Here is a 246,903-nt window from a genome sequence, read left to right as displayed (position 1 = left end):
ATTTATGTGTGAACAACTACAGTTGGGGGGGGGGGGGGGGGGGTTTGTTTTTTTATTATCAAATACTATTAATTTATATAAATGAAATAATATAACTATCTTTAACTAAACAAATGGATCTGAGTAAACGGATTGGTGACTGAAATCTTATATTCAGAAAATTTTTTTCTGATTTTATTAATTTTTTTTGTTCTGAAAAAAATAAATGCAACGCAAAATAGAAAAGCATCTCTTGGACTACATGTAGTAATTGATGTGCATCAATAGCCTGTTGCACAATACACCGTTCTGAAACTTGCCAAGCAAAACTGATTAAAAACAAACAGTTATTGAACTTTGCTTTCTCCTCATGTACTGCTTCCTTTAGATCTTTCTTTGTTAATCTTTTTACGATCAAAAAATGTAGTTGTTGGGCTGCAATATTTACAAAAAGTACTACTGTATTTTTGGTTGTGACCCAGCATTAGCCAATCAGGGTGCAAGTGTCAATCTAGCAAGGGTTTAATAAACACTATGTGCCAGTACAGTCGTAGACAAAAGTACAGGCACCCTAATTATTATACCATAATTCAAGGTAACAGATTAAGGACACGCATTTAGTAAACTTTAATCGCTTTTTTAATAAAACAAAAAGCAGCATACACAACTCCTAGTAATTTAACAAATAATTTGTATAAAAACAAATTTCTTCAAAGTATCCATTCCTGACAGGGGTATTGATACCCTGCTTCAGTATTTCATGTATCCTCCCTTTGCTTTTATTATGGCTTTCAGGTGTTTATTATAATTCTTAAATAGTATGACTTCCACATTGACTTGGCCATATGTCAGTTTTTATTGAAGTTACAGTAACACTGAAATCAAATTTCAATTACAGAACAATGACAAGTATTATACATTGAAAAGTACTGTGTGTTTTATGAAAAATCTGTATGTAAGTGAACTTTTTAAAATGATACATTGCAAATGAAACCTGCATGTCCCATTCTGATTACAGGCATTTTTAAACCACAGAAGCAAAGCATCTTCAACAGCAGGGTATTGAGCAAATCACAAACATTGATGACTTGCATCCATAGTTTGCTGTTCATACGCTTGCATTATAAATTACAGATTTGAATTAATGCACGTTTTGGGTTTCGACAGTTATGGTTTCCGTATATTGATTGGGGGTTGACCTTTATGTAGGGGTTGCAAGACTAAACAGCTACACTATCCCTTCTGCTCTGTACACCTCCTCATATTGTGTGCTCTAAAGCTTTTGAACCCACTTATTGTGTATAAACAATTAGTACACAAGCCTTGCACAATCTTTTCAAAGCTAAAGGAATGAATTATTAGAAGTCACCTCAGTAGGGATAGGTAAGTTTAGTCATGGTTGTTTCGTAACAACATAAATAGTCTATCATCTGAATTAATAAAGAGCATTGAATCTTGAAAAAGCTCAACCCCCAGTAGAGAGATTTTTTTTTTCTGTGTTTTTGGGACAGACAAGGTCCTAATACATCCTTCTAGGGTGGGTACGTCATTAGCAATGTGGTAAAATAAAAAAATAGAGGCAGTTTTATTTAAAAAGTTAGATGTGGTGGTAAAACAAATGCTAGTAACTAGAGTTTTACACATTTGATTAACACAGAAGTGGTATCCGTGCTTTGAATAAGATGTGTTTTTATTTAATATGTCACAGTGTGGGGGAATATGATCATGTGACATTATCAGAGGTCAAAGGTTACAGTCATGTTATGAGCTGTTTTTGGCCTTTGAGTTCAAATGGCTAAATAATGTGTTCCATCTAGAAGTATTTAAGAAGTTTCATAATATTCCTCAGATTACGTGTCAGTTTTTTTACCAAAATGATTTGATCTATACCTTACAGTTTTGGCAGGGTGTCACAAATTGTCTCAAAACCTGTGCAAGTTGGACATAGGGGGCACATTGTTGCTCCATAAAAGCACCATGGATTCCTTTTTGCCTTTGTCTGTCTCCTCATCCTCTTCATCCCTACTGCACACAATATTTGGCTGCTCATCATGCTGTATAATGAAAGTGTTATGCCACTCCTCTGATGCCATGCAATCGCAAAATTCAATACACGAGAGAGGCTGTTGGCATTACACTGGCAGGTGCTTCTGGAGCAAGCTGACACTCAACACTTACAGGTTAGGAGCGCCAACACTGCACCTGATGCTTCCCCTTCATATACAATGGCATCAGAAGCCCATGCTTATTATGATGTCATCCATTCTCTACTGGTGATGGAGTGTCTTCAGAAGCTTTGCCAGCTCTCTTCTAGATCTAGGTCTGGTAGTTTGCCCTCTGCAAGTGAAGTCCAAGACTCGGTCATGGGTGGAAGAGACACATTAAGTAGCTGCGGCTTGCAGTAGAGCTCTTATCTCAGTGTATCTACCTGTTCAGTTAGTTTGTGTGGTACCATCAGACAGATTAAGGTCTAGACCCAGACGTGTGACACAGCATACTTCTTTGGGAATTTCTGAAGTTGTTTTAGTGGCTTCAGTTTGCCTGCCTACCATGTCTCTTGTTGTATCGGAGTCTGATAAGGCATGTAAAGCTCGGAGGGCATCGACTATATCACCAATGCAGGATATGGATTGGGATGCATCTTCTGGGATGATATATATAATGTGTATGTATGTTATGGACCGTTGCCGAAATCGGGCAGTCGGCAAAGTGCCCAGCTGCAGCGGGCAGATGCCGAATTAGCTTCGACTTTTATGTCATTTCAGCATCTGCCCTGGCTGGTCAACTGCCCACAGCCACCCGGTCAAAGAAAGATTTTTTAACAGATACAGTATAATACAAAAGCGCACAGCCACCAAGCCACCTGTTGCAACGTTTATTTAAATAACTTAAATACTTTCTGACAACGCCAGTTTAGAGCAACGGAACTAAACACAATATCAATGCATAGTTTATTTTCATCATGAGTTGGGTTGGGGGTGGGGATTAGGGAAACAATGTTTTATTTTATTCTTATTTGTAGTAATACAATACAGATTTCTGAGCAGTTGCGTTATTTAAATGAGAGATCATTCAATATCAGCAAGAGACTAAGTTTAAACGTATAAAAGCCACCCAGTTAAATATAGTTACCTGAAACTCAGGAAGAACGCAGTACCAAAACTAATTTATCATTGCAATATTAATTCATCAATAATCAACAGCATAAGGTTTGTATTTTTCTTATTTAGACATATGAACGACAATTTGACTCAGAAGAAAATGTTTTCTTATAAAGAGTTTAGTTTTCGTTCTGTAGAAAATATTTTTACACGTTCAAACAATATTATTTCATGTATAACATTAGGCCTAGTTGACATCAGATCTCAGACAATTAAACATTTGCCTCAGTGTTTCATTCACCACATAGTGTGCAGCATTACAACGTGTCATTGCGACATTGTTAAACAGTTTGCAACATTCAGCCACGAAAACCAAAGAAAGAAAATATAAATGTAACAATGTAACAACCGAGAGTTCAGTGCGCTTTTATTATTAAATTGGTACACTGTCGGAAAGTTAAAAGTTCAAACACAAACGAAATACTAAATAATACAGAAATTCTAAAGCCATAGCAAAGTAAGAAAATACGGAAGCCTCATAGTGGCAATTTAATAATAATAATAATAATAATAATAATAATAATAATAATAATAATAATAATAATAATAATAATAATAAATTCTCTGTAGGACTTGTTATCTCCTATGTAGGACTTTTAAACTCCTACGTGGTAGATAAAATGTCCTAATAAGGAGATTTTAGTTTTTTTTTTTTTCATTGGCACTAGGACGCTTCCGTAGGGAAAAAATCATGTTGAAAGTAGGCTAAAGAAAATAAAATAGACCCCACTACTTGATCGGACTTGATTCGGGAGAGCTGTTCTTTCAGCACCACGTGCAGATAGAACTCGGGCTGCCTTGCGTCAGACGTGCAAGTTTACCTTGTTTCTATGTAAGTGGGGCTCGGAGGAGTCGATTGATCCCAGTAGTACTTCCACATTCCGCCATTAACATACTGCAAGCTGACGGGCATTACTTAAAACAGAAAAGAACCTATTAAAAACGTGTTACCTGCATGATGAAATATCCTGGCTATTCCATTTTTTGGTACCAACCAATAAACACTACAGCATCTTCTGACAATCTAAATTAGATAACTACACATTTTAGGAAGGCTAATTTCTTTGCTGATCCTGGCAGAAATTATTATTCATGTCTCAGCCAACAGTATAGGCTGAGACACGGATCAAGGTGTAATAAGATTAAATGGTATATTTGATCAAATGAAATGTTGTCACTTCTTTACTTACGAAAGAAACTGTGCAGCGATGTGATAAAATGAATAGAACTTATGCTTTTGATAATTATCTTTCACACCACAAGCAACGCGACAGGCGACGCGATAGCGGCACCAGGGGGCACTGGAGCGGCGCGAAATAAATAGGATTGAATCCTGTTTTCTGTGATTTGTCGCGCGTCAACTAGGGCACCAGAGATCAGAGAACAGCTTCAATGCACGTGGTCCAGCAGGGTGAAGCACCATCCACAATGACAGAGGAAATAATAGCAATTTGTAATAGTTGTAATAGATCTGGTAGTTTTCAAATCTGTCGCATAGCCTCTGTGTCGCGTCTGGTGTGTGGTGGTCATGTCGCTGTGAAAGAAGAACCTATTCTCATGTAATGGAAATCGCCTATGTAAAATGCTCAGTTTAATTTCAGATTGTCAGGAGACGCCCTGTCATTGTCATTGATCAGTACTCAAAAACGTAGGCCTATCATTGATTGGTAGGCCTACTGAAAAACTGTATAGACAAGGCAGGAAATGTCATCATACAATAAACACGTTTTTAACAGGTGCCTTTGTGTTTTAAGTGATACCTGTCGGCTTAAAGCATGTTAAAAAGGAAATCGAAATATAACTATTTGGAGAAGCTTAAAGGGATCGACACCCACCACCACCCCGCCCCGCCCCACCCAGCCCCAATTTGAGCCCTGACATTTGCCTCATTTGCTGAAGGAAAAACATGCTTTATCAATGTGTTGTTTTTCTTCTATAGCTGTGATAAAGTAAAATACATATACAATACTTTACATAGGTGTCACACGTATCAACAGATTACATGTCTTTTTTTCTTAAACTTTGCAGGATAAAATATACTTCTATAATACATTTAACACAGAAATAAAAATAAGGGGTTACCAAATTAAAAAGCCTCTGAGGCATCTTATTTAGATATATTTTTTAAAGAAGACAGATAAAATGAAACGAGGACGTGATTCTTTTTTTGTAATTGTTTTAACTTATTTGTATCATACACAGTACTCCACTATCAATGTAAATACTTAAAAAATAAATAAAATAATAATTAAATATCATAAGAACATCTTTATATAGCGCCTTTCATAGTGGATCACCATCACAAAGCACTTTACATAGGTAGGCTGTGAAATATGTATTATGTGCAGTCACTTATAATGGGACATTGATTTAACATCTCATCCTCAGGATGGAGCACAAGGAGGTTAAGGGACTTGCTTAGGGTTACACAGTGAGTCAGTCAGTGACAGCAGGGTGGGATTTGAACCGGTGACCTTCTGGTTATAAGCCCTGCACTTTAACCACTATCACACTACCTCCAAATGGGAACATGAAGACCTGAAACTATTGTATTTCATTATTCCTAAAAACAACAGAAATTGTATACTTAAAGAAATACAAAATGTTCTGAAACTTAAAATATTTTTACAACATGAATTTCACAAATGTGAAAATAACTAGTTCATTCATTATTTTAATTACTCACTAACATACGTTTCTTAGAGGGTACCTGTGGTGAACAGTGTCACCTTTAGTTCCATTCAGAAAGTATATCTTTTTTATCCCCACAAAACACACAAGTACTTTATTCAACGTTGCCTTACATTACATCAATTCTATTTATTAAATTGTGCATTACATTATTCACAAACATCACTATGCTGCCACACCAAAGATGTCTTTCGGTGATGTGCCATTTATTGTTACAGCAGTTCTGCTTTACGGCAGTGAGGTCTCGTAAAGCTGTGCGGAGGTATCAGCTGACTGAAGATAACCTGCAGAGGGAATAAGCACAGTAAATACATTATAAGACTTAAAATTATAGGTATTGCCCGCCGTCAGAAATATATAAAAAGGATATGTTCCACTAGAATATCGACCAGTGACAGGTACGTCTTTTTGTGCAGTATATCCCGGAAATAAACTGGGAAGTGTTAATTTTATTATGGTGAAAATAATGGTGGCTAATATAATATGGTGTATTATATTACGCGGCAAACAGTTATTGCCATTAATGTCTTGCACAAAACAGAGACAATATATTCCTGTACCGTAATTAGTGACAATGACAGATTAAACGAGCGTGTTGATAATACAGCAGGTTCAACCTAGTTAATAATATCACTTATCAGTCTGACACAACGTGATACTAGTTGTTGTACGATATAGCACTGCTTTTGAACAAAACGGTAATGTAACATAATTGTAATGAGATAGTATTGACTGGGCACAAAACGTATATTTGTACTGTTATTTGTGTGTCTACATTCTGTTATCGTACCTTATGTTTATGTTCCGTATAGTATCGTAGATTGCATCATGTCATAAATAAAACTGTAAAATATACGGGTTTTGTTTTTCTGTAAGGAAATAGAACAGTGTCGAGTAGAACAGAGGCTACTTAAAAAAAAAAAAAGACAGATACAGTACTGTGGTTAACCCGAGCAACTTACCTGAAGTTCAGGCCACGTAGCGTAGCTAGGTACACTGCCTTTGCAATGAATGGATTTGCATAGTAATTCATTCAGCCTCTGCAGAGCATAACTGATCAGTGAACCTGTGAATACAGACATACAACGCTGAAGTTATTTTTAAGTATAAATGTGTGTTTTAACTGTAAAAATATATCTGTCTTAAAGTTTGCATCTAAGTTGTTGATGGTGCTGAGAAATGACTAACTCAACTGTGCAGTGAGAATTATTATTATTATTTATTTATTAGCAGACGCCCTTATCCAGGGCGACTTACAATTGTTACAAGATATCACATTATACATTATTTCACATTATACAGATACAGATACAGATATCACATTATTTTTACATACAATTACCCATTTATACAGTTGGGTTTTTACTGGCGCAATCTAGGTAAAGCACCTTGCTCAAGGGTACAACAGCAGTGTCCCCCCACTGGGGATTGAACCCACAACCCTCCAGTCAGGAGTCCAGAGCCCTAACCACTACTCCACACTGCTGCTGAGAATGTGTGGATGGCTCATTTTATACTGTCAAATTAACAGTACTAGGCAGTACCCATCAACCTTCGTTGATGTTTCTGTGGCTTGACATATTGGTTAATACAAGTTTCTGAATTGTTTTGCTGTCTCGTTAAATATTATGGGCAGACCGTTTCGAGAGATACATTCACATGGGTGGGCAGTTACAGTCAAACTGATGAACTCGTCACCAAATTGAGTTTAGTGGGTGACCAATAGAGATTTTGCTGCTCTTTGTTGAAAAACCTGAAAATGTAGGTAGCTGGGTGAGTGAGGTAATACTGGTGCCTCAGGCAGTGAGCATTTGGAATGCAGGACAGTGCCTTTTTAAGGTTAATGTGAATGCACCACCAAAGTAATTTTTATAATAAATTAGTCTAATTACATTATCGGTAGAGATGAAAAAAATCCTCCATCCTGGAGGATGTAGACATATTAATTAGACTATACTGTTTTAAAGAATATGTTTTATCTGTAACATTTAGCAACATAAAATATATTTTGGAATAAGAGGTTATTTTTTATGTTGCTTCTTGAACTGCAGTGCTGTTACAGAGCATGCTTGTTTGGTTCACAAAATAAGTGTCAAGTCAGTTTCATGGGAGACAGCTTGTGCCCTAAAACCTGAAACGACCTTAAAAAGGATTTAGAACAGGGGAAAATCATGGATGAATGTAGTAAACGGACACCAGGAACAATATACCTGTACCTTTACATCAACATGACTTTTGTTATCTACAAATGCATCCTCGTCTTTCCCAAGCATGCAATATAACATTGGACTAAATAATAGTAATTTAGAGTTGGTACAATATGTAGCCTACTTAAATTGAGTCAGGTAATTTCAAATGGCTTACTGTAAACCCATCTGAAAGAAAGTAAAAAAAAAAAATATATAGATAGGAATGTTTATTACTGTAGCAATCTGAAATGCCACAGTGGCTGCACATATTGGCACTTTTTTTTTTAGTTTTAAGCATGGTCAGACTCCCCTCGCTATGTTGGTATTGATTTGGATAATAGCCTGTGGATACATGTGTCCTTAAATGTAGTACTGTAGGTCTGTTCGGTTCATCAGAGAATAGTCATATGCAGTTACTCTGGCTGTAGCTGTTCTGTGATAGCATGAGTTTACTCTGCTGCGTGAAAATGAAGAAAGTACTCAGGAAGCTTTGGGGGTTTTCCAGGAAACGAACAGATGCAAACAGGTATGGTAAGAAATAGTCTAGAAACAGTCAGTAGTTATGTCTAAAAGGGATGAGGATGTCTCTGAAAAAGTGTGCTCTGGTCTTTAATCAACTACAAATTTATTCAAGTCTTCAAGGTCTTGTTTGTTTCACATTTTGTTAAGTTAACATGTACTGTAGCCTAATTGCCCCCTTTCCAAAAATGTGTTAGTGATTGGAATGTACACTTTATGACCGATTGTATTTGGTGTTTTAATGTGTTTTAATCTGTCCTTGTGGTATGGTTAAGTGTAATGTACTCAAATTAAACTTGCTAGACAAATTAAATATGATTAAATATTTAAAGACAGTTATTTGTAAACTAAGGACTGTTGAATGTTTTAAGGCGTTTAATATCTGAAATTGTTTCTACAATACACCGTTTAAAGGTTAGTAACATTACAGCAGAATTGGTTGTCGTGTTTAATTATCATAGATTGATGTCATATTTGTATAATTTAGTTGTTTAAGATTAATTCAATCATATTAAATACAAATATAGCCTAATTATTAAAATAATCCTTTACTTAATTGATTGTCTTTTTACAGTGTATTCTCAATTCTGTCACCACATGAGTGTAAGTAGTCAAATTGTGTACATGACTTGTTCATATAAAATAAAAAAATCCTATTTTTACTGAAGTATGACTTGAGGATTTCAGAATAAATGGTAACTCTTTTCTTCCACGAGAAATTAGCTAAAAGTGCACTGAAACAGGAACCAATTATGGGCCAATAGCTTTTCCACTTCCTTTCATTAAATAATAGAACATGTTTAATAATGCAAATGTTATTTATTATACACACATGTCTCTGTTCCTGCCTTGACATTTCTCATTGATGGATGCTAATAACAATCTCAATCAGAGCTTTCCAAAAACAAAAAGTGAAGTCTGCAGTGACACAACAGTGAATGACTAGCTGTTCGCTTAAAATAAAAATACAATTGCACACTTTTTGTGCTTAATGTGGAGTTAGTGCTTGGAGATATTGTGGATGTCATGAAGCCCATTATGACTTTCTGTAGCAGTGGCTAGTTGACCATAGCACTGACCCATATACTGTACCCTCTGTCTGTTAGGCAGAACTGCATATTTCAGTAACAGTAATTACTTTTTTCATTCTCTGGAAGCTGTTATGTATATTTGCTGGGAGTAAGCTACAGTAGTGTGTTGGCAGCAGGTGATCTAAACAAAATCTGCTTGAAAATCTGTGTTGAAAAATTTTCCCTGTCAAATACAACAATCACTGCCTTTTAAGACTAGTTTTCCATGCCAGAGGGGAGATATGCAGTTAGAAAAGCATTGATGTCAACAATCAATATGATACTGTTCTTGATTTTGTTTTTATGTAACTGTCAGCAACATTATACGTTATATCATGTGTAGGCCATTTTGGCAGCCAACAGTGATCATCTCCTTATGCTCTAACAATACAATCATTAGCTTTTGACAGTACAGTAGAACTGGTTTTGATATGGAGTTACAGTAGGTAAAATACGTGCAGTTAATGCAAAGCAAGACAATTACAAATATTCCCTTACAGTAGCTGTACATGGAAATCTATCAAGTGCCATTATTTCTAATTGCCATTATTATTGCTGAGTCATTGATAAGGGTGGCAAAGCTTAATAGTTGTATTCCCACGGACACAGATCATAGGCCACTCTTAATTTTGTCTCATGGATATTCATGAGCCAATCCAGAATAACACTAGTAGGGTTGAAATCAAAACAATCATGGCGGCTAACGTTAGGTACCGCGATCGTGATCTGTCATTTGTGCCAAAACTTGTGTTGTTCCTTCTCCTTTCTCATATTTGCTTTTCATGTTTTTTGTGACTATAACTTACTTACTAATTAGTAACCCAACGTGATCTAATGTAAGCGGACAAGACTTCTGTAAGGTATTGTTCTGCTGTTTGTAAACCGTGATTAAGTCTGTATATCATCACTATACAGCTATGGCCAAAAGTTAGCATTACCTCGAATTGTAGGATTGAGATAAAATTAAAAAATATGTGTATGAACATAATTTAGGTCTTTTATTTAACATCATGTAATCAAAGAAACTTCAAAATGATATTGCAATAGTCTACTGGAAGCCATAATAGTAGTATAGTATTTTATAATAGATTTCGAAATGTCACATTTTTAAATGTCCGTTTTTCGTTAAGTAAATGGAAAACTACAAAACGGTATGCAATTCAATATGTTAATGTAACTTTATTCAGCAGGTTTCATTCGACTTTATGACCAAAATTTGTTAGGCCTAATTCTATAGGGTTATGCAAAACTTTTGGCCATAACTGCACAGTAGAAATTTATAGAACCTCCAATCAGGTTTTTTTTTTTTTTTAGTTTCAAATTCTTTATTTTGTTTTCTGGTTTGTGTTTTGACAGGCCAGAAACAAACATGGCAGCAAACAGCCTGGTGCTCCCCATTGTTTTGTGGGGCCGCAAAGCTCCCACCCACTGCATTTCAACATTGCTGGTTATGGATGACCTGGCGACCATTGTCACAGGTTGCCATGATGGACAGATCTGCCTCTGGGACCTGACTTTGGATCTGGAGGTGAGTTGTGATTGGGACATTTTGAGATACAGTACAAAGGTTTTAAAATGTGTGAACTTTAGCTATGTTGTAAAAAAAAATTGAATTTAACACAACCAGTGTCAAGAGGCACGTCAAACATAGATGTTGGTCTAGTTTTGTGTTTCTTAGTTTTACTAAAGATCCAGTATCATACAGTAGTTTAACCTTCATAGTGTTGTGCATGTATTGTTTGTCAATTATACACAATTCTACCTTGTTTCTGTGCTGTGTTTTATCATTTTCTCTTTTTCCCATTTCAGAGAGACCCACTGGTTACCTAAAGATAGTAAATCAAAGCGCTGCTTAAGAATAACACTGATATATTTTCAAAAGACTGCAGGAAAAAAATAAATAAATACTTTCTCAATGCAATAGAAGTTACTTGTCATTCAAATACTGCTACCTTGTCAGTGCTGTAGAACGATAGACGGTTAGCTTTTTTTTCCCCCTAAAATAACTAGTAGCAATATAAGGCAAAATCTTAGTCATGTTCATCATTTGAAAATTATTTCTTAAAAGGGCAACTTACAGTTACAAAATATCACATTACAAAATATCAAATTACAGATAAGAGCAGTAACTACAGTAAAATCATTATAAAGTAAGATCAAATTCAAATAAAGAATGCAGTAAATTACATTTAAGAGCAAATTTGACTAAGAGCAGTTAAACTTATAGTACAAATATTTGCTTATAAGAGTAAATTCCAATAAGAGCACATGGTAAGTACAATAAATGGATAAGAATGATTTCAAATAAGAGCAATTACAAAAAATGTGAAAACTTTAAACAATTACCTGCAAAAAAAAAAAAAAAAAATCCCAAAAGTAGTAAGTACACATGCTGATTTGGATGAAGAACAATTAAATGAACTGGAAGATAGCAAAACGAAAATAAATAAATAAATAAAATAAACATTTTCTGGACTGGTTGAAACAAAGAAACGAAAAAATGGTCTCAACTGTGGAAAATGCACATCTCAGGGATGTCCAATTTTTGAAAAAAAAACGTGTTGTCCAAGGGACAAAATGCTAGAAAAATCTACCTGCCCCCTACCCGTCGCACAAAACACACACACAATATTAGAATATAACTTGTAAGATTTTGGTGTTATTTAATGAACACAATCAATCAATCAATTAGTGTAACGGGCAGGTCTGGTAGCTTGACTGGTTCACTAAATTCTTTAAGAAACACAAAAGGTTCCCTGTCACCCCACCTCGCCTCAACAAATGTATAACATACTTGTTCATTTCAGTGCAGTTTGGAACACATTTGCTACTAAATGTAAGTAACATACTAAGAGTTCAACTATAGTAAGCAATATTTGGAGTTATTCAAATATAAAAATAGCTTCTGCCTGTTTTTTCTACTCTTTCTTTATAAGCTGAATTCAACTCCTGATGTACAGGTTTTTTTAGTTAGCTGCATCACAGATCTAAATCATTGCCAACTCTTACTGCTGCTTTGTGGAATGGTTTTTCTTGACGTTCTTTCAGTTTTGTAATTGGGAGGGACTGACGTTCACTTCTAATATTTTTTTCTTTTTTTGTATGACGTCACTGAGAGGGGCATTTGGTGTCTAAAGGGTGGAGACAGTTTACAGTCTGTATCTCCCCTTCTACACGTCCTAAAGTGCTTATCTGTAACTCATTCGAAAGCTAAGAATTGGGAATAATGAATCGCTTTTTAATGTTATAGGAGTTTTATTTTTAAAAAAAAACCAAAAAAACTTTATATATGCTTTTTAAAAAAATACTTCCGGAATGCTCTGTGTGTGTGTGTGTTTGATTGCGTGCAGGGCAGGAGATGGCGATCTGAGATCCCCCTTTTATTTATTTTTATTTTTTTACTGTTATTATAATTATATTTGTTTTTATTTTAACTAAAACAATATACACGCCTTACTTCAACAGCTGTAGCAACACATGGGAACATGTAACACAGTAAAATAAAAAGGCCCTTATATACCCTTTAATTTTCAAAGATTAGTCTGTGCCTTGCCAGAGGCTCGCTTGGCAGCCATTTCTGGATTTCTTTATAACCACAGTAGATCAGCTAACCAATCAGAAGTGATAGGGGTGGGACGTGATCACTTTTCAAAATGTTTGTGCGTAGGTGCTAGACTTCCACAATTCAGTTTTCTAGCAACAGAACGAACATAGGAAAAATAAATAAAAACAATTTGTCCAACGGGCAAAGTATGATGGCAAAACTTGTTGTCCCGCACATACATCTTTTTTATGAATTGCACACCCCTGCATCTTAAGAAAATCTTTATAAAATAGTATGGGATTTTGTATAGAAATGTAATAAATGCCCAAGCAGAAGAATCTAATATTTTAAGCCACATTAGTTTCCGAGCTGGAGTAACCGCTGTCTAAATGAAAACAAAACTGGGGAATCTGTCAAAATACACAATCACCCCGACTTCGTCACTTTAAATAATGTATTTTTAGCGGTTTGTAAAGCTACAGAAAAACACAAAAAGACATGTCTGCACATTATCCCAATTTCAAGTATTTTTTTTTTGCCCTAAAAATGATTTATGCTTTTCTTTTTTTCAAATCCAGTTTGACCTGAATTATAAATTCAAGGCCCTTCAGGGTGTCAGTATATGTCCAATGTACAGACTTCTCAGGGGCTGGAGGCACTCGAGTTAGTCTCATGCCGCACGATGCCCCAAGGTGTCTGTATATTGGACGTATACGGAGACCCTGTCGGGCCTTATTGCATATATATATATATATATATATATATATATATATATATATATATATATATATATATATATATATATATATATATAATATATAATATATATATATATATATATATATATATATAAAATATATATATATAAAATATATATATATAAAATATATATATATATATATATATATATATGTAATGCAGTTGCAGTCAAAAGTTTACATACCCCAATGGAAATTTGTAATTTCTTGAAAACAAAGAATTTTAGGAAAACTCAGCTATGATAGTATTGTCTTCATTATAATGCAGAACCTAATTCTAGAAAATGCTGGATTGTAGGTGAGCATTCTTAGAGAGTATAAATGGGTTAGGCATAGGATGATTGCTGTCATTACCAATAAGTCAGTATGGGAAAAAGTAAAGCGCTATCTGAAGACCTTAAGCAGAAAATGATTGATTGTCATAAAGCTGGAGAAGGATACAAGAAGATTTCCAAGCATTTGAGTATCCCAATTTCAAGTATTGTTTCTATTATCAAGAAGTATAAGCCTCATGGTACTGTCACAACGCTCCCTCGGTCTGGAAGAAAGAAGGTTCTTTCACCATGAACTAGTAGAAGAATTGTGAAGAAGGTTAATAACAATCCCAGATTGACTGCCAAAGATATTCAAAGTGAATTGGCTGCAAGCAGGACTGGGGTTTCCATTTCAACCATAGGTAGAGTATTGCATGATGAAGGTCTCAATGGTTGCAGGCCAAGGAAAAAGCCACTCTTAGGAAAACGTCACAAGGACAATTTCTTAAAGTTTGCAAAACGGCATTTGAATGAAGGATATGAGTTCTGGTCAAAGGTTTTGTGGAGTGATGAAACAAAAATCAAGCTATTTGGTCATGCTGATAGTCGTTACGTTTGGAGCAAGTCTGGTGAGGCGTACAAAGAAAAGAACACCATACCTACTGTCAAGCATGGAGGTGGTAATGTCCTTCTATGGGGCTGTTTTTTCTCTAATGGCACAGTACATTTAGTTCCAATAAACAGTATTCATGTATTCCATAGCATACCATAGTATACCAAGAGATATTGGCCAATCATCTGAAACCCTCCACTACAAAACTTGGTTTAAAGCGCAAATTGATGTTCCAACACGACAACGATCCAAAGCACACATCAAAATCTACTTCAAAATGGTTAAAGAAGAATATAATCAAGGTTCTGGAATGGCCTAGTCAAAGTCCTGATCTAAATCCAATTGAGATTCTTTGGTATGAGTTGAAGAAGGCTGTGCACAGAGAAGTCCTCGGAATCTGAATGAAATGGAACAATCTTGCATTGAAGAATGGTCAAAAATCACTAAAGAATCATGCCAAAAGTTCATTGACAAATATCCTAATTGTTTAAAAGTGGTTATTTTTGCTAAAGGTACCTCAACTAGATATTAATCTAATTTTCCTTGTCAGGGTACGAATACATTTGAATTAGCATTTTTGGAGTTTTGCAAAAGAAATTGCTGAAAAATAATTGTAGACATCTATTTCTTGTAACTTTTTTTTCCTCATCCACAAAAGCAAAACTTTTGCTACAAAAGATTTTTCCTATAATTGTTTGTTTGTTTTTGAGAAATTTCTAGGCATTATAAATTACCATTGGGGGATGTAAACTTTTGACTACAACTGTATAAATAATTAGGGCTGCTCCGATTAAAAGATTAATCCACTTTTTCAATCCACTGCTGGATGAAGGCCTCCCCAAGATTCTTCCACAAAAGCCTGTCTGGGGAAGAAGAAAAAAAAATAAATAAAAAAAAAAATATATATATATATATATATATATATATATAATATATATATACACACACACACTACCGGTCAAAAGTTTTAGAACACCTCCATTTTTCCAGTTTTTATTGAAATTTACGCAGTTTAATGTCTCAATGTACTCTGAAATTAAAGCATAGAACAAATAAACAATTGGAGATAAAAAAAGAAATCATGGAATCGTTTTGTTTAACAAAATTTAATCTAAATTTTGGACTCATCAGAGTAGCCACCTTTTGCAGATATAACAGCCGAACACACTCGCGACATTCTTTCTACAATGAAAATCAAATATTGTTGGGAAAGTTCTTCCCAACACTGTTGCAGAAGTTCCCACAAATGTGTTGCACTTGTAGGTTGCTTTGCTTTCACCCGTCTGTCCAGTTCATCCCAAACCAGCTCGATTGGGTTTAAGTCTGGAGACTGTGCTGGCCATTCCATGTTTTGAAGCCTACCGTCTTGTTCTTTTCTTCTAAGGTAGTTCTGACATAGCCTGGAGGTATGTTTTGGGTCATTATCTTGCTGAAGGATGAACCCCTGACTAACTAGGCGTATACCAGAGGGTATTGCATGGCGCTGCGAAATGCTGTGGTAGCAGTTTTGGTTCAGGGTGCCACTCACTCTGTGCAAGTCGCCGACTCTGGATCCAGCAAAAGAGCCCCAGACCATCACGCTTCCTCCTCCATGTTTGACAGTTGGTGTCACACACCGAGGAACCATCCTTTCGCCTACTCGACGGCGTACAAAAACCCTGCATGATGAACCGAAGATTTCAAATATTGATTCATCGGTCCATAAGACCTTCTTCCAGTCTTCAGTAGTCCACTGGCGCTGCTTCAAGCCTCTTTTTCTTATTTTGCCATCTTAGCAATGGCTTTCTTACTGCCACTCGACCTGTCAAACCTGCAGCTCGAAGTCTTCTCTTCACAGTTGAAACTGAGACTTCGACCAGTGTTAAGCTGTGCTTGAAGCTGTTGTCCTGTGTGCCGCCTATCACGCAAGCTGTTGACTCTCAGAAACTTGTCTTCTGATTCTGTTGTGGCTTTGGGTCTGCCAGACCTCTTCCTGTCAGAGTTTCCTCCAGTTTCCAAGTGCCTTTTGATGGTGTAGGAAACTGTACTCACTGACACCTTGGCTTTCTTTGCAATTTCTCTAAAGGAAAGACCTACACTTTTAAGGGTTATAATGGTCTGTCTGTCTTCCTTTGTTAATTGCCTTTTTCTCGCCATTATGAGAGCAATATACTACTTCCTGCAGTACAATACTGTCCAAATAATGCTTAAGAGGGTGTAGTAACACAGTCTGTTCCAACACTGCTTTTATACAGACAGAGGGTTTGTAAGTAATCAACAAAAGTTGGGACACCTGTAGGAATTGTTAGCATCAATTTTCAAGGCTTAATTTACTTCCATTGCTGCAGAACAGCTGTAAGTTGTTAACCCATCCCTGAAAAAGGCCTTTTTGTATAACTCTGAAATGTACATTATTTTTCAGTTTTTGGTAACCTAAACTTTTTTTCTTAACCTCTGGCAGTTTACCGCTTACCTTTGTACCATTTCAGGTTATTCACTGGACTTGAACTGCTTAAATTTCAATAAAAACTGGACAAATGGGGGTGTTCTAAAACTTTTGACCGGTAGTGTATATAATCAGTATATTACTTTACAATAAATTAAGTTACTGTATATATGGGTTTAATCCTCTAAATACTTAAAGAGCCAGTATCACATCAATATAAGTTATAACAATTCATAAGATGTATTGGACCTTGCTGCTTTCTATCTTTCCAGATCATCAGATGTATATATATTTTTTAACAAGGTAGGTCTAATGTATGTCATTTATGTACTAGAGCTGAAGGCAGGGATTCAGGTTCTGCTGGTCTTCCGCAGATGATGACTTGGACCCCCTTTGGTGAAAATGATGGGGACAACAGTAAAAAATTTCCCCCCACATCATCAATTGTTTTAAAATTGTCATGTGATGTGCCATGCACAAACTATATTTAATCGTGATGTATTTAATTTCAGATATAGTATATGTATGGTATCTCCAGAAACACTGTAAAATTGTTTCTGTCATCTGCAGATCAGTCCTAGAGCTCTTCTCTTTGGCCACACTGCTTCGATCACCTGTCTGTCGAAGGCGAGCTCTGGAAGGGATAAACAGTATATTGTTAGTGCCTCAGAGAGTGGGTGAGTGTCTGCAGAATTTCAAAATCTCACAGGTTCCTGTAGAGATTCTCTTAAATGGTATACTGTCATTGCCTAAAATATACTTATCCATTCTCTATTGTTCTTGAGAACTGATCTCACAATCTTTGTTGATTCCATGACAAACATATTTTTTCTTTCAGTGAGATGTGCCTGTGGGATGTCAGTGATGGCCGATGCATAGAATTTACTAAGCTAGCCTGCGCCCATACTGGAATACAGGTAACCTACATTTTGTATAGTATTTTCATGTCAAAATTAAAAAGGTTTGATCTTCTCATTGATTTGTGTTTTCTATTTATTTATTTATTTATTTATTTATTGATTGATTGATTTTATACTTTCTACAGTTTTATCAGTTTACCATTGGTACCCAGCGAGAAGGAAGGCTCCTGTGTCATGGACATTACCCAGAAATCTTTGTGGTGGATGCCACCAGCCTGGAGGTCCTTTACTCTCTGGTGTCCAAAATATCTCCTGACTGGATCAGCTCCATGAGTATTATTCGGTCTCACAGGACACAAGGTTGGTGGAAGCATTTGCTGTGCAGTAAATCACAGGAAAATAGGGAACTGAGCCTCGTAAAATAAAACAAAAAAATATGCAGCTCCGGATAATGTCACTTTGTAATGTTGCTGTGGGGGTAAAAGAAAACATACATGTAGGCAAATATGCATTCCTAAGCATTAATAAGCACCTTATTTACATTCGCCTTAGTAAATGAAGAGAGTATCAGAATCTGGGGATATACAGAGGGACCGATCTCATTTTTATTTTTATATATACTGCGCATCAAAAGAAACGTATCACTTATATTTGAGCATCAAAAGAAGTGTATCACTTATATTTGGATAAAGTTCACTAGATGTGATCGAAAAAAGACAAACTGTTTTAGAGCAGGTGCAGTGACTTTTTATTGTGCTGATTAACAATTGAAGATGCTGCAAAATGATCTGTCGATCTTGGGCAGGTGTTGTGACTGTTGGTTTCCCAGTTTGTCGCCTGTCATTGACAGTGTGTGTCTGCTTATACAGTCTCGCCAGGTTTGAAATTACTGGCTGTGAGCACCAAAGATGGCGAGCCACAGTACACTGCCCTAGTCCAGACTCCAACATGCCGATTGCACAAAGGCACTGCTCTCTTGACAGACGTGGCATATTGTTTTTTTCTGTGATTTTCTTTATTGCTTTTATTCAAGCTTGCAATTCAACAGCTAAAATCACTCAGATCAACGTCCAATCAACTGTCTCACTAATTAGGTGATTAAGTACATATGTGTCGGTCATAGTCACTCAAGCATGTCATGGTCAAGGGTGAATGATTTAGTGATTAAAAAGAAACCAAAAACATTTCGTCAATGTCCATCATTTGTATGCTTTATTTTTTTTCGAAAATAAATGTGTTATAATACTGATAAGTTTCTTTTGAGGCTCAATATGTATGGTGGATGACGGTCTACAGTACTTTTAAGATATAATTGTGTATATCTAGCCTTAGGGGAGATATTTGTTACTGTACTACTTTCAAGATGTTTTCTTCATTTCAAGTGAAATGTATTCCAAAGAGCTTTCACTCTTTCAGTAAATGTGAAAGTCTACTGCTTTGCACAGCTTTATATTTCTTTCTTGCAGAGGATACAGTTGTTGCTGTGTCTGTGACCGGGATATTAAAAGTGTGGATCATTACTGCAGATGTCAGTCGAATGAAGGTATACAACACTAATTACACAGCAGTATTAAGCCATTGTAAAAGCAAACATCAATGGAGCTTTCATTACATTAATCTTTTCACAGTGTGTATCTGGGGGATTATAACCAAAATATGTTGTTTTTATTTTTGGGAGGGGGGTAATAGAGATGGAGATCAGGGCAGGCTTGGAGTGTAAATAGTACAGTGAGGTTGAGAAGTGTTTCTTTAAAGCCAAAAAGAATGCATATAACTGTGCATGAACAGAACAGCAGACTGCACTTGCATTTAGTAAATATTTACCAGTGGAGGGGTCTTTAATCATCTTTCATTGCTATACAATAGTTGTATGTGTGTATGCATACAACATTAAACATATTTCTAGTTTGATTACATGTGTTCTAAGCTTAATGTTGACATAGGCTGATTGTTTTACAGGACACAGACCCCATCTTTGAAGAAGAGTCCAAGCCGATTTATTGCCAGAGCTGCCAGAGCATTTCATTCTGTGCTTTTACCCAAAGGTCCTTGTTGGTTGTCAGCTCAAAATACTGGAGGGTAGGTTGAAGGCCAGCAATCTTGTAAAATTATTTAGTGAATGCAGATACCTGCACTACCCTTCTATTTGACATTTTATCTTCCTATTCAGGCCATAAGTAAGAGACTGCCCAATTTATGTTCCTCCTTGTAACGAGAAAACAAGTGCTAAGCATTATGGGGCAAATGGGAACCACTGCTGTATAACCTGCTCTGGGATATAAAGGTTCCCTTATAATGAGGGAGTACTGTTGTTTTCTTGGGTCAGGTTTAAACTATGACCCCAACTGTGGAAACGTAACAATTGTATAACACAATATAACCTATTTGTTTATTTTCCGTGTGGTTATACTCAGTATTTAAAAACTTGATCTGTATGTGTGATCTTTACAGGTATTTGATGCTGGGGACTATTCTCTTTTATGCTCAGTGCCCTGTGAAAATGGACAGGCATGGACAGGCGGTGACTTTATTGCAGCTGATAAGGTTATTATATGGACAGAAGATGGATGCAGCTATATTTACAAACTCCCTGCCAGGTATTGTAGACGTGATAACGTACTGAGATGCAAGGTCACTTGGGGACTTTAATGATCAGAACTAATACTGAATCCAGTGAATCAAGCAGCCTCAATATTTAAGATATGCAAATATAATGTTAAATTTGAGTCCTAAAGTACAATGCTGTATACTCTCCATGCTGCAGCAGAATTTGTAAATGAGTGGTAACTGCTATCATATTCAGCGTTAGTTTTGATGCCACTAAAAACTGGAAGTCAGAAAACCGTGGAAAATTAAAAAAAACAAACAAAGTGGAACTATCAAACTTTTCAAGTTACAGTACGTGTTTACATGTCTTAAAATTATGTTCCTGCATTTCCGTGTCCTTCCCAAGCTATTTTATTTTGTCCCTAGCATTTTTTGCATATATGTAGACCTGTTGATGGCACTACTTAAACTTCCAGATATGTACATCAGCCCCCTGTACAACTTTAAGAGATCTGTTTGGCAAATCTTTTAAAGCCAAGTATTTCTTTGTATACTATTTCTTTTTTAAAAAGTTGTCCTTATGTTTCCAGCTGTCTCCCAGCCAGCGAGTCTTTCCGCAGTGATGTCGGAAAGGCTGCTGAGGGCACCGTCCCACCCTTACTGTACAATGTGCTGGACAGAAAGGACAAGCAGGTAACCAGATAAGTGCTTTCACATCAACCTTTATCTTCACAACTAGTGGCAGCATACTGTACACTTCACAGGGGTCTTAGCCTTTGTGCATTGGGAGGGACTGACTTGTGTAGAATTGCATCAGGTGACAGTATTCATAGACACCATTTTCATGTACTTGTGATCCATTGATTCTTATTTAAAAAGTAGGAGTAGCATTGTCAGTTTTCTGAGAAGGATTCTGGCAAAAATGGTATTTGTAAGTAGGCTGATGTACATGCCATTTGTACTGTTATCTCCAAATTTAAAGTAGATATCATCTTATTTTATCTGCAAATATTCAGTAAATAATTGTTGATGGTGTGGTGGATTTTTGTTCTACAGTACTGCAATGAAGTTGCCAAAGAAAGTGACACGTTATACAAAAGACTGCTCATTATTTGTAGTAGTACTGCTCTTTCTTATCTGTTATGTGTGTCTGGGTATAAGAGGGTATAAGATAAGGTATGAAACATTGAAATGGCTAACATTTAGATCTCTGATCACAGTCTGTTAATTATCGCATTCCTTTGAATTTAAGACACACTCGAATTTCCCGCCCCCAATGTAATGAAAAAGTAAAACATCAAATAAAGATGAATTTACAGATACAACCTCAATTACGCATATAAGAGCCATTTATGCAAAGGAATACTACATTTTTTGCATACTGGTAAAGCATATTGTATATTGGTAAATGAACATGCCTGTAACAACAACAACAAATCTCTCCTAGTCATCTCTGAGTCCTCTTTATTACTTGACGTCTCCCTGACAATGACTCCTGCTTCTTTGAAAATGGCTGCCTGTATGTCATGGATGATTCCTGGTCGGGCAGTAAAGTTTTCTTTGTCTTTTCTTGGGCAGTCAGTCACGTTCATGTTTACATCCTCTGGTAGTCATGACTTTTTTTGGCGATTTTAATATACTCATCACTATGAATTTAAGACACAGGCCATTTTTGAGAAGAAAAAATTGGTTTAAAAAGTGTGTCTTAAATTTGAAGGAATACGGGAATTGTTTTTGAGGACAAAATCCTTTTACATGATAAATCTACATAAACATAACATGCCATTTGTTGATGATGCCTTATACCTTTAATGAATGTAATTCTTGTAAAGTGGGACAATAGTCAGTTTTACTCCATGTGCCTTTACTCTATTGGTCATTTTATTTTTTCATAATTGTCATACATTCTTTTCTGTTTTTCTGTATGAATGTGCATTAATTTTTTTGGTGTTTTGTTTTCTCATTCGTGATTTGTTGCCCCCTTTTCTGGGAGTGCGCCACAGGTAGAGCAAGGGTTTGTGGGGGAAGCCATTATCCAGGTGTCACATGAGCATTTCCCTGACGCTGGGAAAGCCTGGGAGCTCTACACTCCTACTCTGCTGTTCTGCATCCGGCCTCTAGAGGCACCAGTAAGATTCCAAACCAGTTGATCCCATGCCCTCCTCCCTCCCCTTGTGTGTTTTGGTGGCTGTTTAGTTCTGTGCACTCATTCCTTATTATAAGACTATATTATTGTCATCACTAGTGCAGCATATTTTTGGAAAATGCTGACCTTTAGTTGCCCAATGCTTATCTCAAGACTAGTCTTATGATGAGGATGAGGTGTGCTTTAAAACATATAACTTTTCTAGTCCTTACTGTATTCTTGTAGCTTCTTGTAGCTGGCTTCAAATAGAACTAAAGGTTAAAACATTTTAATCAGATCAGATCATGTGAAAAGTTTTCCCTAAAATGTCCCAATATTGACAAACCTATTATGTTGAGGCCCTATGCATTTGCTGGCACACATGCACCATTAGTAGGGTCCTGCGTTTTACGCAACCTGCTTTCTTAGGCTGCACTTCATTCCTCCCACGGCAAGGTGGTCATGTAGTCTGCTTAATTAAACCACTTATTGATTAATAGTCTCCCGATTCCTTTAATCATCTCAATTAGTCATTCTATTAACGTGCATTAGCGCGTTGATTAGCTGGCAGCAGCAGCTACGGACATTTATTTAGTCATGCATCCCTTTATTACTAATTTGTCTTATTCAATATTATTTCTTAGAATGTGTAAATAAATAATTAAAATGTTTCAGTTTATTAGTAGGAACACAACAAAATTAAAAAAAAAAAACAGCACTGATTCCCGGAACAATTTATATAAAATACTGAAATCATAACATCAGTGCTGTAACACATATATTACAAATATAAAATAATAATAATAATAATAATAATAATAATAATAATAATAATAATAATGCAAGGTTATTCACAAGCAGCACATTGTGTCACTTACAGTTTTATGAAAGAAAATATTCCATGCATTAAATGTTGCTATTAAACTTAAGCATCGTCAGTTGGTTAACCCTGCCTTCTTTCATAGATTGACGTTGTTCTGTAAAAACTTGGCCATAAGAAGAAACACTTCTTTCAGCATCTACTAAATTGGTAACAACTGACAAATACACTTTAGCCTTTCGTGTTAAATTGGGAAATAATTCTTCAGCTTTAATCCAAAATTCATTCAAAGTCATTCTACTGCTGTTTTCTTTTGCATATGGTAGGCATTTGTCCATTTCTGATTTACAGTCAGCATCACATCATTGAATAGAATGTAATGGGAGAGCTTCCAGATCCAAACTACACACTTGTTGTGGGTCGAATATCCTTACTGCCATCAGAAAGTTATGAGCTGGTTGAAAAAAAAAAATGATCCGGGTTGTAGTAATTAGTCAGTTTTTCAGAAACGTCATGGAAGGTTTTTACACATAGTTTGTTTATTGCGGCGTCTGTGCTGTGTACCTCTTGTGCCATTGCTCAGAATGTATGTATTTATTAATTCTGCAACTTTATTATATGTTTGATTGACTCTCACTTCACAGCTTTCAAACCACTGAATCAGATCCACCAGTCCCTTGGCATGCGTTGCAGTTAGGGAGAGTTAGAACATTTTTAAATCTTTAAGCAATTTCTGGAGGTCCTTTTAACACTACAGTGTTTGGTGTGCATTTCCTTTTCCACAAAGCCTGCGTAAAAAAGGATGTATTTGGAATGATATTCAGCAGCAGAATACCAAGTGCCCAATTGTGTTATGCATGGCTCAGGTGGCAACTTTATAGGTAAAGTACAGCCTTCTTGTTGGATTGCTTCTGTCAGGTGGTCTTTAAAACATAGTCTTGGGCAATGTTTAAACCATTTTTTTAACGGTTGCAACCATCTTGTCTGCTTTCGGAAAATTATTTGCCCAGATATTGTTGGCAAGGGCTATTATGTGGGCATTACTAGTCAAATGTACCGAATTTTGCAATAAACCTCAAAGAATGTCATTGTATGCCTTGATCATGTAACTGGCATCATCGGAGACAAATCCAGTCACATTATTAAAATTAACTTCAAATGCGTTTAAACATTTCACAACGACCTGTGCCACCGATGAGTAATTCAGAGTGCAGATTAACTGTATCGGCTAATATTACTTTCACTTCAAAGGTATTCGATAGTCCTTGGAAAACAAACAATGTGCAAAACATATTGATCTTTTGCATTTGTAGACTCTACAAATACACTGTTAGGCATCTTTACCCGTTGCAACTCAGCAATTTGGGGTAGATATTCCCTTCTCAGTTGACCTGCTGTAGGATTTTCTCCTGTATTTATTACATGTTTGTTCAGAAATGCACGTAGTTTGGGATTATCAGTTTTTTCCAGGGGAATATTAGCACAAACAAATGCCTCTGTCAAATCGAAAATAACATCTCGTCGGCGTTCAGAATTTTCATTCCCCTTACGTTTCGTTTTCTGTGTTTTTCTGATGATAAATGTCGGTCTATTATTGACTTTCGAGTGTGGTCCAAAGATAAATTGCAAGTTGTGCAAAATAAATTATACCCATTGGTGTACAGAACACAAGGTGGATATTGTAGCATGTGTTTGCTAAATTAAATGCTTTTTGATTGTGATGTCTTTGACTCCATGTTTAGGTCTCTCGATTTTTTCTTTTAACGCATCAATTTATTCAAATACCATTTATACCCATCATAATTAGCTTTTATTTTTCTAATTAGTCAAAGCGTAATGTGTTGATTTCATAATTGTGTATTCGATTACTATAACTGGAGTGGCTGCAGGGACATCTAGGGGATAGCAGTTGAATTACAATTGAAAAAAAAAAGGTTGCGTAAAATGCAGGACCCTAACCATTAGCCAGCTACTGTATCTACATATATGTAGATACAATATGATCCATGTTTTTTTTTTTTTTTTTTTAAACAGGCGAGTTATGACATACAGTCAGCACTAGGATATATACACGTCAGTCATGTTTTACAGCCCTTGTATTAAAAATAAAATCAATCCCCATTATTAAAAATAAGAACGATCCAATTAATCTTTTATACAACAATAACCATTTCTCAGTTATTGTATTTAAAGACAATGAAACCGGAAGAAAATCTGAATACTGTGGCATAATTAAGAAAGATAATCAAAATAAATCTAAAACATCTAAACCAGGTTAAGGTAAATAATAAAATGCAAAATAGAGAGTTAAACATGAATAGGACAGAGAATTCAAAACAGAAAGATAGGAGACCCAAAGATAGACATGGTACCAAATACACAAAAGATAAGACAGAAGATATAGAATTCAATTTATCAAGTAAAACTTTAACCACATCCCAAAAAGCGGTACTGAGTAAAGGACTTAAGTTTATACCGACTAAAAGATACATCGATAAAGATCAACTGGCCACTGAATTAAAGGAGTGGGAGAGACGCATGAGATTAGCAGAATATTTTTTCAATGAAAATATCTCGGATTCAGAGGGTAATTATGAACATGGGATTAAGGTTAATAGTACAAGCACATGGACTCCTCCGGATGGAAGAGATAAATGGTTAGATATGTATATTGAAGTAGTTAAACAAGAAATAATAGTAGGACTAAAGAAAAGATGTAAACTTAATTTAACCAATATTGAAGAACAAGCTATGACTGAGTTGTTAAATGATGATGATATAATGATAAGACCAGCAGATAAAGGCTCAGGAATAGTGATAATGAACACAGATGACTATATGAAATCTGTAGAATGTGAATTAAATAATACATACATATGAAGAAGTTAAAAGCAATAAGATCAATAAATCGGTAAAAGAGGTTAAGGAAATTGCGGAGAGACTATACAATAAAGGCATTATATCAAAAGAATTAAAAAAATACATGCAGCCACATAATGCAAGAACAGGCCTAGCAAGAGGCAATCCTAAAATGCACAAAGAAAATCACCCTATGCGAATGATAGTCAGTACAATTGATAATCCAACACACATAATAGCTGAAATAGCAGAAAAACAACTTAGGTCGCACGTTGAGAAATTACCAAGCTATGTTAAGGATACAACACAATTTTTAAAAAGACTTGAATCAATAAAACACAACCTTCCAGAGAATACAATTTTATTTTGCATGGATGTAAAATCCTTGTACCCAAGTGTCCCTCGTAAAGAAACTTTAGAAGCTTGTCAAAAAGCACTAGATAATAGACTAGATAAATCAATACCTACAGCAGAGGTACTGAACATGATCAACATAGTTTCAGAAAACAGTTATTTTACATTTGTTGATAAGAATTACAAACAAAACGATGGTACCGCAATAGGATCTAAATTAGGAATGCATTTTGCCAGTACATACATGGGGAAATGGGAAGAACAATTACTTAGAAAATCAGAAAGAGAACCTTTAGAATACATTCGGTTTGTAGATGATATTTTTGGGGTTTGGACACATGGAGAAGAATCTCTTTTCCAGTTTCATAAAATGGCAAATGAAATACACAGTAATATTAAGGTGGACCTTCGATGGACAAGGAAAGAAATAGAATTTTTAGATACCATAGTAAAACTTGAAGAAGGTTCAATTGAGACTGACCTCTTCTGTAAACCTACTGACATGCACCAGTATTTACACATGTCCTCTGCACATCCGATACACACTAAAAGGGCAATCCCAAAGGGTCTAGGAATAAGAATACGAAGAATATGCTCAAAAGAAAGTGACTATGTAAAACAAAGAAATGTATTAAAAACAAATCTTAAAAAAAGAGGATACAAAGAAAGAATTATAGAGACGGAGTTAAGAAAAGTGGATAAACTAAAAAGAGATGATCTACTAGATTATAAAAATAGAGATAAAAAGGTCAAAAGAGTCCCATTAATAATGACTTACTCTAAACTTTTGCCCAATATTTCTAAGATAGTTTGGAAACAGTTGCGGATTCTACATAATTCAGAAAAATTAAAAAAAGTATTTCTTAAGGCCCCAGTTGTAGCATTCAAAAGAGAAGCTAATTTAGGTGATATTTTAGTTCACAGTAAACATAAAAGAATAATTGACAAAATAGGTTCTACTAACATATGAACTAGTAGATGTAAAGTGTGTAAACACATAGACAAACATAAAAATATAATTAAACATAAGAACACCACATATCCACTAAAAACTAATACCTACTGTAAAAATAGCAATGTTGTTTATGGAATAGCCTGTGAAAAATGTGATGAAATCAAATATGTTGGAGAGACTGGAACTACTTTATATAAAATAATTCAGAACCACCTTTCGTTAATTAGAAATAAAAAAAAATGAATGAACCAATAGTACAGCACTTCACCAGTCAGGGACATGACATAAATGATGTAAAGTTTGTAGTATTAGAACAGCTCAAATTAGACAATGCGACATATAGAAGAATAAAAGAAAGTAAATGGATAAATAGACTGAACACGATTATGCCAGCGGGACTCAACAGAAAAGAATGAACTAATTAACTTCAATAAATATATAACATTTAAATGAATAAACAAAATTCATAAAAAAAATTGTGCATGCTGATGCGCTGGGGAGGCCAAATCTAGACTGATCCTCAGAGCCAGCATAGCATGATATAATAAAAATATAAGTTTATGTAAAGTAGTGTTAATTGGAATTAATACAGATTCAAAGATAGAAGTAAAAATTATGTCACAATATATAGAACACCATTACATCATGTAAGAATAAATCATGAATTTGAATGTAAACAATAACAAGTAGTCATGCCGTCAAAAACCTATAAATACCTCTAATGTTTGGATTCAAACACAGGCTCCCTTGAGAAAGATATGTACAACATATCGAAACGTTGGGCAGCTGGCTCTTTGAGCTAATATATATATATATATATATATATATATATATATATATATATATATATATATATATATATTGTGATAAAGTCACCACTCTGTATTTACTGTTCCAGGTGTCCGCTCTTACCAGCCCCGTATTCTGATACAAAATAAAGCAGTTCCACACTTTGTTCTCAGTTGAACAGGACAGTGCCTGTATCTTTATTTGCAAGTACAGCCAAACACAATAAGCAAAACAAAACCTAACTCCTCTCAGGAGTACTTCCTAAACTCAATACAGTCCCTGACTGAGCGTCGGGCAGCTAAGCTGCTTACCGACCCAAACATACAATCCAGTACACACAGTACTCACTTTACCTGACTGCCTTCTCCAACCTGACAGCCCTGAATTAACCAACTGTGAGGTTTATATGCCCCACAGTCATAAGTGTGGGCAGCTGGCTCTAATTTACCCCAATCAGACCCACTGCCAAAACAATTAACAAATAATTTAACCTAATTAGGAGGCCTTTAGCAAAATGGCCTCCTGTTACTTCAGTGTTACCAAAATGGAGTGTCCTCTCCTAATCCCCAGGGTCCTAAAGCCTCTATATCTTTAATAAGAAAGCCCACTCCATTACAATATATATATATATATTATTATTATTATTATTATTATTATTATTATTATTATTATTATTATTATTATTATTTGTTTATTTAACAGACGCCTTTATCCAAGGTGACTAACAGAGACTATGGTGTGTGAACTATGCATCAGCTGTAGAGTCACTTACAACTACGTCTCACCCGAAAAACGGAGCACAAGGAGGTTAAGTGACTTGCTCAGGGTCACACAATGAGTCAGTGGCTGAGGTGGGATTTGAACCGGGGACCTCCTGGTTACAAGCCCATATATATATATATATATATATATATATATATATATATATATATATATATATATATATATATAACAAATTAATGTACTTACCCATCACACGCGATTTGCCCATCTCTTCAGTGTTACAATTTATCTGAATATCCGTCTGTCTTATATTGTGCAGTTACACAGTGCTTCCTCCAGTTTCACCTGACAAAAATGCAGCCAAAACAAAGCAAACAAGACAAGTTAACAGTTAATCATTAAACAGTTTTAGATACTAAAAAACTTTGATGGGCCATTAATTCATTTTAGTAGGCTACATAATGCATAATGTGGGCAGAAGAGTGGGGGGTGATAAATGATAATCTAATTTTGGTGTCTTGCCATTGAGACTTGTGGGTTAAGTTACAGTATATTCCTTTGGCACTGCCAAGACTTTTGCAGCCATACAAGGCATTGGCGCTTCCCTCCATGTTCAGTAAACAGTCACACTCAAACTGTATTTGCTTTCGTACATGCTAAAAAGGAAGACGATTCACTGAATGACTAGTCAATGCTGCGCTTCCCATCTCACCTAATGCTCCGTCACACCTTGAGATCAGCGAATGCTGGACTCTTGGTGGTCCCAAGAAGTCGTCTAAAATCAGGAGGGACAAGGGCCTTTAGTTGAAAATGTAGTAACACAGAATGCCTACGAGAAGGTTGATTGATTGATTGATTGATTGATTAGACTTTAGCTATATATCGTATATTATCATAGGACATTATTGTTCACATTAATTGTTGAGAATTATTATTTATTTATTTTTTGCACCCCCATTATTCGGCAGCCACCTATGACACTTACCCCTAACACCTGGTTTGACTGTATATGTCCTGTTTAATCTTTGAAATGAGAAAATTGGGTGCAAAAAAGTTAATGAGTTCTTAACGTGCCCCCCTCCTCTCCCAGTTGAAATTAAATTTTTGGCTACTTGATTTACAATAGTCTCTTATTCTCCCTGTGTGCTCTTTCTTGGACTCCCAACATTCTTCTGTCTAAACTATAATTTATTTATTTATTTATTTGTTGTTTACAGTTTTATTTATTTATCTATTTGACCGGGACAATGTACAGTTTTTAACATTTATGACATGTCATAAGATGTATTCCACCCAAATGTAGCTATGAGCTCATTTTCATTGGAAGTCCCTGGACAAACACAAAAACGGAAAAAGAAAATAATACAAATAAAGTAACATTTACAGAAGGGAATATCACTGAGCATCAGATAAATAACCCAAGACAGCAGCAACCTCACATCCCCAAAAACAACATCACTACAAAAGACAATCTCACCACACACCCAATCTGGGATCAGAAGCATCCACACCTCAACAATTCTATAATGACTATACAAAAAAGATATATTTAGATAAAATAAAATGAATCTTCTCTCTTATATTTAGAACATATTAATATATAAATATATATATATATATATATATATATATATATATATATATATATATATATATATATATATATATATATATATATATATCATCTTGATTGTGTAAGAAGGAAAAAGAAAATAGAAAAAGAAAAAAGTTTGAAATAGTAGTACAATTTGTGAGAAGTAGTATTCCTGTTTCGTATTGAATTGCTTGTGTGCTTTAAGTGAATTGTAGTGCTTTATCTGGGAGATGCAATGATGTGTCTTTGCATGTTTATTATTGTTATTATTATTAATAATAATTATAGTGTGTCATAGATGAAACCATTGAAACAACGCTTGTTTTCTGCTTCATGTTCCAGTTGCTAATCTGCCCTCCTGTTACCCGCTTTTTCTATGGCCGCCGGGAGCCGTTCCATAAACTTCTGCTGCAGGGTGATTCTGCTGGAAGACTCTCCATTTGGAGCATACCTGATACCCCACAGCAGCAGCAGCAGATCAGGTCAAGCATCGAAGGTAAATGCAGTAAGATTGTGAGCTAACTGCTCTACTAGATTATGAAGATATTGAATCAAGTGAAAGGAGAGAGGAACATCGCAAACCCCAAAGCAGCAACAGCTGCAAACAAAACAGTGGTCAGTTCTCAGTGCTCATTTGACCGGGTTCATAAGTTGCAGGTTTATGCCATTGCAATTTGAAGCTTTTTCAGATTTTGTAGAGAAAAATAGGTAAAGGTGTTATTGAGATCGCCTTCAGCAATATAACCAAGACATTTGAAAATGTACACCTATCTGAACAACCTTAATTTGGCACAGCCAGCTTGTTTAAGAGGGACCTAGGAAAGTAAATACAATTGCTTAAAATTTGAACCACTAGATGGTTTTGGGGGTTTACACAAGAGCTTGTGGTCAAGCAACCGATAAACGATTACTACATTACTCCCCAACTCATAATTGAAACAAAATGGTGTGCATGGGTATGCAAGCAGCTGGGGATGTGTTCATTTATCTTTTTTTTATTGAAAATACATTTTAACTTTACTGCAATTTGAGATGATAGAATCCCTCTGATGAATTTAATATGATTACTAGTGGTACAGATACATTTGATAACTGGACAGTAAAGAGACAACTTATTTACTGTCCGATGTACTATTATTCATTTAACAAACATATACATTTCTTATTGTACACGCCAAGTCCATAATTATTATATGAGAGTGATGCATTGATTTAGTGCATTAAAACATTCCAACAACAGAATGGATCCGGTATTCAATTGCCTTAAGATTGACACATCAGTTTCCATAATAGGAAATACTGCTGTTTGAATCTAGGATCACAAAAGGCTCCATCTAGTGGTCTTATTCCTACACCACTATTTCTGCTTTCTGAGCCAGAACATTTGCTGTATTATAAAGCTTCTACAAAACTAATTTTACAAAGCATCTGTAAAAAAAAATATGCTTTTAGTATTTAAACATGTACAAATAGAGGATAGAGAACTGAATGGCAGTTTAAAAATAGAGAAAGCCACCCCCCAAAAAAACAATACTTTTGGGACAAGCAGATTTGTTTGTCATTCCATAAAATACGTGAAATAAGTAGAAACAGTAGGAGGCTGTGTGGTCCAGTGGTTAAAGACAAGGGCTTGTAACGAGGAGGTACCCGGTTCAAATCCCACCTCAGCCACTGACTCATTGTGTGACCCTGAGCAATTAACTTAACCTCCTTATGCTCCGTCTTTCGGGTGAGACGTAATTGTAAGTGACTCTGCAGCTGATGCATAGTTCACACACCCTAGTCTCTGTAAGTCGCCTTGGATAAAGGCGTCTGCTAAATAAACAAATAATAATAATAATAAAAATAATAATAATAATAATAAAATATGAGAATTAATATATTTGATAATTTCATATTTTATACTTTTATGTAAGCAATGCTGTATCATTATATTTTGTTGTTATTACTGTACTAGGACTGCCACCTTTAAACGTGTAAACTCCTTTGCATAAACTATAAACTTAAATTAAGCAGTTTACAAGTCTGTATCAAGGTGCTTTTTTATTTATTTTTTGTATTGTGTTGCGATTGCATACTTACTGACTAAACAACCACGTAAAAACTGTACTTGCGTTCCAGCACTGGTAAACCCATTTTTTGTAAATCTAGAGCAATTTTAATGCCAAGACAGTATTCATTTACTTGCGTAAGTTGCCTGTAGAATGTTTGATTAAAGTAAAAGTACAGTTTTATGGAAAGTGTTTCATGTAAATTAGCCATGAGGTTCTCAGAGTGCTTTCCTTATGTATCTGATTACATTTTATCTACCTTACTAGAAAAGTGTATTATCTACTGTTAAGTTATAAATATGAAGTACCATTTTAATGCCCACTTGAAAGGTAGCTGCTATTTTTTTAAGTAAATGTAATATTTTTTTTTTCTTAACAAGGCCCCACCATTGCAGTTGCCATTGCCAAACATCATTTCAACACTGCCAATCAGTTTTACACATTTATAAAAAAAATAACAGTGGCATCCATAGATATTTCTGTGTTTTGCTTTAACATGAATAAAAAAAGAGGCCTGGTGATTGCTATATTTACAGAGCTCCCAGTTACAACATCAACTAGCCTTCAAGAAGCCTTTGATACCCTGACCCATCGACCAGCTGGCATCATCGACCAGCTGAGTGTGCTTCCTGGTGCAGAGGAGCCCCTGAAGGTGACGGCCAGTGTTTATATCCCATCTCATGGTAGCCTGGTTTGTGGTCGAGAAGATGGCAGCATAGTGATTGTCCCAGCCACTCAGACTGCTATAGTCCAGCTGCTACAGGGAGAACACATGCTCAGGAGAGGTACGTAGACAGAAGGGCTGTGGTCCATCTTCTCTCCAACTCTTGTTTTGTTCAATCCGTTGGAAAACAGCAAAGGGAAAAGGCACATTTAAGAAAAGTAATAAATATATTTTTAAGGGTATGAAACTACCAATAACTACTTGGTTGCAACTAGGTGTAGGTAATTTACTTTTAAAATTAGGACCACCAATGTTTAATATACTGTATTGGTATATTAACTTTGTTTATTTTTTTTAGCATTTAAGAATAAATAATTGGAGGGTAACTTCATACAAACAGAATGGAAACTTTCTTAGGCCCTGTGTAAGCAGATCTCTTTGAAAATCAATCCCTGAGGGTTGGCCCCTTATCAGACATCCCACAAAGACAAATGTGCATTAGATGCAGAAGGGGAACTAAAACCACCACAAGTTCAAGCTCAGCCACTGGCAGTCCGTGTCTGCTGTTGGATGAGAAGAATGGTATGGCTTCACCGCTGTGAATTGTTGTCTCGGTTTCCAGTTAATTTTACCAAGAGGGCAATCTCTTTATCCCCCAGTCTCTGAGGGAGACCTCCCCCACCCCCCCCCAAGCTATCCTGATCGAAATCGAGAAGCTTTCTCATTGAGTTTCCTATTGGGACTTGAACATATGCCAGCAAAGTGCAGACGGCTGATGCACTAAAGCTTGGTGCTTTGTAGATAACTCTTGTTGCTTGGGATTTTAAGAAGTGGGCTGTTGAATTTCAATTAGATGTTTCCCAGAATCAAGTCATCAATATATGCAAAAAAGATACTAAAACTGGAAATGTTTTTAACTGAGCCAGTTACAAAACTTTGGCCCAATACATTTTAAACATGTATATGCTTCTGTGGAAAAAGTACTTCTTGCCTAAAACAAGCATGCACAATATGAAATATTTATTCTTGCAATTCCCCGTCTAGTATTACTCCTACAATCAATTGAGGGAATGTGAGACTACACTGCAGGAAAATTTCTTGGAATTTACTATTTTGTCAGCTTTTAGGTGTTCCATTATTGAGAATGAAGCTCTGCAAACAGAATACTCCCGAGCATAAAATCAAATCTTAGCACTGTCTCGCCACATTCCCAAGATCATTGTATTGTTTTTGCTTCAATACAGAATAGTTTTTGCTTAAATATTAAAATTGTGCCCCTAAGGTTTTTCCTTGCTCTGACCCTCTGTAAATCACCTCTTGCATCCCTTTTTTATATTTTAAGGGGATATGGCATTTTAGTTAACAGTGGTTGCAGTGCAGGCTAATTATGGTGAGTAATATCTCACGTTAAGAGAAGCTTGGCTTCTTCAACAGAATTTGCTAAATTGGGTTATTTTGTAGATTTCAAGTGCCCTGGTTTGCTTGTAAAAACTATAAAACTTGATGTCCGGTTATACTGATGTAGATATCTGTTCTGTGGGTGTGTTTCTACAAGGCAAAACCTAGTTTGTTTTGCAGTCAGATCACTAGATATTTCCAACCCATTCTCATTTTGTTATGCCCTTCACTTTTATCTTTACATAATTAACCATTATCCATTCAAATCAATGGGGAAAACATCAAAGCACATCTCTGTTTCATATTGTTTGTGTGAATGTACTTTAAATGCCTGTGCTGACATGCTTGAAAACATGGCTGTTCTCACCAGGTTGGCCCCCTCACCGGATCCTGCGAGGTCACCGAAACAAGGTGACGTGCCTGCTGTACCCCCACCAGGTCTCTGCACGCTACGATCAGCGCTGCCTGCTCTCTGGTGGGGTGGACTTTTCTGTCATTGTCTGGGACATTTTCTCAGGGGAGATGAAGCATGTATTCTGTGTCCACGGAGGGGAGATCACTCAGCTGCTCGTCCCACCTGAGAACTGCAGTGTGAGTATTTTTAATCTCTACCATTTATGCTTACTTGATGTTCGATATGTGTACCTATTGAAAAATGACTGATGATCAAAAAAATATATAACTCATTAGTTTTTAAAAATGTAGAATTCCCTCTTTTACTATTTACTATTTACTATTAGAGAATATATTGTTGCTGTGTTTTTTCTACACTTGTACAACGTACAAGCTTAAACTCAAGTGAAAATGTGTTGTTTGTTATTTAAAATGTAGAATTCATCTTGTGAAAAATTTTGCAACCTTTACACAAATGCTTCATAGATGTTCATTCTTGAAACAAGAAGATATTTCAGTTTAATGTATTGATTTCTACATGCCCAAATTACTATTGAAATTATTTAATGAACGTATCCGTGATTCTAGGGCTGTGTTATATGTGTCAGATTCAAAATTTGTGAGTAAATTATGCACAGATGGAAAATTATAAATGTTTAATGGTTCACATCCTTTTATTCTTGGTGTATGATACTGTATGTACAGTGAGTTCTTTAATATATATTTCCAAATGCAAACCACCAACACCACCTGATTGATCTTCGCTTTTATTACCTTTATTTTACTGATGTAAAAATCTACACGGCCCAATGTAAAGAGCTGTGACGTATTTAAATATGGGATGAGAGGCTATGTGATTTTAATTCAAGACACTTGGTCAGCACTGCATAATCACTCTCTCAAGGTACTGTTAATATTCATTCTAACGACCCTACAGGCAAACTATCTGCAGTCCTCTCAGACAGAGAAGATTGAAACAGATTTCTTTCAGTTTTAATTAAGAATCCCTGTCAGAATTAAAACTAATAGGGAAGTAGACAATTCTAAATCATTGCCACACCCCTGTAGTTCTCACTAATCCCCACCAGGTGGTTTCTGACCCTATTGCATGTCTGACATGTCTATGAACTTTTCCAACAAAATATCAATTTAGCAAGGTGACATTTTAATCTGATATTTTAAAGGGTTTCTCTATATTTTATAGGCTTACCAAAGCATACATGTATTTCGCAGTGTGTGTATATCTATATATATATAAAAATAAATAATGTGCGTGTCTATATGTGTGTGTGTATATATATGATATTTTATAATATGATACTTTGTACTGTGATATTTTGTAACAACTGTAAGTCGCCCTGGATAAGGGAGTCTGCTAAGAAATATCTGTCTGTCTATCCATCTATCTGTCTATCTGTCTATCTGTCTAGCTAGTTAGGTAGCTAGCTTGCTATCTATCTATCTATCTAGCTATCTATCAAGCTAGCTATGAGCTCAGTTAAGTTTCCAAATGGCAATCGATTTAATTGGGCACATAAAATATAATCATTCGGAAAAATATTGGTGATTATTGGTGATAACTATAATTGACACGTTCATACTTAGAAAAAACACACACTTAACTAGACTATATATTTTTGTTTTGTTGTCCTTGTTTTGGAATACTGATCGTGGATGTGATAAGTTTAGTTTGACTTATTTTTTGCTCTGTGATTGTTGTGGTCTTTCTAATGGTTTTTATGCTGGCGTAGAACTGTAGCACTAGTGCTTGTTTATGTGTATACATCGTACTTACATCGACTAGACGTTGCCATCAATCAGGAAACGCAGCTGGAGCACGCAGCCCAGTTTGAAAAAGACATCATAGAAAACACTATTATTCCCAGGTTTAAAAGTTCATTTTGAAACTCCAAAGAAGCGCAAGCCATATACCGTCAGTTTTCTTCAATGTGCACGTGTTGTTTACCAGGAATACAAGCCTGTCGACCTGCTATGGATCCAAGGTAGCACGCTTTTTGTTTTACATTGAATACACAGAGGGCGTGCACTTACACAGCATTTTCAAAATTGATTCTCTGATAGTCAGGATGGGACCAGCAAATCAGATGCTAGTTAACACAAGCAGGAAAAGAAGAACACGCACACTGCTTGTCTTTGGCAGAAACACTGTAAATAGCAATGCAGGGTGTTCGATGTAGTTTTGTTCATAAACTTAAATAATGTTATTAACTATGCTTCTTACAAAAATTAAATTTATGAATCGATTATCCAGTATTTATCTTGATTGTTTTTTTGATAAAATCAATTTCTGACTTAATCGTAGCAGCCCTAATATATATATATATATATAAAATCAGGATTAAATCAAAAATCGATTTTATCAAAAAACTTATATAGTAAAGAGCCAACTTTGTCAAGGGAAAGTGTGTTTGAAAACTATTTATAGGCTATTTTATAGGCTTTTGATGCCATGGTAACCACACATTTATTTCTCTTTAAATCTAATGTCTTTGTGATGTCATTCTCTATATAGCTAATGATGTAACAATCTTCTGTTCCTTTCTATTTAAACCTTCAGGCATCATGGTATCTAGTCTATTTATCCATTTATTTTATTCTTCGATACTGTACATTATCTAATTGTATTTTTTCTAAAACCTCACACTTTAGGTCATCCATGGTGTGTCTGTTCCTTGTAAAGTGCTGAACTACTGGTTCATTTACTTGCATTCTTTTATATAATGATATACCTGTCTCTCCTACATATTTTGTTTTATTACATTTTATGCAAAATATACCATGTACAAGGTTGCTATCCTTGCACGACAGATTTTTTTAAGACTGAATATTTTTATTTTCTTTATTTACAATTTCACTTTTATTTTTACAAATATATTTGCACATTTTAAATGTGCTTTTACAGGTTTCAATGTCCCTTAATGTATCTATGATCCCTTTATCCTTTTACTGTGTCTAGTTCTGTTTTCCATTTATCCAAGGGAAATTTTGGGGTTGTTGTAATTGATTCATCTCTGTCCCTAGCTGTTCCCTTTACCCAGGAATGCGCCCAGATTTACTTGGGATGGACACTGTCCATTACCCAACATGGAGCAAACTGTAAATAACCCTGTCTGAGAATAACCGTGGATTTAATGACCTGCTTAGTTATGCTGGTGGTTGATAGCATATCAATAATTGTACATAAAGACTGGAGCATTTAATTGATATGTGAGAGGAGGCTAGATACTACAGTATATCTGTTGAAATCTATAACACCCAAGTGCTTAGTATACCTGTGCTTTGAAGCGTTCCCTCTTGACATACTGGAGGACCAACCACATTACTGATTAAGTCATAAAATCACCCTGTTGGTGGTTCAGTAGTGCTTACTTACCCTTTGACCAGTGTCGTCTTTTAATACCAGGTTTATTTAGCTTAATACAGCAGGTCCTATCTCTGGTGAAGTGATGCATATTTTTAAAGGATTTAGCATGGATAAACCAACAGATATGCATAATATAGTTTAAGCGACTGACTCCAGTTTCACCAAGCAAGTCTATTTTGTAACAAGACAAAACATGAATCCCTCACCAGGACAGGCTCCCTAAAGGTGTGCATGCTATTCCACTAGTGTACTGTTTGAGTAAGTGTATTCTTCCAGTTGCATTTAAATATATGGAATGTCTTGCAAACACGGTATTAGTTCAGGTAACACCAAATAATCAGTACAAACACTGAAAAGCAAAGAAAAAAACAAGGCTTACAAACTTCTGATGAGAATGATTTTTGTTTGTTAGTGCATGGTGGCAGTGATGGAGAACTGAGAATGATTTTCCCCATCTAGACATTTGTAATACAGGCAGGTTTCCTTCTAGGTAGTCTTTTTCACCGCAGTCTCTGTTGAGCCTCTTCATGTCCAAGGTTCCTGCTGAAAGTTTATCAAGTTGATTACATTTTATGTAGGGTTGAACCATGATTGATACTGGTGTTGCTTTTCTATGTACTGTATCTATATGTATATACCTGTATATATCAGCTGATTATTTTACTTCTCTCTAATGCCTTGTAAAATATGAATGTCATAAAAGTGAGTCATTGCACATTAAACGCTCTATGCGCTTTGTGTGTTCTCCCACTGTGAGCTCAGACTGCCAAATTGTCTAATAAGTAGGTGATGTGTGATACAGTGGTGTCCACAGAGTTGAAATCTGAAAGAAAAAAATCACATATGAATCCGCAAAGTGGATGTCCATATAGGTTGCAGCCTGGAGACTGCAATCAATACGTACACACAAAAAGCAATAAAACAATCGAAGTTTAATTTATAGAGATTGTGAACATCTCTTGTCTTAAAATAAACTTGTTTACTCCAAATGATATGTACTTGTGGTATTGCAATTTTCTTTTGACATACAGTTTTTAAAGAATACTGTACATTTTCTTCCACACGTCACACATTTCTAATCTTGTTAATGTGATATTGCATATCGTGGGGTGTTCTGTGTAAACAAAGCCCTACAATGGGTTTTGCTGAATGAGTGCTTCTATATGACAAACGCATTTTCCCCAAAAGATTAAGTTGCTTGGGAGAAATTAACCTATTGATCTCTTTGAGCTAATTATATATATATATATATATATATATATATATATATATATATATATATACATACATACATGCTTCTTCATATGTATTTTATAGTCATTTTCATCAGAACAGATTATTTTTATCCTTATACCCAGTCCTTTAGGACTGGCTCTTTTTGTATGGATAGGATGTGAAGATGACATGTGTAGGTGCATATCAGTAGGTTTTGAGTAAAGATCTGTTTTAATAAATCCTTGATCAAGTTTAACCAAGGTATCTAAGAATTCATTTTCTGATTTTGTCCTCCCTTAGATCTACCAAAATATTAGGATGGATATTATTTGCTAATTCATGAAACTGGAAAAGAGATTCCTCACCATGTGTCCATATTCCGAAAATGTCATCCACGTATCTTATGTATTCTAAAGGTTTCTTGTATGCTTTACCCAACAACATATCCTCCCATTTACACATATATGTGCTTGCAAAATGCATGCCTAACTTTGAGCCTATTATTTATTATTATTATTTATTTCTTAGAGCCTATTGCTGTGCCATAATTCTGCTTGAAACAGTTATTTTACATTTGCAAATAAATATTTCCTAAAACTATCTTGATCATATTCAATACCTCTTCTGTAGGTATTATGTTTTTCTCTTTTCTGTTATCCAGTGCCTCTTTACATGCCTCTAAAGTTTCATTCCTAGGAACACTGGGGTACAGGGATTTTACATCCATGCAAAATAAAATAGTATTCTCTGGAAGTTTATTTTTTAATCTGTTAATCCTATTCAGAAAATGTGTTGTATCTTTAACATAGCTAGGTAAACTTTCAACATGTGGCTGCAACTGCCTCTCAGCTATATCTGCAATAACGTACAGGTAGTGGACAAAAAAATGGAAACACCAAGACCGTTTTTGATTTAACTGCCTCTAAAATTCTCACTTATTTTATTACGATATTAATGTTATTAGTTTGTACTTCTTCATATGTATTTATATTTTGCAATTCAGTCCCTACTGCTTTCATGTAATCAACTTTGTTCATTACTACCACCCCAGAACCTTTTATCTGCTGGTATTATCATGTATATATTTTTTAACATATTAAGGTCTTATGAGGAAGTCTCTCTATCAGAAGTCAGTGCCAAATACAGTACATTGATAATGTATTGTAGAATTGCTATTACTGCGTGTACTAAATTCACTGGATTGATACTTATTATTATTATTTATTTCTTAGCCGACGCCCTTATCCAGGGCGACTTACAATTGTTACAAGATATCACATTATTTTTTACATACAATTACCCATTCATACAGTTGGGTTTTTACTGGAGCAATCTAGGTAAAGTACCTTGCTCAAAGGTACAGCAGCAGTGTCCCCCACCGGGGATTGAACCCACAACCCTCCGGTCAAGCGTCCAGAGCCCTAACCACTACTCCACACTGCTGCCCATACTTACTGGTGTATTGTTCATAAAACACAGTAGACTGGCAAGAATCACATGCTTAGTAGTGGTATTGTATTTTTGTGGTATAATATAGCACTTATTGCTTGTCTGCATAATTGAAACTGAGACCAGTTACCAAGCTTTTACCTTTTACCCTTGCATTTGCTTTGTTAAATCTCTTTTTACTTGATCAGGTTCATCTTTTTAGTTTCTGTTTAATGGTTTTCATGTCCTTTTGCATTTTTCTGCTTTTATATAATATAACAGAACTACAACTGGTAATGAAGTGAACTTCTCTGTATACTGTAAGCAGTATCTTGGAATAAATTCACCAATAAATTGAAAGTGAAGGACTCATGCATCAATGCGTCACACACCAGCAACCTGAATTGACATGAAGGTGTTTTCAGAGATAATTATCAGGTTTCAGAAAGGGATTTCTCTTGTGGTTGAATCAAGTAAACAGATTTGTTTCTTGACACTTGCTTCTGATACTCTGGATGAATGATGTCATTATGAAATTGCAATATGCAATACTGGGGCCAATTCAATTAATATATACGCAGAGGCAGAGCTGTCTTTGCTTTTCTTTGCCAGTAAAGTGTATGACAAAGTTTTGATGTGTATTTATTCACAGTAATCTTTGGCAGTGTTTCTAACAATAATGTATTACATTACGTTCATTGAAAAGGTAAAAAATGTGAGGGATGCCTTTTGAAGTTTATTGAAATGTTCTATTCAATGTAATATTTCTTGATGTGAAGATCTATGTGAAGTGGCTTGTGACAATAAGGAAACACTGGTATTAACAAAAATTCACCCTCTAGTGAATTTCTCTTACAAATGATTTCAGACCCTCAAAATAGTGTAGGTTTCTCTGGTAAGAACAAAAGTATTTTCCAGACAGGTGTGAGCAACAATGTTTCCTTTTTTTAATTTAACTTTTATTTTTATTTTGGTGCAGACACGAGTTCAGCACTGTGTCTGTTCTGTGGCCAGTGATCACTCGGTGGGACTCCTGAGTCTGCGTGAGAGGAAGTGCATCATGCTCGCGTCTCGCCATCTTTTCCCAATTCAAGTGATAAAGTGGAGGCCCTCGGATGACTACCTGGTGGTGGGCTGTTCAGATGGATCAGTTTATGTCTGGCAGATGGATACTGGTATGCAAGAACTAATATTGAAATAATATTGAACTTGGACTAACTGAAATGTTTCACCTGTAAATGCATGTTGAAACCGAAAATTAGTACACTATTAAACCTAATGATTGCTCAAATAGTTATGGAATAGTTACAGGATGAAATTTCAAAACTATTTTGTGTCCAGAAACATGTTTAAATCATAGAGAGGCACAGTTCTAAAAGTATGGTAAGTTTCATGGCTCGAGGTTTTCTAAGAACATTGTGTTCTATATGCCTAACATTTTCTCAATTTTCATTGGCTAAAAGGGTGATAGGGTACCCCTTTTATTGGGCCATAACAAAAATTAAGATATGGAGCTAAAAGATGGCCCAATGTACAGTCCACTATGGCCAAAATGATTTTGGTTGAAATCAGAGAAGTTCAGGGTGGGATCCTTTTGTAGATTAAGTACTGAATCACCCAATAAATAGTCCATACTATAGTATAGACAATTGCCTAAACGTTAATGAAAAGGTAAACGTGTGCAAGTGCTGACCCTTACTCTGATGAGGAATTCTAATCTGTTCCTTCTAGTTATATGTAAGCACCAGTAAAATGCTTCCTATTTATATTTACTACCACAAAGACGTTCCTTTTCCAGAGAGTGGCACACATTTACTTCTTAGCCCCGTATGATTCTATTACAATTCTTATTGTATAGTATGTTTCTGTTATAATTATTATACAGTAAATTCATTTATAGATATTTCATCATTCTTTTCAGTTTGACAGTGTATATTAAAACTCAAATGTATACGTACTTATTCATATTTATATTAATAATTGTTTGTAGTGATTTTAGATCCTCCTGTGTTACTTTTTATTTAAATTAATTGTCACATTAACAGTATGATGAGCCAATGAACACATTGTAAAAAATCTGTTTTATTCACTATGCTCTATTTTTTCATTTATTTATTATGATACCATATAGCTCTTTCTCATACTCATGTTTTAACAACATGGTACATGATTTATGTGCTGTGTTTTCCATGATTTTGCTATGTTCAGATTCTATTTACCATGCTTTGTGTTCCAGCTACAGCACAATGGCAAACAGGAGCCATAAACTTCTGAGATATTTTCTCTTGAATAAGACTGATTTTTGATGTCAGTATTTTAATAACTACATTAGATGCATTAGCTTGTTTATACAAGCTGTTAAACCCAGATTTAAACACGTATTGCTGAGTAGGTTACAGCCCCAGAGAGCTGATTAAGGAAACTTTTAGTAGGATTTTTACTATCCAAATGTCTCATCCCCAGCTGGGGAGAGTCCCAAAGGTCTTACAAGATGACTCCTGTGTTTTCTTAATTTTCTTAAATTGGACTGTCCTAATGTTGTTTCCTTTGTTATAATTATCCTTTATGAAGACCAACATTTATCTGCAGGTTTTTTTGTGAAAGTAAAAATAAATTGTTACAAAACTCTAAAGAAACGATTGCTTGTTACTGGTACACGTATTGAACCATATTCCACTTTACATCAATCTTTACAGCAGTGTCAAATCAGAAAAAAATACTTTGCTTTTGAATTAAGTTAACATAGCCTTCCTCTACAGCAGTTAAGACACTCCAGTGAGGCTGTTTTTTTTATCTGCATTCTCTATTATAGCTTTTTGCTGAATTTTTGGAAGTGTTGTTTATAAATTTAAGAGTGTTGTGATAAAAAGAAGCTTTCTGGTGTACAGAATTAATTCCTAAGGAACTAATGAAGCATTAAAGTACGACAGGGGGTGGGTTAACATGAGATAACCGCATACTTTAGGGTGTTATAAGGCCTGACGCAAAGCGGTTCTCTCATGTTAACCTACCCCCTGGAGTGCCTTAATGCTATTATAAATCGAATTTAAAATTACTGTATTTATTTACTTTTTTAATTAACACAAAAAATATGTTCAATAACAGTAAATATCACTACGCACAAAGAAATAGTTCCAGTGTGATGTAAACAAAATTTGTTTAAACATGTTTTTTTATATATTAACATATGTTTAATTGTAAATATAGCATGTATTTATTAAAATGTTAAGTAGATTTCTGTATATCAATTACATTAACATATTATACTAATTCATTAATGGTCATATATAACTTTATAAATTACATAAATAAGTCTAACACAATTTTTTGCTTCTCCAGGTCTGCAGGTGTTATTGGGGGATAGTGTGTTGCTTTGTCATTTCCACTTCGTCTCAGTTTTTTAATTACTGTTTTAAATGCAGCATCTTTCGCTAAATTAACTTTTCTGCTGTACGGCGGATTATTCAAAAAGCGATTGATATCGGCTCGCAGACTGATTAAAGCGATTGATACCGGCTCGCAGACTGATTAAAGCGATTGATACCGGCTCGCAGACTGATTAAAGCGATTGATACCGGCTCGCAGACTGATTAAAGCGATTGATACCGGCTCGCAGACTGATTAAAGCGATTGATATCGGCTCGCAGACTGATTAAAGCGATTGATACCGGCTCGCAGACTGATTAAAGCGATTGATACCGGCTCGCAGACTGATTAAAGCGATTGATACCGGCTCGCAGACTGATTAAAGCGATTGATACCGGCTCGCAGACTGATTAAAGCGATTGATACCGGCTCGCAGACTGATTAAAGCGATTGATACCGGCTCGCAGACTGATTAAAGCGATTGATACCGGCTCGCAGACTGATTAAAGCGATTGATACCGGCTCGCAGACTGATTAAAGCGATTGATACCGGCTCGCAGACTGATTAAAGCGATTGATACCGGCTCGCAGACTGATTAAAGCGATTGATATCGGCTCGCAGACTGATTAAAGCGATTGATACCGGCTCGCAGACTGATTAAAGCGATTGATATCGGCTCGCAGACTGATTAAAGCTGGAAATGCTGTACTGCTCTCCATCTTTATTTTTTACAGAAGCATAACATTCCTTAGAAAGTAAATCAAAGGTAACAGGTTTACTTTTTCTTGAAGCCAGTTTTTATGTTCACAGCCCAAAAGCTTTTTTTGTTCTACAGCCCAAAAGCTTTTTTGTACTACAACACAATTGATATAATATTAAAGGGGAACTGCCTCCAACAACGATATTTAATCATCCAACGTACAATACAAAATATTCTCTTTTTATTTTCATAGGCTCATTCTCTTTATTGCAATTCAGTATTTGGTCAGTTATTTTGGTGGTCTCAACTTTTCTATAAATCGACAGTCTTTAAAAACAAACAACAAAATGCCAAATCATTCTTAAACTATGTCCTAAAATAAAAAATAAAAAAAACACTGAGCTGTGCAGGATTATTTGTCGTGGTTTAAGATGTGTCTCTGGTGTATAACCAGATTATTCAGTAAATCCTAGGAAATGACACTGGTACCAGTAATATGACACATGTGCAGGGCTCGGGCTGTGCTATCGAATCAATTGTTTTACTGTTACACTTACACCCTTGAAGTTTCAGAGTGGCCAGAATGTGGAATCATAATTAAAAAGAAATAATACACATCTAAAAAACCCTAAAATTAAAATGACAAACAGTATTGTGGTTGAAATCTGTTTAGAACTTTTTCAAATCCAATACCCGACTCTGTTGATGGTGCAGATACTACTTGTCTTTGTACAGCAACTGTAACTTCATTTAGACCCTGTTTTCTGTGATGCAACAATGTCAACTAAAGGAGACTAGGCTCAAAAATAGGGATAAAAAAAAAAAAACAGTTTTAGTATATGTTTCTAAATTATTTTGTTCTCTGCAGGTGCGCTGGATCGCTGTGTAGTGGGGATCACTGCGGTGGAGATCCTTAATGCCTGTGATGAGGCTGTTCCAGCAGCGGTAGATTCGCTCAGCCACCCCGCTGTCAACCTTAAACAGGCCATGACCCGCCGCAGCCTGGCTGCCTTGAAGAACGTGGCTCATCACAAACTCCAGACCTTTGCTACCAACCTGCTGGCCTCCGAGGCTTCGGATAAAGTAAGACCCTTGATCCCGTTTATGTTTTTGGCCTTTCCTCCAGATTTTTTTTTCTTCTTTTTTTTTTTTTTTTTGTTTTGCTGTGTTTTCAAAAAAATATCAGAAATGTATATTTCTAAATGTGTACAGCCAGGAGTCCATGGTGATACAAGCTATAACCCAGGATTGTAGCACACCAAAGGAATGTGTTTTCTCCTTTGCTTTTAAGAGTAGGCATGTAAGGGGTACAAACATTTACTTTTTTCAGCTTGTGTTTAGGTTTTTACCAAAAGATTTTTCAAGCATGCATATCTTGTACTGTATTTAATATGTGTGCCTCACTTCCAATGACTTCTCAGTATCAACACAACGAAAAGATGTAGTTACTCCTGTGTTTTTTTTTTTTATACTCCGATTTTTCTCCCCAATTTTGCCTAATTGTTATCTGTATCCTCGGCTCACTGCTCGCAACCCTCTCCCCGTCGACTCAGGAAATGGTGGCAGGAACACGCGTCCTCTGAAACGTGCTCTTGCCAATCCGTCAACTGTGACATAGCCTGAATTCGAACCTTCACTCTCCAGGCTATAAAGCGCATCCTGCACTCCACGCAGAGCCCTTTTACTGGATTCACCACTCGGGAGCCCCCGTAGTTACTCTGTTTAATGATTAAAACACGGTGGATGTAAATCTAATAATGGCACAACCCTGTATGAAATTGTTTCACAACAAAATGCAAAGTATAAGCAGGCATAACTGCAACAGTATAAAGTTTAAAAAATAAAAGCAGAAGTAATTGTAAGCTGGCACATACTTTGCACATAATCCACCTAAATGTATATATGTACTGTACAATAAGTATTGTAGTCATCCCCAGTACTATGGTTTTATCTATGCAAATTAGTACTGTAATTTTATGTTTTATAAATACAATACTGTACATTCACATAATCAGTTATGTACACCCTGGACCACACATTATGATGTACAATGCAGTACTTTTGTTTTGCAGTAATTTTGTTCCTCCATATATATGTAAGTATGTGGAAATTGCATTATGCCTCATAACCTGGTTTTATAGGTTTCACAGTAGAGTGCTTTGTCCTTTTTAATGTATCTATCTGTGGGACATTTGTGATTGTTGTGCGGCCAACTCGGAAACAATTATATAAAAAAATAAATAAATAAATAAATAAATCAGAATGAGCTGAGCAAGCTGGGGGATAATCTCTTTATGAAAAATGCATGCTGGCCATCTCGTTGGGGAATTCTCTATGATCCCTATTGTACAGTGATTGCAGCTACAGCTGGAAAGATAGTGGCTCTTTTAAACAATTACCCAAGAAAACAACACCCCTTAGATTACATGGTATCCCCAAATACCACTGACAAGGGACATGCTAGGAAAAGGATTATAAAAAAGATGATTAAATACCTTTAAGACTGTCTGTCTGGAAAGGATTCTACTTTTTTTCTTTTTCTTTTTAATTTTAGCTTTCATGAGAAATCATTTATATGTCTTTGTACATGGCATTGAGCAATGACTTCAATTTAGTGCAAAATCTTTGTTAGGTAATTTAATGCTTGCTTTTTTTTTTTTCCAACAAGAGTTGTTGAAAGTATCATCCAGAATGACAGCATTTTCACCATCTACTTATTTTTGTTATGTTACATGTTTTTTGTTGCCCCAAAGGTTTGTAGTAAAAGGTACCTCGTTTTGTGTGTTTATTATTATTTAATTGATAGCAGTGCTGCAATTAATTTTCAGCGACTTTATCTGTCATGCTGATTATTGATCAAGTGTAATTACTGTAAATTCCATTAAACAGAGATTGCTTTCTTCCTCTGGTCTCTTGTGGTTGTGAAGTTTGGTTTAAATGCCATTTTCTTATAATTTTGGTCGGGTTCTGCATTATTGTTTTCCTTTATTCAACTTAAACAGCCATGTTTATTATTAATTGTTGCAGTATCTGGTCATAAATAATGGAGACAAAATATAGAAAATCCTGGCATCACATTGTCAGTAGGGTGTAGGGCACCGTAGGCAACCAGAATGACACTGATTCGACATGACAAAACTGCGAGAGAAATCAAACTGTTTGTTCCTTTTTTGGAGTTGGAAATTTGCAACAAATTCTAAAATGGCTCTTAATCATCACAACCTAGTCTTAGCTCTACATGAAAGTGTTAGATTTGCTGTTTTGCCCACTAGAAGTGGGGCATTGTCATGGATGGCTAGAGTGGTGCGTGTGGGTGGTGAGGTCAGGTTCAGAAAGCGGCACAAACAAACGATACGGGGCTGAAACTCCCGAAGCAGTATATTTATTAAATAACAAAAATAAACAGTTTTAACAAAAACACACAAGAAGCAAAAGGGCATACGGGCCAAAGTGAGACAAACAAACAACTCTAATTTTATAGAAATGAGTACCTTGTTCACTGGCTGTTAGCATTCGTTCTTATTTTCATTAACTCTCCTCACAACTCTTTTAAACTCTCTGCCGCTCTGAGCTCAAAGTGGGTCTTATATTCTGTGGCTGGAGCCTTAATTACCCATTAAATAATTACCTTAAGGCTCCAGTCACATTCCCACGAGCTATTTAGGATGAGGGATTCATTATTTCTTTACAGTAAGTAATCAGAATCACTATATATACAAAATAGTTTTATGGCATCAGCAATCCTCAACAAAGTCACTTATCATTCCCTCCTGAAAGTCTACCTGCAGTGCACACAGAGACGATCGACTTGTTTAAATCACAGTAGGGGTTGATGGTAGAACTGTCATTTTTTCGAGCTGGACAGATTCATCTGAGATAAAGTTGGATAATCAGTGGAGGTAATCTGATGAAAATCTTCTTTTGTGTCTCATTGTTCCTGCTGCTGGACAGCTGTTTACACCTTTATTTAATCTGCTCTAAATCAGGTGTTCTGAAGGGTTAGCACGCAAGGAGCCTACAGTATTAGGGCCTTTACAGTCCCGGGGGGCGTCTGTCACAAAGCCACAGATTTTACTGCTTTTTGACACAATACAAAAAAAAATTATTATGTTGGCAGAGAGAAAAAGTACCCCTTTTAATATGTGAGAAACTGATGAACAGAAGCCAAAGTATACAAAGATTGATTCAAAATGGAAGAAGAGAGAAGTGATTCATTTAAACATTGTAAATAAACCTGTGAGCTTCCCAGTGTTGCCTCATTAGCATGTCTTGAGCCTGCCCTGGAGCAGACCTGGGGTCAGTTACAATTCTAATTACAATGACAGCAGATTTGTTTACTTAAAATAGCAATTACAATTATATTTTGTTCAGTTATAATTACAGTTACAATTATGCTAACAGTAACATAAACAACTGCACACATTAACATGTTTACTCTATTTATTCTAAATACCCGTTATTTATATATTTACAGGTATTACATTGTGGTATATTACATGGATATGTGCCTTTCATTCTGAAACAGATTAGAGGCATTAAATCTTCATTCAACATTCATGAACATTTTACATGTACCTCTAAAGCAGTGGTGCGTAAACTTGGGGCCGCGCACCCCTTGGGAGGGGGGCTTAGAGTGTCACTAAGGGGGGTGCGACTAAAGAGGCAGTTCTGTTAAAAAAAAAAAGATAGAACATTTTAAATAAATACACAAATGACTGCTAATTAAGCCAAGTTGTTACCTTTCAAATGAGCCGTTGACGATTACTCTAGGTAGGACTTGTTGAACCGGAGAAATTATGTTTGAAGTGGTGAGTGTGTCAGTGAAACTGCAGTGAACAGTGCCGATAAGTGTAAAAAAAATGTCCTGCATTAATGTAAATCGCGTATTTTTTCTGAGATTTAACAAAAAAAAGTCCAGATTTAGTTAAATACATAAATGTTAACAAACACAGTCATAAGTCAGAGTGTAAGCGCAGTTCTGCAACATACACTGCCAAATCAAACACGTCAGTGGGCATGGGCTTGCATGTTAAGAGCTATACACACTGGACGCGAGCTTGCGAATCAAAAATAATTAAAACTATTGATTTTTACAATATTCTTAAGAAATAAAAATAATTTCATAATTATTTGTATTTCATACAAAAAAAAAATACATTAACAAAACTGTACCTGCATGTAATATTCGCCATGCACACAGTGCTGTGCAGTGATTATGTCGTGTCACTATATGCAATCTAAGCAGGAAATTAAAATACTACACACTGTAAACAAGAAAATGGATGTCTATAAAAAGGCTAAAAATGTGTCTTGTTGGTGTGTATATATTGGTGCACAAGGTATACATTAGGTTATGTAGCACGGGTGATTTAAAATGTATATTTGTATTTAGGCACGGGGATTGCACAATCACTTCACGTGCAGATTAAATATGTAATAGTATGTGAGCACGGGGATTGAACAAATTAGTTCACGTGACAGGATTTCAAGTAAATGATTAATTAGCAATTGAATCCCGGCACAGCTGTATAGATATAGAGGCACGAATCACTCACTCGGGGTTGGGTATTCGCAGTGGAGAATGGGGGAGAGAGAGAGAGAGAGAGAGGAGAAAGAATTTAAAATCTAAAATATAACAATTGCTACTTGTGTGGGAGGACCCGCACGATACTTGTTTGGGTTCGTCCGCTGTTTGTTTGTTTGTCTATTTTACTTTGGCCAACATGCCGTTTTGTTTGTTCAGTGTTTTGTTTTCTGTTTAAAACTTTTATTTTGCAATAAACCGGTGCAACAGCACATTCATTCACCATTCTGTGTGCATATCCTTCCTGGTCTGACGTCACCACAAGCCATCCGGGTCACACACACATTCAAGTATAATTTAACCATTTTATTCTAGTGATTGGCGTTTTTCTTTTTCTAAGAACCCGATTTAACAAATGTATTTCAAACATTCAGTAGCTATAAATCAATGAAAAACAACAAATCCACAACTTGCACCCTCTCGCGTATGCTCTTCTCCCGTTTCTTCACCTGTTTCCTCTCCCCGGCCAAATCCCTTACCGGAAACTATATCCTGTTTTCAAAAAGTGCGTGCATCAACTAATTTAGTTCAGCATTTTACAAAAGTCCTACATACTTTTGCTACATACTGCATTTTATTTAAAGCCTGCTGTGCAAAAATTCTATACTGTAAATTAGTTTTAGTTGATGCATGTTAATTTAGCATCTTACTATTGTAATACATGGGACATCTTAAATAATACTATTTGCAAAGATAAAACATCACACAAAAATACATTTGTTCTCTGTCATTGATTGCACCATTTCTTATGATCTCATTGACTAAATATTCTGTTCCTGTAGCTACAGCTTTCACGCATGTTTCAGTAGCTTCTTATATTGTATTGCTTTCATCTCAGCTGTGCTGTGCATTGGCAACACGTGTGAACGTGACACATGTACGCCGTTTCTGTGTTTTCTGCGTGTGCGTGGAAACTGCACAGAATGTGGAAAACAAATCACAGACAACACGCGCCGATGCATTCCACGTATCATCCTCAATTATATGTATATGGGTGCGTGTTATATTCTGAAGCTACAGTAATTTTCTGCAATGAAGTGAAGGGAACCAAATCATCCACCCAACAATCACGTGTCTGACAGTCAATAAAACTTGCTTGTAAAATAAGCATGAGTCAAAATGAAAGTTTGTGTGCTTCTAGTTATATGCTGATGTTAAAATTCACATACCTAAAAGAGGAAGCAAAGTGAAAGATGACTTTAAAGATATCACGGGTGTGGCTGAGCCTCCAAACAAAGGGGATCTAAAGCTTTTTTTTTTTTTTATCCTGACAGTGTTACAGAATTGTTGACCTTTCCTCTAGCCTGCCACACATTTTGTCTAATTAGTTTGATCTTTCCTGCCTCTGTGGTCTGGGCTCCAGCTGCCCGCTCTGTGACCTGGTTGTAGTTTGCAGTGTTAGTGCTGATTGCATTGCACCTTTGAGTGTTGGAGGAATTGCAAAAGGGCAGAAGACGGTGTGTGTGTGTGTGTGTGTGTGTGTGTATATGTGTGTGGTGGAGGTAATCATAAGGCTCAAGGCACAAAAAATAAGTGCTGAGAGTCGGAAGCAAATCGAAATTATGGTTTCTGGCTTGCGAGTGTCTGAGAGAAAGAGGAGGGTGGGGGGGGCAGGAAAGCTTTATTAAATGTATTGATTTTACAGGGCACTAAACTTTCCCAGCATAACCCAGAGATTAAAATGCCTCTAACGGTTATAATGTGCTGTCTGTTTGCTGTTGTGTTTATGCTAAGGATTTGTGAGCTCAAAGTGACAACTAGGAGGAGTAGACACGTTTGGAAGCAATTTGGTTTTGGTGATGATGATATGGTGATATGGCCAGCATAGATCTAAACAGAAATATTGCACAAGGATTGCACTCTGCTGATGGGCAGCCTTCTTGCACTAGTGGGAATATATATATATATATATATATATATATATATATATATATATATATATATATAATGTATGTGTGTATATATATATATGTGTGTGTATATATATATATATATATATATATATATATATATATATATATATATATATATATATATATATATATATACATACATATATATATACACATACACACACACACACAGTACTGTGCAAAAGTTTTAGGCAGGTGTGAAAAAATGCTGTAAAGTAAGAATGCTTTCAAAAATCGACATGTTAATAGTTTATATTTATCAGTTAACAAAATGCAAAGTGAGTGAACAGAAGAAAAATCTATATCAAATCAATATTTGGTGTGTCCACCCTTTGCCTTCAAAACAGCATCAATTCTTCTAGGTAGACTTGCACACAGTTTTTGAAGGAACTCACCAGGTAGGTTGGCCCAAACATCTTGGAGAACTAACCACAGTTCTTCTGTGGATTTAGGCAGCCTCAGTTGCTTCTCTCTCTTTATGTAATCCCAGACAGACTCGATGATGTTGAGATCAGGGCTCTGTGGGGGCCATACCATCACTTCCAGGACTCCTTGTTCTTCGTTACGCTGAGGATAGTTCTTAATGACTTTCACTGTATGTTTGGGGTCGTTGTCATGCTGCAGAATAAATTTGGGGCCAATCAGATGCCTCCCTGATGGTATTGCATGATGGATAAGTATCTGCCTGTGCTTCTCAGCATAGAGGAGACCATTAATTCTGACCAAATCCCCAACTCCATATGCAGAAATGCAGCCCCAAACTTGCAAGGAACCTCCACCATGCTTCACTGTTGCCTGCAGACACTCATTTGTGTACCGCTCTCCAGCCCTTTGGCGAACAAACTGCCTTCTGCTACAGCCAAATATTTCAAATTTTGACTCATCAGTCCAGAGCACCTGCTGCCATTTTTCTGCACCCCAGTTCCTGTGTTTTCGTGCATAGTTGAGTCGCTTGGCCTTGTTTCTACGTCGGAGGTATGGCTTTTTGGCCGCAAGTCTTCCATGAAGGCCACTTCTGACCAGACTTCTCTGGACAGTAGATGGGTGTACCAGGGTCTCACTGTTTTCTGCCAATTCTGAGCTGATGGCACTGCTGGACATCTTCCGATTGCGAAGGGAAGTAGGCATGATGTGTCTTTCATCTGCTGCAGTAAGTTTCCTTGGCCGACCACTGCGTCTACGGTCCTCAACGTTGCCCGTTTCTTTGTGCTTCTTCAAAAGAGCTTGGACAGCACATCTGGAAACCCCTGTCTGCCTTGCAATTTCTGCCTGGGAGAGACCTTGCTGATGCAGTATAACTACCTTGTGTCTTGTTGCTGTGCTCAGTCTTGCCATGGTGTATGACTTTTGACAGTAAACTGTCTTCAGCAACCTCACCTTGTTAGCTGAGTTTGGCTGTTCCTCACCCAGTTTTATTCCTCCTACACAGCTGTTTCTGTTTTAGTTAATGATTGTGTTTCAACCTACATATTGAATCGATGATCATTAGCACCTGTTTGGTATAATTGTTTAATCTTACACCTGACTATATGCCTACAAAATCCTTGACTTTGTGCAAGTGTACCTAGAAGAATTGATGCTGTTTTGAAGGCAAAGGGTGGTCACACCAAATATGGATTTGATTTAGATTTTTCTTCTGTTCACTCACTTTGCATTTAGTTAACTGATAAATATAATCTATTAACATGTCTATTTTTGAAAGCATTCTTACTTTACAGCATTTTTTCACACCTGCCTAAAACTTTTGCACAGTACTATATATATATATATATATATATATATATATATATATGCAGCTTTTTATTTTACTGTCCTTTTATCTTTTTATAGTGTCCCTAGTAATTCTGAGTGCTTCTAATTGTAATTACTAGGATTATTGTGATTTAATTCAATTTTTGATACTTCAGGAGATGCAAAGTTGGAGATGTCTGTTTTGATTAAAGAGTCAGCATCATCTAGTGAATTAAGCTTATTTTTAATTTCTGCTAATACACTGTGTCAGTATACAATGACCTTTCTCTCTGGCGCTCTACTGATCAGTCTGTTACATGTGTGGTGAAGGTCTGGACAGTCTGACAGCTAGAGCTGAGAACTGCTCCTGTGATCAGGTCAAACTACTCAGATGTACAAAGCATATCCAAAATTACATTTAACATTTAAGAAAAGGCTATGAGATACATCAGTAAAACAAACAATATGTGAAAATTCCATTCAAAACTATTTACACAAAGATATCCGTAGAACGGAGTCAGTTAGCACAATAAGTTCAGTAATTACTGGCAATGGAACACCTGAGAGTAACCCTTTTTTAAATGATTATATTTAATGTGCATTGGCATATCCGACTACAGCGGCCTGGGTGTGGAACACAATTTTGTAAAATGTTGCAGTTTTTTTTATTACAATCCAATTGTGATGAAAAGGGGTTATGACATTTTTTAGCAAGAGTTACAGTGTTGAGTTGCAGAACCTGGTGATTTTATGTTACATATGTGTGTTTTAACATGCACATAAACAACTGCCTCTCTAACTGTTTAATTGTTAGAAATCTGGAGCACTTGAATATTAATGCATATAGTATTTATATCTCAATAAAAAAAAATTATATAATGTGCATCAGATCGCTATACTGGAAAGTAGACAATCATTTATTGTAGGTGCTGTTCATGTTGATATTACTGTTAATAGTTAAACAACAGTTGTAATTATGATCAGCTACAGTCTCTATTACTATAAATAAGACCATTTACTTCCAATCAGATCCTAATGTCTACTTGGGAATCAGTGCAATCAAGGAAGGTACTGTAAATGCTAAAGAATATATTTAAGTGTTTTCTGTCATCCTGTTACTTTTTCTCCCCACCTTCTGAGAGAGGCTGTAGATTACAGGCTTAGCTGAAATTGATACTAGCCACTGGTTGTTCCAAATCATCATTTACCTGCTTGGTTTCCTTTGAAGAACTGTGATAACACCTTGTTTATTTACTGCACCACAGGAAGAAAGACTTTTACAGAGGCCTGCAGTTTAATCCAAGCCTGACAGGTGGTCAAAATACTGCTGCTTCATTTTATGTTCACTTGTTGGACTGTGATTTAAATCTTGTGGATGTTGGTTACTTACACACACACATAGTTTGCCTTGTGTTCCAGTGTGCAATAGCTGTTTTCTGTTTAAGATAGCAGGCGGTATGTAGGCAATAGCAGGTAGGTACTCTGCAGTACTACTGTAGGTGCTAAATGAAGATCTTTGCAGACAGCAAATGAGTGAATCTCACACCAGATGAATGACAGCTGGCACAGCTGCTACACTCCCTGAGATTAAGGGATTCATCAACACGAATTGATGTATTTTTCATCAGCTTCCAAGAGAGTCTTCAGAAACCCAATTGCATCATAATAAATGATCATCTTGGACCAAATGTGTGTGAGGGAAAAAAAAAAGTGTAGTGCAGGCACAGCTTTTTTTTTCTTCTTTGTTTTCTGCCAGATTAAAAAAGTTTAATTAATTCTGGCCAATGGGGGAAATTAATATACATTGTGTAACCAAATGTAAATTAAATAGACATGGCCAGAAGTGTGTGTGTGTGTGTGTGTGTGTGTGTGTGTGTGTGTGTGTATCCTTTCATTTATAAATTATGAGGGCACATCGGTGACATATATAATTCAGTAAGCCCCCAGGTTTAATATTACTACATGACTGAAAAACTGACTATTGTTGATGAGATTTCTTTCATCCAGAAGTGCACATAGTAGTATTTTTTTTTTCCTGACCTGTTTGAATTGAGAAAAGAAAAAAAACATATATATATAGATTTTATTTTTTATAATCTTTCGTTTTATTTTTCACTAATTTTGTTTTATTACAGATACACATTAATAAAACAACTCAAATAGATGTATATTGTAGCGATCCATGTAATTGTGTTTGTGTACTGTATTCCTACTACTGTGGTTGTGTACTGTAATTCCTGCTGTATTGTGTTCCCTTCCCTCTCTGTATTTCCCACCGTTTGCTTGTATAACCCTGTCTCTGTCTGTGTAAATGTAACTTGCACGTGTTGTTCTGTCTGTGTCTCCCCTGTAATTGGCTGTTGTTTGTCTGTGCCCCTTGGTCCTGGTGTGCAGCTGAGGACCAATTGGATGTGTGTAAGCTCCGGCACCCGATTAGAATAAAGGGGCGGAGCTACGGTATAAAAGGGCGCTGCGCCGGCAATTATTGTTGATGTTCTGAAAGCTGGTTGCTGTATTTAAATCCTGTATTTCCTCTGTTGCTGACCGAGCTGTGGACTCGGGACTGGGTGCTGTGAGAGCGTCCAGTGGTGCTGTAACAGAGCGGTCGACTCTGGTTTGGGTGCTCGTAAGAGTGTCCAGCAGTGCGTGTCTGGTTTGGGTCCTCCTTTGTGATGCAAAACCCTGAATTCTACTGTTAACATTCTGCAATTTAAGGGCTATTCACACTATATCGTTTATTTGCTGCGTTTTTTATACTTGGCGTTTCACTGTTATTTTTGTATTCAGACTTGCGCGTCAAATATCACATGCAAGATGGGGGAACGTCTGATTATAGCGGTGCAGAATATCTTGTTCTTTATGATAAGCAGCACAAGAAATATCCTGATAAAGAATACAGACAGAAATGATGGGACAATATGAGGAAACTGGAAAGTAAGCACTATTGGTATGTTAAAATAATCACACTGTTTGTATTACAGGTTTTCCTTAAATGTCCGGGTGTAGTTTTTACAAAGTGCATGCTTTGAGATACCCATCCTAAAGCTGTATGCTATGAATGTAATGGAGTCGTCGGTAACAAGGTATCTGTGAGAAATAAAAAAAAAAAAAAATACAATAAATAAATCAGAATGCATCAAAATGATTGCGTTTGGTAGTCCTGTCTGTACTTCTAATTTTATTTAAAAAATCTTTTTGTTCCCAGGAACATTGTTTGAGATTATTTGTTACCAATACAGCGGCCGATCTAACACTCACACAGTCTCCCAGTCGCTCTCACATGCTCCCTTTTTAATTGGCACCCTGGGCTCAGGGTGCCCATTCATGCCACACACACCCAACCATATATATTATATATATATATATATATATATATATATATGATAACCTTGAATTTCATAACTAAGTAAATAAATACAACAGCATTTGTAGGATATGCTATACACGTACATACATGTTTGTGTAAATCTTTCTTTCTTTTCTTAGGAGCAATAACCATATGGCAACTTGCATCCGATCCATATTGCCTGCAGGACTGGGTGATCACGGCCTTTTTTGTCCAAAAATCAAATCTGTTTCGATTTTTTTTTTTCGCAGCCAATTCACATTTTGTTTTGCAGCGATTTACGTTCAAGTGTGAAAGGTAGTATTCCATTCCATATGTTCAATTTTTTTAACCTAGAAAACGCAGCGAATAAATGTTGTGATTCGTGAATAGTGTGAATAGCCCTTTATCAGCAACTGACCAATTATTGTTATTTTTATTTATTTTTCCCCCAATTTGGAATGTCCGATTATGTTTTTTCTCCTCATCGCAGCGAGTCCCCACACAGCACACACGTTCTGGGAGTGTGCGAATATCCTCACAAGCTTAAAGCCAGAATTGCTTCTACGCCGAGCAATCCAGAGCAGAGGTGGGCGGGCTACCAATCCTGGAGAACAGAGATCAGCCCTGCTTTTTATCCACTCTGAATGTGATCAGTGTCTGGCCAGTAGGGTTCGCTGTTGCATGATGAGTAGAAGGAATCGCTGCCGGTTTCTCATCTCCCACCCTGAGAGAGTCAGAACCAGTGTGACGCCCCTTTCGGAGTCCCCAGCAAATTTCAGGCTCTTTGCACAGCCCAGACACGAACTGGCGCCGTCCAAGCAGTATGACTCATCCTGCACTCCCAGCGGCAGCACTTTAACTGGATTGAGCCACTTGGGGACAACTTATTATTTCTGTTTATATAGAGTTTCTTGCATGAATGGGACCCCACAATCCAGAATTAATGCTGAGGCCTGGGTAGTCACTCTTAGACAATGCAGCTTTAATTTTATTTCATATAGTACAATAATGTTGTAAAGTGTTTTAAATCATGGCTTAATAGATGCATAGTTTGAAAGTGCAATGATGCAGAAAACACTGCAATGTTTGTAATCAAACGTGACTGCGCCACTGCATTGTGCAGGTATGTTTTTTTGTGTTCTCTGTTAGTGAAAATTTGTTTAAATAAAGTGAATACACATTCATTGAATACATACTGAGTACAGCAGTGTTATTGTGTGATATGCATGTAGAGAGGAGTGGAATTGCGGCACGGCGCGGGGGACCGGGGGGGTGGGTGGTTGTGATTGCGGAGTTTTGCATCTCCGCTTAATGAAGAACTGTGAGATTTGCATCGCAACAGAAAATAAGTAAGCCATAGATGCTTAAGTGCAGTGGTAGTCCTGACAGTACTGTACTGTAATGTCATTTTAATTCAAAGGCCATTACACGTAACACTGCACGGCAATTAAACTAGGCATCCTCACGAGACGATCGCTTCTCAAGTATACTGCAGTAAAATAGGATTCTGCAGCCTTGAGTAAACATAACCGTGATCATATAACAAGCTGCTTACCCATGAGGACTTGTTTTGATGTGTTGTCCTCAATGATTGAGCACCATTGACATCTGTATACTGTATTTAAACTGCTGATGGCACGCTTTTGCTAATTGCAATGCGACAGAGTGGCAGAGGACAGTGTAAATTATCAGGCTGGAGTCTTGATTTACAGTTTTAAACCGGTGTTGGTTTTATTTTTCTTACACTGCTGTGGTGAAACAACCGCTAATAAAACAAAAACAAAAAATAAACAAAATAAACCTAGCTCTAGCTGGAGCAGTAACTAACAGTACTTCGTGTGGAACAAACACTAGATCTCTTACTTTTACTGTTTTGGTTTCTTTTTGTTACTTTTGTTTCCTTATGCCTCTATACCCCCATCACAAAGCTATCAGCTAAGCCATTTCTATCGAGGTGTCATTAACTTTAACAAGCACAATTATCCATAATTCGTTAAGGAAAGCAGCTGTGGATTTTTCGTGGGCGTGCATACATGCGGGAACTCATGACATTTAGTGGTCAACCCATTACACTGCAGCCAGGGAACAAGCTTGTATCATTCTCGTACTAAGTTTGATTCTACACCACAGTAATCATATCGGTCCGCTTTTAAGAATTCACCTCTTTTAGGGGCCAATGCATACCGGACAAATACAGAGAGTAAAAAAAGAAACCTCGTTTAAATGAACTACTGCACGACGCAAGCGGTGCAAACTACGTATCTTCCTTCTGTAGATATACAATATATATATATATATTTTTTTATTGCTTCGCTGTCCTGTGTGCATTGCACTTAGACAAAAAATGTTCTTAGACAAATAACATTTACAGAAAAATACTCCAAAGTGGTTAACATTCTTGTTTACTGTTCAAATGACAACAGTGTTTTAATCAGCCTATCAATGAGTCTATACTGGCTTTTCTGTGACCTGTACTGTACAGTAGGGGGTGGGACAAAGTCAGTGCTGCATTGTTTTGATTTAGGTTGCTAAAATCTAAAATCTAAAATCTAGTTTTAAGCATTGGAGGTAAAATACCAGAAATGGACGACAAAGCAAAAAAAGCAAAGTATATTTCGGCTGATGATCGTGCCAAGATATTTCCCAAATAAACTGTTCATGCAGATGGAGGTAATTGTTTTGCACATCTTGTAATGTGTCTGGAGAAAATACAATCAATCTCTATTTAGCTTCAGAATCACAGCTTTCAGAAGACAAACTGGAAAGTCAGCGCAGACTAAAAGTATTCCTGTCGGTTGTAGCCAAGTTAAATCAGTACTACAGGTACGATCTAGCACAACCACTGTGCTTCAAACAACCTGCTGCTTACTTTTTAAACACAGTTAGAATTTTAGACTTGAATAAGCATGTTTTCCTTGTTTTGACTTGGTACTAATAAAATAAATTATTGGATGGGACAAATTAACATGACAACGAACGTAGCATATATTGCCTTTATTAAAGTATGCCAGATGCCCTAGGGTACCGAGTTTTGGGACTGTTTCTAATCGATTTCCACATCTGTATAACTTGGCAAAACTTTACCTTACACTTCCAACCAATTCAGTGGATGCAGACGTGCAGTCTCAATGTATGGGCAAGTCCACACCAGACAGAGAATGTCGGCAGAAACTGCTGCCTTTAACAAATGACAGCACTCTGTTTTAGTAAGGAAGCAAGTACCACTACTTTTAGGCTTTTATAGTGCTCTGCAATATTGTCTACTTGGGTTTATTTAATGTTTAAACAGGTCTGTGAAATGTCTGCAAAATCCTAATTTTATTCCATAACCTACCCATGAAAAATACGTAAATTTACCGTAATTTAAGTAGACCCCTACTTACAATAATATGTTCTTGTAGATAATTACCATGCTCTATTCCAGAAAAATATTTTACAGGCAGAAACAGTATAAAAGTAGACATTTTATTTTATTATATCCTTGGTATTGTGGTTTCTGCACAAGATACAAAGTGGCAAAAGACAAATTTTCATAAAGTAATATCATTACTGCTCTGGTTTACTTCTGCCTTTTTTTTTTTTTTTACATGTGCACGCAAGTGAAAATTCACATTGAACTTAAATAAACTCTTCAGGATGTTTTAGAAAAGGGGGCATTGTACAAAAAAAAAACACCTCATGGTTTTGGTTTTCGTTTATTACAGTCCTCATAACAGAAAATACTAGGATCACAACAAAAGGAAACACTTAACATGTACCTTGCAAGTTGGGCCAAGTGTTTGAAAAGCGTGGTGAAGCACACTTCCATCTGTATCCCGATTCTGACTCCCTTACCAAATCTGAAGCTGCACTTTGATACTGTTTTTTTATATTAATGTTGATCCCTACTGTCCCACACATTACTTGCCATTTTAGAAACTTTTGCGCAAATTCTGGCAACGTGGTAAATCGGTGCAAGGCAAAACGTGTTAAGATAATTATTTCTAATATTTATCAACTATGTCATTTATGGCAAACACTGACATGGATTTTTGCCTTCAAATTCATGTGCAGCAATGTTCGTTAATGTTCAGAATATTTCAGATAGTTTCTCCGCCACACTAAAGAAAATAATTATTACTTCATAACAATGATAATTACTCCATACTGCTGTTTTCACGTTGCACTGCTAAAGTCTTTTCTCGTTGATAAGCGAATGAGCACTGACACAAAGCGAAATGGGCAGAGATTTGTGACTCATGCACAATGCAAGCAGCACAAACTGTGCTGAATGAAAGCGCATTTGAGAAACGTTGCACTATTGGACTGTGTGAATGAATGGAATGCATCTGCGTTGGATGAAAAGTAGATTAAATAAGTCCCGGTACCCAGTACCGGCATCAAAATAAGTCCCGGTACGAAGTACTGGTGAGTACCGGCAGAATTTCACCCCTGCTTTTGACTTATATTTGCCAGTGTTACTACCTTCAGATTTGTATAGTCAGTAATTCCATTTCTATTTGCCTGTGTTTTAGGTACTGCTGTTCTCTTAATTCTGTAAATAAATAAATACAATTAAATTAGTTTGTTGAATTAAAATTAGCTTTCTAACTTTTTTTTCTTTCGCCCCAACATTCTTTGCATAGAGGCTGGTAGGCACTGTTTTATGTTTTGTCAGCGGCTGTCCTCATGGAGGGTTTTGGGGTACTGTTCAGCACGGTCTTTAGCAGTTACAATATGTTCAGGGGGGGAATAATCTTCGTGTTTAGGTGGCAGCTGTAACAGGCACTGTTGGGTACCAAAAAACTAGCATGCCACTAATTTCCAATGAATGCTTGTTCTTTTGACAAATTATAGATTATTTCCCATTCTAGCTAGAGAGTAAAATGGTCCTGTGTTTGTACTTACCCAATCCTTGTCCACTCTGAGATACAGCAGTGCCTGTTGTGATGGTAGTAAACTGCATAGGCCCCAACAGACCTTTTGTTCATTATTACAAACAATCTAGGAATCCAACTGTTGGTTGAGAAGTGAAAGGGAAGGCTTCCTATTCAATTGCCAAGACACTGCACCATCCAGCCCCTTTCTTTAGGCTGATATTTTGTCTCCTCTGGTCAAATTATGATGTGTCACAGTACTGCACTTAGTCCTAAAATTACAGCTTCTCCTGTCAAAATAAACCACAGGACAAAAGCTGAGCAGAACCAAAAACACTTCTGTGGAAATGTAATGATAGATAATGACCATAGAATGCTTGGTGTCATCTAGGCTCTCAGTTATATTATATATTTTTTGTGGTACAAAAACAGCTCAGAATTTTGATTTGATCAATTTAGCATCCACATAAAGGTAGCTTGCATGAGTCTGTCAAACGTTACCCCTACTATTGACAATATTTAATAAACTATTTTTAAGCTGGCAAATTTTAGATGTGGAAATCCTTCAATTTGACCTGTGGCCAAAGATGGCTGTCATATTGTGACTTTCTGGTTTTCGGGTGCTAAAGACCTAACACTTAAAGATATTGTCTTTATACTCAGCACATGTATATTCTGTACATTTTATAGATTCAATTCAGTTGTGCGTGCCGTACAAGAACATTTTACCTTTTTGTGCCTGTTTTTTTAATTTTATTTGTTTTTTGTTCACAAAAACTCCCATTTCTAGTTTGTATGGCTCTTAGTAAATTGGACTGCATACTTTCTTTCTCCCTGTCTAACAAAACGTCTTTATGACAAGGTGGTATAATCTTGTGAAGCCAGACTTCCTGCACAGTATCTGAATTGGACTTTGGTTCTGGTTAAGTGAATGGGTTTGAGCTGATGTAATATCTTGTCTTACTGTAGTTTCTCATTACTTTTTTTTCTAATAATAAAAAAAATAATAGGGCCTGGGGACAGCATTCACAAACACTACGATTATATTACCCTGCACCCTTGCCTTACGCAAGCCAGATATAAAATCTTAATGGAAAAAAACAAACAAACAAAACTTGAGTGATAGTTTACTGATTCAATTGTATTGTTACAGTAGGTTTTTTAATACTGCACTAATGTCTTCCAGATGTTTAAATGTCTCTAAATCTGGTCATATCAAGCTACTGGTACTGTGCTTAAATTGAAGTGAATTTTTTTTTAACTGTTTCTGATCAGGGATAATGCTGCAGTAGTCACCACTTTGTCCCCCATTTAATGTCTTTTAAGCACCTTCTTTATTGGAAATGGCTGCTTCCGAGACCCTGATGCGGAATAAAATAATGGCATACACAGCCGTCGAGATAAACTGCGTACCTGCTGTTTTTACACATTAAACAATCCGAAATATGCACAAAATTAACATGTAATGCATAAAAATATTAATAGCAATTTTGCTGCACAGCTTGTCTGCCTCCCCATCTGCCTCCCCTAAAACTTTCACTAACAACTACATCTTCCTGAATACAATGTCTTCAATTACTAGGAAACTACGTGAGAAAACCAACCCAACAAACATTATCCAATCTCTGGCTTGCCCTGTTGTCTTTGCAGCCAATCACAGTAAGAATTAGAAAAGTTCGGCGCTGCACAGGTTGATGCGTAAAAACTCCAGTCCAGCTACAAATCCAACTGTAACCACCATCAGAGGCAACCGCTAAAGAAAAGGAGCCTATAATATGAAACAAGCTGTTTTATAACTTAATAATGCATCTCTTTATTGTATTTATCTGTATGGCTTTATATCGAAGTTGTAACATGTTCACTGAGTTTAAGATTTTAATGTTCAAGTAACGTAATTAATTTGCAGAGTCAATATGATACCTTGAAAAAAATGCACTGAGGCAATAAAGAACCTAGTAGAACACACGTGTGGTTGTACAGTAGTTCAAAGTAACATTGCAGTTAAAATGGAAGGCTCTTTTTTAATGCCTACCCCATTATCGTTAAAGAGTACAATATTTATCGAGATTTACTCATGACTTCAAGGTAATGTTGCATTTTACTCTCTCAGTGTTGAAATTAGAGGGTAAGTTACTCACAGACCCAAAAACCTTGTCTGGAGTGCTGGGCATCCTCAATGTTGCCGTTTTCAGTGCTAAACCAAATGCGTCTTGGCAGTAATGTGCTTATTGTAAAAGGTTATGGAGCCAATTGACAACTTCCCACATCTTCAAAAGTTGATTTTATATAGGCAGTTAGTATACAGTATAATCATAATTGAGCATTAAATATCCTGCGTTTGTTCCAGCACTACTGCAAAGTTGATAATGCTGTAATTGCCTTTTTAAAAAAAAAAAATTTATTAAAAAAAATTTAAAAAAAATACTATAATAAAAGGCATATTTGTACCATGAAGGCCATCAGGATCATAGCTGTTGGTTATATTTTGTTGCTGGGAAGTTCTTGTCTAAATGTCCACTTAACAACAGGTTCATACAACAGGTTATCCTGTAGCTGGAAAAACAAGATCATGTTTGTATACAGTCGTATGATGCGAAAAAAAAGGTTAGCAGTTACAGCATCAGCACTGAAGAGGGCAGTCATTTTCCATGCTGCAAATGATACACCTTAAGATGCATTTAATCTGTGCCTTAATACATTGTTAAAGAAAGCAAAGCAATGCGATGCTGTGTTTGGGCCACATAACACTCGGTAGACATATGCAATATTGAATGTAACTAATCAGCTGTGTGCAAAAGGAAGGCTGGAAGATGTAGTTGATTGAAACATGCTATCAACTGGATTAGGAGGACATATATCTGCCTGAAACATACACAAGTTATTTTCTTTATAGTAGTGTGTGTGTGTGTGTGTGTATACATGATATATAGCATGTTAATTGACATTGAGTTTTGATACTGTTTAGAAAGAAGACCGTGTAAATTCTCATGTGCTTGTACTGTGATTCTGTATTTTATGTATCCCATCACTGTGTAGTAACATATCACTCATGACATTTCATTTTACAGCATGACTAAGTCTTACAGATGGCTATGCATTTCGTATTTAAGAATGAGGTGCTAAAAAAGTATTTTTTTTTTGTTTTTTTGTTTGTCGCAGTGACACTTATTTAATGCTAAAATATAATGCTTCTCACAGTTAAGGCGTTAAAAGACTTGGCAGTGCCTGCCCTGTGCTGCATAAACCTCCAAAGACATTTTTGTTAGGGCAAATCTCACAATCGCTTCCCTCTCGTTTTGTGATACAGGCCGTGGTTTAGGGTTAGCTTCATTTTCTTTTGTTTCAGTTGTTACGATGTGCCGTGTTCGACTTACAAGGTTATATATATAAAACTGGTTTCTGAACATTTAAATATATCCAAGCTGCCATATCGTCAGAAGACTTTTAAATATGTTTTAAAAGCTCTATTTTGATACTAGTCATGCTTCGTGCCATTGTGGCCTTGGAATTTGTGATGAATTTGTGATGCTCAGATTTTTGATAATTGAAGTGATCACTGTTGCCTGTTAAAGGTGCTAACAGCCTTTTGAACACAGTAACAGCAACAGCCTCCTTGCCCTCAGTTAAGTGTGGTCCTTATTGAGTGTCCAGTGGTGGATTATAAAAGGTGCTAAAGGTGAAGAGACCAATTTTGTAGATTCGGTTCGGTCAATATGACAGATGTTGCTACTTATTTATTGTGAGAAATGGATGCATGACAAATCACCTGTTTGAAATAATTAGTCCTTGTTTGTGAAATAAAGTCTTTAGTAAAACTAAATAATTAAAAAGGTATCATAACTGTGGTGTTGTATTTGTTTATGCATACTTGTGTTTCTGTGTGTGTATTTACTTAAAGGTGAGTGCAACATGGTGGTGGTGGTGTCCTCTAGGCACATTGTCTAGCTAGTGTATACATAATAATCTTAACTTCTAAAAGGATACAGAAATTGTGGGACATATCTTTGTAACTGTACTATAGTGAACACATGCAATTTCTGTTGCACATGTGCAAAGTTTTTTTTTTTTTTTGCCAGCAATCCCTGATTGTTAGATGGTTTATAGAAATGGTATAAGAATAAGAAATAGTTTTAAAGTTTCCTCATACTCATGTCTGGAAGTATGACTTTGTCTTAATTTTTTTTATTCCCCCCCTTTCATCCCTCCTCTCCAGGGTAATTTGCCTAAATACTCACACAACTCCCTGATGGTGCAGGCTATGAAGACAAATCTGATGGACCCTGACATGCACGTCCTCTTCTTTGATGTGGAGGCCGTTATCATCCAGCTGCTGACCGAGGAAGCCTCCAGGCCCTGCCCCACTCTGATCTCTCCCGAGAGCCTGCAGAAGGCCCCAGGCGGTGCTGACAAGGGGGGCTCCTTCCTAGCGGGGAAGCGGGCGGCCGTGCTGCTCAAGCAGGTGAAGGAGACCATCAAAGAGAATATCAAAGAGCACCTGCTGGACGACGACGAGGATGAGGATGACGAGCTGAGGAGGCAAAGGAAGGAAGACGCAAAGTCCAAGTCCCTGACGCAGCTGGAATACAACCTCACAATGGACACCGCCAAGCTCTTCATGTCCTGCCTCCACGCCTGGGGGCTCAACAGCATGCTTGACAAAGTCTGTCTCAACCTCCTAGGCATGCTCAAGCCCCACTGCCCAGTCTCCTTCGGTCTGCTCTCCCGAGGAGGCCACATGTCTCTCATGCTGCCCACTTTCAAGGACTCTGTGGCCAGGATGGCACTGGGGGCCGCTGATGCAATGGGCAGGAAGATGTCTGTGTCTGAGATGCTGGGAAAAGGCACATACGGTGTGTCTCGAGCTGTTACCACACAGCACCTCCTGTCTGTAATCTCCTTAGCCAACACTTTGATGAGTATGACCAATGCAACGTTTGTTGGAGAACATATGAAGAAGCCTCCAATCAGGTATTTAAAAAAAAAAAAAAAAAAAAAAAAAAAAAAACAACAACAAGCATTCCCATCAATTTGCACATACATTAGTGCCATCCTAAATCAGTTGTACATTTCATGATATTCCACTACAAATTGTTACCTTTTAAAAGGCCTCTGCACACATGATCATCTGACTCTGGATTGTTCCGCTTGGGGCTGGGTACAATTGGTCATATTCAGTTGATTTCTAACAATGCTTGCAAGTCTCATTTTGCCTTTAAATAACAGGAATAAGACATTTTTCTAGTGGTATTGAAATCTGCCATCATTTAAATCAATTGTTTTGACCAGTCTATAAAAAGAAAAAAACAACTGTTTACATTCTTTTTTTAAACTTAGCTGCAGCAAACTTAGCTGCAGCAAGCCTTTATATATACAATGATACAATGATATTAAGAAGTTGCGGCCACTGTGTATTTAAAGTTGCAGTTTCGGCGTGGTCATAAATATAAAACACAGTTTGCACATATATATATACTTGCTTTCAAGATGGATTTTTGTACATGTGTTCAAAAACAACAATAAGAAAAAAACATACAAATAGACAACCAGAACATAAGTTCTTCAGACTCCCTCTTTATCACCATTTGAAATAAAATGTTTTATGCTGCGTTTCATTACCAGTGAAGAGTTGTAGCTAACAATAATTATGCATAACATACAGTACTTGCATAACAGTAAAAGCTCACCCACAAAATTGAACAGCCACTACAGTATTTGCAAAACTGCAATAAACCTTCATTCACAAAATTTAACAGTAAGTAAGTACAGTACTTGCATCATGGCCCACAGTCTTCTTTCCTGTTGCTAAGATTACTGATTTTGCTAGAGAGGATGACATGGCATACCAATCCCCCACTAACAAAAGACAATGTGAGAGTGACGTTTCCTTTTCTGTTTCAGTTTATTTTTCAGCATTTTTTGCAACGAAATGACATATAAATAATAGAAACGCTGTAGTCACATTAAAAGTTACGGCAACTATAAAAAGTTGTGGTTTGTGTTAAAAGTTGCAGTTTCCGCAACAAATTCACAGGCCTCAATTTTCTAACAGCCATACACACACACACATGCAGTTCTTACAAAAACCCATTTCTACACAATCACACGTTGTGCTACTACTATTACTAAGCAACACAACAAACAGCTTTAACCACGTGACATATAATTATAAGATATGTATGTAGTCTGGATTTTTCCCCTTTGTGTTTTCTTTTATTACAGGTGTGTTTATACATTTCATATATATTACAGCTCCCTTTGTTGCAATACCAATCATCACCTTAAAAGCCACCATTAACTGAAACAACTTTATAATGTGAAACAAGTACAATACTAACTAAATAACTGTTAAACATTATGAAGGCACATTTGTCTTGTCAGAATTACAGACTTCTTTTTTTTTAGCCAGCATTATTTAAAAAAAAAATCTACATCTAGCATTCACTGAAATTCATATCTTTCTGATCTTTGCTGATTCTACTGCTTGTTTTCACTGTTCGGGGTAAAAAAACAAAAACTAATTGAGCTGTCCCAGCCTTTTTGCTCCACATAAAAGTAGCGCTGCATTCATTATAACTCAGTTGGAATTACTAAATTAAAACAAAAAAAAAAACCCATTAAAACCACAGTTTTGGTACTTTTCATTTTCAACAATATGAAATATGTGCTACAGTGTTGCCAGGGATGTCCTTATTATTTCCATTTATGTTTTTAGACAGGTTAGCTGCATGTAGTAATAGAAGTTAATGTGAAACAAAAAGAGGCTATAGTCGTTGCTTGACTTGTGAACTGTACCGTAGTGTGAATGATCGATTTCAACTCCATGTTATCATATGGGTTAATTCAACCAGATTTAATATCTTACAAGACTGTGGGGCAGGCTAGTGTTGCACTTACTGAGAATTGGATGACGTAGGCTTTATACACACTCATTTTTTTTTTTTGTGTGCATTCGGTTAAATAAAACCCATGGAGTTAGTGAGCAGTAAATCCACATACTGCCTGCTGGCACAGCATCTGCTCTTGGACCAGCTGTGCTTTAGTGGTAGCTGCAACCAATTGACTTCCATTTATTTCTTAACTGAAAACCCATAGCTTGCTGAAGATGAATGTTTGAATGAAAGATGAATGTTTATCACAAGATCTTTGGCTTCTACCTAGTTTGAATTAAAATGACTGAATTAAAAGTTCTCCTGTGTCTGAATTGGTGATAAACCAGTAGAACAGTGTAAATTAAATCAATTAGGAGAAGTATTATACTACTGTCTATTCTGCTGAGCAGCAGTTTATAGGCATCAAACAATGGAAACGGTGCTTATGAAAGAGTTAAGCTGTAAACTCCAAATTATACATTTTCCCACTGATGAATTGGAGTTTAACTATAACATCTTATACTAACAGTATTTTTACTTCCTGTTTCTGAGACCATGAAGATCGATGATAGGCATAAATAAATATAAATATCATGTTGTTCATAGTATTGTATTAACTATAGTACAGTATTATTAATTTTTTTGAAGAAACACCTAAAATACACATGCTATATTCTTACTCCTTATAATTCCAATTAAAGTACTGACCATGTAAGCTGTTAATAAATAATAATATTAATAATTTGGTTGCATTATTGCGATCTTTCTAAAAAAAAAAATTTTGTAAATCAAAATCCACAGCAAGCATTTAAGTTTAATTCCTAAAGTTACATTTGGTCAGTGTTTAAGGTGATAGATATAATAAATAATAGAGTTTTGTGGAGTCTATAGTTTTCTGATGAAGAGCTTTTCTTTTCACTGCTTTGAGTTAGTTTATAGTGCAAGTCCTGTCACAGTTCAGTACATCTGGCACTAGAACAACTAAATCCAACAGTTTTAGATTGAAAGAGCACCTCAGCAGAAATTTCAATAAAGCAAGAGTTCAAGGAAGCAGTCTCTATGGCAAAGTAGGGGGTTTAATCACTTGATCTTGGTTTTCATAACCCTAATACAGAAAGCCCCTGTCTAAGCGATTTGCAATATTTTAATCCACTGCTGATTTTTAGATCTATTGCAGAAAATCATCAATTGAATTGTGTCCTGGGTGTCTCAATAAGAGACTGTCAGTTGTAACAAATCATGTGGTTGTTGATTTGAACTAACATCTATTGGGACTAGGTTCAGACCACTAAAATCATTGTACTTGTGACATGAGAGGGGATCTTACTGTACGTGTTGTTTTGTAACTCTGCTGCTGTTTCTTCAACTATTTATATGTCCTAATCCTCTCAAATGCCAGCTTCGGTTGCCTTCACTGTGATCTGTGAGGTAAAACTGCTATATTGTGGTGATGTAACTTGGTTTTCAGATTCACTTTAAAATTTGACATATTCGATACACAACTGGATTCTTTGATTCTGTAAGTTAAATTAGACTGGGTATCGGACAAGAAAAAATTAACCCTTATGTGGAAGTCATTTTTTAAATCTGCTGCTGCTGTCATTTTCATATGTGTTAGGACATTCTACTGTAAATGTGCCACTGATCTTAGATTAGCGTTGAACTCTGTGGTTACTATATTGAGGCAGTGACATTTAAGTTTAGGTTTATGCAAGATAGAGACAGCACATGGCATTCTTTGATTCTCTCAATCAAATTGAATTACAGGTATTTTCCAATAAAAAATGTACTACTTCACTTCCACATTGTATTTACCTATTGCACATATGATATAGACCACACATTAAAAATACATACAAACCATTAAAAATACATACTTTTATAATTACTTTCTTACACTTTACAACCACTACTTATTTTTTACTTTTGACTTCATGTTTAAACACCATTCTATCAGAAAAACACCCATTTCTAGCTGGTGGTATGGTTTGAAGTTATGCACTTTTGTACTTTTTAAATTTGACTTCAGGAAGATGTTAATCACCCTCATATGAGATGCTTATGTACCCTGCAGTCATGCCATTAATATGTGGTTGTGTTGTTGTTTCCAGGCCCCCAAAGCCAGGCACCCCAGAGGCAGCTAAAAAGATGTCCCCACAGGTTTCCAGTACGGCCGTACAAGGACAGATCAAACAAGGTAACTACAAAGTACTGTCTTCAGTGCAGCATGCAGGGAAAATGACAGAGGCAGAGGCTAAAGTTATAAAAATGAGAAATTTCCAACCTAGCCTGTCAACATCTGTCCTTGAACCCTGCAAGCTTTGAAGTAGCATTATTCTTAACTCTGTGAGCTGTTCTGCTATCGGAGCACCAACCTGGTATTGCAACTTAATCTCTTTTTGTAGTAATGGGTATTGGGAAAAAAACAAGTTTGTGTGCTGGTGCCAGCAAAAGAATGTTTTAAAACAGTAGACTGGGGTTTAGTCATCTGTAAATGCAAACTCCCGACCTTGATTTATTGTTTAATTGCACAGTTCTTCATTAACTCAAGTGTGCTTTTTTTTTTACACAAATAAAATGCAAAATAATAAATGAAGTCTCCTCAGCGTACAGAATCAGAGTGCAATGCCAATGTATTTATAGTAGAGAATTATAAATACCCACAAACAAGAATAATCCAATAATGAGTGCTGAGTGTCTCTGAAGTCTAGACATTTATTATTTAGTTTGTGTTATTTTAATACTGGTCCCAGCAAACTGCAGGAAGTTTACTTCCATCGCTATTGATCCAGTGTTCCCTTGTTTAAAGGTATATCTCCTATATATCTTTATATTTTATTTATTTAATTATGTTTATAAAATACATAAAAACAAACAGAACAGAAACATACTAGATATGAACTAGTGTACACAAAGGGCTCGAGTCAACTATTGGCAACCAGACTGAGCACAGAGGCCCATCAATCCTTAGTGTGACTTATTCATTAACGTCAATTGTGTCTTTTTGTAGTGATCAAAACAGCAATGGATCTTAATGTCATCCTTAAATTAGATATTTAGATCTGTATAGATCATTATAATAGATCCCAGGGTTACTGTAAAAATCACTTTATAGGTCGCTTCCCCCTTTTTGAGACTTAAATTTGAGGAAAACACTTTTTTTGTGTTTCAAAATACTTTTTTTTTCCTACATGTTCAACACCAATAAATAAAGAAAACTACACAGGTTTAGTTTCGAAATAACCCTTTGTAACATTTTATTCCATGAATAATTTTACAGTGTTTTTAGTTTTTTTGTTAAACTGCTAATGGAAACTTTATTCAGTTTTTCAAAATAATTGGTTCAAGTCAGTTTAAGTACAATGTCAAAATACATCAAAATATAGATATAATACTACTACTGTAAATTCCAGTAGTAACAATGGGGGAGTTTCCATGTGTGGTTATTTACACGTGAAGTGGCGATGAGCGTGCACATTTGGGAGAACAGCTTGAGAGGATCAGGTTTGTGGTCAAAAATAACGGCCACTGTAAATATCATTTACTCGTGAAACGTATAACACAGGAAATCCACGCCCATTTTCACATGGAAACCCGTATTTCACGTGAAAACGTCCACTGCTTCCAATCCAGACAGCCTTGGGAGCATACGTGAAGGTCTCTGGCACAGATCTCTATAATCCACCGGTTTTCAGCCATGTTAGCCATGCAATAGCTGGGTTGGACAGTTTCATTATATACCTCCAGGTTAATTATTTTCTTTTTTCTTTAATAAGTCATGTAATAAATTTGTTGAAATATTATTCACTACTAACAATATGCTACCCCACCAATGGACATTTGAAAAACAATTTGAGCAAGAGCAGTAATTATTAAACAACCAAGCACTAGGCGTTTACAAATCACAGCTTTATTACATTAGCTTAACACTGTGCTTTAAACAGTTTCTCTCAAACAAGATGTTACCTGACAACCATGGATTTCCAGATGAGATTCTCTCGTGTACCTGTTCTCTGTGCATGGAAACCACATTTTCCCAAGCTGTCTGTGAAAACAGCATGAGAACACTACGCGTGGCTAATTTGCATGTCGACCTCCTTTCCCCTTCATTTGCAATAAACTGAGCCAATGGAAACCCGAAATGTATAGGGTCATTTTTCATTTGGGATGTGGTTTCAAGCCAGCAAGCAATCCTTGCAGAGCTGTTGAGAGAGTGCTCAGCTCCACCATCACTGCCGGTAGTGTCAATGATCGCTCCGTCTGAACCCTTGCAGACAGTGACTGATGAGATATATGACATGCTCTCTATCGCTGCCTCAGAGGAGGTAGATGACCAACTAGTCCTCCCATCAAATGATGAAGAGGCTGACATGCCAGTGACACAGCTCTCGCTTTCGGCCAAGCTTATGCCCTTAATGCAGCGGGCGACTGCAGTTTTGCAGGTGCCCTGGCCTGCAGCACAAACTGAAAGGCTGTATGAGTTACAGTCCACCTGGTAACACCCGGCTACGGCCGTGGCGGTTTCCCGTTCAATGGACTTGCTGTACAGGGTTTCTGATGTGGACAAGTTGGGTCTTAACCACTTTTCGCCAGTAGAAGCCCCCATTGCTTCACTGGTTCAGCCTGCTAACTTGTCCTTGCTTTTCAAGGACGCAGCATGTCCGAACAAGCAATGCAGAGTGACTGAGGTCATTCTAAAGAAAGTCTACACAGCTAGCGCTTTTTCAGCTAGACTGGGCAGCAACAACAGCTTTCGTGTAGCTTACCAAGCTCATCTTAACAGAACCTGCTCAGGCTGTCTAAGCTTCGTGGACAAGCAATAGGCAGGAACCTGGCAGCGTTGGTGGCTGCACGCAGACAGCTTTGGCTCTCCCAGGCACGAGTGCTGGATGGAGATAAGTTCCTGTCACCCCGGGTCACACTTTTGGCGGTAGACGAAATGCTACAGTAGTCACAGCGTGCAAGGGAATCCGCCAAGGAGTTGGTGCGCCTTCTGCCAAAGCACCCACCGCCACCGTGCAAGCCTGCAGCACAGTGACACCCTAGGTCACAACTGCAGAAGAAACCAGCGTCGCAGGCTGATGCCTCTTCGGGCGGACCCGTCTGAAGACAGTGTGCTGCCGCTTTCCGTGGGGGCAGGCGCGCCTTTAAGCGTGCATAGACAAAAGACACAGGCTGCACCTCAGGCAAAGCACCAGTCCTAAGACATTGCTGCCACAAACCCAGCGCTCCTTCTCCAGGAGACACTGGACTACTGGAACCAGTGCACCACGGACCCCTGAGTTCTCAACATGGTGCAAACTGGCTACTCTCTCGAATTCCAACACGGCCCCCCTCAATTCCGGGGTGTGACAAGAACATCTGTCACAGACAACCAAGCTGTCAATCAAGTGACACAGGAGGTAGCAGTCATGCTGCAGAAACAGTCCATTTGCATAGTAGACCTCTCCGACACAAATGGGGGGTTCTATTCCAGGTATTTTCTAGTGCCAAAACAGGGTGGCGGCCTCAGACCGATTCTCGATCGCAGACAGGTAAACCTGTTCCTGAGTCAGAGACAGTTGCTGACAAGATGCTGACTATGCAACGGCTGTTGCAGTCCATCAGGCCAGGCGATTGGTTCACCTTGGAGCACCTAAAGGATGACTTTTTCCACATCCCCATAAACCAGCGTACAGAAAATACCTAAGGTTTGCTTTTCAGGGCATAATGTACCAGTTCAACTCCTCAACTCCCTGGACGACTGGCTCATCTGCGCAGGGTCCCGAGCACTAGCGCACAAACTCACAGAACTCGTCACCAACCACTTACATCGGTTAGGTCTGAAAGTGAACGATGCAAAGAGTCGACTAGCTCCCGCCCTGATAGTCACCTATCTGGGAGTGCATTTGGACTCAGAGCTCATGTTGGCCACCCTGTCAGAGGACAGGGTGGAGAGAGTAACCGCCTGCCTCGAGTTGTTTCAACTTGGCAGGGTACTTCCAGTAGTGGTTTGCCAGGGGCTTCTGGGTTTGATGGCTGCAGCATCGACCCCCGGGTCTTTTACATATGCCGCCCTCTGCAGCTCTGGCTCAACTGCAAGGTTCATCAACCGGTGTTGAACCGCAACAAGCTTGTGACAGTGTGAAATCACTGTCTACAAGCACTCTCCTGGTGGAAACAGCCGGCTTATCTACGCCTAGGCGTAGCGCTGGGCAGCGTCACCAGGAGTGAGGTCATCACCACAGACGCGTCCAACTCAGATTGGGGCAGAGTGTGTGGCAATCCCCGAGGGAGGGTCGACTGACATTTATTTAGACATAAAAGTATTTTACCTAGGTAGTAATAGTTTTTTTTTTCATTTCATATATGTGGTCTGACTGTACAGTAGACCATTTTAATGGGGCTAAATACTATAAAATAATTGCCTTTCATGCAGTTTTAAAATACTTACAAGGCTGTAACACCCTAGGGTATGCATCTGTGTGGCACATAAATTAAAAGCTAGTTGCCATGCAGATATCTTGTATGGACAAAATAGAGTCGGCCACAAGTTAAGCAAACAGACAATTTACATCACAGTACCAAATCTGTACACAAGCTTGGTCCCTTTGTGATACCATTATAGAGTAATGCTTTGGGATTTATTTGTGTCCACTTATGCAGGGCCTATGGTTATTTTCACTACAGAAAGACGTGTCATGTAGTGACCTCTAAATCTTGGTGTTAACCTTCAATTGTTGAGGCACTGTTGCCAGAAGGACTTTCTCCTTTTTCATATGCTAATTCATTCCACGGCGTAAACCCTTCAGAATTTATTGCGGATGTTAACAAGAAAACACATGCCTTGGCCGCTGACACTTTTCATAAGCAAAGATGTTTTTTTAATGACGTGGAATAAAATAAACAGCCCTATCATATTTAATAAAATTTAAAAAAAATCATAATGAGGGCTTGTACAATCCAGTAAAAGTGTAAGTATTTATCTTGCAATAGCTGTCGTTTTTTAAAATCTTCTTCAGAGGCTTAAGTAAACGAGTCTGAAGGTTTTTGCTATCAGTTGTACTATTCCAGGGTTTAGTTTGATAATTGGAACTTAGGAGAGAACATTTAATAATCAAATGGGCAGAATCCTGCAGTACACATAAGGTAGTAAATATTATCAGATCACTGTATATAAACTGCAGTGCTGATACTGTTGTTTTCTCATAACGGAATAAATGTATAAATGAGTGCATTTGAATAAATGTTTTTGAATTATTTATAAATGTAAAGCAGAAATAAATGTTGCCTATGGAGTCGTGTTATTCATTTCATACAATCTTTAAGACAAACAAAGCAACGGTTACACCATTGCATGCTTATAGCTTTTCAGTTTCATGTTTTGGTCATGATTAGCTGCTGAACATGTTTCTTTGACACGCTGACAATCGTTTATTTGTATTGCTATGGTATGGTGTGAGTTATATTAAATCTTTGTTATATGCAGGGATATATGAGTTTAAATATATTCAGCTGGTTTGATTTTACACTAGGCTATCTTAGCACTAATATTAAAATACATTTTTTGGTTAGAAGTCTTTCTCAATGTCATCAGGTTTATCTTTCAAACAAATGTATTACTCCAAACTTGTAAAAGGCTATATTAGATATCTTTTGACGAGCAAAAGAACATAGATTATACATTTAACCTTAAACAACTTAACAATGTTTACATTAAACATCAAAAAGGCTTCAGAAAAAGAGTATTATATTTGAATTAAAAGCTCTTCGAAAGCTTTTGTAATAAGGATGTAAAAATATTTGAATTTGATTTTCTCCTTTAAAAGAAAGATTACATTTGTTTAAAAATGCATGTTTCGAATGGTATGCTTATCACTATAATTTAACAATTACATACATTTTAAACTAAATTTACCAGTAACTAAAGAGAAATAAATAAAAAATAATAAAAAAAACTAAACTGAAATTATATCATGACTTGAATTAAATAAATAAATAAATAAATAAATAAATAAATACTGTATATATACTTTACCCAGACCTTACCTTAGACCAATCCCTTCATATTGGACTATATATATATATATTTTTTTTTTTTTTGCAGGGTTGTACTATAAACCTCTTTATAGCCTCCATTTATTTTATTTTTTTTTAATCAGCAGCCATTTTAGTTAGGTGTTTAATGGCATGTTAATAAAAAGGGGGTTTACAGTATATTAATACTGTCTGTTAGTTCATTCTTTTCCACATAATCACTAACTCAATTTTTCTTCCTCTTAAATGGCTGGACTTTTATTTTCTCTTTCTATTTATCTTTCCTTTCCTCTGCAAGCTGCTGCTGCTGTTGCTACTACTGGCCCTGAGGCTGTTCACTCTGGCTCTGCTTTACATACTTGTCCCTCAGTCAATGAAGGTACTTTCCCTGATTGTAACAGCTCTTCGCTCACTTTTCTGCACATTTGTGTTTCTCATTAACCATGCGAGCTGTGTTTCATTGTGTTGTGTTGTTTTTGTCATTTCTTGTTATCCTGGCAACACCCAACATTGATGTGTGAATTGCTTGCTTCAGTTAACACGCTTCAGTTCTGGTTACTCTCCACTTTTTCAGCGTTTTTCCCAGGTTACAGAATTCTCCAGGTGCTTGGTTGGGTCTGAAGTATGATGGTAAAGTTTTCCCATGAACTCCAGGCTGGTGTGAAAATAAAGGTCAAATGGTTAATAGGGATGTCAGCGCCTTTTTCTCTGTGTGTGTATATACAGTTATAGTCAAAAGTTTACATACCCCAAAGGAAATGTATAATTTCTAGAAATTTCTCAAACAAATGAATGTAGGAAAAATCTTTTGTAGCAAAAGTTTTGCTTTTGTGCTTGATTTTATTCTTATTTAACCATTCTAAAGTAGATTTTGATGTGTGCTTTGGATCGTTTGGATTGGCCAATATGTTTTGGTATGCTATGGAATCAATTTGACCATGTATTGGAACTAAATTTCTTTCATAGAAGGATATTACCACCTCCATGCTTGACAGTAGGTGTATGGTGTTTTTTTCACCTCGCCAGACTTTCTCCAAATGTAACGACTATCAGCATGACCAAACAGCTCAATTTTTGTTTCATCACTCCACAAAACCTTTGACCACAACTCATACACATCATTCAAATGCCGTTTTGCAAACTTTAATCGATTGAGACCTTCACCATGCAATACTCGACCTATGGTTGAAATGGAAACCCCAATCCCACTTGCAGCCAATTTACTTTGAATATCTTTGACAGTCAATCTCGTATTGTTATTAACCTTCCTCACAATTCTTCTACTTGTTCTTGTTGAAAGAACCTTCTTTCTTCCAGACCGAGGGAGCATTGTGACAGTACTATAAGGCTTGTACTTCTTGATAATAGAAACAATAGTTGAAATTGGGATACTCAAATGCTTGGGAATCTTCTTGTATCCTTCTCCAGCTTTATGACAATAAATATTTTTCTGCCTAAGGTCTTCAGATAGCACTTTACTTTGCCCATATTGACTTATTGATAATGACAGCAATCATCCTATGCCTAAACGTTTTATACTCTAAGAATGTTCACCTACAATCCAGCATTTTCTAGACTTTTCTAGAATTAGGTTCTGCATTATCATATTGAAATTTCTAGCACCTTTTAGACAATACAATACTAAAAGGGTACGAATACTTTTGAATTAGCATTTTTGGAGTTTTGCAAAAAAAATTGCTGAAATAAATAATTGTAGACATCTATTTCTTCCTCATGAACAAAAGCAAAACTTTTGCTACAAAAGATTTTTTCTAAAATTCTTTGTTTTCGAGAAATTTCTAGAAATTATAAATTTTCATTGGGGTATGTAAACTTTTGACTGCAACTGTATATACAGTCAACCCTCTTTATACCGCCTGGTAAGGGCCATGGGCAAAAACGGGCAATAAGCGAGGGTGCCGTTATAGTGAGGGTCAAAAAAAACAAAAAAAAACACAACGTTTTTGCAATAAATTCAAAAGTGTTTTTTTTATACAATTACAGTATCTCCAAGCCATTTTAATAAAACATATTTTTTAAAACTAAAGTACTAAATAATAAAACGTCACTAGAGCTGTATTTCCACATACAAGGCAGGATCAGTGCCTGCACTAATGTCGCATTTCGTTGTTTAAATTCACCATTTACACACATCAATATTGCCAGTTCAGTGTGGCAATTTGGCAGCTTACCACTATTTACACAGAACTCGCGTTAACATAATTTGCTAGTGTTCAGTTCCGTAATCAAAACAATGATGCCTTTGGTACCTGCCTGGTATGCGTGATATTTTTCACTTTACTTTCTGAATATCACAATAGACTAATGAAAAGATTGGAAGACATACAGGTAGAATTTAGCCATCACTTGCTTTTTATTACGTAGAACACCGCATGTCATTGTGGAGTACAAATTAGCATCTCGCACAGTTCCATCAAGTTGTGCATTTATCTCTCCTTTTGAACCAGCGCGCATTTTAAATGTTTGTAGTCAAATCTCCCGCACAATCCTCTGATTCAGTCGTCCTTATGATGCATTGAAGAGAACATTAGTACTTCTATTACAAACTACAGTACTACTTTAAGAAGGATAACTTTTTTTGTAAAAATGCTGACGACGACAGCTGACAGCAAAAGGTGCATCCTACGATTGTGGCCATAAACACGGGTTTATAGGTGTTTTGTACATCGGTCACAGAGACCCGGGGATTGGAGTGACTGCACATGCATTTAAGATTTATTATATATTACAAAACCATAAATAAGTGCTACACGTTTATATAAAATAATAATAATAAAAACACTGGTAGGTAATGTTACTCACAACTTACAATACCAGAACCACTATTTATTTATTTATTTATTTATTTATTTATTTATTTTTTAGCTAATATTCATGATGTAGTGTACAATTAAATTGTTCAAAACTGTCGGCTGACAGTATTTAAAAATACTTTTTTTTTTTTTTTTAATTGTACTGATAGTTTGTGAATTGGTGACGGATAAAAATGCTGAGCGTTAGTGTGATTCGTAATTTTATTGGATGCAGAGCTCCAGAAAAAAGACGGGGTGAGGATGTGATATACTATACAGGGAATCATGGTGGTTGAAATTCTGTGCTGGAGATGATATAATAGAAAAAAATAGAAACAAAAACATGCATGATAAAAATAGCCAAAAAAATAACCAAACCACCAAAGACAACATTATCCTGCTAGATGCTTTCAAAACAGGCCAAATTTGGCTGGAAAAATGGCAATCTTAGCGTCTGCTAAGAAATAAATAATAATAATAATCTCAGCACTGGGGCAGTAGCCTAAACGTCGCATGCGAGACGCATGCATTACCTATTAAAATGAATGTACCCTCAAGTTCAATGTACAATAGTTCCTATAATTTGTTTTAGAAAAATATATATTTTAATTGGCGTTCCGGTACTTTAAGATTTAGGACTACAACACTGAAAGCTCCCTTACTTCTTTTTCGGACCAATTACTGCCTGGGTCACTTGCCATTTTGTTGGATTTATTTCTTCAATCAACACGTGGCGGAACAGGAAATTGCGTTTACTTGGGGGGGAAATCCACACTGAACGCAAAATGCGGTGGCTGTGACGACATTGCAGTTTACACTGAAAGTAATGCGCTTCAGTACCTCGAGAGATTGTTCAGTGGCGGAATAAAGTGTGGCTGCATTTTACCACCATTTTCCATTTACCGCATCAGTGCCGCCACAGGCATGGCAAATTGCTTCAGTGTAAACATGCCTTAGTAGACCTACTTTACAACAGTAGATCTACTAGTGTCGTTTTATCATCTTTCCCCATCTGTATGAAACATACACGGTTACTTTTGAGGAACTGTTTATACTTAAAAATGAAAAATAATTAAAAAAAAAAATACACTCATTTAGTGTCAAATCATCCAAACAACAACCATAAAAACAAAGCGTATGATTTTTTTTTTTTACTGTACTAGTCATTTAAATTTTAGTGTTTGTGAAACGACTGTAAGCCTGCTGAATACTATCCCCCATTGAACGATGCCATCTATTTATTTCACAAAGCAATTTAAGCTCAACAGCATTCTTTTTTAAGCAGTTAAAAAAAAATGTTGAATATGTACAGGCAAACACTTTTTTAAACGAAAAGTAAAAAAAAAAAAAAAAATTCTGTTTACAAACCTGATGCTTTAAGTCAGCCTTCATTTGTGCAAAACTTGCACGTAAACAAACCACTTGCGGTACTTTTTTTTCTTACTGTGGTTTATAAAAGTCACTTATTTTAGACTGCGTCAAGCCTTTTTCAGCTTAAACAAATCGACCCGTTCCATCAAGGTAAGCCATTTGTTTTTAGCCATTACAATGTCTCCAGTTGTCCGTCGATTAACAGAATGCCTCACTTAGGTCAGAAAACATTTCCATACATTTCTGGTGTTAAATGTAGGGTCGACTCGCCATTTTGTACTTTCTGTTTTGGTTTGGGAGCGGGAGTGTTGATGACATTGCTATGAACGATCAGTTAACAACGAATTAGCAAAGCGAGTCAAAGGTTAACTGCATAACTTTGTTGTTTTACTTGGCCATGATTATTTCGCTGGCGCTACAATGAGGGAAACTACAATGCTTATATTTACGTTTGCTTGGCTTGGGAAGTTGGCAGATGAAGGACAGCAGGGTGGCAATATAACGGATACAAATATGTTTTTATATTATTGGTGACATTTGTTCAGAGAGTATAGCTGCCTGTGTGTGTGTATGTATATGTAGTTGTCCGTCGATATATATATATATATACACACAGGCAGTCCTCGTACTTACAACACAATTGGTTCCTGAAAGTTGCGTTGTAAGTCGAAGCGTTGTAAGTCGAAGCACATTTTCCCATAGGAACAATGTTAGAAATTGGGGTTACGTTCCTGACTCTGGCCAGATAATATCTTTTTACAAAAATGACCCATTATATTGTACTTATGCAAATATTTATTTAACTCTTTACACTCAGCCTGTTGATTTCGGGGCGCCGGCGCCCCGGTGGTTACATGCATATTATTACTCAGTCACCTACCTGGCTTGTTTAAAAGCACAGACTCGAGGCTTTCCAATGACGTATTCAGTGTGTGTATGCGGTACTCCTAGTCAGAAATATGATCGCCTGAAGTTAAGCCACTCATCATGTGACAGAGTTCACAGCTTAGGTTTCGTTTTGAGTCATTGCTCTTATCGGACATTGTTAGGGCAAATAAATTCTTAAAAAAAAACAGTACATGCATTACAAAATAATAATAAAAAAAACCCTAAGTGACTGAGCTATGGCGACCACGACAGGTACTGCGGTTCGGACACCGAGCATGTGCACATGACGCATGGTTCGCGTCTTGCCGTGTCGTAAATGCCGTATCGTCATTGTAAAGTCGAAGCAGGGTAATAATGCAAAAGGATCCTTCACTAATCCACTAGCCCTTAACACTCAGTGCAAGTCATTTAGTGAAATAATAATGACAGAGCACTCATGTTTCCTACCATTTGAAATGTGTTTTATTAAGTTGTAGACACGAATATGTTTGGGTAACAGCAGAAACAAAAAGGGGTTGTGGTTTTATTTATTTGTTTTGCTGTTTTCTGTACCCTGACAGGATGGAGTCAGCTAGCTGCCATGCATTGTGTCATGCTCCCAGATTTGCTGGGGTTAGACAAATTCCAACCTCCGCTACTGGAAATGTTAGCCCGCAGGTGGCAAGATCGATGCTTGGAGGTAAGAACTGACGTTTGCTCAAAAGTGTGAGATTTAACAGCTTTGACACTTTGTTTAAAGTGTGCAGATATACAGGCATAATCATTCTAGGGGGAAAGAAACTGTAACACTTACCAATTAGAAGTGGGGATATAGCAAGTGGGAACATAGCAGTTAATACATTTGAGTCAATATTTAAAGGTGTAGTGTCCCAGTTTAAAAAAATATATATTTTCCTTTTTTTTCTCCATTCCTTTACTGTAGATCAGCCTGGTATGCTGATTTACAGTTAGTAGTACTGGTATAACACACATTACCATTTGTTTTTTATTAATTTCCTTTTTTGTAACTTAGAGTTCAACAATGTGATTTATAACCCCAACTACATCAGCCTTTAGTACTCAGGACTTCAAGGTGATGTTGCATTTCACTCCCCCCCAAAAGACATTTTACTCACATAGTGTCTAAATTGGAGAGTAAATTACTCAATGACCCAAAACCTTATCTGGCGCACTCTATATAGCGGCTGTTATTTACAGTAGATTAGTTGAATAAACTCCACTGTGTTCAACCTAATGAAGCTGTATAAATGAACAGACAATCTTATTTGAGGATTATTTACCACAGAAGTTTCTGACAAATGTACCTGTCTGCAGCCTTTGATTAACTGCATGCTTTTGTTGAGTAGACTCCCCTTTGGTTAAAGACTTTGAAGTTATAGTTCATCCATGTAACAAAACAATCTGATATTCTTTCTTTTAAGACAACATTTATTTTTCCCAGTGTAAAAGCAGAGAACTTGGCAGTGACAAATTAATAGTCAGGTGCATGATGAAAAATGAAAGCCCTGCGTTTGGTGTAAAGTTGCGTTCCCCTTTTTGAAATTTCCCAGGATGAAGAACACATTGTCATGTCTTGGACTCGCCAATTTGAGTCTGCTTACTTATTCTGTTTCAGAAGTGCAGTATGCTGGATATTGGCTCAGTACCTACAATTTGATAAATGACTAGATGGCCTTGACACTTACCTCTGCTGCTGTGGCAGAAATTCTGTTGAATGTGCAGCTTTGAATAGAAAGATATGAGGGACTGGAGGGGGCAGCAGCTGAGATTTCAACAGCTTAATTGGACGTTCTTGTTTTCAGAGAGTAACACAGAGTTTTCTCTATATGTGTGATACACACTTCTTAAAGTTGTAGTCTTTTTTAAAATTATTTGAATCCTTACAAAAAAAGTGTCTTTTAGAAGACAGATTTTGATTTGATTATATCATTAATTTATTATGTTTTTTTAGTTTCCTGGTTGTGTTATGAGACAGTTGTTCATAAAAGATGAGAATAAGTTAGGGTTAAAACAACCCAGTACTCCATCGCAGTACACCTTAATTCTGATATTTTGTCTGTTTTGCCTTGCTGAATAATAATCCCATAGCTTTTTATTTGTTAATGGCTTTATTCAATCCTCTCCACTAAGACTTGAGGTTACCATTTGTAACATGGCATTAAATGCATGATATAACTACCACATAGTTTGGCATGAATGTAGTTATCTAACCATACTTCAATCACAATCAATTTAAAGCAGACAAAAGTAACAAAACATTTTCTCATCAGTTGCCTCACAAGTTACATTTCAAATTTAAGAGTAGATGGGCGGGCAGCAGTTTCAAGGATGCCTTAACACCCACAGCAAAGCTCTCTTAATCAGCACTGACTTGATGATCTAGACTGTGTATGAAGAAAGAAATGGCCTCTCTAGCACTCAGGGTTGTACTGAGACCATTAAGAGAATGTGTTGCTGTCTCTCTTGTACCTAATCTTGGAAATGCGTACATGGCTTTTTTTTTTCTTTTTTTTCTTTTCTAGTACCCAATGAGCGCCTGAAATACAAGCCTAAACACCAGGGCTTGCAGTTTTAAATTAATATTAAAGGCAAACCCTGCAGTTACAGGTGAAATAACACATAGCCGATGGAATAGAAACACATATTGTATTAAGCACTGGTTTGATTTTTGTCCAAACAACATTTTCAGCAGGCTAGTTTTTATTATTATAATTTTTTATAGTGTGTGTGTCTCTCTCTATCGATCTATCTATCTAGCGATTTACTCCGTTGCTGTTCCTTAGGTGAGAGAGGCTGCCCAGGCCTTGCTGCTGGCAGAGTTGCGAAGAATTGAGCAGACAGGACGAAAAGAAACCATAGACCTTTGGGCACCGTATCTGCCACAATACGTTGACAGCGCCATTTCACGTAAGTATTATTACCACTGGAGAGAAAACTAATTTTCACCAAGCAAACAGATTCATGTGCACATCACAGCACTGTAAATAGGTTTTCACATAGGAAAGATATTTTGGTTTATGTTAAATTAAGCTGATATACAGCCTGCATTCTGTGGCCTGTGATGAATCTCAATATCGTCTTCAGAAAAGACCACACACTGTATGCCAGTGGTTCCCAACCCTGGTCCTGAGCACCCCATGTGTCTTCTGGTTTACTTAACTTATAATGCTATAGCTAACTTAAAATCTGCAACTATTTAAGAAAACAAGTAAAAAGGTCTAATTAAGCAAATTATTAGTTCAATTAAGAGTCTAGTTAAGTAACTGAGAGCTCAGTTGGAATGAAAACCAGAAGACACATGGGATCCCTAGGACCAGGGTTAGGAAGCCCTGTTGTATGCAAAACCAACATTTCTGTAATTGATAGATGCCTCAACTTAATTAAAGTGTGAAAAAATTACTTCCAATGCTGAGTAACATTTTAACCACAGCTCATCAATGTAATCTTACTGGTTTTTGTCCTCTTTATATTGGCATTAAAAGTGTGTGCCACAAACCATAACTAAGCATTACATTTTCCAGCAGCACATATGCTACCTTCAGTCACATGTTGTTTATGGGTCACCCAAACCAGATAAAAACTGTAAAAGTATTTAATTCTCAGTAGATGTGTTCAGACCATGTCTCAAATGCTTATCCATTCTGATGTTAAGCAGTGACCGGATCTCTGGTCATCATGATACACAGTAGGTCACAATCTGAAGCTGCTCTCTTACTCCTGTTAATTTTACTGTACACACATGCCAAGTCCCCAGAGCAGGTTTTTGCCCACTTTTCCACTAGGGATTCTGAAAACCCATACATGCAGTGCCTTGCAAAAGTATTCAGACCCCTGACCAATTCTCTCGTATTACTGAATTACAAATGGTACATTGAAATTTCGTTCTGTTTGATATTTTATTTTGAAACACTGAAACTCAAAATCAATTATTGTAAGGTGACATTGGCTTTATGTTAGGAAATATTTTTAAGAAAAATAAAAAACTGAAATATCTTGCTTGCATAAGTATTCAACCCCCACACATTAATATTTGGTTGAGCCACCTTTAGCTGCAATAACAGCTTTAAGTCTTTTGGGGTAAGTATGTACCAGCTTTGCACACAGTGTCAGAGTGATTTTGGCCCATTCTTCTTGGCAGATTTGCTCCAGGTTGTTCAGGTTGGTTGGACGACGCTTGTGGACCGCAATTTTCAAATAGTGCCACAGATTCTCAATGGGATTGAGATCAGGACTTTGACTGGGCCACTGTAGGACATTCACCTTTTTGTTCTTGAGCCACTCCAATGTTGCTTTGGCCTTGTGCTTGGGATCATTGTCCTGCTGAAAGGTGAATTTCCTCCCAAGCTTCAGTTTTTTAGCGGACTGAAGCAGGTTCTCTTGTAGTATTTCCCTGTATTTTGCTCCATCCATTCTTCCTTCAATTTTAACAAGATGCCCAGTCCCTGCTGCTGGTGTGTCTTGAGGCATGGGCAGTGTTAGGTTTGCGCCACACATAGCGCTTTGAGTTTTGGCCAAAAAGCTCTATCTTGGTCTCATCTGACCACAAAATCTTTTCCCACATCGCAGCTGGGTCACTGTCATGCTTTCTGGCAAACTCCAGACGTGCTTTCAGATGGTACTTTTTGAGTAACGGCTTCTTTCTTGCCACCCTCCCATACAGGCCATTGTTATGCAGAGCTCTTGATATGGTTGACTGGTCTGGACTGCACCATTACTCCACTCCCAGCCACTGAACCCTGTAGCTCCTTCAAAGTGATTGTTGGCCTTTCTGTGGCTTCTCTCACAAGTCTCCTTGTTTGAGCGCTGAGTTTTGAGGGACGGCCTTTTCTTGGCAGTGCCTGGGTGGTGTGATGCAGCTTCCACTTCCTGATTATTGATCCAACTGTGCTCACTGGGATATCCAAACACTTGGATATTATTTTGTACCCTTTCCCTAATGTATGCATTTGTATTACTTTATCTCTAACTTCTGTAGAATGCTCTTTGGTCTTCATTTTCCTTCAGATTCACAGCCTGACCAATGATCCTTCAACAGTGGGGTTTTTATCCAGAAAATGTGGCAGCAACTTTAATGGTTCACAGGTGGAGGCCAATGTTAAGGTAATTGTGTCCTCGTTAGGGCAATTTCTTTCATTGGTGTAAACTGGGAGCTTCCACAGTACAGGGGTTGAATACTTATGCAAGCAAGATATTTCAGTTTTTTATTTTTCTTAAAGATATTTCCCAACATAAAACCAATGTCACCTTTACAATAATTGATTTTGAGTTTCAGTGTTTTAAAATAAAATATCAAACAGAACGAAATTTCAATGTACCATTTGTAATTCAGTAATATGAGAGAATTGGCCAGGGGTCTGAATACTTTTGCAAGGCACTGTATAAGTGTCTGAATGTCTTTCACTCAAATGTTACCAGCACTGTGTTGACCTGAGGATCTAAACCTTTATACTCAAGAGGTTTCCATCTATTTTGCAATGAAAACTGGGCAGTAAAACATCTATTGCTTTATCAAAATAAATGCTGAACATTAAAAATCAAGAGACAGTGACACTTTAGGGTCTGCCCCATGTTAAAAATCCTGCCTGCGACCTGACCCTTTAAGTCTTTTTACTCAGGCACTGTAAGAGACAGCCTTGCTGGCAGGGCACCGTTCAAAAGAGGATTTAAAACAAGGTCGTATTCGTGTATTTCCGGCATTGGACTATGTCGAGAGAGCCGTGAATGCAAGTGTTTTGCAATGTTACTGCTGCGCTGTAAGACAGACCTACCAAAATCTTTACAAAAGAAGAGAACTGGCAACATCAAAGGCATAAGGACCTATTTTCCAATAAATATATATTTGATTGGGGTTTGTGGCTCAGATGTTAGGGTTAGGTTGCTATGGTCGCCACCTTGCTGGGCTTGAAGCCACAGTGAATAGCTCTATCTTGCACTACATGAGCAGGGTCTCTGGCACAAATAATTTGAATGTGTTTTTTTTTTTTTTTGCGTCTTTTTGTTTTTATTGTGCACATTTTTCAATTGTTCAGTTTTTTTTTTGGTTGGTTTTGGTACATTTTGTATATATGGCCATAATTCCTTTATTTATTATCCAATCTGTTAAAAAAAAAAAAAAAAAAATGACCATGTTCCCTTTCGTTTCAACATAATCTTCAGGTTTTAACAGTACCAGTCGCGGGCCAATTAATCTGATGAACAAAACTGACAAGCACTTAGTTTTTGGCATTTCGCTGTTTGAGTTGTGAAAAAAGAAACTAGTAATTTTCTTATTTATAGGTGTTGCATCCGGAAATATATTTTAAAACTGTGTAATTCTCGCCTGTCAGGCAAAAAGGTACTGGAGCTAGGATCCAGTGCAGTCCGGCACAAATGAACCTTTACCTGCAGTAATATCTGCTGCTATCAGTAGTAACCGGACTAAATAAACACATCATGTCATGTTTCTGGGAAATCTTCTTTTGGCGCGAAGTGAAGGTACGGTTATGCACAACAAAAAGGCCAACCAATTGAATGTTGGCAGAAGCTGGGAAGAGGCGGTTGGCCTAGCAACTAGTAGCAGCCCTGAGTCTGCGTCAGTTCAAATGTTTGCGGCGTTGAAAAAATCAGTTTGGCCATTTAAAGTCTCGAGGTGGTTCCAGTATTTTATGACTTAGCTTGGCGTTTACCAAATATGACTGACGGCGATGGCATATGGCAGCATCTCCAGGGTCTGTCTGGAGTGTGTTATTGGTACCCCACCCCTACCAAAGTGAATTGCTTGTCAAATGAATCAGGCTGAGTGGCCCTAAATGTTCCTTGCTGTGCTGGTATGGTGACATTGCTCCTTGTATTTTTACCATTTTATAAATTCTGTATAGCCGCTCCTTGATTTTGTATTGCCCAAAGTCAATTTGATGTTATTATTTGATAATATATTCTGACCTGTACATTGTAATATGTAGTGCACCATGCATATGTACCAGTACGTGTATGGATAGATAGAGAGATGACATTATGAACGTTTTATTGTACATCAATAAAGTAGGGAGCCTCTGAGTAAGGTCACAAGGGAATTCTGCTTGCTCCTCTTCATGCAAGGACCACTCAACCCATTAGCCAATTAGCCAAAGGATCTTCCTACCACTGGCTGGCTATCAGGTTTTATTTACTGACTAAATAAATTAGCAACAGTAATAACTTGTGATATAACCAGTAGTACTGTCTGGCAAATAATATTGTAGCTCTGTCCTGTGTCAAGAGTGGCGTCAGTCTGTTCAATGCAAAAAGGTGACCATTACAGTTATTGTGGTACTGTCTCCTATACAGCTGTGGCCAAAAGTTTTGCATTACCTTATAGATTTTACTAATTTGGGTTAATAAAGTTGAATGAAACCTGCTGAATAATGTTACGTTAACATACTGAATTACATACCGCTTTGCAGTTTTCCACATACTTAATGAAAAACTGACAAATTTAAAAATGTGACATTTCGAAATCTTACATGAAATTACTTGTTTAATTATGCATAAGCTAGTTGTTTGTTGCAATTAGTTAATTATCTCTGGGGATATAAACTGGGCATGTGTGGGACTAAAGAATAAAGAAATGGAGAGAATAAGGTCCCACTATTCTGCTGTCATTTTCTGCAAGCGTCTTGTTATTTAAATTGCATGTGATTTGAATTCATCAGATTGCTGTGCAATGTGAGATTCATTTCTCCTCTAATGGCCAGAATATTATGAATGTAGTTGTTATTTATTATATCCCTGGAGGGATTTTATAGTCAAGCATGGGGGCAGGAATATTTTCTGACACTGTGCCGCAAGTCCAGCAACCTGTTTTATTGATGTTAGGATTGTTGAGTGGAGCTAAAGGAATGTGCCACTTTAAAATAAATTCTTGTGAAATTAGATACTCTGATACTTTGGAATATCAGAATATCCCCCGCCCCCACAAACCCAATAAACACTTTTTTGCCCTTGAAAAGCCACCAGAGCAGCTCCTATGAAGAGATATGGGGCCTGGAGCAGTCATAGTTTCCCCTGCAGTCTACCAACCCCTGCTCCCCCCACTGTGCAGCAGAAGAGCTAGGCTAATTTCCTGTGTGACGGAGTGAGAATTCAGGCTATGACCTTTTTTATGCAGACAGGCCAACAAGCTAGCTTATTCGTCTGTCAAGCTCAAGCTTGAGCTCCCATAGGCTGGTATTTCACTGCTGCTGTGGGCTGCAATGCTATGTTTTATATAATAAATTAATATCTTAAACATGATAGCTGCAGACTGTGCTTCTACTCCATCTCCCAATAGATGGTCGGTTGCAGTCTGCTGTACAGGTAGTTTCTGAATAAGGTTTGTAATGCAATGATAAAAAAGTACTGCAAAGTCAACATTTCTTAAAGCTAGAAGTTACTGTACATTCCACTAAAATATTATTAAATTAAATGTAGGAGACAAGCTGCAGGGATATTAGAACACCGGATAGATAATAAATAATGACTTGTGATGAAATAGCACCCTTAGACCCACATATTTAAATAATGTTTGAATGTGAATTTTTCAGACTTATTGAAGCATGTCTTGCACAACAAATAAATATATTGTTAAGTGAAAAAAAGGATTTGTACATATCATTGTAGTTACATATTACTTAAAACTGTTTTAAGACAAGTTAGATACATTCGAGATTAGAATAAATAGAATGCCTTGATTGTAACTGACACTGCTACTTGTATTATCATAGGCTGGGCTTTAAAATTATTGACTACAGAGAGCTAATAGATTATTTAAGTATTACTACTAGCCTAGGAAAATGCATTCCTCAGAAAACTGCACGTTTTTAAATTATTTTTTTCCGATTAGCACTGAAGCAGGAATATTTTTATTAGCTGGTTGTGCATTATGTCCAATTTAATTTTAATAAATAAAGAAAAAAATGATTGCTTTACATTTGCTAAAAAAACAAACAGTGATTCACTTTTAAAATACTACTGTTAATCTCAGTTCTTTTGAAATACATTCAGATTTTTCTCTTAAACATTTTGTTATAATAAAAAAAGGTTTCGAGACTCAAGGGAGGAATGTTGTATCATTCTAGGAATTATTAGGACACAAAGAATTCTGGCAAAATAGTTAATACCATAGTCTTCTACACTTCCTGCATTTTAGATAGACTCAATTTAAAAAGCTGCAGTTTTGTGGTTTTGCTTTTAATTCCTGGAACTGGAATTGTGTGCTGTCAGTTACAGTCGGTTGGCGGAGTGCAGGGATACAGAAAGGAGGCTGACTGTGACTCTAGGGAGTGGCTGCCATAGCAACCACTGATGGTCAGTGTTCTGTTACCACAGGAGTGATGCTGAGTGACCTCTGTGGGGTACAAGGTTGCAGGGTCACTGAATTTGATCTTTCTTTGTTTTATAGTTTTTCTTTTTTATCAACCAAAACGTGGGTAATCATGCTTAGGACAAAAATGGAGTGTGTTATTTTTTATATAGTACTAGACTTTAACTTAAAAAAAAACAAAGACATCCCTGGATTTCAAAAACTAAATTAGTCAAAGGAAATGTTTTTGGTCAGCCTCCCTTTAATTTTAGCTTCATGAATTCAACCACAACAGAGCTACCCAACATTATCTGAGTTAGGATTGTCAGGGTTTTGTCCAAATCAACGTGCTATTTTAGAATTAAAACAAAGTGAATCCTAATGCCACCTCCATACAACCTCTCATATCCCTGCTTTATTTCAGAATTCCTTCCACTATATTCTGATTGTGTTGAGTAATGTTAATAACAGGGTCAATTCATTCCCCTTGAAAGATGTTACAGGGCGGCTGTATTAAGATCAGCCACTGTTTTTATCATTAAAATTGTTCAAATCAGCCCCTTAGAACTGTCTTAAAATATTGGAATTTACGTTCGTATTTTTGCCCCAGGTAGGAAGACGTCCTAATGTACATCAGGATGGGGTGGGTGTGTGATGCGCATCTGTGGTATTAAATATATATAAAGGACACCATGTTTTCCTAGGACATTATTCAGAAGGAATTAAACCGGAATTCAACTGGGAGCGGTTGACTCTAAAGGATCAAGAAGAAAGGAGAGTTTTAATGTGTATTAATATGGCATTGGATGTATTGTCAAACTGATGGAAATGGTGCCCTCTGCACACTTTCAGTTGACCTTAGTTGCCCCCTTAACTTGCTGATGCCCAGGCCTGGGGCTTTGACTGCTGCCTCTGGGCTTTGTTAGCTGTGGTCGTGCTGTGTCTTGTCATGTATAATTCACATCCCCTCAGTTCAGTTCATGCCCTTTCTTTATTCTTTTCTGACTGTATGTATTTATCTTTTAAAAAAATTCCTTTTGCTTTCTGTATATTTGCTGTCCATCCGAATTCCCTGTATTTAGCTTTTCTAATAAAAATACATTTTGTTTTTAACAGTGCAATGTATTTCTGCATACGGTAAATGTTGATATAGTATATAGTTTGTTCTAAAGCAAACAATATACAAAAAAGAATCTCGGCAATGAAGTGTGATATAATTTGACCATTTCTTAAGGGCATAAGTTTACACCCTGGGAAATTACATTCACCTGCAGAGTTCAGTGAAAACAAATGCAAAACAGAAGTTCAGCAGAAATGTATGCATATATATATATATATATATATATATATATATATATATATATATATATATATATATATATATATATATATATTAGTGCAGGTAAATGATAAATTATTACAGTAACTGCTGGGACTGGATATAAATTACCTGCTCATATTTACTTTAATTAAAGAGAAAAGAGAAATATTTAAATCAGAAAAAAACCATTAATAACATCACAATGGATTTATTAAATGTAATTTAAAAATAAATTATTTATTTTATAGTGTAATGTTAATTTGGAATCTTAATCAAATGAACAGAAAGTATTATCACACGTTGATGCACAAACACAAAGGTACTCGCCTATCTGTGGACAAAAACTAGTAGAAAATAAATCTTGAGAAGTGTTTTTATTACACATAGGCACATGCACTAAAACATTTTCATTGTTTTAAGATTATTTCTTAAACATTATATTTTTCAACAGCCCCAAACATGGGCTCCTTTTTGTGCGAGGAAGCTCACTATTAGAAAGCCACTAATGTGCTGTTAGTTCTAAACAGCACTGCTCAGGGATTTATCCCGAGCAAACCCCCAGACGTGATTGTTTTATTTGGGAATAGGTTTGTCCACCTTTAACCTAAACAAAGTGCATGTCTTTTTTGAAGCAGGGGGAGTGAGAGAACCCAACTCTCATCAGAGTAGTAATTGCATTGGTTAACCTTGAAAATTTCCCCAGTGCAAGGTTATCATCATGAATATATAATACACACTAATACGGAAAAGCAGTACCAGTGCGGCTTAAGAAATGACCAGTTTCCAGTAAAACCCAACTCCTCCACAATTAGTGATGCACTGAAAAACAAAAAAATACCTTTGAGAGCAACTTGACTTAAAAAGGGCTTTTTGTTCCAGACTGCTTTCTCTGCAGCTCTCCGTTCCTGATTTGTTCCTGGTGAAGATTCAGCAATTTGCATGAGACTTCAGACATCTTAACCCAATAATGGCCATTGCTGATATAAAGCGTAATTTCTTTGCACATATGATGGCTTCTATGTATAAACGAATAAACTCTGAACTCTGAAATGCAGATCTATACAGCACCAAAGCAGTCAAAAATATGATGTTCATTAAATAAGAAAGACGTTTTCGCAATACCGTACAGAGAGGACTCAGCAACTTTCAGATGAAGTGTAGTTGTTTATGCTGTATCATTCTGCAAAAAAAAAATGTGTGTGTGTATCTATCTATCTATCTATCTATCTATCTATATCTATCTATCTATCTATCTATCTATCTATCTATCCCATATTCCTTTGTGTTAAGTCAAAATTAAGTATAATGAAGCATATCTATGGAAAAAGTGCACATTCCTGCCATATTATCAGATTTTCATAAAGCTTCCATTATAATGTGTAAATAATGTCTACGTAAATTGAAATAATAATAAAAACAATGTGGCACACTATAAACTTGATATTATATTGTTTCCAAAAATAAAAGCAATTATTTAAACATTCTGTTTTTCTACATTGTAGCATAAACATTAAATTGAGCGGATGGGTGCAGTTCCTTTTGTTATTCTGTTGGCTGAAAATAAAATGTTTAGTTATTCCCATCAGAATCATAGAATACCCTGCAAAAACAAAAATATAGGTTATTTTGTTGTTGTTGTTTGTGTGTCACAGTATTGGAGTTTGAAGATCTGTATGTAGTTAGTTAACATTTTAACAAGACTTAAATATGTATATATGTAGTTTTTTTTTATTATTTTTATTGTCTGCTTATTTAAGGTCATAGCTTCATTATTTTAGTAGGTCTTTTAACTTGGAATGTATTCTAATGACCCTGTATGCATGTCATAATAATGTTTTTGTTGTATTGGTGCATTATTACCAGAGACCCATTTGGGGACAGTCATAGAAAATGTTCTCTGGAAAGAACTGAAAGTTGAACTAAAGTTGAGGGATATGTGACACGTGTATCTACTCAAGAGGCTGTATGGGTACATTTGTTGACATGCTGTGAGTTAGTTGTTACCATGGAAGCATATGCCTTAGTGGTGTACTCTCAACTGCTAACTAGCAAGGAACTCAGACTAGCTGAATGCAGCATGCATGTGAATGGTGGGGCGGGCATTACCTCCACTCAGCCAGTCTCATAGTCTTCAGGTTTTTTTTTTTTTTTTAGAGCTTTTATTCTTTTTGCACTTCATGAACAATGTTGCTATAAACTTTGTCCCTTTTTTTTTTCAGAAGCTTAACATTCATAAAGCATGTACAATAGCTATGGTGCCTTTTAATTAAAAGCTTGACTCAAAAGTAATTAAATTCCTTTTTTATTTTTATTTATTTTTCTACATATTTACACCTCTTACACCTCATATTTACACCAATTAATGTCATTTTGCCCATGCAAGAAAACCCTTTGATTTACTGAGCTAGGAATGATCTTGCATGTGTTCTGGCACGCCTCTCCCAGCAGGTGTCACTATGAGGTAGTTTTCAGAGTTGGAATGGGTTACATTATATAAAAAAAAAAAAAAAAAAAAATTATAAACACTAGAGATGTGTTTCAACAATCTTCAATTACAGTTTGTATTTTATGGATCATGGTTAATGAAGTGTTCTTATATGACACATGTATAGTACCAGTAGTGTGTGCAGGTTGTGGTAGTAAGTAAAAAGTCCTAAGCTTTATTTTATGTCAATTTGAAAGCTTTTTGGTCCTTTTTTTTTTCTTAAACAGATGTGCACAGAGCTCCGATTTAAAATTCTTAGATATCTTTTCTTTCTGCATTTTCTGTCCACTTCTACTTAAATCCAATACAAAGCACGACCTGTTCCATTCCCATTAGAACACCCTAAAGAGAAACAAACGCTCACATGGGCACTGCTTAGATAACAGATCTGCTTGCTTCCTGCAATACATTATGGAAGTACAATCATAAAATGAAACGAGCGGAAACCGATCAAGCTCTGTCCCTTGGTAGCAAAGCAATGATTATTTTTGTGCAAGCTTCTGTTTTTAAATAGAATGATTCCTCGCTTAACAGCCAGACAGAAACTGAAATTATGTAAATGTCAATTATGCTTCCCTGTTTGCTCTCTCCTGTGAAAAGCAAACCTAAAACTGAGATCTGTCTCTGGCTTTTTGTGTGTGTGTTTCTGTGGGTGCAAGAAGGCAGACAGGCTGTAAGTATAATGTAATTGGGGAGCTGAGCTTTGGATCGATGAGAATGGTGTGAAGTGAATTAATGTGAGGCAGGCAGTCTGTCTATCAGAGAGAGAGAGGGAAAAGGAAATATAGGACAGTGCTGATCACAGAGAAAGAGCTCTGCCTCTGTGTGTGCTGCAGAAGCGTCCCCAACAATGTACTATAAAATCTAGCCGGCCATCAAAAACAATGCTGTAAACCACATAAAGGGGACTTTTCTCCTGTAGTCTCTTTTAGACTAAGTCTAATCTATAGAAATGCCTGTATTACTGTGCACAGGGAAAGCCTGCCTCTGCTGTGTTGGGTACATTTTTCATCCAGATGATCTATTGGCCTGTCCCAGGAGACAGGTGGAAACTGAGTTTATTGCCTTCAAAGAGCTAAGACGAAGCACAAAGTTGGTTTGAATGAGCAGCCAGCATATTTTTTTTCTTTTTAAATAAATACAGAACCGGGCTGATGGAACCGAACTGCATCTGCTTTTGTGCTTTAACCTCCAGTCTGAAGTTTTTTTTTCCTATTTAGAGTGCTAAATTGAAACGGGTAGTTTAGAGGCCTATAGTAAACAATGTCCCTCTCAATGTCAGTGTTAAAGCTGACTGCTTAAATAAAGGAAAAAAAAAAACCTCCAGTCTAATCCTAATTATTGTTGGTATCAAAGTATACAAAAACAGAAGTGGTTTAAGTCTCTTTATGAAATTATGAGCCTGTCCCTCTCCCAATTACTGCATATTGATTGGCAGCCATCCAATTATAATATATAAGTCACAGTTTACATGTTGATTGGCAGTCGATGCTGTCTGTTACAGGATAGTTGAAGAGTGAAAATCTGACACATGCAAGATTGAAATTGATATGTGAGTTCTTTGAGCAAACCTCAATCCATTCGGTCCTACCACATGGTGGTTTTATGAAGTGGGTGTCTACTGGGCTCCAGGGTGAGACCACCAACCTCATTTTACTGTCTGAGTGAATGAATCTGCTGCACCACCTGTTTACTACAATTCCAAATGCTTTTAGCATACTACAGCAAAGTATACTAAAAATGGGCTTTTAGAAACCGAGGATTGCTGTATTTCACTGGTTCAGTACCTTCTATTGTGTATCCTTGCCTAGAGATCAAATGGAACATGGTAGTTGAATCACAATGATTGTTCACTGCAGCAGCTGGTATGTTGTGTTTTGATCAGTAGAATCCGTGATCATGCTGTTCCAAAGGGAAGAATTGCTCCAGGTGTAGATGTTGCTCAGTTGGGGGCATATTGCGAAAGATGAAGGTTGTTTTGTGGTGGATTAGGACTGTTTTAAATTGGAAGTCTGGGGTCCACTCCTTCAGTAAACTTGTTCACAGTTGCTGTTATGAGCTAGGTATTGGCTGCCCAGAGTCACATCCAGATTCCCCCAGTAAGGTTCAACAATTATACCCTCCTATTATGTTTTGGGTGTGTTTTGACCTAAGAGCGGTTCCCACTTAGCATAAATGTTACAATCCTCCTTTTTCATCATGAAATCTTATGAATTTAATAATTCTGGGTCATGGACCTATAATCAGAAAATCATAATTCTGTTATGTTTAGTATTTATGTGGACTGATTCACTATGTAACACAATTTTTGTTCCTGGGTAGTAAGTGTTATTTCCTAATTGCTTATGCCTCAAAAGTATAGAAAATGGCTATTATTCCCCACAAACTTTGCTTTTGTGACCTGGACAGTGATATTTTGAAATTTACCTATTTTCAATGAGAAAACGGGCGAATTTGTGTCTTTTCGTTCACATAAAGTCAGAAAAAAACAACATATGAATCCAAATTAACATGTATTTCTACTAAAGTAATACAAAAATGACTACAAAAGATTTAGAAGTGAGTAGTTTTTCGAGATTTACGATTATACTGTAAATCACTTTCACGAATCAGCCCCCAAATGTAGTCTCCCATCATTGTCTCGTTATACTGTCCTTGGTAGCGGCGTTCAAAGTCCAGTATATCCTGGTGGAAGCGCTCGCCTTGCTCCTCCGAGTATGCTCCCATGTTCTCCTTGAATTTATCAAGATGAGCATCAAGGATATGGACTTTGAGGGACATCCTACAGCCCATTGTGCCGTAGTTCTTCACCAGAGTCTCAACCAGCTCCACATAGTTTTCAGCCTTGTGATTGCCCAGGAAGCCCCGAACCACTGCGACAAAGCTGTTCCAAGCTGCTTTCTCCTTACTAGTGAGCTTCCTGGGGAATTCATTGCACTCCAGGATCTTGACTAATGTGTAAGAGATTCTCGCAAAATTTTTCATATATGATATATTTTTTCAATAACATTGAAAATTGTAAAACATTTTAAAATTAAAAACTTTTACAATTTAAAAAATTTAACAAATTTTATAACATAAAATTCAGAGCAACAATTGTCCATCTTACGTTCCAGAGTTTTTTTGCAGTTCTCGCAGGTGAAATGAGGTGCCCAGGGTTTGTCTTGATCCCCGACAGGCATGCCGAAATATGCCTTGTAGGCCTCACACATCTTAGCAGATGCTTCCACTGAGTACTTTTTCGCTCTTGTCTTGATAAATTGGCCGCAGACATAGCAAAATGCGTCTGCCGGATGCTTGCAGCCTCTTGATGCCATCTCAGAGAAATGCAGATATGTATCCACTTAGGCAGCTGGAACTAAACTGAACTGGTGGGCTTAAGGCCCCTGTATTTATACTACTATTTATATTACTGGAAAGTTCTAGAAAGTTCTAGAAGTTACTCCAAGTTTACTCAGCACTGAATCTATCTGGAATGTTCTGGAAAATAGGTAAATTTCAAAATATCACTGTCCTGGTCACAAAAGCAAAGTCTGTGGGGAATAATAGCCATTTTCTATACTTTTGAGGCATAGGCAATTAGGTAATAACACTTACTACCCAGGAACCAAAAAAAAAAAAAAAAATGTTACACGGTGTTATGTGATTGTATACACCAGTAATATTTTGTTTCAGGTCAATATGATTGATGTAGCCACATTCTCAACATCATAGGGTGGTTAAGGAGAGCCCACTGGAGATGCCCAATGTAGTTTCATGCTTATCAAATTACTTGTGGCATGGATTCAATGTAGAATGTATACTTGTGTTTTGTAAATGCTACTTTCTAATTTGTATACATATAAAGATAAGGAAGAGGAATAGCTCCTGTTTGCAAAGAGGAAAAAAGCACAGCTGCTTCTGAGCCGTATGGGGATACAGTAGGTGGATGAATGGATAGATAATTAAAATCAGGTGCAAGTGAGCAATTTTTATGAATTGGGTGGCATAGCGGAGAAATGTAATTTTTTAATCTGCTGGCCTCTCATCCCTTGAGACCAGTGATTAATCGATCCAGCTACTAAAGAGAATCAAAATCTTGCTGTGTTGAAATTCTGGCATAGGTCAGCTGTAGGATGAAGTGAGACTCAGTGATACACATGAAACTCCATAGACTTTTTTTGGACCTAAATTTTAAGTCCAAAAAAAGGGACAAAGGAGTCTCCTCCTTTGTCCCTTAGGTTAACAAGACCATGGCAGGGTTATATGTCCCTTCTGTCATGTCATGCAATACTTGACCTTGTAAGTGCCAAGTACTAATCATGCAGTAAAAATAATAAAGTATGTGTTCTCCAGTTATTTCCTACATCATCTTGACAAGCACTTAACAGAACTTTAACAGCAAATAAATGTGTGTGTGTGTGGGGGGGGAGCTTTCAGAGGTCACTTTGAAAGCTTCAGAAGAACTTTAGATAAGCTTATTGTAATTGATTTTAGGAAAAAACATTGACTACATATTTTGTTTTTTGTTTTACAATTACAATCAATCAATCAAGCTAACAGACAATGATTAAGAAAATAGTTAATTTACGGCTTTTACTGTCATATTATAATGGAAGTATTTTGAAGTTTAAAGCAGGTTGGATGCAATTACTGGTTAGCAGTTTTACTGTTCCTAAAAAAACAAAAAAAAATACGACAGAACTGGAGAGCCAAGTCGTGTATTTATCCAGCACAGCCAATCATTGCGCAATCAAGCTTCCCCAAAACTACACCCACTAGATTTCCCTGGAGAGACCATTCCCAGTGTGTGTTTAAGGTAAGGGGGGTGGGTCAGTAGTTTAGCCACTGTCCCATTCCAACCATGACCTTTTACAGTAGCTAAACTGCTGCACATTCATGTTTGTTGTACTGGTAGATGGCTTTGTTATTCAGATCTCTGTGCATTTTGTAGTTTTAAGACCAAAACCGCCATTGCATGTCACAGCACCAGATATAAGCACACATCTCCAGTAGGTGAGAAAGATTCATGTTTTATTCATACTTTCCATTTCAGCTGGAGCGGCTGCAGAGTCTGTTCAGACGCCCCCTGTAATTCCTGAACCTCAGGGGACCGAAATCAAAGTCCAGGAGGAAGAGGCTGACCTCACAGATGATGACATTGCAGCAGGTTAGTTTTGGTGAAGTCCTTTTTATAAACAACATATTTAAATTATAACAAATGTTATATGTGTACAGTTGAATAAATGCAGTGCAACTGGGAGGGGGGCTCCTCTTCAAAAATAAGCAAAATATTTTAATGGCCAAACCGTCTCACAAGTGCAGAGATGTTTTTCTACATGTTGACACAATTGTCTGGACTGACTTCCCTTTGATAATCCATTATTTCAGCTCAGCCAGGCTTCTCCCTACAAACCGCTCTTATTAGCTGAAAGGATTAAAAAGAAAAAAAGTCTCCTGTGGGAAAGCTAAGTTGGGGAGTCTAATGACCTCCCAAGACATTTACAAAACCATCATTACACAGATCGTAGTATTGCTTGGAATACGGAAGCGTGTTGAACTGATGAAGGGCTTATTATCCATTGGGCCTGGGTTGCCTGTTGAGGAAACTGCCCAAAATTGGCTGTTTTGCAGTTGATTCAATTAGATTATAAATTATAATCTATTAGAGTGGTATAAGCATGTTTATTTTCCTATTGGATTACAACATTATTTGTATTTTACACTTTGTTGCCAGCTCTCGGCAAACACTTTCCAATTAATAAATGCTGACGCACCTGGTTCACCTCACGTCATTTATAGTAACTAAATCCCACCAACTTCCAAAATACATACAGATGGTATTCTTCATTTCACCTTTATATTTTTGTATATCTTTTTTTTTTATGGATTTAAGAGAAGGTGTTTGTATGATCATTTCAGCTTTACATTTGTTTTAAATAAATTCAAATAAAAGCCTATGCCCTGTGCTGTATCACAATATAACTGTCCGATTGCAGATTAAAGACACAGATGGTAGGGAGTACATTATGTTCACAAATCGGCTCATTTTACTATGCATTTTCACCTCCATTATCACCTATTAATAGACCTGGAGTTGGCCATTTGATCAATGGAGTAGAAATGTAAGATATATACTGTAACTGTATAAGCCTGGATATCATCCCATCTTGAGACACTTAATCCTGCTGGTAAAAAAATAAGAATAAAATATTTTACATATACAGTATGTATATAGACAGAAATGCATTTGTTTATTTTAGCAGGCGCCTTTATCCAAGGCGACTTACAGAGACTAGGGTGTATGAACTATGCTTCAGCTGTAGAGCCACTTACAACAACGTCTCACTCAAAAGACGGAGCACAAGGAGGTTAAGTGACTTGCTCAAGGTCACACAGTGAGTCAGTGAGTGAGCCAGGATTTGAACCAGGGACCTCCTGGTTACACAGCCTCCCTATAAATGCATTATCCCTATACCCCTGTATCCCATGTCAGGGACCCCTCCTCCATTCCTCACAGGAGTGGGTATCAATGCTTTGTTCTGGTTAGCAGCTAGCTGGTTGCTGTCAGCGGAATCTTTGATCTATTCTCTTTGTTTGCCTTTACCTGGAGGTAAACCATGACCCTCTTTAACTGGGTAAAGCGACCACAACATGACGAGCAGGGGCTGTGGGGTTGATGGTCTGCCTTACTGAAAGAACTGGTCTGTCTTAAATATCTTGCATGTATGCATTTCCTTTCTAATGAGTGAAGAAAGGAATTATTACTTAGTAGTAGAGGAATCCTAGGAATGCAATCCTTTGTTTTTTGTTTTGATGTTGAGATGCGATAGGTCTTAGAAGTCTTTGATCCTCGGACGCTTCAGGAGAACCGTGCTGTCAGTCATTTGCTTGAACAGGGGGCTCGACCAGGGTTGGCTGACCGTGAATCCCTGATTGGCTGAGGGGCGGGCCCTGAGGAGCGTATGACCAAACAAAAAGACGCTGCGTTACACACCTGGGATGCTTGAGGTTATGGCTGAAAATGGTGCAGGATTACTCTGGGAGAGAGAGAAACAAACAGCCAGCGAAACAGCACTCAAAGAGGCATCCCTTTATGCTCAGGACAGCAAGCCAAAGCCAGTAAGAAAAAAAATCACACTAATATTGGAATCCAAGTTGCCATATGTGAAACCAGCACTCATCTGTGCCATAGAATAGGGTTAGTTGAGGGGGATCAAGAGCGATCCCCATATAGTAGTGAGGGGTGTGTAGCGCATGTACTTCGGCAGCGGGGCCCTTCTTTTAGCGGAGGGAGCGCTCAGCCCCTGTATTTTTGTTTTGCAATTTGGTGTTGCTGTTTTCTATCACTCTCTTTTGTTTACACTCCTGTTTGTTTATGTACCCAGGACCTCACCATTGCTGGTACGATCACATGGTTTGCCCAGCGTTCTTCCATTCTGCCCTAGACCCTACCATTGCTGGTACCCTACGGGTGGCACTGTGCACTAGCACCTGCCATAATTGTGTAAATAAATCAGTGCACCTGTGCGGTGTGTCAAAGAAAATATTCTCTGTCCGGCTCTTCAGTACACCTGTCACGACCCTGCTTATTACAACAAAATTACAACAAGGTGGTTGTTTTGTTTTAATATGGGGGCTGCCATCTAACGTCTTACTTAGTGTGCTTTAGGAGTACATTTTAAAAAATGGAAAGTGATAATTGTGTAACTCATGGCAATCCCTCCCCCAACTGACACAAATACACACAACAAAGAATCAGAGATACCAAGCTAATGAGTACTTCTAGACTCTGTCTATCCCAATAGCAATTACTTATTAATCTTAGACGGTTTTCATGTGTGCATGGTGTACTTTTGATGGTTTTATTTTGTTGTATTACTGGATTCCATAGCTGAGATGACTTTGCAGTGCTCGAAGTGATCTTTTTATTGTAGGTGCCAGCAGGCTCCTATTTTTTTCTTTATGGTCGCCAGAAAAGGAAAATGGTTGCCCATAACTGCATTGAAATGTATTAAATATAAATAAAAACTATTGTTCAAAATAATATAATATTAATGTATACATTTTTAGCTTAAACAATAATGTGCATATGCAATACTTTTGCAGATGTGTTTTTCTGCACAGAAAAAAAACAACTTCTTTATAAAAAAGGCAGTCCAAAACAAACTTTAGAATAGGTAATATTGAAAAGTAATTTCGTTACTTTGAATGCTTACAATAACTACAGTACATTACCCCAGATTCGTTAACTAAACAGTTGAACTGTTGGCACCGTGATGGTTAAAATCTCATGTGAACTTTTGGTTGAACACGAAAACTCCAAAGTTGTGAGGGGTTAAAATTTGAACTGTGTTCTTCTGTAATTTCATTTGCTTCGTTTGTATTGCTGCTGCTTGAGATATTGATGTAACTTTCTTTGGCTTTGAAATAAGACAGTGTTTTTTGCTGTCTGTTTGATGGCATTTTAGTAATCTTCTGATAGGTTTGCGTGGACCTCCGGGTAAGTTGGTGCACATGCACATAGCCTCGGAGCCACTGAAAACAAAAAGCTGTCAGACAGTGTTTCCATTTGTAATGGATGTGCTTTTAACTGTAACTACTGTACACGGTACGAAAACACGCCGAAAGTAAAACAAACTTTTCTGATTGTACGTAGGTGCAGGCTGTGAAACTTACCTATTTACATAATTAAATACTTGCACATTAAGTGATCAGTTTGCCACTTCCATTTAGATTGATGTAATAAAAATATTTAGATGCATTTTCCTTTTTTTAGAGATTCCGCATACAGTAACACAACGATCTGTATGGACAGATGCGCCTGTGACATAGGCACTAAAAAGCTGTATTATGTTTAACATGGGTCCAAAGTTATTTTAATAATAATAAAAAAATACAAAGTGTTATTAAATATTGATAAAAGTGCATGTTAAAAAAAAAAAAATACAGCACAGAGTGGTCGCCTGTAGGCGACTAAGATATTTAGTCGCCAAAAGAAAAAAAAAAAACAGTCGCCATGGTGACTAAAATGGTTGCTACTTCGAGCACTGCTTTGTGTAACAGTATTCAGTACTTGTGCGATCAATGTAACTTCCATTTGAGGGTAATCCAATTAAAAAGGAGAATCATGATAAAAACCATTCTGTATTAATGGGGACTAATATTGGTGTGATCAGTAAAAGACTTTCTGCACGTGCACTTTCTATGTCACTGCACCATTCATCTTGAAATGCAATTGTATTAATAGCTTATTACCGTTGATACTGCAAATAAAGTTTAAGGTTATTCTGAGCCAGCTCTTTTGTGAGTGACTTTACCATTTTGTTTTGTTTGTTTTGACAATACTAAAGAACAAAGAATAATGATTGTTTTGATTTTTTTTAGATCAGTTTAAGCAAAGACCATTTTTGTGCCTGCAGTCTGCTGCCTGCCCCTGAATTTTTTGCCCACATGTGGGATATTCATTAACATGCAGGCCAGATCATGCTTAATGAGACAGATTGAATCCATGTATATTCATAACAATTAGATATTTAAAGGTCTGTCATTTTAACCACAATAAGCCCATAATAGTTATATTTAAGCAGTTGAGATTTTACAATTTATAGTTGTTAAAGGAAGTACAGTGTTATACAATGCTGATCTGCTTTTATGGTGAGGGTCACTAAGTAGGCTGTAACAACATACTGTACAGCTATGGCCAAAAGTTTTGCATCACCCTATAGAATGAACAAATTTTGCTTCATAAAGTCAAATGAAACCTGCTGAATAATGTTACATTAACATATTGAATTATGTACTGCTTTGTAGTTTTGCATATATTTGACAAAAGACTGACAAAAATTGAAAAAATGTGACATTTCAAAATCTAACATGAAATACTGTACTACTATTATTACTAGCTTCCGGTAGACTTTTACGTTATCATTTTGTAGTTTCGAAAGAACACCTGGGGTGTTTGCACACCCCTATATATATATATATATATATATATATATATATATATATATATATATATATATATATATATATATATATATATATATATATATATATATATTTATTTACTTGGCCAATCGTTTTTTTTAGTGTATTTTTTTTTTCCCAAATACATATAGTTAAATATATAGCTAAAAAACTGAGTGGTCTTTAATTTAAACATCTGACTATAAATTGGGAGTATCCAGTTTTGCCTGTTGTTGTTGTTGTTCATTATGAGATAAAATGAAAGGTCTTGCAGTTAGAATCGGTTCTGAGGGACTGTAAAGCATGCAGCTTAGGGAGCAGCCATGTTACAGATCCATTTTGGTCTGATACATTCATTGAACTGAAAAATCCATCTTCTGCACCTAATGTGGTTACGTTTCTTCTTAATCCCAGTGAAACCATACATTCCCACAACAAAGGTTACTAAGCATGCTAACCATGCTTGGTGACTTCCCCACAATGCTGAAGGTAATAGTACTCTGTTGACTACCTTATCAGAATAGTATCTCCTAATGGGAATGTACTTGAGTTTTTACCAAGGATTCAGTGGTAGAGTAAAAGGGATATTTATATCAAGTTTCAATATCCAGAGCAAAATCACCACAGTCTTAATGCCACAATATATACCGTAACCAAAAATGGGGGACATTTATTGCATCTGTCTATAAGTAGATACATAACTGTAATATCAAAAATATAAGTCTTTCTTTATGATGATTTTAAAAAAGTGCAACATTTTTTTTTTTTCAGGAATTCTATCGGTTTTGTAACGAGGTGACCAAGGTGCAAAGAAAATATATATATATTTTTTTACTACATCAAGCTTTGATTTGATTTGAAAAAATACACAAAAAAAAACGATTGGCCAAGTAAATAAATAAATAAATAAATATATATTATATATATATATATATATATATATATATATATATATATATATATATATATATATGTATATATAGGGGTGTGCAAACACCCCAGGTGTTTTTTCGAAACTAAAAAATGATAACATAAAAGTCTACCGGAAGCTAGTAATAATAGTAGTACAGTATTTCATGTTAGATTTTGAAATGTCACATTTTTTCAATTTTTGTCAGTCTTTTGTCAAATATATGCAAAACTACAAAGCAGTACATAATTCAATATGTTAATGTAACATTATTCAGCAGGTTTCATTTGACTTTATGAAGCAAAATTTGTTCATTCTATAGGGTGATGCAAAACTTTTGGCCATAGCTGTACAGTATGTTGTTACAGCCTACTTAGTGATCCTCACCATAAAAGCAGATCAGCATTGTATAACACTGTACTTCCTTTAACAACTATAAATTGTAAAATCTCAACTGCTTAAATATAACTATTATGGGCTTATTGTGGTTAAAATGACAGACCTTTAAATATCTAATTGTTATGAATATACATGGATTCAATCTGTCTCATTAAGCATGATCTGGCCTGCATGTTAATGAATATCCCACATGTGGGCAAAAAATTCAGGGGCAGCAGTGTGGAGTAGTGGTTAGGGCTCTGGACTCTTGACCGGAGGGTCATGGGTTCAATCCCCGGTGGGGACACTGCTGCTGTACCCTTGAGCAAGGTACTTTACCTAGATTGCTCCAGTAAAAAAAAAAACAACCAAATGGGTAATTGTATGTAAAAATAATGTGATATCTTGTAAGTCGCCCTGGATAAGGGCGTCTGCTAAGAAATAGATTATTTATTTATTTATTTATTTATTTATTTATTTATTTGATTATTAGTATTGATGTGTATATAACTTGCTCCCTCATTTCCAGGAACCGTTTATTAGAAAAATAATTTTAAAAGTGTACATATTTCACTTGAGTTTACTAGTGCTAAAATGTCAGCCATTCAGTAAACATTCAAACTAAACTCTAAGAGAAGAACTAAGATATCAGACTGAACTTAGATATCAGACTAAATTATTTCAGAAAGATATTAATTTGCTTTATGTCTTAAACCGTTTATTTTACTATAGCGCTCCCTTGCTATTTCTCAATAATTCACGGATTTGGTTAATTCACGGTACTGTATTTACTACCCTTCACTAATTCAGTATTTCAAGAATTTGTCTGCAAGTTAGTGTCCATGTTTACAAATATTTGTAAACACGTGAGCCTTGGTGTGTAGTGGCTACGGCATTTTTATGAATTTGTTTCTGTGGATTTCTTATAAATAATGTAATAATTTTGACTTCAGACCCCCATTAAACCTAAAATCTCATTGGCAAAATTCAAAAGCAGTATGGGAAAAGTACATTTTGGCGATTATTAATATATTGTAAGTTTTATATTCTGAAATTGAGGGAATGTCATACAAATCGCCCGTTGAATCGAATGAAAAAAATTGGATCTTTTTTAAATTAATAGGACTTACAGTAATGGAACAGATGTGAGCCACACCAAGAAAAATGGAAATAGATTGAAGGGAGACAATTTAAACCTTTCTCTGTCTCCTTAAAAATATGATGCCACTTTATTTCCGTTACATATCTTTTCTAAAGCTAATATCTATTGATTGTTTTTACGGGGCAGACTTTGATCTGCTCTGGCTAGTAAGAATGCCTGTACTATATTATAAAGTGCCCTAATCCTTTTTCAAACTGTACTTTCATCTCAATCACCTCGATCAATTCTGTTACTTAAAATTGCATTGCATTTCTTTATTTCTGTTTGATTGTATTACTCTGTGTCTGCGCCCTTTTAAAGACTGTTACCCTTCACTCTGCAAGGTAGCTGTTTTGAGGGATTAAAAACAGTATCTTAAAAGGTATAAATATGTTTTGAACTTATATGTGAGGGCTATAAAATGTCAAGGCATTTACCTGGTAAGTGCTACAGAAGAGGTTTATATCCAACAAAATACACCTCTGCCACAAATTACTGACAAACAACCAACTTTGTTCAGTTAAGTGTGCTAATGGTAGATCCTTGTAATATATTCACTACCTTCCAAGTCAGATAATACATAATGTCTTTCTTCGTTATACTTTAAGTATACAAATCACAAAACTACAAGCTTAGTCTTGTTTTTGTCCCAAGTACCTGAGTTTCTGTAATTTACTTTTGCTTAGCCTGTGATGCTGAATTAGTCTAAAGGACAGGTACTCAAGCTCTTAAGGTATTTATTGTGTTCTTGTTTTTGTTAAGCCACATTCAAGTTGTATTGGATCTGTGGACAGTATGCAGTATGAAATGCACACTGTTTGTGCCATGAAATTTGCTGAATAAACATAAAAAGATTGTTGGCAAAGCTACTTGAGAAATATCCTATTGCTGTATAACAGCTATACCAATGTCAACATTTCTTTATCTCAAGTTCTGTCTCCCGAAATGTCAATGATAAATGATACAAACAGCGTGAAGTAAATGCTGTACGATATCAAAGAGATATTCCCATGTTTAAAATATTGGGAAATGAGAGCAAACAAGATATTGAACTGTACAGGAACATCACAGTATCAAACATAATTTGCTTTACCTTGTAGACCTTCTGGACAAATCAAAGCATTAAATGTTTTTATCTCTCTGCTGTAAACTGTATCTAAATAGATAAGTGAGCTGAAGCAGCCATGTACCATTCTACATGGTTCAGTGGGCTAATGTAGTATAGCTTTTCACTTTTGAAGGTCAGAATCTGGCAAAGTAAAATAAGCCCTCAGATTGGGAAAATATCCCTGAATGTTTTTGTAATATAAATAATTGTGTATTTGTGTTATAAACAATATTGTAGATTTCCCTGTCAAGCTGAAACATGTGAAATAAATCAATGAATCCTGATAAAGGATATGGGGCCATATTTGTAAACAGGGCCCACTCTCTTTTTCTGTCTTCTGTAGGTCAGGAAGAATACCCTTTAAACCTGTTAATGACCAAGAATTAAATTAACTTTTGCAGGCTTTATGTCCCAGTGCTTTGTGACTGTTTCAAATAATTGAATAGCATGGGAAACTATTTTTCATTGCAGGGAATGAGCATATTTATCTAGGCAGTGTTTATCAGCATATGGAACACATTTTAAAAAATATGCTTCTGTTATGGATTATTCAGCACTTGGTGATGAAATACTGAGAAATAGTAATTGACAATAAATGTCAAAGGTTATTGAATCAGCATAGCTCATTGTTCACCTGCAATATTTATGTTGGAATCTGTATACAATAAATTATGCAAATTGTGCATGTTTTAACATATGTAAATACTGCATTATGAAGCAGACATTAGACTGCTGTGGTTTTAGAGTGCGAGTTAGAATGAGGGGATAAATAAAAATAAAAAAGGATGGATACATTTAATTTTTTTAAAAACCACTTCAGAATGGATTGTGGAGTTTTCAGTTGTCTGTGTTATCCTGTTTGTAAAGGTCACAGATTCTGTCAGAATGCAGCAGTCTTTCTTTCAAATCTGCAGTCTTGGCTGCTTTTGTCTCCTCCATTTTTATGTTTAATCCATAAAGATGCTTTAAAAAAAAAAAAAAATCTCAATCAAGTTCTGTAAGAGTTACACAATTTGTGCTTGTGGTTTTTCTTTCTCAGGGGGTTATCAATCAGGTTGAGGCTTTTCTTTTTAAAAAAGATAAATGGTCTGTGTTGGTGCAAATCTATTTATATGCCAGTTTTTATAGTGAACATAAATACTTGACCTATAGAAATGAGATTGTGGGGGTGCCCAGAGAAAAACAAAACAAACATCTCCAATCTCAGATCAGTTCACCAGAGAACAGTTCTGACAAGACCTGTCTCAGATCTATTCTGTTCATACACTTTGTATTTAATCAGTCTAAGGGACTGTTTCTTGCCATTTCCATAGCAACAAAAAATGTTCTTAAATGAGACACCGCTTTATGGTGATACAGCTGTTTGTAGATCTTACCCAACAAAAAATAGAAGCTTGCCCAATTTAAAGTCAGAAAAAGAGAATAGTTATGATCACAAGAAATGTAATATCCAGATATAACATTATTATAATTTAGAGATAATTAGCGAAAAATGAGAAATGGATAAAAAAAACAACAAAAAAAACGAACTACAATCACAGACAAAAGTATTTGGGCAGTTAATTCTTTTTAGAAAAACCACAAAGAATTTCTAATAGTTCTGTTGAAAGATATACGTTGAAGTAGAGATTCAGCTTTATAATAAAATGACAAATTGTTACATAACATGCAGAAAATGAAACATAACATGCAAAAACTAATTTCATACTTTGACAAAAGTATTTGGGCAATCAACATATTTGGTATGAAACCCATTCGTTGCTAATTATTGACAATGATCATGATTGAAAACCAACACCGGATGATGATTATAGAATAAATAAATACATAATCAAAGTGCAGAAAAATAAATTGGAACTTTGTCAGCAACAATCTCAAAATGGCAGTGTGACAAGGATGACAGAGGTTGAGACTCAGAGACAGTTTAAACGTTCAAAATAAAGTTTTTTAATAAACACAAGTACAAAATAAACAGGCACAAGGGCCAAACAAAAAGGTTTTAAACACAAAATAATAAACACACAAAACAAAACTTACAAAAATATGACTTCCAGGCTGGGCATTGCCTTCACTGGTTCCAAAAACTTACAAAACAGCACACACAGATAAACAGTTACTTCCTCTCCTTCTGGAACTCTCTCCCCCCTACTGGGAGGCTGAGGCCTCCTTTTATGCCAGGTGGCTGAGTCCTTAATTGAATAATTAATTAGTTGATTGCTCCCACCTGACGCAATCAATCTGGGCAGGGAGGAGAATTTAACTCCTTCCCTGCCAGTATTTCTAAGGGCAGAGCCCTGCTCTGCCACAGGCAGTAATACAACTACCGTAAAAATCGTTGTATAGGTCGCACTTGTGTAAAAGTCACTCCCCCTTTTTGAGACTTCAGTTTTAGGAAAACACCTTTTTTGTGTTCAAAATACTTTTTTACAATTTTTTTTTTTCCTACATGCTCAACACCATTAAGTAAAGAAAGATACACTGCTTTAGTTTCGAAATAATCCTTGTTTGCAACATTTTATTCCATTAATAATTTTACAGTGTTGTTTTTAGTTAAATTGCTAGAAACTGTTCAGTTTTTCAAAATTTCTAAATAACTGGTTCAAGTAAATTTAAATGCAATGTCAAAATACATATATATATATATATACACACACACACACACACACATACGCACAATGCTCACCAGTATTATAGCATTATAAAGGGTGAGCAATGTATATATACACTGCCCTGCAAAAGTCTTAGACATGTTGCATTTTTCTACTCTGATGCATTATGAATATCAACAATTTAATCAAATCAAAATTTAATTGCATCACTTGATTTTCAAAGTGTGGTATCCGAAGCATAATCAACAAGTACAGATAAACATCATCTGTAATTGACAAACCCAGGACTGGAAGACCCAAAAAGCTGTCTAACAAGCATGAGCAATACTTGAAAATAATAACCTTATGGAATAGAAAGAAGACAAGTGTTGAATTGACAACAGAACTGGCAGAAGGCACAGGTGTCGTTGTCCATCAAATCAACAGTATGAAGGTCACTCTGGAAATCAGGACTTAAAGGATGTGTTGCAGTAAGAATACCTCTGTTAAGAAAGGGGAACAAGACTAAAAGACTAAAATATAAACAAGAACACAGAAATTGGACTATGGAACAATGGTCAAAATTATACTAAAATAACGGTAAGTAAATTGTTACTGTGTTATGTGAGAATTTTTTTCAGTTTTTTTTCACAGAAATGCTAACACAGCTGCTGGTTCAGCTGTCCTGCGTTAGACCGAGATGCACGCTTTGGGTCAAGCTGCTTGCAGTTTTTCCCACAGTCTCGTTGGCACATTAAGATCTGCTTGCAGAATTAGCGTGAAGACTAGTAGGGCTTTAGCAGTAGGCTTTCCTCAGTTTTCGAGCTGTTGGTTAGCCAAGAGCATTGAACACGGCTGCCCATTGACGGTGTTCTTCACTGTCTAAGGGCACTCTCTTGGTACAAACATCCTGCCCATCTGCACCTTGTGTAGCATTGGGCAGTGTAACCAAAAAGGGAGTCCATCACCACGAACGCGTCTAGCATATGCTGGGGCACTGTGTAGAATGGCATGCCACATAATGGTTTGGAACTGCAGACAGTGTTGCAGAGCTTGTCCGTGCAGACAGCACAACAGTGGTGGTCTACGTCAACCACAACCTCGGGTCGCTCAGTCTCCATTGTGTGGAGCTTGTCCGTGCAGACAGCTTGTCCGTGCAGACAGCACAACAGTGGTGGTCTACGTCAACCACAACCTCGGGTCGCTCAGTCTCCATTGTGTGGCCCGTAAGCGGGTGGTCCAGTGGTTAAAGAAAAGGGCTTGTAACCAGGAGGTCCCCTGTTCAAATCCCGGCTCAGCCACTGACTCATTGTGCGACTTAACCTCCGTCTTTCGGAAGTGACTCTGCAGCTGATGCATAGTTCACACACCCTAATCTGTGTCAGCAGTGCTTTTATGCGCTCTGGGGTGGGTATGAAATTAGTTTTTCCATGTTGTTTTTCATTTTATGCATGTTATGTAATAATTTGTTGTTTTATTATAAAGCTGAATCTCTACTTTAATTTAAATTATATATTTCAAACAAACAATTATAAATTATAGAAATCACTTTGTGTAGGAGCTATTTTTTTTTAATCTGCCCAAATACATTTGTCAACACAAATATTATAATATGGTCTGATATTTCTTTAGTATTTTGTGGTAGAGGAATGCAGAGATGTATTTTATGTAAATCCGAGGCTTTGTAAAGAACATTACAAGTGTAACCCATACTAAAGAAGAGTTGCTTAATTTCTCCTGCGTATACACTTAGTTTTTGGAAAGGCAAACCATTTTAGAACCAATTTGTCTGTTCAGACTTCACTTGAATCAATTTTGTGAAAACTGTTCTTAAACTGATCTGAGACCTATTCCCCAGCAGGTTTGAGGTGAACCAGTCTCAGACCAATCTGAGGCTTAGTGAACAGTCAGATCGGTCTGGAATTGGTCTCAGTTCAGTTCAATTCTTCAGGCCAGTCCGAAAACATAGTAAAGCAATCAAAGAAACTGAATTGATTTTCTTTTCTTAACAGAAATGTGATTCATTTCTATATCAAATTTGACCCTGTTGTTATGCAAGCACGTTGGCTTCATGTACTGTATTATAGCCTATGTAGGGTCAGAGGTCCATGACATCAGAAAAGCAGGTTTCTTATTCATCAGCTCAATTCCTGTCAGTCTTATGATGTGCAATGTAGAGAATGACATCAAAAAACCCAGACGTGAGTTTTTATGCCACTCACACCAGTGAGAGTCCACATAGTCATCTCATTACTTAGTCATCCGTCAATCGCCACAGACCAATTGTTTTACTTTTTATCAAACAATGTGAGATGCTGAACTGAAATCTCAAGACCTTTTCTACGTGTTATGTTTGAAATGTGTAATACTGTATTTAACTAATTGTTGAAATGATTGTTGCGTAATAAAATAGTATTCACTTTTCTGTTGAATCGTTCTGACTGTGGTTTTGTTGACTAATCAATAGTTTTCTGTGGATTTGTAGCACAAACTGTTGATTTGTTAATCAACAATATATCTGCCCCGCACTCCCCTTCTCTTCAATGCCCACAGCCACTTTTAGTTAGAACATTCGAAGAAGTAATCAATCAAAAGATCAAATTTGACGTCACAGAAATGTTTTAAATGCAGTTGTTTTATTGGCCTAATTTTGAGGGAATTCATTATATAATAATGTGTTGTTAATCTGGATACTGCTTGTCTTAAACATGATTCGCACAGGACTAAAAATCTGGTGTCCTCCAAGTTCGTCAAAATCAGAGGAAGTCTAGTGACCTCAGACGTGGATTAGTTTTCGTCAAGAAAAATCGGTAAATTCAATATAAAATGCTATGTTGTGGCCAGAGAAGGCGCTTTTGTGCATGACTTGTAAGCAGTGAACGGTTGTAAATATTTCTTTTTTTTTTTCCACAGATCATACTAATTTTAATATTATATTATATTATGATTTATTATAAAGGCTGGTGTTGCTTTGAGGCGAATACCCCGGAAGTGCTGTCTAACATAACACTAATATGGTTGATTCGCACAGGAGTAAAAAGGCACAGGCCGCCTGAGTTTGAAAAAAGTCCTGATGTCCTGTAAACAATTCGGAGCACCTCCTCAGAAACTTAACTGTGAATTGGACTGTTCACACAGGACTACATTTCACTGATTTCCATAAAAAATTCAGAAGCCACCTGTTTATATGGTGAATTTTAATCATGTGCGAATCAGGCTTTGGACCACCTTCACCCTTTTCCATTTAAAATGGACTCTTGCTGCCCATATTTCTGACCCTTGGGGTTAAAGGTCTCTCTGACACTGATAGAACACAGCAGCATTTGGTTACATCAGCACTTCTTGCCACTTTTGATTGCTTTTCCCATTGAATGCGCTGAGACGTAAATCTAGATTGAAGGGAGGAATTTTTATTACATAAAGGAGTACAGGTACATCTCAATAACCAATATTTCACCATTCTATCAAGTACCTCACAGAATATAAACATGTGCTGCTTGTGCATAACTTAAGGCCCTGTTTTGAAAAGAATAGTATGTTATGAAAAAGCCTAAATATTGTAAACAAATACAGACTTCAGCAAGTATCGGTATATAGTTGCCAGAGATGGTACATGCAGTTGTTCATTGTAGAGATGTATTTATTTATTATGATGTTTTTGCTAAGATCACAATCAATTTATTATTTAGTTTTATTATATAGTGTCCATTTAATGTGTTTACTTCTTCCATGTGATGCTAGTCCTGGCTGACCCTGTTTAAGAGCAGGGGGTCAGAGGTGATCAACATTGGCACAAATCAGTAACCTCTAATATCATTAAAGTTGGACTTTTTTTAACCTCCCCCACTCCCTAATCCAATAAGAAGGTAGAAAGCCATAATTATTGACAAAGCCATCATTCCCCAGAATAAAATACAATACAAAATATGTTTGCTTTTTTTCTTTAGTTTATTTTTTCTTACCCTTTTTTATATGTTGTTATTGTGGATTTGAGATTTTCTGATGTTTCCATCTGATTGTAGGGGCTCTAGCAACAACACTGTCTAAATAGACAGAGGTTAAGTCAGCAGGTTAATACAACTCAACTCCTCAGGCTTTCTTGTGTCTTTGTTTGATAATAAAATGATTAGCCTATTTGTATTTATTTAATATAAAGTTTGTAGTTCGTATGAAAGGGATTAGGAAGCATGACTTCAGCAAAGTATTTACAGAACATTCCTGCTTTTTCTTTTATTATATTCTTTAAATGTCAGACAACATTAAGCCATTGTTGCTTTTTCTTGGAATTTGTTTTCTGAGCTGTTCTTCCTTAAACTCTGTTGACTTCTGTTCACCTCTGGCTTTCCAGGAATCTGCTTTGAATGGGCATATAGGAGCATCTACATTGATCTTTATAAATGGTCAATTCTGGGAGGCTGTGCTTGGAGGGCGTGAGCAGAGTATTCCCAATTGTAAGGAAGAGGGATTCTTTGCAGCCTGTGATTTGAGAGGAGCAGATTCCTTTGTTTTCACTGATATATGGAGCCAGGTTGATTGTATTACTGCACCCTGGTAGTCAGAGGTCAGCACATCCTGTCAGAAGACAGCGGCTTTGCCTTACACAAGCAATTTGGCTCCTGCTCCCATCCTGTAATGTTGTAGTATCCTTTTCTATTTGTTTATAGTTATTGTATTTTTAACATTGATTCAGAGTTAACCCAGCCAAGCAGGAATATCGTTTGTTAGAGCATGTTCACAAGGTGGTTCTTAACTCCATATAACCTTCTGTGCTGGTTATGGGATTGCAGGTTTATTTAAATGCTGTTTTTTTTTTGTTTTTGTTTTTGTTTTGTTAAAAAAAAAAAAAAATACATGGATGCATACCTGCGTACATATGGTACATACATACATACATACATACATACATACATACATACATATAATACACGCATATACCATATTCAATACATGCCTGCAACGCATACATTCATACAGCACACATACAATGCATACACATATAAATACAATAAACAAAGCATAAAACACATGCATACAAGACATACATAAAATGGGTCACATTTTTCTGCAGCTTTTGAGCTGGTGTGATTAAGGCCAGAAGGTGAAGTGTTCTCTCACATGCATCACACAATTAAGTTGGGCTGAAGGGATATAGTTACATTCTTTCTTTTATCCCAGTCCTCACTCAGCACTAACCACTTAAGCTAAAAATATAACTGTAGTTAATTTCTTATGACAATTCATTAATATGTACATTATATATACATATGTTCAGTGGTCCAGATAAGCTGCGTATCTGCCGTTTTTACGCATTAAATTTAATGTGTAAAAATACTCATAGCAATTTTGCTGCCTCCCCTAAAACTTCCACTAGCATACATTTCCCAGAATACAATGTCTTCAGTTACTAGGAAACTGTACACAAGAAAAAACAACCCAGCAAACATTATCCAGTATCTGGCTAGCCCTGTTGTCTTTTGAAGCCAATTACAGTAAAAATAAGAAAAATTCGAAGCTACACAAGCTGAAGTGTAAACACCCCAGTCCAGCTACAAATCCAACTGGAACCATCATCGGCGGTAACCGCTAAAAAAAAAGATATGGCTTTATATTGTAGTTTTAACATGTCCTTTGAGTTTAAGAATGTAATGTTAAAATATAAGCAATGTAAATGATTTGCAGTGTGATACCTCGAAAAAAATGTTCTGAGCTCATAAAGAACCTTGTAGAACACACACTTGGTTATACAGTAGTTCAAAGTAACATTGCAGTTAAAATGGAAGGCTCTTTTTTAATGCCTACCCCATTGCCATAAAAATTGTACAGTATTTATCGAGATTACTCACGACTTCAAGGTAATGTTGCATTTTACACCCTGAAAATACATTTTACTCCCTCAGTTAAAATTAGAGAGTAAGTTACTCCCAGGCCCAAAACCTTATCTGGAGTGCTGCCTATGTTAAAGCTAGTAATTCATGTTTAAAATCATTGTGTGCTAAGTGACACTTACATAAAAAAAGAGATTGCTTATAGTAATTGTAATATACAATTTATAAATTGTAATATACAATTTATTAATAGTAGTATTTTATTATTAATGGTGATGCACTGTCTGTGTGTAATATTTATATTGTTAACACACTGTTCTGTGTCAGGTAGTTAAAAAAGCACAAACACACCTATCCCTCAACATTTTAGAGTGATGATATAAACTTTTCCCTTCATTAGTTCCTTTTTAGACTAGGCCAGTTGCAATTGAAAGTCATTTCTCTTTTTGTTTTCTATGTATAATGAGTTCTGATGGTCTCGGTCAAGTTCCATGTGCAGAGATGTTTCACTATTCCAGTAATGGTCATGATGAGTGCGCTACTTTATCTCTACTGTTTGCTGAGTTCCCCCCTGCAGGCAAAGGATGAGGCTTATTGCTAGGTCTGTTGATTAAATAGGTGTTTAGTCTACAGTGCTGTTGAGAAAAACCTGCAATTTAGTCCCTCTGCTGTTGTCTGCTGGCCATTTTCTCTCTATAGTGAATGGAATGATACCTTCACTTTTCATTCTGCTGAGTGAGGGGTCACTTTACCTCACAGCAGGGTATGCCCACTGCCCAGTGGGGGAGAATCTAAGCCGGAAACATGCACATTTTGTGGAATGGTCTGTACCAAGATTTAGCCCTGGGCCCATCAGGACGTCCAGCACAAGATAGATCCTGCTGGAGGTTTGGGTAGGTGTGGAATGTCCTCATCCTTAGAGCTGGACTGTATTGGAACATCTGACAAAAAGCAGAAGTAGAAAATCCAAGGCTAAACAATGTTTCATGAGTGGCTGGAATCCTGCATATGGTGTAGATTTTATAAGTGAGTCTGGGATTACCCAGCATTGTCCTCGGAGGTTATAAATCCCATACTGCTACAAAAAAAAACAACACTTTATCCAAAACGCATATTTACAGAGTGCATTTGATTAGTTAAGAATTAAAATTAAAAAAAACAAAAAACATTTTTATAGATTTATTTCTCTATACAACCTGCAGCATGTCACATTTATCTATGCAGTGTAGACTTGGATTTGCTTGTGCACGTGAACCAGGTTTTTAAATATTTTTCAGGAAGACTGCAATTAACTTTATTTCTTGCTTTGTAAGACAAATTATCATAGGTAGATTGTGTATTCAAAAGCTTGACCATTGTGTATAAAAACATGTTTATTTAAGTGCATTCTATTGCTGAAGAAAAGTCTGATGCAAAATACTGTACATGTTTTTTTATTTTTATTTTAGCTTTAAAAATATGCTGGCACGACCTTCCTTATTGTTTCATTTCACATATAGCACTGTACACACTTACACCCAGGTAAGCTGGCAAAAGCCTTTGTTTCAAGAAATACAGTCTGAATATCTAAATTTCAGCTAATTTAGATAGATAGCAAGGATAATCTGGGAGAAAAATTGAAATAAATACATACAAGCAGGCATTGGTCTACAGGAAACAAAGACTGCATATCTAAATTCCAGCTAATTTAGATAGATGTTGAGCTCAAGTAACAATTAGCGCCTTCTTTCCAGTACAATGCTGTGTCCACTGGCGGCAGCAGATGAATGTGTTAATTTTTTTTTTATAGCTCAAGGAGTTGATTTTTTTCTCCCTTTGTTCTAGAATCAATGTATTGGTGCAAGGTTAGCCCTAAGATCAGCCCTTATTTCCAGAAGAAAATAAAATCACAAAAGCCAGCAGTGTAGCAAACAGCCCATTACTCCCACTCCATTGGCTTTTTACCCCAAGAGCGAGGCTTTATTCACAAGAATAATGTGTGCAGCTCCTGCTGAGTTTAAGAAGAGCTGGCATTCTCTGAGCTTTATTCAGATTCCGTATATTCTGTTAAATGGCTCCAATAAAAGATAGTGGTATGTTACTTTCTGGGTGTAATTAACCAGAATGTAGATCTTTAACATGCCTGGGGACTGTTGGAAAGTATTTTTTTATTTTTTTTTTTATTACAGATTATGGACAACAGTTACCTTAATGTCTTCTTTGTGTCTATGTTTATGCTAAAATAGACATTTAGAGATGAAAAATAAACAAATACTTGTTGTTAAAACCTCCAGCCCTGGATATGCTTGCTTTTGATTTTGTATCTGATTGTGGGTTAAATTGTGATATATTATTTTTGATATTGGTTTCACAGAACTGGATTTATTACTAATCTTGAACATTGTTTTTAACAATAAGTAGCCCTATATTCATGTAATCATAACCAGTGAAACCAGTCATAAGGTAGGCATTTTCTCTCATTTGTATAGTAGAAAGGATGGGAACATTTGTTGTTATAAAAGTATAATGGCTAAGAATCAAATTGCCTCTATTCAGTTTCTATTTATTTACAAGTGTGGGTGTGTATGTTTATAATTCACTTCAATAGCAGAACTCATTAGAATCCAGTCATTTAAAGCATGAGTGAATTGCTCATATTAGTATGGTTTGCAGGTGCGTCTGAGCAAATCTTTTTACGCTGTTATAGTTTTACAGTACGACATTTCAAAGTATGTAATGAATAACACTTGTTTCTTTTTCAATTTGTAATGCTTTGTGTTGACTCTACTGGCCCGTTTCTGCTTCAGATTGATTGAACCCCACAACAAAAAGCATAAGTAGGCAATCATTAGTGTCCAGTTGACCTTTGAAGATTTGAACCCTGCACAGTGTAATGGATATCCTGAAATCAGCTTAAGCCATGATGCTGGGTGGGCAATTTCCCCTGATTTGTTGATAGCCATGCTGTTTAAAATTAGCATTCATTGCCTTGGCATACTAACAACAATATATGCCTGGCTTTGTATTTATTAGGAGTGTGAAGGGTCTTTGCTGGGTAGAGGCAGTTTTTATTATTAAATCCGTATACAATGTCCAGGATCCATTGGACAGATAATTCTGTTCACAACAGTGCCTGCAATTGTGTCTGTACACCAGAATGTTTCCATTGTGGTGCCTGTTTTTTTTTCTGAAGGGGAATGTAATTATTGTGGTGGTAAGAAACAGCTGCACATTTCACAAACATGCATTCTATTGCTTTTGCTTCTTTTTTCAGTCAATGTGAATTTGCCACCATTAGGTGCAGACTTCCTAATCACCCATTTATCTCCTCCAAATATCACAACCTCTACAAATTCTTGGTATATTCTTAATGCTGTGAGTGTATGAAAGTAAATGTGTTTCAGAGTTTTCTCAGTTTGTTGCAGGAACAACAGACTGCATTCACAGTGTTTGGTATTTGTTCTGCAACCCCCCTTGCACCCAAGAGTATGGTGGCAGCACAAATGGAAGATGATCAAGAAGGATCTTTGTTGTGGGTTTTATAGATTCAACCGTACCTGTTTCACACTGGCATATTGCCCATTCATTTTTGTTTCTAATATTGCAGCACTGGTACAATGACAGAACATGTGCAAGCATAAACTGATTGACACCATATACAGTCAGGATTAGTATTTAATTGATATGTTTGTATTTTGAAGTATTAACTATCCCAACCCCCAGCAATAGAGGAGTCTGTTTTGTCAATGTCAGGAAAATCCAGTAAACTAGGGATGCACCGATACAAGGAAAACAAAACGCAATCGGTTATCGGCCGATAACGTACACAGATATTCATGCTTGATATACGGTGCACCCCTAACTTTAACATATAAAGGCAGTTGGTTACCAATCCTATGTTAGTTACTGCTAATATGTACCACAGTGGGTTCATTAATACAATTTTGTGCAGTGGTTACAAAAAAGTGTTGGGTGAGCAGAGTTAAAAACGATACATTTCATAAAAATACAAAGGTGTACTACTTGCGTTTTTTTTTTCTTATTTGCTTCTACTGTAGGCAGTTGAGGCCGTGTTTTTATTTGTTTTTAGTTGTGTTCTCTAGTCTGTTGCATACCTGTTTTAAAGTTAAGCTATTTGTGCTTGCAAACAAAAAGCACCTGCCAGAAAAGCACATACACTGTGTGCAATGCTATTCAGTTTTTGCCAATACTTTGTTGACTTTGTGTCTCTGCAAAACATGATTTTATTATATCCAGAGACACACAATGCTGCAGTACAAGTATGACTACAAATGTATTTTAATAATGATTTTGTATTGGGATGTGGATAAATGCAACACTTGCTCAAACAAAAACTTAAAAGCAAATTTTAAGGATGAGGAAGGCCTCAAGTCTGAGGTTTTAAAAGGAACAATAACTGGAGCAAGATGATGCTGGTGTTTTTTTTTTCATACAGTGATTAAATACAAATGAAAAGCTGCTTTGATCTCCACAAGGCAGCTCTTTGTGAGACCATGCACAGACGGGTGTTGACAGGAGCTGAGGAACGCTTTCGGGCCCAACCTAAGCTCCTTAAATGAATCCCAGCGGGAACTTTGTTCAGTGGTTGACTTCTTCGGCACGCTTATTGTGTTGAATGGTTGGGCAGAGGGCTGTTTGTTTGGGGGTGACAGATGGTCTCATCTGTTCCAGACTTCCAGGCCTTCCCAAATCTCAGGCAGTGGCCTGGTTATAGTAGAAGGGAGGTTGTGTTGGATGAGCACACCTGCCACTTCCAGTTCAGGAAGCACCAAACAAGATTGGAGTTTAATAGAAATGATGCCTAAAAGGACCGTTAAGTTTGGCTTTAATGAAACTGAATACAGCAAAAGAAGAGGTGGCTAAAAGAAAGGAAAGTATATTAACTGAAACTGAAAAGTATATTGGTTCCAAATAGAAAGTTAAACTCCTTAAAAATATGTAATAACATTATTTAAAATAGTAGTTAGTGGTATTTGTAAGTATTTCATAGTAGTTTTAAGTAAGCTTTACTCATTTTGACTAACGTATTATTTTTTAAAACAATTTATTGAAGCTAGTAAAATAAACTGCAACATTATCACTAAATCACAAGTAAATTAATGTGAAATACATTTTTAATTCAAAATACAAGTGAAAGAATTGGTCCTTTCTGCAAGTGGTTCTTAGTAATATTTCTCAATTCTATTAAAAATCACTAATAATTTACATTGCGTGTAACCGGTGGCCATTACTTATCAATGATACACACAGACAGGGAAATCAGCAGCATAAACAATTAACTTCCTGTGTTTAATACCAATTGGTACTGACCAGAACCAGCCTGAACAGGAAAAGTTTACTGACGTTTGTCAATATACTGATGATACTGTACACATGGGTACAGAAATAACAATGCAATTCCAAACATGAGCATGTCAGATTAATTTAATTGCTTAAGAAAAATGCTAAGGTATTTTGGACTAGTGAAATTTTGTTTCTAACCTGTTTTGAAAGCGTAAAGCAGGAAAACACAAAACATACTACAAATGTTTATTCTATGCCATCTATGTACAGAGAGGATCACCCTTCCAATATTTTCAATAGCAACTGCCCCCTCTGCGGGACGTTCTGGGAACAACAGTTCAAATCTACGTTATTCCAATTGGTAAAATAAAGAAAACGTTTTAGGCATACACAGAATAGTAGTACATTTTTTTCAAGTGTTACTCAGAACCCATTACAAAAGCCGGCGCTGTTTGTAAGCAGGGGCTCGGTACAAGCTAATTACCAACACCAGCACACGTTCTGTTTTGTGATCAAAACTTGAAAGGTCATTGATGCAGTCACATTTTTCAATGTTTCTAGTAACAGTACAGTATAAGAGTCCTGTTGCTGAATGCAGGCATTAGTACTATGTGGAGATGCATCTCCCAGCCCAAGGGTTGTTGGGCTTACTCTGTTGATGCAGAATACAAATAATCATTTTAGAAATGAACAAAATGAAATGTGTACAAAGATTTTCTTCAATACAGTTGTTAGTGTTATTAGAAGGTAACTGAATATTAAGGGTCCTGATAATATAACACTTAAAAATGTTTGTTTTCTCAAATGTTTTGGCATTGACACAGCAGTTCAAGGTCATCTGGATTTCAACCCTGTAAAAAAAAAAAAGACAAAGTGCCAAAAATCTGGAATCTTTATGTGAAGTAAATCATTTTAAATGTTCATACATAGACATAACAGAACTACATGACTGAAATTTAGGAAATAGGTTACCACTGTGGTTAAGAAAGTTCAGCAAATGTATTTGGTTAAGTAAGCTCCTGACATTTGACCTTTGTAAACAGGAATGGAAAAATAGCCAAAGTGACTGCTAAGAACAAGTTGTTTATTGATTAACGCTGTATTGAATTACAAAATGACTGGCTTGCCAAATAGTATTGAGTAGCTTGAAGAAGCATCATTGAAAATGCTTAATGGAAACTTATACAATATCGCAAGGGGGGCCCTAAAGCAACCTTTATAAACCACCTGCAGCATTAGACAAAAAGGAGCACAAAGAATGGTTTGCTGTTGTCACATTAATTGTGTTGTATTAAATGGGTGGTTTGGAAGAATATCCTGGGTGTTGTAATACTCAGGGATAGGACAAAATATTTGAAACACATGCCATTACACTGACAATAGGGTGTGGGGCCACCATGAAAATCCAGGACAGTAGTGCTTTGAAGTGACATGTCTGCAATGTTTAAAATACTCTGGAAGGATACTTGGCAATTCCTCAGTGATTTCTGCCCCAATTACTTCAGAGATGTGGGGTAAAAATCTAGAGTCTCTGAGCAATCACTTAAGATAGATGCCCAGTGATTCCATTTGCATAACACATTAATCAGTAATGTGAGGGGCACTACAGGTGGCAGAGTTTTCTATTGATATAATACAGGCCTTAATATTTAATAGTCCAGGTAGTCCAAGTCAGAAAAGGAAGTGTTGCTGTGCATGGGAGGAATTATGTTTTCTGAAAAAAGAATTGATGGATATTTAAGGATAAATATACTGTGATACTGATTAAATGAAATTCAATAGGCACCTACCTAATAAGCAACAGTAACGCTTTCTAAAAATAATTATTATTATAATGAAAAACAAACTCCAAAAGCCAGGAGAAGTTGCAGGTATATCTCTTTGTGGTCTGGATTGATCTGACAATTCCTAATGCGACTTTGTTCTGATGCAAAATGGTGAAATGTCTGACACAAGAAAGAATGCGGTGACTTGTTGAAAAACAGCATGCATAGTGCGTGTGATACAGGATTAATAGATTATAAATAGTAAATAGGTATAGTATATGTAAAAATGAATAGGAGAATAAGACAGCATTGCCACCAGTCCTGAAGTGTTTTTCTATTTTTTTTTTTTTTTTTTTTTTTAATTCTCTTTATGCATTTGTCGTATTTACTGTGAGCTGTGTAGGGATATGTGAAGGGAAAGTGGTGATGAGAGACCCGTTGATAAAAACAAATGCAGACTGGATCAATGGTTGGTTTAATTAATGCAAGTGTCAGTGCATTCTTTATTGCTGCACGCCCATATTAAGGGGAAGGGATGTCCAGCCGAAGATGAGACTGCACTTTTCACAATCCCACACAGCAGAGTCAAAGAAACCAGTGGGAAGCTGAACAGCATTGCTGCTCTGCCTTCAACTATGGACAAAACAAAATGGAGGGGGAATAAACCACTTTCTTCTGCTGCTGCCTTAGAAATTCAGAATATTATTTTATTATTCTTTTAAAACACACACACACACACATATATATATATATATATATATATATATATATATATATATATATATATACAGTGCCTTGCGAAAGTATTCGGCCCCCTTGAACTTTGCGACCTTTTGCCACATTTCAGGCTTCAAACATAAAGATATGAAACTGTAATTTTTTGTGAAGAATCAACAACAAGTGGGACACAATCATGAAGTGGAACGAAATTTATTGGGCGTGCAAAATTATTCAGCCCCTTTACTTTCAGTGCAGCAAACTCTCTCCAGAAGTTCAGTGAGGATCTCTGAATGATCCAATGTTGACCTAAATGACTAATGATGATAAATAGAATCCACCTGTGTGTAATCAAGTCTCCGTATAAATGTACCTGCACTGTGATAGTCTCAGAGGTCCGTTTAAAGCGCAGAGAGCATCATGAAGAACAAGGAACACACCAGGCAGGTCCGAGATACTGTTGTGGAGAAGTTTAAAGCCGGATTTGGATACAAAAAGATTTCCCAAGCTTTAAACATCCCAAGGAGCACTGTGCAAGCAATAATATTGAAATGGAAGGAGTATCAGACCACTGCAAATCTACCAAGACCTGGCCGTCCCTCTAAACTTTCAGCTCATACAAGGAGAAGACTGATCAGAGATGCAGCCAAGAGGCCCATGATCACTCTGGATGAACTGCAGAGATCTACAGCTGAGGTGGGAGACTCTGTCCATAGGACAACAATCAGTCGTATACTGCACAAATCTGGCCTTTATGGAAGAGTGGCAAGAAGAAAGCCATTTCTTAAAGATATCCATAAAAAGTGTCGTTTACAGTTTGCCACAAGCCACCTGGGAGACACACCAAACATGTGGAAGAAGGTGCTCTGGTCAGATGAAACCAAAATCGAACTTTATGGCATCAATGCAAAACGTTATGTTTGGCATAAAAGCAACACAGCTCATCACCCTGAACACACCATCCCCACTGTCAAACATGGTGGTGGCAGCATCATGGTTTGGGCCTGCTTTTCTTCAGCAGGGACAGGGAAGATGGTTAAAATTGATGGGAAGATGGATGGAGCCAAATACAGGACCATTCTGGAAGAAAACCTGATGGAGTCTGCAAAAGACCTGAGACTGGGACGGAGATTTGTCTTCCAACAAGACAATGATCCAAAACATAAAGCAAAATCTACAATGGAATGGTTCACAAATAAACATATCCAGGTGTTAGAATGGCCAAGTCAAAGTCCAGACCTGAATCCAATCGAGAATCTGTGGAAAGAACTGAAAACTGCTGTTCACAAATGCTCTCCATCCGACCTCACTGAGCTCGAGCTGTTTTGCAAGGAGGAATGGGCAAAAATTTCAGTCTCTCGATGTGCAAAACTGATAGAGACATACCCCAAGCGACTTACAGCTGTAATCGCAGCAAAAGGTGGCGCTACAAAGTATTAACTTAAGGGGGCTGAATAATTTTGCATGCCCATTTTTTCAGTTTTTTATTTGTTAAAAAAGTTTGAAATATCCAATAAATTTCGTTCCACTTCATGATTGTGTCCCACTTGTTGTTGATTCTTCACAAAAAATTACAGTTTCATATCTTTATGTTTGAAGCCTGAAATGTGGCAAAAGGTCGCAAAGTTCAAGGGGGCCGAATACTTTCGCAAGGCACTGTATATATATATATATAGGGGTGGTAGAGGATGACAAAATAAAGGGAAGTAGGGGGGTAAATACAGCTAGAATTTTAGGATTGAGACATTAATAAAAAATTAAAATACAGGAACATAATTTTGATCTTTTATTTACAACAATGCAATCAAAGAAACTGTTGTTTGTGTCTGTTTTCGTTAAGTATATGGAAAACTACAAAGTGGTATGTAATTCAGTGTTAACTTGAACATTATTCAGCAGGTTTCATTCGACTTTATGAAGTTGTTAATTCTATAGCCGGGTGATGCTAAACTTTTGGCCAGAGCTGTAGCTTTGAGAATGTAGCCCTCTTAAGTGCAAAAACAGATAGCCTTGCCAGAACATGAGGTACACAATTAGAATCATTTAAAATCATTTCACTCAGTCATCCACAGCTGGGTCTTTTAAGAGCATTTTACAGCACAGGTGAATCCTTATGGATTGTGTTGACCATCTATTTTATGGGTGATCCCAGGATAATCATGGATTGGTTAATTCACAATCAAGTTTAATATACAGTATCAATAAAATCCAGCTCTGGCTTATCCTGGCAGGTTAAGGGTTGATCAAATTGACCTCCTCTTCTTGTATGTATTACATATACAGAAGGTGGTGCTGGTGTATATACCGTTACTAAGAAGGAAATATTGTGTTTACAGACACATGAACACCTTTGCATGCTTTAGCAGTCCACATTAACAATTGTAGTGATTGACTGGAATAATGCATTTGTACTTTCCAAACATTAGGTGTAGTTGAGTTCACCTGAACTGCTGCAGGAAGTATATAATTATTCTGTATATTTGTCACCAATGGAGGTGCTTTGGATTTGAAGCACATATTTACTGCAGTATATAGATTCTTATAAAATTCAGTTTAAATATTACTATGATCCCTAAAGAACCTTGTCTAGTCATATATTCAATTGAGGTTTATATTGAGTCATTTTAAAAGTTAAAATGTTTGAGGGTACCGTTGGCAAATGTTTTTTTTTTCTTTGATTTCACATTTTAATGTATTACAGTACAAGTTGTTTTATCAACATTAATCATGATAGGTTGTGGATTATCTCTGTGCAGTTCAAATGGAGAGATGTAAATTGTGTGCTGTTTTTTTGAGACCAGATGAAGACATTGTATGTGCTGTCAATGTTTTTGTGCAGACCACCTTTAATTTGCATGATTGGTGCAGTCTGGAACCTCTGCCACAAGCCACTTTGTGTTGTTTGTGTGCACTGGTGTGCTGTTCTCTGTTACACAGCAATATTAACAATTCCAGCAGAGCCCTGTTGCAATTACTCACCTGTCAAATAGAAACGTCACAACAAAAGGAATGTAACTGAATTCCCAGCTTCCTAACTAACCTAGCTCCCAAAACAATATTCCTTAATAATAGAGGCTGCACTGCCCCTGAGAGGGGGAGAGGGGTTGGGGGGGAGGGGTTGGGGGAGGAGTTGTTTAGGTCTCGAGATATAGATTGAGAGTGGACGGCATGAGAGGCATAAAGGAGAAATATTGTATAGATAATGCACGTGTGATGTCATTATGCACTTTATACATAATGCAGTATGGAAACTAGTTCAAGGTATAGAAAATACTACTGTAAGTGCCACAGTAAACCAGAAAGCTTGAGATTATATGTATAGTAAAGTGTAAGTGGAAAAGTTACGTTGTAGAATTCAACAGATAAACAGTGGGTCTACAAATGAAGGTTTTTAAACTATGAGCGAGAGTATTAGATTGCCTTACCATTTGTTAATCAGTGTACATTCTGATCGGAACATAATGTAGTAACTTTGTGTTGATGGCTACCAAGTAAGAGGTCATGCCACTGTTGTTGTGCTCTGGTGGCTCTTGATGTTTAAAACTGGCATTTCATATTGAATGACGTGTTTTCTTTAAATAAATGTTGTCCATTCAGCTGCATTAAAATTAATGAAAATTCAATGCATATGGCAAATATGCATTGTAGTCCTTATACAGTAGATGTAATTAGTAAGCTTTAATTCCAAATGGGATTTTACATCACCACACATCTGTTAACAGTACAGGGACCAATCTCTGCATCAGAAACTAGAAATAATGAACATTAATAGCACTTTTAATGACCCTGTTGATATTAACTGTAGAACACCCTTGAACCACATAGTATATCCTACCTGATTTAATAGTTTGTTAAATAATGGGTAAATATAAATAATGAATGTATAACTTGAAAGCAAATGTAAACCATGCTTTGCTATTTTAAGGTAGATTAGAAATGATAAGAAGTGTTCAGAAGTGTTTGAATGTTAATTCAAAAGGGGCTGTCAAGCAGTAGTTTTGCCATACAGTACAGTATGTGTGCACTATAAAAATAATAACTGGTTGCTTTTTCAAATAATACACTGAATACTATACTGTACTTATGTTACTATTAAGTCCTCATAAGTGTGGTGTTCTCAATGTATTGCTGCATTCTTCTTCATTCGATTCACTTTGTCTAATTTTTAGTTTCAGTCATTACATCCTGGTGACTTAAAAAAAAAAAAAAACTACTCCTGTGATCTCTCTCAGAATCATACATGTGGTTTGCTCGACTGCAACCATTAACATGTCCCCAGCAACACTCTACCCCTATTGAATGTAATACATACATCAGTAACAAATATTGTGTAAACAAATGTGTTATTTCTTACATCCACCAGGGGCTGGGGGTCTGGTTAATTCTTATAATTTGGAGGTAAGACATGATTCTGAGAGCTCAGTTGACACCATAAGGGTGCTTTAAACTTCTGAACTTCTGGTGACTGAAATAGAAAAGTATACAAAGTGAATCTAAACAACAAAAATACAATAGTTGACTCTTGATATTTCATGCCCATACTGCATTGCTCTTCAAATAACATTCTTCAGACAACATGGTTTATTCAGGTGACTTTTTTTTTCATTCAGTAACATTGCTTCCTAAATGTTAAGCTTCCCCCACATCCAATAATCCAACCACACAAATGCAGGCGCCGCAGTTTTCCTGGTTCTCTCCCTCCATGGCTCCCTGTGGGTTCAATGCAAAGCCAGTAACAAACCATTACTTCACTTTGTAGTCTTAAGAGTGGAATAAAGATTCAGCTTTCTGTCTTAAAGCAATGCCAACCAGTTCATTTTAATCTACCCTTCTAAAAAGGTTACTTGTCTCCTAACAGGTGTAATGTATTTCACATTTAGAACGCAGCGTAGATCAAATAAAAAACAGAGATAAAGAGCCTTCTGGATCAATACATTCTTACCGGTGGCATTCCTTGAAATAGAGTTTTTTTTTTTTTGTTGTTGCATATTACTTTTAAAGAGGTATTGTCCCCTTTTGAAGCACAACTTATGTAATTAAAGCACATTTTAAGCCGCAGCTATTTGTTGTGCCATGTTTGGTTGCGCCATGTTTGGTTGATCCGTGTTTGGTTGAGCCGTGTTTAGTTGCGTGGTTGCTGTACACAGGCTGCTGTGTTGTAGACAGTGAAATTTACTTACTGAATTCGATCAAACAGTTTTCTATTTTAATTGTATCTTTTTACAATGGTACACTATCATCTGTATAATAAGACAGTCAACGTCAAATGAAAATACTTTTATGGCTAATTTACAATGGAAATACTTTTGGCTTATGATAATACATGTTCACTGGGTTAAGAGTAAGGAATATGTGCAATCTGTATATGCCTTGTATTCTTGGTTCTCACATCAGGCTTTGTCGCTGTTGTATTTTTGTTAAATGGGGCCCCCCCAACCCATTTCAGATGACATGATCCTGGCAAAACTAATTTCACACCATATCACTGTGTTAACTAAACAAGGCCCCATCATTAAACCTAACTGACAGTGGCCAGAAGCAGGCTGCCTGCCTTGACCTCTGAGGTAAAAGAAAGCAGCAGAGAAGCCTAGAGAGCCAGCTGTGACTCCCCCTTTTAATAAGCACTTTTCAGTCATTCTCCCTTTTGACTTGGGTCTCTTCCCGTTGAGCCAGCAGCAACAAAAAACTTTCCAAGGATGCGTGTGTCTATAAAAATAAGATTGTTGTACACACAATATACAGGTATACATATGAATGTAATATATAAAACATATATGGTAATATCATTGGTGTAAATATAGTTAAATATGTTCTTTGTGTATATGTGAACTTACCCACCCTGTGTAAGTCAGGGAGTCTTGCATTAAAGGCACTTTACAAATTTAGGTAGTTTTATATTTTATTTTATTTTTCAACATAAAAATGTAACTGCTTTTTGAAGTGCATGATGAAGGTTTGTTTGTTGCAATGTGTTTACTATGTTTCTGCCATTATTATTTTCTTTAAATAAAAAAACGTTATTCTATAAGGAGTGCTGGCTTCTTTCTAATTCTTTGCGTTCTTTTTTGAGCTTCATCATCCACAGAGAAGTCATTAAGGTTTGAGTTGAGCGTGTTTCTTTGCAAACTGTTTGTTATTGGCTTTATTAAGCATGACATGCATGCAGAAACAGTAATACAGTAAATGATGACTGAGAACAAATATCCTTGGGAAATAAAATACTATTAATTTGATGGAAATTAAAAGTGTATAATGTAATCCTTTAAGTGAGCCCCAACACTGTTTTTCTTAATATGGTTAATTTTTTTTGTGTACCACCAGAAAATACATTTTGATAAAAATAAGTGTTGCATATTTTACTGTCTTATACCACCCTTAGGTTGTGCTTTTTATAAATAGATTAGCTAAGATTCAATAGTCCTGTTGCAGCGTATAATGGCTATTCAGAAGCAATTAAACTGTCTTTTTTTTTTTATGTCTGAGCGCGAGCGCGCCCTTTCACAACCTTCAACTGGATTCGCAGTGATTCAAAATTAACTTAAAAGTCTTGTTTGCTGACAGCTTAAAGCTTAATTGACTGAAAGCCAAATAGAGTGTGTTCTGTATTCAGCAGCGGGGGCTATTGATAAAGCCGTGTGCAAATCGCACATGTTGAAAGAGCAGCGATTGGGCCCCTTTTCTTGTATTCAGCACACAGCTTAGCAGGGCTGCGCAGTCAGACATGCTTTGTCGAGTCTTTCATCACCCTAACTTAACTCTCTGGAGTTTCTCAAACAGCAGCCCAGTATTGAGCTGCTCACCACTACAAGGCCTTATGCAATTCTTAGAAGTGATTAAAGTTGCAGTGTTCCTTTCGTATATGCTTCTTTTGTTATAGGTTCTTTATAGAACATAAAAGCAGAATACAGCCCCTTCCTCTTCCCGAACACACCAAAAAGATTCCACTTGAAGACTCAGAATTCAGCTTGAGAAGGTTAATGTAAGGGGCATATCCAAAATAAGGCAAGAGTCTATGAAGAAACCAGTAAGTGTTGGATTCTTATAGTGTTATTGACATTTCTTTTATTACATTTATTTTGTAATTTAAATGCATCTCATAAGATTTCATAGTTACCCAGACTTTTTTATGAACATATAGTAACATGGACTTTTTTGCCACTGAATGGATTTCAAGCACTGTTTGTTTTGAAATTCTGAATATTTGACTCAGCCCTAATAAAATCCCCCCCCCCCCCTGTTGTCTCAGTCCACAGGGTTCAGGCACCATTGCCTGACCCACAACCAGAGCAGGAGGACACCATGTCCCTTACTGCATCTGAGGGCCTTGGGCCATGGAAGATGAGCCCCAAAATGCTCTATATTTCATAGGGTGCCCGCTGCTGTGCATCAGTGCCCAGCCCCCCGGTTCTCCCGGATTTTTAGGTAGAATCATCCTGGGAGCATTTTGTATAGGGTGCATGATGCAGAAAAACTGCCTCGCCCAGTTTCCGCCTGTTGAGGCTTCCATCGTCTCTCTGGTGCAGATGCCGAATCTAGCATTGCTGCAAAAGGACATTACAGTAGCATACTAGTGACGTACCAGTCCATGCTGCTACAATCGCTGTTCTCAGACCATAGGCCCTTGCCCCTCCAGTTGGACTAGCTGAGCCTGGTCAGCAGCCACCTGCTGCAGTTGTCTAAATACAGTGCCCAGGCGTTGAGCAGGAGCATGGCTGCATTAGTGGCGACAAGAAGGCAGCAACGGCTTGCTCAGACTCGAGTACCTGACAAGGACAAGGTGTCGTTACTGGATGCACCTGCAACACCAGGGCATACGTTTGGACCCTCAGTGGATGAGACTCTAAAACGCTCTCACCAAGCATGTGAGTCTTGGTGAGAGCAGAAGCCCCCAGCCCGTAAGCCAGCAAAGGACTGGTAAAACAGATGTCCTCAGCCCCAAAAGCAGATTCAGGCTCCTGCAGTATGGGCTACGCCATACTTTTTACCAGGTTCTGCCAGCTGAATGTTGTAGATCAGCAGGTCCCTGGTTTTGGGACCAGAGTGTTAAGAGCAGCCACTCATTCTGCTCTTTAACACATTTATTTTATTATTGTTCCACTTTAAGTCCTGGGATAGTTAGCCACACACCTCCTGGACTTCCGATGATAAATGTTGAAGTTACTCAGTATAACCTTGCAGCATAATACACTCTATGAGGGTCCACCCTCATTGTACTGTGGTCTATATACCGTGGATCCTCATCGGTTCTCAGCCAGAATGCTAAAGACCGTTATCTTCCTTTTAGCACATCTGTCAGTGCTGCAAGTCCTTCTCTTGCGACGGTTTGGATATTCTATCCCATCAGGTAATGGTTACATTTCATACTTGAAAGGGAACGTTAGGTTATTATCATAACCCTGGTTCCCTGAAATAGAAATGTAACCATTACCCTTCAAGGTCGCTGCATTCACTGCATCGCAGCAGACCTGAAAAGAAAACTGAGCAGCTTTGATATAAGTGCTCAGGTAATTCGGGCTATAAGAGAGTATATCCCGTCAGATAATGGTTACATTTCTATTTCAGGGAACCAAGGTTATGATAATAACCTAATGTTTTTCGAACACTAATAACACTTTCTCTTTCCTCAGCAGCATTGTTAACCTGTAAAACATGACCTAAAATTAGAAAAGTAGGTATATGTACTAATATCCCTTTTAATATATAAATGTAATATATCGGTCACTGTTTTGGCAGAGGTAATAGAACAAAAACTTCTAGTTCAAGATAAACAGTGTTCTATAAATGAATAAATTAAATATGTAAAAAAAAGCTTTCTAAATGAATCTTATTTTATTATTTGCAATGGTAAAAATGTAAAACAAATGCCTAACATAACAGCTGTTCTAATTTAATTGGGGTCTCCCTGGAAATTCTGACATGTAATTTATTCAGTTCCTTAAAATGTAAACTTTATTTTGAGGGAAAAAATATATATATATATATATATATATGCAGTATATTATAGCAGTATGTTGTGAATTTAAAGCAATGCTTTGGCAGACCTGCAGAATAAAATGCACATTTATCAATATTTTTATAGTCTACAGCAATCCCTGAGAGTCCTCCTGTACTGTATAAAATGTGTTTTGTTTTTTAGGTTTAGGCATGACACTTTTATAAAACATTGAAACACTGCCTCATAAAAACAACAACAAACATGTTTGTTTATGTTTTAAAATCCCCTCACTTTTTTGTATGTGGTTCTTTGTTTTTCATATTAATGTTTTATAGGGAACAACACAAAACAGGAGCTTTAACAGGATGAAATTGTATTTAATGAAATGTAGAGCATTAATTTATTATTAAGTTTAAAAAAAAAATTCAGATGGAGGGGAGATCAAAGTTGAACATTTTAATTACTACCACACCAACCTTTATTTAATTTTTCTCTGAGAGTAGGTCTGGTCTTTCTGTCAGTTGGGAAGTCAAAAGAAGAAATGACGGGTGGAATATTGATCACAACAAACCTCTTTGGGAGTTGAGCTTCAGGAGGGGAAACTTTTTTTTAAATATTAACCAGTTCTGTTGTTTTTGATCTGTCATGTGAGGCACTAGAAAAAGGCAGATAGATGCTTAAGCTAGAAAAGTAAAAAAAAAAAAAACTATAAAAGGAATATTTTACTCATTTTAGTTTGAATTTAAAATATGTGATCATTAAGTCCCTTCTCTCTCTCATTCATATATATATATATATATATATATATATATATATATATATATATATATATATATATATATATATATATATATATATATATTCCTCTGGGATCTACCACACTCTCTCCCTCTTCCTCCGCTAAGAACCTCGGAATCACCCTGGAGTCACCCTGGACCTCTCTTATTCCCAACTTGCCGATTCTTCCTGAGCAAGAATCCGACCCTTCCTCACCAACTACGCATCCAGCGCCCGGAGGTGGGGAGCCCGTGCATCCAGCGCCCGGAGGTGGGGAGCCCGTGCATCCAGCGCCCGGAGGTGGGGAGCCCGTGCATCCAGCCCCCGGAGGGGGGGAGCCCGTGCATCCAGCGCCCGGAGGAGCGGAGCCCGTGCATCCTGCGCATCCCGCGCCCATGAAGGTAGAGCCCAACCGTCAAGAGCCCAAGAGAGGGAAGCTACCGATGAGATGGGATGGCTACCTTCGCCTGGTCGAGGCCTCAAGTTGGTGCCCTTCCTGCGGGAAGGGGGGTCACTCCGTCATCAACTGCCCCTGCCCTGGAGAGGAGGAGGAGGAGGAGGAGGAGGAGGAGGGACGACCGAAGGGCAGCTGGGAAGCATACCATGGTGCACTTGAGGCCATGAACTGGTGCACTGCCTGTGGGGAGTGATGCAGCTTTGTGGTCAACTGCCCCATTCTCCAGGAAGAGGAGGAGAAGGAGAAGCACCGGTTCCCTGCAACAGGAGGAGACTACACGCTGTCCCCACCTCCACCGTTTCCACCAGCAGGAGCAGAGCAGCAGGAGCTGCCTCTGTCTCTGCCGCTTCCACCAGCAGGAGCAGAGCAGCGGGAGCTGCCTCTGCCTCCGCCACCTCCACCGCCAAGAGCAGAGCAGCAGGAGCTGCCGCTGTCTCTGCCACCTCCATCTCCACCTCCACCAGCAGAGGGTAAATGCCTGCTGGTTCCGTCTCAAGCGCCGTGGGAGGACAGCTTACTGCTCCCAGCTCCACCAGCAGAGGGTGAATGCCTGCTGGTTCTGCCTCAGCCGCCGTGGGAGGACTGCTTGCCCCTCCCACCTCCACCAGCAGAGGGTGAATACCTGCTGGTTATGTCTCAAGCGCCGTGGGAGGACAGCTTACCGCTCCCAGCTCCACCAGCAGAGGGTGAATACCTGCTGGTTCCATCTCCACCTCCACCAGCAGAGGGTGAATACCTGCTCGTTCCATCTCCACCTCCACCAGCAGAGGGTGAATACCTGCTGGTTCCACCTCCACCGTCATGGGAAGGATTGCTCCTGCCCTGCTTCACACCGCCCAAGGATGCCTGCCTCGGACCGTCCAAGGATGCCTTCCTCGCACCGTCCAAGGAAGCCTGCCTTGCATCGCCTGGGGCTGCCTGTTGCTCCGCATCGCCTGGGGCTGCCTGTTGCTCCACATCGCCTGGGGCTGCCTGTTCCTCCGCATCGCCTGGGGCTGCCTGTTGGTCCGCATCGCCTGGAGAGCCACCAGTTACAGAGTACGAGGGAGAAGTGGAGCTCCCGCTGCCGCCTCCATGGCCAGGGGCTCCCCTCCTGAGTTCACCTCCCGAGGGTCCGCTGCTGCTGCCGTCACCTTCCTAGGGTCCGCTGCTGCTGCTGCCGTCGCCTCCAGAGGGTCCGCTGCTGCTGCCGTCGTCTCCCGAGGGTCCGCTGCTGCTGCCGCTGCTGTCGCCTCCCGAGGGTCCACTGCTGCTGCTGCCGTCGCCTCCCAAGAGTCCGCTGCTGCTGCCGTCGCCCGCCGAGGGTCCGCAGCTGCTGCCGTCGCCTCCCAAGGGTCCTGCTTCACCTGGGGTCGCTACCAGTCCTGCCATGCGGCAGAAAATACTGTGGCTGGAGCCCCATGAAGGGGAGCTGCCGGCCATGAAGAAGGGTGGGGAGGTCTGGAGACCACCCCCAAAATTTCCTTTGCTGGAGGAGCTGGCCTGTGCGCGGTCCACCGTGACGCTATGGCTGTTTGGGTGGGAGGAAGACATCCCACCGTGGCCGCCACCATTGGCCCATTGCTGCCCTGTTCCTGGGCCGGGACTGCTAGATGGGACTTTGGGGACTAAGGGGGGAGGTGGCCGAAAAGGCCATGTGTGCTGCGCACAAGGGGGGGCATGTGTGGCGGATTGTCCCGCCCCTATATATATATTTATTATTATTTATATTTTTGTTGAGGCGCAGAGCAAAGCGCCACGTATTTGTTGTTTTTATAATTTAAAAACCTCGTGAGGATGCGTGGCTGATCAGCTACTGATTATTTAACTAACTGATAGTCACGCATCCTTACTAAACTTGTGCAGACTGTGGCCGAGGGGTAATAAGATAATTAACAGCTAGTTAACCCCTCGGCCAGAGTATAAGAACCTGCAGCTGTCCGTGCTGCGGGGAAGAGTGTACAGAGGAGATTACGGGAGAGCGGAAAACAATTGCTATATTTAAAAGATACTTGTTTCTGTTTATTTGTTTGGCCATCGCACCTTTTTGTTTTGTGTTTTGTTGTTTGTTTAAATCTTTTGTTTTGTTTTATTATTTAATAAATACGCTGAGCACAGTAGCGTTCAGCTTCACCCGCCCATCCATTGTTTTGTTTCTGGTACTTCCTGGTCCGTGACGTCACCACACCTCACCACTGCAAGCCATCCTGTCACATAGCCTCATTTGATTTTTTTCTGTAATTTTGGTGGATGATACATGGTTTTGCGTTGCAGTTGCACCAACTTTCTCGATCATCAATGTGTCGGTTCCAATTGTAACAATTTACTCCTTATCAGACTTTCATGGGGTAAAATTGCGAGTTAGTCTTCAGCAGCTATAAACTGTTGTATGATGTAGCCTACAGTATCGTGTAGAGAGCATATATGTGTGCATATTTTTCTTCTTGATAAATCAAGATAATTAAGTCGCAAATCCTGAATCATGACTCAAATTACTCCTTTAGCATTTGCTTTTGTAACCGGGTGAAATGTTCCAGACAGTAAGAGAATACAATTGAATGCAATAAATAATGTATTTACATTAAAATAGCATGAATCTAACAGCACACCAGTTTTGCATAGTTGTTATGCCATGAGGAGAATATGGTGATTGTCTCCTAACCTATCCACAAGTCAGCAAGATATCAACTCCTGCTCAAGAGATAATAAGTCGTGCACATGAGATACTAACCGTCTTTTTTTTAATTCACACCATGTCCCTTTAGGGGTTCCGTACCCTTTCCCTCAATATTTACATTCCCTATGTAAATAAAATGGGCTTTGCCTGGTGTACATTTAAGTATAGTTAGTATATGTAGATATGCATGGGGTTTCCATGTGGGTCAATTTACATGTGAAATGGCGATGCATGTGCACATTTGGGAGAATTACTCTGGTAAATCAGGTTTGTGGCTGAAAAAAACGGCCAAAGAGAGGGCTAAGGTAAATCTCATTTACTCGTGTAAATGACAACACACAGGAAAATCCACATTTCACATGTAAATGTTAATGAGCGTGTTTACCCTTAACTATAAATACTGCAAGGGTGCAGGTCAGTTGTTACTGTGGATTCTAAGACAACTGAAAGTAGTGGCTGATGGGCGATTTTATGGTTAGCAGTGGTGTAGTTCACCTTAATGCGGGCAGCTTTTTTTATTATTGTTTTTTGCTGTGTCTGGTCTGTCATGTTGTATATATCTTGTGGGTTTACAGTTCTGAATAAAACCACTTACCAGGAACAGCGTTATGCCCTTGTTGTAGTTTTAAAGCAGCTGTTTGAGAATACCCTTGCTGTAAAAACTATGCTAAAGTTAAACACGAAGAGCAAGTGAGCTGCTTAAATGTATATGAATTAATTCCCGTCCTTTTTTTGATCCCAGCTATGTCCTAAGACAACGCGTGTCTGCCCTCCATGTTAATAAATATAGTTTGTGAACTGGATGTCATGAGCCAGCTCGATTGCCCAAAACAGCGCAACAACATCCAACAAGTTGTTGATGCCCTCTCAGAACTGACCAAACTAAATTGCAGATTAACGTATTGATTGTGTTTTATTTGTTTGCGTCATCACTATTTAACTCAACAGTAAATCCAACACAACTTAAAAGAAAGGAGAGAATCTGACAGCACGAGCCTCCTCAGATCGCTGCTGTCCATTTGAAACTGGCGGCTGAGGTAACCTTCATAATTGCCAAATCCGCTTACAGTAAGCACGATTGGGCTTGTTTTTTGAGAGTGGCGGGTTTACATTTGCATAAACACCCATACTCTAACATGGGTTTGCTTGTTTTGAAAGGCAGTGCTGCTTTTTTTATTGTGAGACTTGGCAACACTGGTAACCTTCCCAGTCTGTCTCACAGGCAGCAACTGATTCCACCTCATTTTGTTGTTGACAAGAATTTGTGCAGGATACATCAGGCAGTGGCAATTTTGGGAAAGAACTCATGCTGCACTTCAGTCCGTTTCATCAGTATCCGCCACCTCCCTTTCAAGTGCCCTGAGCGAACGGAAACCCAAAAAAGCATTTTACACAAGACAAAAAAAAATTCTCATGGAAACCCCATGAATGTCACAGAGATTCAATGGCCAAATGGTGTATCTGAATTTTCTGAGCCCTTAAAATCCTTTTAATTAGAATAGTTTAATTTCAGATTAGGCATGACATGGATTATGTGATACAGGGCATTTTGTATGCCAATGCTGCTGCTTTGTGCTTCCCTAATTGAACTTCCCCAGGGACGAGACTGAGATGGTCATATTTTCTTTTCCTTTTAAATTAGTGAAACAAAGTTAACCTTCAAAAATCTGTAACACAAGCATACCGACACATAAACCATATAATTTAACAATAATATCAAGATTTCGAGTTAGCGTATTGTTTGCACAAATAAATGAGCAGAGCACACTGGTCAACTTCCTCTTCCACTCCTCATTGTGATTGTGTTGTTATAACTTTACACAGGTAGTTTCGTACATGCTTAATATTAAAGATTTTTTTTCCACATGAGAACCCAACCTGGTATTGCAGAATCTCTGTATTGATTCCCCCACAATTCCAAGTGATCACATTTTACCTGCCTTCTTATCGATGTTTGTTTGAGGGCCAGACTGCATGCAGGGGATCATGGGAGACTGGTCTGGCTGAACACAGCTAAAAAGAGACCAAAAATCCATTGTTTATGAGCATGCCCAGTATCCTAACAAAAGTAAACGTGTTTGTGTGAATATACTGTTAACTATAGGCATGGATATTTTAAATTCACTGTAGAGCCTGATGTTTAATTTTTTTAATTATAATTTTTTTAAGTTCCACAGTAGTTGTAGCTTGTATAAAGAAGTAAGCGCTGTGGTGTTGATTATTGTGCTGTGCATGGTTGGGAATCAGCAACCAACAGTTGCAGCACTGTTCTGGCTTTCTTTCAGCTTTTTATAAAGGCTCCTTATGTTTGAAGGACTGATTAAATACATTTTATGTTGTTTATATAGTATAGGTTTTTTTGTGTGTTTTTTACCTCGTGAAATGTACTTTTAAATGTCTTATTTTTCTTTAGTTTATTATGTTATGGTTTGAAACCAAAGTTCAGCAAATAGGATTTGGATAAAATGTCATTAAAATAGATCTCTCCATATTAAACTAATAGGATCAATAGATTTTAAAAAATCAATATCTTTCAAACAATCTTGTGTGTGAAAGAAGGTGGGAAAGGCTGTATTGTTTTCTCTTTGAATAAACATCCAGCAATAAAATTATTTTTATTTAAGTCTTTTTCTTTACCTGTATATATTTTATGCAAACTAGAAAATGAAAACCATATGATTTCACACGTACAAAAAAAAAAAAATATTAAACTGCAGCAGTGAGATATGTCTTTATCTTGCCATAGATATAAAAAGGGATTTATTCGAGAAAAAGTGTTACTTATACTTTTACATTTTTCTCTTCAATACAAACAATAGAAAAAAATTAAAATGTTTATTTTTCAGATTACATTTTTCAGAAACATTTTCAATGTAGCATGGATAATAAATATATTTTGTTGAAAACAGCCATTCTAGCATTTGCATATTGAATATTATAAACTTAAAATACAATATTCTTTTTTCCCCCTGCCACTTATTTGTAATACCGTCTTATGCTGGAATCACTTCTGTAAAGACCCTGTAAGCATGATATAAGTTTTTTTTTTTCCTACTAAACATGGTTTAGATAGATTGTTTGTCTTTTTTTTTTTTTTACCTGTCTATTGATGTAATTAAATATGTACGATGCAGTTCACTGAAAGTTTTACGCATAAACCAATTTTTAAATCTACTAACGCATTGAATTCTAAGTATGTAATCAAGACACTTTCTTTAATTTAAAAACTTAAATTTTACAGCCTGAAAGCACTAAAGACAAGTGACCTCTTGATGATTACATAATTAATTATACTATTAGTCTGAATTACTTTTATTGACTATCTACAGAAGGTCAGCATGAGGGCAAACGATTATATATATATATATATATATATATATATATATATATATATATATATATATATATATAATATAATATAATATAATATAATATAATATAATCTTGGCTTTTTGAAAAGTGAAATGACATTTTAAGAAGCTTGAATGTAAAGGTGGAAACCATTGTAATGCTTTGTCGAGGTAGGTTGTCCTTAACGTACAAATAAGAAAACTAACCAACTACTTCTGTTCTAAGTTATTTGCAGTGTATTGTATTGAATTTGGTTCATTAATAATTAAAAAAAAAAAAAAAAAAATTGGGGTTAATTGGAAAACATCTAATAGAAATTATTTTTCACAGTGCTGTCAATTGATTGGTTGAGCTATTGAAGGACCCTGCAGAGAACAGCTTATACAAACTGAATACAACTATTCATAGGGCATTAAATTCTATTCTACATCACATCAGTCATAGTACTGATCAATTAGTTACATTTATAATATTAGTGGTATGTATGTTACAGATTTATATAAAATTTTCTTCTTACCATAGGCATAATATAAATCTTTTTTTTTATAGACACATTTTGGTGTTTTCATATTTGAAAATCACGTGGTGCTATGAAATCCAACTGAAATGCATTTGGGTGATGTTTAGTAAGAAAGTTTTTGAAAGTATGCAGGACATACAAATACAACCTTCTAAAACATTTACAACATTTGTGAGTGTTGGCTGCCTGATGCCTTGGATGACAATGGATTTTGTAACTGGTACTAGTAACTGGCTTAGTGCAAAATCGGGTTTGTCTCTGAATGAGTTTGAGACCAAAATGGATGCAGAAAGAGTGCTGATTCTGTTGGCCTGTAATGCTGGGAAATATAATTGGCTTACCTGGAAAATGAACTGCAGTGGTTACTGTAGTGAATACAAACTATAAGACGTGTATGGAGTCTCCTTACGGTTTGAATAGGGAAGTGATGTATTGACAGGTACTGATCTTGGCAACTTACAAAGGCACTATTTCTAATCGGTTTACTGTATGAACAAGGTGGTGGGGCTTGCCGCAGTGTAGTTTAATGAGCATTCGGAAGCCTATCCAGATGCTTTCTCAGAGGCTGTACACGTGTTAATGTGAAGCGTCTTTGGAACGGTGAATGATGGTTAATGATTATCTAATGACAGATCTCAGGACTGAAAGGCACTTAGCACACAGTGTGCTGCACAGCTTATTTTTCATACCTCCAGACAGGTTTATTTGGTCTCACCTTGAATGGAACAGTTTTGTATTGATTGTATTGGTGTCGATTTAAACACACCATTGGCTTAGAATACCACTGGCTGGGTATTAGACAATTAATGCATTCACCTAAAATCAGTGTTTTATTATTGTGATGAAATATGTGTTGCTTGTAAGGTATTTCATATACAAGAAAATTCAGGTTTGGACCTTGCTTTGTTGACCTTGCATTATCGTCCTGTGTTCAAAGTAGAAATGCAGTTACAATATGTGACCACTATTGGCACTCTATGCTATGCGAAAGTACCATCAAAAATATATATTTTGATAATATATCCTGGTGATGATGATGATGATGATGATAATGATAATAATAATGATGAGTTTCTTCTACATTCAATACAAACAAGCCTCCTAAAATAGAAACGACATCAGAGGTTCAACAAATATGCCTACTCCATTCCATTAGTCACATTTGTTCTCCCTCTGTCATGACATGCTGTCTTCTTTTCCAAAGTGTTTTTTTTTTTTTTTTTTTTAGTGTTCATTAGAAAGTAGTGTTCTGATTGAAGCAAGTTGAAATGATTTTAGTGGTATGCATTTTTTTGTGGCTTGCGTCAGGGAAAGCTTTATTTGGTAAAGCCAAAGGTCACCAGTAGCTTCTTGAAGAGTGCACTTGATGAAATAATCAGGGAAAGCTATAAAGGTGATGGATGATCAGATAAGGTTTATTGGGTGCATTGCCAGAACAGTTAGTGAAATTCCTGTATCAGTGCTGAACCTTCTTATATATATATATATATATATATATATATATATATATATATATATATATATATATATATATATATATATATGAACCTTCTTATATTATAGTCTTAAGTTCAAATTGATTATCTATATATAAAAAAATGCATTAGATAACATTGTTTTTGAAAAAAAAAAAAAAATTAAATAATGATTCTTACACCCTCTATGTGTATTAAAGGTAATGTTACATATCCAGGCTTAATTTTAATATGAGAAGTGTGGTTTTAAAACCATTTGCTACCCTTAATTAGTTTAAGTATCATTTTTAGTTTAGTTGAAATTTAAAATAAGATTGTCAATACATTTCCCTTTCCTTTGACATATCTCCCTGTCCAACAGCCGAAGCACGAGGGCCTGTATGTACAGACATGAAGAACAGTGCTGCTCTAGATACATCCTTATGGATCTGATCTTAATTCAATTTGTTTTGTTTAATACTGTAGTGCAAATTTTGTATCAGATATTCGAGCGAGAATTTTTAGTATACTTCACATTTTGAAATGTGATCATCCATGATCAGTTGCCCAATAGGCATTCAGAATGTTTTAGTCTTACAGTATGTGCATTACAGTAATATTAGGCTCGTCAGTAAAATGTTAATTTTGAAACATTTTATTAATGCATATGAATTTTAATTGAATTAATTCCTGTTCCAGATTAACCTTCGGAACAAACAAGATCCTCTAATCCTTTTATTCCAGCCTGGGATGAAAGAAGTTTAAAGCAAATGCCTTTTACTCCTCAAAGCCAATTAAAGAGCTTTTATGTAAATTTCACAAAACTGCCTCTTTAGTCTGCTGCTGTGTTAATTTCACTTCAGCAGGGTTGTGTTTTGCAAGAAGGGCACACATTTATAAATAAAAGATGCTGATGAAATAACTAAATAAGCCAGTGATATGAAATGTATGCATGTATGTATGTATGTAATGTGAAAAGGCTGCATAATTAGTATATCTACTGTCCATTCAGAAATTCAAATTTCAGATCAGGCCAGCTAAAAAGATTAAAGAAAATGGCAAATTAAGTACAGTAATGCTTTATATATATATATATATATATATATATATATATATATATATATATATATATATATTAATTGAATTGACTTCATCCTCTTCGTGAATGCGATAGAAACATATTCACAAGACAGGTTCATTCGATTTTAAAAAGAGTTACCATTGTAAAAAGTCATTTTTAATGATTGACATTGAAATGTACTTACAGTGAATTTGAAAAATAAATTGGTTCCAGTCTCCAAAAAATAAATAAAAAAATACCCATTTTGTGTATGCAAGGTTGCATAGGCAATGTGAAGTTCAACTAGGCAGTCTAATTAGAAAATAAAGAATCAGTTATTTTGCCAACATCTGAACATCTGTAATGCTAAGTCTGTCTGCAAAATATGGGCAATATGTAGTGTATTTCTTCACTTTAACCCACTTATATTTATACCCAGCACCTACAGTGCCAAAAAAGAAAAAAAAATACTGTTTACAGTAACTAACACAAATGCCAGTAAAGTCTTTCCCAGTGGTGAATAGAATTGCAAATGGCTTTAAACATCTATGTTTGTATTTTGTATCCTAAATTTTGTGTGTGTGTGTGTGTGTACTGGTCATAAAATGGTAGATAGATGATTTAGCTAAAAGTTTTAAAGAATAAGGTCTGTCTTCATTGTATTTTATAGCACTACTGCAGTATTTCCAGCTACTCTGTTTTCACATTGGTTATTTGAGGTTATTAATTTTCTGGTTTTGATAGGACGATCAACTGTCTTGTCAAGAAAATGGACCTCTGTGTCACCCTTTAGCATGATTAAATACAGCCAAATCACTGGTAATCACTACAGCCAACCCCCCCCCCCCTTAATAAGTTTATTCAGATGCATAGTTTTGAGTTATCTGTGAATTCCAGTTTGCATTTAAGTGATCTGCAAATGAATATATAATCATTTCAATAGAAAACATGTCAACTTTTGATGCACTTTCAGCCTCTCCTTGAGCAGTATATCGTATAAAAAACATTAAAACAAATTAACATTGACTGTATTGGAGCTCTCTTCCATCGCGCTTTGTGTGACGTCCTGTCGTTGACTCGCTCTATAGTCACACATAGTATTCTATTGACCGTATGTCCTGTTCCTATATTATGTAGCCATTGTTTTGTTATGGCTGCCCTTTGTTGGTTTAAAGGCTTAGGCACACAAAAATACTTTGTTACTGTTTTTCCTTTTGTTATTTTTGCACCCGAACGCTTTGCATTCCGACATAATTCACCGTGCCGGCGTTCACTGGTGTGGGGGGTTGTCAACGATATGACGTAACAGCGGCGCCAGAAAGGTTCCAATATGGTGGCGACCTGCATTTCCAGCTGACAGAGAAAGCTGACAAAAAAATTGAAATACTGGCCAAACGTTTAACTTTTTAACAAAATTGGCGCAGCGAGACGCATTTGTTATGTATACAGAGCATTTAGATAGCCTTGTTATTTTAAGTACAGTTCCCCTTTAAATATGTAAAATAAATAGAATTAAAAGAGAGTGAAAAAAACAAAGGTTTAAAAACATGATATAGTAATCGCACCAGCGGTAATGCATTTGTAATACAGACATGAAAAAAAATTTGAAAATACAGCTTGGATAATTGTGCACACAGCATTATCATAATGTAATACAAACAAGCCTTCCTGAGGTACAATGCCATATTTATCTCTCAAGTGGGGAATAGAAAGCAACAATGTGAAAACTAAAAATATAGTTTATGAAATAAACCAAAAGCAAAAAGTTAGCACCCCCACTTGCTCAGCAGATAAAGCTGGATTCTCTAATATTTTAGGGGAAGTATGTTTTTCTTTTTCTTTCTGATGCACATGTTGTGAACACAATATTGTGTCATCCATCGTATGATGCAAAAAATGAATGTGCCTGGATCAAAAGGCACACAGGTTCTACGGAGGGCCAATCTTTCCCCTTTGGTCAAAGGTCTCCAAGAAATGGCTGATGAAAAATAAGTCTAGATCAAAGGTCAGGAAACAGCTTTTATGTTGTAGTATGTTGAACATCTCCGAGGCCTGTCAAAAGTGAGTGCTTTGGGCCAAAGGTCACGCAGCAGTGTTTGTGCCGAATAGAGTAGATATGCAAAATGAAGCTCAGTCGTAAGTTGGTTATGACATGTTAATATGAAGGTATTGCAACCTACAGTATCATGTGATTGTATTGTAGTATTTGTAGAGGCTTTAAAGTACTAAGCTGTACATAAGCATAAAAAACAGTGGTTTACTGCCCCTTAATGAAACATTTTATCCTCCCATTTACCCAACTAAACATTTTATCCTCCCATTTACCCAACAACATCAGCCTGAAAAGTACAGAGACATGTCCCTGGTGTTTGGTTTCCTACTGGAACTGCACACATGACATTTTCAAGCACAGCGACCATTGCAGAGTCTGAACGGCTGGGGTCAGGGCCTTGCCTATTGATCAGTATCCCTGCTGTCCCCACTCCTGCATCTGCTTCATTGGCTCCTTTCAGTGCCTGCTCCAGTACATTAGAATATAAATCCATAACTAGAGCTGTGCTCATCCAAGCAGGGGAAGAAACTAAATTAAATGCTATAAAACAATCTTGGAATCAGGAGTTTGCGCCAATTCATCTTGACCTAGAATGTCATGCCAGCTATCTGTCCAGCACCTGGGCCAGAGGCGGCTATAGTGAAAATAGATGGAGCTTGTTTGTCAGCCAGGGAACTAGGCAGTGGTTAGCTAGTGCCTTTTGCAGAGGGCAGGTGACAGAACAATCAGTGTGCAGCTACAGAATAGAGCTCTCTCCCTGTGCTTTTGTTCTGATTCATGCTCCATGCTGAGACTGGTGGAGGGGCTGCATTCTCTAGTTAAGGAAATGACTGCTGGCGAAGGCCTGTTTGCACAATAGAATCTCACTCGGTTCACTTCAGAAACAGAAGCAGTTGGAATGAAATAAGCATGTTTAAATGCTCCCTCCCACTGCACGTGGTGGATATGCAGAGTTACCCCCTCCAGTCCGACACCTTTTATTTTCTTTGTATGGTGTTGGAGTGCTGGATATCTGACTGAGTCCGACACCTTGTCTCTTTTTGCACACATGCTGAAGGTGCAGTCTGCCACATTTTTAGTTACTGCATGTTCTTATATAGCATGCCATATACACTTCTTAATTAAAATAATGGGACTCTGTCAGTTGTCCATTTATGAGTTGAATAAATTGAGCGTATTTCAATTCTACACTGCTAACAATGTTTTTATACTGATTACTTACTATTTCAGATAGCTAGCCAATGTGTTAACTGCTTGATTTGAATTTTCGATTTAGTGTAACCCAGAATGATATAGGTCTTTTGTAGAATCCCTTTAGAACAAGGGACTTTATACTTCGTTGAAATATACCCAAATTTATTTTTTAATTAGTCTCACCCATTTTATTCACAAACTATTCACGAAATATAAGCTTGAAACCCTTTTGTGTCTCCGCCACCGCTGTTTCATACTGTATCTCAGAAACAATTTGAGGTACAGTAGTGACTACATATTTGCATGCTATATATGTTGGTGACCATGACATTAACCCTAATATGGCTGCCTTATTCACATCATGTGACTTTTGAAGGTTCTGCTGTATAGAAAAAGTACAGCTGTATTCTTTGATTTTCTTAGTTAATTATTGGATGCCTGTAATGAAACTGATTCATCTTTCCAGTGCCACATTGTTTTAACCACTGGACAGATCAATGGCTTTTCATATACAGTAGAGAATCAATTATCCGAACTAATTGGGACCAATACTAGTTTGCATAATTGATTTGTATGGATAATCGAACAGGTATTAATAAAATTTCTGCAGCTTTAATAATGTATAGAATAAAGTTAACAAACACAAGTACCTACTGATGATATATATCTAGTAACCTATTCTATCACATTACGCATACAAAACGCATACAAAGCTTTACAAATCATTAAATTAATGCAATTTAGTAAAACTTTAACACCTGCAGTTAAGGTAATGAAATACTGTAATTAAACGTATCATATACCAAACTTTGAAAATCATCAAAGAATACAATTCAGTACAACTTTGACACATTACAGAACTTTAGGATTCAATCAAATGTTTCTATACTTTGAAACTTGCTGTTAAGCATTATAATAACGTGCAATTGAAATGAATAAAATAAAAGTTCTTAGCTGCTCAATAACATAGACAGGATCTCCAGCCCTTACTGACGAAATAGAATAAAAAGATGTGACTGTTTTAATTTGCTTAACTGCAACAATTTAAAGCACACAATGCTCCATCTAAAGTTTCGGTGGTCTGAATAATTCTGTAACTTTCATTTGCCTCAGTCTGCTGGTCCTTTTTTTGGCAGCTAAATCTCGTAGCCATTTTATTAGCAGGAACTGTGTGCGTAATAAACCACACATAATTCATCACATGATTACAAGTGCGTTCAGTTGATTGACAGTACGGTTGATCAAAGATCAGATAATTGACTCTCTACTGTATACGTTTTACTTCGTGTTTACAGACCATTCAATCTGATATGACATTCCTTAAGTGAGGCATGGTAGATTATGCCTTTGTTGGATGCTATGGGTTTTTTTTTCACAGAAACTCCCATTTGTAGTTTATAAAGGACGTAATCATTAAACTTTTACAAAGCTGCTACTAGTCTAAAATATACAATGCTATCTGATTTCAAGTAGTTAGCTACTTTTTAAAATCTCTTTTCTAATTCAGGGTGTCTGTCTGGTCTCCTGCCACACATGAAGAAAATTTCATCCTATGAGGAAAGACGCAAACAAGCAACAGCTATTGTCCTCCTGGGGGTGATCGGAGCAGAGTTTGGGGCTGAGATTGAACCTCCAAAACTTCCATTCAGGCCCCGCACTGCATCCCAGGCTCCAGATGGATTTGGACTTACCACGGGAGGGTCTAATTACTCCCTTGCCAGGCATACATGTAAGTATATATCATGAAGTGATGACATAGTGGGGAGTTTGACTAGGCACTTACTGAATAGCCCAGTCTAAATTAACTACAATTTCAACAACAAAAAAAAAAGTCATTATTGATCTAGAAAGTTTCTTGGTTTCACAGGAAGTAGGTTTCACTGTATTGAGGTACGCAGTCAAGCGGAGTTTATTTTGCTAAAAACACAGAAGCAGATTACTACAGCTTCAGCAATTTGTGTTCTGTACCCCACACTCAAAACAGTACTGGTGCTAACAAAATGTAATGAATATTAATAAATCGTTATTGTATGGGCCTGGTTAACTGCTGTTAAAGTAGTTTAAGTGTATTAAATGTCTGAAGTAGGAACTGTAATAATAGGTTATTGTTACTAGGTTGTTTTCCCACTCCAAGCACCCCAGTGTAATTGGTTACCTACTGGAACTGCTCAACGTCTACATAAACAATATCTGAGGATTCTTGCCTAGAGCAGCTAGAGCCTATTGTACAGACTATGGGTTTAAGTTGCTTTGTAGAGGGTGTTCAGTAGAAACAGTGTCTGTTTGGCATCCACCTTTACTTTGCTGATGCTGATTGGCAGATGTTATGCTATAGCTAATAATTTCAGTCGATAAGAATTGTACTGCATGTGGTTTAATGCTCTTTTATGTCCATTTTATTTTAGCATCCACAGTATGTATACTTAATGCATAATGTTTGGAAATATGATGTTCTTGCTGAATGTCTTCTAATTAAGTAGTAATAACTTTCACTGCATTATTTGCCAATTTTGAACAGAAATGATCCAAAAGTGCATGCAGATACCTGTGATATTTTTCAGAACATGTACCCAGTTGAGATTATTCACATCCATGTAGGCCTATTTCCTGAGGAGTCCGACTTTGTTTTCAGAAGATTTCTTCTTGTCAGTGTCGCTGTTTAGAATACCTCAGCCCTTCAGAGTGATTCCACTAGACAATGTGATACTTAAGTTAGAGAGAGGGAGTGAAAAAAGCACTGTTGGCATCTTTTAGACTTTCATTTGTACAAAACCAATAGGCACCCACTGGTACTTTCTACACTGTGAAATAATGATTCAGATACAAATAGACAGTTTTAGTGGAAATATCATGTTTTATTGTTATGCACCAGTTGACGTTTGCAGCGGTACACTAAAATTACAATAAAATAAATTGTGTAGTGCCTACAGATCTAAAAATCAGAAGTGGTTCATGGTATTTTTGTGTTCCATCAATAAAACCACATTATAGGCTAAATACAAACACAGATCTACATTCAGAAAACAATCTGAACATTTCAAAACACACATTGAACCCTGGGTTTCTAAGAAGGTTATCTTTACAGCATTTAATTTGTTGGCTCAGAGATTCCAGAAAGGAATTATCACTGAGATGAACTAGCAGATCTGATTTGCACTTTTGTTAGTCTTAAGCACAAAATAGGATATTTTCAGTGTACATGAACAAAGTACAGTGCACTCCGTTTATAAGAATTACTGAAATAAGAATCAACTGCATATAGTGATCAAAACCACTGGGACTAAATCATTCCTATATTAACCATGCTAAAATGCTCTGCTTGTAAGAATCAAACAATCTGCTTATAACAATCATTTCAGGGCAAACTGACTGCATGTAATACAATACTGTATCAAGTGCAATGATGTGTACAACCAATAAAGCTGTTTTTGAATTTGAATTTGATCACATCTCACGTGATTAGGCACGTACACAGCGTGTGCAGTATAATCCCTGGTTTGCAGCGACTCCCAGTAGAAAAAAAGCAAGTTGTGCAGTTTCTGTGTGTCGATATGGCAGGAAAAAGAAAGACTTGCAGCTGCATTGTACAGGTATTTTTTGTGTTCTCTCTTTGTGAAAATGTGTTTTAATAGTGAAAAAATGTGAGATTTGCATCACAACTGAAAAAGCCACAGATGCTTAAATGCAGTGGTAGTCCTGACAGTAAAATACTGTACTGTAATGTCATTTTAATTCAAAGACCATTACATGCAACACTGCACGGCAGTTAAACTAGGCACTCTCACTTCTCAAGTATACTGTAGTAAAATAGGATTCTGCAGCCTTGAGTAACCATAATCATAATCATATAACAAGTTGCTTACACACGAGGACTTGTTTTGATGTATTGTCCTCAATGATTGAGCATCATTGACATTTGTATACTGTACAGTATTTAAACTGCTGATGCGTGGAGCCACGCTTTTGCTAATTGTAATCATATTGGTCTGCTTTTAAGAATCAACCGCTTAGAAGAATCAAATCATCCGGGACCGATGTGATTCTTATAAACGGAGTGCACTGTAGTTGGATATCATAGGGTTAAGCAGATGAAAGGGGGCAAGATTAAGCCATAGTTCTCATTGATGGTGATATGGGCATATCTGAAAAGCTGGTACGAAGGCCTGGCCAACTCAGATCTCTATCTTCACAACTATCCTAAGCCAAGGTTGACCCAGAATACAGTGATTTCTGAATGTGATTCTGTGGGTTGTCTGTCCTAAGGCTAAAGTACTTCTATGTTAGGAAAAATACTTTTCATGCTAATCTATACCAGATAACATCCTGCGTAACTCAACTACCTGAGATTTACATGAGATCATAGGTATGTATAACTGAGGCTTCAAATGTTTGTTTTTCACTGATTTCATCATGCCTTCTGATTTGTCAGCATTTGCCATATGAATGTTCTAGGTTCAAGTAAAACACCTTTCCTGTCTGCAATGTCCATCAAATCTTTATGATTTTCAGCATGGGTTTAAATCTTAAAATAAGAACTTCCTTAACCTATTTACATCAGTAGTCGTCTATTCCCTGAATAACAAGACACACTGGTTCTACTGTGGCTAATGAATGCTGTCACTAATCTGAGCTTGGTGTGGTAGATGTAGCAAGTTTTGCAAATTTCAGTTATTTTACTGTTGCTGATGAGCTCTCTCACCCTTTGACCATTGTTATAAAATGACAAAGGAATTAAGCAAAACTTTGTCTTATTTTTTTTCTTATTTTACAACATACTGCACATTACACCGTGTAACAATTTTTTATTTTTTTTTTGGTTCCTGGGTAGTAAGTGTTATTTCCTAATTGCTTATGCCTCAAAAGTATAGAAAATGGCTATTGTTCCCCACAAACTTTGCTTTTGTGACCAAGACAGTGATATTTTGAAATTTACCTATTTTCCAGAACATTCCAGATAGATTCAGTGCTGAGTAAACTTGGAGTAACTTCTAGAACTCTCTAGAACTTTCCAGTAATATAAATAGTAGTATAAATACAGGGGCCTTAAGCCCACCAGTTCAGTTTAGTTCCAGCTGCCTAAGTGGATACATATCTGCATTTCTCTGAGATGGCATCAAGAGGCTGCAAGCATCCGGCAGACGCATTTTGCTATGTCTGCGGCCAATTTATCAAGACGAGCGAAAAAGTACTCAGTGGAAGCATCTGCTAAGATGTGTGAGGCCTACAAGGCATATTTCGGCATGCCTGTCGGGGATCAAGACAAACCCTGGGCACCTCATTTCACCTGCGAGCACTGCAAAATAACTCTGGAACGTAAGATGGACAATTGTTGCTTGGAATTTTATGTTATAAAATTTGTTAAAATTTTTAAAATTGTAAAAGTTTTTAATTTTAAAATGTTTTACAATTTTCAATATTATTAAAAAAATATATCATATATGAAAAATTTTGCGAGAATCTCTTACACATTAGTCAAGATCCTGGAGAGGATCCCCAGGAAGCTCACTAGTAAGGAGAAAGCAGCTTGGAACAGCTTTGTCGCAGTGGTTCGGGGCTTCCTGGGCAATCACAAGGCTGAAAACTATGTGGAGCTGGTTGAGACTCTGGTGAAGAACTACGGCACAATGGGCTGTAGGATGTCCCTCAAAGTCCATATCCTTGATGCTCATCTTGATAAATTCAAGGAGAACATGGGAGCGTACTCGGAGGAGCAAGGCGAGCGCTTCCACCAGGATATACTGGACTTTGAACGCCGCTACCAAGGACAGTATAACGAGAACATGATGGGAGACTACATTTGGGGGCTGATTCGTGAAAGTGATTTACAGTATAATCGTAAATCTCGAAAAACTACTCACTTCTAAATCTTTTGTAGTCATTTTTGTATTACTTTAGTATAAATACATGTTAATTTGGATTCATATGTTGTTTTTTTCTGACTTTATGTGAACGAAAAGACACAAATTCGCCCGTTTTCTCATTGAAAATAGGTAAATTTCAAAATATCACTGTCCTGGTCACAAAAGCAAAGTTTGTGGGGAATAATAGCCATTTTCTATACTTTTGAGGCATAAGCAATTAGGAAATAACACTTACTACCCAAATTGTGTTACATAGTGTTATTAGTGAATGTTGTAGATGTTTTATTTTTCTGGAAATATAATTTCATTAACTGGGCCCTTCAATGTGGTGCATGCAAGTGTTAATAATACAAAAGTCTTGTAACAGCCTACACACACACAGAAATAAGGATTGTTTTGGAAAGTCATCAGCACATGAATCTACTTGAGCCTTACACAACAACCCTAACACCAGGAACAGATTGGTGTTTTCCAAACATTCCTCATTTACTGGGTCACTTTCTTGTGTCATTCATACAATATTTGGCATGCACAAACATATGTTGATGAAAAGTGATGGGGCGGGAATGGCTACCCTTTTTAGAAATGGTGCACAGTTGGTGTCCCTCAATATTTATAGCTTCCATTGTTCACTTTGCTTTATCTAAGTAACTGACTTTAGCGCTTTGATTCCTATTATACTCAAATGGGCTCTTATGTGAAATACAAAGCTTTCACTTGCACTCCAATTGACTCAGACAAAATTCTTTAGAAATTCACATGATGACCTTGCTTGTCTTCCGGCATTTATCTTTGTTGACCCTACAAATGGGTTGTGATGTATTTCATTGTTTAAGCTGATGCAACTCATAGAAGTTCCTCATTACAGATTCACAGAGCTGCATCAATCACACAACTCATATTAGGTTTAGAGAAGCTGTGTGCTGTCTCCCTGTAGTGGCTCTTCACCACAGACACAATCCTGTTTAAGCAGTTAACGTAAAAAATATAGAGATTTTATATTGCGTCAGTAAGAAGGTTGATATATTGTATATTTATATCAAAATGTTACAGAAAATTAGGTTTGGCAGTAATAATTGTGTTCAGGCTTCAGCTTGTTTTAATACTACTAAATAAATATTTAGCCATTCCCTAAAAGTTTAAACAAAATACACAGGATCTCTGACAAGCTCTCATAGGCTGGGTTTACATGCATGTGATAATCAACTCTACAGTCATGACACGGGAATACATTGTGAAACAGCAAAAACGCTGCGGTTATACTCATAACAACCACCGCTGACGGCAGTCATTATCATGGTACATTTTAAACATCATCAATATTAAAGTGAAAGACAAACTATCGGATACAATGCAAATGTTTTATTCAAGCACGTCATATCAAACATCTGCACAGCCGAAACGCCGTATTTAAATGAACAATTAAACATAAAAGGGTTTATTTTCTAAATTTCCACATATAAAGCACTACTTAAAAAAATGAAAAATGATAATAAAATAAAGATTTCAAAAGAAACTAGTGTGTAAACAGGTTTATGTACATACAAAACTGTAAAAACAAAAGTAGTTTTTAATCTAAAATGAAAATAACATATGGTTTATCTTGCGTGTGTGTCACTCGCAGCACAGAATCCAGGTTGAGCTGCTGCAGTCTGCAGCTTTGCAGTTTTCTAATCGAAATGTTTCTGCTGAAGCGCTGTGGCTAGCTTCAAGATGAAATCTCTCCTACTGATATTTTCCCTGGTGCATTTCTTGTACAAAATGAAGGAATTGATGGCTGCTACGTCCAGTAGAGATATCAACAGGCTTGTATATATAAAAACAAATAGAATATTGTAGGTTATATTAAAAATAAAAACATGCATTGTAAAAGGCAGTTCTAGTGTTAATGAAATTTAACTTTTAGATGTTCCACAAGCACACACACACACAAATATAAATTCTAAGTAGTAAAACTTATACTTAGTAGAAATTATATTTTATATAATTTTGTGTACATGTGTGTTGGAAAGGTAACCAGACAAATAAGTAGCTAATGCGCAGCGTAATTCAGAATGTGCGCGACAACACGTGAATTCATTTCTCTTGTTAAATGTTTTTATCTTCATGGCAACGCATGAAGCTCTCCTCACGATATTCAGAGTCTTTCTTTTCCTACTTAGTAAGCAGACACGAACATTTAAATATACCCTCCCCCAAATGACTATGAATTGAGTAATCTGAATTGGTACAGTCGATTTTTTTTCCTAAATCAGAACTGCATAACGTTTCCTGAAAAGTGCGGCAAACACATTGTGAGGAAAACTGCCATGACTTGTGCATGTAAACGCCGCCATAGAGAGATGATAATTGGAGGTCCAGCGGCAGGTGCTTCTGTAAGACTGCCAACCTGTAAATTGTTTATGTTTCACAAAGCATCTCAAAGGTGATGACTCCATGGAACATTCTGGACAACCGAATTTGCACATATTTTAACTAGGGGTCCCACCAATTAAGATTTTCTTGGCCGATACGGATAGCTGATGATTATCTGCCCATATTGGCCGTTACCGATTGGATCCCGATAATAATAGATAGTGCAGTTAAGCTATTGTAAACTCTTAGAACAAGACATAGGGCCTATTTTTAAACTGTTTTATAATTGTAGATGTTAAAAATCGTTTACGTGTTATATTTTACGTGTCATATCAATATCGTTTACGTGTTATATTTATGACAAAAATGAAAAAAAAAATGTTGCATTTACTTCAGAAAATTAATACAAAGAATAACTATTATATTGTGTGACATGTTTCTGCAGGAGTAACATTGTGGGAGAGAGTATTTAACTGAATACACAGAGGTCCAGACTTTTCTGAAGGCCTCTGTTTATTTTCAATAACATACTTAGTTACCCAGTCCTCACAATTGGGTACACAAGCCAAAGATAGTCAATATATACACAGTATTGTTCACTGTTGGATATTTAGTACCAACTCTGAAAGACATTCAGATTACATTGCTTCAATCTAAAAATGTAATTAAAAAAAAAAAAACATCAGAATAATATTCTACTCACAGTTAATCGATGGATTTAATGTAGCATGTTGTCTCAGTGTTCTTGCGTCATTAGTAAGCGTGTCTGACCAAACATTAAATTCTGTGCTGGAAGAAATTCAAGCATGAATACCGATGTACATTATCTGCGAAAATAACAAAAACTGCCGATAGCCGATTGTGGTTTTTCCCTTATATCGGTGCCATGCCGATAGGCTACCGATTATCGGTACACCCCTAATTTTAACCCTACTTCTTTAAAGATTTCAAATTATTTCACAGAAGTCCCACGTACCCCTGTCTGCAAATTGTGACGCTGTTAACAGTGTTTTTTTGTGCAGGTTTCTAACCCCTATACATCATATGGCAGCAGTCCATGAAAGTTTCAGTTCATGAAAGTTAAAATAAAATAATCTGAAAGGCTCGCCTAAATTCCATGGGCATCTATTCCACATACTGTATTCACTCTTGCATGGTGCTGACCACAAGCATATGTGTTATTTTTATCCAGTATATAACATGCATTGTGTAATGCTGTACACATTTAACAATTAAACCTGTAAACGCTTTTCTTATTTTGATGGCAACAAGACTATAAAATAGATTGGGAGCAGTGTTCCTATCCACCACTTTATTCTACATACTGTACATACCAGTACCTGTAGCTTCTCAAATCCTACTCCCACCAGTAGTGAACTATCAGTGGCCAGAGTTTAGGGATTCAGGTCTCTACTGCTTGCTCCTAAATAACACAATGCTCATGATTTGTCAAACTAGCCTGTGAACACGATTTTACTGTTGCTACAGATGGAAAAACAGCTAAATGCCAGCTGCTGTAGATAACTCTGGAGATTGCTGCTTGTCTGGATGGTTCTCTTTAAGCATTCAAGCTCCCATCTCTGAGCAACCCCTCCAATGGACGTCCCTTTGTTGAATTAGTATGTCTAAGGGCCAGTGGCTGGGGCTGAATGGCTTAAAATATAGAAATAAATTAGCCTTGGCTCATGATTTACAAAAATGTGTGATCTCAACTATCTTTATGGAGAGTTCAAAGGCAGTGTAGTGTGGTGTTCAGTTGTGTTCAATATTGCTACAAGTATGTTTACTATGTTACTGTCAGTGCAAGTCATTTCATTAATTGAAATGCTGCTATGTACATTAATAACAATAACAAAAATATATGTTTATATCCTCTGCTGTTCAGTAACTTGGCCACTAGCAATAGTTCTGCTTTCCTTTTGGGGTAAATGTCTACATTCAAAAAAAGGCAGCCTGAATAATCAATGTATCTGATGCTGCGCCTTGTGTCTGGCCCAGATAATCAATGTGATTGGATCGTTGTGTTTTTCATAACAGACCGAAATCCTATAACAATGGATTCAGTATTTTTCCGAGCCAGTAAAGCATTGAACTGTGTGATTTATATTTCTGATCCGCTGGGATTTAGCTTTATCAACTGTGTAAGGCAATATCTTTCTGAGTTATTGGAAATAAGTGTACAAGGGCTAAATACAAAATATAGTTTTCCTCAAGCATATGAATTTGAATTGCTACATGCAGAATAGTTTTGTGTAAAATGAACAAATTAGTAAATTAATGAATGCCAAAAACGTAGCATTGTTAAGCCTTTTCTCTGTTCAAAGCTGTTAAAACGACTGGCAATTAAAGATTATGCTAATTGAAAAACACCACAATCCCTGAAGCTTAAATCACTGCAGTCTAGATGTTACCATTGTTTTTAGAAATCAAGTGCAAGGCATTTAATATGCAGTATCTAAAGAATTTTATTTTGGAGATTTTAGTCCCTCAACTGTATTAATGAAACTTAACAAACATTGTATTATATTACTTCATGTGGGACTTCTTTTGAGGGTTGACTTGGGTTCACAGTGAAATGGGACCAGACCACCTCAGGTCACTTCACATAGGTCAACAGTCATTATATAGAAATTACATTCAGAATTGAACTGGTGAAGCAGAGGAGAAATGCTTCATACCTAATCAGCAATTCAAAATGCTTCATACCTAATCAGCAATTCAATGAACCACCTTGTAAACAGCTTCTACAGAAGAAGAAAAAACAAGGTTTTATGATCAAATACACATTTGAGTGACTGGATTTTTATGTGAAAGAGATCATACACTTTAAAATATGCATTTCAAATTTGGTTCAATTCTGTATTTAATTTTTCTAATTTGTTTAGTTTTGGTTATGCATATCGGACAATAAAAACAAAATTATCTGTGATTATGTAACTTTGGTTTCTGGATCACGAAACTACTTTTCAGACTTGGCTTCAGATTAATTGTTTTATAAATCTGAGTCAAGTTTAATTATTAGTCATCCAAATCAAATTCACACCAATCTCCCAAATCTGTTTTTTCACAATATTGACAGCTGATTGGTTCTAAATTAGGCGACACTTATTTTGGATCACCAGTACCAATACCTTGTTGTCAGTAACAAGTACATGATAGCAAGTGCAGTCATTTCAAATAAAACCTGCATGCTTTTAACATCTGAATCTGTAGAGGCTCCTGAATATATACAGTATTAAGCATAAACCTTGCAGGTATACAGGTCATTTACAGTAGGACTATTCACTATTTCAATAGAACTTTAATCAAAATAGAGAACATCTATCAGCTGAAACTCACTTTGAAACAAGTTCAAGTACAACAATACATTTGTGTTGAAATGTTTTAATTGCACCTTGCTTTAGTTAGTAATTTTGGACCAGGGATCAATTTAGCCTTCATAATTTAAGTCAAATATATTTTTTGTGAGCTTGATTAAGCTATTTCTTTCATGTTTTAAAGTGAATTGTACTAATGTATGTCCATACTAATTTCATATAAAAGTATCAGTCATAATAGGTGGTATTAATCTTTATTTTCAACCTGTCACTCCAGGCACGTTAGCAGAGAGCTGTCATAGCATTTTCTTCCAACTGTTAACAATTGGGAGCCACAACCTTTTTTTTTTTTTTGCTTTGCTTTCTGTGATGAGTAACTGGAATGGCATAATTGCCATAGACAAGCCTCAGGGCAGGAATTATTCTGCAGGCTAACAAGGATGTTCAGGGATTCATTGCCTCCTTTTCAATCAACGCGTGGCCTCCCCCTCTGAAATCTGATTATGTGTTCGGTACAAAATGAAAACTGTAAGCGCTTGTGAAGATGATGGAGGGGCCTATCAGCCCATCCTCCCCTCCATGCATTCTCAGTCATTTGGGAAGACCGCCTCTGCATGCAGAGGAAATGTATCTGTTGGTTTGCCATGTTGCGCTTCCTGTTTTCCATATGGGGCCATGCATCACAGAGGCAAATGCTTAGAGTGCAGCACTAAATGATGGCTAAAGGATGAGAGAAGGGGATGCTGCTTGGCAAAGAGAACTGAAACCAGCTTAGAAAATCAGCAGAGGCTGCACTTTTGCTTATTTTTGTATACGTTGCTCTGGGGAGTAACATGATTATAATACATATTTATTTTTATGTGCAGAAAAAATATATTGTTTCCACAGTGTGAGCAATAAACACTATATAAAGAGGGGTTTTTTATCGAAGCAAGTGATCAAAAATCTGTATTCTGAAATTTGTTTTCACGTAAAATTACATTCATATTTCTAAAAAATAAAACTGTGTGGAGTAGTGGTTAGGGCTCTGGACTCATGACCGGAGGGTTGTGGGTTCAATCCCCGGTGGGGACACTGCTGCTGTACCCTTGAGCAAGGTACTTTACCTACATTGCTCCAGTAAAAACCCAACTGTAAAAATGGGTATTGTATGTAAAAATAATGTGATATCTGTTAACAATTGTAAGTCGCCCTGGATAAGGACGTCTGCTAAGAAATAAATAATAATAAAGAACATGCTGCATTACTAGCCCGCTTAAAGTTACACAAACAAAATAACTAATTTGCAGCTTGTTGTGAACACTTCCATATAAATCTATTTTAAATTGGGAGTGTTTGGCACCCCCTGCAAGACTGCAAATTGATGTGCCAGCCCCCTTCATCGAAACAGGTTACTAACAGGCACATTCACGCAAAGGACAGACAATTGGGCTACATTGAAGACTACCAACAAGAAAACTATACCTGATCCATTAACTAGCCCTGACACTAGGAGGATGTACCAAAAACGCCATACGAACACCCTGATCCACAAATGCTGAAGAAAAAAAGAGAGAGATGGCTTGTATACAGTGCTTTCTCATACTGTATACTTTGTTTTCCATTGCATGACCTAATGTAGCTCCTAGGTGGAGGACTGCATTCATACAAAAAAGCTGTTTCTGTTTGTTTATTCCAAAGGTTCATTAACAGTCAGGAATCTCTGGATGTTCATCTGCATAAGTTTGTTATTGCTTAATCATAATCATACTCATTCCTCATAGACACGTTTTTTTGTTTTTTTTTCACCAAAGTGCCACCAATATATTATATTTATTTTTTGCATTTTAACTATGTTATATCGATGTTAAGCTTCAACTACAGAAAAAAAAAATACTTATTTTGGCTGGTTTAATAAAATTACATGTATTTAATTGTCTCCGAAAATATTTCAGCAAATCTCAGTCTGTGGTTTATATTATACATGCATGACAAATTGTGGAACAGTAGGCTTATGGTTTCCTGTAAGTTACCGATCTTGGGTGTCGCACAATGCGCTCGGACCCCTTTCACTTTTCTTAACTATTTTTTTTTGGTTTTTGCCATTTTAATTTTTGTTCTTTTAATTAATTTTTTTTGGTTTTGTGGGTTTCTTTAATTTGAGATACATGGCTATTGTAGTGATCCAGCAATGGGGTTACTAAATAAAGTATCCCGGGGGTCAAAATTTATACCCCTGGATGAAAGAGGAGGCCATGCAAATTTTGGTTGCACTGGCTCCTGCGGGGTCTGAATGCATAAAGGTACAGACAGACAGACAAACTTTCTTCTTTATATATTAAGATTTCATGCCAGTGTTTTGACCCTGGTTAATTTTCAATGTTATTTACACCCAATATATTGATTTATAAATATAAAATATGTCTAAATTACCTAATTTTTTGTAAAGTGCAGACCACATTTTTATACGTTTTTTTTTATTTGAAAAAAGACATTGGTACAAAGCACGAACTGTATGTGACGAAGGAAGCAATGTGTGGAAGAGTTATTGGGTTACTGTTGCATGACTGGGCAAAGGATCCTTGTAACTCTTGTGGCTGCATCTTTATCTAGCCCCCACATTTCTGAAATTCCCCTACTAGTACAATGTAGGTATTTCATCCTCAAAAAAGCATGTTTAAACAATATGGAACTGACTTTTTTTTAAATTAAAATATTGGTTTTGTTGCAGTGAAATTGCCTTCCATCAAACAGACATACAACTACCTTCATGAAATGGAAGCTAAACTTTTGTCTGGAGTTAGTGCAGACATTGATTTTATTTTCTGTACATACAGCATGTTGTTTGTGTCTGTGTAATATTTTAAACACCACCACAGTTGCCGATATAAATAGGATAATGAATCTTGGTTTGTCTGTGTTTAAGTCATTTCAAATAAATAAAACTGGCAGTATCAAATACCTGTCTATCTGATACCTTGCTATTCCTGTGTCAGGTGCCGGACGTTACAATACTAACTCTCCATGTAACATGTAAACATGTAATTCTCCTGTTGGACTTGTTTTTCTTCTCCTACAAAAGAATGTTTTAAAGCCAAATTACACACATGCTTAAAAAGCATGAGTATGCCCTCTCAAATAGTGTATAACCTGGGGCATTTGACTGCCAGCATATTAACAGTAACCTTTTGTACATTTTGTTTCCCATATCAAAAGGAATTAATGCAATTAGTCTTCAGGGAGTCCATACGGTTGCACAGAATCTTTAATTAGATGGATACATTTAAGAAAAATAGGACTGATTTGAGTAGTTTTGATATCCTCAGTGAATACTCTTTGCAAAGTGTTTACAAAATAATTTGTATACAGTGCGTAATTTTACTTTTATAGTGCTTTATAAGTACTCTGCAGCCTAAAAGAACATGCTGGATTATTTCATATATAACAGGTAAGTGTGTGGTGCTTAAATTGTGACAACAGCCTGCGGTGCTATATGAGGTCTGAGTTTGCCCACTTGTTAATGCTTAAGAAGTTGAGTCGATATTGCAGCTAAAGTGGCATTTTAAGGAAACAGCAGAATGAAGTTGACTACAGTAATTTGTAAGATGAAATGTGTGGATAAAAATATTCGTACAGTCTCCTACATTTCAGATTATCATTTCCAAAAGGTGCACATAAGATCTATTTTTGATGTGTTATTTGGTGTCATTGTACCCTTTTGTAAATCATATTATTAATGTATCTCTAAAATACACAAAAAGACTGTACAACAGTAGCACATATATCTTGCAATACGGGTTTCAGTACAGTATGCTTTAGTGGATGAACATGTGATATATACAGTAAACAGAATATAAAAGTATTTATATGACAAGTGACTGAATAAAACGGAAGTGCATTCTGGTGGCCATTTGTTTGCTGCAGCAGCAGAACCTATAGAGATTGAAGTGCTCTCAAGTTTAGGTTTAGTGCGGACACCTAATAAAAAAAGAGAAATTATACTTTACTGTCATGCCCCGTTGAAATCGACCCCAAGTGTGAGTAATACTCTTCACAGGTCCATTTGTTACAGGCACTGTCCTTTTAGACTCTGAGCACAGTCTTGTGTTTGTGGCTTTGTAATGCTGACTACTGCCCACTGGGAACAGGACTAAGACCACCACGAGAACTGGGTTTGCTTCATGCCCTGAAGGAAGGGCTGTCTAATAGATGCAATGATCTGTCCCTTCTGTTTGAACCACAGCTCCCAGAAGGGAATAGCCGGTGGCCGTATCAGGGGACCAAACCCCACTGGCTCCAAGTCAATCCACCCTTATTCTGCTTCTGTAGGTTTGACCGTTTCTAATGTCTCTGCACTGAGTATTTTTTTTGCATAAGAAAGCATACAGTTCCCAATGTGTTTTACTGATTTTGAAGACTTGTTGGAGCTGCCTGTTGAGTGTGTTAAATGAGGCTTCTGAAACAGACTTTTGACAGGCTACTGGAGTCATTAACCCTGCTCTGCATACAATTACTGTAGTAACTTTTTAAATATCTTTTAGCAGATGGGACCTCCTTTTACTATTCTTTATCTCTTTCTAACAGAGACCACACACACTCCCAGAAGGTGAAAAAAATAACCACACCATTACACACACTTACACACACAACCTAGATTGAGTACTATAATGTACAACTAGATGTTTATATTGTTGTTTCATGCAATACCACAGGCTTTTGGATTAGTCTGCCTCTGTCACTTTCTTTTCAAAGCACTCACATCACAAGATTTTTAAGCAGCTTCATGCCTGAGGTTTCAGCCCATACTGAAAGATCTGTCTGTCTGCCATGAAGCATCTGCTTATGGCTAAACTAGCTGTCCCCAAACATACTGTATATGTATTTGTCCATCAATGCTCGCTGAAACCACCTGTTTTCCCAGCTGTTTGCATCTATACATTAAAATTTAAGGATTGGCATCAGTGGCTTCAGTTCCAATTTCCCAAAGTACATTTGCATTCATATTGTCTTTTATAGAATGTTTTGTAGAATGGCTGCAGTCATTTGATTCAATCAAATGAATGTCTCCAGTCCCTGAACTGCTAAAACACCCCCATATCATGATCGAACCACCTCCATGTTTAACTGTAGGTACAAGGATTTCTTCATTGAAGACTCTCTTTTTTTTCTCCATACTGTGGTCCCTTTTTGTGGAAAAGTTATATTTTAGTCTTATTGGACCAGAGAATTTTGTGGAATAATGCTTCAAATTCCTGTTCATATTTCATGGCACATTTTAGACGGTTTGTTTTATGATTGATGGTTTGCAGTGAGGTCTGCATCCATACAGCTGTTATGTGTTCAGGTGCTGTTGGACAGTTCTTTCGTGAACTATTATGCCTGACGCTTCTAAATCTTTCTTGAAGTCCTTGGCTGTTAATCGGACGATTCTGCTGTCTTCTGTACCCGTAACTTCTTTGGATGTCTGCTTCTTTCAAGCGTTTCAGTTGGATTTGTTCCGTGGTACTTCTTGATTATTGTTCTGATTGTTGATTTTGGTATTCCATATTTATTTGATACTGTTCTGTAGCCATTTCCTTTGTTGTTGTTTGCTACAAGTGCTTTTCTCAAACGTGAATCCATCTCTTTGTCTTGACCATCTGCTATGTTGCCAAAGCCTTGTTCTTCAACAGATTTTGGAAATAATGACCTATTTTTCTGGCTATTGACTATAATGCAGCTTAATATATTATAACGGTGTTGGAAGAAAGGTGAAGAAACAGTGTTTAAATGAACCAAAGCTCGTTTTATTAAAGCAGGACTGGAACTGACGACAGACAGCCCCAACCAGGCCACCAACCTAGCAGACAAAAAATTATAAACACTGTGATACATTTATTCAAGTTAAGACATTGAAAGAAAACCAATAAAAACACAGAAATTAAACAACCAATAAGCACATACAACACACACATACACAGTCCAGGGGCCACGCCTTCTCCTGCTGTTTCCTGCAGCACTGTCGCTGCTCAGCTCGGCTCTGCTCTGTCCCACCGCCACTCCATTACAATATTTGAATATTAGTTTTTTTTACTTTTAATGTAAAGGTGCCGACACTTTAAGCCAGGTCAGGTCTTTTAACTTGCCTAACTGTAACTCTAACTGTAAATTAATTGATTTTATTGAACATGTAACGTGAGTGTAAATTGCGTGATTTGTCATAAAGGAATGTAATTGTTTTGCTAACTATTACTAAAAGCACACACCTGCCTGGGGGTGGGAATTACTTCCTGTGAGGATCGTTTCCATCAGTCAGACCTATACAGCTTGCTGATTTGCTGTATTTGTCTAATTGGGGCGGGACTGTGCGAAGCACAAATAAGTATTACATTAATAGAAACTTAACCCCATGGTTAAACGAGAAAGAGTGCAGGTGAGTGCATAATTCTCTATAATGACTGAATGATATATAACATTTCAAGCCATATGATTTTAATACATGTTATGATGCTCTCCGGATAGAATCGCCACCGCAATGAAACAATTGAACACATTTATTGAAGCCGCTCATGCAATTCACACCCACTTTACCTGTTGATTTAACATCAATTCATTTGTGGTTTAGTGGTGAGTTAAAAAACCTGACCTGGCTTAAAGTGTCCGTAAATTCTGGAGCCAGTTGGCAACCCTGCTATAACTGGTTGAGGTAATGGAACGGATTACCTTAAATTACTAAAATGGTGCTTGTACAATTGTTAACAGAAGATATATATAGCATACTGTACTGTTACTATAGATAAGAAACCGCTATTCTTTACCACATGGATTTTTAAATTTAGATCATAGTGACTTACTTTTACAGCATTTGTGATGTATTTAGATTGGCAGTAAATAAAATAAATACCAGTTTTTGTGGTGTGAGACTTGAAATATGGGATTTTTCCCTGTTTCTGTTGCTTATTTGATTTGTTTCATTAACAGTATGTGCCAGTATGTGTCCCAAAGTACATTCTGAGAGCCCTGCACTCCCACTGGGGTTGGAAAGAGAATTGTTGCCGACAGGTATGTGCTTCAGTAGCTGAGACTAGCTAGTGAAGATAGGTACACCTGCAACTCAACAGATATTCATTTTGTTAGCTTCTATTGGACACTGCTGCCACCGTCACTTTTAAATATATTATAAACAACACAGGGCTTTGTAACTTCTTTGAACTGTTAATAGAAAAGTTATATTTAATTTGATTTACTTAGAATAGATCATCTGCAGTGTTGTTTTTTTTTCTTTGCTGTGTCATGCTGAACAGCTTACTGCACTATGAAATCATAAGAATATTGTTAATGGGTCCACATAAAAATACTAAGTAAAATAAGATCTAAAAAGGCTTTCCCCTATCTTTCTATTAATATGCATTTTCAGGTAAATTATACATTTGTAAATTATACATTTGTGAAATGTTTTTGATGCTTAAAATGTAAAACGCCTGTGCCTTTAAGCAAGCTTGATCCCATTCTCATTTACTTCCTTTTTCTCTCTCCTGGAACTAGAATTGATTTTGCTTTCACTTTTGATTTGACCACTGCAGGTGCTGAGTAGCAGTAAATGTGTGTTGTTAGCCCTACAGTAACCAGGCTTCAGAAATAAACAAAAAGGATTGGTCAACTTTAATAAGGTGAAAACAGATTTTTTTAAGGGGTAGATCCAAGTTCCTCAAAAATAGCAGACGCTGGCAACATACCAGCTGGCGAAAGCAAAGTATAGCAAATTGAAATTGGGAAATGTGAGCCTGCAGGATTCAAAGTCTGAGTAGAAGCTTGTAAAAGAAGCAAGTAAAGGGTTGTGAATTTGTGAAAATCGTCTTTAGTATTTATACATTCATTTTATCAAATTTTTCTGTTTTCAACCCCCACCCCCCCACCCCCCCAACCAAATGCATCTCTGATTGCCCCAAGGAGTTCTCTGGGTGTTAGTTGTATTGCTTTTGTTTAGCTTGTTGCATTCTTTCCAACATTTGGAAACTGTTCAGCGGGACGCTCGTCCTCGGGGGAGGGGGGTGTTATACGCATCATGCACATGGGAGGGGTCATATGCAAAAAACCCTCATTATCACGTAATAGACGTATCGCCTCAACTCAACACCACATGACCAGCATTACAGTAAACATAGACACAATGAAGCGTTCTTACCTTTGTATACCGGTAAGTTAGTGATCAGCAGATGTGTCAGCCGCACGAAGAGCACAGTGTGTGGTTTTCACTAACTCTACTGTGCAGAATAAATTTATTTTTTTTTTCGATGTGTAAATATTGGAACTTTCTTCCTTTGCATCCGGACGCGGGACATTTGCTAGGAAATCGGGACTGTCCCACCATATAGGGACTGTTGGCATGTATGTTGTTGTAGACCTGTTGATGCCTATTCTGTAAAAAAGATTGAGTGCTTGTGGTCTGTGCCACTCCATCCTCATTCCAGGAAGAAAAAAAAAATATTGCTCTTCTACATTTCATGTGTTTAATATTGTGCTCTAACATTCAAGTCTGCCCTCTGTTTATATAAAGAGGACACGCCACTCTGTTCTGCCAGCCATTACTATCTTTCAAGGCTTACACTACGTATGAACTGCAAACCACTGTCAGATTGGACATGACATGATTGTTGTTTAACATCAGCCATTAAAGAAAGTGCAGTTTGATTTCATGGCTACTTTAATGTCCTGAATACAATTACCCTTGATTATGATGCTGTCACTCACATTTTACTGTAGCACTGTAAAACCTTAAAAATCCTTTGGGCTGGGGGGGTTGTGTAAAAATAAAATTTAAAAAGGCAAGCTCGCTTGACTTGTATTGTCTTTAAAAATAAAATACTGTAAAAATGTTACAGCTGTTTTCTTGGTAATATACCCTGTTTTTTCTATCATGTTACACTGTTGACTTTCTATGTGTTTGCTATTATTTGGCAAGGGTTAAGCAGCTCTGCACTTAAAGGAGTGCTGCACTGATAATGCAGTCCTTGACTCCGGGAGCAAGCACTGCTGTCAATTGGAGAATTCACATTAGCATAGCTCTACTCGTCCCACATTTTATAATGGACTCAAAGGTTAAGAGCAGGGGATCTCAACAGCTCCAATCAGCAGAGCTTTTCCAGGGCTAATTACCTCTTTACCTTGCTGACTAATGTGACATGTTTATTGCCTTAACTAACAACTCATTAGCTTAGTTGATGTTTTGTCAATATTAATTCATTCATTTAAGCCAAGTCAAAGCTTAAACAAAGATGTCTGGTCTGAGAAACGGGCAGCGGACTGACTTTTCCTCGGTGCGTCTGGTTCTTGGGGCCAATTTGAGCTTAATAAATTTAAAATGTTGAAGTAATTATAAAGATCCTCTCCTTGGATACTATTAAAGGTGGAAGGGGTGGTGCTTGTCCTTTCTTGGGCGGGGGGGGGGGGGGGGGGGGTGCATTTGAGAAAGGAGAGGAAGACTCATGAAATTAATTGGAGACTTAAGTTGATGAGAAGTAATTACCCTCTGCAGTATGAATTAAAACTGTGTGCTGCTTTTTATATGAAAAATGAGAAAAAGTAGGTTTGTAGAGGATTTATACTGGTTTTAAATTTTACACCAAGTAAAATAAATAGTTTAAACAAGCCTTCACTTCGCTGTCCTAATCAAAATTATGTGTGCTATGTGCGTGAGGAAACAGATCCTGTGTGCTGTTTGATTGGCTATTTTATTACCTCTGTGAGCTGTGATTGGCTTAATGGGAATGTCACTCATACAACGCAGACTGCACATGTTGAATACGTGTGTTATATTAAAGAGGCGGGTTGTTTTAAAGAACAATTCCAAAACGATACAGTACATAAATGCAATTTTAGAAACTTTTTTTTTAAAGGAGAATACATGTTCAAATTAAAAGGTAAGCAGTGCAGTTTCACTTTACGTTGCCTCTGCCTGTCCCCTGCTGAGTGCTGTGTCTGTTGATCGCTCATTTTCGGTCAATGTAAGCCACCTCCACCTTCACAATAAGCTACTGACCAAAAGATATGCCTGGACTGCTGGTGCTTTTGATATCACAGTGGTCACAGGTAAGTCTCTGACATTATTGTGCACATTAAATTATTGCTCACAGAACATGTAGTGTTCACAGTATGGTATGTAAATTAGCCAAATACTGTGCACATAAATTATTATTATTTATTATTATTTATTTCTTAGCAGACGCCCTTATCCAGGGCAATCGTAAGCAAATACATTTCAAGTGTTACAGTACAAGTAATACAATGAGAGCAAGAAATACAATAACTTTTGTTCAAGTGTGACAAACCACAATTCAATAATACAGCAGATAATAGTGATAGTTACATCAGGATATGATTAAATAGTGATAGTTACATCAGGATGTGATTAAATACAAAGTACTACAGGTTAAACACTTGGCAGATTACAGTATTCTGAAGTACAGGATTAAATGCAGTAAAATAGGGGGCAGATAAGAGCAAAATAAAGCACATTTACATGAAGGGTGATAGTGTCCCAGGATACAAACAGAGGAGTTCTACAGGTGCTGTTTGAAGAGGTGAGTCTTAAGGAGGCGCCGGAATGTGGTCAGGGACTGGGCAGTCCTGACATCTGTAGGAAGGTCATTCCACCACTGCGGAGCAAGGGTGGAGAAGGAGCGGGCTCTGGAGGCAGGGGAGCGTAGCGGAGGTAGAGCTAGTCTTCTAGTGCAGGCGGAGCAGAGAGGTCGAGTGGGGGTGTAGGGAGAGATGAGGGTCTGGAGGTAGCTGGGTGCAGTCTGGTCAAGGCATCTGTAGGCTAGTACAAGAGTCTTGAACTGGATGCGAGCGGTGATCGGGAGCCAGTGGAGCGGCAGAGAGAACACCAGGCGGGCAGCAGAGTTCTGGATGAGCTGGAGCGGACGGGTGGCGGACGCAGGGAGGCCAGCCAGGAGGGAGTTGCAGTAGTCTAGGCGGGAGAGTACCAGGGCCTGGACCAGGAGCTGGGTAGCATAGTTGGTGAGGAAGGGTCGGATTCTTCGGATGTTGCTCAGGAAGAATCGGCAAGTGCGTGCCAGAGTGGAGATGTGCTGGGAATAAGAGAGGCAGGGGTCCAGGGTGACTCCAAGGTTCTTAGCGGAGGAAGAGGGAGAGAGTGTGGTAGATTCCAGAGGAACAGAGATAGAGAGATCAGAGGAGGGGGAGGAGGAGGGAAAGAAAAGGAGGTCAGATTTAGAGAGGTTGAGTTTGAGGTGATGAGAGTGCATCCAGGAGGAAATAGCAGACAGACAGGTAGAGATACGGGAGGAGATGGTGGAGTCAGAGGTGGGGAAGGAGAGGGAAATCTGAGCATCATCAGCATAGAAATGGTATGAGAAACCATAGGATGCGATGAGGGGCCCCAGGGAGCGGGTGTAGAGAGAGAACAGGAGAGGACCCAAGACTGACCTTTGGGGGACTCCAGTTAAGAGAGGGTGAGGTGTGGAGGTTGCTTCACGCCAGGTTACCTGGTAAGTGCGGTTGGAGAGGTAGGAGGAGAACCAGGCCAGAGCAGTGCCAGAGATCCCCAGGTCAGCAAGAGATGATAGTAGAATAGAGTGATCAACAGTGTCAAAGGCAGCAGAGAGGTCGAGGAGAATTAGGACAGAGGAGAGAGAGGCAGCTCGGGCACACTTTAGTGAGTTGGTGACAGACAGGAGGGCGGTTTCAGTGGAGTGAGCAGAGCGGAAGCCAGATTGGAGAGGGTCAATCAGAGAGTGGTTGGACAGGAAAGCAGAGAGCTGGTGGTGTACAGTCCGCTCGAGGGTTTTGGAGAGGAAGGGTAGGAGGGAGACAGGACGGTAGCTCTGGAGGGAGGTGGGGTCGAGGGTAAGTTTTTTGAGGAGGGGAGTGATAGAGGCTTTTTTGAAGGCAGAGGGAAAGATACCAGAAAGTAGAGAGGTGTTGAGGAGGGAGGAGATGAAGGGGAGTAGAGCAGGAGCAGCAGCTTGAAAGAGGTGAGTGGGGAGGGGGTCCAAGGCACACGTGGTGGGTTTGTGACCCTGGAGCATTCTCTGTTAGTAAATGGGGCAGTAAATGAAAATGTATCGTGCATGTTAGGCTCACTACTTTGCGTACGCGCTAGCTCCAAATTTGATGCCCTTTCTTAAATGAGACCCAGTGTGCCTAACAAGATTCTCCTAGTGAGTATTTTCACCATGACAAACACCACAGTTAGCATTTGGACATGCTGTGTGCAGCCTAGGCTGGCTAGAAAAAAAAACAAATGACATTATCTTGGATTATGACATTTCTTGGATTACAATATATGGATGTTATGGTTCAAGGAGAATATATAAAAATAATAATACATTGCATAAATAATAAATAAATATGATTTTTCTTTATTAAAAAGCACTGCAAGGAATGCCCCTAGTGTCAACATCAATGTTTGTCTCTTCTGTATCTGCTCGATTTCTTTGTCCAAAAGCACTTACACACCAGTAATTAAGCATTCCTCTGAGGGGAGTTGATATGACTTTGTCATTGTCGTTCTTCAAAGGCTTGTATCTCATAAAGCAATTTGAGATAGATCATTGAGGTACTTAGTTTGTATTACCTGTAATATTTAAACACTACAGACATGTATTTTCATCCAATTTCACCAGTCTTTAATGATACATAATTTATATAGGCCTACACTTCTTTCACCTTACAATCACTGCAGCCATTTTTCCACATTTTATAAGAGGTACCCTTATAGTATAAAAACTAACAAAGGGCAGTATGTGTCTAAGTCAGGGGTGCCCAAACTTCCTGACCCTACGAACCCCATACCAAAATATCCACATGGTCGAGAGCCGCAAGACATGTACTGTAAAACATGAAATGTGTGCGAGAGCAAGACATTTTAAATACTAGCATTGTTGTGCAGTACAGTAGTTGTTAGGCCATCTCTTGATGGCAGCAAAATACACAAGAACAAGATAGAACATTGCTTACACAGTTTCTGTGTAATTTGTATTATACTTTAGATCTACAGTGTATTTTTTCATTATTTCTGTTTATACTGTATGTATTACACACTTTAAATAAAATATATTCAGTTATTATGAAGCAAAATACAATAACTGACCTGATTTCACCAAAAACAGCACATAAAAACACACATTTTTGTAAGCATTCTTTTTGACAAGCTCTTCCCTTGAAGGTCTGAATGCTGGGTTTAAACAAAAAAGATGTTTTTTTTTTAATTTTTTTTTATGACTGCTCCGTGTATTAAACTGTTAAACTTTGTAGATGACAAATGCACTGTATTTATTTTGAAAGGGATTACAGTATCTGCTCATGACGAGACGTAAGATATAAATATAATAATCTTAGACCTGCAATATAACATTTAAACATGCATTCTAGCGCCAACACTCCAGTTGTATAAAAAGATTCATTCATCTGAATAACTATGTTTGCCACAAGCAATATTCCATGCTTGCCATACAAAACTTGCTTGAGTCGTTAAATCAGCGTCTTTACTGAACACCGAAAGCAGTATCTGCCTTCAGTCTGTTACAGGAGGATATTCATATGAAAATGTGATTTGTTTCATAATGACGTTTGAGGTTGCTCGCCTTGTAGTACTGGCATTTACAGGCAGGTGTGTAAGCGATTTGTTGCAGATGAGACACCGTTTTTACCACTGTTTACCACTGCAAACCCTTCCTCCCAGTCTGGTTTAAAGCCTCATACATTTGTTTATTACTTGTGGCGGGTTTGCTCAATGCCATTGTCTCAACGAAACGAACGAGCACTTAATTCAAAATTATGAAATTTACTTTCAACTGCACATCTGGCTTCAAAAGTCAACAAGTGATGAATCCTTGCAGTGGACATACAGGCTCAAAGAAACAGGAGATAGAACGAGAGCGAAAAAAGAGTAATTAACACGAATGAAGACAGAGAAGACAAATAATAAACTCATTGTGTTTATTTTTACTTTCTCTCTTCGTTTTTGTTTATTATTCTTTCATCAGTTAAATTGAGCCGTAAAGTGAGTGTCACTCAACATTTCACCGGGAGCCACAATTCAACTGTAAAAGAGCTGCATGCGGCTCACGAGCCATGGTTTGGCCACCTCTGCTATAAGTCATTGGGGTAGGTGTACTAAATGGGCCAGTCACAGTGCAAACATACCGCAATTAGCATTTTCGTTGCAACACTTAGCAATTTTGTTGTATGTACTAAGAGAAAATATGTTAATGAAGAGCCGCAATATACTAATTTAAATATTTATTGCATCTTTTTAGCGAGATCTCTATTGCAACTTGGCAACCTAGACAAGTAACATAAAACAATTGACAAGTTATGATACTTACAAGAGGACAGTCAGTTCTCTTTAATACGAATTTCAAAGGGCCAGCAACACATTTTGCATTCTACCACTAATTCGTATTATCAGTTGTCGCCTATATGCCAAATGTATACTGTCAGTTTTTATTAAAGCTAATCAGTGGTGCAGTGCTAATTTGTGCACAATTACAAACCATCTGCACATTAATAGAATAGGTGTGTTTCCTATTCCTATTCCTATATGCAGAGAATGAGCTGGGGGGGTTAGCGGCATTAGTGATGAATTCGTTTATCACAGTAATGTTATTGTCATACTAGACTTTTATTAGTATTTTACATGATTTGATATTATAGTGTGAAATGAGCAAACGGGTTGCTGTGAATGTCAATCCCACTAATTCCCTCTTGTTTAAAAAAGAAGGGTTGGGTCCTCCTTTACATGATCTCTGCAGCTGCTAACAGATTTCTGATTTCCTGGCTGAATGTTTGTCACCATTGAACTGTGTAGATTATATCAATAATTTTACAGTGTGTGCTTGTAAAACTCTTAAGCAATGTTATTAATAGAATTTTTTATTTTTTATTTTTTTTACTGTGAGACTCAAAAGCTTAAGCAGCCAGACTGCTGTCAAATTAAGGAGACTCTAAATACAGTTTATGAATTTGCCTGTAACCTTTAAGAACTGAAAAAAGAGGCCCATGGTTACTGTACTGTCTTGGTGATCTGGTGTCACAATTTTGATTTTTACATCTTAGACTGTACCACATACGCTCTGCATGTGTTTAATTATTTGGTCATTTATTTATTTATTTATTTATTTGTTTCCACAACAGCAAAATGCAAACAGAAAATGTAAACGCTTTGTAATATTGTAGTTTTAATAGGAATGTTAGTTTTATTTATTTTTATTTTTTAAAAACCTGCATGTGTACCACATCCTTTACATCTTGATGAAGCAATGGTATGGTAGGAATCGCAAGTGCAAGACATGGTGCATTTGCATTCCATGCTGCTTCTCTTATGCCTTTGCAACAAAAAGGAGGCTTCCCCTGATGGGAACGACAGCTGCTCCCCTAGCAGTGGCAGAGCAGCAAAGCGTCAGAAGCCATCTTGCAGGCAGCTTTGTTGAACCATCAAAATAATAATTTTGTAGGTTGCAATAAGGAAAACTCATAATCTAATGAAATCAAAATAATTGATTGGCAGATATAGTTTTATTTTTTTTAATTATGTTCGAATACAGTATCTCTCTTTACACTATCTGTTAAAGATTACTGTTAATACTCCATCCAATATGGCAATAAAGACAGAACTAGATATGTAAGTGCCGAAGCTCCTGCACTAAGTAAGTTACATCATTATTATGAAGACAATGATTGAATAAAACATCATCAAACTGTTTTGATTTTCAATAATGATGTTGGGATCTGGTGTCAGCTAGGAATTGCATGCATACCTGAAGACAGCATCCTGGCTTATCTAACTTTCAGCTTGAGTTTTATGTGATGTATTTCGTTATGTATTTTGTAACAAAAATATTCCAACTGCAGCATTTTGGCTTGCTGATGTTTTATGGGATTTATGGCCTTTAATGTAAACTTCCATACATTATTAAGATGTGTGTGGGTGGGGGGATGGGGGAGAGGAGGTGGGGGGTTGCAGTTGCATTAATCATAAAATGATTAAACATTGTGCCATTGTGCGTATGTAGAAAAGGTGATGTACTTTACCACATAATAATATCTTCACAGCAATGTGAACAATAGTGAAATCCATAGAATAGTCATTTCACAGAATATGTTGTTTTATTGTTTTCTAGATTTTGTACTGACCTGCATGTATTTACCTATTCAAAACCAATGTACAGGTAGAACAGTCTTAAGTATTAGTTGTAACTGTGAACTAGTGCACTGTAATGCCCCAAATATATATATTTTTTTTGGCTTAAAATTCTCTTTACGGTATGCATAAAGTAATATATGTTCCTGTTACCTTTCCAATTTCCACTTCGTAATAAGGGCCATTTATAGGGTATGTTGTTCCCATATCTTGTTGCTTTCTCAGCTGCCAAGTAGTTTGGAATATAGTGACCCTAAATAAATATAGCAAATTATTTAGCAGTTAGCTTTCACAAACAACATTAATTTGATTTCTATGCAAAAATACGGCCATTTGGAAACCTCTTGTCAGCATTTGTGTTGCAGACAAGAGGTTTCCAAATGGCCGTATCTATCTATCCTCAGCCAAGTTGGTTCACTCCACCTTCATAAATGGGGGACACGGAGAGGATAGAGCCCACGGAATATAGATTTTTAATTGAAACTGATTCTTTAAACTATGTGTGCAGGGATTGGAATATATCTGCTAAAACAACTTGAGAAATGTCAGTAAGATAATTATCATTATTAAAGATATTTTGTAAGATTTTTTTGTCTTATTTTTATTTTATTTTTTTTTCTAATGGCATAAAAGAGTAAGTTTTCATTGTTTCCAGATGAATGTCTTGCTCAGGTTAAAGTTAAGGTTTGGTGTGCCTATTATATGCAGTGTGTGTGTGTGTGTGTGTGAGAGAGACAGAGATCTATCTAAAAGATTTCAGTTAAATGCCAGCAGTCTTTAGCCATTCTCTGGAGGCCTTCCCCCCACACCATGCTGACCACTGCAGATGCAGCTTTGCATTTGAAATGTTTACAGTTGCTGATCCAGGGGCAGTGTCCGCAAGATTTGAGTCTGAGTCGTAAAAAAGCTGTCCGTCAACACATAGTAGGTTTTGTAGACATGCCAATCTTTTGCAGGTTATTTAAAGAGCTGTCAAAAAGGACATCTGGATTGTTCTTTCCTTTGAAATATATGTGTCTTATTTGATGCCTAAGGTTTCATAAAAGGATTTGCTGTAGTTTCTCTGCCGTCTTATCTTGTAGGTTTAATAGCTCACACTTTCCAGAGGTTAAACCCTAGGTTTCCAGATCCTTTGAGGATTTCTGTAATTCAGGTACTAATACAGAGAAAACATTCAGAATTAGTATTATTAGCATTTGCATTTCTCTTCCAGAAACCCAATGTGGACACAATGGGTATTTTATAAGATTCTGTATTTTACAACATGCAACAACACACACACTTAAATTACACATTTTTAGCAGAATAGTTAACCTTTGGTGTTCAACTAGGGTTAAATGTAAAAGATTTACATTTGGTTCACAGATCACAATTAGCGCTAATGTTAGACCATGTAATGTTACCTTAGGTAAGGTAGTGCAAATCAGTGCCTTGTGAGTCCTTTAATCCTTCTGCACAAGTTGTTTCAGGATGTGTCCACTGGGGAATGTATAACAACATGCATTTCACAAAGGCAGCTAGGGAGAGCCATTCACTTTGTCCTTTTATAAGACCAGCATTGTGAGGGGGTGGGAATGCAACAGACCATATACAGTACCTTATGAAAAAGAAACACAGAAGGGTCTGTCATTGGTATTTGCTCACATTCTGAAACAGAAACAAAATCTTAGATAGTAAGAAACTATGAACATAGATTGGCTAATATACATTTAAAGTGTGTACAGTATACTATGGTAAGTAATATACTGTAGAAATGTGTGCAGTATAACAAATGATAGTAAATGGTGCAAGGCATGGCACTCCCCTCTCCTTCTCTGTTAATGGTCAGTCTTCACCTGCAGTGTTTCTCTTAAATGTCGGGTCATGCTTGAGATGACCTCTGCAGAAAGGATTTTTTTCCTTGCATAAAATGGCTGAAAGCGCTGATCCTTACTCCCAGTGTCCCTTGTGTAGATGTGTACTGCAAGTGGTCAGTGCATATATCCATCTATCTATCTATCCATCTATCCATCTATCCATCTATCTATCTGTCTATCTATCTATCTATCTGTCTATCTATCTATCTATCTATCTATCTAATATTTTTTTTGTTTGTTTTTTACTGAAATAGTCAAAAACAAATGTAATGTGTTTTTTAGAACAGGTAGTTCAGATTGGCAATGTTATTCATAGTGTTTCTGGTTGTGACCTATTTTATAATGAATATAGATTTGAGTGATCTGTTACCTAATAGTGTCAAAATCTTGTGCAATAGTTTTTGTTTTATATTTCAGTAATACATATAAATTAATATGATCTTAACATAATCCATAATCATCACACTGTTTTCATTTCATTTATAACGCTGATGCACTGGTAGTGTGTCCACGGCTTTGATTTGCACGCATGCCTCTAATGTTTTGCCTTAATTTTGGTAAAGAATATTGTTGTACTATTATCCCCTGCTAGGGATTCATATCCCTGATGACAAGGACACAGTACGTACAGTAAGCACTGTGTCTCATGTACAGTATTAGAGTTTTACATAGAGATTTGCATCCAGATGTGATGGAACTTGGTTAGAATATTCTTTAGCACAAGTTATATCGATTAGAACCAGAATATGAAGAATGTATCTGTCAAACTTACATGTGGTGGATGCACAGATCATAGTGATCAACTTTCATATACTGATTGCTCCAAAAAAAATTACAACCTTAGCATAGAAATTGTTACTAACAAAATCATAATGTTTATATCAAATTCAAGTGTTCTGGACTGCACATATTGCAGGTCCTGGTTCTTGAAATGACAATGATGCTAGCATGAGCAGAAACAAGAAGAATAAAAAGAAAGCCAAAATCAGACACCATTCACTGTGGATTCTGTAGTGGATTTTCTTTGTCAGACACACATGGCTATTCAGCTGTTGTTGTATGTACTGTATGTGGAGTGCTTGGATACAGATTTGATTATGAGGCTGGTATACATTGTGGTGATCATTTGAACTAGTTTAAGTGCATTAATGTGTAATGGGATAGAGATCTGAGGCATTGCTTTTAAAATACCACTAGCTATTGTTAGAGACTGCATTCAATGTAGTGCCAATACATTGGCAGATTTTTTTTCCATTATAACAGGAAGTGTTGTTTTGCTTTATTTTATTTTATTTTATATATGAAGTTGTGTTTAGTATCCAAACTGGATGATTAAACCCACTCTGTTTCTTTTTTGTATTTTAGGTTTTAGATCTATTTTACTGCAACCTTCTGTACTATAGTGCTTATAGCACAGCTATGGCAAGCCAAATTATCATTTAGAGATATCTCAAATTGCATTTTAAGATATCTTGAAATATTTAGAGATATCTGTAAAACATTTCCAGATATCTAAAATTGATTTCCAGGTATCTTTAATTGTGCAGTTTTTAAGATATCTGAACTTAATTTAAAGATATCTGTAAATCAATTTGAGATATCTAAAAATGAGATATCTCAAAATGATTTACAGATATCTTTAAATACTATGGAAACCATATGGACTGTGCTAGCATGGCACGCCAAACTGTCATTTAGAGATATCATAAAATGAGGGTTTTAAAGATATCTCTAAATCATTTAAAGATATATCTAAATAACTTCTTGTTCATTTAAAGATATCTGCAAATCATTTGAAAATATTGTCAAATAGCTTCCTGTTCGTTTAGAGATATCTCTAAATCATTTAGAGATATCTCTAAATAACTTCCTGTTCATTTGAAGATATCTTTAAATGGACAGGAAGTCCATTGAAAACATAGAGCATTTTCACAGGAAGTCATTTCGAGATATCTCGAAATGGCTTCCTGTTCATTTGAAGATATCTTCAAATGATTTAAAGATATCTCTAAATGAACAGGAAGTTATTTTGAGATATCTCTAAGTGATTGAGAGAAACCTCTAAATGAACAGGAAGTTATTTGAAAATATCTTCAAATGATTTAGAGATATCTTTAAATGAACAGGACGTTATTTAGAGATATCTCTAAATGATTTAGAGATATCTGAAAAGTATTTCAAGATAGCACAAAAACATTTAGAGATATCTTAAAATGATTTTAGATATCTCATTTAAAGCTCCATTTAGAGAGAAAATGAATATGAGATATCTCTAAATGATAATTTGGCTTGCCATACACAGCACATATCTTCATTGTTGGTGGGAAGATGTAAAACTTGGCTGACCACCTGACACACAAAGCTTCTATGTAGACAGATTTTGAGTCTTTGGACGTCTGCTTCTTTCAAGCGTTTCAGTGGAATACATATATATTAAAATAAAAAGTAACCAGCATTCAACCTTCTTACTAACTGGGTGTGTAATTAAATTTGCCTTTCTGAAACACAGACTCATTTTACCCTTGTGACAAGCCCAGGGAGGTTCAATGATTTTTCAGCTGTTTGTACAGAACGCCACTACTTCCAAAACAAACAGGTAACTGGGGTTATGAGCAAGAAATCCATTTTCTAGTTCCATTGTCATTGACTCTCCCCCCCCCCCCCCCCCCCCCCCTCCCCCCCTTTTAATTCTAGGCAAGGCGCTCACATTCCTCCTGCTGCAGCCGCCCAGCCCCAAACTTCCTTCCCATAGCACCATTCGCCGGACTGCCATTGATCTCATTGGTCGGGGCTTCACAGTCTGGGAGCCCTACATGGACGTCTCAGCCGTGCTGATGGGGCTGCTGGAGCTTTGTGCCGACTCCGAAAAGCAACTCTCTAAGTGAGTACCTGCACAACATGCTCTTTCTCTGTATACTGTTTCATTGTTTACAGGGACCGGCTCCAGTTCCTGGGCCTACAGTATGGATTGCCGATAAAAAGCAAAAGTTGAAGAGGGGAGCTGCTGTTGCTTCAGAAGTCCAGATGCTTTTAAGACACAGCTCACACCTCTCACAAATAGGATGCACACTTGAATTCTTATACATTTCTGTTTCCAGTTAATTTTAGCCCCAGAACTAATTGAATATTATAGAAATTATACATATACAATGTGTCTGTGTATAAAATTTTGCATAATTGGAATCTTGTAATAAAATACACTTCTAAACCCGAGATGGTATAATAACACAACGCAGGCTATATCAGATTAAAAAACACATAAGCACCAGTGCCATCTAGTGAACAGGTACTAAGGGTTAATATTTTGTTTGTACTGCTGGCAATACACTTCAGTGCACTAGATGGCTGTGTAATAAAATGATGTGCTTGATAAGGTCAGACCCAAAATGTATGTGTGCCTAATAATGATTAATACATTACTAGCAAATAAAGATACATCTGTAAGAGGTTGTAAAACTATGTTTACTGGTATATTTAGTGCATCAATCATGATAAATATGCTTGGAGGAATAACACAATCTAAGCACAGTACTCCATTAACAAAATGCAATCCAAGTCTTGCTTAGTTTATGATCTAGACCTTTGCATTAAAAACAAAGTGCATCATTTCTTTTGTAACCTTAAAATTTGGCCAACAAATAAGGTTAAATTTGGCTGTAAGGACACAAAATGAAAAATACTGCTAACATCTGTTTATGCAATTAAGATGAAACCTTATCTTTAGAAATTTATTATGAGTGTATATGCCTGCTTCCCTGTAGATGTCCTAATACAGTTAGACTGAGAGAGAGTAATTTTTCAGTGTTTATTAGAAATACACCAAATGCTAGGCAACCTCATGCACTTAGTACAGACTAGAAATACAGACGTGACATACTAGAGAAAAAAAAATTAGATTTGCCAGCAATCCCCCTCATTCTCCCAAGCAAGTACCCTGACAAATAATATTTGCTGTTTTTTTTTTGTTTTGTTTTTTATAGGAGTGAGTCATTGTTTGGATTACAGTGTTGTACTGTCTGACCTTAGATTGTGATCGGTTGGTTTGAGTGTCTTGGTCACTGTGAAAGCAAATTCTGACAGGCTTGTCTTATCAGTGTCTATAAGGGGTGTTTTTAATCTTTGTTATAAAAAAAAGAGAGAGAGAAAATAAGATATTTCATGCACAAAGATTAGTGTTATCCTGCACTATCAAATTTAATTCAATAAAAAATGAAAGCAGAATACAAAATCACATTTTCAAGGTCTCGCCAAACCTGTAGAACAAAAGCTGTATCCAAATAAAAAAATATATAAAAAATATATATATTTTTACAGATGGAATATCAATGAAACATTGAAAGGATTTATCAAAAGTGGGTTATTTCTTCAAATGGATTTATCTGACATTTCTGTCAAAATTGAACAGAAGGTTGTTCCACCACAGTACAACAAGGATGCATTTGGGAATATTTTAAATTGATGAGTAAGAAAATTCACTTGTAGTTAAAAAATGATCATTAAGATAGTGGGCTAAATTTTAATGATCTAAACAATGGTGGATGTAAATCCTATCGCCATTTAATTTGAATTACACCATTTAATCCATCTGATATTTTACATTGGACGTCAATTATTGCCCCTCTTATTAACTCATTTAAATGGAATAAAAAACACAGTGGAAAGAGGTTTGCAGGATGAGGTGGTTCAGAGTTTTAGGGCAGTGGTATTAAGATCGACCACTGATTTATCATTAAAAATAGACCCCAGGGTTTATTTTGATCTAAACCTCAGTGGATCCTTATCATTATTTTACTCTTTTCACCTTTTTCTCTCTTTTACTCAATATGCTCTAGATATTTTATTCGGCACGTGCATTTAACTGCATGAGGCGGGCCTTATCAGACAGTAAAGCCTTATTCTTCGGGTTCTGTTGCTTAATTTTTAAGGTATCAGCTGTAATGGCCCTTCTTTCATCATATTAACCTATTTGTCAAATAAAGTAATATGCATTGCCATTTATTTTCGCCTATGTTCAATGTGATCACATTTTGAACTTCTTTAGCCACATGTAGTGACATGCATTAAGATCTTTTGACCAAGTACTGTGGCGTCCATTTTGTGTCTCTCTGGTTACCACTAAAAACAATAAAGGGACTAGATTTGATTGCTCAGTTCAATAGTATGTTCTCTGTTGTCTCACGATGTTTAAAGAGCTGATGAATTAACAACGAGGCCTCGCTCACCCATATTTCAACCCAGGGTGTCTAGTTAAAGGAGTGACTTGGATGCAGGCATTGAAATCCACTATAGAGGGGAGTGGCATCTTGTTGATATGTGGATGTCTAAAATATTGTTTGTCATTTGAATTGTTTTCTGTAAAAATGTAACATGATCACATTGTCTATTTTATTTAAAAACAAATAATTTGTAGTTTTTGGTTTTTGCAGTATGTGGCCCTGTTTGTCTGTTTATAAGTCAGATGTAAAGAAGTTTATATAATTAAGTTTTGTGGAAAAAAAAAAAAAAAGATTCCTTCGGATCTAAGATGCCCTTGAATGTAAGACGCAGCCCACATTTCCCACCCTCAATTTGAGGAAAAAATAAAACATCAAATAAAGATGCATTTTACAAAGATACACCCTCAATTACGCATATAAGAAAACGATGTATGGAGGAAGTTTGCGGCTGTTTGCTATCGCACAGAGCATTACAGTTATGTGCTGCTTCTCATTTCTAGTCGTGATTTCTCACACCTCACAGAGCATTACAGTTATGTGCTGCTTCTCATTTCCAGTCGTGATTACTCACACCTGTTTTGATCTCTTTTTGTGAACTGTGGTATTGCTTGGCATGTCGAAAAAGATCTGTCCAAGCTGGTACTGTTTGTTAGAACTGAGCCTAATAACAAAATGCTGAAATTGTAAAAGCTTCTCGTTGAATTCCTCAGGAATTTAATGACGCATCTTTGAAAATGGCTGCCTGAATGTCATGGATGATTCGAGATCGGGCAGTCAATTCCGCTTTTGTTTGTGTCCTCGGGTAGTCACATCTTTTGATGGCGATTTTAATACACGCATCACTATACTGTACTCAAATGTAAGACACAGGCCATTTTTGAGAAGAAAAAATTCGTTTAAAAAGTGTGTCTTAAATTCGAAGGAATACGGTATTTAAAAACAAATGATTCACCATGGCCAGTCTGTGGCCCTGTGTATATCACAGTCAAATTGTAATTCCACCCACTTTTTCATGTTTTGTGCACAGCCACTAGGCAGCTCATAATAGAGGGAGGCTTGTTTGTGTAATCATTTTTTTTTTTAGAAATGTATCTTATTTTAACCTGAAAAACCTATCCCCAATAACTCGTTATCAGCTTATAAATAGACAATGTTAACTACTGCTACTGGTGTAAAAACAAACATAATTTGAGAAATAATTTCTGTATATAAAAATGAGTTGAAAAATGTAGCTCTCCTGTCGAGCAACAACAGCCGATTAAGATATGGATTTTGCTTAAGATTTTCTCTGGCTGTATTGGTATTTGGAACCTACTGTACTTTAATGACAGAATATTGTGCAGTTCAAGGTACTGCCTTGGTACAGGTAAAGCTCTTTATTCCAGAACACCTGCATGGAGAATGCTCTCTAGATAACTTAAACTGCGGTCCTGAAGCATTCTTATTTCAGTAGATGTATTGTATTTCTGATTATTACTGAACACATTATACAAACACAAAACGCCACATGTTTAGGCACAATAAAATAGTTTTTTTTTTCTGGGTAAAGCATTGCCTAATGATGAGTTTAATAGTAAATCCTTTTGTTTGCCAGCATCAGAATTCAGCTGTTTTTGCTTTCTGTCCAGGTAAGTGTGAAATAATCAAAGAAATTCACTTAATTATCTTCCCCACCAACAGCTTTTCTGGTGCGAGACCTTTCTTGTGAGTAGGTCAGCACTTTTGGAGCTTAGACCACTCACCCTGAAAATAACTTACTTCTTAGACCAGACCAATTCAGTAAGTGTTTTCCTGGACCATCGTTTCCATGGCCTATACATTTTCACAATATTTGTTTCCTCCCTACCTATTTAGCATGTCTACAAGCTAAAGAAAATAGCTCTGAATAATTATCAGTTCAACATAATTAAAGTACCTTGAGGGCTGTAGGGCTGTTTGAATTCAGCTCAGGACTTGAGTGGCATGAGTTTAGGTGTCCTAATGAACTTTCCACATTAAAGCACTTCAGCATCATTTGGTACAAATTCCAGTTTTATTATTCAGACTAGAAGAGGAATTGGCACTCATTCCTCGGTGTGTGTGTGTGTGTGTGTGTGTGTGTGTGTATATATAGAGAGAGAGAGAGAATTGATGTAAATTGGGTATACATAATAAGCTGTGTTTCAAACAAGCTCAGTAATATCAATAATCAAATGAGCAACAGCAACAGTGCTATAACTTCCATATTCATGTCAAAATAGATGTAAAAGCTTACATTAATATATGCTGTACAATACAGTTTTGAATTTGTATGGAAATATGGAGTTCTGTTTTTTGTGCAAACATTAAAAGCATTTTACATTGCTTAACAGGTGGTGTGTATTTGAGGAACTAGGCATGTTGAGAGAATGACTTGCTTATCGGTAAAGAATAATTTACATACAATGAGCTTTTTCTCTGTTCTGACTAGCTCTTATACTAGTCACTAGATTATTAGCTCAAGCTACATTACAATCCAGTAAAACCTAAAGACCTTTGTATTCTATGTGCGTCTGTTTAAATGCATCCTCGGTTTTTAACAACAAATCCTCCTTAAAGCTCCCTAATTACCAACATAAGATACTCCTTAGGATTACCCTTGGTCTTGGTGAATTGTGTTTGGAACTGATTTTATTACCATAATCAGCAGCCTTCACTCTCCTATTTTAAAGATTTCACTTAACAAGGATTTCTTCAGTGTTTATTTTCAGATTATTTTCCCTTTTGCTAGTTTTCTCTGTAACTGCATGCGTGGTTTCTGCTCTCATTTATGGTGTTGCTTGCAAATTTAGATTCTAACAAAGGAGGCACTGTGGATGAATCTATTTCATTTACAACACCATCCCGCTGTTTGGATTTAATTAGACAGCAGTGTTTAGATTAACATATTGGGCCCATTATAAACTGAATTGGTTGTGTCACAGTAACAAATGTGTCTGACCAGCATTCCATATAATTTTGAATCGTCTGGTGAAATGCAACATGATCTAGTTCCAGGTCTGACTGTAGAGAACAAACATAAATGAACACGTGCTATTCTATAGAAACATATACAGTATGTTTATGAATCCATCTATGGTCTTTTATAATCATATATGAAACTGCATACATGTATATTCACAAGTGAGATACACACCATGTTAATTTTAGAAACTTGTAAAAAAAAATAGTGAATTAATGTTTGTGCATGTATACATTATGTTTCTGTGTAATGTCATATATTTTTGTATTTTATACACGGACATGTACCATAGCAAATCAGTATTATTATTATTATTATTATTATTATTATTATTATTATTATTATTATTATTATTATTTTGTAGTTAAAGGCTTTTGAAGCATTCTTGCTGTCTCTGATACATCTTTTTTCTATGTATGTAATTAAGACACATGCTTGTTAAACATTCATTTTTTTTCTGTAACTATTGATGCAAGTAAATAAAAAAAAAAAGTTCATATGCTATAAATTGCATGAAAGAACCAAACATTTATTTTACAATCAAGCTCTTTACACATAAGTGGATTGCAGAATTATAAAATGTACTACATTATCATATTCATCCTCTATTTTATTTAAATGTATTCACTGCTTTATTTGAATGTATTTATTTATTTAGGTAAATATTTATATTAAATAATTTCCTGACATGACATTTGGTTTTAAATTTTGGTAGTCTTTAAAAATACAAAAACAATTAATTTGAAGCAAATACAGCAGGAATTTAAACATTTGGAATAGCCCTGCAACCAGTTAAAGCATGCATTCAGATGATATTAATGCACCATGTGTTGTCATTAAGCAAGGTTAGATCCTAAGTGCAGAATGTTGTATAAATGGATGTACCACCATGTAGCCCTAAGGAGCTTTGGTGCAATTTTCATCCTGATGAATTGTTTATTAGGCAAGAAAGTGTTTTGCTTATTAATCTATAACCAGATTTTGATTGAGAATAGCATGCAGTAGTCACAGTGGGTACATGGCTGTGGTGAGGACAGGCTGAGAGAGTTAGTTTGCGGTGGCAGATGCAGGGGTTGGAGTGTGCGTCATTGTGCCCCCCTCCTTCCTAGGAAGCCCTGCTGGGTTGCCCCCTTTGGTGCCCGATTTACCGTACACAGAATAAACAGCACACATCTGTCCGGGTTCTGCCTGCAACATTAAGCATGCTTCACGTGAGAGCTTTTGTGTAGAACCTTTTTTTAAATATATCAGTTCACTTTTATTGACTAGGGAAGCAGCAGGCCGTGCTCACCAGGCCTCTGTGTTTTGAGAGAAACCAACTTCAGAACCCCTGCTGTGGCAGTGCACCAGATAAATCCCTCAAAAAAAAAGAGGAATTTACTGCATTAGACATGCTTTGTACCATGGCTAGCACATGTGGCTAATCTGAAGGTCCTTTTCTTGGGTTCTTTTTCATGGGGAAACATTTTGTCAATAACTATCTTCATACTAAGTAAATAGTAAGCAATTAATTGATGTTGCTTAATTTGTACACTTTGATGATGGCATGCTAATTTAGATGATAATTGTAAGATATGGGATACCAGCAAAGAAGTGTAATATTAATGTCAATAAAAGATATAAGGGTGACAGTTTACTTCTGTTTTTATTACTTATAATGCATATGCAACAACATGCTGTTGATGATTCTAAAATATATATACATCCTATATAAATTATAATGAAAGTGTGTTCTGGGGGGATACACTTTTTTGCGTATTTCCAGGTTTTTTTATTTTTTTATTTTTATTATGTTACATATTTATTTCTATTGTCAAAATGTATTCTAAGCTGAGCTTCATGGTGGCAGCATTTAATACTGCTTTACATTTATGGGAATGTTCAGTGTTCTTTTTTAACTTCTTTACATAAATCAAAGCTAGAAAATATCTGTTATTTCTCAGCACTACATAGTAAACCGGTTGATATTGATCACTATACTTAAGAGCATTCCAATTACCTTGGTTTCTTTTTTAAAATTTGAATATGACGCAGAGGCATAGATCTATAATTGCTTCTGGAGAGGAAATATGAAACATCTCCTTTTACCTGTAAAATGGAGTCTTTTGTGTTTTTTTTTTTTTTTTTTTACAAAAATCATTTGTTGACAACATACAGTATGCAGAGAAGATTGTGAAAACAGAAATCAGTTTTTTTTTCGTATTTTCCTGTTGTTTCTCTGCTTAAAGGATTGTTCTGTGGCCATTGATTATTGATATTAATCAATATTTAAATTAAAAGAATGATTAACCTCTGTGAAAGTCAATGTATACAGCTATGCATGAATGTGTGTGTGTGCTTTTGTGTGATATATATATATATATATATATATATATATATATATATATATATATATATATATTGTCATCAAAAAGGCTATTTTGGATGTGTTCTAATAATGAAACTTTAAACAGAAGTGATTAAACCTCTCCGACGTTCATTTGGTACATTTTGTATGTATCTCTCTTTAGAAACCATATTATACTTATTCCTTGTTTGATTTAAATGAAAAGACTATATGAACTGTTAGGGTTGATCTAGTGCAGAACTGTGTAATAGATTTAAATAAAGCTGCAATGCAGTTGCTAGTGATCAATACTAGTGTATGTTTGTTTATGATCCTGTTATGACAAAAACATTAGTTATTGCCAATCAGACTCACAAAACCATGTGTTCAATCACACAATTGTGGATTCTTTAAAATGGTTCATGTTTTGTATGGTAACATGCTTGCTATGTTTGTTCTCCTAGCGATTAGATAATACCTGCTTTTTTTTAAATACAATGCTTCAATACTTATTTTGGTTATTTAATTTTTAAACAGAATCTCAACCCCGGTAGAGATGTTTTATTATGTTGCCTATTTGTTTAGCTTATTATTGCCTCACTTAAGAATATGAATGACATGGCATGTGCTGTAATGGCTAAATTAAAAGAAAAGGATAAAAGGGTATTATTAATTCAACATATTTAAAAAATCTATAGTAATTTAGTATCATTATTTTCATGTTCTCTGCATTGTAAAGAGCAAAAGTAACAACAAAAACACACCTTACGTGATGTAAAAACCAAGACCTGTTGTTTCTGTTTGCTCATTTCTAATAGCTCATTTCTTGTGTTTGTCTTAGTCCCCAGGCTTTTATAATATACAATTAATGGAAATGGCATTTCATTGTGAATACATCTGAGCAACTCAGTAATTGATGTATGAAGTATTGAGTTTTGTCTAGCTCTAGCAATACATTAATACTATTATTGGCAGTTTCTCAAAAAAAAATAAATAAATAGGAAACAAAAAATTGTAAACCATTGAATCCTTGTACTGTTCCTGAACAGCAGTTTAAATAAAAATAAACAAATGCATTTATGTCGACTTTTATATATATATATATATATATATATATATATATATATATATATATATATATATATATATATATATATATATATATTTTTACCAGTTCTTTCATATTTTGTGATTATAAATAAATAATTCATACAATTTTTACAAACCAACTTTAATTTGGGAATCAAAAAAGGGCAACTAGTGTTTGCTTTGTTTGTTTATTCATTAAAGAAATTCAGAGGTTCTGATTTTTGTTTACTGTAAGCCAATTGAAATTGATTTTTATATTTATTTTAAAACACTTATTTCCATTTGTGTTATTTGTATATGCAGTGTGGAGGTGTGCACAGTTCAAACCAAACAAATATTCACAGGTTAGTTATCCGTTCGGGAATTGTACATGTGCTATGTAGCATTCAATATACATTTAAAACATCATATACTGAATATTCTAGTGGAAGCTTTGTTTTAAAAGGAAAACAAGAAAAAGTAAATAAAACATTAATGAAGCTTTAGATGGAAAACAAATTTCTCAAAAACAAATAATTATAGGAAAAATCTTTTATAGCAAAAGTTTTGCTTTTGTGCTTGATTTTATTTGTCTTTAACCATTCTGAAGTAGATTTTGATGTGTGCTTTGGATCGTTGTTGTGTTGGAACGTCCAATTGTGCTTTAGGTTTCAGATGATTGGCCAATATCTTTTGGTATGCTATAGAATCCATTTTACCATGTATTGAAACTAAATTTCCTGTGCCATTAGAGGAAAAACAGCCCCATAGAAGGATATTACCACCTCCATGCTTGACAGTAGGTATGGTGTTCTTTTCTTTGTACGCCTCACCAGACTTGCTCCAAACGTAACGACTAATAGCGTGACCAAATAGCTCGATTTTTGTATCATCACTCCACAAAACCTTTGAACACAACTCATATCCATCATTCAAATGCTGTTTTGCAAACTTTATGCAATTGTCCTTGTCACTGAGTATGCACTGTGAATGGATGCTATTATGTGTCTAACAGTACCTTGTGGTACCTTGTGTCACTATTTTAAGTAACATTATATCGAGCTGGGTATGTTATAGCAATATGTCTGCTTAGTTCATTGGAAATTAATGTATGAGTGCTAATGTCCTTGACCACTGTCTCCAATGCGGCTTTAAATAAGAACAAGGTCTGGATCTGACCTGGTGTGTAGAATGATTAAAAATGCATAATAATTGATTGTAAAACTGTCAAAATAAGTTGCGTTCAGACTGCCCTAACATCATATAATCATCATATTATTAATACTACTTTGAGATTTCAGAGTCTTGTAGTGAGGATTGTAAAATGACTTTTTAGACTTTTTTTTTTTTAATGAATTAATACATATTAGTATTTTTAAAGGTTAAAAAACTAAATTATTGATATGTTTTACCTGAAATCAAATTATTATATTTGGTTTCATATGTTCAAATCATGGATCAAGTGCAAATTGGCATCCTGGCAATTAAAATTGCTAAGCAGATTTGCAGCTATTATGTTTGATTCGAAACAGCTTTTAAGGCAATAAGTGTAATTTAAAACCTTCAACTATTAACGCATATTTGATGATCTCTACTGAATTTAGCTGGTGTTTGTGTTACTAGTATATTGGACTCCTTATTATTTATTTAGTATAATTTCTAACACACTTTTTTAAGAAGCTGATCTTTAAATGATCCTTTGTTTGGCATAAATAGTTACATTAATGTATGTATACTGTATGTATTTATATATATTATAACCTTGAAAATAAATGGATATATTTGTTTTAGAGTAACCCAGTGGCTCAGATCATGCTGATACTCCAAAACTTCTGGCAGCACGTCAAAAGAGCATTTGCTCCGGATACCATAGCCGACTGACTTCCTTATACCCAAGTTATTGCCCATCACAGTGCGATTCCTGATACATATTCAGCACGGCCTGGGTAATTTGTTAACAAGGCCCCTTTTTCATTTCAGGCAGATGCACAAACTATTTTCAATTTTCACGCTTAATTGTTTTGGCTGTGTAGTTGAAGCTGGAACACCCAGACTCCTAATTATTCTGCATTGTTGGGAGTCTATTATATTTTAACTGTTTGAATGATCCCATTGACCTTGAACTGACATTATAAGCTGTGTCTAATCTTTTCACTCTATATTTCTAATGCTTCCTGTTTTTTTTTTTTTTTCCTCCTCCTTTGTCTGATCCCTGTTTAGCATCACAATGGGCCTGCCTCTCAACCCAGCGGCAGACTCGGCCCGCTCTGCTCGACACGCTCTCTCGCTCATTGCCACGGCCAGACCACCAGCCTTCATAACAACCATCGCCAGGGAGGTGAGGACCCCTTCAGTAATCACTTATCTGCAAAGCAGGAGCGGGCATGGAAACATTCTTATTGTTCACAGACAAGGCCCACTGTTCACAGTGTCACCCCAGAGCTTCAAGCAGATTGATCACAGGGCTTGCTGTTTCACTGTTGTTTCTGACGACCACTTGGACCTTTTACGTTTTATTTGTTTATTTCTCTTTTTTTATTATTTTATAATATTATTTTATTGTTTGGAAACAGTTTGCTTTGTGTAAGGTTGGATGCTGTGAGCTTTTTTAAAACAAAAATGAATGAAATTAAGAATGTACACTTTCTTGAAACATATTGCCCATGCATTAAGTTCTTGACATATTGTAAGCTACTTCAGGGCAAAGGAAGTTAAATTTGCGAGGCTCCTATTCCCCATCTATAGCACCTTGCCTAAAAGGACTGTACTCTGTGTGTGCCATGTCAAATATGCAGGCTTCACAGATACCAAGCAAGCTATTTCTGCAATTTTAGATCTGAATGTTTTGGGGGTAGACTATAGTTCCTTATAATATGGGACTTATATAACACTCACATGCTCTGATTGATTGTCAGAATAAAAGAAAACATCAAGATGAAAATATATTTTGAATTGCCTTATCTGGAGGATGCCTACCAGCTCCTCCCCACAATACATACCTACATATTTTATTACAAATTATTTTGTTACCTTCCTCAACTCTTAATTTATATATGAATTTATTTATGCCCTCCGTAAATATATAAATCTGCATTTGTCTTACAAATCTAGTTTGTACTAGAATCCAAGGTTAAGTCTTGAAAGACCTACAAGTAGGCTTCCTCTCTGCAACAGTAATTCTGTTCCAGTGATAAGAAGCCAAGATAAATTTGCTTTATACTGAAAAGAAAAAAAAATATATACCATGTATTGCTGACTTACTATTTGTGTCCAGGTTCACAGACACACTGCCCTGGCAGCTAATACCCAGTCTCAGCAGAATGTGCACACCACCACGCTGGCACGGGCCAAGGCAGAGATTCTGCGAGTGATTGAAATCCTGATTGAGAAGATGCCCACTGATGTTGTGGATTTACTCGTAGAGGTAAGAAAGACTGCATATATTGGGAAAGGTACATTATGAATAATTTGTGGCCTTGTGCATTTGTTTGCATTGCAAATTGTTGTGGGTTTTACTGGCTGGTAAGAGCTGGTTGTAAGTACAGGTTTTACTTTATATTCTTATCATAATATACTGTATTATGTCTGGGGTATGTAAGTTAAGACATTTCCTTAAAAGCAAACCAACCCCAATCAAAAAATGCAATTATAAAATTATACAATTATACCATCAAAACAAAACAATATATTTTATAGAGAAACACAACACCACAATTACATTAAAATAAGAGAAACAAATTCTACTTCAATTATTTATTGCTGTACCATATGTTATTTTCTTTTTTCTCCAACTTCATGTTTTTCAGCCAATAGATTTCACATGCTGATTAATTTGAGATGGCTGCTGAAGTTCTTTTTTTTTTTTTGTAAATCCATGAGATAAACGGAACACACTGCTGTCTTGTTCCCCTGGGGACAGTGGCTGCATTAATTCTCAATACACAAGACATTGAAGCATTGCATTTACATCTTCAGAAAAAGTGAATTTGTACGTGTTTTTGTGACTGATTTCTTTAATGATCTTTCCTCCCTGAGGTAATGGACATCATAATGTACTGCCTTGAAGGATCCTTAGTCAAGAAGAAAGGCCTTCAGGAATGTTTCCCTGCTATTTGTAGGTAAGTCATTGTTCTCAGTACCAGTGATTTGTCAGATTATTAGTTATAACTTTTCTCCAGTGGGTGTAGAACCCTGGTCACACACTATTTGTTGCATGGGGTAGTAGATCATTTTTCACACTGTTAAAATATAAGATGTAGCATTAATGTAGATACACTTTGAATAATGACAAATCCAAAAAAATGACAAGTTTGGCTTACCTGCAAAAACATTACTGTGCCGATATTAGGAATCGTGACTAGGACTTGAAAAAATTTCGGTGAAAAAATCAACTCACTTTGCAGTGGAAATCTTTATTCTAATGATTCATGAACAGAATGAAAATCTGTTTACTGCATCTTCTGGCATATGTATTACATATTTTATATTGTTTTTGAGTGTGGTACCACATATAGGACAACATAAAATGTAAGCAGATGTAGTGCACCTTTACATATGCCGACACTGATTTGCAAAATCCACATCTGAGTACTTAATGTGTTCTTTTTTTTCTATTACACAGTCGATTTATAAAAAGCAACCACAACTCATTTTTATCTCATGACTCTGTCATAGATGCCATTCCCCTTATGCTATGCCCCCGGGATACTTTGTTCTTGTTCATAAAACCACTTGCGTGTAATATTTTTACTAATTCATGTAATATTGGTCATACACAGGTTCTACATGGTTGGTTATTGTGAGCGTAGTCACCGGATAGCAGTCGGGGCTCGTGTTGGCTCTGTGGCACTCTACGATGTCCGCACTGGAAAATGTCAGGTAAATAAATCATTGTGACTTCCTCTCCATAAAGTGTGAACGTGATGAGAGAGAGACCAGACCAATTCAGTATAAGTGTTTTCCTGGAACATCGTTTCCATGGCCTATACATTTTCACAATATTGTTTCCTCCCTACCTATTTAGCATGGCTATAAGCTAAAGAACATAGCTCTGAATAATTGTCAGGTCAACATAATTAAAATACCTTGAGGGCTGTAGGACTGTTTGAATTTAGCTCAGGACTTGAGTGGCATGAGTTTAGGTGTCCTAATGAACTTTCCACATTAAAGCACTTCAGCATCATTTGGTACAAATTCCAGTTTTATTATTCAGACTAGAAGAGGAATTGGCGTTCATTCCTGTGTGTGTGTGTATGTGTGTATATATATATATAGATATATAGAGATATATATATATATATATATATAGAGAGAGAGAGAGAGAGAGAGAGAGAGAGAGAGAGAGAGAGAGAGAGAGAGAGAGAGACTCTGCAAAGCCATTGACGTCCCAGGCTGCTGTAACTTTATGGATAAGGCAAGGAGCAATCAATAGTTTAATGAGAGGCTCAGAGTGTGTGGAGCCCAATCACGCCATTCACTGGGAGTGAGGGGTAACCAAAACAGCTTCCCAAGTTTGAGCTGCAGGTATTTTATGGGTAAGAGCAGGGGTGATCACTGGTAAACTAAGGGTTGTTATTATTATTATTATTATTATTATTATTATTATTATTATTATTATTACGAATGTGCACATGTGACAGTTACATGTTTAACTATATCTTGAGAACTGTAGGTCTTGTAAGTCTTTTTTTTCACAGTACTGACACCTGATTGGCTGAGCTACTGAAGGCTGCATATTCCTGGTCTGATATTCTGATTTTGATTAAATTGTGCATGAGAATCTGTTAAGATATATTTGCGGATGAGGATTGCCCCATGGAATTGGAAAGATGCAAATGTTTGTTGGACAGAGTCTGTCTGGTTCATGTACATCGCCACATAGGATGTATTGTATACCCGTGGACCTTTTGTGACCTATATTGAATTTTCACATTTCACATGTCTTTAGAAACTTGCCTTGGCTTTTCAACAGAACTTTTTTACCAAATTATTTTTTTCTTTTTTTTTAAATCTACCATGTTGTACCAACTTTACTTTATTTACATGGTGATCTTCAGGACAAACTGTTCCAAGTGTATATTTATATCTTTCCCAGAGCAGACTGGCAAACAAGATGGCTCTGTGTCCCATAGGGATATGTATCACTTGCAAATAACTACAGCTATGGCCAAAAGTTTTGCATCACCCTATAGAATGAACACATCTTGCAACATAAAATCGAATGAAACCTGCTGAATAATGTTCAGTTAACATATTGAATTACAGACGTTGTAGTTTTACTTAATTTAACGAAACACTGTCAGAAACTGGAAAATGTGACATTTCGAAATCTAACATGAAATACTGTACTACTGTTATGGCTTCCAGTAGACACTTGCGATATCATTTTGTAGTTTCTTTGATTACATGATGTTAAAAAAAATATCTAAATTATGTTCATATGGTTCTTTAAATGTTTTTATGTCTCAATCCTAAAATTCATGCCATAGCTGTACATGCAACAAAAAGTAACATATAAGAAAGCAAGAAGCAGAAAATTGTTCACTAAGTTAAAACACTGTGATGCAATATTAATGATGAATTGCATGAATGTTACTGCTATTAGTTTATGTGCTATAATTGGAGTTTTTAATTAAACAAATCTTAACATAAAAAACAAACCTGAATAATATTGTATTATTACGTTGATAGATGTACTATAGAGAAAAAAAAACAAAAAAACATTTTCCCTTGCAAAACACAAATCAAGACCTGGTATTCAACAAGGAACAGGGCCTATTAATGTTTGGTGATATAAAAAATTAGATGCATTAGTAATTAGTCTCTACAAACTTGCAGTTAAGAAATCTGACAGTTGACCGTTGAGTCAAAATGTCTAAATTATTGAAGTATAGATAAGTATGTATAAAAAGATCTGAGGGAAGACAGAAGCCATTTGTTTAAGTATTCCTACATTTTGTTATACTTTTTACAAAGAAGAATTGGGTGGATAAATGTTGTTCACCTTTTACTGCCTCTGCCTGGAGAGTTCAAAGCTGGAGCAGTAAATTGATAAGGCAGCCTGGTTTCGTTATGCATGTGCTTGAATCTGCAATGAAAATCTTCCCTCTAGCATGGTTTGCCCTTGGTTCAGTCGACATGCTAAAGTATATTATCTGCTGATTTTCCAAACCTTTTCGGAATCCATTCTGTGATAGAACCCCTGGCTATATTGGAAAGAGGTTGTCTGTGGTAAGTGTTAGCTGGTTATTTAATCTTTTTTTCTAAAGATCGTCCAGAGTACAGGCTTAAATGAATTGTTGGCGCAGTTCTCTCTGTGAACTGGTCTAGTTATTTTGTTATACTGGGCTAAACTTAACCCGGTACAGAAGTGGCTTCTAAATTAATTACCAAGAATTCAGATAACTTTATTCTAATGTTGTTTTATATATGAAATACAAACTGGTTGAATAGCAATGTACTGAATTAAATTAGGGGTTATTAAACATCTCTCCATACAGCTGGTCCGGTAAATATCTACAATACTACCCAAATCTAAAAGCTTCATGATTTATGATCCTGGGGTGGGGGCTTAAACAACAACTGTTGCGTTTATCTCATGTAGTTTTCTATCAGAGCTGTCATACTTTTGTGAAAGTAGTGGTGAACAAGAAGCTAGAATTATCACAGTTGCAAGAACTGCTTCAGGTTAACCATGCCTTACTTATATCACTCCAATATATAGTAAAATAAAATTAGCTACGACTTTTATTTCTCATCATGCTGTGTCTTTTTCACATTGTTGATTTAAAAAAAAAAAAAAGTAAAAATCAGTGTTTCACTTTAGGATGGGATTTTACCACCACCATCTGCAAACAAAGAATGGATCTTTAAAAAAGGCTTGATGTCAGAAGGATGAATGTAGGTTGTAAGCATTTTGATTGTTTTATCAACAGTGTACACCTTTTGCAGGTCTGGGCAGGGCTTAATCAACCACAATATAAATAGAATACCCTTCAAATAGTTTTCTGAATCATGAATATTAATATTTTCAGTGAACGTAAGATAAATATGTAGATTTTGTAAAATAGAAAAAAAATGAAAATGTTTTCAAATATGATGGGGGGATTACCACAATGAACAGAATGCAAACACACACTAGTGTGCATTGTATAATCATTGTGGTGCCCACCACCAGCATTTGCATTTCAATTAATCGCATTGACTGAGCTACTAATAACTGCATTTACATGCTATGTGATAATGATATGTGTAGCTATGTAGGTCAGCGAATGAGATAGGTGAGCAAGCAAGTATGTAAATGTCTGACAGCTAAAATACCAAAAGAATTGTGAGAGCTGTTTTTTTGCAAATAGAAAAGAACAAATGCATCGGAGAACAGGAGTCTACCAACTTACAGAGGCTTTTTTTTAATACGGACTGCATTCGCAAAATTGGATACATTTACATTTAAGTAGATGTGCTGAGTTTGTACCCCTTATACAAGATAATAAAAAAAAATAAAATAAAAGCGACGTTGTTGGTACATCCATCCTCTCAACCAACAGAGAATCCGAAACATTATTTAGAGAGATGCGGGTATGTTACAGTGATTGATATTTGATGTATTTTAGAATGACAGGTGAAAGGTTTGATGATCTGTTAAAGCCTTTTTGATCTGTTAAGTACCTTTCCAAAATGACGCACGTCACAAGATTACGTAATTCCGACTTGTCACACAGGGTCAAATACCCTCAACTGAGCAGAAATTATGAAGTATGTACTTTAAGTTTTGTACTCTAAAGTAACATTTAAACTTGTCAAAAGCAATAGTCGTTATATTATTGAATTTGGTGTACTATTTAAAAACTCTTGTGTATGTTGATGTAGCTAAAACGACATTATTTGGTGGCATTTCTGAGAATTCTTGTTTTTTGCCGCAACTCACCCATGAAATGTATTAAAAATTACTGTGCCAAAACCATAGCCTTATTTGTGAACCTGCCCTGACCAGAGAAGGTCACTGGTCATTACACAAGAGGCATCTCAACCTCTTTGGCATTACTCCACACTGGGGCAGCAGTGTGGAGTAGTGGTTAGGGCTCTGGACTCTTGACCGGAGGGTTGTGGGTTCAATCCCCAGTGGGGGACACTGCTGTTGTACCCTTGAGCAAGGTACTTTGCCTAGATTGCTCCAGTAAAAACCCAACTGTATAAATGGGTAATTGTATGTAAAAATAATGTGATATCTGTATAATGTGAAATAATGTATAATGTGATATCTTGTAACAATTGTAAGTCGCCCTGGATAAGGGCGTCTGCTAAGAAATAAATAATAATAATAATAATAATAATATTCCAGGGTGCATCTGTCTGTGCCACATGCATTGCTGCAGTTTGGGTGACCCCCCCCCCCCAATACTTTCACTAGGTTCTATAGACTGAATGTCTTAAGGACCAGAGTGCTAAGGGCAGCTACTCGGTCTACCGTTTGATACACATATACCATAGTGTGAATTTACACCACACGTTTTTTCTATTTTCTACACGCTAGTTGTCATAGATTGCCCAGACCATGTTTTTTATACCAGAGTGCTAAGGGCAGCTATTCAGTTTACCCTTTAAAGCACGCACACTGAGATGCGGGTTCTCTCCACCACCACCCTTTTTTTTTTTTTTTTATTTAAGTGATGTGCACTATGTCACGGGTCCTCAAAACCTGGGCTTTGGGACCAGAGTGCTTTTTAGCACATCGGCCTGTGCTGTAAGTCCTGCACTTGCTTGGATATACTACCCCTATCGGTAATGGAATAACATTTAATACTTGAAAGGTTGCTGCATTCACTCCAGCGGGCCTGAATAGAAATTAGCGTGGATCTCTTCTGCTTGTGGGCGGGGACTCCGTGCCTGACACAGAGGAGTCTCTCCGAGCAGCTTTGAACTACGCACTCAGGTAAATCGGACTACACAGAGTTATTTCCCAATCGGTAATGGATAACATTTCTATTTCAGGGAACGAGGGTTATGATATATTACCTAATGTTACCTGATATGTCTAATGTTACTACAGTAACAAAGTAATCAAATTTATGAAAAATCACTGTACACACGCTAACCCTTCAAAGATCAATGACAAGTATACGCTCAAAAGGAATGCACCTGGGATCTCACTTTTTGGTAAATCTTGAAGACTATAAAGTGACTCTGTTTTTTTTTTTGTCATTTGCTTTAATGACATAGTTAAGAAGATCAAGATAAAAAATGAGGCAGTTAAATTCAGGACTGCTAGTAAAACAATTGTTTTTTAAAGTAATGTTAAAAAACATACACTCTTCTTTATTGAATATCATACTAGTCATGGCTTGTATTGCAAACCATTATTTATTCTTTTTGTAGAAATCACTCCTGCCCCCCATGACTTGCACTGTAATTGCATTTAGAAGCCATCAGTGTCACAGTCAAAAGATTGCAAAGAAACACTACCAAGACTGCAAAGTAATTTTTTTTTTCCTATCATGTCATGCTTATAAATTAGGTGGGTTTTTTTTTTGTTAAGATTTATATCCATATAAATCCTGACTGGTACCAAGGGCAGGGTATGCATTAAAACATCACCCCTGCAAAGCACCAGCTTGAATACAATGTTGCCTTTAAAGGACATTAAGTGTTGTGGGCCCAGCAGATACCTGAAGATTAAATAAAAAGGTGACATTTTTGGGTCCTTTTCTGTAATATTGATGGTGTATTGTGGGAAATAGAACAGGGTCAGTGTCCTTCCCTTGGCTGTATTGATTTGCCCTTCAGCTGTTTGTGGTACAGCGAGAAGCAAGGGCTCTGTTGTTGATTATCTACACAATGTCTCTGTGAGCATTATTGACTTAGTTGCAGCTACTGCCTGTGGCTCTCAATTTTTCACACTGTCTCCATGACAACCATAATAAAACATAGTGTCTCGCCACAGGCCAACCTCAGACACCGCCTGATCTTGCTTCTGAAAAAAGTTAGAATTCTCCCCCCCAAAAAAAAAAAAAAAACAGATTTCAATTTTGAGTCACTACTTGTGAAACCTTACTCCCAGTATAGCATGTACAGTACCAACACAAATTACATCAAATTATTTTCAGAAAGACTGTGCGTGGTGATTTTATTGCCTAATTGTCATCACTCACACCCCTTATTAAATATCATCTCTTCAATGATATCCTCTTCTTTAAGAATATGCTAAATATTTTAATCAGCATGCCAGCTCACAAGTAGAATGGTCCCCAAAATGGTCAATTTTCTAGGGAAGCAGTACAATTAGGGTTGTGGAGTTTGTTGCCTGATAACCTCTGTGAACAGGACTAATTGTGCATTACCCCCAGACAACTTGCTTAATAAATATTTCGGTATCCCTGTGTGGCGGGGTACACTCTGACCCTGTGTGTATTTTGTATTTGTTGTATTAGGATCTAAATGTCACAGATAGCTTGTGGGTGACCAGACCAGGAAATAGACACTGTACTGCTTCGTTCTTTTATTACTTGATTAATTGGGGGATGGCCACATTACTCACAGGTTTTAGCTGGATGGGGATTTGAACCCCATACATGCTGTAAAACAATAATAACAAACATTGTGTTTAGTAATTGTCTCCTCTTTAAAATATGCTAAATATTTTAATGAGCTTTCCCTGTACTGTGTGCTGTATTACACTAAATATAATCCACCCATTTAATACCAATGCTAAGTGACTTGGTGGAGCTTATGTTCTCTATGTTACACAAAGTTTTCCAAATGGCAACAGCCAATATTCAGTGTAGTATTGACCTCGACAGTTAAATGAAGAGAAAATGTAATTCCAGTCATTCCACATTGATAGTAAGTGTGTCATGTTTGGGGTCCAACTGTATTGTGGTGTAAAGACTAGTACTGTTAAATAGCAGGCCTCTTAAAATGTTTCAAGTTTACCAATATTAACGGGACGTGTACAAAATTAGAAAACAGATAATTTTATTATCACATTATAAACCATTTTCTAATTTAGGAACTGTATAGAATAGCCATGAATATATGAATGAGTAATTGATATTCAGAATACCAGTTTTAATTACATACTATTGAAATTTACCCCAGATCTTTACTTTTATTTATTACTAGAATGGGCTTCCGCTAGTGAACATACAGCGAACGTTTGTATTAAGATGTAATCAGTCATAGACACTGAGGTAAGGCTACATGATCTGTAAGGCATTCCTGTAATGCATTTACACCTCTCCCTTATTGAAAGATCAAAAGTAATTGTGTTTAGGATGCTGAACGAATATTTTCTGTTTACAATTCCAAATAATTTAAAAGCTTTAAAACAGGCAACGTTATGATAGTGGTTGACCTTTTAACATTTAACACTCATCCTGTTAATTTACTTACAAAACGTTTGCCATTGGACAGTTTTTTGGGGGTAAAAACAATTCCTGTTTCTTTAACCCTTTAAGGACCGTGATCGTGTCTACACGATCATACTGAAGTATGTTTCTGGGCCTGTGATCGGTTAAACACCATAAAAAAGCGCTTTGTTTTATTGACTTACTGGGCCACCATACTTTGCTGTACAGGTTGGAAACGCATATCACCCCCTGATAGTTTTTTTTGTTTGTTTTCATACCTCTAAACACTAAATCTGTTGTATTTGACTTATAATTATATTAGAACATATATTCTGTCTCGTGTTTTATTATGTATATATATATATATATATATATATATTTACAACATTTATAAACATCAAGAAATGAGTGGATCTAAGGGGATGATTTTTATGAACAAAATGTATATGTTACTTTTTTATTATTATTAATGATATTAATGGAATAAAGAACTATTTTATTTATAAATATTTATTTTGAAAAAATAATCGAGTAGTGTCCATGCTTATTGAGATCCTGAGAATAAACGTGTATTATGGCATTGCAATTTTACTGTTTGCTTATAATAATAGTTTGATTTTGTAGTTTATTTAGCACTATTTTTTCTGCAGTTCTTGCTGTTTGTTAAACACCGCTTTGATAATAGAATATTCTGTGTTTATGTTTATTCATCATGTACAATAAAGTGATATGCACACAATAATAAAAACGTTTCCACTCTACAGAATTTCATTTCAAGATGGCAAGACGATTAGATTAATCATCATTGGCAGAAATACTGGCATCTGATTCTGGTGAATCAGAATTTGCTGACAGTGATTCAGTTTATATAATAAAGGTGTTCTCAGTATTATTTACTTTTAAAATAAATGCTCAGTTCTAAACCATGCATTGTACTTGTTTTTTAACAAAAGGCTCTACATTAATAAAATCATTCAGGATACCATTGATGCAAGCTATTTCACTCAATGTGTTTCCTTCTTTATGCAAGTCAAGGTTGTTATAGTAGTAGAAAACACTAGTGGAGGCTTTGAGTAAATTGTTGATGCTCATAATGCATCAGAGTAGAAAAATGCAACATGTCTAAGATTTTTGCACAGCAGTGTGTGTGTGTGTGTGTGTGTGTGTGTGTGTGTGTGTGTGGATAGAGCAGTGCTTTGCCAAACATTACATTGAAGTTTTCTATATGACTGATCAAGATTCCAAGCTGAGACAGCAAAAGAAATAGCTTGACATATCTCTGTGAGACACACACCCACAAACACATGTAGTCTACATTAAAAACCAAGGAAATACTCCAGCTTCTTTTACAGGTTTGACCAACATTAATTATACCATTGCATAATGATTTAACAGATGCAATAAATCAATAATACCTCAATAGCTAATTCTACTTAAAGCTGTCAGCACTCTAGGCTCTATTTAAATTCCAGCATCTCTATTATATAATATAGAATAAAACCAAATCACTGTTAATTGAAAGACAGACTTTTTAAACAGCTGTCGTGGACTTAAAGAAGAAAATCAAGGTCCATTTGTTCAAGACAATTAGGGGATTGCAACAGACTTTTGTTTCTTTACAACATTGATTTGTTAAGTTCAGATCATTTAAGTATCTTACAGTATGTTCACTGTACAAGACAGCTAACAGGACATCTACCAACAAGTTTTCAGTGATAACAGAATCAAGGGAAGCAGAAGAGAACAAATTGTGCCCTGCACTTCAGGGAACTAGTAAAATAATAATAATAATAATAATAATAATAATAATAATAATAATAATAATAATAATAATAATAACAATAATAATAATAATAATAATAGGGAAATTATAACCTGATAATGCTTTTAGCTGAAAGCTTTTATTTAAAGGTATAATTATTATACCAAATAAAGAAATAACAGGTGAATAACAAGCAACTACATTACATAATAAAAATGCATACAGTAAATCAGAATGCCCCCCAATTTTGTTTATGAAAAAATATATCCAATTTCATTTGATTTTGGACTAGCAGTATTGATGTTTTACAGAGACAGCATTTAATAATAATAATAATAATAATAATAATAATAATAATAATAATAATAATAATAAGTATGTATTAAAAAGGCAAACACATTTGAGGGTCCTCAAAATTCCTCCAACTAAGGTTTGAGCGTAGTGACCACAGGATATTGTCTTCACTTAGTTATTGGAGTTAAGTGTTGAAAGAGAGTGGTGTTTTCCAGCTGACATGCTGCAGTTCACAGGACCTGATCAAAGTTGCAGCAGATGGCTTTTCAGGCGAGCTTTGCCCCCATAGCGGTGGGATTTAGGATACTCTTTCTGTAAACAGGCCACACCCAGCCCCTAATAATATATACGGCAGTTAAGACTGAAACTGTTTCTCAAACTCACCTTCTGGTCAATCTTTACTTACAATCTCCAGTGACTTGTTTTCTTACAGTGCAGTTTAATCCACTTAATGTGATAACTGGTTTAAGACAATGCTTGATACACAATGCAATCTCTCTGAAACAACCCCCTGCCTCCACAGATATAAATGTGCCATATTTAACTGTTATTCTTGTAAGTAACCGCTGGATTTTGATGATCTCTAGGTAAAAGTGAGGCTCTCAATTACTGCTGACATTATAAGCCCATTCTAAAATTCCTGCTTACTGTCACATGATACACAGTGTATCATCAACCAGAATCAAGGGGAATGGCAGGATCACTTGATCCCACAGTATTTAACAAAACAAGAAGTCAAGAACAGAATTTCACCAATGACAGTAACACACACCCGTCAAACGATTATTATGAATGCTGGAATTACGTTCGGTTCAGGCAGATTATTTAGGCGATTCTTTAACAACAGGAGAATGCAAATTATAACTAGTTACTTTTTGAATATCGGTGATATTGCCATGGTACTGCACCTCAAAAGATGATATATGATCTGAATACCAGTTTGCGCGATTCAGGGAATTTTATTTATTTATGAATAACCAGCAAGTCACTTTCTGTACCAGTAATACAATCAGTGTCTGAATCAATATACACGATGAGTCTCCAATATACGTTTTGTGGTATGTTGTTATTAAATTAAATAATTACATTGGTAGATTTTTCAATTTTTGTGCTGTATGTGTTGCACTGAGAACCTGACAACTTTTCTGAAACAAAAACAGGATAAGAAACATACAATACAGTTTCAACTACTAACAGTGTGCATCTAAAAATGAATTATCCAACCAAAAATTAATTTCCCTTCCTTTGTTATAGACTTGAAACTTTTTTACAAATCTTGTTAACCCTTTAAGGACCAAGCATTTTTCAGTGGGGTGTATTTCACGCCTCCTATAAAAAGTCACAAAAAATTGATTTTTTTTTTTACATTAGCAACTTGGAATTGGTGTTCTTATTTTCAGAACAGTCTGGGTAAAGTATATAAACTACTTCACAAACCACAAAAACCTCTCTTTTTTTTCAACACTGTTTAGCTTTTTTATTATTATTATGTATTCCGTTTAGTGCCTTCAAGAGATAAAGGCACAAAACATTGTATTCTGTTACCTGAAGGACCATACAACACTCACTGAACATTTTGTTACATATATTTTGAAATATGGGCAAAATACAAGACAGTCTTTCACCAACCTTAGCCCTCCATAACTGGGCGGTGCTCGGCCAATTGTGCGCCGCCCCCTGGGAACCCCCGGTCACGGTCGGCAATGACATAGCCTGGATTCAAACCTGCTATCTGCAGGCTATAGGGCGCATCCTGCACTCCACGCGCATGCGTCACTCAGGAGCCCCAAAGATAATATCCTTAAGGAACAGAAAGACGACAAGCGTTGAATTGACAACAGAACTGGCAGAAGGCACAGGTGTCTTTGTCCATCCATCAACAGTCCACAGCACCTTTGACCATTGTTCTATAGTCCAATTTCTGTGTTCTTGTGTATATTTTAGCCTTTTAGTCTTGTTCCCCTTTCTTAACAGAGGTATTCTTACTGCAACACATCCTTTAAGTCCTTTCAAGACCTTCATACTGTTGATTTGATGGACAACGACACCGGTGCCTTCTGCCAGTTCTGTTGTCAATTCAACGCTTGTCTTCGTTCTGTGTGAGTGATGATATACTCTTCAAGTATTGCTCATCCTTTTTAGACAGCTTTTTGGGTCTTCCAGTCCTGGGTTTGTCAATGACAGGTGATCTTTCTGTCTACTTGTTGATTATGCATCGGATACCACACCTTGATACGAGCTATTTCACTCAATGTTTTTCCTTCTTTATGCAAGTCAAGGTTTTTATAATAGTAGAAACCATTAGTGGAGGCTTTTGAGTAAATTGTTGCATCAGAGTTGAACAATGAAACATGTCTTTTGCACAGCAGTGTGAATTCTGAAGGCAATTGGTTGCACCTGAGCTTATTTAGGAGTGTCATAGCAAAGGGGGTGAATACTTATCTAATGAAGACTTTTCAGGTTTTTTATTTTTAATTGATTTGTTTTTCCACCCCCACCATATATATTCATACACACACACTTAATTAATATTGCTTCGTTAGTTTATAGAAACTGTAGTCTGAAACCCTTATGATGCAAAATTAAATGTTCTGATAATCAAGTCCTTTGAGATTTGGTCTAGCTTTTCTAACCTGTTTTGAGGTCAAGTCTGGGCGGCTTTACAGTGACAAGGTATGGGAAAGGTTAAATCTTATCCGCATCAGAATTGTTGAGGTTTCAGCAAAGTTCCATCCCCACAACCTGTCGACCACAATTTGATGATTATTATTGATTATTTCACAGCCTTTCAGTCACTCTCTGGCACTGCAGCTGGGGTTGATAAACAGATAGGGGCTGTAGTCCAGCTAAAATAAGACTCCATCTTGATAATGGACTGAGATGAGATACTGTTATGTGATAAAGATAATTGATGGCTCGTCGTGAATGGGAAAGTAGCTCCCAGAATACCTGCTCTCACCAGTTCCTCTCTTACCACAGACATGGCCACTGGTTCTCTAGTATGATAAACAGCAGAGGCAGGCTGAACAGATCTCCGATCATTACCGTTAATTATTATAATTTTTTTTTTTACTAGGGGCTTGGTTGATTAATCAGCAACTGTCAACGTGTTTATCGGAAGACATGCTGCCTCCAATGTGTGGCGTTCATATGTACAGTACGGTTTCCATATTCCTATGTATTCTCTGTGGTATATAAGTGTTTGATAGTTGTATGTTTGGGTGTGTTTGCTTGCTGTAAGCTGTGGTGATTGCTGTCTACATGCTACATGCACCGTCTCCCAGGATACTATGGGAAATAAGATGCCTCGTCTTAAGTGGTTTTCCTGGCTGAATGATTTTTGATAAATACATTTATCAGTTTTGTAATTGTGGATGACCTGTAGGGCCATTACTGTTTTCCAGACCTCTTTTGTGGCTGTTACTTTATATCAGGCAATTGAATAAGGGAGTGCTGAGATCAACCCCAGTTTTACATTATTCTTTATTAAGAAATGGTAAAACATGATTGTGATTGTTTAGCACTATATTGGCAAATTATGTTTTCAGGCATCACTTTGTTTTTATGCAGTATAGTCACACTGGTTTGTAACTCAAAGGTATACCTTACCAAATGAGTTAGTGAGAAACAAACCTACAGGGCTTGTGACAGTCAAATAAAATACTTCTAAACAACAAAGCAGGATGTTGCCTTTAAGCAGGGCTTCAACTGGCCCACCGACAGTCAGTCATTATAAAAATGAACTAAAATAAATATGGAAAACAAAAAACAAAAACAGTAGCATCGTAAATCAATTTGTGATATAGATGTGTTATTTTTGTATCCAGCAAAGCAACACGCGTCTCACACCATCCCTTTCCAGTCACTAAACCACTCAGTGCGACTCACACAGCCAGTTCTATTGAGTTCCACTTTGCATACTCTGTGGGTGATTTTATTTTTTTACTCGTGTTGCTATTTAAAAAAAAAAAAAAAAATCTGTCTTATTTTGAAAGTGATATAACATAGCTAGCAAGAAGAGAAAACTTGATGGTGAAAATCATAGATTCAACAATAAGTGGACCAATAAATACTTATTTATTTTGCCAACTGTACCGAACGCAAAGCCAATGTGTTTATTGTGCAATGACTGTGTGTCAGTAGTTAAGGAATACAATGTGATTAAGGTGGCTCAAGGAAAGAAGTGCAATTTTTGTAAAATTCTGAAGTATAAATATCTAGTCGTTTTTCGTTTTGTATACTCACACTGACATCGGGTATTCAAATGTCAATTTTAATGTATGGACAGCAGAACATTTTTTTGTGCATTTATTTTTTCATTATACATTCATTTAAAAATATTGACTGCGAAATCTTTAATGTCATTATATCATACATGACCAATACGACAAGCACTTAATGGTGCTAAAATGTACAGTAATTTTATTTTCAAAAATACTGTATGTGTGCGCTGTCCTATAGACTTTATTCTTAATTCTAAACCTATACACACTGTACAATCGAGTATTTCTTTTTAAAGAAATGTCAGTTTAATGGGCATACATGAATGTAGATTTCTTTTCCTAATCCAATGTTTTTTGAGATTCATTAAAAAGTATACAATACAAAGGAGATTAACAGTTTGGACAGAAACATAAAATGTCATTATTTGGAAAATTAACCAAAACGTAGAAACATGATTACATAAATTTCCCACATGCTACTGTTATCCCTTTCCATGGGACTAATCTGTTTGTTTTTAACTTACTCACTCAAGTTTTCATTTTTGTGTCAGAGATGGAATAGAAACAAAGACAAGTTTATTTGTTTTAAGTGGCACACTCACATATTGTCTGATTTAGAGTTTTTTTGTGTGCATTTTTACACTTTTTTTCAGTCACTTACGGCCACATTGTCACAGAGTTCTCGCTCTCAGACTGTATAATACAGTATATAATAGTATATATTGTAGTATAACAGTTATACTATTAATATGTCACATACATTGTAAAATGTTTATAATCATACTCTGTTAAATGTTCACACTGTTCTATTATTAAAGTACTATTCATATGTTAAAATGTATATACTAACATTACGTGATATAATATTTATTATATTGCTTAAAAATGTGCAGAGTAAAATACTTCTGGCCTGCCTACTCCTAACTTTTTTTCCAATCTGGCTCCCTTAAAAAACTAGTTGAAGAGCCCTGCCTTAAAGCAGAACTTGGCCATATAGATTCCATGGACAGTATATGCATGATGATTTTTGCAGCTATCCCTGTACTGAGAATGCACTAATCTTAATATTTGCCTTATTATCTTAAAATAACTCCTTAATATAGACCATTTAAATATTAAAATATCTATCCAAACTCATTTCAAAAGTCAGTTTACATTGAATGTAGGCTATAGCAACAGTGCCAGTGTTTACTGTTTATGTAATTTCTGTATGCAACTCCCTATCTGAGTCATTGTTGTACTCGGTGTTTGGCATTCCACTCTTGCCCTGTGTTTTTGCCAGCCATCAAACCCCTGTTTTTGCCATCCTTTTATTGCTGTAATCTGTGTGGCTTGAATGGTAAATGATGTATACTGTAGCTGGGAGAGTGAGCTGGACAGTGAGAATAGCTGCAGTGCGTCTTGCTGAGCTTCTTGGTGACACAAGTTCACCCTGGGAAAAGTCTGGACAAGATCAGGTGCTAGCCGTGAGTGCTTCTTAATGAAGTGATGTTTTATTTAATGAAATACATTTCCTCAGCTGTCATGATGAGAACAGCTATAAATTAGAAACACCTTCATCTTTTGTTACCCTGTTTATTTTTATTTTTTATCTGTATAGTCATTTTTTTAATAATCTTCAACTAGGTCAGTATCTTAAATTTTGAATATGTGTGATAGAATTGCCATGAATGAATGTTTGAAGGGGTTTTTTTAGTAAGACCAAGCCCAATCTGTTGAAAACAGCAAACATATATTGCAAACAGAAACAGATTTAGCAACAAAGGAGTCTGTAATAATAATAAGTCGTCACCATGTGATCCCAAATGTTCACACAGACACTTATTTCTACAATTACCCCTTCAGATTAAAGTTTTTGATCACTAAGAAATGTCTTCAAAGTGATATGGATTATGTTTGTGACTAGGTGTCATTGACTGGTGTATGAACAATCTTCAATGAAAACAACTTTCCTTAAGATGTGGATGTGAGTATTTTGAACACCAGAGAGCAGAAAATAAGCAGGACTGTTATTTAATAATTATCTTCAATTAATGTTGATCTGATACTAGCAGATGGTATAGTCATATGAGCAAAAGAGATATGATAACAAAAATGATCATTCGTACATACAGAAAATTACTGAGCTAGATGTTCAGATTAACTTGACTTTGCTTGAGCTGAATAAAAGCACATTAGCCCTGGTGCTTTAAGTAAAGCTGCTGTCTGTCACCTGTGATTTCACATAGCCCCTCAGCACCGTTGCCTATAGTGACTGCTGGAGGAAGGAGTAGAAGTGGAGTATCTACAATTTGCCCCTCAGCATTTGCATCTCAAAATGTGGAGTTGTTATAAAGTACATTGTTATAAGTACACTGATTTTTTTTTGTCTTGTATTTAGTATCCAGAAACCCCAGACCTTACATAAAAACGTGGTCAAATAAAAAAACTATTGAAATGAAATTGGCTGTTGATCACCTTAAACAGCCATCATCATAAACCTCATGGCTTGTCCACGACACTCAGGTTCTGTTATCCAACAATATCTTCCGCTACTAGCATACAGAAAGTATCAGAAGCTAACCTTCTGAAATACTTTCACGCTGCCGTATTGTGGTCATATGACCTGTCTGGTTTCCGGATTATAAAGATCAAACACTGTGACATAATGATCCCCTTTGTGGCAGTAATTTTACAAACCTGCCACCACAGCACTTGTCTAAACCTTGTGTCTCTGAGACCATTTGACTGCCTCCCTAAAGCTCACAAAGACATCAGTGTTATATTCAAACAATTAAGCATGTAAGTACCTTCCTAATCAAAATAAAAAGCTTTCTTATTATAAACCCCCCCCCCCCCCCCCCCCACAGAATGAAGGAGGGAGTGCACACTCTGTCACAATGCATAACAAGATTTGGCCTCCAGCAAGAAAAAATTCTTATGTATAATATCACATCTTTCACTGGCTGATTATGAGGCTACTGTAAGCCCTCCCCTCCTGAAGTGAAATAATTCAATAGAGTGCCATAATAGGGATAGCCACACCAGTAATTGGAAACACGGAGCACAGTGTCTCTATTTATAGAATATAATAAGCAGGAGGCCTCTAGTGATCTGTCCTGAGCGCAGGGAAAGCTATTGGGAGCAAGCGACAGATAGCTTGAAGGAGATTGCTGGAGACTGATGAAAATGTTAATTATTACTGGTACCTGTGTACACAAACACGTGTCAATAGCTGAACATGCATAACCCAAAGTTTAAGGTATAGGTATAAAAAAAAACTTTATTTGTATTATTTTTTTAAACGTACCCCATTGAAAGTGGGGTTTTTTTGGAATCATATTCCAAGTTTTTTACTCGTCTGTAATACAGTATTCATTAAACTCCAGGAAGCAAACTGGCAACTTAAAACCAATACGCTCTTGCACAGTTTTATTTGTGAAAGGCTGATGTTGGGAGAGTGAGGAATTCATACTTTAATTAAAAAAAGCCCTATTTTGCATTATTTCTAATGCACCCTGCTTCCTTTTTTATAGGATTATATGTTATTGATTATGAAGTCAGGAAATGCTTAGCTAAGAATGCATTTCCTATTTGTAAAGTCCCATACCCAGCAATAGACCATATTTTTGTATTTTCTTGGGGAGTTTTGTAGCAGACACTATGACCGCTAATATGAGATTTTATCAAGATTTTAACAGAAAGTGCAATTGTAATCAAACAAATGCGCACACGAAAAAAAATAAAAATAGTACAGTGCCTGAGTAAAAAGATTTAAAGGGCCAGGTGGTCGACGGGATATTTAACATGGGTCGGACCCTATAGTGTTAATTTCAGTGTTTTAAATCATTTCATTTTTTAAAATAAGGTGATTTAATCACAATATATAGTTAACTTACCTGAATACAATGTCTATTAAAAATCTTAAAATATGAGAACCCACTGAGATGTAGGATCTTCTTCACAGTTGTGTTTTCATAACAAAGTCGCGTTGAACATAGGTTATTTTCTGTAATTGCACTTAAAATCAAAGCATGTAGTCTATGTACAATACTATGCACAGTCATGCAAAGCATCTTCTAGACAACAAAGAATGTTATTTTCTGATTAGTATTTTGATTCGATTCTCCATTATTTATTCAGTTAAATCATGAAACTCCATATCTATTGTCTTTAAGGAAAAGGTATATTCCAAATATGAGCTGTTATACACATTCTTAAGCAATATCAACAATTTACAGTGACGTAGCTCCTTTCACAGCCATGATTAATTGCTGCTGATCACGTTTTTAAGATAACCTAACTTGTATTTGTCTCAAGTTAGGCAAAATTTCAACAAATTAAGACAGTTTGTGAGTTTGTGTTCAATGAAAATCCATCTATACTAAACTAGATGACACATCAGCTCTTGTATTTTAACCATTATCTGAAAGAAGAAACACATGGGGCACTACACCTTTAAACTCACCAGGTGTGCAAGTCTTCATATCTCCCGCAGTATTGGTAAACAGGCCTTTGTTATAAAAAGTAATACTTGGATGGCCGCATCTGTCAGTTAATTTAGTATGACTGTGTAGGATTCAGAAAAGAAGGTGTTTTATTTGCAAGCTTGTTGTCTTCTGTAGGAAGTGGAAGTGAATCGCAGTGAGGGTATCTCAGCAGGGAAGCTCTTTACAAATGAGAGGCAGATATTGACTTACAGCCAGCGTGCAGTTTTAGTGATAAATGTATTTTAATATACTGCCGCTCAAGGTCACTTCATGCTTCCAGCATGTGCCAGGCATCAAAAAAAAAATCCAGAGAAGAGAGTTTTTTTATTATTTTTTATTTTGTATATATAAATTCTTAACAGAGGGAAGCTTACCATTGCTCTGTTTATCTAAAAATGTGGTTAATCCCAGTTGTTTTTTTGTGCCTGTCAATAGGCGTTTAAGCTGAGATTGCTTTTTTGTCGATTTACAACATGTCTATTATTCTTTTGACTGGAAATCAAGTGAGAGATCTGGTAGACTTTGGCATTTATTCAACAGGATCCTGGTACCCATATTCCTGTTGTGTTATTTCATGGTTTAATTGTTTGCTAATTGATTCCAAAGTCCACAAGCTAACATTTCAAAATTACAGTACCTGCAGCAATAAATCTGTTGGTATTTAAAAATGAATGTGGTTATTGTTAGTCTCGTCCCGTGACGAGCATGTGTGGCATGTTGTGGTACGTGGAAGTTAATTGTTCTGTCCATGCCCGTGGTGAAAATTGGCTTATTACGTTAACTAATCATGTACTGATATTGTACTTTTCACTAGAGAGTACTGTCACAAACTTTGCAAGATAGGCTGACAGAATAATTGAAGGTATATTGATATTTTAAAGATAGAATGAGATAAAAACAGTGTTATTTTCTGTCTTGTTGACAGGCTTGTTTCATTGTCATAAACAAATTACCCTTATAGGGTTTAATCAGCATTCCCGCTAAGGCTAAAATGCACACATTTTTCGCAAACAACATTTGCACTCAGTTTACTAACTTTAGCAAGTTATTATGATAAATATCAACCTTTAATCGAGACTCCAGCCTCTCGAGGTAAACCTGTCATTTTGAGAGCATTCTTATAAAGCATTAACATAAGCATATTTGCATCTATCTTGCAGTTGATTCTCTGATTTCCCTCTGTATAAATGCACCAGTTTGCTATCTTATTCTTGGTCAATGAAAGGTATACATTATCCTAAAGGTGGGGGTGGGGGGTTCTGTTCTAATACATTCTTATGAGATATGTGCATATATCTGAGATTTGCTCATTTTGTGTTATAAAGTAAACCTTTAGCTGCATTAGTACAGTGGTTGCCGAGGTGAGTCTGGATTCTGAATAGTATTTATGCTGGTAGATTTAATAGGCCTCTGTGAGTTCTGGCCCTCAGCTCACATCATAATGCAATTTGTGTTATATTGGTTAATAAAATGAGTGTCGCTAAGTTATACACACAGAGGCAGAATTATGTGCCTTATTTTTGTTGCAATGTTGTGATCTGTGGTCTGTTTTAAGTATCAATCAAATATAAAAAGCTCCACTGAAGTACATTAATGGAATGTGAAGAGAACCATTGATCTTAGTATATAGTAAATTAGTAACCAAATGTTCAAAAAATAACTCCTTTTGTGAGGTATTTCTTTGGGAGTTTGAACCAAATGTTATATTGGTGACTGCATTGCATTGGGCATGTGGCAGTGTGGTTCTTAAACTGTCTGAAAGCTCACTAATTGTATGTGTCTTCTCTCTTGTTAACATGAATATACCCGTGTTGCATTCTCCATAAAAAAAAGGTAATGTTTTCCTAATTGTGTCCTTAGTAGGTCCACGTGAGTACTTACAGTGTAGAAGCACACTGTTGATTAACTGAACTAACACCCTTTCATTCCTCCTTACAGACGATCCATGGTCATAAGGGACCCATAACGGCAGTGTCATTTGCTACAGATGGGCGCTACCTAGCTACATATTCAAATGCAGACAGTCATATTTCCTTCTGGCAGGTAAGAAGTTAACTATACACACACACACACACACACACACACACACACACACACACACACAGATGAACCCACTTTATATCATGATTGCCTTGCAGGCATTATTTGTGATATAAAGCAGGTCATGATATAAACCGGGTTTCACGTTTGCCTATGACAGCACATTACAATTGCAAGAAAAAAATTAAGAAAACTAACGGTGAATTAAAGAGTCTTAATACTGTACATTTAGTCGTTCTTTACATTTAAACAAACGCATATAGTTCACTTCAGGACAAATATGTTTTGTATCATTAACTGGAACGAAACAGTTTGTGTCATTGACATTGAATTGTCGACTGATGAGAGCTTATCAAGTAGGCTGCGCAAAATGTCAGTTTATCAAGCGAGATGTTTATTAGTTGTTAGTTGCGTTGGAAATTAATTCTATCCTGTGGTTACTTAGTAAAGCTCAGCCACTCAGGGTCATTCCACGCCAACGAGAAAAGGAACATTTTGTTGCCCGTCGTGTCAGATTTTCCTAGAAAAATTTACCTGGGGGTTTTCTGACAGGCTGAGTTCAGAAATGATAGCCATTATTTATTTATTTTTTGAATTTCCCCTTCGACCTGTGAAAAGGTCAACCTAAAGTGAGAAAGGGACCTTGACCAGAAAAAGCACCCTGGGCGCAATTTAGATGCTACCAGAAAAAACTACTAGGAGCACCCTACTCACTTCTGGCAAATTGCCAGACGAGGGGTAACTGACAAGTTTTATTCGAACTTCAGCCTAACCCTTTATCCTGTAGGGGATGTGGGTCCTAAAATGTAAGTATTGCTGTAAGACCCTTAGGTACCAGTCTTCCAAATTCTGTGAAAAACATTTGGTTTCAAGTCCCACCACTGGTCATTAAACCCCCTTTAAATTTGAATTTTTGCTATTTGTACCAAGTTTAGGTCATAATAATTTGCGTGGTGGGACTCCAGAAAATCACCCAAACATATGTTTGGATTGATGAGATCTACAAGCATCAAGTAAAATATTATGGTATCTGGGATTTTGGATTTTTTGCAGATTTTAGGGTGCTATTTTTTTCTGAAAAGCCCTATTCATTACAAGTAGAACGAGGTGCTACACATAATGGTAGCATCTAAGTTGCACCCAGGGTGCTTTTTCTGGTCAAGGTCCCTTTCTCACTTTAGGTTGACCTTTGCAAGGTCACAGGTCGAAGGGGAAAATTAAAAAAAAATAATGCCTATCATTTCTGAACACAGAGTGTCTGAAAACCCCCAGGTGAATTTTTCTAGGAAAATCTGAGACGGACGGGAGACGGCACTGGTTGAGTTGGTTTGGAGTGACCCCTCAGCATTTGACAGGCTGCACAAAACATGACAATATGCAGGTTTGTGAGATGATATTAAGAGAGGTAATTTCTCAAAGAACCTGTGGTGCATGGCGAGTGGTTTTTGAAAAATCATGATAATAAATATATTAAGCGAGGTGATATAAAACAGGTTCATCTGTATATATATTATTATATACATTATTATTATTATTATTATTATTTATTTCTTAGCAGACGCCCTTATCCGGGGCGACTTACAATTGTTGCAAGATATCACATTATTTTTACATACAATTACCCATTTATACAGTTGGGTTTTTACTGGAGCAATATAGGTAAAGTACATTGCTCAAGGGTACAGCAGCAGTGTCCCCCACCTGGGATTGAACCAATGACCCTCCGGTCAGGAGTCAAGAGCCCAAACCACTACTCCATACTGCTGTCCTCTTTAACATAAAGTTTCCGTCGGTCCTGTGCGTCAACCTGATATTTATAAGAGTGAACGACAGCAAAATGCTTTCGAGAACTAGGAATTATTGAACGCTTTCTTACAGTCAAGTCGAAACTAACGACAGCCTTGGCAGACTATATTTTTTTAAAGACATATTTTATTACTACACTTGCTCTGTTACACAGTTTGACATACCCACTATTAAGCCTATTTTGAAAGAAAAAAATAAATAAATCTGTAGCTTTATATGAAGGAAAATATTTAATGTAAATATATACTCACACAAGAACATATTCTCTGTCATAATCATTTTGAAACAGCGCTGTGAAGCGGAGAGCAACTGAGAGACTGAGAATAGACAGTTATTTTATTATTATTATTTCTTTGCCGTGATCCGTGGCTGACAGCGGTCCTTTTCTTTTTATTTCTTTTACCTGTCTTCACAAGAAACAGTTTGGATGAATACTGCCTGTCTGAGCCTGTTCATTTTCATGGAGCGTTACAATATACACCAGTGCTGCTGATGCAGTCCGTGGGAAATATGGGTTTGCTTGGTATTGCAAAAAACACTGATCGAACCTCAGTTTTTTTTCTTTTTTTTTCACGCACCACAAAATGATCCACTTTGTGTACAGTGTGCAATACGGTGTGAAACTTTCACTGATTCATAAACATAAACTCACCCTGATTGATTCCCTGCTTTAAGCAGGGCTTAATAATAATAATAATAATAATAATAATAATAATAATAATAATAATAATAATAATAATAATAATAGTTGAGAATAATAATAGTTCAAAATTATTATTATTATTATTATTATTACTAGAATTACAGTATTATTCAACATCCTGCTACAGTGCTTTTTATTTATTTATTTATTTTTGGTCCTGCATTTAAGAATGGAAATCTTATGTGTGCGTATGGAAATGTGTTTACCATCGTTGCCAAACAAATTGAAAATGCAAAGTATTTATTTAAAAAATACTTTTTTTTTTTTTTTTTTTCTAATTTATAACATGTCCTGAATTTTTGACAGACATGACAGGGGCATCGGAATCAGTTTTTGTAAACTGCCCGTGACTGGCAGCTGCAGACTCGGGTTTCGGTAGTAAGCTACTGTCGGTGGATTCTGTTTTTCTTTTTGAAACAGCTATTGACGGCAACCAGGGAACATTAATAATGCTGATGATGTCATCAAAAAGAGGCAGGTTTTCATTCTTGAACGACTGTATACCCATTCATAAAATGCTTTGTGACAGCAGGAAAAGAAGAACACGCCCACTGCTTGTCTTTGGCAGAAATACTGTAAATAGTAAGGCAGGGCGTTCAGTGCAGTTTTGTTGATAAACTTAAATAATGTTATTAAATATGCATGTAACAAAAATGTAATTATTGAATCTATTATCCAGTATTTATATCAATGTATATAATGAGGAATGGAATCAATTGAAAAATCGATTTTTGATTTAGTCCTAGCAGACCTAGTGTGTGCACGCTGATGGGATAAAATGAAATCTTGGTAACCCATTGTATTGCAGTGACATAGTCTAAAAACTGCAAGCAGTCGCAGTGTAATTCAGAAAGTATCTCCACACAAAGACACAGTGCACTAACATATACTAATTGCAGCAATCAATGCAATTGATATTTTTGACTACTGTAGATCTTCTTTAGAAAAAAAAGAATGTCTAAAATCATTCAGGCTCATCTGATAAATACATTTGGTTCTCAAGGGTGATGTGATCAGTGTCACAACGGCTGTGGACTTCATTAATAGCAAATGCCCATTCACAGCTGGGAGCTTTTCCTTGTGGATCTCATTGCAGAATGTTGTGGATTAAAACCCTAGCTTTTGTTCCTAAATAGCATGGACACTCCCAGTACTGATCAATACTTAAATTCCGCAAAGTCTTGGGCAGCGTGGTTCATCGCTCCATATTGTACTGAAGCCATTGAAACTGACCATTAATAACAGTATGTGCCCTTTCTGTCTTCAGCTGTCCCAGAAAGTGAAAATTATCACTTTAGGCAAATGGTAGATTTATATAAGAGCACCTGGTACAGCTACAGAGTCTTTATGATAAAAGAAAGGGTCACCCGTTCTGTTTTTAAGATGGATAACATAATACATTTCTTATGGGAATGTAGTAAAGCTAAAATGCTATTTATAAAATATACACTCTTTTTTTCTTTACATGACTCCTTTCCAGTGACCTTAAGATGGAGTGATATCTCCTCCTCCTGCATTGTATCCTGCACTCTTAATGCAGGAAAATCAGTAACATTAGTCATCTTAAAAGGGTTATTACTCAAGATGATTTAAATATTTAAATTGTGAAAATGTCAGCCACACTGGCACACTCCCTGCTAGAGATGCTGTGATTTACAGTCTCTGACACTTTTGCCGCTGAGCCAGCCTACAAAAGGTAATAGCAACTACTGCATGTTTTAACACTGCAACAAATGCAGGCATTGTATTATTAATTACAATATTTACTGTTTTTTCCTCTTATGATTATATGATCTAAGTGCAGTTTAGTGCAATTATATATATATATATATATATATATATATATATAGTAACACAGTGGGGGAGGGGGTTAATCCTTCCTCGCTTCGGTCACTCAAGCGTATCAAGAGAAAAAAAGGTACTGTGTGTAGTTTTTGTTGTGTTTGTTTTAACAGGAAAACAGTTTAGCTGTCCTGTTTTTAGTTAGGTTCCTGGTCTGTTTAGTTAGTGCTCGAGAAGAGCTAGGTGTTTGTTTTCGTTTTAATTTATTTTTGTTTATTAAAAATAGATTGTAAGTGCTTAAACTCCATTTCTCTGTGTGCTGGGTCTGTTTGAAAGAGGCAAAGAACATGAGTGAGTGGTTGCTCAATCACAATATATATACTGTGTGTATATATATATACAGCTCTGGAAAAAATTAAGAGACCACTGCAAAATTATCAGTTTCTCTGGTTTTACTATTTATAGGTATGTGTTTGGGTAAAATGAACATTTTTGTTTTATTCTATAAACTACTGACAACATTTCTCCCAAATTCCAAATAAAAATATTGTCATTTAGAGCATTTATTTGCAGAAAATGACAACTGGTCAAAATAACAAAAAAGATGCAGTGTTGTCAGACCTCGAATAATGCAAAGAAAATAAGTTCATATTCATTTTTAAACAACACAATACTAATGTTTTAACTTAGGAAGAGTTCAGAAATCAATATTTGGTGGAATAACCCTGATTTTCAAGCACAGCTTTCATGCGTCTTGGCATGCTCTCCACCAGTCTTTCACATTGATGTTGGGTGACTTTATGCCACTCCTGGCGCAAATATTCAAGCAGCTCGGCTTTGTTTGATGGCTTGTGACCATCCATCTTCCTCTTGATCACATTCCAGAGGTTTTCAATGGGGTTCAGGTCTGGAGATTGGGCTGGCCATGACAGGGTCTTGATCTGGTGGTCCTCCATCCACACCTTGATTGACCTGGTTGTGTGGCATGGAGCATTGTCCTGCTGGAAAAACCAATCCTCATTAATTACATAAATGTCCAGTATATCAGTATTGGGCCACCTTTCTTGTCTCAATTAAAGACTACCCAATATGGAAATAATACATGCATGACTTCCTGGGACCTGTGCTTGGCATTTCCCTCTTATTATGGCTCTGGTTGGCAGCTTTTATAAAGAGGATTAAGGATTGTATTTAAAAAGTATATTTTCTGGAGGCTTTTTCTTCAGTTGACAAACAAAATATCACAATATTTTGCAAGATTTGGCAGTCTGAGGTTTTTACCTTTTAATTGGCACTAATTTCATATAGACAAAAAGGATACAGTTGTATGTAGATAGGTCACTTTGCCACATTATGAGTATTGGCCATGTTATTCCCATAATTAACTGCGTGCATACTTCATACCAGTGTGTATTTTTTCTTAATAATACATTATTTGAATAAAATCATCTTGTGAATAAAGCAAAGCAGAAGAAAAAGCTGTAAATACACAAAAAATGACCTTACATATTGCTATGCATTCTCTTTTGTTTTGTTTGTTTTTTTTCCTAGATGAACACATCATTACTGGGGAGCATTGGCATGCTGAACTCTGCCCCTCAGCTGCGCTGTATTAAAACATACCAGGTTCCTCCAGTCCAGCCCGTCTCCCCCGGCTCCCAGAATGCACTAAAGCTGGCACGACTGATCTGGACCTCCAACCGCAATGTCATCCTGATGGTCCACGATGGCAAGGAGCACCGTTTCATGGTCTGAGGACCGGGCAAGACCACTAAATCATCACAGGAACCGCAGGCTGTGGTCCTCGCCGACCATGTAGTCTAGAAAATAGTGTTTGCACTTTTTGGTTGTTTACATCAAGGTTATAATTTTTTTAAGGTTAAATATACTTTCAAACCTGTTTCAGAGACTAAAAGTTGTCGTTTATAGACAGTCTTATACAAATGGTCTTTCGTTCAGGTTTTACTGTAAATTGGTTTAAAAAAAAATTTCATTCGAAAAAAGAAAAAGAAAGGGGCAATGATAATTGTAGAGAATAAGAAAAATGCAAAAGAAAGTGGTCATCAATAAAGGTACATGTAAAAAAAAAAAGCATATCAAATTATATAAAATATTATCAAGACTGCACAAGTTACTTGTGATCTAGACTCATCTGTGCTATGTAATCTTAAGTTATGATTTGTTTTTATTGTTAATAGATGAAATCCCATCAATGGCACCATGTGAAACAATACATATATTTAGTTCTCGGTTGTCCATCTATTGCTGAGGCAGTTGAGCATTAATGCAAAATGTGTATTTCAAAAGTAATATATAGCCACCCTGTGACGGATCAGATATGATTAATCTGCTTTCTTCCATGTCATGCAATACCTTGAGCTGCTTTCTTCTGCAGCTTCTCGCACTTCATGTTAGCAAAGGTAGGAATTATTTCATTCTTGGGACACTGATCGAATGCAGAAAGCTGCTGCTTTTTTCCTTTCTAGGTGTATAGTAACAATCAAGCAAGGTTCTGTAAGAATGTGTTTGCTGTGAATGCCCTTGTTTTGAGCAAAGCTTCAAGTTTAACAAAAGTTCAGAAAGGCTTATAACTCCTGAAAGCAAAGCAAACAATATTTTTTACATCATTATGCCATTGTTTTAATTAGCAGATAATTCACTACTTAAAAATAGGGCTACATTAAAGGTAATAACTAAGGCTACATTTACATCTCATGAGCATAACCATTTTCTTACAAGTCTTGTATCACTCCTCTGATGTTTTCTTTAGTTTTCTCTGAGTTTAGTTTTCCTGACTATTTTCAGGTTGTCTATCTAATCCTTTCGAGATTGTATCCCTGTTCAACAAGAATCTGCAGAAAAAAAAATGATGATGCAATTGTTTAATATTTTTTCTAAAAGTTTACCACTTGTTTTTTCACTGCTGTTCTGAGAAACAGTCCAGTTCGGCTATCACTGCTGATGTCAGTTGATTGGAAGGATTAAGAATGGTTTGATATATTCAAAACCAAATTGTTCACCATGAAGTGGGTTAGCAATCATCGAGCATAAAGAAAATATTCTGGAAGAAACCAGGCTCTGCAATTAAGATGTCTGGAGCTTGACTTGTTATCTTTTGTTCTATATAATTGTTGAATACTAATTGAGAATTTAAGATATAATATCACTTAAAATAAGCCTATTCTGTCACTGAATGCAATTCAATAGTGATGCTTAGCTGTGGTATAAATATGCATACTTTCCATGTAAAGCTGAACTATTGTAAGGCCGCTTTCTAAATAAGGTTGAATAAACTGCAGTTCAGCAAGTTTATTGTAACTACAGATGTGTTGTATGTGTCTTAAACTCCCCTTTTTAAATGGGTACTATATTCATCACCACCCTTTCCAGATTAGAATGCCAGTGCTAATATTATGATCATATCACTTCATGCTCTACACCTACAACCCAATGCAAATTCACCACGTTAACCAAATGTCAGGTTGCACGGGAAGGCTGGATATGTTTTTCAAACCTTTCTGCACCGTCCAGGGGGTAGAACCACATTGGTTTGTTTATCCCGTTTTGCAGCTGTGTATAAATTAAGGAGGTGGGGAATGTTGCAGAAGCAACTGAACTTGAGGTCATAACCTAACAGAAGCAAATATTACTGTAGCCATATGTTTACATCTTTATTTCATCACCAACTTTCCATTTCCTTTGACTTTGTAACCCAACCATCATTGACATCAACAACAGGCAGCACCAGGAAAGGTGGCAGACATGCCAAACAGGCTGAGCTGCCTGAATCCTATGGCTACTTATAGGACTGCAAATTCCCTCTTAGCAATCCTGTCAAGTTCCTCTCCCCTAGAGATAATACCAACAACAGGAAAGAATACACCATTTACACTTGCCACTCACAGATGAAATGTAGCTGATATCAACGGTAAAGTTCTCAAGGCACCTGTTTATTGTAACAGCTTTCACTGCTGCAGTAAATGAAATCAGTTTTGCAAAGTGTGCTGCTGCCATTTACCCATTGAAAGTCAGTCCATATTGTAGTTGGACAAATTTGGAAGTTTTAATATTATGTACAGTATCCTGAAAACTAGGCTTTAGCTATACGCTGTCAGTGAAACTCCAAACCAATTACATTTCTGACCCGAACAGCATAAAACTAAGTTAGATATCTTGCCAGAATTTACATTTCTTAATTGATTTTTCTCAGTATTTTATGAGGGCTGTTTCCTACCATATAGGCATCCTTACCATAGACTGCATTTGTAAATAGTGATTTGGTACAGGAGCTGAACAATAAAACTATTTAAATTAAAATGGATATTCATACAAACCAATATCAATTTTAACAGCTCAATGGCTGAAGAAATTACCTGATAAACCAGTATTAATCATAGCAAATGTTGTTTGGTCAGAATGTACTGTAAGATGGGCACATTTAATTGCAAAATTAATTTTCAACAAATTAACCAATATGAAAATCCCAAGTCCTGTACATCATCTCCACCTTCTTGCAACATCTCTCAAAATGCAGTTCTATACAAAGTTAATTACAAGCTCTCTGCATTATTCCAAACAGATGCTGAAAGGAAAATCCCCACAGTTGTACTCTCAGACCCTGCACCTTTGCATTGTTAATGCTCAGCTCTCAAAGTCAAATTTGTATTGTCACTCCTGTGTAAGCTTTTAGTGTGTTATTGATTTGTTATTACTGTATTTGGAACTGTCCTTGTAAATGTAGATATATAAGTGGCTTTATTGTCAATATATTTGTTTGAGATGTGACATTACATGATAATACTCATATGATAATATACAGTAGTAGCTATGGAAGACACTTCACTGTGCATGGCAATATTGTGTGTGTGTGTGTGTGTATCTGGGCTATCTATGATTTTACTGAATAAGTACTGTAAATGTTATGTTACTTTATGTTGTGTGTACACCCGTGTTCAAATAAAATAAATATAAACGAAACGTACATAATATTTCACAATATTGTGCCCTTCATGCAACCAGTCACACATCTTATTTCTAAGCAGTCAATGTGCTTTGAAATGTGCTTTTCTGGCCTGAGTAGCAACGAGATACATATAGCTAGAATTTACAGACTGAAAAAAACTCAATAGTAATGAAAAGTCACCCCACAATCACACTGGGAAAGCAGGCAGCAAACAGTGAACCTACATCCAAAAGTCAATGTAGCTTAAAGTAAATATTATTAGGTATCAAAGTTTACTTTTGTTGTGCTTATCTTTGTTTTGTACATATTTCACCTTTTCTTGGATGTAATGTTTCGTCTCTTACTTGCTGTTTGAACATTAAAATCATGATATATCTCCTTTGCATCCAAACACCCCAGTTTTCTTTATTAGGCATAACGAACTTTACAGTAAACTGCATTTTTTTCCTCTGACGTGATTTCCTGGTGCACCAAAAATGTCCTGTGAAGGGTATGTTTCCGTCCAGATCTGAGTGACGTGCGGTGCTCGGCAGAAAGCTTCCTGTTTGACAAGTAATGCCAGCACTAATATATCATTATTGTAGAATAATTAGTTTCAAGTTTTATTTTAAATAGCACTTTGATGTTTTTTTTCAAAGATACTGTGTTATTTTATTAGGAATATTAATATTAGGGAGTAAAAGAGACATGCAAGTAACATTTTTTTTTTTTTTTTAAATGTATTTGTAAACTACGTTGTGGTCTATGACTTTATGTAGCCTACACCTAATTATCCTATTTCTTTAAGTGGTTTATTGTATGAATATTTTCTTTTAAAATAAATTACTATTTGCGGTTTACAAAATAATATGTACACAAACATCATATAGACTATAGAGACGGAGTAATCGAGTGGTCCGGACAGCAGTTTAATGTGTTTAAAAAAATACAAAAACTCATATAATGATAATTATTCCTGTTGCGCCTAACTTCTCACTGTTACATAAGTAAATATATAGAAATAGTAATATTGTATCGTGGAAACTTACTTCAGAAGTACAGACGTGCTCAAATTTGTTGGTACCCCTCCACAAAAAACGAAGAATGCACAATTTTCTCTGAAATAACTTGAAACTGACAAAAGTAATTGGCATCCACCATTGTTTATTTAATAGAAATCAGACTTTGCTTTTGATTTTTTATTCAACATAATATTGTAAATAAGAAAACAAATGAAAATGGCATGGACAAAAATGATGGGGCCGCTAACCTAATATTCTGTTGCACAACCTTTAGAGGCAATCACTGCAATCAAACGTTTTCTGTAGCTCTCAATGAGACTTCTGCACCTGTTAACAGTAGTTTGGCCCACTCTTCCTGAGCAAACTGCTCCAGCTGTCTCAGGTTTGATGGGTGCCTTCTCCAGACTGCAAGTTTCAGCTCTTTCCATAGATGTTCGATAGGATTCAGATCAGGACTCATAGAAGGCCACTTCAGAATAGTCCAATGTTTTGTTCTTATCCATTCTTGGGTGCTTTTAGCTGTGTGTTTTGGGTCATTATCCTGTTGGAGGACCCATGACCTGCGACTGAGACAGAGCTTTCTGACACTGAGCAGTACGTTTCGCTCCAGAATGCCTTGATAGTCTTGAGATTTCATTGTGCCCTGCACAGATTCAAGGCACCCTGTGCCAGGCGCAGCAAAGCAGCCCCAAAACATAACCGAGCCTCCTCTATGTTTCACTGTAGGTATGGTGTTCTTTTCTTTGAAAGCTTCATTTTTTCGTCTGTGAACATAGAGCTTATGTGACTTGCCAAAAAGCTCCAGTTTTGACTCATCTGTCCAAAGGACATTCTCCCAGAAGGATTGTGGCTTGTCAATATACATTTTAGCAAATTCCAGTCTGACTTTTTTATGTTTTTCTGTCAAGAGTGGAGTCCTCCTGGGTCTTCTTCCATGGAGCCCACTTTCGCTCAAAAAGCGACGGATGGTGCGATCAGAAACTGACGTACCTTCACCTTGGAGTTCAGCTTGTATCTCTTTGGCAGTTATCCTTGGTTCTTTTTCTTCCATTCGCACTATCCTTCTGTTCAATCTGGGGTCGATTTTCCTCTTGCGGCCGCGCCCAGGGAGGTTGGCTACAGTTCCATAGACCTTAAACTTCTTAATAATATTTGCAACTGTTGTCACAGGAACATCAAGCTGCTTGGAGATGGTCTTGTAGCCTTTACCTTTACCATGCTTGTCTATTATTTTCTTTCTGATCTCCTCAGACAACTCTCTCCTTTGCTTTCTCTGGTGTGGTGCACACAATGATACCAAACAGCACAGTGACTACTTTTCTCCATTTAAATAGGCTGAATGACTGATTACAAGATTAGAGGCATGTGTGATACTAATTAAAGAAACTAATTAGTTTGAAATATCACTATAATCCAATTATTTATTATCTTTTCTAAGGGGTACCAACAAATGTGTCCAGGCCATTTTAGAATATCTTTGTAGAATAAGCAATAATTAATCTCTTTTCACAGCTTCTTTGCTTTATTCTATGACATACCAAAGGCATGCAAGTATACATGATAAAATAGCTTTTAATTTCATCACTTTTCAGGAGGAATGAAGCATTATTTCAATGAGCTGTAAGGGTACCAACAAATTTGAGCACGTCTGTATATGTGCAATAGTAAACTTTTTTGGTTAAACTATCAGACCTATAAATATTCCCTTAAACGTCCTCGCTCTTATTGGGGAGATCCTGTAGATTTTATTGAGCTGTATATAAACAGTATAGCTCAATGGTATAACTAGCCTATTTATACCCAATTTGTGATTTTCTCAATTGGCTTAGGAGTGGTCACTTGAAACACTGACACTTTATTTAGTTGTGTGTGACCTGTTAATGTTTTCCAGTTAGATTTTTGTACGCAAGATAAGTAATGAAAATCGTATTGACCAAATATCAAATTGTACTCTACATGAATAGTTCCTTTTGCTGATCAGCATAATTGAGAATTAGGCATAGGCTGCATTGTGCCCATTCCTCAGGACTTGCTTGGTTTAAGAGTTATGATCAGATATCAGTTTTAAATGTTTAATAAGCTGTGCTTTCATCATCATGGATTTTTCGCTTTCAGTACGTGGTTTTTTTGTCTGACCATTTTTCAGTTTTGTTTGGGCCTCACTCCTCACAACATAGGCTTAAACCTTGAAATATCGGAAGATTTCCTAAAGTTATACAGAAATCTTAAATCAGTTTTCAGTTTTAAAATGTTTAATGGCAGTTTGGCTGGTTGCAATGCAAGAGTGTAAAAGGTTTGCTTTAATGACCAAAGCAGGCTGATTAAGTAGAGCCTGTGAATGCATTAAACATCATGACCTGACCCAGTGTGATATAATAATAGGCTAGTAACTGTCTTTCACTCAGGATCAGAGGACATATCAGCGGGAAATGCCTGGAAAGGACATGACTAATAGGAAGGTAAAGCTAGCCACTGCAGGCTGAACTTTCACCTTTCGTCCCTGCAGTTGAGAGACGTGGCTGATGCTGAAAAATCAATACTTTGGAGTCAGATGGGAAATATTTCTAGCCTCTAACTAGAGCATGTGTTTTGACAAGGCCAAGCTAATCCACACAACAAAAGAGAAAGAGAAAAAAGGGAGTCATTCTTAAAGCTTGACACTTCAAGGTGTTTCTACACAATGGTGCAGGGAGAGAAAGAGCGTCAATAAGCACAAATACCAAAGGTCAGTGGCAAAGTAAATGAATATCAAAACAGTGGGATTCCATTCTTTTCAAATATTTCATTATAAACTCTACATTACATATTGGAATGTTAAAACACTAAACACAGGTATTTCAGTATGGGATAAACAACAACAAAAAATGTTTGAATGCAGTACCAGTAAAGCAAAGAACTAGATGATTTCATCAATGATTCAACATGTTCTACTATTAATCTCAGACTATCTTACCTAAATTCCAAGACAAAGTGCTATCGGGTCTAAAACCAGCCATTTGAGTTGTTTGTGAGGCTTAAAGCATTATTTATTTTAATAAAACTGGTTGTTTATCCCTCAACTGAGTTGTTACTGTGGATTTGCCCATACTTTCTTTCCCGAATCAAAAATGTTATTGAATAGTAGCAACTACTCATCATAAAAAGGTTTTAAGTTTTGGTGTCACCACTTTGATCAGTATAATGACAGCATGGAACAGTTTCAACTGAAACATGTCCTCCCTCTGATTCTGGAAATGAAAAAGCCATGCCCAGTGTGGTGCCTTAGCATATCAGTGTGCTTCTGGCTTCACTGAAGTCAGCCAGCTCAAATCCAGCGCTGACATTTCAGATGGTGTCTAATCTGATCCAGGCGATGCAGAAAGGGTTTTCCAGGGGTTTGGTGATGATGGGAGGGGAGTGGCTTTCCTTTGTGAGGAAATGTGGCTTTACCCCAAGGGAGAGAACAAAAAAGAACTAGGAAATTATTACCAATCATGTTGCTGCAAGCCACAGCTGGGCTGCTGATAAGGAGAAAAATATAATTCTATTTTATTTCCTGTATTAAGATAAAGCACAGGAGCAGGGTAGTCTGGGTCAGTACATGGATAAGGACCACTTAAGTGTGGACACAGTACTACAAGACTTGGGTGTCAGCAAGTGACCATAGAAAGGAGGGTGCTGGTGATAGTATTGTGGATATTTCAATTGTCAATGTATTTATTTAACCAGGATAAACCCATCCATATTATTTTCAAAATACACAAGTGCAAAAAACAATCATGGTTAAAAGTTAAATCTATATAACTTTTGCACAGAGAAATAAGAAACAAGACTCCTCACTACATCTATAGTAACAGATCATCACACATATGTATGGTTGGGTTCTATGTCCACTCACATGACTCCTGGTGTACCCTTATACAAGTTTCACATAGTAAAAGCATAGCAAAGTGTAATAAAAGATATGTAAGCATTGTAAAGCACAGAGAGGTATGGTAAAACATATTAAAAAAACATACCTACCAGAGTAAGCTATGGTAAATGCATAGCATAACCATGGGGAAAGTGCAAAAATGTCTTTCAAAAATACAGTGGTAAACTTTAAAGATACCATCCAGGCTTATATCGACTTCTGCTACATCATCAGCTGACCACAGCCCCCCTCATCAGCACACTCACACACATAGATATTTAATAGGGCTGTGCAGAGAGTTTTGACATGTGCCACATTTGCCACATTCGGACAAAGGTTCACACTGTGATATGCAAAAGTCGAATTCTAAAATACCACAGATACAAAATTGTTCCACCAGCTGGCACTGTGTGCTAAACAAGAACTGCAAGAACAGTCAGTGAATTAATGTTGAACAGCTGTATTAAACTCATTTGGAAGGGTCTTTTTACACCCAGATCAAGCCTCAAAAAAGTCTTAGGAATACCATGGTAAAAAAAAAAAAGAATGGTAAAAACCATGCTTGGAGGAAGTGGAACCCTGGGTGGAGGAAGGTACTGTAGCTATATTTAATCAAGGGCAACAGCAGCAGGTTCCTGGAGATATGCAATTCATAAATCAAATGGTAAGGGGGTGATCACTTTAATGAAGCCAAATACTTATTGGCCAAGAGCTGGCACTGACAGGCTGTGGTAACTGTGATTGGTCACAGCCAATCACAGCTACAGCTCAACCATCACCATGCTGCAACCTGTGTGAAAATCTGCAGTCACATCAATGTTCCTAAGATTCAGCTTACTGTGATTTATAAATGGCAAAAATCATTGGATATTTCATCCTGACTCATTCTTTTTAGTTTTGTTAAATCCTTACTCTGTTGCAAACGAGTCGGAAGTCTTGGGTGAAATGTACTAAACATGCACAATGCTGTTAGTGACTTTCTAGGGAATGCTTTGTGGCAGCAGTTTTTCTTTGTGGTTCAGACTTAGATGAATATGTAATTATGAGTGTTCCTGCATAAATTTGCAAAAAGGGCCAAAGATAGTGCAAATGACGGTTCTCAAATATTACAATGAGATGCCGACAATTGCGACTCTTACAATTGCATCAATTTGGCATTTCCCAGTCCGCTTTTTCTCGTTGCCAGTTGTGCTATAGATGTTACCCTTTGGGCACCCTCTGCTGCAGCAAACCACAACTTAAGTCCCGCTATTTATTTGAACAATGTCGCACGACTCTCACAATGTGAAATGCTAGAGATCTCACTATGAAGATGCAACAAATACATTTGCGGCTCTCTTCATTAACATATTTTCTCTTCGTGCATGCGACAAAATGCTAAGTGTCACAACAAAAATTAGTATTATTATTATTTGTTTATTTAGCAGATGCCTTTATCCAAGGCGACTTACAGAGACTAGGGTGTGTGAACTATGCATCAGCTGCAGAGTCACTTACAATTACGTCTCACCCGAAAGACGGAGCACAAGGAGGTTAAGTGACTTGCTCAGGGTCACACAATGAGTCAGTGGCTGAGGTGGGATTTGAAATGGGGACCTCCTGGATACAAGCCCTTTTCTTTAACCACTGGACCACACAGCCTCCTATGAAAATGCAAATTGTGGTATGTTTGCGATGCGACGGGCCCACCTTAGTACATCTACCCCTGAATTTTCTTAACAGTATGGGGGCCTAAGATGATCTCAGACCCCATATTTCTCCATAGGCCATGATCTTAAATACTGTAAAATCTAATATTTTAAGGTACATATCTTCCTGTAGACACACTGAACATTGTGTGGTGTGAAGTACGGAATTATGGTTGTGATCCTTTAACAAAGAAATAACCAAAACATTTCTACTGAATGTTATCTAAACCTTTGCTTATATCAACCCTATAGCGTTTACCTATCGGTAGCTATTGATCAGTTCTAAATTAATTACAATATCCTTGCTTAATCTATAGGGCAACAAGGCTGACTTTGCCATTCCCAGAAAGGATGGTGTCTTTACTGGCATTTTGATGAAGTGAGCAAATCAGCATGTTACAAAGCAAATAAATGAGGGAAAAGGAATGCTGTATCTTTTAAAAAACAGCTAGTGGTCATCCAGCTCCTTAGGATGTGCCAGAAGGCTGACAGAAGCCACTCTTACGACCCCAATCAGTGTCCAGTAGGAAGAGGGCCAGCTGTAGATTCTATCTCAAGGTGATAGTCACCTCTGACCTTTCTGCAGTCCTAGTACCCACTGGCCATCCATCATATGGTCACTCGCCAGCAACCTCTTTAACCATTTTACAGTCAGCGAACATTAGCTATTGATTTTATTGATTGAAGTCTGCATCTGCTGCAAACCGAAGGCACCTATCTCAGCTCCCCAGCACTTTTCTTTCTTCGTCCTTTGATTTTTACCTCAATCTACTTATCTGTTTCCCTAGCTTTGAGAGGGCTGGTACACTGCAGCACAGAGACTAGATGGCATACTACAGGGAATTAGCAGATGGTATAGCTACCCACTGAACCACACAGATTTCAGGGCCCATTGTGCCAGTAAAAACACTGCTAACTCCTTTTGAGATGGTGTAAACAATGGGTTCTATCTCTATTGTGTCTGAGCAGATGAAGGTAGTTGTGCTGTGCTCTAGGGGGGAGGTACTTTGGTAGCCATCTTGACAGAGGTTAGATGTATCTCAAGATAGCTACAGTCAATCTTACCACTCTAAACTAAAGCAGGTCAGGGATACTGTTGAATTACATGATACATGAACAAATCAGCCTGAAGGAATTACTGCCACCTAACAGGCAATTCCCATATTACACCTTTACTTTGCTTTGGATATTTATATTACTACAAACAGTCTATAAAATATTAAAGAGACAAAGCAGACAACGACATTGTAGATACTTTAAATCACACCAATGTTGTAAATAAACAGAGGTCTTAGAAAGCATGCTGCCTCTCGTATGCTTAGTTCTTATGGTAAAATACAGAACACTTTACATTTACTATGCTGATACAGTCTTTCACAGTGTGGCTGACCAACTGACCCCTATTTATTAACTTACCAGTACATTCAATTAACCTTGATGGTTGTTCTGTAAAAATCCTAGTAGTAGATAGCCAACATTATTTTACTCCCTGTATGCATGTTTGTGTATGCTTCTTAAACACATTCTTATTTCAATGGTTGTAATGGTTTGTCTATGGATAATATTATACAATCACTTGTTATCAAGTGCAAACTTTATCAGCTTTGATATATTTTTTCTTTATTATTATTATTATTATTATTATTATTATTATTATTATTATTATTGGTACTAGTAGTAGTATTTTCTTCAGGGTTTTTTTGGCAATAGAAGGTACACAGTTAGACATGGCACAGATCCACTTCACAGCAAGCATCCTAGCAACACCTCATTGCTTACTTTCTTGTAGTAAGCATTTAAGTAAGAGTATCCATTAATGTAAAATTTTTAAGTATAGACAACATTGAATTCACACATGTTTGTCAGATAACACATTTAAATGAAATGTGTTAACTTAAATTAAAAGCCAAGTATATAAAGCAATTCTCTAGTAGTAGTAGTATTAACATGTTAACATGTTTTAATCTTTTATATAGTAGTTTTTAAATGCAGGGAAATTGAGGCAAACAACTGCATTGACTAAAGTGAGTTATTTGACCAGTTTACCTTTATTACATAATCCACATGTAAATAATTCACTTTACCCCTTTGCTTGTATATTGGGGCAGTGCAGGATCTGGGGATTAGTGGTTTGGATGACTGACTAACACTGGCAGATGTCAATGCAGCTTGCAGAAGCATGATTTAATCGGGTCTACAATAAAAATGATTTTATGAGGTAAAGTTTGGAAAGAAAACAGTAAAACTGAATGTCCCCTCAGGGGTGTGACAGCTTGTTTTTTTGTTTTGTTTTTTATACAAAAGACATTGCCACATAACCTGTACTAATACTACATTTTACAAGATTTTGTTTTATTTATTTATTTACTGGGAGTTAGTGTACAGGTTGTAATCAAGATATAGATGATAACCCCTTATTCCACACATATTAAACAAAAATGTAATTTCAATGTAACAGGTTGTAATTGTTGCAAGGATTAATTTTATGACAAAATAAATAATATCTAATGCCATCACTACTATATATATATATATATATATATATATATATATATATATATATATATATATATATATATATATATATATGGGAAAGAGATTTGTGGGAAAAAACTACTTAAAATAATACTTATTTGTTTTATTAATTATTGTATTATTATTTTCCTGGGAACTTTTCCTCTGAAAATCAATTATTTTCATGGAGTCAGGTGTCTCACAGATGGGAACAGGACACAATTGATTTTGTTGGCTGTCTAGCATTTGTAATTTTGTGTCAGGCTCAAGAATTTTATCAATCTGTTATATTTGTTTAAAATCTCATCTCTGCTAAGTGCCATTGTTATTCATTAGGCCTAATAATCGTTACGGCAAAAAAGGGTGCGGAATCACCTTACAAAATATATTTTGAATTTGTTTCCGCCGCGTAATGCCTCTTTTACAGAAAAGTATTTGTAATGCATCATCTGTTCTAGATTATGGTACGGATAACTTTATTTACAGCATTTAATCTGTATTGTTTTTTTTATGTTTTTAAACTCACGGCCTACCGATCATTTAAAGCCCTAGAATACCCACAATTAGGCCTACAGGATACAATGTCCAGATCTCTCCTCACAGAAAGCCGTTGCTCAAATTAGATTATTTATTGTTATTTATCATTTTGTATGTATAACTAGGGTAGCTTTTAACACCAGCATTCTAGCATTTTATTTGATTGTAGACGTGTTATTTATAGTTTATGAAACTAAAAGATTATTATTATTATTAGTAGCAGTATTGTTATTGTTGTTGTTATTCCATACATATTTATCATTCCATACATATTTATGTAGATTTTGGGGTTTTTGTGTTGTAAGCTTTATAAACAAATATTAATTTTGAAAAACCAAAACCAAAAACAAAAAAGTTTAAAATTCCTTCTGCTTAAAATAATCTCTTTAGACAGTTGTATTTATTTGATAGATATTTTTGTTTATATATATATCTAAGTCATAAAGTTTAATTTAGGTATTAGGTATTACATGCTCTATTTAATTGTGTTCAGTTATTATTATTTTTTTTTTTAATTTCTTGACATTCATTATGAGAAGGCACATGAATTATTATTATTATTATTATTATTTATTTCTTAGCTGATGCCCTTATCCAGGGTGACTTACAATTGTTACAAGTTATCACATTATTTTTACATACAATTACCCATTTATACAGTTGGGTTTTTACTAGAGCAATCTAGGTAAAGTACCTTGCTCAAGGGTACAGCAGCAGTGTTTGGGATTGAACCCACAACCCTCTGGTTAAGAGTCCAGAGCCCTAACCACTACTCCAAACTGCTGCTATTAATCCGTGCAAAATATTTCAATATAGCTGAATGGAACTTTAAGATGAAGAATATTATTATCAAGTAATACTGAAAATGATTGTAGCACAGAACACCTTTCACCCAAATCATCATCTTCTTCTTCTTCTTCTTCTTCTTCTTCTTCTTCTTCTTCTTCTTCTTCTTCTTCTTAAATATAAATGTATGCTGCAATGAAAATAAAATCGTTTTTTGTATTGAACATTTCATTGATTTAGAGTATTGAATATGCATTGTGATTATTTCAATCTGTTAATGTCTCATAATAATGATGCAGCATCTTTAACTCTACAGATTCATTAGAGAGAGAGAATGAATAAATCAAGAGTACATCCTAGCTGAATATTATGGACTAGTCATTAAACAGAGATAGAGCTAAACAGAAAGATTTATGATGGGATATAGTTGGATTTTTATAATGGGATCAGATTCAATCTGGTTTTGCTGGGGGTGGGGAGAGGGGTCACAGGCCATGACACTGGGGTCAAAAGTCAGGGCCACATGGGACTATGGTCAGTTGTTTAGTGTCCTATCTTCCTAAACATTGAGCTTTTTGAATGATTAAAATGAAGCACAGGAAAAAGAGCGTTACTGGTAACTATTGTCCCCATCACCCACTGGTACACTGATAGTGCATAATACGATTTACAGAGAGGGGGGTGGAGAATAATTCTCCATTATTCAGTGCATTTCCACATTTCCGACTTCTCTTCACCCCCAACTTCCTACATGGAGATACTATAAAATGCTTCCCCACTGCTGTATTTACCTGCACCATATGTGGAATTTCACATCGTGTGAAATAATAATAATGCTGTTTTTGTATAGGATTTTCTAATCCACTGTTTTAGTGCTTTATAAGGTTATAACATTTTTATTAAGCAGTTAATGGTTTTTGATTAATTAGGATGAACTTTGCATAAAACACAACTAACAAAGGAATCTAAGGGTGTTTGTTCTGTATGACAGAAAAATATAACTGAAATGTTACTTATATAAAACTAGCAAGAAACAACACTGTTGTATCAATGGCCAGCAATACTCCATTGCACGGGTGTTAAAACTATCAGTATATTAATTGTGGTAAAGTAACGTACTTATGCAACCTAGCACTTGATAGCCCTATCTTAAATCTCTAAGGGCACACTAACAGAGGCTGTTGACACCATGATAAATAACTTTGGCTTGATGTCATTTAAATTGTAGTTATAGGATTTAAATATGGATTTTATAAGAATTACACTATACTCTTACCATTGTAATATGCTTGATATGCAAATAACAAGGCTATTCGAACATTCATTCATTAACAATAATATTATATGTTTGTATATTCTCACAGATAATATCCTGCTGGCTGACCCCCCTTTCAAATTGTGCAGTTCATATTAACAAAGACGACAAGTGACCCACTCCAGGCAGGTCAGACCAGCATTAGGATAATATAACCTTGTGACCTGCTGAACTAAATTTAAAAGCTGTCTTATTTTTCTTGTTCTACAGTATCAGCATTGCGTCCATCATTTGCTTCCCAGTTTTTGACCATGCTCATTATAAAGTTGCATTATTAAATACTAAAAGGCCTGAAAGAAATAAATTGTAGTCACAAATTTAGCGCCATAGGACCAGAATGTTACATAACTTGAATTGCATTGTGCAATTGAACAGCCCAATGGATGTATTCTCTTATCAGTAACATTAGGAGGTATTATTTAACATTTCGCTTTGTCCAAGTCTTGGCAATTATCATAAAACTGGTTATTTATTAGCATAATTATTACAAAAAAAAAAAAAATAGAACAAATGTAATGGGCACTGCTGTTCCGGATTCTGACCCCTGTCGCAGAGATGAGATGAGGTAAAACACTCACTTGCTGTATGCAGGGTCGCCAGTTTGCACCCAGCCTCCACCGTGTTACACAAACCTTCTGGATAATGTCCGAGCTAACTGGAATCAAATAATTTCAATTCAGCATATTCTGTAATAATAATATTTTCTTCTTAAGGTGTGTCATATATGTATGTCTGCAGTTCCAGTGCCATAAACTGCACTACACGGCTGTTGTTTTTTGTTACCAGTTGTACAGTATTACAGTAGCACTCAATTCAATTAGTGTTGAAAGTATTCCAGTCTGTTCAGGTCACTACCGACTAGCATGCTCCATCTACCTGTACTCAGAGGGGATCTATTTTTTTCTGCAGAGGTTTAGACGGGAATAAGCATGAGCAAAGCAAGATAAACTTGTAACAAAATACTGTTCTTCTTGGGTATGGTTTTTATACTGCAATATTTCTGGGAACCTGATCTCTCTTCAGTGCCCCATGCCAGTCCCTGTAGGTGCTCAAAGCGACATAGCTTCTGCCGGCTGGGAGTCTGAGAGTCAGTGTTTTTTTTTAGCTGTTTGGATGGATTACATAAAGTTTGCTGCTGGTTTCTTTAAGCAAAGATTATGTGACTGGTTTTGTACTTTCATGCTTTGTTTTTTTAAGAGTTATGTTCTCATTATTGTGTTACCATCTTGCATCACCTTATACACTACTGCATCATAGGAAGAACAGGTATGAACGGTCTCTTTTGTCAGTCCAGGTTCCTGTTTATATCTCAAGGTTATGTTCCACAACCTGGGCATGTAGCATATTCTTCTGCTCCCTGAAAGCGCTATAATTGCTTGTGCCAATGAGCCTGGGTCTTTGTGCATTGTTTAAGAAACCTGTTTGCGTAGTGTGTGCTCACACCAGCCCTGTTACAAGTGCATCAACTCAATCACATGAACCAGCTTGTGATGGAGGCCTGAAATCTGATACCATTCTGTTTCAGGCACTAAACCCTCTGGCAAGGAACTATAGTTAACAGAGGGCAGACACTCCTGAGCGTATCATATGGGGGTCTATTACTAACACTGTTTAGATCACTAAAATTGGTATACCAAGATAATGAAAAAAACTACGAGTGCACAGTAGTCTCTGAAGTGCATTTCTATATGCAGAACTAAAACACCAGGTGGGTTCCTGTTTGAATGATTTAAATAAATAGAAGGTGGTATTTAGAGCCATCACCATGAAGATCTATTGAATAGACCCTCGTGATATGTGTACTGTTGTGTTTCATATTGTTGGGCAAATTAATGGAAACCTATGTCTTGCTTTCTGCTGTTTGATTTAGGAGGTTAACACACTAACCTTTCACCTTTTCACCTTTCCACCAGTTTTGATCTGGCTTGGACATTTGTATTTCTTTATTTATTTATTTCTTTGGGTAATTGGGATGGAAGTATATTTCCATTTATTTATTTTTTGTCAGTGTTCATAAAGCATAAGTGCATTTACTGTATGTTAATGCTTTTATAATATGGCTTCCTACAATAAACCCTTTACATTTTTCTAGGGTCAGCAAATACAATTTACATTAAAAAGATGGATGTTATAGTTAAGCAGTGATTCACAGTGCTCCTAAGAATCAAGGCACCACTCATATTTAAGCCTTACTCAACCTTTAATGTTCTTTCCAAAAAGCCATCCGTGAATATAATACAAACTCTAACTCATGAGTTATTTAAGGAATGTCTACTTTGATGGATCAAATATCATTTTGTATGCTTGGAACTTTATTGTTAAACAGGTCATTTTTGGGTGTTTCATACTGTTCTATTAAGGTAACCCCAAAGACTGCATATTTTGGATTAGCATAAGTGACGCATTGTATTTTTCTTCTTAATGACTTGAGGTTGGAGGCACTTAGAAACCCAAGAGCAAGGCAATCTCCAATGTGAAACTGGTCAGGGCAATATGAACAGTGCTATTTGAAATCATAGCACACAAAATGATTGCACTTTTGACATTTGACAGCCATGTCTGTGAACAGGCCCTACATTGAATACTTATGTGGGCTGTTGCCCTGCTGTCACCCTAGCACGGAGGAGTACTTCCAGGCCACAGGTCAAGCGCATTGTTTAACTCGTTTGGGAAGCTTGAAATTATAACCTCAAATAGGATACTTGACCTGCATACAGGCAGGGGTTTCAAGCTCCAGAGATCTTGATCATTTGCCTCTTTTAACCTTTAAATGCACTAATACTACTTGCTGCTGGTGGAGAGGATAAGGTCAAGCAAATATTTGTCAATGATTCACCAACCAAAGCAACACATCTTAGTAACAGTATTGCCCTTTTCTGAACTGCACCATTGTAACCTGCTTACCCCATGGTGGTAAGGCAAAGCAGTGGTGGAGCTCAGAACCAGAGTGCCTGGTAACTCTGCAACATTACTTTCCCTAATGGATCCTACCTTTGTCCTGCACTATTGTTCTGAAGCAGAGAGAACTTAAGTAAATTGTTAATGTTTTGTTAATGTTTTACATGAATTATGAGCCCTGGATGGATGACTTTAATTATACTGTATAATCAGAAACAGTATTTAAATCTATACATATTATTTGCTCTTTTGTATCACTCCAAATACCTAAGGTAATACTCAAACATCAAGGACTAGTTATGTGAAATTATGAGCCATTATTCAATTGTCTTTATGCCATATGTCATTTCAAGTATGGCATGTGTTGACCCAGACACAGGAATGGAGTTTTCCAGCGCGGTTGCGCTATTTTTTTAACAAACAAAGCCAAACAAACACAAAATAAACACCTAGCTCTTGTTCGAGCACTAACTAATATACAGACAGGAACCTAAACGAGCCCGCAGTGTAAACATACACTTTTTCTGTAACCGTTCACGACTGCTTGGAAGCAGAGCATTCCTTCTCCTCAGCAGCCCAGAGCAGACTGACTGCTTCTCTTTTATACCCTGCACCTGGTCCTAATTTACAATTACCACCCAGGTGCAGGGGATAATTAAACAATAAAACAATTAACAAATTAAATTAAACAATAACGCAAAACAATTAAATTAAAACAAATGTGCATTCGCATATGTTTTTCCTGCAGGGAGGCTTAACCCCCTCCCTGCTGTGTTACAATATATACAGCTCTAGAAAAAATTAAGAGACCACTGCAAAATTATCAGTTTCTCTGGTTTTACTATTTATAGGTATGTGTTTGGGTAAAATGAACATTTTTGTTTTATTCTATAAACTACTGACAACATTTCTCCCAAATTCCAAATAAAAATATTGTCATTTAGAGCATTTACTTTCCAGAAAATGACAACTGGTCAAAATAACAAAAAAGATGCAGTGTTGTCAGACCTCGAATAATGCAAAGAAAATAAGTTAATATTCATTTTTAAACAACACAATACTAATGTTTTAACTTAGGAAGAGTTCAGAAATCAATATTTGGTGGAATAACCCTGATTTTCAAGCACAGCTTTCATGCGTCTTGGCATGCTCTCCACCAGTCTTTCACATTGATGTTGGGTGACTTTATGCCACTCCTGGCGCAAAAATTCAAGCAGCTCGGCTTTGTTTGATGGCTTGTGACCATCCATCTTCCTCTTGATCACATTCCAGAGGTTTTCAATGGGGTTCAGGTCTGGAGATTAGGCTGGCCATGACAGGGCCTTGATCTGGTGGTCCTCCATCCACACCTTGATTGACCTGGCTGTGTGGCATGGAGCATTGTCCTGCTGGAAAAACCAATCCTCAGAGTTGGGGAACATTGTCAGAGCAGAAGGAAGCAAGTTTTCTTCCAGGACAACCTTGTACTTGGCTTGATTCATGCGTCCTTCACAAAGACAAATCTGCCCCATTCCAGCCTTGCTGAAGCACCCCCAGATGAGTCCAATTTTCAGCTTTGCCCAACACCTGGTCGTCTAAAGGTTAGACCTGGAGAGGCCTACAAGCCACAGTGTCTCGCACCCACTGTGAAATGTGGTGGAGGATCGGTGATGACCTGGGGGTGCTTCAGCAAGGCTGGAATCAGGCAGCTTTGGCATGAATCAAGCCAAGTACAAGGTTGTCCTGGAAGAAAACTTGCTTCCTTCTGCTCTGACAATGTTCCCCAACTCTGAGGATTGGTTTTTCCAGCAGGACAATGCTCCATGCCACACAGCCAGGTCAATCAAGGTGTGGATGGAGGACCACCAGATCAAGACCCTGTCATGGCCAGCCTAATCTCCAGACCTGAACCCCATTGAAAACCTCTGGAATGTGATCAAGAGGAAGATGGATGGTCACAAGCCATCAAACAAAGCCGAGCTGCTTGAATTTTTGCGCCAGGAGTGGCATAAAGTCACCCAACATCAATGTGAAAGACTGGTGGAGAGCATGCCAAGACGCATGAAAGCTGTGCTTGAAAATCAGGGTTATTCCACCAAATATTGATTTCTGAACTCTTCCTAAGTTAAAACATTAGTATTGTGTTGTTTAAAAATGAATATGAACTTATTTTCTTTGCATTATTCGAGGTCTGACAACACTGCATCTTTTTTGTTATTTTGACCAGTTGTCATTTTCTGGAAAGTAAATGCTCTAAATGACAATATTTTTATTTGGAATTTGGGAGAAATGTTGTCAGTAGTTTATAGAAAAAAACAAAAATGTTCATTTTACCCAAACACATACCTATAAATAGTAAAACCAGAGAAACTGATAATTTTGCAGTGGTCTCTTAATTTTTTCCAGAGCTGTATATATATATATATATATATATATATATGTTTTTAGACTAGTTTTATAAAAGAAAGACTATTACTTCCAGTGTATGTAGATACATTGGCATACTTACTAAATGAATGCATTTACGGCAGTTACAGAGTCATTCTATATATATTTCTTGAATGTTGAGCTCCTACTCTGACACACAGATGCGGTGCCAGTTGTTGAATAAATATAAACTATACTAAGCTTACCAACAGTGGTAGATCACTCCTATACTCATCTTGGGGAATAAGAGCTCAAACATTGTGTAACATAAATACAAGTTCCCTGAATCTAACAGGGTGCATTAATCCATATCCATTCCTGTCTGCTTTGTTCTCTCAATAATGGTTTACATATTTTATACCACCACTAGGGAACACTGTCTGTAGTTTGCATTCTGTAAGAAGGAGTGTGATGTGCTAAGACACTAGTTATTTTAGTTTAGGTGAATACATTTTGTTTTCATCATAGAATTGTTAGCAGGGTAAATAATTTGTGTGTGTGCGTGTGGGGGGGGGGGGGGGGAGACGAGCCTGTCAGAGCTGCACAAGGAGCGAAGGTCAGCCGGGGTGCAGCTGAAGGTGCACCAAAAAGGGGAGCAGGGGCAGCACTGCAATAAGAGAAACACCCACTGCCAGTGCCACTCCTCATTGTGCCAGGAAACATTTACAATGTTACAAAAGCAAGCTGTACAAATGGCCTCCAATCACTGCTATGATATAGTGATTGAAGGCGATTGAAGTGATACAAAAAAGCTAAAGATATGTACAAATATAAATACTGTTCCTGATTACACTATGTAACACAATTTTTGTTCCTGGGTAGTAAGTGTTATTTCCTAATTGTTTATGCCCTAAAAGTATAGAAAATGGCTATTATTCCCCACAAACTTTGCTTTTGTGACCAGGACAGTGATATTTTGAAATTTACCTATTTCCAATGAGAAAACGGGCGAATTTGTGTCTTTTCGTTCACATAAAGTCAGAAAAAAACAACATATGAATCCAAATTAACATGTATTTACACTAAAGTAATACAAAAATGACTACAAAAGATTTAGAAGTGAGTAGTTTTTCGAGATTTACGATTATACTGTAAATCACTTTCACGAATCAGCCCCCAAATGTAGTCTCCCATCATGTTCTCGTTATAATGTCCTTGGTAGCGGCGTTCAAAGTCCAGTATATCCTGGTGGAAGCGCTCGCCTTGCTCCTCCGAGTACGCTCCCATGTTCTCCTTGAATTTATCAAGATGAGCATCAAGGATATGGACTTTGAGGAACATCCTACAGCCCATTGTGCCGTAGTTCTTCACCAGAGTCTCAACCAGCTCCACATAGTTTTCGGCCTTGTGATTGCCCAGGAAGCCCCGAACCACTGCGACAAAGCTGTTCCAAGCCGCTTTCTCCTTACTAGTGAGCTTCTTGGGGAATTCATTGCACTCCAGGATCTTCTTTATCTGTGGTCCGACGAAGACACCGGCTTTGACCTTTGCCTCAGACAGCTTAGGGAAGAAGTCTTGAAGGTACTTGAAGGCTGCCGACTCCTTATCTAGAGCTCTGACAAATTGTTTCATAAGGCCCAATTTGATGTGCAGTGGTGGCATCAGCAACTTCCGAGTGTCCATCAGTGGCTCCCACTTGACGTTGTTCCTCCCCACAGAGAACTCGGTCCGCTGTGGCCAGTCCCACCTGTGGTAGTGCGCCTTGGTTTCCCTGCTGTCCCAAAGGCAAAGATAGCAGGGAAACTTGGTAAAACCGCCTTGGAGACCCATCAGGAATGCCACCATTGCAGCCTCTTGATGCCATCTCAGAAAAATGCAGATATGTATCCACTTAGGCAGCTGGAACTAAACTGAACTGGTGGGCTTAAGGCCCCTGTATTTATACTACTATTTATATTACTGGAAAGTTCTAGAAAGTTCTAGAAGTTACTCCAAGTTTACTCAGCACTGAATCTATCTGGAATGTTCTGGAAAATAGGTAAATTTCAAAATATCACTGTCCTGGTCACAAAAGCAAAGTTTGTGGGGAATAATAGCCATTTTCTATACTTCTGAGGCATAAGCAATTAGGAAATAACACTTACTACCCAGGAACAAAAAAATAAATAAAAAATTGTTACACGGTGTTATATATCATTAAAGTCATCCATCCATGATGGACTCAGAAAAGCTGTCAAAGCAAAACAGTTGCTGTGTCTCTATTAAATATGGCATGACATAGGAGCATGCAGAAAATGTACATTCAACTTTCCTTTGCCATGTCCTGAACAAAGCTCAATAAAAACAACATCAATCTGCTAAGTCTACTGCACAAAAGTTTTGTACTGGTGAATGATAGTAATATTTGTTTTGTTGTTTCAATGGGATCAGTGTGTTATATTAAAACCATAATAATAATTATAATTATAATGCAGGAGACACAAGGTGCAGAGTTTACCTAATATGTTCTGCTTCATCACAATAATAACAATTATAATAAATCCCATTCTTGCAAAGTTTCCAATCTTGTCTGGGAGTGTTACATTGAACCTTGAGCCCAGCCTCATCAGGCTTCAGCAAACACATACCTGCCAACCCCTTTACGGACCTACAGATTTATCAGATGGTTCTAAGGTATTTTCAGTGCAGTGATCTAAGATACCTAGCTTTGAGTAAAGGAGTTCCAGGTATCTGATCTTTAAATAAATAGATATTTCTTATGGCATTCTTATGGCATTTTGTTTACAATCAGTACTGGTCTGGTGCCTGACAAGTCCAGGCAGAGGATTTCCAGACAGAGCCCCTGTCTCTAGGGTTCAGTATCTTGGTAACATCCATTTCTTTGGTACAGCAGGTGAAAAGGGTGATTGGTTTAACTGTGCAAATGGTTCTCCATTGATCTTCAGTCCTTTTGAACATTAAGTGGGTTGCATTGGTTGCACTGGAAAAGCGACACAAACATTTAGCATTCCAAACATCCTAGGAACTGCAGGAAAGCAAGTCGGAGATAGAGAGAGAGAGAGAGAGAGAGAGAGAGAGAGAGAGAGAGAGAGAGAGAGAGAGAGAGAGAGAGAGAAAATTCAGACTAAGCTGGGAGACTGATGAACAGAGGTAGCCCAAGAGCCTCTGTATCTAGACACTGAAGGTAAAAACTGAAAAATAGCTACTTAACGCAGAGGGAAATAACAAATAGACCAATTGCTTTGCCTTTATCTTCTCTACTGTGAGCAATGTTTAGTTAGTGTTCCAAAACTCTACTTGATTTAGAAGACATTCTCGACTATACTATACTGTAACTTGTTTTAGAAATCAAAAGAAATACAGTAGGTAACGTGCATTGTGTTAATCCAGTGTTTTGGATCATTTATTCTTTGCCAGCATAAAATTGGTTGGGATAGTCAAGTGGCAGCTTTAAAAATATGTTTTGAATGCAAGTTCTAAATCAAGTCAGTTGTTGCTGTTATGCTACCAAAAAACAGATACAAAAAATCAAGACACCCCATACCTTGATTACTTGTTGCAGCTCAAGTAAGGACCCTAATTGTGTCTTGTTTTGTTTTGGAGGGAGGCCAATTGTTTCCTTTTCCACTTCTGCATACATTAAAATGCATGTCCTTACCAGGGGAAATAATAAAGACAGGCTTCTATACACACACTTCAGAATTGTACATATATCTAAAGAACTGTATTAAACGTGTATCATAATCAGTGGGGGGGGGGGGGGTATGGAGACTGTATAACCATCTGACCATCTGTCACTGTGTCACCCTTACATTTTTACAAAAACCGAGAACACACTTCAGAATTGAACTGCTTCTCCAGTTGTGATGAAACATGCTAAGCACTGTCTTTAGCACAAGTTATTGTGTATCTTTTCTGGGGGTGTATGGAGAATGGACAGAATCTGTCTGCCTGTAAGTCACACTTACATCTTTTCATAATATGGAGGTGTAGCAGGGTGGCGTTGAGGTCAAGCCTGGTCAACAACAGGAAAGCAAACCCAGAAACAGAAGCTGCAGTTTAAGCGCTGTGCGCACTTTTATTTATACACAAAACAGGAACAAATAAGCAAAAGCCAAAATAAAAGGTTTAACCAAAAACACAAGATACCTTCACTGAATAGTCCACAAAAAACCAATAACACATAAACAAAAAATAATAATCACACAGTTTACACACACCCTACAATCCTTCCCCTAAACAAAGGGAGTTTGCTTCCCTTATAAACATGTGGCCATTCCCCAATTAGCATTCAATTACCTAATTTGGGGAATGGCCACACCTGTCATTGATAGTAGGGATAGATTTAACCCCATCCCTGCCAAACTTACATTTCCACAAGTATACGCCCTGCCACAGGGGGTTTATAAAGATTGTCTGTTTGTCCCTCTGACTGTAAGTATTGAATTTGACCCTTTTTCAAACTTGTAGCTATTTTAACAATTTTTCTCCCCTAAATCCTGCAGGTGTTCTGTCCGCAAGCCTTTAATAGCACAGTGGCCCTTTAACCGCTATCTCTGTTTGTGGCTGCAATTTTGAAGTATGCACTTGGACCTTTCAGAATCTACTAAGGTATTTCCGATTGCTGTCTGATGAGTTACTTTTGGAGTACATTATTCATTGTGTGACCAAATTAATCTCTACCAGTGCTGAGTATACTTTAGACAATAAAGTAAATCATTGTGCTTAATTGTTCTTTTGTCTTAAGCCTGCTAATGGAGTGCTGGAGCCAGTGCTCTCAATTTGCATGCAGGCAAGTTTTTACTTTTGCTCTGGGAGGTTGTTAAAGAACACAGTCTCTGGAAGGTGTAGGGCTGCAATTAGAACTGCCTTGCTTTGACCCCAAACCCACTGCTAAAATGAAATTACTTAGAAAGTGAAATAGTAGCAGAAGGCATGCAAACTGAGACCTTTCTTTTACCTACTAAAATTATTTTTTAAAAAGAAAATACTTTTATAGCAAGTGTGTATTTCTTTCAAAACTGACAATATAATATTGCACTGTACAAATTGCTTAAATAAAATGACAAAACGTGGATATTTCTAAGTTCTGTTTATTTTATTTTTTTAATACTGTCAATACAGCTCAGCTTTGAAGTGTAGTGCCCCACACAATTGTATTACTATATTTAAAAATGTTAAATATATCAGCCCTATAGGCTTCGTTTAAAGTATGCCACAATTTTCTGAAAGCAATAAAATAATTTTACTGGTAACCTATCATTAAAACTTATCCCAAGATATAAATAAATAAATACTGATAAATAGTGCTCAGTGTGTAGAACTAAATCTAACATGGTTTGGGTTTTTTTGCTGACAAAGCAAGCAGTGAACAGTTGGGGCCTGGTAATTTGTCCATGTCATCCAGAGTAACAGGGTGCTGCACAGAAAAGTAGCGAATCTTGTGGGTTCATATAAGTGTTGGAAGCCTTAACCATTTCCGTCTGCTGACACTCCAGCCCAGGGAACAGACTGTTAATAACATCAGGGGTCCATTAGAAACCCTGCTTTGTGAGCTATTAGGTAACTAATAACACACTGGTTCATATCTTCATAATTTTAATCAAACCACATGGAAAATATACATGCTTTAATATGTATCTAATTCCTGTCCAGAAGGGTTTGAGCAAATCATCTGACTCCAAATAGTATGAGATATAGTTTGAACAGCAAATATATTGTTTCTAAATAACCCAGTTGTAACATCAACAGATGTTAGTCCTTTCAGAGCATAATGCGGCACATTTTCAATGGAGAAAAACCTTTACATAGGCTATATTTTTAATTTACTGCAAAATTACCATGCAGATGTATAAGGGACATCTATTTAGTTTATTGTTTTCCACAAACTCATTATCAATCAGCATTTTCTGCACTGTTATCATTTTACATAGACTGCTTTCTACTTATGCCACCAACATGTCACACCAAGGGGCAGATTAAACCCAAACTCTGTAAGATGTCTTAGCTGAGGTAGATAAATCTTGGTATTAAATAAAAAAAAAAAATCACAATGCCGCTCAACTGTTTGTTAATAAAACAAACTTTCAAGGTGCTGCACAAAGTGTATTTTGTGGCTCCTCTAACACAGCGCCATGTACCGGGTGTGTCATTTAAGAAGAACCCGTCTTTCAAGTAGAACCCGTCTATTCTGGAATCTGGTATGATTTATAAGTCTTGTCTATTCCAGGCTATTCCACTGCCAACCGTGGACAAGAGTTCCCAAGGGGCTGCACACAATTGGCCGAGCTTTGCCCGGGTGGGGAGGGCTTAGGTCAGCCAGGGTATCCTCAGCTCACCGTGCACCAGCGACCCCTGTAGATTGGCCGGGCGCCTGCGGGCTTGCCTGTAAGCTGCCCAGAGCTGTGTTGTCCT

General features: G+C 36.6%; 1 protein-coding gene across 4 annotated transcripts; it reads left to right on the top strand.

The window, feature by feature from the left end:
* The first annotated feature begins 6,025 nt into the window (after positions 1 to 6,025).
* Positions 6,026 to 223,889, top strand: LOC117421231 (WD repeat-containing protein 7-like). Of its 4 annotated transcripts, XM_059024567.1 has the most exons (29): positions 6,026 to 6,229; positions 10,966 to 11,137; positions 17,774 to 17,880; positions 18,042 to 18,120; positions 18,249 to 18,423; positions 19,530 to 19,606; positions 20,023 to 20,142; positions 20,515 to 20,660; positions 21,201 to 21,303; positions 22,614 to 22,739; positions 31,172 to 31,325; positions 33,417 to 33,665; positions 35,313 to 35,533; positions 42,343 to 42,538; positions 46,299 to 46,513; positions 67,056 to 67,810; positions 71,823 to 71,908; positions 78,026 to 78,106; positions 83,360 to 83,478; positions 85,583 to 85,706; positions 100,939 to 101,052; positions 149,532 to 149,753; positions 180,231 to 180,417; positions 191,347 to 191,464; positions 192,401 to 192,550; positions 193,162 to 193,244; positions 193,905 to 194,004; positions 214,157 to 214,261; positions 220,101 to 223,889. In XM_059024567.1, exons 2-29 carry the CDS (start codon positions 10,979 to 10,981, stop codon positions 220,302 to 220,304), a joined length of 4,575 nt encoding a protein of 1,524 aa, XP_058880550.1. In that variant the 5' UTR covers positions 6,026 to 6,229; positions 10,966 to 10,978; the 3' UTR covers positions 220,305 to 223,889. The 4 variants fall into 4 exon arrangements, with proteins under 4 accessions (XP_058880550.1, XP_058880556.1, XP_058880554.1 ...); XM_059024573.1 differs by lacking the exon at positions 22,614 to 22,739 and having other exon boundaries at positions 6,027 to 6,229; XM_059024571.1 differs by lacking the exon at positions 78,026 to 78,106 and having other exon boundaries at positions 6,027 to 6,229.
* The last annotated feature ends 23,014 nt before the right edge of the window (positions 223,890 to 246,903 follow it).

Source organism: Acipenser ruthenus, chromosome 1 (genome assembly GCF_902713425.1).
Source record: "Acipenser ruthenus chromosome 1, fAciRut3.2 maternal haplotype, whole genome shotgun sequence".
In the NCBI taxonomy this organism is placed as follows: domain Eukaryota; kingdom Metazoa; phylum Chordata; class Actinopteri; order Acipenseriformes; family Acipenseridae; genus Acipenser; species Acipenser ruthenus.
Note: the sequence above shows the minus strand (reverse complement) of the source record. Positions and strands in the feature narration are given on the sequence as shown.

Coding starts and splice junctions, on each gene's coding strand:
- LOC117421231 (XM_059024567.1), top strand. CDS start 10,979: ATGGCAGCAAACAGCCTGGTGCTCCCCATTGTTTTGTGGGGCCGCAAA. Junction 101,053..149,531: donor AGATGATGACATTGCAGCAG/GTTAGTTTTGGT, acceptor TTTCTAATTCAG/GGTGTCTGTCTGGTCTCCTG. Junction 180,418..191,346: donor TCCGAAAAGCAACTCTCTAA/GTGAGTACCTGC, acceptor ATCCCTGTTTAG/CATCACAATGGGCCTGCCTC.